The sequence below is a fragment of the Heptranchias perlo genome, chromosome 23 (assembly GCF_035084215.1).
Source record: "Heptranchias perlo isolate sHepPer1 chromosome 23, sHepPer1.hap1, whole genome shotgun sequence".
Classification (NCBI taxonomy): Eukaryota; Metazoa; Chordata; class Chondrichthyes; order Hexanchiformes; family Hexanchidae; genus Heptranchias; species Heptranchias perlo.
In genome coordinates, this window is record NC_090347.1 from 13,133,414 (window position 1) to 13,421,771 (window position 288,358).

General features: G+C 43.2%; 2 protein-coding genes and 2 long non-coding RNA genes across 5 annotated transcripts in view; 2 read left to right on the top strand and 2 right to left on the bottom strand.

Moving 5' to 3' along the window:
- LOC137341368 (uncharacterized) overlaps nucleotides 1-4,194 on the bottom strand; it is a 17,013-nt gene extending 12,819 nt beyond the window's left edge. Inside the window, exons 1-2 of the long non-coding RNA XR_010967013.1 lie at nucleotides 4,130-4,194; nucleotides 2,504-2,606 (exon numbers count right to left, since the gene is read on the bottom strand). This is a non-coding gene — a long non-coding RNA (uncharacterized lncRNA). The remainder of the gene's footprint in view (nucleotides 1-2,503; nucleotides 2,607-4,129) is intronic.
- A 22,932-nt stretch (nucleotides 4,195-27,126) lies between these two features.
- On the top strand, nucleotides 27,127-137,785 carry LOC137341107 (inward rectifier potassium channel 16-like). Of its 2 annotated transcripts, XM_068004032.1 has the most exons (3): nucleotides 27,127-27,285; nucleotides 61,915-62,005; nucleotides 133,932-137,785. In XM_068004032.1, exon 3 carries the CDS (start codon nucleotides 134,069-134,071, stop codon nucleotides 135,284-135,286), a length of 1,218 nt encoding a protein of 405 aa, XP_067860133.1. In that variant the 5' UTR covers nucleotides 27,127-27,285; nucleotides 61,915-62,005; nucleotides 133,932-134,068; the 3' UTR covers nucleotides 135,287-137,785. The 2 variants fall into 2 exon arrangements, with proteins under 2 accessions (XP_067860133.1, XP_067860134.1); XM_068004033.1 differs by lacking the exons at nucleotides 27,127-27,285; nucleotides 61,915-62,005 and adding an exon at nucleotides 125,586-125,643.
- On the bottom strand, nucleotides 79,116-82,565 carry LOC137341369 (uncharacterized). Its single transcript, XR_010967014.1, has 3 exons — nucleotides 82,522-82,565; nucleotides 81,827-82,026; nucleotides 79,116-79,210 (listed from the first exon to the last, which is right to left on the bottom strand). It is a non-coding gene; the product is annotated as an uncharacterized lncRNA (long non-coding RNA).
- Nucleotides 137,786-166,922: 29,137 nt separating the features above from the next.
- On the top strand, nucleotides 166,923-171,902 carry LOC137341108 (inward rectifier potassium channel 2). Its single transcript, XM_068004034.1, has one exon. The coding sequence runs from the start codon at nucleotides 167,095-167,097 to the stop codon at nucleotides 168,379-168,381; it is 1,287 nt and encodes a 428-aa protein (XP_067860135.1). The 5' UTR covers nucleotides 166,923-167,094; the 3' UTR covers nucleotides 168,382-171,902.
- The last annotated feature ends 116,456 nt before the right edge of the window (nucleotides 171,903-288,358 follow it).

The window sequence follows — 288,358 nt, forward strand, 5'->3', positions numbered from 1 at the left end:
AGAACTGGCAGTGACTACACTTGTAGTTCACCTTAGTGTATTTCTGTTCCAATTTAAAAATCAAATTAAAAAAATACACAGATATATAAAATAGTATACATTTAGTGACATACTAACACTTTCTAGGTGTGTGCTGGAATATACTCAACCACAGTGCTGTATAACCTTCTTACATCTCCTGAATAATATTAATTAGGAGCCTTGAGTGTTCACTTGAACAGTCTCCAGTCTCCTTGCCAGTGTGAAGCTCGGTCTCCCAACTCTTATTTTCTTTCTGTCTTGGCCCAATGCTGAGTACATTATGTGACTGCTTTACCTAACAGCAGGCCTGTATTACCACATGCATCAACCTCCAGCTTACCCCAGTGTTTGAAAATATTCAATCAAAATAACCCTTCTGTGTGATGTAAATCAGATACTCAGTCTAAATAGTTCACTGGAAAACTGAAACTGATGGAAACTAATGTGAGTCAGTGTGAACTCACAACTCCTGAGAGCCTTTGGGCTTGGAGGCAATGTCACTTGCTGTCACTTATTTTCTCTTAATTGTTTAGTTTGGGGCCTCTTCATGCTGCGTACTCATTCACTAGTAATTGGAATTAGGCGCCCAAAACATGTTTTGTTCTGATTTCACCCTCCCACCTCAGCAAGAAAACTTTCACTTTCTAATTTGAATTTATCTTCATGTTCTCCTTTTATTTTTCTCCCTTTAGTGACCGACTACCATGCAATATGCTGTAGCTGGAGGAGGGGAAGTATAATATGGTCCATGGCACTAATAGTACTGCTCTTTTACTAGCTGGACATTGTCCAGTTTTTCCTCTCTCAAGGCGGCGTAATCATTCTCACATTCTGCTCCATCTTGTGGCTGAGTAGGTGTTAGTCGTGAGTCAGTGATAGCACTCTGAGTCAGAAAGTTGTGGGTTCAATTCCCGCTCCAGAGACTTGAGCAGATAATCCAGGCTGACACTCCGGTGCAGTACTGAGGGAGTACTGCACTGTCGGCGGTGACATGTTGTGGATGAGACGTTAAACCGAGGCCTTGTCTTCTCTCACAGGCGGACGTAAAAGATCCAATGGCACTATTTTGAAGAAGAGCAGGGGAGTTCTCCCCGGTGTCCTGACTATATTTATCTCGCAACCAACATCACCAAAATAGATGACCTGGTCATTTATTTGATTGTTGTTTGTGGGACCTCACTATGCCGTGTTTCCTACACTACACCGGTGATTACACTTCTAAAGTACTTAATTGACTGTAAAGCCCTTTGGAATGTCCTGAGGTTGTGAGAGACACTATATAAATACAAGTCTTTCTTTTTTTAATAAGGAACTGATGAGATTTCCCAAACTGGGCCAAATGAGTTGGAGTGAGAGACAGCCCTCGGGTTGAAGTATGATTTAACGAGTCAAATGCTCAATTAGTTTACCACCCAAGTGATGGAAGGACAGTTTTCTAATTCACTGCTACAGAACCCTCTTACCATCAGAGAAAATGTTGTTCAGGACCCATGGTCCCAAACAGTTACTCCCCTGCTCGGCCAGCATTAAATGTCTACTCCCAACTGTATGTAGGGTTCAGGTCAACATTTAGCTCTTCAAAGATGTAAGAAATATACCAAGAATGTTTGATAATGTATTATTTTACAATGCAGCCATCTGCTGCAGAGCCCCTCATAGCTGAGGCCTTCATGCCAGTATTAGGTTCTCACATGAATGCTCAGACTGCTGCCGGCTGCACTCTGGGAGCCTCCACGGACAGACTCACAGAAGAGGAGCTCGGAGGAAGCAACCAATTGCCCACCATGCACCCTGCCAATCGTATCATGGGACTGACATCCATCAGACCTACCGGCAGAGTGACAGAAAGGTTAGGGGGAGGGGGAAAGATTACAATCGACCATGAACGTTGGTACTCATTCTCCAGAAAGGCTCCAGTTTCACAGCTGTAAGCCTGCCCTCCACGACCGACCGACAGGGGTCTGAAAGCAGGCGGGACCAGGCTGTCCCCAGAGTAGCGGCGACCCGAAGCTGACTGATCTGTGCGCGAGCTCACAGAAATTAAGAGCCACCTCAGGTCTCAGAGCCTCACAGTGAGACACAGCTGCCATTCTCCTGCCCTCGTCCTGCCTAGGGGAATGACTTAAGAGAGTGCACCAGACCATGCACATAATACTGTTAGAAAGGGGAAGCACTGTGGTGGAAAGAGTTAGATTGATAATGAGATATTGTAATTCTGTAAAATAAATTGTATTGGATATAGATGCGAATTAATTGAAAGATTTGGGAGGTCGAGCAAAATATCCAGAAAATCAGAATTTGGGCTTTTGCTTAACAATTCAGCTGACGCAGATCTGACAGCACCCGAACATGCTCTTTAACTTTTCACGGTATCTCCTTTTTACGGCGACAGCTTGCCCGTGACCTACGACTGGCATTTCACCCGCAAATCCTGTGATGTCATATACGTGACATAAGTTTGGATTGGCATCATTGGACTCACCTGAGGAGCAGCAATATGGCGACCCTCATCAATCAGGCCAGCATCGCAGGTCTCTGCCCATATTTCCAATTGACTGTGCTTATTCTGTGGGCGCTTCTGGGCGCTAGGAACAGGGAAATTGGCTGTTAGAATTTGGAACTCGCGACCACCTGGAGTAGTTGAGGCGAATAGCATGGATGCATTTAAGGGGAAGCTAGATAAGTGCATGAGGGAGAAAGGAATAGAAGGACATGCTGATAGGGTGAGATGAAGTAGGGAGGGAGGAGGCTCATGTGGAGCATAAACACCGGGCATGGACCAGTTGGGCTGAATGGCCTGTTTCTGTGCTCTAAATTCTATATAATTCTATGTTAACTGAGTTTTGAGAAAAGACTGAAATGGAACTCACAGACAGAAATCTGGAACCTTTAGGTTTAATAATTGTACTTATTCTCTTCAGGAAACGCTTTAGGCAAATGCAAGTGATTTTAATCTAGACAGGGGAGTACATTTTTCTGTGATTGATTTTCAGGTTATAAATGTTTTAGGTAGAAGTATACAAAATGTCAGTTACCATGTTTGTGTGTAGAAGGTGGCGAGTGAGAATGGGAGGGATGGTGTAGGCTGCAGTGGCCATAGAATGGCTGACAGTGGTCTTGAAAAGGAGTAGCAGTATTGAAAAGGGATTGATCGTGGCATCAGCTTTGAAGCAAGAAGTGGTGCCAACTTGGTGCCAAGGGGAGGGAAGCAGCAGATAGGAGACACGTCTAGATATGAGGGAGTCCAACAACACACTCTGGTCTGCTTAGGATCAGCTTTTTGTTTGCTAGTCTTATCTTAATGAATGTAGGGTGTGGACTCAAAAAGTAACCAATTAAAAAATAATTAGCTGAGCAAAGCTAATTTCCAGTCAGTGTACTGTGTGGAAAGACAGAATAATGAAAATAGATAAAAGTAAATCTATAATGCATAAACAGGAATAGCATTAATTGTTTGTTAATTTGTTTTGTTGTTTAATGAATTTGTATGTGAGGAGTGGACCTGTTTGTACTGTAACTTTAAGCACTGAAGGCTACAATATCTGAACATTGCATTACCAGCTTTGTACACAAGTGCCGGATTTCTGGTGACTCAGACAGTCTTGGGCTCCTTACAAAGAAAGATGTTAAGGCAAACCTGACACATTTTGCCGCCAATGATGTCTTCTGAGGGTATGGTAGTGTAGTGGTTATGGCACTAGACTAACAGCTACAGAGGTGATGGGCATGATTTTATCTGTAACTGGGAAGAGAGCGGGCTGGGTAGATTTTTGCACGGGAAACCTGGAAGTAAATTTGGCAGGTTGGAATCTTCAATCACGTTAATTGAATGATAACAATTTTACTTCCTGGTTTTGCGCCTGGCAGCCAGCCTGATTGACAGGGAGGGTGGATGGGGGTTGGCGCTCGCGGGGGTGGGGGTTAGGTGAGGAGTTGGTGATCGTGGCGGGTTCTTGGACATCCGGGGGGGGGGGGGGGAAGCTTGGGCATCGGGGAAGTGGGGGGTCGGCTGATTGGGGGGGGTCCAATTGCGGGAGGTAAGCTTGTTGGACTTGGAGAAAGCACTCCTGCTCCTCCTGGCCACAAGCAGAGCAACAAAGGCACTTACCTGGCGAACCGGCCCTTCTCGCCTCCTTTTAACCAGCAAGATTCACGAACCCGGGAAAGCCGTCCTGGAGGTGTTAAATTTAAACTCAGTTAAAATCAATTTAAAAAACGCTACTTAACGTCTCTTAACGACGTTATTTGCCCTGCTAATGACCCGCCCGCTGGCACTAATTGGGGACGTGACCTCGGCGATTCGGCTCCGCTCACGGATCCAAACGCACCCACATTAAACCGGGAAGTGGGCATGGTTGGAGCTGGGTTGCAGTCGCGACCCAACAAAATACTACTTTCACCTCCCGCCCATCTCCAACCCACTCATTCTTGGGAGTTTAAAGTTGAAATCCACCCTGACAAGTTGTAAAACTGAATTCAATAAATCCGGTCACTTGTGGGCTGGCACCAGCAAAAAATGACCATAAAATACACTGGATTGTCGTAAAACCCAAAAGTGATTCACTAATATCCTTCAGGGAAGGGGGTCTGCCACCCCTATCTGGTTTGGGCTATGTGTGACTCCCATCCCACACAATGGAATTGACTCTTAATACCTTCGGAAATAATCTAGCAAACCACTCAACTGTAAAAACAAATGTTCTTCAGGAAGGCTTCTCAAGGCAACTAGATACGGGTAGATGGACAATAAATGTGGCCTTGCCAGCACCACCTGTACCCTGAAAAACCCCAAGAGCAAATTAAACAAAACTTGAAGAGCTTCAGTAATAGTTAAGTATAGCAAAAAGTATAAGGGGGCAGTTTGCATTTATCTGTTCGATACTAAGCAGTTGTGTGTTGCTTTGTGTTTTCAGAATAGTGTTTAGACTGTCATTTACTGCCAGAAGATCAAAGCACAGATCCACAGTGGTCCATTATTAATATCTTCCAACATGCAGCGACAGTAATGCAATATCACTTGTTCAAGATAACACTAAATAAAATGGCAAACCAATTAACATGAAAAACCAAGCAAATGTGTCACCATGCACATGGCTGCTTCTTAAAATCTCTTCTGTTGTGAGTGCCAAACTTCACAGTCTTGCAGTCACTTTTGGTCCACTGCAGATTCACAGTATATTTAAGGGGTGAAAGTGAAGATTAATGATTAGCATTGACAGAGAAAGTTAACAACAATTGAAACTTGAAAGTAATTGAAATTTAATGGTGGAGATGTGTATGAGTGCGTGTCTGTGTGTGCGTGTCTATGTATCTGTGTGTGTATGTGTGCATACGTGTACGTGTGAAGGCTGGTGATCATCATCTTGAAGTGTCTCAAAGGATATCTGAAATTGCCAGGCTTGTACATAAGGCTTCTGGTGTATACAGTTTGGAACCAACACAAACTTAAATATTTAGGTTCAAGTCCTCGCAATGGGATTTTACAAAGTGTGGAAGAAAATGGCCTGAATATTAGAAGTTTGTTGTCTATTAAATAATTAGATTTTTTAAAATAGTGATATATATAAGTTGTTATATCAAAAACCATGAATAAAGAAAAGACGTTCAAAATTCAATAAATAACACGCTGTCCATGCAAAGAACTTGAAATATTCCAACACATTTTGTGACTCATTTCACTGGGAAATAAACAAGGATCTTTCGAAAGCAGTGTAACTGAATTGGTTTCTGTCCTGTGATCAAGTAGTAAAACTTTATTATACGCATACCTGCAGCAATAAACTAAACAGACTGGTTTTGCATATTGACCATTAATAACCTTTCAAATGCTAACGATTCAAGGTGAGAATTAATTCCACAATATCATGTTGCTCTTAGTCAGCAACTACTATTCTAAAACAGAACTGTAATTTTGCTTCCACATCATCATGCAATCCTGTGGCACTACGCTATGGTAAAGGCATGTTTTGTACAATACTTACAGAAGTTAATTGAAACTGTAGACATTCTGGAATAGTTTTTCTTCATACTTGCGTTTTGCAGACAACAGAATTGTCATAATTTCTGACCTATGATCCTGCAGTTAAAGTTTATTATATCCTTCTCGACCTGTCTGCAGCCTTTGACACGGTTGATCACATCATCCTCCCCCAACCCCTCTCCTCTGTCATCCAGCTGGGTGGGACTGCGCTCAGCAGGTTCCATTCTTATCTATCCAGGTGTAGCCAGAGAATGGCTTCTCTTCCCACTCCCGCACCAATACCTCTGGAGTCCCCCAAGGATCTATCCTTGGCGGCCTCCTATTTCTCATTTACATGCTGCCCCTCAGCAACATCATCCGAAAGCACAACGTCAGGTTCCACCTGTGTGCTGATGGCACCCACTCTACCTCTCAACCACCTCTCTCGACCATTCCACTGTCTCTCATTTGTCACACTGATTGTCTGACATCCAGTACTGGATCAGCAAAGATTTCCTCCAAATAAATATTGGGAAGACCGAAACCATTGTCTTCGGCCCCTGCCGCAAACTCCGTTCCATAGCCATCGACTCCATCCCTCTCCCTGACCACTGTCTGAGGCTGAACCAGACCGTTCGCAACCTTGGCATCCTATTTGACCCTGAGATGAGCTTTCGACCACATATCTGCTCCATCAGCAAGACTGCCTACTTCCACCTCCGTAACATGGTACATCTCCACCCCTGCCTCAGCTCATCTGCTGCTGAAACCCTCATCCATGTTTTTGTTACCTCTAGATTGGACTATTCCAATGCTCTCCTGGCTGGCCTCCCATCTTCCACCCTCAATAACCTTGAGCTTATCCAAAACTCTGCTGTATCGTAACTCGCACCAAGTCCCGTTCATCCATCACCCCTGTGCTCGCTGACCGACATTGGCTCCTGGTCCGGGAATGCCTCAATTTTAAAATTCTAATCCTTGTTTTCAAATCCCTTCCGGGCCTCATCCCTCCCTATCTCTGTAACCTCCTCCAGCCCTACAACCCTCTGAGATCTCTGCACTCCTCCAATTCTTGCCTCTTGCGCATCCCCAATTTTAATCGCTCCACCATTAGTGGCCATGCCTTCAGCTGCCTAGGCCCTAAGCTCTGGAATTCCCTCCCTAAGCCTCTCCGCCTCTCTACCTCTCTCTCCTCCTTTAAGACGCTCCTTAAAACCTACCTCTTTGACCAAGGTTTTGGTCACCTGTCCTAATACCTCCTTATATGGCTCGGTGTCAAATTTTGTTTGATAACGATCCTGTGAAGCGCCTTGGGACATTTTACTACGTAAAAAGGTGCCATATAAATGCAGGTTGTTGTTGTTAATCTGGCAAGGAAAACATACTTTTTAGTGTATGTGGTGCACAAGTTTTGGTCTGGCAATAATGATATGAACAGCAGGGCTAATTTATTCCCCAGATCAATTCATGTTGTGTATTGGGGCTTTCTGAGCTTTGCATAGCTTGATTCACTCAGCTGGATCCTAACACTTCTTTTTAGGTGTTAAAGGAAATAAAAGTCACATGGCTAGTTCTGGTTTCCATATTATAAAAAGGATATAGAGGCACTGGAGAAGGTGCAAAAAAGATTTACTAACACTGAGAGGTTATACCCATCAGGAAAGATTGAATAGACTGGGGCTTTTTTCTCTAGAAAAGAGAAGAGAAAGGGGGTTACCTGATAGAGGTCTTTAAGATAATGAAAGGGTTCGATAGTGTAGACGTAGAGAAGATGTTTCCACTTGTGGGGGAGACCAGAACTAGGGGCCATAAATATAACGTAGTCACTAATAAATCCAATAGGGAATTCAGGAGAAACATCTTTACCCAGAGAGTGGTTAGAATGTGGAACTCGCTACCACGAGGAGTGGTTGAGGCGACTAGCATAGATGCATTTAAGGGGAAGCTAGATAAACACGTGAGGGGGAAAGAAATAGAAGGATATGCTGATCGGGTTAGATGAAGTAGGGACAGAGGAGGCTCATGTGGAGCATTAACACCTGCATGGACCTGTTGGACCGAATGGCCTGTTTCTGTGCTGTGCATTCTATGTAATTCTATGTCGACCGGTCATCGGTTTTTCAAGCAAGAAACTGGCGAGGGGAAGTTGAACATCGCCCCCATTATTTCAAGTGTTCTCTTATTATCCTTTATTATCTTAAAATTATGTTAGGCATCACATGGTTTTATTTCATATCAACATCCATCTTTATTTGGTAATATAATTACACCCATTTCTTGAGCGAGAAATTAAGTTCTTATATGTCAAACCTAATTTCTCTGTGCAGAATACTTTGTTGAATGTAGATATGGGTTGTTTCTTCCACCACTAACAACAACAACAACTTGCATTTATATAGCGCCTTTAACGTAGTACAAATGACCCAAGGCGCTTCAAAGGAAGGTTATCAGACAAAATTTGACATTGAGCCACATAAAGAGATATTAGGACAGGTACGGGCTAAGAATAGTTTATAATTTTTCCAAACTAAAACTTGGAGAATGTTGCAAAGTATAAAGATTATCTGAACTGATGGGTGACGTATAACGGTATGATAAAATAGCAAATAGCTAGAGAAAATTCAAAAGATTAGAGATTGCGTATGCTTTGGAGTTTGGAGTTAAGGACATTACAACCTAGGTAAATCTGTTTTTTAATCTTAGTAGATCAGCATCAATCTGGATTATGGATTTCCATCTATCTGAACTGACATGACCTAGTCAAACTCTTGAAAGAGTCCCATTCAGAGATTTCAGTCATAACTTTCAAGCTCTTTCATACCTATTCAGGAGAAAGGAGCACTGCTTATATATTTTAATTGTATTTTAACTTTCCAGGATACCAAAGAAGATAGACATCTAATCAAGGATTCCCAAAGCAAATGTGATCATAGATAACAACATTCCACCTACTCTAAAAGGAGATAGGTGCATGCATCCAGTGCTATCTTCCTGGAATAAAACACAGCAGAGCACCCAACTTATGAAAAGAAGCTATTACTTGGGAAGAGGCATCCATAGCAACCAACATTCACAGAGCAAAAACCAACATTCACAGAGCAAAAAACAACATTCACAGCAGGAATTCAAAATCTTCCCAGGGACTGAGAGAAGCACTGCACAATTCCAACCCCTTAAACCTATGTTACCATCCATTGTTACTGAGCCATTCCAAATGTTATAAAATTGCCTTGCTGTATCCCACAGGTGTAATATTATTTTAAATGCTACCACTGGCAATATATTTTTTCCACTCAGTCACTTTGTGTTGCTCATTCTCCCAGCTGTATAAGGTTGTCCTGTATCTTACCAGTAGGCCAGTAAGCAGCAAATTAACTTTTTGAACCATCTTTCAAAATATTCAAAATGTGGGTTGCAAGATGTGAATTAATGCCTTCCAGAAACACTTAAAATGTTTCCAAAGGCCACAAGACCGTGAGCAGCCCCAGAGGAGATACAATACTTCATATCACTGCACCTTTAACAAAAACAGTCAACCTGGGCAACTAAACAGGCTTAGATTGAAGAGAAAAGCAATGTTCTGATGAAAGATCATTAACCTGAAACGTTAACTCTGTTTCCCTCTCCACAGATGCTGCCTGACTTGCTGAGTGTTTCCATCGTTTTCTGTTTCAATCTTAAATTGAAGAGGGTAGATGGGGTAGAGTTGTACAGTTACTGTTGCATGTCTGATCGACAGCATTTTAGAAATGATTGGTCCGGATAGATTACTTTTAAGATATATTGTTGCGTATTACTGGATTGCTCCCTGGATTACTAAAGATATAGAGATTAAAATAAACCAGAAAAAGGAGGTTTATGACGAATGTAAAGTTCGTAATACAGTAGAGAACCAGGCTAAATACAGAAAGTAGAGAGGAGATCTAAAAAAGGGAATCAGAGGGGCAAAGAGAGAGTATGAGAATAGATTAGCGGCTAACATAAAAGGGAACCCAAAAGTCTTTTATAAACATAAAAACAGTAAAGGGTAGTCAAAGGAGGCGTGGGACTAATTAGAGACAATTAAGATCTTCTTGTGGAGGCAGAGGTCATGGCTGAAGCACAAAATGAATACTTTGCAGCCGTCTTCACTAGAGAAGAGGATGCTGCCATTGTAGCAGTAAAGGAGGAGGTATTCGCGATATTGGACAGGATAAAAATAGATAAAGAGGAGGTACTTGAAAGATTGGCAGTACTCAAAGTAGAAAAGTCACCCGGTCCAGATGGGATGTATCCTAGGTTACGGAGGGAAGTAAGGGTCGAAATTGCGGAGGCTGTGGCCACAATCTTCCAATCCTCCTTAGATATGGGGATGGTGCCGGAGGACTGGAGGATTGCAAATGTTACACCCCTGTTCAAAAAAGGGGCGAGGGATAAACCCAGCAATTACAGGCCAGTCAGCCTAATGTCGATGGTGGGGAAACTTTTCGAGACAATAATCCAGGACAAAATAAATTGGTACTTGGAAAAATATGGGCTAATAAATGTAAGTCAACATGAATTTGTTAATGGAAAATCGTGTTTGACTAACTTGGTTGAGTTCTTTGATGAAGTAACGGAGAGGGCTGATGAGGGTAGTACAGTTGATGTGTATATGGACTTTCAAAAGGCATTTGATAAAGTACCACATAATAGACTTGTTAACAAAATTAAAGCCCATGGGATTAAAGGGACAGTGGTAGCGTGGATACAAAATTGCCAAGGGGACAGAAAGCAGAGAGTAGTGGTGAATGGTTGTTTTTCAGTCTGGAGGGACGTATACAGTGATGTTCCTCAGGGGTCAGTATTAGGACTGCTGCTCTTTTTGATATATATTAATGACCTGGACTTGGGTATAGAGGGTGTAATTTCAAAGTCTGCAGATGACGAAACTCGGAAATGTAGTAAACAATGTGAAGGATAGTAACAGACTTTAGAAGGACATAGACAGACTGGTGAAATGGGCAGGCACATGGCAGATGAAATTTAATGCAGAGAAGTGTGAAATGATGAATTTTGGTAGGAAGAATGAGGAGAGGCAACATAAACTAAATGGTACAATTTTAAAGGGGGTGCAGGAACAGAGAGACCTGGGGATGCACATACACAAATCTTTGAAGATGGCAGGACAAGTTGATAAGGCTGTTAAAAAAGCATATGGGATCCTAGGCTTTATTAATAGAGGCAGAGAGTACAAAAGCAAGGATGTTATGCTAAATCTTTATAAAACACTGGTTCGGCCTCAGCTGGAGTATTGTGTTCAATTCTGGGCACCACACTTTAGGAAGGATGTCAAGGCCTTAGAGAGTGTGTGGAAGAGATTTACCAGAATGGTACCAGGGATGAGGGACTTCAGTTATGTGGAGAGACTGGAGAGGCCAGGGGGTGTCCTCCTTAGAACAGAGAAGATTAAGGGGAGATTTGATAAAGGTGTTCAAAGTCATGAACAGTTTTGACAGAGTAAGCAAGGAGAAATTGTTTCCAGTGGCAGACAGGTTGGTAACCAGAGGACACAGATTAAAGGTGATCGACAAAAGAGCCAGAGGCGACATGAGAAAAAAAATGTTTACGCAGTGAGTTGTAATGGTCTGGAGTGCACTGCCTGAAAGGGTGGTGGAAGCAGATTTAATCATAACTTTCAAAAGAGAATTGGATAAATACTTGAAGGGAAAAAAATCTACAGGGCTATGAGGAAAGAGCAGGGGAATGGAACTAATTGGATAGCTCTTTCAAAGAGCTGGCACAGGCACGATGGGCTGAATGGCCTCCTCCTGTGCTGTACCTACTATGATACTATGATTACACATGAATGGATTTCTGTTCTCAGAGTTTCAGCCCTGTGCTTCAGCGATGCTGGGGAAAGGGGTTAGTTATTATTTTGGATTTTAAAATGAATAAACACAGATGTTACCTATTTAAAATATGGACTTACTGTGGGCAGTGGCAAATCAGTGTGGCAAATACCACAGCTACCTTCTACTGGCACAAAGTCCATGCTATCCATTTTCCGCTAATCTTTTTCAGTTTTGAATGCGTATTGCTAATACCAAATCGTAGGAAAATAACAATAATAGTTATTAGTTAAAGAGGAAAATGCCTATTGTTGTAACTTCAATAGCCTGCTCAGGTAATATGCTTAATTTTGTTCCTATTTTCAAATCCTAATAAACCCACTTGTGACAGAAAGTAATTTCCTGGGCCAGATGTTGTGTCCTGTTTTAAACTCAAGTTTCTTGATAAAAAGCAGCCACTTCCTTTTAAATGTACATCATATTTGCCATGACATGTTGTACATCTACCCGAATATACAGTTTAAAAGGTTCAGCCAGTTTGAAGTTGGGCCATTTGGGTCCAAGTTTGGTTCAGTCAGCCAAAGGAATGATTCTATCATCTGCTGTTGTTAACCTTACACTGTGGATGAATTGCAACCTTTAACTGTATGAGATTGTTAACTTTAATCTGTGAATGAGAGCGCACAGAAATTATAGTAGCTTAAAATATATTGATTATTTTCAGTCTTATTATCTTTTTAAGGACTTAATCACCACATTCTCACTGTACGCACTAATGCAACCATTAATAGCCCAATTATTAATAACTAGTAACAAATATTAATGATAAATTATTAATAATGTATAAGAACTATAGCACACTTACATTCTATATAGGTTTAATAATACCATAAATATGATAACTAAATGACTTTACTGTTCCTTAAGTGCCTACTTTGGATAAGCAGTTACAATGTTATTACAAAGAGCAAGGAGTTTTCCAGACGTCTTTCAATCATCACTACCAAAAACAGATTAACTGGTCATTCCCTCATTGCTGTTTGTGGGATTTCATGTGCAAAATGGCTGCCACGCTCACTGACAGAACACATCATCGCATTTCAAAGTTTACATAAAATGTATTTTGAGCTGTTTCTGAGAGATGTGATAACACATTATATATTAATGCAGGTCTTTCTTTACTCTAATAATTTATTTATTTGGGTCTATGTACCTGAGGTGATTGTGTAGTAACAGTTTTAATAAACACCTCCCTCGCAGCTTGTCCCTGGTTTAATAGCCTCTGCCCAACTCAACAAGATCTCAATAAGATCATCACCAGCCCCCTCTTGGAATCCATACTGTGATACTGTGAGCGGTAATATTAGATTGCTTATTAGTATCTATCCTTTCAGATGTCCCCACACCTTAGTTATTTTATTTTTAAAAAGAAAGAATGCAATGGGTTTACTGAACGTCTTTGTCTTGGACTTGCTACCTTCTCAACGGTCCAACAATGTGTAACACAACAGACATCTGCAACTCATATAGCCATTTCACTTAGATTACTTTCACAGCTCAGGCCTCGTAGTCATTTTTTGGGGGAAGTTAGTGCTGTATATCATCTCTTTTTCTGGCCACTCGCACTTCATTGGATAGTGATCAGACTGGAAATTCTGGCCACTTTATTCCTTCAGAACCCACATGTTCTGAGGCCAATTCAAATGCCCCTACAACCATCTGGATGATCAACTAACAACACAGACTATGGATCAATCCTTCCTGAACTGAATGGTTTAGTTACTCACTGGATAGACTTGTTGAAGCTGTGAGGGGAACTATTGCTGTACCGTTGAGCACTTTTTACCTTTCCTGTTATGGCCATTTTTTTTTCTATATCAAATATGGAATTAGGAACAATTTCTTCTCGTGTATTTTGCAATGAAGTTTGCTGAAGAGATATATTGGAGGAGCTGATTGCTCCAGTTACTTCTTGGATGCTGTTTTCAATGTTCTGGTCTGTTAAACGTGTACTTTTCCAGTATTTATTAGAACTACTGTACAGGCAGAAGATTCCAAATGCATAGTATGGGTTTCAATTACCAAAGCATTTCAATCTCTTCAGTCAAGCCTCAAATAATAAAAGTTTCTGTGTTCAATTTTTTGATGAGTCTTTAAGATAAAATGGGGTAGACAGTTGTCTTCGCCACGTAGGTGTTGATCTGGCGGAGGGGATGACCGCCAGATCAACACCTGGGGTATTTTATTTAGTTCAGAAGTGGTTAAGTGTTGCCTGAGTTAAATACTGCATTGTTGGTTACTTTTGCTTTGGTGTAATTCTAGGGGAAATTTGTGCCCTTGATGCAGAACTTCACGCGTCACAAGCGCATAGCAGGAATTTGGGCACAGAGATCAGCACAATTCACGTGCAGGCACAATAAATTTCTCAATATTGGAAAAATACATATTTAACCAGAACAGAACACTGACAACATCTATGAAGTGACTGAAACTCCAACAGTCTCTTCACCAAATTTCAATACATAATATTTAAAGAAAGATTTGCATTTATATAGCGACCTTTCATGACTTCATGACATCCCAAAGCGCTTTACATCCAATGAAGTATTTTTTTTGGAAGTGTAATCACTGTTGTAATGTAGGAAATGTGGCAGCCAATTTGCACACAGCAAGGTCCCAAAAACAGCAATGTGATAATGACCAGATAGTCTGTTTTTTTAGTGATGTTGATTGAGGGATAAATATTGGCCAGCACACCGGGGAGAACTACCCCTGCTCTTCTTCGATCCTTTACGTCTACCATGTGCTGAAATTGTTCCTAATTCCATATTTATTATAGAAGAACAGTGAGCATAACAGACAAGGTTAAACTGACCCCGTACTTGAAACCTGCATATCAGGAGTTTTGGTCCAGGGATCACCATGCCCAAGCCTGGAGATCTCCACTCCTGAATTCCTGTTAGTGCTCTTGAAATGCAAAGCTTTGTGCCAGAAGTATACCTGAAAATTCATTGTAAATAAATCTGACTAGTAGTTTTAACCTGAACCATGTGATCTGACAGTGTGGTGTTTTCTGCCTTTTGCATTGGAACGAGGATATAGTGGGCAGCCTACATTGCATCCAGTGCAAAATATCACCGAAAACAGTAACTGTTAGTCCTGTTACACATGGTCCCACTCACATCACACATAAAGTAGCAACTTTAGCAAAATACAGTGGATTAGAATAGAAGTGTACATCTTACACACATGGATAAAAGCTAGGAGAGCCACTAATGGAAAGAAACAACATGTAAAATTGATAGAGACTGACAATTAAGGCCACTGAAAAGGACTGCCCATACCAAAAGAAAGAAAAAACTCGCATTTATATAGTGCCTTTCATGACCTCAGCATATCCCAAAGCGTTTTACAGCCAATGAAGTACTTTTTGAAGTGTAGTCACTGTTGTAATGTAGGGAAACCTCCACTGGACCAATGCTATTTCTACATTATGTTTGACATGATAAAGACTAAGGAACATTTAAAATTATTTGAAGGTCTTCAATAAAAATGCAAAATTTTAGTTTTGCCATTGGCTCGGTCGATACAAGACAGAAAGTCCCAGTTTTGACTTTGTGCTGTGTTACCTGAAAGCTGTGGTGGCAGTGGGGCTGCTATAACTGGCCTCAGTGCCCCTGAATTGGGACGGTGAGAATTGGCCGGAATTTCTGCTCCTGATTGTTGATGTCTGGACAGAATGAGGCATGGCCATGATGCCCCACTATGGTGAACAGCCTGTTACCATTTACTGTTTAGGTTCACACAAAAAAAAATGGAGACTTCAAGATGTGGTAGTGGAGAGGAACAGCTCTTGGTCAACTATATCTTACCAGCACTTAGGAGAGGGGAGGGGAGAGAGAAAGGGGGGGGGGGAAGAATTTTCAAAAGAAACGTAATAAGTGAACTTGGTTCTGATCCTCTGAATCTTCCCCTTCCATTTCCTGTCATTTTTATTATTTTTTTCTACCTAATCTACATATTTTTTTTTATTTTAAAAAGTAACTGAAACACTTTACTTACCGTCTTTGTGTTTGCTTTTATATCTTGCCATATATTTGGAGGTGAGCACATTTGGGAAAAGCTTGGGTTTTGATTGGCTAAAAATGATTCTGATGGCTGTTCTTGTAGTCAATTGAAAGCCAGAAGACTAAGGAATGACATTGTTATATCATGGATACAACCAGGTCACTCTCTAATGCATTGAAATACATCCAAACAGAAAGGGATTCCAACAAGCAGCTCCTTGAACAAGTAAACTCATGTGCAATGTGTGAAAGGTTAATAAACCAGCAGTTAATAGCCCTGATAGAACCTCATTAATGCTAATCTACTTGAATTAATATTGTGACATGTTTGATGGTGCAAAATGGCACTTCATGACATCAAATAAAATTCTTATAATTCGGCAATTTTTTGTGCTAGCAAGGCAAGTTATGTCAGTGCTGGGGAATCGAGCTGGTGATAGAATTGTAATAGTAATGATTGTATCACTTTCAACACCAATTAGAGAATAGAGATCATTTAAATGTATCGTCAGAAGTGCTGATCAAGGCTACACTTATCATAATTTTCATCAGACCTATTTATACTTTGAATCCAATATATGAAATGGCATTTGTATGATTTGAAGTATCGATGAATAGAGCTATAAATTGCTCTCTATTAACGTCTTTCAAAGAACACTGGAACAGGAGTAGGTCATTCAATTAGGTTATGGCTGATCTGTTTCTTAACTCCATGTACCTGCCTTGGTTTCATAACCCTTAATCCTCTTAATCTAACACAAACCTATCAATCTCGGTTTTGACATTTTAAACTGGCCTATCCTCAACAGATTTTTGAGGGAGAGAGTGCCAGATTTCCACTACCCTTTATGTGAAGAAGTGCTTCCTGACATCACCCCTGAAAGGCATATCTCTAATTTTAAGGTTATGCCCCCTTGTTCTGGACTCCCCCACTAGAGGAAATAGTTTCTATCTAATCTATCAACTGTATCAAAAGATTTAATCATCTTAAACACCACAATCTTCATTGCATTAATGACTAGAATGATAAGCCTGTGCTATTAACATAGGCGTGAAAGTATAACAACAACATTGGTGACTGAAACTTGTTCTGATGAATGGTCAACACCTACCTAATCATTAACCTATCTTTACTCTGTAATGCTGACAGACCTGCTTTGTATTTCAAACATTTTCTGTTCCAAATATTCCAAGCCTCGCATGAAAGGCAATGGACTAGACCTAATTCTCAGCTAGCTGATGGATGGTCAAGCTAACAGTTAGAATTTATTAACATTTGAGTTTTAGGTACAACTAAATCCAAATGTATTCTTATGGAAATATATTGGTGCAAACTGTTGCTAAACAAACACTCCAATAGAATCATAGAATCTTACAGCACAGAGGGAGGACATTCGACCCATCATGCCTGTGCTGGCTCTTCGAAAGAGCTATCTAATTAGTCCCTCTCCCCTGCTCTTTCCCCATAGCCCTGCAATTTTCTCCCCTTCAAGTATTTATCCAATTCATTTTTGAAAGTTACTATTGAATTTGCTTCCACCACCCTTTCAGGCAGTGCATTTCAGATCATAACTCGGTGCGTAAAAAAACTTCTGCCTCTTTTGCCAATTGCCTTAAATCTGTGTCCTTAGTTACTAACCCTTCTGCCGGTGAAAACAGTTTCTCCTTATTTACTCTATCAAAACCCTTCATGATTTGAACACCTCTATTAACTCTCCCCTTAACCTACTCTGTTCTAATTCAAATTCTGTGATGGACTACTGGCTTTTCAGGAATTGATCAGCTTGCAAAGAGTTCTTATTCATTGTTCCTTAATTTCAAAGACTTTTAGACTTTGAGCTTTTCAAATTGTTGTAGTGCAACAACAAAGTCACTATGTTCACTGTGCGTGTTATATCTGTTAATCTTTTACTGTGCAGTTCTTCAATCGGCAGTCTGGATATGAATAACTTGAGTGCTCTTTGACAAGGTTATTGCATACGAGCTTTGCTGTTCAAAAAGATGCCTCTGTGTCTTCATGGTCAGTGCGATTTGCATCAGATCTTGTTGAATTCAATTCAGTACATGTGACATTCATGGCCTGGGCTTAGGCAATATGGAGGCAAAAGTGACAGGATGGTTCATGGGTTTGAGCTCTGGGGTTGCTTCTTCAATGGATCTCTCTATCACCAGATCTCAATGAAGTGAAATATCATACTGGCAGGTGTTCCTAGTGATGATCATTGTCACATGGAAACTTTGTAAATTTAAAACCTCCACTCAGGTCCATCCTCACCTGATAAAATTAACAGACAATTTCTTATTGACCATTAGCTACTTGTTTGGATACATTGGGAGTGAAACTGGTTTTCGGCAGTAGCACAGAATGGGCGAAAGTGTATGGCAAAAGAAGCTGTCACCTAGCTATGTCACCTGCTGCAGCTACAACCTGAGCCTCAAACCAGGGCAAGGACCGCGCTGCCTTGGGCTGTCAAGGTCACCGTGGCCCTTAGCTTTCATGCAACAGGCTCCTTCCAGGCTGAAGCAGCTGACATCTCCCAGTTTGCAGTCCACCATTGTATCAGAGAGAATACAGAGGATCTCTAGGAACACTTACATCTCTTTCCCTATGGACAGAGCAGAAGTAGGACAAGGGAGCACTTGGCTTCGCCCGCATTTCATACTCCCTATCACTATCTTGATATCTTTCTGAATAGAATGGGAGTCCACTCCCCCAATGTCCAGCTTGTTTGCGACCACTGGCAGTGCATCCTGCAGATCTGTGCCCGGTTTCCTGGCAGCAGTCATGATGCATTCATCCGCGCCAGTCCTCTGTGATTCCGTTATTCCAAGCAGGCCATCAGGGTACAGGCTGACTACTGGGCGACAAGGGCGATCCCATTTAGACTTGGCTCATGACTCCTGTCAGGGACCCAGGCACAGCTGCAGATGTAGTCTACAACGAGAGCCATGCTGCCACCACAAACATCAACGAGCATACAGTCAGCGTGCTTAAGCAACGTTTCCACTGCATGGGAAATCTGACAAAGAGAAAGCTCCTGAAGAGGGGTGAATTAGACATTCATTAGTCCAGTCGATAGGTTACTGCAGTGTTCATTGTAAATGACATTTGAGGAAGAAACAAAAATGAAGATTGAAAACTTCTGCGGAGAAATAGAAAAATTATACAACGTCTAAAAACCTTTTTATGCAGTGAGTAGTTATGATCTGGAATGTGCTGACTGAACGGGTGGTGGAAGTAAATTCAATCATGGCTTTCAAAAAGGAATTGGATAAACACTTGAAGGGAAAAAAATTGCAGGGCTACGGGGAAATAGCGGGGGAATGGGACTAACTGGATTGCTTCTTACAAAGAGTCAGCACGGGCTCAATGGGCCGAATGGCCTCCTTCTGTGCTGTAATCATTCTATGATTCTATGAAGTCAGACATAGGTGGTGTTGCTGTTGGGCTTACATTATTGACACACCTCACCACCCTCCAATAAATTATTATTGAGTTGCCCTAATATTTACCAAGGGTAACAGGGTATGTTCCGCAGTCCCTGTAAAAGTGATCCAAGTTTAAACCAATATTCCCTTTTTTGAAATCAACTCATTACCTAAGGGTCAATGGTTGTTCATTCAATGAAATTGACCTGGGTACTGAGAAATGTTTGACAAGTTGAATCTAGCAATTTGCAGTGAACATCCAGCATTATGAAACACATCTGACAAGAAACCAGGATTTGCATGTAAGATTTTCCAGACCATTTGGTAATGCTGGAGACTGAACTCAAGATTACTCATTCATATTCAAGTGCAGAAAGAGTCATAGCCTGGAGGCTGCAGAAAGGTAATGAAGCGACTAATTTAAGTGTGACTGAAGCAAACCATCAAACACAAGGACAGCATTTAATTTTGGATCAGGCAAGAACCAGCTTCTCTTGGGTTCATGGCCTTTCCCAGCCTAACTCCAACGGGAGACTGGCAGAACCCCTGCTTAATATCAGGGCCAATATCTTTTAATGAATAGAAATAATTTTATAGTGAGCCAACAAATGCAGAAATCTGTTAACAGGCGATCAGAAATCTGACGGCCTTGCAGGTCCACCACGGTCCTTGGACCCCAGTTTGTAAACCTGTGCTCTACTGCAGTCAGATCTGTGTGGAAAAAACTGTCCATGCTCAGCTTGCAGATGCACAGTTGCTTCATAGTACTTTTCCTTACTGGTCCCTAAGGCCTATTTTCTACCAACTCCAATAAAAAGAAAGACTTTCACTTATATAGCGCCTTTCATGACCTCAGGTCGTCCCAAACAGCTTTACAGCCAATGAAGAACTTTTGAAGTGTAGTCACTATTGTAATATAGGGAAACACAGCAGCCAATTTATGCACCGCAATGTCCCACAAACATCAATGTGACAATGGTTAGATAATCTGTTTTAGTGATGTTGCTCGAGGGATAAATATCGGCCAGGACATGGTGGAGAACGCCTCTGCTCTTCTTCGAAGTAGTGCCATAGGATCCTTTACATCCTCCAGAGAGGGCAGACGGGGCCTCGGTTTAATGTTTCATCCGAAAGACGGCACCTCCAACAGTGCAGCACTTCCTCAGTACTGCACTGGAGTATCAGCCATACAGGCACACGGGAGCGAAACTGCCTTGCTGGGTTATATGCAACAGGCATTAATATTTCAGCCACTCACCCTACCAGCAGCCAAAAACATCGCTGCCTATGCCAGTACAGTGCTTTGCGTTTATGTCAGAGGAGGTAATACTGCTGGGAGAGGTGCAGGACCTTGTGATAGTCCCAGTCGGCTCCTTTACTTACTGGTTTGTTACAGCAGTCAGAGCTGCAGTTAGTGGGTAAACTGCCAAGTAAATGCATTATGGGTTCATCGACTGCCTTTCTGTTATAAAGCTTCTTTTCATTGTTTGCGACCATTTTATATTCCTGCATGATTATAGTATTCCTTGAATCATTAACAGATTACAACAAACAGGGCCATTGCATCAGTCATTGAATAATATAATTCACAGAGAATAGTTTTACTTTGTTATTAACCCTCACTTTACAGAGCGTCAGCTGTGGCTCAATGTGTAGCACTCTCATCTCCCAGTCAGAAGGTTGTAGGATCGAGCTCCCACTCCAGAGACTTGAACACACAATCTAGGCTGACACTCCAGTGCAGAACTAAGGGAGCTCTGCATTGTCGGAGGTGCCGTCTTTCAGATGAGACATTAAATCAAGGCCCTGTCTGCCCTCTCAGGTGGACATAAAAGATCTCATGGCACTATTTGAGAGAAGAGCAGGGGAGTTCTCCACCATGTCCTGGCCAATATTTATCACCAAAGAACAGATTATCTGGTCATTATCTCATTGCTGCATGTGGGAGCTTGCTGTGAGCAAATTGGCTGCTGTGTTTCTTACATTACAGGGGTGATTCCATTTCAAAAATACTTCATTGGTTATAAAGCGCTTTGGGGCGTTCTGAGGTTGTGAAAGCCGTTATATAAATACAAGTCTTTCTTTTCTTTCACTTGGTCAAATGTTACTGCAAATGTTAAGAAATAATAATCTATACACGACTGAGTTTCCAGATTATTATCTGGACAGTTCTGTCTCATAATCTGTACAAGCACCTTCTAGGCATTCTCCACCCAGCAGCACTTTAAGGCACTCGCACAGCCTGAGGCCCCACCTGGCCCATGGGAACTCTTGTCGCAATAATCCATCTCTCCTTATATATTTGAAAACAGTAAAAAATAAAACTCACCCTTGACACTTCTCCTTCAGCCTGATGAACAGGGAAGGGTGATTGATGGGCTTCTTCGTAGCTGCAGCCCTGTGCTTGACAAACAATAATACTTCAAATGGTTTCCTTCAAATAAAAAGTAGAGATGCTTGGTTAGCCAGATAAACCCAAGACTTCTGAAAGAAAAGTAACTGAAATGCTTCCTGAATGTTGATGGCATGGCCCTTCCTGTTGGTCAAAGTCTGCTCAACTCACCCTAACCTGTAAACGGTGCCAGGATTCCATTGTACGTATTTCAGAGACTAATGAGTAAAGGACATGGGAAATTGGGCCTGTGCATTTAAAACAAATCAGCACTATCTTCCATGAATATATCGCCAGGTTGTCCTGATAGCTCCAAATTTGTTTTTGAATCCAAATTGGGCTGATTCAGAGCCCACCAAATACAACTGAATTTGCTTAGTTTGAAGTAATTAAGCATCACCAATGTCACGTTAGCCATTCCACATAAGTACACCTGAAACCAGCAATGGACATGATTGTACAGTTAAGAAATTCAAATTCAAATGAACTATGCTCATGAGGAGGAGAGGTATGCAGGGACTCTTTGGGGGACCAAGATGTTTGTGCCCAGAGATGGAAGTTCAGTTACGTGGATAGACTGGAGAAGCTGGGGTTGTTCTCCTTAGAGAAGAGAAGGTTAAGAGGGGATTTGATAGAGGTGTTCAAAATCGTGAAGGGTTTAGATAAAGTAAATAAAGAGAAACTGTTCCCATTGGCGGGAGGGTTGAGAACCAGAGGACACAAATTTCAAGTGATTGGCAAAAGAACCAAAGGCGACATGACGAAAAGCTTTTTTACGCAGCGAATAGTTATGATCTGAAATGTGCTGCCTGAAAGGGTGGTGGAAGCAGATTCAATCGTGGCTTTCAAAAAGGAATTGGATAAATACTTGAAGGGAAAAAAAATTCAGGGCTATGGGGAAAGAGCGGGTGAATAGGACTAACTGGATTGCTCTTACAAAGAGCCGGCATGGGCTAGATGGGCCAAATGGCCTCCTTCTGAGCTGTAACCATTCTATGATTCTATGATTCAGAACTAAGTTAATCCTTTGTAACAGGCCCGGGAACCAATACCCAAACCAGGCGGGTCTGCAGTATTTCAGGGCATTGTTGATGATTGACCAATCTGTCTGGCCATTAAGGAATCCTGGAGTGCTGGACCTGCGTCTGCAAGCTGGGAATCTTCCCACTCAGCTCCACATAACCCTGAAAGTCCAATGAGTTAGGTGGTCCTAGCTGGACAAGCAGCAGAGAGCATATCAGTGCTTTGTACTGGTAAACTGTGTGGTTTTAGCTGGCTGGAAAGCCAATCTGCATCTCTGGATATGGGCAAGTTGGACGTGTCCCTACGGAGAGAGGATGTGGACTCGATCAGGTAAACAGAAATCTACCGGTGTAGTTTCCTCAATAGTTTCCAGAGACTCGGAAATGGTGATGGGTTTCTGTGGGTGTCAGATACAGACACAAAAAGTGCCGATCTGAATTTCCAAAAGGTGGAGAAATCTAATCTCATTTGGATATGGATTCAGTTGGCTTTTCTCAGCTGTACTTGCTTAGCTTATAAACTCCCACTGCAGTCTCACATGCCAAGGAGTGACCCATATTTAATCTCTGTTAACACATAATTAAAACTAATCCTAATGAAAATAATGCATGTTATTTATAAAACTAAAAATATATTGGTTTCAATGGAAAGATACTATAACAGCAGATACAAAAAATGACATCTTGAAAGGATTAATATTATTCTGTAAGGAATTGCCCTCTCCTATCCAGAGATTTCACAATTTGCTTTCCATTCCTGGGTCATATACCATATACAATGGGATGAAGCTATCTTCATCACAACACTGCCAACTTAAAATATATATAATGATACTCCTAAATTACTTAGTTTTTGATAACCAGCAAGAACAATTTACATCACAATCATGTGATACATCTAAATAATTTCTTCTAAGTATTATAAATGATAGAGAATGAAGATCCAAGAAGTACGACTGTGTTGGTTTGGCCAGGTTTCAGAGTGGAAACAGTTAGAATACCTTTCTTGGTCCTGCGTACAGAGGTACATGGAACAAGAAGCTGAGGAAGACCAAGGAAGACAATGCCAAGAGTGACTTGTAGCAGAAAGGGATACAGGTGACTGAAATGGCCAGGCTAGTTCAGAACCAAAAGCAGAGGAGTGAATTCATTCTGCCTCGTTGTCACTGATGAGCTGACGGAGGGGAATTTCGTAATTGTAGTAATAGTTTGGGGAAAGAACCCTAACCCTAACCCTAAGGCTACAGTGCGATTTTTTTTTAAGCTAAGCGAATACAGTTGAGCAAAGCTAACTGAATCGACATCCAAATCGGTCATTGTGTGTAGTGATATTGCAAATGCATTTAAATAGAACACATTCACAATGACACTAATGTAGAGTGACCACAGGAGTTCTAGTGACCGCTGGACACCATCTCAGAATTGTTATCAAATACTCCAAGTTAAAGGAGACACAGATTTGCAGTATTTCACATCACAGGATGATGACATGCCAATTATTTCTCCATTTTTCCATGTTTATGTAAATTTCTCTTTTGGCGCAGAACCGTCAGCCGATCGACAGCCTCTTCCTAATTACAGGCAGCGTTTAATCTCTGCAGTGAAGTACATTCTATTTTCACTTGTTTTCTAGTGAGCGTAACATGAGAACTTCATGGAAAACAACTTCTTCAGCAAGTTATAAGGTCATGCAAAGGGCTTTAGATAATGGAATGACTTATTAGTCTTTCCTTTCCCAAAGGTACTACAAAGCAGTGGGTTTGAACCAGTTCTGACAAGCTTTCAGAGGTAGAGGATTACTCGTGGGCTTCCCGTGCCATTAACTGTTAAAAATCTCAGTCAGGGTGATCTCACGTGCAGCATCCATACTCATATCTGCCATTGTTCAGTCTTGTCGAATGTTAATGGCAGAACATAGGCAACTCAATGCATGTGTTGATTTTATTTTTTGTGGGAGATGGCATTAAGTATTCAGCTTGATACAAGCCTTGTGACTCACAGCTGACTTCAAGCTCAGTATCCAAAGGTGGAAATAAGATCAAATGCCTAACCTTTGTACTATTCATACTGTTTTTGTGAACCAGCAGTATGCTAACAGCAAATGCAAATTTGCAGTTGTAATATTGCAGTGGTGGGTTATGATTGATACCTCATTTCATGTAAAAAATGGATGTTGGATTTGTCAGAATTTGCATGTTTCCCTGTTAGTTTATAAAACCACCTGCTTATACTGAATGAATTTCACAAACCAGCAGGCAGGTAAAATGAAAAACACTTGCTAACTGCTTCTGCTGTCACATAACCATCTCATTCTTTTGCCCAGTAGTTACCAATAAAAATTAAGAGAGAAAGCAATTCAAAAGAGATTTCTGCACGAAAACAAGCACAGAAGTTATTTCAGGTGTTTTTCTTTTGTCCTTGTTTTAATTGGTCAAGCCTAACACCTAGGCCTGGAACAGGTTTGGATCGGTTCTGACTGTTCAATCACTGTACAAAGTAGGTCAGATTAGGCTTTATTTACATGTAAATTCTAACATCCTCTTTGTATGGCAGATGTAATGCAAAGGTTTCAAATGAGAAGTTTTTGCGAAGACAAAAGTTACAGGTTCTAAATGACACCCCCCCCCCCAAGTCGATACTCTTTTATCGATATTAATACCATGAGGGGCTTTGGGGAGTCAGGAGATGAGTCACTCACTGCAGAATACCCAGCCTCTGACCTGCTCTTGTAGCCACAGTATTTATATGGCTGGTCCAGTTAAGTTTCTGGTCAATGGTGACCCCCAGGATGTTGATGGTGGGGGTTTCGGTGATGGTAATGCCATTGAATGTCAAGGGGAGGTGGTTAGACTCTGTCTTGTTGGAGATGGTCATTGCCTGGCATTTGTCTGGCACGAATGTTACTTGCCACTTATCAGCCCAAGCCTGGATGTTGTCCAGGTCTTCCTGCATGCGGGCATGGACTGCTTCATTATCTGAGGGGTTGCGAATGGAACTGAACACTGAAATCATAGTCAGCCATGAAGGAATATGCAGCAGCCAGCAACACATCACAACTATCAAACAGCTGCAGTGAAATTTGTTGCTACAAGTGGTGTGGATTCTGCCCCGCGGTGTAAATGTGGTGATTCCACAGCACCAGGAACCTGGGCTATTGCAGAACTGCTAGAAGAGATTCTGTAATCTAAACACAACAGTAGCCTCTGATTGTCATGTCTGGCATGGTAGATCGAGAGAAACTATTTCTTCTGGTGGGAGAGTCCAGAACAAAGGCATAACATTAAAATTAGAGCTAGGCCGTTTAGGGGTGATGTCAGGAAGCACTTCTTCACACGAAGGGTAGTGGAAATATGGAAATCTCACCCCCAAAAGGTTGTTGAGGCTCGGGGTCAATTGAAAATTTCACAACTCAGATTGATAGTTTTGTTAGGCAAGGGTATTAAGGGTTACTGAACCAAAGCAGGTAGATGGAGTTAAGATATAGATCAGCCATAATCTAATTGAATGGCGGAACAGGCTTGAGGGGCTGAATGGTCTACTCCTATTCCTTTGTTCCTATGTATGACAAGAAGCCAAGAAACTGACAACGCTTTGACCTCGAAAAGCAAATCTGTCGCTGATGATTATTATTATCAAGGCAAGTTGTTGTTTATGATTATTACTCTGTAGTTCAACCATTTTCTTGCTGCCAGAAACCTAAGAATGTTCTTCTCACTAATGATCAGGACATCTACCACTTTAAGGGCAGTTTAGTAGCTGTTCTGTTCTATGTAATAGGATTACTTTCTCTTTAGAATCAACCTTTCATTGGAAAAAACAGTCTGAATTTTCCCAGGGTTTAACTACGGAAAACCTACAATCTGTTATCAGTGATAAATTCAACAGCTTTGTACAGTTCCAAAAGGAATGTACAATAGCTTTTGATGAGATTCAAGTTGCATGTCATTAACAGTATAATAATACCTATAATCATCCACCTCATCTAAGAATGAATTGGATTGCCATCGCCTCTGCCAACAGCCTTTTTTAGACAAGCTGGTAAATGTTTAAATATGTCAAGTCTTTGTTCTCAAAAACAGTGTTCTTGACTAGATGTTTATCTTCAATTGACGGCATCAGATTATTATCAGCAAATATTTATGCAACTTGTATGTCCTGATAAGTGGCAGTGGTACAAAGACTAAACATTACAAGTACCTGAAATTCTACACTGAAACAAGAGTTAAGCGCTTTCATCAAGTTACACACTTCCATCGGCTATTGCTTAAAAAAAACGCTGAAACAAACAGCTTAGCAGCACCTATTTATGTAATGCAAAATCGTAATAATTTATCAACCAGAAACCTCAAGCCAGGATTTGAAAGACAGCCCCCTTGGAGAGGTGTCAATGTTTAACCTAAATGCTGCTTCGCAGTCTTTACTCGTAATGAGCTAACAAAGGGTTCTAATCATTACAGCCTACTGATGAGCCTGCCAACAACTCGCTAGGTGTAATGTCGTACCAAGGCGCTTTTTTTTTCAAGCAACACTATTCCATGATTCCTCACAGTTAATCTGGAGTTTAGAAAGGAAGTGGCTTTGAAAGGTAGGAACACTCTTGCTTTATTATCCAGTACTGTTAAAAGTTAGGTGGTTATGAATGGTTAAGTGTTGTAAAGAAGGGCTAAATTGTAACTGAAATTCATGTGACAAGAAATAAAACTAAATATGTAAAACTTTTTATGAATCTTTCAACTAAATGTATAAATGGGATACAGGTGTCAGTTTTATTTTAACTACCAATGATGCAGTGATATGCACTGGCTTTAGTGACTAATAATTGGATATTTGAGGAGTTTTATAGGGCTGGAGTTATCTCAACGAGAGATATTTTTCCATTATGTTCATCAGTTCCATTTCACAATATTTAACGCAAAGTCTCAGCTTTCTCTCTAAAATCATAGATTATACAAACTCTTGTAAATCCGACTCCTTTTCACATTTTGTACTGTATAGTTACAGGCTCGCGGTAAATCTGATACTCAAAGGCAAATCCTGCCAGTAGGTATAAGGTAAAGGTTGAGTAATTCAGGGCCGTAGGTATGAGGATCTATGGAAAAATTGTGTCCTTCCGTACAGTGGAAAATATAAGTGTTAAAGTCTGAAATGTGCTTGAACTATATTGATTGAAAAGTCATGAACTTGTATGTAAAAATTACAATGAGTGAATTCATATTTATCACCAAATATAATTTAGGCTCAGCGGTCTCTGATACTGAAAGGGTAAATAGTATCTAAGTTGAACAATGTAAACATGTTGCAAATTGTCTGTTTATGTGGAGGTAATGCCTTTTGTCTGTCAGTGATATTTTTCGTCTCTTTTTTGGTGTGGGCATGTGTAACTCGGGCTATCATTACATGCTCACTTTTAATTAAGTGATACCGTAATGACTTCAGAATTAATTTCTGAAGAGGGGGATAATATTCTTTCAACTTTAAATGTAAAATGTGGCAGTTCCAAGGGCCAAGAGGAAAGCAACAATTTAAGAAATTATACAGAGAATGAAATCTTTGGATCATATGAAGATGAATGAAAAAGAAAACAGTGAATAAGGTGTAGGAGCATTATTATGGATCTGTCTCACTAGAAACTAGATAGGCAGTCACTGAAACTATTGTTGTTGGGCTAAACTAATGTCAGTATGGCTTTAACTGTATGATGTTATACAGAAAGTCACCAGAACTGTTCTAGACCACGATGTCACTTAGCTTCTGCAGGTCTGACTTTTAAAAAGAGTTTTTATTTGTTTACAGCAAGGTCACCTTCATGGGAGAAAACTTTACATCAGTTTTGTACCATAAATGACTGTTTTAGAAATGTTTTGAGATGGATTGCCTGGCCAGGGAGGCGGGGGTGGAATCAAGAAAGGGAACATAATCTTAAAATTAGAGCTAGGCCATTCAGGAGCAAAATCAGGAAGCACTTATTCACACAAAGGATGGTAGAAATTTGGAACTCTCTCCCCCAAAATGCTGTCGATGCTGGAACAATTGGAACTTTCAAGACTGAGATCGATGGATTTTTGCTGGGTGTAAGGTTATCAAGGGATATGGAGCAAAGGCAGGCAAATGGAGTTGAGGTGCAGAACCGTCACCACATGGACTGCAGCGGTTCAAGAAGGCGGCTCACCACCACCTTCTCGAGGGCAATTAGGGATGGGCAATAAATGCTGGCCTCGCCAGCGACGCCCACATCCCGTGAACGAATAAAAAAAAATTGAATGACCCGAAGGGCTGAATGGCCTCCTTCTGTTCCTTATGTTCCTGTGTCCCAAAACCTCTGATTTCTTCCGTGCCCTCCCATCTCTGTTAATGGGCCTGTTCCATGATTTTTACATTACAAAGAATTTTGGACAATATCGAGAGCATATTCTTAACAAAAGGCATGATCATGTGCAAAATCTACTGTTGAAGGCCCCCCCCCCCCCCCCAAATGATGTTAAAGGTAAAAATGACAACAGTGTTGCTCTGGTTGCCATCATCAACTCTGTTACGTCATACATTTTTATAGGAAAAGGCACTTGCATGACAGAGATATTTCACATGATATGTGACCTTCAGAAAGCACTAAGAGTAAATATCCCATATTGGTAGGAGTAAAATTGGACATCTTGTACTCCTCATCAACTCCATTTTCCATTGTTCCCGTTTGTAACCTGCTACTTTGGTGGCAAGTTTCCAATGGTTTTTGCCGATAAATTTGCGCTGCGTATAAACAAAGCAGTCAGATGTTTACCTAGCAACGGTTGTGCAGACTGTCTTCCAGAACTAAACAGTTTGGGATGTTCCCCACACCTTTCCCATATCCAGACTCCACATTCCAAGAGATCACAGTGATTTTCGCAAATCTGTTCAAAGTTTAATACGTCACAAATGCGCTGTGCACTGTCTCACAAAAACGCTGTTTAGTTAAACAACCTTAACTAAGAGATTGGGGAACCTTTTTAATGATTTTAGGGCTCCACTAGTAAAGCATAGATTGTATTGAAATGCGAGCGAAGTCCTTTCTCTTGTGGTGATTGCAGTCTGTGCAGAGCCATGAGTACTGCTTTACTGAACTCCTCTGTTCTTTACATATAATTAAATTAAATTAAAAAAAATATTAAATATAATGCTTGGCTCATTTGCAGTTCGCTGAATTGACCAAACACAGCTGATCGTGAAACTTGGGCCAAGTGAATCTGCAAAGTTTCACATTTATTACCGAATGGTTGATTATAAACCAGCTCTTTGTTTCTGTACAAGTGATCGGAAGGTCAAATGTGTACAGAAAGTAATGAATCTTCTCTCTATCTAGAAATGTCCAGTGTGGGACGTTTACTTATTAATTTAGAAAGAAAGAAGAAAGAAAGACTTGCATTTATATAGCGCCTTTCATGACCTCAGGACATCCCAAAGCGCTTTACAGCCAATGAAGTACTTTTGAAATGTAGTCACTGTTGTAATGCAGGAAATGTGGCAGCAATTTTGTGCACAGCAAGATCCCACAAACAGCAATGTGATAAATGATCAGATAATCTGTTTTTAGTGATGTTGGTTGAGGGATAAACATTGGTCAGGACACCGGGGAGAACTCCCCTGCTCTTCTTCGAAATAGTGCTATTGGATGTTTTATGTCTACCTGAGAGGGTGAGGCAGTGTGCTCTACATATAACACAAGATAGCGCCGTAATGAACCAGAGTCACTCTTGGGTCTGCCTCTAAAGTCTGCTACTGGAATATAGGTAATGGGAGATTTATAGCAAATGCAGTGGTCGTAGAATCAGACAGCACAGAGGTAGGCCATTCAGCCTATCGTGCCTGTGCCGGCTCTTTGAAAGAGTTACTCAATTAGTCTCTTTCCCCATAGCCCTGCACTGTGATCTGACAATGCCACGTCCTGATCAGTGCAGCAAGCTTTACGTCTGATGTTCAAAGCCGCTCTGAAGTGCAGTGCAGTTTTAATTTAAAAGAAATAGGTTGATGCCTCCACGGAACTAGCGAGCAGAGAATCATGGAATCATAGAAAGTTACGGCACAGAAGGAGGCCATTCAGCCCATCATGTCCATGCCAGCCAAAAAAGAGCTATCCAGCTTAATCCCACTTTCCAGCACTTGGTCCATAGCCCTGTAGGTTACGGCACTTCAAGTGCACATCCAAGTATTTTTAAATGAGTTGAGGGTTTCTGCCTCTACCATGAAATGTCAAATGAACAAGTGAAATGTTCCCACAGTAACATTGCAGCATTTCTAGCCTGTGACCTCTCCCAGACTGGCCTGTGAGCTCCATCAGATTCTTTGTTAGCACACATCAGGTTAGTAATGGGGTATTTTCCTCTATGTGTTAAGCTTAACTGAAAAGCAGATGTGAGTAAACAGTTGTGGTAGAAGTAACAGAATTTTGTCTATTTATACAGTTATTCTGAGCCTTGCTCCCAACCTAAAATATACTAATTATATAGAATTTACAGCACAGAAACAGGCCATTCAGCCCAACAGATTTATGCTGGTGTTTATGCTCCACACGAGCCTCCTCCCATCTTACTTCATCTTATCCTATCACCATATCGTTCTATTCCTTTCTCCCTCATGTACTTGTCTAGCTTTCCCTTAAGGAAAGCTTGAAGGCCTTCCCTTTAAGGCCTTGTTAAAGGTCAGTCAAGAGAAACTTATGCAGAATTGCGCCGGGGAGAAGGACTAATAACCATAAGTGAGTTCTAAACTCCAGGTTGGACCTGGAGCTAGCACGGTTGATGAAGGACAAAACTTCAAGTATCACTGCAACAATGGCAGAAATGAATTACGCAAGAGCCATTTTCAACTTCCCAGCACAGGCGGAGTGACAGTTGTCAGCTATTTGTAGCTCAGCAAAACCAGCAGGAAAAGGTGGCCCAGGAGTAAGTGGGCATCACTCACACATAACAAGGTGGATCACAGTCAATAGCTTGGACGTTGCGGACTAGGCATGAAGAGGCTCAGACTCCTCAGGGAGGGTGCGATTAAAGTATACCAGCTGATCCACACTGCCCTGAATTCTTATGCCATAGGATTCATTCATGCATCCAAAGGGAACATCACAGGAGTCAACCACTATGAAGTCTGCATAGAATTATATAGAATGTATAGCACAGAAACAGGCCATTTGGCCCAACAGGTCCAGGCCGGTGTTTATGCTCCACACGAGCCTCCTCCCTCCCTACTTCATCTAACCCTATCAGCACATCCTTCTATTCCTTTCTCCCTCATGTGTTTATCTAGCTTCCCCTTGAATGCATCTATGCTAGTTGCCTCAATTACTCCTTGTGGTAGCGAATTCCACATTCTAACCACTCTCTGGGTAAAAAGGTTTCTCCTGGATTCCCTATTGGATTTATTAGCGACTATCTTATATTTATGGCCCCAGTTCTGGTCTCCCTCGCACTGTTGTATTAAGAAGGTAACTGAAGCAATGTATCAACTGTGTTCTGCCTAGATTGTTAGGACCAGCTGCTTGTTATGCGGGTGAACAGGGAAGTTCAATTGGTTAACCATTAAAATGAGACTTTAGCAGGAAGGCAGTTATATCCCAAAGTTAACAGCTTTCCCCGCAAGGTGTGGGTTCTGTTGTATTTTCTGATTGCTTGTCGACCTCAGAGGCAAGGTTGTAACTTAAATGGTTTCTCGTGACATTAAAATACAGCCCTGATTATTCAGCTTTAGATCTCGAGATCTGAACTCTGTGGATTGGAAATTTGCATCATCCACATATGACTTTGCATTGTCAAAGTCAATGAAGGACTGTTTCATCCAAACATCCAATCACTTATTAAGTTGTGTAGGCAATATATTCACAAAGTATGTTTCAGGTGCGGGCCCTGGACGCCTCTTTTCCTTTCTTTACCAACATGGCAGGGGGTGCACTTCTGGAGCATAATGTGCACACGCACGCCAACCTCCATATTGGACACTTTGGCGCCCATTAGATGCCTGTAAAACGGGCGTGGCATCAACCAATTTCTAGGCCCATGTTTTTTTTCAATGGTAATCTTTGCTGACTCAGACTTAGCTTTAATTTCATACACAAGTCCTCCGTCTCTGTATTAAGAAGGTCTTGCTTTACCTTGGTGTTTTATTTTTCCAAGTCCCGAAACAGATTCCGGATCTCGGCTATGCAATCCGCAAGAAGCTCTATGACACGGTCAGCGAAATGAGCTTTTCTCAAATCTTCTTGTACCGTCACCGAAACGTTTTTGAGCACTCCACAGCCGTATTAACAAAGTGCTCATTGTTCATACCAATTAGGTGGCTTGCTAGCTTAGGAAGCGTGAAAGGAGGATTACTACTGGTGCGTTATTTTCTTTAATTTTTACTGACAAAATCAAGTTGGCCGCAACTAAATTGCCCTCACCCACCCTTTAGATGGGCAGCCATCACAATCTACAAAAAAAAGGTCATTAATCCTTTTTGTGAAAAAACGGGAAGACATAGCCCCTAATTCGGGTCAGTGAATTTCCTCGATTGCGAAGTGTTGTGAAGCACTGTGAGAATGAAGTAAGGCACTATATAATGGCACGTTCTCTCCTTCTTGCCAGCCGCAATAGGTTACATTGAGAAATCGGTAAAAATGGATGCAGGTCGATACACGCACAATACTGAGTGGCCCAAAGTGACTGTTGACGTGTTTGCTGCTTTTCCTGTTTTGTTTATTGTTCAGTGGGAGGAAACAGTGCCTTTGAAGCAGAGTAATCTAATTGGCTTCTTCGTTTGCACGAAAATAAGTGACTTAATCTGCAATAAAAAGCACGATATTTACAGATCTTTGGAATTCTGAACACAAATGAGATTTTGTAGTTGAAATAAGGGGAGGAGAATTTTTGTGCCGGGTGATGTAGTTTCTTAAATTTGTAGTCAAAAAATGAATAATGAATTCTTTTGAGTATGTTTACTGCTTATACTCTCTTTCTGAGCAGAGGAAATGTTGAAAACTATCACTGAACAGTGTCCTGAAAGAACATTCTTTATAATCAAGTGGGACCTTTCGGTCTGCCTTGACGCCTAAACCCTGTTTCTAGCCGTTTCTAGTGCGTGCGACGGAACGTTTCCCCTGACAACCACTTTCGTAACAGATAACCGACCAATCACAAATGGCAAGTAAGGAAATGTGCACAGCTCAGGCACGATAAAAATGTTTAGAGTTAATCACATATTTGGGTACGGCTCACATTTCATTGTGAAAGACTTGACAATAAGTAGCTGGGAAACTTTGGCCCATTCCCTGAAGTGAATATCAATTTCAAATAAAACATTCAAGGTAGTCACGAGTTTTGAAGCAAGTGGCCATGAATCCAAGGCACTGGTATTCAGGGTTAGGAGTCGCTGCAATATTAATATTTCAAACCCAAATGAGCGAATCCAATACTGTGATAAAGAGGCTGTTCACTTACATGGAATTGGTGACAAAGAACCATCCAGAAGGGTCAAAGGTTAAAATAGCAGCCACTGCAGGCTATGTAAAATATTAACCACTAAACAGCTAGTTTTACATAAGTGACAATAGCAGTATTTAGTTAAGCTTGTTTTAGAGGGAACAAATTTGTAATGAGGCAATCTTTCCTCTCCGCATGACCTATTAAAATAACTTTGTAAGATTGGCACTAAGTTTAAAAAAAGTGAGCATTCCTGAGAGGCCCTTTTATTAACATACTAAATGTAGTTATAAACTATAGGGAACAATGCTTACACACTTTACGATCATTTAATGAACAGTAGTTGGATCCACTGTGTTAGAACAGCAGGAAGCAAACTTGTGGCCTAGCTGGCTGCATGTAGAAAATGTCCCCCACATTCCAGACACTGCGGTGGTGTGGGGCAAGTCATTTAGAGCGATAGCTCCAGATAGTGTTTCTATTATATTTATATATTCTTTAATTTTTGTTTCTTTTTTATGCTGCTGCATTTTTTCTTTCTGTTTTAATTTGCATATATCCTATCCAACCATTCTCAACTCTGCTGCCAAGTGCAGGGTATTCAGAGTCTGCTGTCTGTGTTGTGTCTGTATCTGACAGTCTGCTGTCTGTGTTGTGTCTATATCTGACAGTCTGCTCTCTGTGTTGTGACTATATCTGACAGTCTGCTCTCTGCATTGTGTCTATATCTGACAGTCTGCTCTCTGTGTTGTGTCTGTATCTGACAGTCTGCTCTCTGTGCTGGGTCCCTGCTTGACAGTCTGCTCTCTGTGCTGTGTCTGTGTCTGACAGTCTGCTCTCTGCTGTGTCTGTGTCTGACAGTCTGCTCTCTGTGTTGTGTTTGTATCTGACAGTCTGCTCTCTGTGCTGGTCCCTGCTTGACAGTCTGCTCTCTGTGTTGTGTCTGTGTCTGACAGTCTGCTCTCTGTGCTGGGCCCCTGCCTGACAGTCTGCTCTCTGTGTTGTGTCTGTGTCTGACAGTCTACACTCTGTGTTGTGTCTGTACCTGACAGTCTGCTCTCTGTGTTGTGTCTGTATCTCACAGTCTGCTCTCGGTGTTGTGTCTGTATCTGACAGTCTGCTCTCTGTGTTGTGTCTGTATCTGACAGTCTGCTCTCTGTGTTGTGTCTGTATCTGACAGTCTGCTCTCTGTGTTGTGTCTGTATCTCACAGTCTGCTCTCTGTGTTGTGTCTGTATCTGACAGTCTGCTCTCTGTGCTGGTTCTGTGTCTGACAGTCTGCTCTTTGGGCTGGGTCCCTGCCTGACAGTCTGCTGTCTGTGCTGGTCCCTGCTTGACAGTCTGCTCTCTATGCTGCGTCCATGCCTGACAGTCTACTCTCTGTGTTGTGTCTGTACCTGACAGTCTACTCTCTGTGTTGTGTCTGTATCTGACAGTCTACTCTCTGTGTTGTGTCTGTACCTGACAGTCTGCTCTCTGTGTTGTGTCTGTATCTGACAGTCTGCTCTCTGTGTTGTGTCTGTATCTGACAGTCTGCTCTCTGTGTTGTGTCTGTATCTGACAGTCTGCTCTCTGTGCTGGTTCTGTGTCTGACAGTCTGCTCCCTGCCTGACAGTCTGCTCTCTGGGCTGGGTCCCTGCCTGACAGTCTGCTCTCTGTGCCGGGTCCCTGCCTGACAGTCTGCTCTCTGGGCCGGGTCCCTGCCTGACAGTCTGCTCTCTGGGCTGGGTCCCTGCCTGACAGTCTGCTCTCTGTGCCGGGTCCCTGCCTGACAGTCTGCTCTCTGGGCTGGGTCCCTGCCTGACAGTCTGCTTTCTGGGCTGGGTCCCTGCCTGACAGTCTGCTCTCTGGGCTGGGTCCCGACCTGACAGTCTGCTCTCTGGGCTGCGTCCCTGCCTGACAGTCTGCTCTCTGGGCTGGGTCCCTGCCTGACAGTCTGCTCTCTGTGCTGGGTCCCTGCCTGACAGTCTGCTCTCTGGGCTGGGTCCCTGCCTGACAGTCTGCTCTCTGGGCTGGGTCCCTGCCTGACAGTCTGCTCTCTGTGCCGGGTCCCTGCCTGACAGTCTGCTCTCTGGGCTGGGTCCCTGCCTGACAGTCTGCTCTCTGGGCTGGGTCCCTGCCTGACAGTCTGCTCTCTGGGCTGGGTCCCTGCCTGACAGTCTGCTCTCTGGGCTGGGTCCCTGCCTGACAGTCTGCTCTCTGGGCTGGGTCCCTGCCTGACAGTCTGCTCTCTGGGCTGGGTCCCTGCCTGACAGTCTGCTCTCTGGGCTGGGTCCCTGCCTGACAGTCTGCTCTCTGGGCTGGGTCCCTGCCTGACAGTCTGCTCTCTGGGCTGGGTCCCTGCCTGACAGTCTGCTCTCTGTGCCGGGTCCCTGCCTGACAGTCTGCTCTCTGGGCTGGGTCCCTGCCTGACAGTCTGCTTTCTGGGCTGGGTCCCTGCCTGACAGTCTGCTCTCTGGGCTGCGTCCCTGCCTGACAGTCTGCTCTCTGGGCTGGGTCCCTGCCTGACAGTCTGCTCTCTGTGCTGGGTCCCTGCCTGACAGTCTGCTCTCTGGGCTGGGTCCCTGCCTGACAGTCTGCTCTCTGGGCTGGGTCCCTGCCTGACAGTCTGCTCTCTGGGCTGGGTCCCTGCCTGACAGTCTGCTCTCTGGGCTGGGTCCCTACCTGACAGTCTGCTCTCTGGGCTGGGTCCCTGCCTGACAGTCTGCTCTCTGGGCTGGGTCCCTACCTGACAGTCTGCTCTCTGGGCTGGGTCCCTGCCTGACAGTCTGCTCTCTGGGCTGGGTCCCTGCCTGACAGTCTGCTCTCTGGGCTGGGTCCCTGCCTGACAGTCTGCTCTCTGGGCTGGGTCCCTACCTGACAGTCTGCTCTCTGGGCTGGGTCCCTGCCTGACAGTCTGCTCTCTGGGCTGGGTCCCTGCCTGACAGTCTGCTCTCTGGGCTGGGTCCCTACCTGACAGTCTGCTCTCTGTGCCGGGTCCCTGCCTGACAGTCTGCTCTCTGGGCTGGGTCCCTGCCTGACAGTCTGCTCTCTGGGCTGGGTCCCTGCCTGACAGTCTCCCTTTGCCAGCCTTATTTTCCATGATTTGACAGGAACAGTATCCTTGCTCCCTCACCTCCCCTGTGATGTCCCAAGTGGTCTCTTCTCTCCAAATCTATCGCAAACTCAATGAAACCAAGCCTTCCCTCCTCTTTACTCTCTCCATCACATACCATCAATCTCCATTCTCCATTCTTTCTAGTCACATTAACATCATTAATGTGAAGCACTTACAGCCACATCATTCATTCCCTTTTGTTAATGGAACCAGAGTTCTGGGGATGGATTTGCAGAAGCATAAATCACCATGGGTTAACCAACAACAAGTAAACAGCACATTGTCCTCTGATTTACATAATAACTAAAGTAAAATACAATATATAATTTGTTCCTTCAGGCAAGCTTTAATCAGCTGCAAACTTGCTAGTGCAAGCAATTTGCCATCAGCCAGCTGTCTGCTGTAAAAGCTGTCATTCTGACTGTTACATGGCAGATTTAGATAACATTGGGCATTTGAGAATAGGGGTTGCTGTAAATCAAATATGGTATTACTTGTTATAGAAATTACAGTAAAATATAAATGCATTGCGAATATGGCTTTACATAGTTAGCAGCACATTTTAAATTCTGATAATGAATGGGTCTCCTATTAAAAACCGTAATGTTCTGAAGTTCCAAATTTTGAATATGTATGTTTTATTGCCAAAAAAAATTGCTGCTTCCCTCCTGTTAAACTAACCGTTTCACTTGGCTACTGACCTAAGATATCATACATTGAACAGTTAAATTTGGCAGTGATGTTTAAGATATAAAATTCAAGATTTAGAACTTATAACCATTATAGTTTTAAATAAGGAGCCTACTATTTGACAGCATTTCAAAGTATGCTATTAGCTTGACACATGATCAGCTCTGAGCTCCGCTCAATTTATGTCACAACAGAGCTTGGAACTAAAGTGCTGACCGGTGCAGGGCAAAGACATCCCTGTTATCCCCGTCATTCCTGTTATTTCTGTTATCCTTATTATTCCTGTTATCCCTATTATCCCTGTTATTCCTGTTATCCCTATTATTCCTGTTATCCCTATTATCCCTCTTATTCCTGTTATCCCTTAAGCTTAAGTTTTTTTTTAACGGTGACTACCTGGAGCGCCAAGGAGGCTGGATGGGTGCACAATCACTGGACCATCTAAGAAATTGAGAAAGCATGAATGCATTGCCATTAGACTGCCCGAGGAATTCAAAAAAGAGCTGGAAAGCTCCTTGATTTGCACAGAAATAAGATGCACAGACAGGTGGCTGTCCATTTGAGACACTTTACCTCGTTGGTGGTATAACCTTGGTGTGGGGCCACTTTATTCCACAAATCTTTTTCTTTATGCTGTCCTGTGCTGTGTCCTACAGAGGGCATTAATGCACAAGTTTTGTTTCATTTTACGTTGTCAACCTTTAAAACTTGGTCACAGCAGTTTTTATGCCAAATGTTTCTCTTCCTAAAGCATCATTTCTGTAAAGCTTATTTTCCTAGCTGGTAAGTCAGAGGATTGCTAATATTGATCTGTGACTGTCTAATAGAAGCCTATAGTCAGGTTTTCTTCTATTTGTGATGCAGAATCCTAACACCAGTGGTATCAAATTAATACTCTTCTGTTTTGTTGCCTGGTGCTGATAACTTCAGGTGACCATGGATCCTTGTATTCATCAGCAAAATCCAATGATGTGAGGCAATTCTGCATTCAAACCATTACCAGCAGGATTCAGACTTCAATAGTCTTCACATAGAGCTTGTTACTAGAACATAATTGAATTCAGTGCCTCCTCATGGTAACATTCTCTGATCTATCATGTCTTCCAATATAGCATATATTATTCAATGGATAACTGAACAAATGTAACATCCAACAGCTCAGATTCAAGATTATGTCTGATGTGTTCCAAAAATGATTTCACGACCCGAAAACAATTACCATAAAAAGCCATGAACAAAGTGTTAAAAGGATAAACTCTACATTTCTAGCTGTCACTTACCAGTGAGGTGTTGATCATATTTGCAGCTGGTATCTTTAATTTATCCTACTGGTGCTCATCATTTTACAGATTGACAAATACAGCCTGCAGGCTGAATCTGGTCTTCCAGATGTTTGTGCCAGCTTGCCAATGCATTCACAAATTTTCAAAGTACAAGAATAACTTGTTCCACAGTAAATTCCATTAAGTTCAGTCAGGCTGGTTATTTCAGAGCAAGGCTCTGTTCTTTTCATGGTGCTGTGTGCTATGGCTAATCATTTCACGATAATTGCACGTCACGCATCCCTGGAGTGATCTCTCGGTAGTGGAAGTGCTCGGCTTCAATATGCAGAACGCATATAGCCGCGAACAACGTAAACCAAGCATGTCCACGTAGAGACAAGGGGGAGAGGAGAAATGGAGAGACAAGAGAGAGAGAGGAGACACGGAGAGACAAGGGAGAGAGAGGAGACATGGAGAGACAGGGAGAGAGAGGAGACATGGAGAGACAAGGGAGAGAGAGGAAACACAGAGAGACAAGGGAAAGAGAGGAGACATGGAGAGACAAGAGAGAGAGAGGAGACATGGAGAGACAAGGGAGAGAGAGGAGACATGGAGAGACAAGAGAGAGAGAGGAGACATGGAGAGACAAGGGAGAGAGAGGAGACATGGAGAGACAAGAGAGAGAGAGGAGACATGGAGAGACAAGGGAGAGAGAGGAGACATGGAGGGACAGGGGAGAGAGAGGAGCTACAGAGAGACAAGGGAGAGAGAGGAGCTACAGAGAGACAAGGGAGAGAGAGGAGACACAGAGAGACAAGGGAGAGAGAGGAGACACGGAGAGACAAAAGGAAAGAATGGAAAGGGGAGACATAGCTGAATAAAATTGGGCAGACTTATAAAATGATTGCAAGGGAGTCATCTTTGGAGCATGCCCTGGTGAACATATCGCCCGCGATCTTCCATCTATTGAAATCAGTGGACAGAAAATTACCGCCAGTTTGCCCATGACTTTCTGATGTATGCTGCCAGCACATGCTTGGAAAATTGCCACAAAAATCCAAGCTCAGGCCTCATTACTCGAAGGACTCACCTGTTGGCAGTGAAGTCCAGAAATATGATTTGTTTCGGATCTGCTAGGCATGCAATGAAAGGACATCTTTCAGTCCATGTGAGACGTCTAGCATCAAACCATCAGATCGATGTGTGGCATGGAGAGAAGGCAGGAGCCTACAGTGCCTGTTTCTCAGTGCCTGGGAGGGGAGGTCAGCCTTACAGTAGGCACGTCTCTTTGCCAAAGCCTTTCAGAAAATTAAGCAGCTGATGATGAGCAAACCTGGCACAATGCACTGAACTTGGATACCAAGAACATTGTTACAATTTTCGTGGGATTTGGATTAAATATTTTCTCAGACACCCCCGTAAGCAGACCTTGTATCCCTTGCACGTATTGGCAATTGTAATCTCGCACCCGTCACGACGTGCATTCTCCAGTCTTTACAAAAGGCAGGCTGAGAGCACTCTAGTGGGAGGAGGCACAATTTGTAAACCGACAAACTGGTTTATTTTAGATTAAGAGCAGAATACAGCTTTCACAGTGAAATCCATCAGTTTTTCTACTGCTACTTGTTCCATGTGAAATAATAAAAATGCAACTCTGCCACAGTGGAAAACTTAGCTTCAATCAGCCATGATCATATTGAATGGCGGAGCAGGCTCGAAGGGCCGAATGGCCTACTCCTGCTCCTATTTTCTATGTTTCTATGTTTCAATCTAGCTGCGCCTAAGCTAATTGGTGCTGTGCTTATGTTACAAGCGGTATACGTTTGCATGTCCAAGTCTGGTGTGTCTATCTCAGTGAAAGAGAGATCTCTCCTGCCTAAATCTGTGTGTGGGAAAAAAAACCTTTTCTGATTCAATTAACCCACAATGGGTATTCCATCCATGTTGACTACACAAAGACCATCCATTTGATCTCCCAAGATGTTTTCACAATGGTATGAACATTTTAAATAACCAATTCCTGAGGTTCTTCCCATTGTTTGAAAGCTATAGTAACATGCAAAAACTGTTTCATGACTGCCCTTCTTTCTTTGGGTAGCTCATTAACACATCAAATCACCCCAGTCCCTTGTCTGCTGGTTAATGTTAAGTCAAAAAATGCTGTATTGATATATATAAGAAATATTATAAATTGTCAAAATGCTGCTTGGGCAATGCCAATAAAACTCAAAATGCTACAAACATGAAGGTGTCTGGCATTCTGTTGACTGTCCTGAGTAGATCAGTGATCAGCACGCACACATTTTATGGTCAGTTATGATGTTCACCATGCCACCTGTGAGGAGTTCCTGGTAACTGTTATTTAGCTAGTGAGGGCTCAAACTTGTACTTATTAGCTGTCTGATAGTCGAATTGTCTCGTGGCCATCCTCCTTAAGGATGGAAAATCGGAACATCTGTGACAGACTCAGTAATCTGACACCCCCAAAGCCAGCCAGATCCACAGTACTCCAGGACAGTATTGATGGTTGTCCAACCAACCTGGCTTATAAATGGAATCTGGACAATTAGGCCTGTCTCAGAGGTTGGAATTCTTCCTACTCAGCTCCAGATATTGATGCAACCCAAACCCCTAATGAGCAGGGTGGTCCTATCTGAAGAAGTAGTGGAAAGTTTACTGTTGACCTGCGCTGGTAATGCCGTGTGAATTTAGCTGATTGAACTCCAGCAGTATCCCTACAGACTCTTAGAGGTTTCAAAGACTTGCCTCTTGCCAGCCTGTGCTGAGGCAACCTGGGTTCAGTTAAGTCGGATATTTCTCTTCAGGAAGAGAGTATTTACTTCATATTGGGCAAACAGAAACTCTGTGAATTTCTCAGTATCTTGGTTTGGAGACTCTTAAGCATGTTGATGAGTTTCCCACATGTCAGACATCTGCCTGACCAAAATTTGTTTTTACTTTGATTCAACCCTATGGGACAGTGCCTCCACAATCGATCAATGAGGCTTAAGGGAAAACTCCAGTTAGCTGACAGGCCCCTCTGGAAATCCATTTTTTTTTGTGTTTTCCTGGGAGCAACTGCTATTTTCCGCAGTGTGAGAGTACTTGTGCAGAAAAAAAAGCGGAAAATTTTAACTAAAGCTCTGTTTTCCCATGTGGTTTTCAATCAGCTAGTACCCGAGCTTCGATAAATGCCTGGGATAGAGCACCCTGGGAGGCCTTGGTTTTTTAAGTCATAAATACTTTAGCGATGGTGATGCACCATAGTTAAAAGATTTACTACCATCTCCATGATTCCAGCATTTCAATTACCAGGATCGTAAAATTCCTCAGTCTTTTTTAACACATTTTTAATTTCAAATGCTAGTATTTAGGAAGCCTCGCCCAAATAAAATGCAGCATCTTAAACAAAAATACACTTTAAACATCAGGACCCTACAACATCTTTCTGTAGAATTATTGCTGAGTAGAATCCAGGCGAGAGTGACATAAATGGTGAGTGTTGTGAACTTCACCGTAACGATACAATTCTCCTTCTGATTGGAAAATACACCTTCTGTCAGAGGCTTTTCCAGAGAAACTTCAGCAAGCTGTTTAATCAGGTAGAAAAGGAACATTAGCCTGTTTAAAATCTCCCACATACAGATATGGTATATCCATAGTAAGCAACAATGAACACCCGAATGTGAATATCTTGCGGGAATTTACCACATTAGGGACAGTTCTCGGCACAAGATGAAGTTGATTGGCAAAGTAATCCATGCCAACGGTTAAAAGTTCAGGCATATGCGCACCTTGGAGTTCATTATTGCGATTAGATCATGAGTTTCTGGTGCATTAAAGGATATTTGGGTAATTTACATGTTCACTCTCCCAGCGCACACTGGAAACACATTTTGGGAATTCAGATGTAGAGAGCAGCACACGGGCCTGGAGTTTCCGCTTTGGGCGCAATCGGCTTTGGGGCACAAATTGCGCCGGAAAATTGCACTGACGCATTTTAGGCCGAGTTTCCGCTAAAATGAATGAACATAATCACAAACGTAAAATCTGCCATGAATCAGTGCAACTCGGCAGCTTAACATTTATTTATTTTTTTTGCAATTAAAAATATTCATTGATAAAAGAAAGACTTACATTTATATAACACTTTTCACAACCTCAGGGCGTCCAAAGTGCTTAACAACCAATGAAGTATTTTTGAAGTGTAGTCACTGTTTGTAATGTAGGAAACGTGGCAGCCAATTTGTGCACAGCAAGCTCCCACAAACAGCAATGTGATAATGACCAGATAATCTGTGACGTTGGTTGAGGAATAAATATTGGCCAGGACACCGGGGATAGCTCCCTGTTCTTCTTCAAAATAATGCCATGGGATCTTTTACGTCCACCTGAGAGGGCAGACGAGGCCTCAGTTTAATGTCTCATCCAAAAGACAGCACCTCCGACAGTGCAGCACTCCCTCAGTACTGCACTGGGGTGTCAGCCTAGATTTTGTGCTCAACTCTCTGGAGTGGGACTATGAACCTATGACCTTCTGACTCAGAGGTGAGAGTGCTACCAACTGAGCCACAGCTGATGTATTTAAGAGATTTATTTAAGAACGGTACCCTCGTGCAGTTTTAGTAATACAGCTGAAAATGGGATTATCACCAAAAATAAGGATTTTTAACAAGTGACTGGTCCTCCACCTGTGAGTAACCTGATTTTAAAGCACTGAAAATGACTCAAAAAACTATACTGAACCATTTACTACTTTCACTGGTGTACACTAGTCAGTTTCTTAGTAAATTCAACATTCTATAATACTTAAAAACGTTTAAAATGTGCCTACTAGTGCCTGTGTGCCTAAGAAAACAAGCTTAATTTTAATACTCTCCTCAAGTGGCAGCAGGCGGGCACAATCGGCGGATACCCACAATCCTCGTTATTTCGATCGGGGGGCGTGGCCTGTTTTGTGGGCGGGGCCGGCTTCAGCGCAGTGATTTTTGAGCCAGTGCCAAAGATCGCGGAAACTCGAATTACGCTGGGTGCAAATTGCGCCAAGCGTAAATCGAAATTCCGCGATGTTTTGCGCTGATTCGGCTGGATTGCGCTCAAAAAGCCAGCGCCATATAGCGGAAACTCTAGGCCAGGATTTTCCACCTGAATTAATGGAGGGGACACCCTGCAGGGAACGTTGGTCTCCATGTGCTCCAACCCCTGACGCACGTGTGTGTAAGGTCACCCTATTATTTGTTGTCACATGAGAAATGTGGAACACAAACATCTGGAAGGAAAGGTAACAGGAAGCAACAGCTGGAAATGTTATGTTTTAACTGACAACAATAGCACCACCCTAGAGTTATATAGCATCTCTTGTGCAGAACGTCTCAGTTTTTTTTTACAAGAGGGAGGATTGGACACCAAACAAGGAACGGCAAAGAATTAAAGGGAGGCAAAGAGATAGGTTTTTATGATGCATTTTGAAGGAAGGAAGAAAGGTAGCAAGGCAAAATGTTTTGGGTGAAAGAAACAAAGTGGAGGCACATAGTGAATGAACGATCACCACGTCCCTGCACTCTGAAAATTTCACCGAAAACCACTTTCCCTTGCTTTCGCTCTGCCTTCCTTCACAAGCATCTTAAATGATGGAACTGAGAGAGCAGTGATCTAGAATCAGAGGTGTGCGTAGAGTGATGGAGCTGGAAAGAGCATTCAGAAAGATTGGAACAAGATCACGGGGGGAGTTGAAAATGAAGATGAGGACCATTTCAATACACTGTGGAGCAAGGAGCCGGTGGGACTTGGCGAGGACATGGGAGATGGGTGTGCAGAGCTTTGTGTGAGAGAGGACTTAGGCTGCACAGTTCTGGATTAATTGAAGTCCGTAAAGGGTGGAGGAGGGGGAGTCAGCAAGGAGCGCATTCACGAAATCAATCCTTGAGGTGATGAAGACATGGTTTAGAGTTTTAGCAGTGGAGGGAGAGAGGTTAACATGTGCTGGAGGTGGAAAAATGTAGTTTGGCAACTGATCTGTTGTGAAGTAAGAAAGTCAGCTCAGGATTGAGCAGAACATTCAGGTTCACCATCCGTACACCATCTGGCTCAGCCAGAGAGGACAGCGAGGAAAGATGGTGAAATAGGAGCCAAAGGCATCTAGAGGTTGGTGCAAACTGAAAAAGATGGCACTAGTTTTGCAAACCTTGAGCTGGAGGTAATTTTGGCTCATCTATGACTTGCCGACTTGGAGTCAATGGTGCCGATGGAGATCTAGATTTGGATTGACAGCACATTTATTGCTGAGCAGTAGAATGTAGAAGATAAATACGGAGGAACCAAGAATAAGGCCTTGGGGGCCACTTCAGCTGACAGTTTAGGAATGGGAAGAAAGGAGATGTAATGGGGTGCAATGAGACTAGAGTAGTCAAGAACTGGGCTGGAAGGGGATCTGGGGAATAAGCTTCCTGGAGGACATGAATTTTATGAGGTTGAGGGAGGAGATGGAGGAGAAATTGCAAAGTGAATGGTGATTGGGGGTTGAGATGGGATGGGGGGGGAACAGAGGGTTAGGGAAGAGAAGGATGTGGATGAATGGATGCCTCAGCTTTGGAGATAAAGACGTCCAAGAGCTTCTCACATTTATTGTCAGAGGTGAGGATGGAGACTGCAGAGGAAGGATGTCTGAGGTGGTAATGATGGAATAGCAAATGGATTTTTGGTTGTTCTTGCCTTTCAAGATGACCCTGGCATAATGGGAGTGCTTGGGAGCGGCATTACTGCTGGGGGATGGTGGGTGGGGGGGGGCGTCAAGCCATATCGGGCAGTGACTTGCCAGGCTGGGCAATTGCTAACCTCACCCTAGTTTGCAGATCACAGACCTGAGTCTTGCATTTACATAGCACCTTTCATGCCCTCAGAATGTCCCAAAGCGCTTCACGTCCAATGAATCACTGTCGTTATGTAGACAAATATGACAGTCAATTTGTGGTATGCAAGACCTGACAAACATCAATGAGATAAATGTCCAGCCAATCTGTTTTGGTGGCAAACGGAACAGTGTGGGTGGGTTGAATATCTGGAGTGTATGTAATGAGAATGTTACAGAATTGTGATAGCCAAGCATAATGTTGCTATTCTTTCACCAGTAATTTAAAGCCATTTTGTTTGTTTGGTCACCTTATCTGAATAAGTAGCATTTCATGATTGAGCTACAAGTGTTAGAGAGTCTGAGTTCCAATTATATTTATTAATGACAACAAAAAATGCTTCTTTTTAAAAAATAAAACGTGGGATCCCTTTTGTAGATCTTCATTTTTAGTTCTGTATTAAATTCTAACAATTAGAAACTGCAAGATCGTATTTCTAAAGTTCAGTCATTTTTCCTTGCTCTGTTTTATTTCAGTAACCTAGCTACTAATGAGCCAGGTCAAAAAATCAGCCTCAGTACACATGCAATTAGGGATGTTGCAGTATTATGATACAGGCTGGTATTAAACTCTGGCTATTTCCAGCACCATTATCTGGTACATTTCGTTATCCCGGGCAAACACGCTCTCCGTACATTGTGCTTCGTGAAAAGTGGCGCCAAACGGTCATCAAGCAATGCCTGAGAATGAACAAAAAAAAAACCAGCAAGGCCTAAGTGCTGAGTTAGACTCATGTTAGATTAAAACACATTAAATAAGAGTAAGCGAAAAAGGAGAAAATGCACTTGTTTCATGTGAATTTAAAGTATCAGATTACAGTGGTTTGAAGCACAGGTAATTGGTTACATTAAACGCATTTTAAAAAAAGCAGAAAAAGCACTGATACAATAAAATAAAAATCAAGGGATGATTCTTTTAAAAACTGAAATTGTAGAAAATAGAAATTAGAGCCAACTGTAAAATAAAAACATTAAAAGCAGAACTGTATCCACATACCTAATCCAATGTCTGTTTTTTCAGGTGCTAAGTGAGAACAGCAACATATTGTGGGAAAACAGTGATATAAGAGGATAGAGCAGAATGGGAATGAAATTGTGTGGACTCCTTTGGTTTGATTGAGGATCCTGAACAGTTTGGAGTACCAGCCAAATTCTCTGCTCCCTGTATTGCTGCACTGCTGTGTGTAAGAACCATAAAAATCAGGACAATCATTATTTCCCTAAGAGGATAACGTAAACTACGATAATTTGACTAATGTAACAAGAAAAGTGAGCATGAGAACTGCCACAGCAAGGCCTTTCAAACTGTACAGAAAGATTTAATTTCCTGCAAAGTGTCAGAGTTAATTGAAATCCATAATATTTTGATTTTGTGACATACTTATCCAAACAGTTTAAATTTATTTTAAAACATTAATTAGGTCAAGATGAACTAGAGAAAAAAAAGGTCATTATTACACTAAACAGCTTCTGAATCAAAAGATTTAGTTAATTTAGGTCTTCAGTCCTACAATTCCCTGTAATTTCAATACCTTCAATCAGTGCAATAATCCGCTGTGATAGCTTCAGAGTATTAAACTACATGTTCTCAGAAGTACAAACTGCTTTAATGTGATTTCCAGAATTAAAATTGAATTTCAACAGGCTGAGATAAAAACTGTCTTAAATTTTTTCTTACCTTTCCCATGGGAAAAACTCACAGACCTGTACTTGTTCTATCTGAATTTCCTTATTTAATAAGTGTGTATATATATATATATTTACTAGGAGCACATTGTTTGAACTGGTGCAGCATCAACAGAATTTGATATATATGAAGGGCTGTAACCTTAGAAATGCATTTTGGTGTACTGAGCACTATTTCTAATTGCAAATTCCCAGCTACAAGTGACAAGATACTCATCGAGTGACAAGCACTGGAATCTAACCGGTAGTGACCAGTTTGAACTGGGCATCATTGTACACCAGGTCAGGAAGGAAGCAGCATTTCTGATATGTGTTCAAATGAAACTTGCACTCAAATATAACTTTGAGTGATGATCACAGCATGTGAAAGTAGAAAATAAAAATGTTTGTTAACTGACTCAGCAGTATCATTTTTGCATTGATGCGATTATTAGATAGCTCATTAGACTAATCCAGTAGAAATATTACAGGCAAAACATTGGAGCAATTTACATGCTTTTGGCTGGTGGGATAAGAAGTTTCTTATTACATTGATGAATTTGCTGTGATTTCTCTAGCTGAATATATAATATTATAACTACTAAAAATCCAAAGTGCTGAATGTGCTAGTGGTAAACAAAATACAATATTATACAGACTACATGCACTTTCACTTAACACATTTTCAGCTGCATCTGCATTCCCTTAACATAGGTTTTAATTGTGAAGATGTTGTCCTGTTGCAGCCCAAACTTACACTGGCAGCCACTGGGAGAGTTTGAGTAGAGGTTGCCTAAGGAAGTCAGTTTATGCAAAGACCTCTGACATGGGGCAAAGTTGGGTTAAACCAACAAAACTTAATAAAATTACACCAAATACAAAATCTTGAAGTTGGTGTTTAAAACACAAATAAAATATAGAAAATGATGGGGAAAAGCTATTGACAAGCTAGCAAAATACTCTCATCAGAAACATCTTCCACTTGTCCATCAGTCTCATTCAGGAAAATCCAGCCTGCATGACTGGGCCCAGAAACTTGTGATCAAGGCGTCCCCTCCTGGCCGTATTTCCTTTTCCAGCTGAGTCGCACACCGCCTTTTTACCCGACTTTACACCAACTTTGACGTTTTAACAAACCCCCGCCCAAAAAAAGAAACACGGAGTCTGATGAAACTGCTGCAAATAACACGTGGAAAACCAGAAAGCACAGCAAGATCCAAAAACTAACATTTCAATAGTTGATACAGACATTGCAGATTCACGGCCTTTGACCTCTGATAGCTCTAGGGGACAGGTGCAGGTACTTTTGTTTTCCTGACGCTTGCTTTTTTGTTTCAATTTCTGTCTGCACCCCATTTAAACAAAAGCAAGAGTTTCAGTTCTGTGCCGAAACGCAGATGTAAAACCCTTTGCGATGAGTGCAGTTTATGTTTAATCATAAACTGGCTAAGTACAGCTTTCACCACCTCTTTCTTTTGCATAACTGCTTTCCACCATTATGAAGCAGTTATAATGGGCTCAGTATTCCAGATTACACTCAATTGTCCCTAGTATAAAACTGTTGAGTTGACGACACAGTTCCTGAACATTTAGAATACATGTTATTAATAATATGTAGACAGGATAAGAAATAACAGTGGTAGGAGTATGTTTATAATTCATATCTTAGGGTTAAGATAACATTCTTAATCCCTTAACCTCATTAGTACCTAATCCACTGGTGTTATTTATATTTAATACACACCTCGACCGCTCACTATAGCAGTTGAAGTCTTTCAATTATTTGCCTGAAATATATAAACACTATCCTTAGCTTTAAGGAATATTAAATTAATATTAATGCAGGAATGCACTCTTAAACCTCTGAAGAGCACAAGTGTTACACCATAACAGTGGAATCCTATTAATGGGCTCCATAATCATGGTTCTTCTAAGCAGGTTCCAGTGGATGGGGGCAGACAGAAAGCAGAAATGTCTTTAGGACGCGTTGCTGCAATGAAATTGTTTATATTGTACTGGGGAGGAGAAATCCAGGATCTGCACTGTTCTGTATAAGCAACAAAGAAAGTACAGAAGGATCATCTTGGCTATTCGAGAAGTAAATGTGGGGTAATCATGCACATTCACCATCAGCTGATGACATACTTGTAAATCGCCACTGATGATAACTTAAAGGAGGGACTTAAGAGGGAAACAGCTGGGCCCTGATCCTGCCAGGAGGATCCAGGCCCTGTTATGAAATTGTCCGAGCAAATTAGACCATCATGCACATTCACAAACAGCAACCTGAAACTTTCCATGCAACTTTTCAGCAGCAACAGTCCCTCTTTAGCTCGATCAATAGAAAGCGAGATGGAAATGATCCAATTCAACTGCTTAATGAAGGGAGATGAGCCACTTGATCTTTGTAAAGCTTCCTTCACTGTGCAGCGATGTCACTGCCAGCACACCTAACCTCATAGCAAAGTAATTGGAGTGGACCTGCTACGTTCACCCAGAGAGGTGCAGCTTACAATATACATGCTGCTGCTGGCCACTGGGGAGATTGAGTGGCTCAGCGTGACAAAGCAGGCCACTCTGACCAATGCGGATCTTCCACAGGCCCTAGGGTAGCTCTGGTGGCCAGCAATTAAAGTTATGAATTACAGCTTTTAAACAACTGCACTGCCGCAAGATTTGACATACACACAATGGCTTTTCTGTCGTTCAGGTGCTGTGGAATTCACCTCACAGTATAAATCAGGCAGATTCCACAAGTTCAGGGGCCTCAGGATATATTACATAACCACTTCAAGAAGCAGTTCTGTCTGGTCTGTGCTGACTCAGTTAATTTTACCCGTGGTGGAGGTACTGGTGTTATAATTGGCCATTGAGCCCTGGGCTAGGGAGGAGAAGATTGATCAGGATTCCAGCTTCTGATTGTTGGACAATGACCCTCACTCGAAGTGCGTATGACTGGATACTCCGTAAATTCGAGCTCAGCCAGAACTCTGCTTTCCATATTCTAACTCGCAACAAATCCCGTTCACCCATCACCCCTGTGCTCGCTGACTTACAATGGCTTCCGGTTTGGCAATGCCTCGATTTTAAAATTCTCATCCTTGTTTTCAAATCCCTCCATGGCCTCACCCCTCCCTGTCTCTGTAACCTCCTCCAGCCCCACAACCCTCCGAGATCTCTACGTTCCTCCAATTCTGGCCTCTTGCGCATCCCTGATTTTCTTCGCTGCCTTCTGCTGCCTAGGACCTAAACTCTGGAATTCCCTCCTTAAACTTCTCCGACTTTCTAGCTCTCCTCCTCCTTTAAGATGCCCCTTAAAACCTACCTCTTTGACCAAGCTTTTGGTCACCTGTCCTAATATCTCCTTACGTAGCTCTGTGACAAATTTGATATGATTCCGCTCTTGAGATGTGCCTTGGGACATTTTACGACATTAAAGGCGCTATATAAATATAAATTGTTGTTATTTGATACTGGGTGAGTACGGGATCAGGTTTGGCTGTAATGTACTCTGCAGTCAGATGGTCTACAGGCGCTCGCTGTCAAGGCTCACACGTGAATGTAGCGAAGGGTGAAATCCACCCATGAAACCATACCCAATTGTGAGAGTTAACAGAGTAAAAATTTGTCTGGGCCCGTTGGGGTAGATTTTATAAATTTGCACTCCCTGTGTGGGGACTTTGCTGCCAGCTTCGCACATCGGGAATTCAAATGCTGGATTTTACTGGATGCAAATCTCAGCCGGGCCTGCTGACCTCTGCACCCAGATTCCTGAATGGTGCTCCAGGCACACGAACTTCCATGCTGGGTGCAAAAATTCGTATGGGGGCGAATTTCCCTCGGGATTCTCCTGCTCCTCCATAACTGCGGTGGAAAAACCCTGCGGAATCCCCTGTGAGAACGAAAGAGCAGGAGAACCTACAAAGGAATTTGCCTCTGTAAAACCGACCCTATTATTCCAGCTCATGAGTGATGGCAGTGTGTCAACTCTGGATTCCAGCAAGGAACTTTTCTTTTATAAAGCACTATACATGACATCATGTAATTCATTATATTATAAGTATCAGCTGCTCATTGTGTGGACTAATGCAATACGGATGTAATAGCACATAACATACAAAACACATAGATGATGCTCTTTGTCCTAATTGTATCGCATACAGTTCTGTAAGTAAACATACAGTACAGTTTATTTTGGAACCTTTTGGAAATCCACCCTCCTCCCACCATATGATGCAAAGTTATGTGCTTATGAATCATACTTTTCAGCTGAGTCATCCATATCCCAGACCAAATTGACTGTTTGGGCAAAGGTACCATCATTATGTCGGGAAAGGAGGATGAAGGCAAGGAGGAAGAAGATGAGGAGGGGAAGACGAAAGGGTAAAGACTGTGGATACCAAGGAATGCCATCCAACGTCTGTCGGGCGAAACATCTGATAACAGAGACTGTGATCACTCACAGGACTTTCCATTGGGCCACCTCACAAAAGGAAGTGGTCATGCTTTCTTGCAAATGTTAAAAGACATCTCAGTTTCAGTGGTCATGAACTGTTCCTCAAACTTCCTTCCCTGGCACTGTACATTTTAATTTTTTTTTATTTGTTCATGGGATGTGGGCGTTGCTAACAAGGCCAGGATTTATACGAACATACGTACAAACGTATGAATTAAGAGCAGGAGTAGGCCATTTGGCCCCTCAAGCCTGCTCTGCCATTTGATAAGATCATGGCTGATCTGATTGCGACCTCAACCCTACTTTCCCATCTACCTACTATAACCTTTGAATCCCTTGTTAATCAGGAATCTATCTAACTCAGCCTTAAAAATATTCAATGACCCTTTGACCCTGCCTCCACCGCTCTCTGGGGAAGGGAGTTCCACAGACTCACAACCCTCTGAGAGAAAAAATTTCTCCTGATCTCAGTCTTAAATGGGAGACCCCTTATTTTGAAACTGTGTCCTCTAGTTCTAGTCTCTTCCACAAGGGGAAACATCCTCTCAGCATCTACCCCTTCAAGTCCCCGAAGGATCTGATATCTTTCAATAAGATCACCCCTCATTCTTCTAAACTCTAGTGTATACAGGCCTAACTTGTCCAACCTTTCCTCATAAGATAACCCTCTCATCCCAGGAATCAGTGGAGTGAACCTCCACTGAACCGCCTCCAAAGCAACCATCGCCAAATCCCCCACCATTAACATCCTGGGTGTTACCATTGACCAGAAACTTAACTGGACCAGCCACATAAATATTATGGCTACAAGAGAAGATCAGAGGCTGGGTATTCTGTGGCAAGTGACTCACCTCTTGACTCCCCAAAGCCTTTCCACCATCTACAAGGCACAAGTCAGGAGTGTGATGGAATACTCTCCACTTGGCTGGATGAGTGCACCTCCAACAACACTCAAGAAACTCGACACCATCCAGGACAAAGCAGCCCACTTGATTGGCACCCCATTCACCACCCTAAACATTCACTCCCTTCACCACCGGTGCACCGTGGCTGCAGTGTGTACCATCTACAGGATGCACTGCAGCAACTCGCCAAGGCTTCTTCGACAGCACCTCCCAAACCCGCGACCTCTACCATCTAGAAGGTCAAGGGCAGCAGGCACATGGGAACAACACCACCTGCACGTTCCCCTCCAAATCGCACACCATCCCGACTTGGAAATATATCACCATTCCTTCATCATCGCTGGATCAAAATCCTGGAACTCCCTTCCTAACAGCACTGTGGGAAAACCTTCACCACACGGACTGTAGCGGTTCAAGAAGGTGGCTCACCACCACCTTCTCAAGGGCAATTAGGGATGGGCAATAAATGCCGGCCTTGCCAGCGACGCCCACATCCCATGAACGAATAATAAAAAGTGCAAAAAGGGGCAACACTGCAAACTGGGAAAATAACGCAAACTGGGCAATCGCGCAAAAAGGGGCAATAGCGAATCAGCAGCCCGTTTTACATCCTACCTGATCTTCGAAAATCTTTTAACTCCCGAGTGTGAAAAAGTGATCAGCGTGCCCAACCAGGAGCTGTAGCAGGACGGGGTTACTGTAAAAATCGGGGGAAAAAAAGTGCTAAGCATATTCCCGTTTGAAAGCATCATCATGCTCATTAAGCTCATTCAAAATGGCGTTTGAAGCCAAACTTTGCAAATCCTGCGCCAAAACTGGGAAATTGCAAAATTCCAACATTTTTGCATGGATTCTGGAGTCTCAATAAAGCTATTGCACAGAATGCACACAAAAAGGGGAGTTTCCCAACATCGCACTCCTGATACCTCATCCAATTTAATTAATTGGAAAATCATGTGCCGCATGTGGCCAATTTCTGATATGTGCTCCCAGTTGGGGCGTCTCCCCACCGGGAGTGCACAGTTGGGTAATTACCCCTAAAATACTTACACCTTGCACACTCTACTTTCTGATCTTCTGTGTCTTCTCTACACCTGTATAACTGGCACTGCTGAATGCAAAGTCTCCCTTCATATTTCTCCGAAAGCTTGTGAATTTAAAATAAAATTGCTGGACTATAACTTGGTGTTGTAAAATTGTTTACAATTGTCAACCCCAGTCCATCACCGGCATCTCCACATCATGACTACCATCGACACCACAAACTGCCGGCTCACAGTGGAAAGGATATCCAAGAAGATCGCGCATTTAGACACAGACATCAAGTTTTTACAGAGCTGCAAGAAAGCAGACAAGATCCCGAAAGGACTCCAGATCACGAACCCACTCAAGTCCACATACAACTCGGATTACGCTGAGAGACTCTGCCGCCGTACCTCTCGCACACTCCGCAACCATCTCATACACCAACTCTACAGCAGACGCCACAACCTCGAAACCAAGATAGAGTCCATACTCTCAACCTGTACTCAGGACACAGCAGACCAGCTACGTTATACCGCCAAACAGACGAGGCAACGGAACTACGCTGCCTACATGAAAACCAAGAGCAGGAAGCTTGAGAAACTCGGCATCACCACCAGCAACGACCAAGCTTCCCCTGGTACCACGGTTGCAACCACAGGGAAGTCTATTGTCAATTTATCCGACCACACCCTTCAACCAGACGAAATCGAAGTTCTCAGCCGAGGGCTCAATTTCTGCCCCACTACCAAAATGGACCCCACTAGTCTCGCGGCGGACACAGAGGAATTCATCAGGAGAATGAGGCTCCGGGAATTCTACCACAAACCCCAAGATTTCAGCAGCGAACCCAATGAGACAATCGACGATCCGGAACAGCAGACAGAGGGATCCGCGGTACAGCTACCGAAGAGGAAAGAGTCAAACTGGACTCCTCCGGAGGGTCGCTGCCCTCAGCTGGACATGTATGCTCAAGCTGTCAGGAAATGCGTCAATGCCAGATTCATCAGCCGCACTCAGAAGACAGTCCAGAATGTCACCCGAGCACAACGCAACGCCATCAACGCTCTCAAGACCAACCGCAACATCGTCATCAAACCAGCGGACAAAGGAGGAGCCATAGTCATACAGAACAGAACATACTATTGCAAAGAAGCATACCGACAACTGGACAACCAGGAACACTACAGACGGTTACCCGCAGATCCGACCAAAGAACACACCCACCAGCTCAACAAACTGATCAAGACCTTCGATCCAGACCTTCAAAGCATCCTACGCACTCTCATCCCACGTAATCCCCGCGTGGGAGACTTCTACTGCCTCCCAAAGATACACAAAGCCAACACACCCGGACGTCCCATCGTATCAGGCAACGGAACCCTGTGTGAGAACCTCTCTGGATACATCGAGGGCATCCTGAAACCCATCGTACAGGGAACCCCCAGCTTCTGTCGCGACACTACAGACTTCCTACAAAAACTCAGTACCCACGGACCAGTTGAACCAGGAACACTTCTCACCACGATGGATGTCTCGGCACTATACACCAGTATCCCCCACGATGACGGCATCGCTGCGACAGCATCAATACTCAACACCAACAACAGCCAATCTCCGGAAGCCATCCTACAACTCATCCGCTTCATCCTGGATCACAATGTCTTCACCTTCGATAACCAGTTCTTTACCCAAACACACGGAACAGCCATGGGGACCAAATTCGCACCCCAATACGCCAACATTTTCATGCACAAGTTCGAGCACGACTTCTTCACTGCACAAGACCTCCAACCAACACTATACACCAGATACATCGACGACATTTTCTTTCTGTGGACCCACGGCAAGGAATCACTAAAGAGACTACACGATAACATCAACAAGTTCCATCCCACCATCAAACTCACCATGGACTACTCCTCAGAATCAGTTTCTTTCTTGGACACACGAATCTCCATCAAAGACGGGCACCTCAGCACCTCACTCTACCGCAAGCCCACGGACAACCTCACGGTGCTCCACTTTTCCAGCTTCCACCCTAACCACGTCAAAGAGGCCATCCCCTATGGACAGGCCCTGCGAATACACAGGGTCTGCTCAGACGAGGAGGAACGCGATGGACACCTACAGACGCTGAAAGACGCCCTAGTAAGAACGGGATATGACGCTCGACTCATCGATCGACAGTTCCGACGGGCCACAGCAAAAAATCGCATAGACCTCCTCAGGAGACTAACACGGGACGCAACCAACAGAGTACCCTTTGTCGTCCAGTACTTCCCCGGAGCGGAGAAACTATGCCATGTTCTCCGCAGCCTTCAACATGTCATCAATGAGGACAAACACCTCGCTATGGCCATCCCCACACCTCCACTACTCGCCTTTAAACAGCCACCCAACCTCAAACAGACCATCGTTCGCAGCAAATTACCTAGCTTTCAAGAGAACAGCGTCCACGACGCCACACAACCCTGCCACGGTAACCTCTGCAAGACATGCCAGATCATCGACACAGATACCACCATCACACGAGAGGACACCACCCACCAGGTGCATGGTTCATACTCCTGTGACTCGGCCAACGTTGTCTACCTCATACGTTGCAGGAAAGGATGCCCCAGAGCATGGTACATTGGCGAGACCATGCAGACGCTGCGACAACGGATGAACGGACACCGCGCAACAATCGCCAAACAGGAGGGTTCCCTCCCAGTCGGGGAACACTTCAGCAGTCATGGACATTCATCCACCGACCTTCGGGTAAGCGTACTCCAAGGCGGCCTTCGAGACACACGACAACGCAAAATCGTCGAGCAGAAATTGATAGCCAAGTTCCGCACCCATGAGGACGGCCTCAACCGGGATCTTGGGTTCATGTCACGCTACACGTTACCCCACCAGCGAACAAATGTTATCTGTTTTTAATATAATGGGTCATTTGCTGGCTCTCTCTGCCTTCCGGATGTTTCTGCCTCTCTCTGTTTTTTTTCTGTTTTTTTCCCTGTTTGTTTTTTTGTTGAATGTGTATTCGGGGGTTCTGCAGGTGACACCTCTCTGTCTGAACACGGTGATTGCCTTGGCAACGGGCAGTTGCAGGGGCAGTCTGTAAACACCATGTATTGTTCTATATGTATAAATGCGTAGGCTTCAAGGAGCTCCTGAAACATTTACCTGAGGAAGGAGGAAGTCTCCGAAAGCTTGTGAATTTAAAATAAAATTGCTGGACTATAACTTGGTGTTGTAAAATTGTTTACAATTGTCAACCCCAGTCCATCACCGGCATCTCCACATCATTCATATTTCAGATACACCTTACATCACACATGTTTTGCAAACAAAAACATTCAGCAAAGTTGTTGGTTGTCTTATTTTAGTCAATCTGTTCTTCATTGTTTTGATTAGGACTTATTCTTTGGGCATTAATGTATTGTGACTATGATTAAATAATTGCACAAATGTGGGTTTGTGTTAACTATCGTAAAAACAGGGCTAATGGCAAAGGTTTTGGGCGCTAAATCGGGTCGTGTCGCGTTGGTTGTTTCGTTGCTGCGCCGCCTCCTGAAGTGCCAAGATGGCGTATTGGCTGCGCACGCATGTTTCCAGCGTGACGTGCGCCGGACGCCATCTTGGTATAGGAGTTAGCGCAGGTGCAGATAACGAACGCCGGAAGCATGTAATGTAAGGAGAAAATGGATATAATCAGTGTGCAATGCTGATTTAAAGTAATAGACACCATTTTGGGACTTAAGGCTCAACTCAACGCACAGTCTTAAACCTGACCATCTGAACGTTTCTTCGAGTGCTGGGAGGACGTCCACCACCGCTATTTAAAGGGACCATGCAGGATTTACAGGTTAGTGGCTGGATTATTGCTTCTGGCTGCGGAGACATTTGTAACTGGTTTCGGAGGGCTCCTAGACTTGAATACTAGGACACAGGGACATAGCCTAACATTTAGAGCCAGGACGTGCAGGAGTGAAGTTAGGAAACGCTGCTACAAGCAAAGGGTGGTAGAAGTTTGGAACGCTCTTCTGCAGACGCCAGTTGATGCTAGTTCAATTGTGAATTCTAAATCTGAGATTGATAGATTTCTGTGAACCAAGGGTATTAAGAGATATGGGGTTGGGTCACAGGTCCACCATGATCTCATTGAATGGCGGAACAGGCTCGAGGGGCTAAATGCCACCACCACTTGCTGCCTCCTGATATGCGCCATCTTCTCCTGCAAGAAAGCGGGACGTGTGTTGGGGTGATGTGCCTGTCATGGTTGAATAGCTGCCAGTGTGTGTAGCTTGTGAGTTGTGGGTGGGCAGCTTGCAACAGTGGTAATGTGTAAGGGTGAGAGGAAGCATCTGATTGGCAGAGTTGAGTACTGATAAAAAGAGTTTGTTGGTATGTGGGTGATGGGGGATGTAGTGCATGGAGCAGTGGATGTGGCTAGTGGTGCAGTTGGTAGGAGATGCCACTAGACAGTTGACCTCACTCACCTTGACCACTCATGTCATCCATGTTCATGATGCTGTGCGCCTGGCATTGACTTCATCCTCTGCTGCCTCCCACTGCCTTTTGGGTATATGTCTGGAGGGCCTCTGGCACCCCCCCACCCCCAACCCCCTGCGGATACAGGATGTCCCTCCTTCTGTCCACCTCTTGCACCAAGGTCTCTAGGGCATCAGCAGAGAACCTTGGTGCATGCATTCACGCAGGCTTAGTACAGACTCAGATCGGCAGATTGGTGAGTTCTGGCATGCGGATTGGAGAATGTGGAATTTAGTGGTGCGCAACCTTTATTCAATGTTTTAACATAACTCATCAGTTTGTAAACATAGGGACGGGAGCTGCATCTGTGTTTTACGTGTGCGATGTTTGATCTCCGTTCAGACTCCGTGCAGACAGCAGATTGTTATTTTCAGCAAATAACAGGTACCAGCTACCTTTAAGAGATTTTTAACAGACAGGCTCCTTTAAGAGATTGGAGCACCCCTGCTGGTGGAAAGTGCAAATTGCATGGAATCCTTGTTCCGCGCTGGTTTCCAACGCAGATTGCAGGTAAGTCCTCAGGCCTGACGAAAGTCTTGTCCTGCCTGTGTAGGGGCCATTGGGTGCGGGTTAATAGCAGATCACGCTACCCGCGCCCAAAAATAGGCCATATCCAATTTTTCACCCATTGTTCCTTTGTCAACCTGTAAATAGGCAATAGCATTACCTCAGGTCGGATGACTCCACCTTAGAAATTTAGACAGCGAAGAAATTCTAATTTGTTCTCGTTCTGAAGCAGATTGTCAGGGATTGGGTGGAACAATGTGTTAGCACACTAGCATTTCACCTTTGGGATCTGAGTTTGAATCTTGCTCAGACCTATGGGGTGAAGGACTCCCCTGACTGTTATCTCCATATAAAACTACTTTTGAAAGTCTCAACCCAGTTCCTATTGGCCTACAATACGAAAAATGAGCTGCCCATTTTACACCTCGCCCGATTTCTTTTCCATTGACTTCAAAAGATAAAATTACCCACCCCACCTTGTGTGAAACACAAATCTGGTCACAATCCATCAGCAGTGCTATACATTAAAAAACTCTTTTGAAATTATCATCTCCATTAACCCGTTCTGCATCAACTGATACCTCCAGTATTATATTTTGATATTTCTTGAATCACTATTTGCATCCATTTCAAGTACAATAAGTATAACGGACAATCTGAAGATTCTTTAATGTGGGGCCCAATGGCAATTGATACAACTTTGGCGGACTTTGTTTTAAAATAATTAATTATGATGGTAAAATTGTTTCAAGAAATTTGGATGACCGAGACTAGAGTAATGGACCTTGAGATGATGCCGTGGGACATTAACGTATGAACACTTAATGCATTCAGCTGAAATTCCTCTCTCCTTCACCTTAGCAAGATGTTAATCCATTTATGTTTTAAGCTAAAATAGCGGATACAGAAGTTTCAGACAAATGTGTTAACCTTTTGTTTTCTGTTGCATAATGTCAAGCCCATAATTTCTGAACATTTCTACATTATGTTCATTTCAAGAGAACATTGTAATCAGCTTGTGCAGTTTTGAAATTTGATCCACTTCCTGGAGCAGATGCAATCTTTGCTATAGTGTAATTTTATGTCAATCATCTTAAAGGGAAGTAAATCTTTCAAAATCATCCCGGTATGTGTAAGTGCTGCAATGGTGTGATTGTGAATGTGATTGAGTCATCAGTCACAAACATTGCTTTGCAAAAAAAAAGCCAATTTCTAGGACAGAGTAGCAACTAAATAATGGGCATTTTGTCCTCGAAATTTGATTGTGCATTACCCATTTTTCGAGCGAGAACAGGCGATGAAGGGTCCAAACATGACTTGCAGGATGTGCTTGCGCAGTCCGTGCTGAAAATGTGTCGCCCGCCATATTGGTTAGAAGCGAGAATGTGGAACTCGCTACCACAAGGAGTAGTTGAAGCGTCTCGCATAGATGCGTTTAAGGGGGAAGCTAGATAAACACATGAGGGGGAAAGGAATAGAAGGGTATGCTGATAGGGTTAGATGAAGTAGGGAGGGAGGAGGCTCGTGTGGAGAATTGACATCGGCATGGACCTGTTGGGCCGAATGGCCTGTTTCTGTGCTGTACATTCTATGTAATTCTATGTAAGTCCTGGAGTCGTCCAGGGTGCCTGCCTGAAACAAGCGTTAGACCCACTGCCTATGCAAATTGGGGTCTGAATGGTGCTACAGATTATACAGCATTTCTGGACTCTCTCAATGGTGCGATACCAGTGATGTGGAGATGCCGGTGATGGACTGGGGTTGACAATTGTAAACAATTTTACAACACCAAGTTATAGTCCAACGATTTTATTTGAAATCGACTAGCTTTCGGAGGCTTCCTCCTTCCTCAGGTAAATGTCAGGAACTCCTCGAAGCCTACGCATTTATAAATCACAGAACAATTCATGGTGATTACAGACATTCTTTGCGACTGCCCGTTGCCAAGGCAATCACCGTGTTCAGACAGAGAGGTGTTACCTACAGAACCCCCGAATATACATTCAACACCAAAAAAAAAACAAACAGGAAAAAAAAACGGAGAGAGAGAGGCAGAAACATCCAGAAGGCAGAGAAAGCCAGCAAATGACCCGTTATATTAAAAAGATAGCTTTTGTTCGCTGGTGGGCTTACGTGTAGCGTGACATGAACCCAAGATCCCGGTTGAGGCCGTCCTCATGGGTGCGGAACTTGGCTATCAATTTCTGCTCGACGATTTTGCGTTGTCGTGTGTCTCGAAGGCTGCCTTGGAGTACGCTTACCCGAAGGTCGGTGGCTGAATGTCCCTGACTGCTGAAGTGTTCCCCGACTGGGAGGGAACCCTCCTGTCTGGCGATTGTTGCGCGGTGTCCGTTCATCCGTTGTCGCAGTGTCTGCATGGTCTCGCCAATGTACCATGCTCTGGGGCATCCTTTCCTGCAATACCAGTGTTATAGACTGAGTAAGGCATTTCTGGACTGTCTGAATTTCCAAATTTAAAATATCAATTGATTAATCGATCATCCTATCCAGTCGCGTTTGTGAAACGTGGCCCCCAAAAAAAGTATCAAGGGTCTTATTTAATAGCATCTGAAGGAGGGCACCTCCAAACTGCTGTTAGCATTACGTGTGAGCTGAACACCCCAGGAGACTGACCCTGAGAGAGGAGCATTGCCAACAGAGACAAGTGTCAAACATTTTATACCAGCATGGCGAATCTTACCTGAGAGGTTTCTTAAACACTATTATTCTTTTCACAGTCATATGCTGCCGTTCACTTATAAACTCAAATGTCATCATCACCACCACTTTGGACCATCAGTGCGGACTGACCTGCCTCTCTGAACTCAGGTATGTCGACACCTCAATTTTCTTTTGACAAAGTCTTTCAGCATTTAAGTAATATTGGTAATGGAATGCAGCATAGAAGTTCTCACAATTCGCTCATCAGTTGGAAAAACAACTCCAGTTATCTGTATTTGAAATTTGTTAGGTTCTAAAGTCATTCGTTCCCACCAGAGTAGTCTCTCTGACAACTACAATAGTCACAGGCACTTAAATCATTAGTGCTCGATAATGGTAACTAAAATCCTCACAATTTGTTGCTAAAAGCAAAGCTGTTAAGCTCTCGAATGACAGTACTTCCTCCCACTCTTCTACACTGTTCTAAGCTCGAGTATTGCACTTATTTTGCCTATTTAAGGGAGTTTTAACAATGTATTCCACATTCTAGCTTTTATTTTAAAATACAAAAGAACAGAAGAAATAGGAGCAGGAGTAGGCCATAGGGCCCCTCAAGCCTGCACCACCATTCAATAAGATCATGGCTGATCTTCTACCTCAATTCCACTTTCCTGCCCTATTCCCATATCCATTGATACCTATCCTGTGTGTTGAATTTAGCCTTTAAGTCAATTACATCTGTGACTTATTTTCCTTCCTTCTGTAAGTATCAACATGCTACATCTTAGTGTAGTAGAATATGGGTTCATGGTCATGTTTTTTCACATGGTGAGTTCCTAATCACAGGTTCCATCCACTGACCAAGAGGTTAAATAATCTTCTACACATTAGAAAGAAAGACTTACATTTATATAGCACCTTTCACGACTTCAGGACATCCCAAAGTGCTTTACAGCCAATTAAGTACAGTCACTGTTGTCATGCAGGAAATGTGGCAGCTAATTTGTGCACAAACAACGATGTGATAATAACCAGATAATCTGTTTTATTGATGTTGGTTGAGGGATAAATATTGGCCAGGACACTGGGGAGAACTCCCCTGCTCTTCCTCGAAATAGTGCCATGGTATCTTTTACATCCACCAGAGAGGGCAGATGGGGCCCCGCTTTAATGTCTTATCCGAAAGACAGCACCTCCGACAGTGCAGCACCCTCTCAGTACTGTACTGGAGTGTCAGCCTAGATTTTGTGCTCAAGTCTCCAGAGTGGGACTTGAACCCACAACCTTCTGGCTCGGTGAGAGTGCTACACATTAGGGTTCAAGTTAGGGTTAGAGCCAGGATCTTGTCAGGGCAACATTTGACCGAACCACCAAAAGGTGAAAGAGAGAAGTCCATGTTAAGTTGTCCTCTAGTTTTCCCTCCCTCTTGGAAAGTACAGTTTCCCCCAAGCCACTGATATTATGTTATGAAATATATATATTGAACAAAATGTCTTTTTGATTAACATAAATCTGATCTTTTCATTACGTGGCAGGTACACTAAACCAATATTATGAGATCCAAACACTATGATATTGGATCTAGGCTTTTGTGCCTTATTGTGACAGAGAACGTGAATGTACATAAGGAGTAATTCCACAATTCTGCACTACAGAGGGTGGTGGGGCGGGGGGTGGGGGGGAGCTGTGCTTCATGGAGATAGACTACAACATCATAGCACCAGTTCTCTAATCCATGTACAATTGCAAGCAGGGCTGTCTTCTGAGAGTGTGAGATTATAACAATACCCTGATAGTATTACAGGATCTCCGCGGTGTTTTGTGCTACATCGACTTACATCGAATCTACAGCACAGATACAGGCCATTCGGCCCAACCGGTCTGTGCTCCACACGAGCCTCCTCCCTCCCTACTGCATCTAACTCTACCTCCCTTGTGTGTTTGTCTGGCTTCCCCTTATGTGTATCTATTGTCTCAACTACTCCTTGTGGTTCCACATTCTTACCACTCTTTGGGTAAAGAAGTTTCTCCTGAATTCCCTATTGGATTTATTAGTGACTTTTTATATTTATGACCTCTAGTTTTGGACTCCCCCACAAATGGAACCATTTTCTCTATGTCTACCCTATCAAGCCCTATCATTATCTTAAAGACCTCTCAGCCTTCTCTATTCTAGAGAAAAGAGCCCCAGCCTGTTCAGCCTTTCCTCATAAGGATATCCTCTGAGTTCTGGTATCATCCTTGTGAATCTTTTTTGCATCTTCTCCAATGCGTCTATATCCTTTCCATAATATGGAGACCAGGACATGTTGTGAATACTGTGCTTATGTGTAATATTCTATATATTAATTTAAACACCTGCAAGATGGGCTGTGATATTGTAGCATCACAGCAATTAATTCCACTGTAATTCCCTTCACTTTAGTTGTTACTAAGTTGTTCCTCATTCAAGGAATAGCAGAGCTCAAAGCTATGAACAGAAACTGGACTGGCTTCTTGCTGAGCGATGGAACAATTTGATTGAAAGTGTAGTCTAACACTCATGTTCAAAAATACTGTTTCAAAAGCAGGGAGTCTGACATTCAAGAATAATCTGTAGATTACTAAAAATCTTCCTTGCAGATGAATTTTGTGCTGATTGTACTGAATGATGAGGAAATCAAATACTTTCCATTTCAGACACACGGGGGGGAGTTTAACCCCTCGAGGACGGGTGGGAAGGGGAGGTGGGGTTTAAATTCTTAAAAATGTGAAACTCGACCCCAACCCATTAGGTACGGGCTTACTTACAGTTTAACTGGGACGGGGGGGCAGGCGAGTAACCTGCTCTCGAGGGGCGGGTCAGTAATTATAATATGTTAATGAGGCTGCCTCCCTCAGATTTTAGCAGCCATTTGGATTTAACGGCTGGGGGCCATGTTTCCCAGGGCTCGGGAAATCTGGCAGCTAAAGGGAGGCGAGAACTGCCAGATCCAGCAGGCAAGTGCTTTTCCAACACTGCCAGTGGGCCAGGAGGAGCACTAGTGCTCACCCCCACCCCCGGCCACCCCAAGCTAACCTCCCTCCCCTCGATCTGCCGATCCCCTCCCCATGATCTCCAGACGCCCTCCCAGCGAGTGGCCGACCCCCTCCTCTGTGATCCTATCCCCCCACCGCGATCTCTACCTCCTTCCCTCCTCTCCGGTCCCCGGCTGCGACCTTATACCGCGGGCCTTCCCGCCCGACAGCCGGCCAGCCTCTCAATCTGGCCGGCTGCCGCGCGGGAAACGGAGAACAAAGAATTCAAATTCCCAGCTGCTAAAAGTGGATCCGCTCCCTCCCCGCCTCCCCGGAAATATTAGGGCCCCAGTTTCAGCAACAAGCACTTTCAAGTCGTGGTTAGACGCCAAGAAAAGCTCTTTCTGCTCTGCCCCAACAATCTGTCTCAGCCCCAATTTCCATAAAGCAGCCCTACTGCGACAGTACTGTATTTTTCCCAGCACCTACACTGTGGCCTCTCTGAGCAAGATTGCCAATTTCAATGCCAATTACTGTTCAATTTCAGATGGAAGGCCGGCCAGGAGATCATTGGAGTACTCACGTCTGGCCTGGAGTATTAGTACTCCCTAGTGCTGCAGTAGAAGGGATCTATCTGTATCTATGCTCCAGCCTGTGAAATCGGGATTAAATCTTTAGTTTCAAATTTCTAAATCTTTGAACTTTACCTGCTTTAAAGCAGAAACCAGAAAAGATGAATTCCGGATAAATAATTTTTTTAAACAATCCAGCAGGCAAACCTAGTAATTATCCAACACTCAGCACTCCCTCGTCCAGTAGTCATTAAGGATTCAGTTACTTTAAATAATTTAAAATTGTGAGAATAGCAGCTTCTTTATTAAAGAGCAAGTCGAACAAAAGCCCATTTGCTCCATGTACAGATTCCTTTCCAATCATTACTATGTCAGTACGTTCCTGTTAAGATTCCGCTAGTCCCCATTAGCTGCAATCAAATGATCTTAGACCAAGTTGCGACCTTTTCATCTTTAGTGTGAAGTGCATCAAAATGTCTAACAGAGGCTGCTTTTGTTTTGTTTCTAAGATGTTGTACTCTGCAATTTAAAAGTGGCACACTGTTTATGACAGGACTTGTCTGATGTCAGGGTCCAGCAGATTAACTAAGTGTTTTCCACCGCTAATCAGAATTATTCCATTATTATTTAACAATGTCTCACAGAGATTTTATTGTTCCTCTGACGTCCTTTACGTGTGTTCACTGATGGGTGTCACAGGGAAGTGATCAAAGATTACAAGAAAATGACAGGGACAAAGCAGAAAATTCTGATTGTGATCTGGGTACAGCACCTTATAGATCGGAAAATAAGTAACAGAATGATCCAGTTTTGGCAGATGTGACTATTCCAGACCTCTCTATGATGTGTCTGTCCTCAGTATGGGAATACACTGCTTGCATGGAGGATGGGCGTGCCCTTCTTTAGCATTCCCTGACTCTCACTGTGACAGCAGAAATGATCAGCCTTTCAACAGGGGGTGATTGAGCAGGGAGGTTAAGACACGGAAATCAGAGGGAAAGGCTGGATCCACTGGGACAGGGGGATTTAAAAACAATGCAAATGCTTAGATCTGAAATAAAACTAGAAAGTGCTAGAAATACACAGGAGATCCATCAGCATCTGTAAAAAGAAAAGATGTGTTAATATTTTGGGTGCAGCCCCTGCATTAGGGAGCAGTATAAAGATCAAGAGGGAGAAAAACTCAGAGTCGATCAGGATGGAGAGGGATCCAGATGCAGATCAGGATGGAAAGGAATTCAGATGCAGATCAGGATGGAAAGGAATTCAGATGCAGATCAGGAGAGAAAGGGATCCAGATGCAGATCAGGGTGGAAAGGAATCCAGATGCAGATCAGGAGGGAGAGGGATCCAGATGCAGATCAGGAGGGAGAGGAATCCAGATGCAGATCAGGAGGGAGAGGGATCCAGATGCAGATAAGGAGGGAGAGGGATCCAGATGCAGATAAGGAGGGAGAGGGATCCAGATGCAGTCAGGAGAGGGATCCAGATGCAGATCAGGAGGGAGAGGGATCCAGATGCAGATGCAGAGAGGGATCCAGATGCAGATCAGGAGAGAGAAAGATGCAGATGCAGATCAGGAGGGAGGGGGATCCAGATTCAGATCAGGAGAGGGATCCAGATGCAAATCAGGAGGCAGAGGGATCCAGATGCAGATCAGGAGAGAGAGGAAGATCCAGATGCAGATCAGGAGAGAGAGAGATCCAGATGCCGATCAGGATACAGGTGCAGCAGGTAATCCGGAAGGCAAATGGAATATTGGCCTTTATTTCTAGGGGGATGGAGTATATAAGCAGGGGAGTCATGCTACAACTGTACAGGGTGCTGGTGAGACCACACCTGTAGTACTGCATACAGTTCTGGTGCCATTATTTAAGGAAGGACATACTTGCATTGGAAGCAGTTCAGAGAAGGTTCACTAGATTCATTCCGGGTATGGAAGCGTTGTCTTATGAGGAAAGATTGAATAGGTTGGGTCTGTACTCATTGGAGATTAGAAGAATGAGAGGCGATCTTATTGAAACATACAAGATTCTGAGGGGACTCGATAGGGTAGATGCTGAGAGGATGTTACCCCTCATGGGGGAATCTAAAAGTAGGGGGCATAGTCTCAGAATAAGGGATCGCCCGTTTTAGACGGAAATGAGGAGGAATTTCTACTCCCAGAGGGTCGTGAATCTTTGGAATTCTTTACCCCAAAAAGCTGTGGAGGCTGAGTCATTGAATACGTTCAAGGCTGAGTTAGACAAATTTTTGATCAGCAAGGGAGTCAAAGGATATGGGGAAAAGGCGGGAAAGTGGAGTTGAGGTAAAAATCAGATCAGCCATGATCTCATTGAATGGTGGAGCAGGCTTGAGGAGCCAAATGGCCTACTCCTGCTCCTATCTCTTTTGGCCTTATGGTCTTATAGGAGAGAAAGGGATCCAGATGCAAAACAGGAGGGAGAAGGATCCAGTTGCAGATCAGGAGGGAGAGGGATCCAAATGCAGTAGGAGAGAGAACGATCCAGATGCAGATCAGGAGGGAGAGGGATCCAGATGCAGATCAGGAGGGAGAGGGATCCAGATGCAGTCAGGAGAGGGATCCAGATGCAGAGAAGGAGGGAGAGGGATCCAGATGCATTCAGAAGAGGGATCCAGATGCAGATCAAGAGGGAGAGGGATCCTGATGCAGATCAGGAGGGAGAGGGATCCAGCTGCAGATCTGGAGGGAGAGGGATCCAGATGCAGTCAGGAGAGGGATCCAGCTGCAGATCTGGAGGGAGAGGGATCCAGATGCAGTCAGGAGAGGGATCCAGGTGCAGTATAAAACACCGGTTTCTGAACAAAATGGAGCAGTATATATTGGGAACAACTGGAGCGGTTCCAGATCGTTGTGAGATACAAAATGAATATCATGCAAATAGCCCAATTCACCTGTCAGATGATACGGGGGGAGGAGGGGGTGAATTGGCCTTCACCAGTAGTGCGAAACAGGCTCATAGAGAATCGGCAGTCTATTTTCTATGTTACCCGGTGCCCAATTTTCTTTTGCAGTGAAGTGAATAGAAAATAAAACCAGGAGCGGTGTAAAGCCAGCTGCCGATTCACTAGGAGCTCATTTGGTGCTGCTGGCATTGAGCAATTTCACCCTCAGGATCTTTAAAGGGAAAGTGGTCTTATCAGAGAATGAAATACATTCGAAACAGCCAGACATGCACAATGTTGACCGTAGCAGTGAAAGCAGGTGATTTCCAGAGCGACAGTTGTCATGTGCAGAAGTATAATTTTTTCTCACTGGTTGGAGGGCAGGAGAGTGTGTCTGTGTATTATTTTCTGGACCCCATAGCTTAGGCTCCCTACACAACAAGAGATAAGATTGTGGAGTGGAATTATGATAATTGCTGTGTCAACAAATATTGATGCTTTACACCAGCTGATGCTGATTATACTCAATACCCATTTTGATTTTATTTTTGCAATGCAAACTTGGTGGGGCTGTAAAGTGTTTAAAGTAGAGATGGCAACTTCCTGTTGATATCTCTAGTTAGTAGTTACCTCGTGAGGGTAATGGTGGCGATTAGGCACAGACTTGTTCCATTAAGGCGACAGTATAGATAAGGCCAGTGGGTGGCAAGCAGTCTGTAACATATTATCTGAACATCCAGAAAGTGCCTTTACATTGCAAACCATGGGGAGGGTACTGCATTGTGCAATAAAAACATCCTTTAGTTAACACCCTACTTGTTGAATGATTGCTTGAGTTGGAAAAAAAATAATGTTGACCACATTTACCCAGCTATTCTGACTTATTTGATATGGAAAAGAGAATTGACCTCCCTATTTTACATTAACATTTTAAATCGTAACAGTGTGCTTTGCTGATGAGGGCAGTTCCACTGGAAATTGTTACAAATATGAACTGAACATGTGGAAAGGTTTCTGATTGAACTAGTGCCTGTAACAGGACAACACCAGCAGCAGCTTGTGCTTTGCAAGTTAACATTCTTGGCTAGAAACAGTAGACGATAGGGTAGTAATTTGGCCGCGCCCATTTTTTAGGCACGCGGGATACGTTCCCTGCGCCTGAATGGTGAAGCCCGAGGCGCCCCCTGATATTGGGCCTCATTTTAACGGAGCTGGCATGACGCAAACAGCCAGCCGACGAAGAGGAAACCAAGGCCGTGGCAGCAGCCCTCAGGTGAATGAAGCCAGAGGCTGGGAGACAGGAGACCAGGGAGGGGGAGGATCGGAGGCCGGGGGTCGGGAGTTAGGAGGCTGGAGGGGGAGTTTCAGGCGTGGTCCCTGGATGCCTATTTGTTTCCCTTCATCAATATGGCAGGCAGCTCACTTCCGGCCGGGAAATAGGTACCCGCTTCCTGCCTGTCATGTTGGGGGTTTAGTAAGCTGGTTAGCGCCCGAGAAATGGATCGCTGTGCGGCTGAATTTATAGGCCATTCCGTCCTGTCAAAGTAGATGTCTGTCCCGACGCAACAGTCAATACAGCAAGACAAAATGTGGCAGCAAATTTGGATGGCATGACTCTCATATGGAAGCGTTTGAACAAGCACTTGATCTGAACCAACGGCTGGAATTTCAGTGGCAGCTTGGCGGTAGATTGGTAGAAACTGTGTAAACGACTAAAGACTGCTTTTTATGCCGCCTCGGAGGTTTTTGCTGATCATCTGCCAAAGCTGCAGCAGGAAGTCAGGAGAACGCCCATGGAAATTCCATCCCCAGATCTGTAAGTTCTTTCAGCACATTTCAGTCAGAAGGCTATTACTGGTGTGACACTGTTAAATAATGTTTATGTCATGTTATGTACCACCATAGTATTTAACAGTTGGCAAACAAAATGCCATAGACCTCATTGCACAATGATCTGCCCACAATCTGGAGTCTCACAGGTGATGGGCACAGGTTAGGAAACTGGGCCCGTCCCCATGTGCCCGATTCACGGCACATCTAATCTTTCAAGGAGCGATATCGACAGGAACGAAAAGGCAGCGATACCAGCACGCGAGCCCTCTGCAAATCGGATCCCCGCACCGAACTTCATGAATTCAGGCATGGTCCCACTCCCCCAGCGCTGCCAAAATGGGCACATGACATCAAAACTGGCTTTCCCTTGCTTTGGAGTGTCTCTTAAAACAAGATTGCAGCTGTTGTTATTTGGACAGTTTTTGAAATCTAGTTTTTTTTGGCAGTGAGCGCTTCTCTGCTTGTGGGTTGAAAATTCTGCATCAATTTTCTTTCCTCCTCTTTATTGTTGCCTTTTTGCAGGAGGTAATTTTGACTTTGGGTGACAATGTAAATCGGGCAATATCAATTCATATACATCACTCCCTATTCTCATTTCCAATAGTTAACCTAATAGTTGAATCTCTGGGGCTATGTCACGCTGCACAAGATTAATAATGATCACATCAACATGTTTGCAGGAAATTTCTCTGTCTGTTATTTTAATGAAGGGATTAACCTATTTAAAAAAAGGGAGCTCATGCTTTCCTTCACATGGCAGACAAAAGACACAGACACATTAATGCTTTTGTTTAATATCACACAGAGTGAGCTCAACTTTTTGGAATTAAAGTTAACAGTTCTGTAGTCTTCTCCGTTCCTTGTCATTCTCTCCTCCCCTTTTTGTATTGAGCGGCCCTCCACATTGTTGTCCCACTTTACATTATCCAATTCTGACAAAGAACCTCAGCCCTTTTCATTTTTTTTGGATGCTGTGGACCTCCTGTCAATTTTCAGCGTTTTCTGTTTTCATTTCAGTTTTCCAGCTTTTTGCGGTTTCTCTTTTCATCACTTACTTCACGGACCTGTACTTCTGGGTTCCAGTGCCAGAAGTACCTGGCAGTCGGGACCCATAAAGTCACAACTGTGATCACTAGGGAGGAGTACAAATCCGAACCTGAAATCCGACATTATCCAAACTTGGGCAAGTTTTAGAAGAATCGAGCCAAAAGTAAGATTTGCAAGGTTTGGACCGAGCTCAGTTATTTTTTTTTCTCCCAGTGGTGAAATGGAAACTTGGAGCTGAGCCAAGAGTTCACTTTGTCGTGGAGCTGGAGGAGAGAGCTGCGGTTTTAGCAGTTTGAGTTTTCTTTAGCTTCTCTAGGAGTCTGTTCACTCATTGCTCGCGATCACAATTCACTCTGTTCTCACATGGATCCATAGTTGGAACTATCTGTTCTCAAACAGGTGTGTGTACCTGAAGTACTAATCACGGGGCAGTACTCACGTAAGCTTGTGGATAAATCTGCAGCTTGTTTACTGCGTTCCTTGTTAAACGAAGTCAGCAGCTGGTAAAAATGGAGAGAAGGAACAGGAAAATTGTCAAAGAAAAAAAACAATGATGATTCTGGGTGAATCAATATTTTGTGGGGATTAAACCTCACAGTGCATTGTAACAACGGGAAGTGGGAAAGCCGTCAGTGTTATACAGTCCAGAGGGCTTAAGTGCACTGTCTCAAACTAAATCTGACAGACTGCCAGTCCAGCTATTTTGGAGACCACATATCCTCCCAGACTGTCAGAATCCACCCGAGCGCAGACAACACATCTCTATTTGCATGACACATCAGAGATAGGAGGGAAGTTCTCAAGACAGCCAAGCTAAAGCAGTGTGCTGATTACGTTTACATCATTAGGCTGGATTACATGGTTGCATGAGATGCATAGTGTAAACCAACAGGCCAGGGCTCTGTGCACATGACCTACATTACTATGAGGCAGGATAAGATAATAAAAAACAAATTACTGCTCCATATTGTTCCCCTTTCTCACAGCTTCTTGAGTCTAAATAAAAATGGCTGATGAATATATTGATTTTATGTGACTTCAATTTTTATTATACGTTATTCTCTAATAATATTTTCACCTTTGATTTCTTCATAGTTGCTCCTCACTAGCAGGCAGGTCCCTTTAGTCAGAAACTTAGGGGGAATCTGTCCCATGCCATATACTGTGTACTAGAGTGCACATTACTGTTTAAAAGAAGTTGTAAGGAATCTTACAACACCAGGTTATAGTTCAACAGTTTTATTTGAAAATCACAAGCTTTCGGAGGCTTTCTCCTTCATCAAGTGAGTGTGGGATTCCATGGAAGGTACCGCATATATAGTCAGAGAACAATACCTGGTGATTACAGATAATCTTTCCAACTGCCCGTTGTCAAGGCAATCAAAGGAGTCGAATAGTGTTCAGACAGAGAGACATTACATACAGGACTACTGAATATACAAATGGTCAGAGCCCAAAGACAGAGAGAGAGAGAGAGAGAAACATCCGAAAGGAAGAGAAAGAGAGAGAATGATCGGTTGTATTAAAAACAGATAACTCTTTTTTCGCTGGTGGGGTTACGTGTAGCGTGACATGGTTGGTTATGGTGGCTTTGTGCACTGCAAGATTGAACAGGCTGGGGCTTTTTTGTCTAGAAAAGAGAAGGCTGAGGGGTGACCTAATAGAGGTCTTTAAAATTATGAAAGGGTTTGATAGGGTAGACGTAGATAAGACGTTTCCAAGGGAGACCAAAACTCGGGGTCATAAATATAAGATAGTCACTAATAATCCAATAGGGAATTCAGGAGAAACTTCTTTACCCAGAGATTGGTTAGAATGTGGCACTTGCTACCTCATGGGGTAGTTGAGGCAAATAGCATAGATACATTTAAGGGGAAGCTAGATAAACACATGAGCAAGAAAGGAATAGAAGGATATGCTGATAGGGTTAGATGAAGAGGGTGGGAGGAGGCTGGTATGGAGCATAAACACCGGCATTGACCTGTTGGGCCGAATGGCCTGTTTCTGTGCTGTAAATTCTATGTAATTCTTTGTAGATGAGTGTTCAGATCATTCAGACTTCGGGTTAGAAGGCTCAGAAACTGACGCATGAATCCAAAATTCAAATATTAAAGATTGTGGAAAAATCTTCTCAAACTCACCATTGGATAAGTATCTGCAACACCCACCAGGAAACACCTAGGTATACCTACCTCTTCTAGAAAGCAAAGGATCAGATATATCCTTAGAGCAAGACTGAATATTATATATGCTCACAGGCACAAACAAATACTCAGTTGTGCTCTTTTTGACTGAGAAAACCAGCAAAACACATTCAGGATTGTAGGTACACATGTGTGGACGTTTGCCAGTTATCTTTTAACTCATGTTCCTTAGGCTTCATTTTTCCGCTAATTACTCCTCTTAGCACTGTAGTTAACGTGTCTAGGTAAAATTCCTTTCTGTGCTATTATAACAAAATCATTAACCTATTAAAATAAAATAAACAGGTTAATGACTTTGTTAAAGCATTGTATGTCGGGTTGGGTTTTAAGTAGTGTGTTAACCAGTACACTAAGCCTGACATAGGGGAATTCAAACCCAGGCAAAAATATTTCTAAGTCAGAAATAAGCAGCTCAGCTTGAGTATGTGTTAAGTGAAGATGGGGAAATAGAATCAAATCAGCTGCTTTGTTGATTCCTAAATGTAAATGTTTAATTTTAAAAAAAGGTTTTGTGCCATGCTCTGAGCTCTCCGTTATTTTCTGTCTGTCGCTCAGTCGTTGAGTATATTCAAGGCTGAGATAGTTTTTTGAACTCTAAAGGAATCAAGGGATATGGGGATCGGGTGGGAGAGTGGAGTTGAGGTCACAGATCAGCCATGATCTGATTGAATGGCAGAGCAGGCTCGAGGGGCAGTATGGCCTACTCCTGCTCCTATTTCCTATGTTCTTAACCAGTGCGTGGTCGTTTTGCTTATGTTGGCAAGCATGTCAATTGGAATCTACTAATATTTGTGTCTCAAGAAAGCAAAAAAAGCTAATTTTCCTTTGTTATTTTTAGTTTAAAGAAACAAAATAAAAATGTTTTAATTAGCCACGCACAAACTTGTACCTTGCCTTGAACATAAGTCTGATTCCAGGGGAAATATATGTATATATTACACGGAGATATGTCCAGGCTTATGCTGCAGTTCTGGTTTTGCAAGCAGAACGTAATGACTTGCCGTGATAATGACCATTATCGACCTGCTCCCTCGAGCTTAAACCCAGCTTCCGACCAGTGGCGCTGAGTGAGGAGGATGATGGTATCACAAGACTGGCACTGAGTGAGGAGGATGATGTCATTATAAGGCTGGCACTGAGTGAGGAGGATGAGGTTATTGTAAGGCTGGCACTGAGTGAGGAGGATGATGTTATTGTAAGGCTGGCACTGAGTGAGGAGGATGAGGTTATTGTAAGGCTGGCACTGAGTGAGGAGGATGATGTTATTGTAAGGCTGGCACTGAGTGAGGAGGATGAGATTATTGTAAGGCTGGCACTGAGTGAGGAGGATGAGGTTATTGTAAGGCTGGCACTGAGTGAGGAGGATGAGGTTATTGTAAGGCTGGCACTGAGTGAGGAGGATGAGATTATTGTAAGGCTGGCACTGAGTGAGGAGGATGAGGTTATTGTAAGGCTGGCACTGAGTGAGGAGGATAATGTTATTGTAAGGCTGGCACTGAGTGAGGAGGATGATTTTATTGTAAGGCTGGCACTGAGTGAGGAGGATGATGTTATTGTAAGGCTGGCACTGAGTGAGGAGGATGATGTTATTGTAAGGCTGGCACTGAGTGAGGAGGATGAGGTTATTGTAAGGCTGGCACTGAGTGAGGAGGATGAGGTTATTGTAAGGCTGGCACTGAGTGAGGAGGATGAGGTTATTGTAAGGCTGGCACTGAGTGAGGAGGGTGATGTTATTATAAGGTTGGCACTGAGTGAGGAGGGTGATGTTATTGTAAGGCTGGCACTGAGTGAGGAGGATGAGGTTATTATAAGGCTGGCACTGAGTGAGGAGGGTGATGTTATTGTAAGGCTGGCACTGAGTGAGGAGGGTGATGTTATTGTAAGGCTGGCACTGAGTGAGGAGGGTGATGTTATTGTAAGGCTGGCACTGAGTGAGGAGGATGGTGTTATTGTAAGGTTGGCACTGAGTGAGGAGGATGAGGTTATTGTAAGGCTGGCACTGAGTGAGGAGGATGAGATTATTGTAAGGCTGGCACTGAGTGAGGAGGGTGATGTTATTGTAAGGCTGGCACTGAGTGAGGAGGGTGATGTTATTGTAAGGCTGGCACTGAGTGAGGAGGATGAGGTTATTTAAGGCTGGCACTGAGTGAGGAGGATGAGATTATTGTAAGGCTGGCACTGAGTGAGGAGGATGAGATTATTGTAAGGCTGGCACTGAGTGAGGAGGATGAGGTTATTGTAAGGCTGGCACTGAGTGAGGAGGATGAGATTATTGTAAGGCTGGCACTGAGTGAGGAGGATGAGATTATTGTAAGGCTGGCACTGAGTGAGGAGGATGAGATTATTGTAAGGCTGGCACTGAGTGAGGAGGATGAGGTTATTGTAAGGCTGGCACTGAGTGAGGAGGATGAGATTATTGTAAGGCTGGCACTGAGTGAGGAGGATGAGGTTATTGTAAGGCTGGCACTGAGTGAGGAGGATGAGGTTATTGTAAGGCTGGCACTGAGTGAGGAGGATGAGATTATTGTAAGGCTGGCACTGAGTGAGGAGGATGAGGTTATTGTAAGGCTGGCACTGAGTGAGGAGGATGAGGTTATTGTAAGGCTGGCACTGAGTGAGGAGGATGAGATTATTGTAAGGTTGGCACTGAGTGAGGAGGGTGATGTTATTGTAAGGCTGGCACTGAGTGAGGAGGATGAGGTTATTGTAAGGCTGGCACTGAGTGAGGAGGATGAGGTTATTGTAAGGCTGGCACTGAGTGAGGAGGATGAGATTATTGTAAGGCTGGCACTGAGTGAGGAGGATGAGGTTATTGTAAGGCTGGCACTGAGTGAGGAGGATGAGGTTATTATAAGGCTGGCACTGAGTGAGGAGGATGATGTTATTGTAAGGCTGGCACTGAGTGAGGAGGATGAGGTTATTGTAAGGCTGGCACTGAGTGAGGAGGATGAGGTTATTGTAAGGCTGGCACTGAGTGAGGAGGGTGATGTTATTGTAAGGCTGGCACTGAGTGAGGAGGGTGATGTTATTGTAAGGCTGGCACTGAGTGAGGAGGATGAGGTTATTATAAGGTTGGCACTGAGTGAGGAGGATGAGGTTATTGTAAGGCTGGCACTGAGTGAGGAGGGTGATGTTATTGTAAGGCTGGCACTGAGTGAGGAGGATGAGATTATTGTAAGGCTGGCACTGAGTGAGGAGGATGAGGTTATTGTAAGGCTGGCACTGAGTGAGGAGGATGAGGTTATTGTAAGGCTGGCACTGAGTGAGGAGGATGAGATTATTGTAAGGCTGGCACTGAGTGAGGAGGATGAGATTATTGTAAGGCTGGCACTGAGTGAGGAGGATGAGGTTATTGTAAGGTTGGCACTGAGTGAGGAGGATGATGTTATTGTAAGGCTGGCACTGAGTGAGGAGGATGATGTTATTGTAAGGGTGGCACTGAGTGAGGAGGATGAGATTATTGTAAGGCTGGCACGGAGTGAGGAGGATGATGTTATTGTAAGGCTGGCACTGAGTGAGGAGGATGAGGTTATTGTAAGGCTGGCACTGAGTGAGGAGGGTGATGTTATTGTAAGGCTGGCACTGAGTGAGGAGGATGATGTTATTGTAAGGGTGGCACTGAGTGAGGAGGATGAGGTTATTATAAGGTTGGCACTGAGTGAGGAGGGTGATGTTATTGTAAGGCTGGCACTGAGTGAGGAGGATGATGTTATTGTAAGGCTGGCACTGAGTGAGGAGGATGAGGTTATTGTAAGGCTGGCACTGAGTGAGGAGGATGATGTTATTGTAAGGCTGGCACTGAGTGAGGAGGATGATGTTATTGTAAGGCTGGCACTGAGTGAGGAGGATGAGGTTATTGTAAGGCTGGCACTGAGTGAGGAGGGTGATGTTATTGTAAGGCTGGCACTGAGTGAGGAGGGTGATGTTATTGTAAGGCTGGCACTGAGTGAGGAGGATGAGGTTATTGTAAGGCTGGCACTGAGTGAGGAGGATGATGTTATTGTAAGGCTGGCACTGAGTGAGGAGGATGATGTTATTGTAAGGCTGGCACTGAGTGAGGAGGGTGATGTTATTATAAGGTTGGCACTGAGTGAGGAGGATGATGTTATTATAAGGTTGGCACTGAATGAGGAGGATGATGTTATTGTAAGGCTGGCACTGAGTGAGGAGGATGAGGTTATTGTAAGGTTGGCACTGAGTGAGTAGGATGATGTTATTGTAAGGCTGGCACTGAGTGAGGAGGGTGAGGTTATTGTAAGGCTGGCACTGAGTGAGGAGGATGATGTTATTGTAAGGCTGGCACTGAGTGAGGAGGATGATGTTATTGTAAGGCTGGCACTGAGTGAGGAGGATGAGGTTATTATAAGGCTGGCACTGAGTGAGGAGGATGAGGTTATTGTAAGGCTGGCACTGAGTGAGGAGGGTGATGTTATTGTAAGGTTGGCACTGAGTGAGGAGGATGAGGTTATTATAAGGCTGGCACTGAGTGAGGAGGGTGATGTTATTGTAAGGCTGGCACTGAGTGAGGAGGGTGATGTTATTGTAAGGTTGGCACTGAGTGAGGAGGGTGATGTTATTGTAAGGTTGGCACTGAGTGAGGAGGGTGATGTTATTGTAAGGCTGGCACTGAGTGAGGAGGGTGATGTTATTGTAAGGCTGGCACTGAGTGAGGAGGATGAGGTTATTGTAAGGCTGGCACTGAGTGAGGAGGATGAGGTTATTGTAAGGCTGGCACTGAGTGAGGAGGGTGATGTTATTGTAAGGCTGGCACTGAGTGAGGAGGATGATGTTATTGTAAGGCTGGCACTGAGTGAGGAGGATGATGTTATTGTAAGGTTGGCACTGAGTGAGGAGGATGATGTTATTGTAAGGCTGGCACTGAGTGAGGAGGATGATGTTATTGTAAGGCTGGCACTGAGTGAGGAGGATGATGTTATTGTAAGGCTGGCACTGAGTGAGGAGGATGATGTTATTGTAAGGTTGGCACTGAGTGAGGAGGATGATGTTATTGTAAGGTTGGCACTGAATGAGGAGGATGATGTTATTGTAAGGCTGGCACTGAGTGAGGAGGATGAGGTTATTGTAAGGCTGGCACTGAATGAGGAGGATGATGTTATTGTAAGGCTGGCACTGAGTGAGGAGGATGAGGTTATTATAAGGCTGGCACTGAGTGAGGAGGATGAGGTTATTATAAGGTTGGCACTGAATGAGGAGGATGATGTTATTGTAAGGCTGGCACTGAGTGAGGAGGATGAGGTTATTATAAGGTTGGCACTGAATGAGGAGGATGATGTTATTGTAAGGCTGGCACTGAGTGAGGAGGATGATGTTATTGTAAGGCTGGCACTGAGTGAGGAGGATGATGTTATTGTAAGGCTGGCACTGAGTGAGGAGGATGAGGTTATTGTAAGGCTGGCACTGAGTGAGGAGGATGAGGTTATTGTAAGGTTTGCACTGAGTGAGGAGGGTGATGTTATTGTAAGGCTGGCACTGAGTGAGGAGAATGATGTCATTGTAAGGTTGGCACCGGTGCCACATTTGCATCAATACCCCAAAGAAACCACTGAAGTAAATGAAATGTCAGCTCCAATAGGTGAAATTCACTTAACTGTATCAAAAAAACAGAAACCTGGGGTTTTCCAGGTCTGTGGATGAAATTTGACGCGAAACCACAGCTTGGCACAGAGTTTCCATTTATTGAAGCTTTGACATATCCAGCAGTAGCTTATTAATCAGAAATGAGGCCTGCTTTACAATTTGCATCACACGTAGGTGAATTCCATTAAGAGAAGAAGTCCTTTAGAGAAGTTACTCTGTGAAAACAATGAAATGGGAAATTATAGCTTCAAGTTTGGTTGAGAAAAGATGAAACTGCTCAGCCAAACGTCAGTCAAAACCACAGACCCTAAGCTTCCTAGCGACAAACTGTTTGGCCATGAATTTATATCTCCACAATGCCCGTGAGTCAAGGCCAGCGCTTACAGTTGCGGGGGGGAGGGGAGTGGGGGCTGGTGGTGTTTGTTAGTCCTCAGTCCATGGAACTGTGACAAAATGCTCCATATTTGGGGTAGTAGTAGGAAGCGATAGCAGCAGAATTGGCTTGGCAGAATTGGCTGTCAATCAAATTGTTTGGCCAGCACAGTGAAGGCCAGGTATGTGGCTGTGAACAACCCATGGAAAAATGGAAGGCAAAACTGCGGATCGAAAGAAATGTGTCCAGTCGTGTTAAAAGAAACTGCAACAAATGCAGGTAGCAATTGGAGAGCAATATTATTTAACTCCGGTTTCTCCATAGTTATAAATTAGCCATTAAAACCATCATAGAAGGCTACAGGGCTTGGATTTCACAAAGACTCACAAGAAAGGTGAAGGAGGCTGTTTGGCCCATCTTATCTGTTTTATCCATTTACCTACCCCACCCACCCCCCCACCCCACCCACAAAGTCAATTAATTCTCTTCTGAATGAGCCTAGGGTTATTGCCTCCATTTCTCTGTTTGGAAGATTAATCCAAATTTTGATCATTCTTTGCATGAAGAAGTTGTTCCTGACATTTGTCTGAATCATTCCTTTCTCACCGGTTTTAACCTAAACCCCCTATCTCTAGTATCCTGGCGTACCTTGACACAGTGCTCCGGATTAGCCTTATCGATGCTGTTTACTGTCTTGGATGCTATAAAAACCTCCCTCGAGGCCTCCTTTCTAAGTTTAGGAACCCCAGTTTATTTCTAACTCAATCCTTTGACGCTATCGATCAGCCTGAGGCTTTTCTCTGCACCTCCTCCGTGGTTTGAATGCTTTCCTTGTGTCTCGGTGAGCAAAACTGAAGACAGTTCTGAAGGTGCAGTCTGACCTGGGCACTGGACAGTTTTAACATGAAACTTTGATCACTTATACTCAACCAACTCAGCAATATAAGTAAGCATTCTATTCACTGTTAGACAATGATTTAACTTGTTAAGTGCCGAATCTACTATTATGCCCGAGATCTCTACCATCCTCTCTCTTTCTCGGATGCGAAGGCAGTTTTCTAATGTTTAAGTTTTCCACACTCTCTCAAGGTTTAACTGGCCGGCTGTCTTCTTTAACTTCGACCCTTATCTCCACAAAAGTATATCGTCTCAGTTAGCCTTCTAAGCAGTTAACAGTTCTGTGTTCTATTCTTTGCTGGTAATAATTTTAACCAAATTCTGCTTTTTTTGAGCAATCCAGGGTTTCTCTTTAGTTTCCTTAAAACTGGTATTAAAAAGTCCATAATCCGTCAACAGTCAGTTAATGCTACACGTTCCAAAAAATATTAGTGACATCCTATTTTTTCTTTCCGATGTGTGGTATCTTCCACTGTTCTGAATTTCATCTGCCGCTGAACTGCCCATTTGCAGATTTTATCCAACCCTTTTTTGTAGATCCCTGGCTGTTTCTTCCAACTCAATGTCCTTCAATCAATTTTTATATCACAAGGCATTGATAAATAGTGACACTCACAAGTCGCCTGAACAACTTTGAAGAAGCCTCTCATTTCTGCAGTTGTTTACTTTTTGATAAACAGATACAGATTGAAGAAGATACGCCTGTCATTCCTTGCAGCTCTCAGACCTACATTTCATTGCTAACCCTTTAATTGGTTAGCATGTTTTAAGGTTGTAAGCGTCTAGTTTTCCAGCTACATGATTGGCAGATCCCCTTTGTTGCGATTGATATTTGGCCATACGCCAAAAAAAGTCACTTTTTTTTTGTAAAGTAAGAAATCTGCATATAAAAAGAAAATTTGACGTGAGCAGCACATAAACACAAGGCCAGTAAGGGTGGGCACTCAGATTAGCACTCCAGTGGAAGATGGTCGCACTGTGCTCCTGTGGGTGTTAGCAAGCAACTGCTTACTTTCCCACCTAGACTGAGGAGCCTTGTCAAGTGGAACTCAGAGCTGCTTTTACCATTGTCACTTCGTTATTCTTATTAAAAAGACCCCTACAAGTCCCAGTAATCGCAGCACAGGACTCCAACTGTGTCAGAAATTACAACCAGCGGAGCAATTGATAATAGCTTAGAACAGTCTGTTACCTGCGGCAGTACCTTTGAATCACCGCAGTTCAAAGGTCAGGTGGCAGCATGGTGGCATCAGAGCACCACATCGGTTGGCCATATTGTCTGGAGGCAAATGGCGCACATCAAACACCTAAATTCACTTAGGCCAGTTTTCAAGTGCCAAATGGGCGCAGGGAACGATCCCTGCCCCCGAAGGCAGAGGCCGAGGATCGCGAGAAATTGTTTCTCGGGTCTTATCTAAATAATCGCGGCAAGCTGCCGGTGCCTGTCGTGCCTCCACAGGAAGCTTACCCGACTGAAGAATCAAATATTCAGCCGCCTGCCCCAGGTAAGTCCTGCTCCTGCTGGCTCCACATCAATTTAAAACAAAGTAATTAAACTTACCTTTTCAGTGGCAGCCATGGCTAGGCTGCATCCACGTCCAGAAAAACCATGTTTTACATCCATAATCTCCAGTGTATCTCCAGTCATGTGTTACCACAGTGTTGACACCATTTTCAATCCAGTATGAAGCCAGAGGATTAGAGAGCTGTTGGCATGGCATCACTGTGTGGACTTCACTGTGCAGCTATACTTATAAATGTCTGTGTGTTTAATGATCCCTCAGGTAATAATGAATTGAGGTATTAAGCAAATGTAGCAAAACTGGTTTTATGCATTTAAGAGCAGAAGAGTTTTTAGGAATGTGAAAAAGCCATGGGCACCAAACAACTGGTCCTTTTTCTCAGATCAAGCTCACCTACTGCCTTCCTCTTCTCTCTTCAGTTCTCTCAAATCCATTTATACTGTCTGTCTCAATGACCCTTCCTGGTAACATATTCCATAACTCTTATTACCTTTTGGGTGAAGGAGTTCCACCCGACTTTCCTTCTTACTCCTAAAATCCTGCCTTCGGCCTCTGGTAGTTGAATCATTCACCATCGTGAATAATTTGCCCAAATCAGTTTTACCAATTTCCTTTGAAAACTTCACTTAGATCACCTCAAAATCTCTGCTGTTCCAATTAAAAGTAAAACAACTTCCTTAACCTTTCCTCATAACTTCAAATCCTGATTCTGAGAGTTATATTTGATGCTCACCTCTGTACCTTCCTAAGGCAATAATATCCTTCCTAGGTAACCAGAACTGCACACAGTATTCCTGATGAGGCATGACCAATGCCTTTTAGTCAACAGCACAACTTTCTTATTTCCTTATAAGAAATAAACAAAACAGCAGAACGGAAATGATTAAAAACCCATATCTGATTAAGCGAAGAGCTGGCGATGCTTCCTTCATGAGGTTGTTGTGGTGCTTTTGGGTGTGTGGCCATTTGTTTCTTCCTGAGCGTGACAAGGAGTTTGGTGTGCTTTAGGAATAGAGCAGAGCAATCCACGGGCTCCATCCCTGACAGCCATCCAACAACGTCACCTTGCCTTCAACAGGTCCTGTGACTGATCCCCTTTGTGCAGCACTCCCTTTCCTTCGCCTGTTGATAGCAATCATTGTACCAGAGGTAGCACTAGTCCCTTTCCACAATTAACCAGAGTCATGGATTTCTCAATATGCTTTAATTTAATGAGGCCATAAATTATCGTCCACCCACTCACCCAGAATGGAGACTGGTAAGCAGCAAAAAGAACAGTGTTGTGGCTACTTCCTGAGAACTATGTGACCTTGAGTCTAGAATGCAGAATATTCCCTGAATTTAAAGTATCACAGGCTGTCAAGGGTGGGATAATAAACAAGAACAATTTGCATTTATATAGCAACTTTAGTGTAGTAAAACATTCCATGGCACTTCACAGGAGTGTAATCAGACAAAAATAGACCCATCCTCCAACCTGCTGGAAATGTGCATTATACACAAACCGTCCCTTTTTTCTGTGCCTCTGCCCCATTTCTCTGTGACTTTGGGCCACAAATTACTCACCCGAGGACGCCGTATTGCAACAGTGTCCTCCCCGAACACTGACGAGTCAATGGAGTAAGTCCTCGAATGCGCACGTGCGCAGTAAAACCCCGAAATCGCATACTTGCTCCCATTTGTTCACTGGCGGTTTGACAGTTACGAATTAAAGGGCCATCTACGCTACAAGCAAACACAATCTGGAAACATTCATAAACTTACCCATCTGCCCAGCTAGAATGAAGATACTCACGCCACCAAAAAGTATGCCGGAAAATACCAGCCCTACACTACTTAATAAAGCACGGTGACTGTTAATGACTGCGAAGCAACAAAAAATTAAATTAAAAAAATGTGGAATGTCAAATTACTCTTATTTGAATATTTTTTGATCATTAAAAATTATTTTTTTTTACTTTTAACTTCTGTAAGTTTCATTAAATTAAATCATTTGCTTGGCTTTTTATAATAAATGTTAATTTTTTTATTTACACTAACATACTGTCACTTTAAATGAATGAGTTTTACTTGCCTGCTTTTGGGAGGGGCTTCCATTCTCACAGCCATTTGCTATGTGCATCAACCCACGCTGTCCAAGGCTGGGCTGATCACGCAATTTATTTCCAGCCTCTCAATTTAAGCAATTCCACGTCATGGATACGGAGTAAGTTAAATTCGTTCCTTTCATTCAGGGGTTGCTGCCGACTTTGCCGCGCCTGTCGGAGCAATCTCCGGCCCATAATGCCACATGAACCGGTGCACAAAATGACAATCGCACCCCCCTCTCCCCCCCCCGCCGCCCGATGACTGCACCATAGTACAGCACTCCATCTAGTGGCTCAGCCAAGAATGGTCAAAGCCTACTCCTGATCAATGGCAGGTGAATCTGAGTGATGGGCAGCCCGGTAGACTTGAAACTGTTGCTATCCAGTAGAGACCTTCACTGCTTGTGCTGTCCGACCACTAATGATAGATACTCTGAACTGCCTCTCATTTTCTCCAACAGAGTTACGTTAGGGTTTAAATTATACTCCACTAAAGGCAAAAAGTGGGTTTCAACTGTGGCATCTGAAAACTGTGTAACAGGTTGGCCACTATTAGATTAAATGGTGATTCCAATTAATGTTAACATAATTGCATAGATCCTGTAAAAAATGATTATTTTATAGAGATGAGCAAAGTCTTTCTGATTAGGATAAACTAATTAAAGCACGATGATAACTTGTGATTCACTTACAGCAACTCAATCATTTTCAGATACAAAGTTCTCTGATTTAAATCTGATTTGGAAGAATTTAGATTTATTTCAATTACTGGAGTTTGGATTTTAAATTAGTTTCAAACTCACGACCAACTATTTAACTGACTAATTTTATTACTGTGATTGGTTATTTGTTTAATACAGACAACCAGACAGTTAACATTACAATGAGCAGACCATACTTCCTACTATTCTACCCATCTTGGAGCTGTCTTATATGATGTACTGCTCATCGGAGCATAACATTTTCGAGACTCCATTGTGACCAAAAGTTCATACAGTGTACGTAAGCAGTAAGTTAAGCAATAGGTGTGAGACTTTGCAAAGCTTTGAAACCAATGACAATGCTTTTTCCATTTTCAAACTGAGTGTAATTGTCCTTCTTCAGAACACAAATTCCCTATCAGATTATATTATTTTATAGTTAACTGTTGTTAGAATTTTAAGAATAACAGCTTACTGTAGTCAGCCCTGTCTAACCAGCCTTTTTTTTCTATTTCAACATCAGATACTCTTTTTGCAAAGATTTATTTTAAAACTTACAAGCATTAGTCTTATGATACTTGTGCTAAAGTGTTGAGATAAAAAAAACTTTAACTGTTTTCTCAATTTAGCCATAATATCGGAAATGGTAGAGAAGAACGGTGCAAGACATAAATTTTAGCAAGAGAATAGAAGGCCTAATCAGTGCACCAGCAAATCTCTTACGACGCTGCTCACTGTAAGTCAGAGCATACGAAGTTTTATAAGGTCAGGAACATTGTAGTTCGTAAAATGTAAGTGTGTTCTTTTTTAAGTCTATAAAGTTTAACTGCTACTAAATGAACAATGAGGTCCCAGAGAGATCAGTTAAGAGGCTGCTGCCGTCAAATAAACACGGAGTGGGGGTCATTTTGACTTAGGGTGACAGTGTAAAACGGGCGTTATCGGATTGGCCGCCTGTTATACACCTCTCACAATTTTACACCATTGCCAAAAATTAAAACTAACCCTCACTGAGTTCAACACAAATCAATCAAGAGACTGTAGACCCACTGGGGGAGAAATTGGTCCGCATTATGCGCATTTTCTGGGCAGAAAACTGAGGGGGGCGGGGGGCAACATCCCACGCGCCAACCTGCACAAACATTAGCATGTTGGTAAAGGCGACTTTCCAGGAGTCCCTGGCGCGCGTCTGAAACAGGCATTAGGCCCTGTGCGGATGCAAGTCAGGGGCCTACCGCCTGTTTGAGGACCCCTGAAGGAAATTCGTCTGCCCTTGCTCTGCTCAGGATCACCGGTTCTACAAGCGGCCCTAAGAGGTAGTCCTTAAAGGGACAGCTGGAAGCCCCAACAAAAATATACGTTTTTTTTATATACTTAACTTCACGTGGAGCCTGGAGGAACAGGATCGTCCTCCCAGCTCCACAGCACAGCTGCCGGCTGCAGCCAGCCATTCACTCCCATTCACCTCCCCCCCCCACTTCCCAGGACTTACCTGAGGGCCACTGTCGGCGAGGCAGCAGACCCAAATTGGAGACTCCCAAACCGGCGAGCTGCCCCTGTAGGCGAGACAGAAGCCCGCAGCCCGAAATGAGGTCAGTGGCCTAATTTCAGGTGAGCCTCAAGATCTCTGGCTTCTGGCTGGGAGCACACTGGCTATTCTGCGGCCGGAAATGGCCCTCAACGAATTTTTCAGCCCACTGGCTCTGATGTTTTGTGTTTGTATAGAAATTCTTGATAGAATCATAGAATCTTACCGCACAGAAGGAGGCCATTCGGCCCGTCATGCCTGTGCCGGCTCTTTGAAAGAGCTGTCCTGTTTAGTCCCACACACCAGGTTTCTCCCCATAACCTTGCAAATTAGTTCTCTTCAAGAACAGGTCCAATTGCCTTTTGAAAGTTCCCATGGAATCTGCTTCCATCACCCTTTCAGCTAGTGCATTGCAGATCTTAACAACCCTCTGTGTGAAAAAAATTCTCCTCATTTCCCCTCTAGTTCTTTTGCCAATTATTTTAAATCCATGACCTCTTTGTTGTTTTATACTTTGTAGTGTGACACAGAAATTTACGTGTGACACTTGAAAGTGTGATGGACAGAAAATGCATGCTAGACGTACCATTTTATTAATATTACTAGCGAATCAGCCTTGGTGCTGATCACAGTGTGTCAGAGGATGTGCCGTTTTATAAGATCAGGGACGCTATACGGTCTACTCCTCTTAATTCAAAGATGGTTCATTCGAATTACCAGATAATTCAAATTCAAAAACCGACTGTGAATTACCAGGAGTAGACTGTACCATGTATAATAGAATGTAGGTGTATGACGTTTTAAGGGTCAGTTATAGGTCACGCTGCAGATGCAAACCCCAACTTTGATTGAGAGGTCAATTGAGAATTTGTAGACCTTGTGGAACTGGCATGTTCTTGGCAACAGGGAGCTGAAATATGCACAGTATTATTGTTTTGTGCCTGTGAGAAAAGGGCAATCATTCTCCTCAAGTAACCACCCAGACACTTGCTATCTGGGTGAATGACTGCTGACGCAGAGGACTGGCTTAAAATGTAAATACCGTGTCGGCTGCCAACATAATGAGAATTGACACGCAAAATAGAACCGTAGGAATTCACAGAAATATCAGCGGCTTGTTGGATGCAGTATTCCAGTGCTTGTTGCACAGCAGATTTCAGTCCTGGCTCAGTGGTAGCACTCTCGCCTCTGAGTCAGAAGGTTGTACGTTCACAGTCCCACTCCAGAGATTTGAACACATAATCTAGGCTGACTCTCCAGCGCAGTACTGAGGGAGTGCTGCACTGTCGGAGGTGCCGTCTTTCGGATGAGACATTAAACCGAGGCCCTGAATGCCCTCTCAGGTGGACGTCAAAGATCCCATGGCACTATGACGAAGAGGAGCAGGGGAGTTATCCTGGTGTCCTGGGCCAATATTTAATCCCTCAACCAACATCATCAAAAATAGATTATCTGATCACTATCACATTGCTGTTTGTGGGACCTTGCTGTGTGCAAATTGGTTGTTGCATTTTCCTATATTACAACAGTGACTACACTTCAAAAGTACTTCATTGGCTGTAAAGCGCTTTGGGATGTCCTGAGGTTGTGAAAGGTGCTATATAAAGGCCAGTTCTATCTTTCTTTCATAGGTTTACAAACCAGGGTCCAAGGATCCTCGTGGATCTGCAAGGTCATCAGATTTCTGATCGCCTGTCAACAGATTTCTGTATTTTTTTGGCTTACTATAAAATTATTTCTATTCATTAAAAGATATTGGCCTTAACATTAAGGAGAGGTTCTGCCGGTCTCCCGCCTGAATTAGGCTGGGAAACCAGCAGAAACCCTGTGGAATTTTAGGGCCTATTACTTTACGTAAGCTGGTTCGTTCTTTCATTGTATTTTTTCCTTACTCTGTGAGGAAAGCAGGTGGAATGTTGTGAGTACATAAGCAATGTAGTCTCAGTGGCCTCGACACTTAATAAAAGGTTGGTAACAACCACAAGCTCTTCTCATTACACCACAGATGTGGCCTGTCTATTTTTTCCTTAAATGCACCAAATAGACTGGAAACCCTATAAGCTGGGAACCAGCCAATTTTTGCATGTGTCACAATTTCTATCAGAAGTGGGAATGGGTGGAGGATGGGATTGTGTCAAATGTCCAATTTCCTGTCATCACCACCTTATTTTCTCTCAGTAGACCTCTATAAAACAGGCATGGTTACATAGAATTACAGCACAGAAACAGGCCATTTGGCCCAACTGGTCTATGCCGGAGTTTATGCTCCAGATGAGCCTCCTCCCACCCTACTTCATTTAACCCTATTAACATGTCATTTGCTTGCTGGTATCGGCTGAGAAAGACAAAGTTTAAAGGGACAACCTTCACTTAGATGTTATTGGAGGTGTCCAAGTAAATACAACGTTGCCCTTCTGGAGCGTAACTGTTACAAGTAATCACGAAATATCGTCTCTGTTTACTTTCCTAATTTTGCATTTAACTTTTTATGTGCCATTAAAACTCTGACAAAACCGAGTGACGCATAATATAAATCAACAACGTAAAATCCACTGAAGATGTGGAAACGATCAGCATGAGAACTTGTGTTGCATTTACACCATTGTGAGACCAGGAGCTGGCAATGTTGCTTCCAGCCAGGCAGCATCTCCTTTATACTTCCTGGCTCCAATTATAATTCGTCCACCCAGGAGGAAGCTCTTGTTCCTGGCGGCTCAAATCTAAATGCTTCGAGAATGTAGGTAGGAGCAACCACACTCTCTCAGCAGTTAAGTGGAACTCGGAGTAAATCTTGAAAGTACTCAGGAGGCCAAGAGAGTACTTTTTAAAACCTCACTGGTGTTATACTCCATGCAGCATCAAACAGATCTGGTGTGAATTGCCTCTCCCTAGGGGAGACCAACACTTAACTCCACAGTTGTGCTGCTGCGTTAGCATTACTGCAAAAATGGAAAAGTACCCCTAAAGTTGCCGATCTGAAGAACTCAGGTTGCATTGCAACCTCAGTAACTTTTTTCTAGGCTAAGGAAAAGGAATTTGACTGCTGCGTAGAGTTTAACTGTTCTTTTTAAAAAAAAATCTGTAATTATATTACATGTTGGCATAATGAAACGCAGAGGAATTTAAAGACAAAAGATAAGACCAAATGCAGTGGCCTAGACAGGAAATGGCTTTATTTGTTCCTCATAAGCTTTAATTAATTTTGCTCTTATCGAGTACGCACACAATGAATTTGTATACACATCAAAGCACAGCTTCATACATTTTCAAGGACATTTTCTTCAAGTATTTTCCAAAACTAAATGAGATTATCGGCAATTGCACACCACACAATGCCAGACAGATACTACCAGTTAAACATCTGAATTTAGTTTTAGCAGGTTCCCTCTTTGCTTAGATGTCTGCCACTAATAATATAAAGTTCTTTAATTACTATTTTTGTACCCAAAATACACATTCTTTCGTTTGGATTTCCCTCCATATTTGCTCCTAATCTCACAAAATTTCTTGTTTTGACACAAACCTCTTTTAGCTAAGAGGCTAACAGGACTTGCAGCAATTTAACTCTTGTCTGTGTGATGTTCCTGTTTTCTTATTCTATGTATTTTTTTCATTCATTTCGAACTGTTTCAGAATTAATGTAAAATGTCCACCCACCACAGGGAGCTAGTCATAAGCTCTTGGGATGAGGTAACTATCCGAGATCCGTATTTTTCCAGAATTGGACCCACTCAGCTGTCTTTGCATGGATCTGAATTGGTAATTATATAATGCGAGGGCACAGTGAAACATGTGGGAAAGATGCATCCAATCCCAGGGCCTAGAAATTAGTCTTTAAGTGCCAAATGGGCGCAGGGAACGATCCCAGCACCTGAGGACCAGACATATCGTTCCTCGGGCTGTATCTACATAATCGCGGCGAGCTGCCAGCACCTGTTGCGCCTCCACAGGCAGCCCGTCCGACTGAAGAGCTCAATTTCAGGCTGCCTGCCTCGCACACGGCGTCCCTCAGAGTCGTGACCAGCAGTGGCTGCCAGGGGTGTTGTGGGGCCAGGAGGGAGCACTCCTGCTCCTCCTGGCCCCACATCAATTCTAAAAAAAAATTTAACATATGTTTTTGGTAGCGGCCGCTGGCTAGGCCACATTCATATCTGAAAAAGCTGAGCAGAGCAGGCCCGATGCCTCAGGGCAGTCCAATTTGGCAGAGGGGTCCTAAAACAGGCATTAGACCCCCCGTTAGCATTTGCAAGGGCTCTAATACCTGTTTTAGATAGCTGCCTCCGACACCTGAAAAATTGTCCAACCAAAATTCGGTTCAGATGTTTTTCAGGCCACCTTGGGGTGCAGGATGTTGGATCCTGAAATTGGTCCTTGCCACATCTATTTTACATCCGTACAATGGGTGCAACGAGGTCAATTTCTACCCCAGGTCTTTTAATAGTGGTATGTATCAGAGCTTTTGGTGATCCATTAATCATGAGATAGTATACACCTGACCCCATTCAGGTATCTAGTGAGAACATGTATCCACAATCCCTGACGGGTGGGGTATATGGCTGACTCTAGTGGGGAGTCTTTGTCTAAATCATGATAATGTATTGGTAGGGGGACAGGTTTGATCTCTGGGAGCCTAGTGAGGCAGTAAGTAACTCCCGTGCTCATAGACTTGTGGGTGATCTAATAAGGAGAGGTGTCTGATTTTGTTGCTGAAGTATTAAGTATAGATCATAGCTCCTTCTAGTACATGTCTGATTCAAGGCTGGTAGTTCTATGGGGATGGAGCATACCTGAGCCCTTTCAGTTCAGTGAAAGATAATCATCTAAATCCTTGGCAATTTCCGAGGGAAAGGTATGCTTCTGACCCCAGGGGTCTAGTGAATGCTCTTCCCCACAAGGTAACCAGTGTTTTAACTTTAGATTATAATGTCCCAAATCTGAACTGGAATCCTGTATAATCTGAATGCTCACTATTTCTTGTAGTGACTGTTGCTACTTTACACTTTGTACCATGCGCCATAAGAGTGGAGTCAGTACTCTGCGTGAAGGTTGTCCCTTCATACTGGCCTCGGCTCATCTGGTTATGTTCAAAGAGGAATTTAACTCCACTCTTAAAGATATATCCTGTCAGCCCATCCGCAGCGAACAGTACTGGTGCCAGCCATGGGTCAATCCATAACCCAATCTATCCTACTGTCCCAACCAAATAATGGGAGCTATACGAATGGATACTTGAAATAGGGTGAGGGGGCAAATGTGAAAAAATAATCATTAGCGTTCCTTAAAACCTATCATGTAAAAGGTCCATTAAGAGAAGGTCAGCACATGGCATAGCTACTCTTATTCATTTTTTGAAAATACTTACGTTGGTGTTTACTTCAGGATTGGTGTTTTCTATTTTCTACACAAACATTGGACGAGTTCAACTTGTTCCTTGGGTGTTTGATCGGTTAAAATAATTTTCAAGAGGTAACAATAATTAAAATCGGTAGAAGCAATATCTTTTTTTGCAGTGTAGCAAAAATTTGAAAAAATGAGCTTTTTGGAGGTGTGATTTTTTTTTTCTTGTCGTGAGTCCACTTGTGATTGGTGATAAAGTGGCACCCAGGGTTTAAGGGGGCAATGACTAAAATTGCAAATTTGGTGCCAGTTAGTGCTAAGGGGTTAAAAAAAGAAACCCTATTGCACCAGGAGCACAGAAGAGGAATTTTAACTCCTAACTTACCAAAAACTGATTGAAACTATTCAATGCAATTTAATTTGTGACCTCAAAGCCATCAAACATCGGACACTTTCCTTAAATCGGGCTTAGATGAACTCAAACCTGGGCCCCAAAGATGTCAGCCAGTTTCCCATTTTATGTATCTATTCTAACATCTTGTTTAACAATGGAAAGGACCACTGTTCTGCTGCTAGTCCCAGATCTGCGACCTGGAGACGAGATTACATTCCCACACTATAAACATCCTTGGCTCAGCATCATGCAACTCTATTCCAATCTACGCCATTACTACTCCACTTTGTAAGGTCAATGCTGTCTTTTGTTTTTGTTTGTGTTAATGTCAAGTACACAAGTAAATTTTCTCACAGTGACACACACACACACACATACACATGACCTCATCATATATCAGTGTATTTGATTATTTCCTCCAGTCTACGCTTTATTTCACAATTTTCTCCCCATCTCTCCTGAAGACAGCAATTGATGCTTAAGTATGGCTCCATGGGCACCAGAACTCCTGGGTTGTCTCACCTGTATGGAAGGTCTGAGCAGCTCACCCTGCAGCAGCCAGAAAACATGGCTGCCTTAGATGGCAAGACCCTTTCGGTGTCAGCTATGGCTCTGTTGGTGGCACTCTCGCCTCTGAATCAGAAGGTTGTGGGTTTAAGTCCCACTCCAGAGACTTGAGCACAAAATCTAGGCTGACACCCCAATGCAGTACTGAAGGAGTGCTGCATTGCTGGAGGTGCCGTCTTTTGGGTGAGACCTTAAACCGAGGCCCAGTCTGCCCTCTCAGGTGGACGTAAAAGATCCGACGGAACTATTTCGGAGAAGAGAAGGAGAGCTCCCCCCGTTATCTTGGCCAATATTTATCCCTCAACCAACATTACTAAGAAAAACAGATTATCTGGTCATGACCTCATTCTGTTTGTGGAACCTTGCTGTGCGCAAATTGGCTGCCGCGTTTCCTACATTACATTAGTGACTGCACTTCAAAAAGTGCTTCATGGCTGTAAAGTGCTTTGGCGTATCCTGAGGTGGTGAAAGGCGCTATTAAATATTCTTTCCTTCTTTCTTGGGCTACAATTTCCTCTTTTCTCAAAAAAAATCCTCTTTAGCTCTGTTATTTACAACTCGCTAACAAACGGATGGAAATGCGTAGTTTGGAAATGTGCAATTTTAATGAAGAGCAAATCACAATGTACCTGTAATAATTCTCTCTAACACTTACACAGCAGCTAACAAGCTACTTGAGTGGTAATTCAACTGTGGGGCTTGCAAAATGGATTTGAAATGGTTGACTGTGGTTTTCACAAGACCTGTTCTCCCTCGAGGCTTGTGAACAGAATAATGGAGAAATGACAATCGAGGGGTAAGGTCCCAATTATCATGCAGGCAAAATGCATGGCAATTTGTCACAGAAAATATTAACCCTCTACACTGTGGAGCTGGTGGGATCTGCAGAAGAAGCTGCACAACTTAAAAAGGAAAATCCAAAACATTACTGAAAAGTAGCAGCGCAAGACACATACGGAGATGATGGAAAACAGAGCAAAACACCCTACTCGTGCAGAGATGTTAGTAAGATATAACAAATAAGGTTGTAAAAATGAAAATTTGAAGGAACTTCCATGGTTCAAATCGTCCAACCAAATTTGCTCTTGTTTTTAAAGGTTAAATTCATTCATAACCACAGATTTTAGAGTGGAACAGACGAAATGTCTCACTGAATATGAAAAGAGAATTGTTGACAAATTCAGGAGAGTGTGTCTGGAAAACTTAGGAATGCAGATATTGGAGGTTTGTGATGTCTAACTGGTATTTATCATACCCCTCTATAATTTGCATGATATATTATATCAACATATCCATAAAAAAGATTGTGCACAAACATACGAAATGTAATGACAATACAGTGCCCAAATATATAAGTTTGCTTCTGTGTTTATAACGTTCCATCTGCTTTCTTCACAGAGTAAGGAAAATACTACCTCAGGATGTCCCAAAGTGCTTTACAACCAATGAAGTAGTTTTGCAGTGTAGCGAGGCGAGAGTGCTATCCACTGAGACGCGGCCAACACTATTGTTAAAGGACATGTTTTACCAAACTGTCACAACACCAAGTGTTACAAATTTGTAGACTTATCAGTGCCTCGCTCACCCTCGTTAATGTGGTTTAAGTTTTTTAAACTGCTGCTCAAAGACACTTTGTGTAGAATGCCCTCATCCCTACACGCAATGTGACAGCGATGATGAGGCTCTATGCTGCCCATTCACAACTCTAAGCTCACATTAGGAACTTTGCGGAGAACCTTTGCACCCTGGCTGCCTGTAACCAGCTATTCTCAACATAAAACAAACACAAAAAGGCCATGAAGATACAAGTACGACGGGACTGTATGATAAATGAGTACAGAAAACACTTCCCTTTTTGCACTGGTACAACCAATGATCAGTCATTAATGACAGTGATGTCTCTTTGATCATTGAGCTCCTACACAGCCAACATCCAACACGGTGAGTGCTGCACCGTATAAATCACCCCAAAGGTCTGTGAGATGAATAGCAAGAGGATCACATACCACAGCGCCGGCACAGCTACAAATACTTCATGATCATTAGGTAGTGGTCTGGTTGAGGAATGACAGGATGAAACACTGATGGTCAAAGGGTATCAGTGTGGGGGTTGAAGAAGGGCCTGCAGGTACAGGGGAGAAGTTCTGCATACTGACTATATCTTCTGAGTTACATGGGGATACAGATCTTAATGGGCTTACTTTCTAACATAGAATGCTAGAATACATGATCTGTGTTGAACAGTCACTTAACTCCATGGTTGAAGGTGATATGAGTAAGCTGGAGCAAGGGTTCTCAGCAGTGCAGGCTATCATTGAAGACCTGGCAACTTCAGTAACATCTGCAGTGGTGACTTCAGTGACACAGGCTATGAACACAAAGAATTATATAGAATAAGATAGAATTTACAGCACAGAAACAGGCCATTCGGCCCAACTGGTCTGTGCTCCACACGAGCCTCCTCCCACCCTACTTCATCTCACCCTATCTTCATATTCCACAGTAGGAATGTCACTCACAACTGCTCCCAATGCTACTATGGAAGCTTTGTGATCCAAACACCAAGAGGCAAGTATGGCCAGCTTCAATTTACTTGGACAATGTAGTCAAATATGAAAATTCCAATACCTCCATGACCAGTGTTCTGTACTCACACAGGTCAGTGGACCATGTGAAGATATAACCTCTCGCTGTGGCATTAAGTGGAAGCAGCCAGTTGCTGCTGATGTCAGAGGCAGGTCTATGCCATATCAAAGCTCTGCACAAGTGACAGTGGATCCAGCTTTTGAAAGCAAAGGGCCCACAGCAGAGGAGATTTATGACAATGATGCAGGTCAATCACTGTTCGCCACAGATACAGGTAACAATCTGACCTTTTGGCTATTCACCCATCAATGGGTGATAGTGCATACACTAGGGGACCACATATCAGCAGAACATATCAGCCAGAAGTTCACAGCACACAAGGGGAAAAAACACCTAAAAAAACACATACACCGAACCACATAAACCACCTGCATGGAAACGTGAAATATAATTTACCGTAGTATACCTTTTACAGTTTGTCATTCTTCCATTGCGTAGGAAATGAAGCATCAGTTCGCCAAAAATAAACCTAATGGGACATTAGTTTATAGTGGCCAATTACTGAACACCTGGAAGAACCAAACAATGAGGCCCCCAAGCACTATAGTGACTGGTCCGCTGCTGTGCACCATCTTCCTTCTGTTCTCCATTGCTTGGGCCTTTTGTCCAAAGCAGTATTATTCAGTATACTGCTATCATTTTGCAGACTTTCTCTGGGGCATATTGTAATGTCCATGTGCCTCTTTCTAGCTCTTCTCTTCTGGTACAGGGGTTTTGCTGAGCTGTCGTCACCCAATGTTGAAGCCTATATATCACATATCTTTGAAGAGCTAGCAGTCTAGGAGCTTTAAACAGATGGCTTTCTACAATTTGTAGAGTGGAGGAGGGGGGGGGGGGGAAACATTGCTTTGTCCCAATCGTATGGAATTTCTTTTCACAAACGCCTCTACCTTACTGGTGATAAAATTCTTCTTAAACTGCTTTCTACCTCTTGGTACTTTTAGCCACCCATCACTTGTTGATAATCACTGCTCTATTCAGATAGGTCAATGTGTGTCATTTGCAGGTATTTTATATATGAAGGTAACTTTGATACTTGTATTAGTGCTACAACAATTATGGCAATAGCACAGCGGGAAAGTTGCATTATTTATCATTGACAAAAACTTGCCAATTTTACCATTACTGCCCACCGTGTGAAATGTCACTTCTAGTGTATTTGCCTGACGGATGGCAAATATGTTGGTGTTAAGCTTTTCACCAGGGTGCTTAAAAATGCCTATAGAAGTATATTGAAGAGTTCCACACACTACACACCAAACTAAAACACCGCCTCCTTCAGGATACTCCAGACACTGGCCTCAAATGAAGCTATTGAACATTTCCTTTCTATTTAAGTACAATTTGTTGCAGAGTGCTCAGAAGTATTGTCATAGTACATTAGCAAAATGCTCACGCCTTGGTCAGAAGTGTCGAACATGTTGTTAAAATGTCATTATATATTTTGACGGCAAAACTATTAGCTGCATAACACTATTGTGGAAATGGCTTAATTCTGAATGAATTTAAAGTTTATCACACGGTGTTTGTGGGGGAGAGGGAGGGGCTTGTAGTACTAATAGAAGTTTAAGGGTTTCAGTGCATTAAATGTAGCCCTATCAACAAGACAAGTGACTAAAGATGTAGGGGGTTATAATGGATAACCCCTGAAAACGGGCGCAGAGATCGCGATGCACGATTAACTGCGCTCGTTCATTGCGATGCACATGCTGCCTGATGATTTAAATGATTGCTGTGTGCAGCCAGTGCTACCTGCATTGGCTGCACGTATCAGCAGGGGGCTCCAATATCAGGAGTGCCTAGCACCACTTAAAGGCAGCCTGCACCTCTTAAAGGGGAGGTGCACTGTGGCTGCAGGACGTGGCGGAAGTCATTTTGAAGTGAATCTGTGTTGCAATATATTGAAGAATGACTGGGCCTGCGAGACAGCGTGCATCAAGGTTGTCTGATGATGCACTAGAGGCCTTGGTGGAACAGGTGGGCAGAAGGAGGGGCATCGTATATCTGCAGTGGGGGGGGGGGTGCAAGAGGCCCTCCAGACATACGCTCAAGAGGCAGTGGGAGGAAGTAGCGGATGAGGTCAATGCCAGGAGCATAGCGCCAAGAACATGGATGCAGTGCAGGAAGAAGTTCAATGATTTGATATGTGGTCAAGGTGAGTGAATTCAACTTTCAAGTGGCATATCCCACCAACTGCACCACTAGCCGCATCCACTGCTCCATGCACTGCACCTGCCCATCACACACCTACCAACAAACTCTTTCAATCAGCACGCAACTCTTCAAATCAGATGCTTCATCTCACCCTCACACATTACCACTGTTGCAAGCCGCAACTCACAACTCACAGGTCATACATACTGGCAGCTATTCAACCATGACAGCCACAACACCCAAACATCTTGCAGGACACTCACCGACACACTTCCCTCTTTCTTGCAGGAGATGGTGGCGCACAACAGTCGGCAGCAGGAAAGAACTGGAGGAGGACAGGCACGCCGACACATCCTCACCCCCATGGAGGAGACAGTGCTGTCCATCATTGGAATGGCCATTGCTGAGGCCGTGGCCACTGGCAACACTGCAGGTATCGATGATGAGGGTCTCTGCATAACTAATCCTCCTTCTCACTTCCCACTTCTCTCTCATCCCACAATTTTTTCTGACTCACGTACTGAAGATGGTGAAAGCAAGCACTTCTTACTTTCTCCTCTCCCCTCACCACAACTCAACCCGTGTCCCTTTGTCATTTCAGATACCCAGGAACTGGAACCGGCACAGTCAGAGGAGGCAGAGGACGATGACAGTGATGATGCAAACACACAGTCAGTCGATCTTACACTCGCAGCCACCAGCTCAGAGACTGACACTGCGCATAGTTCAGAGGCCAGGATAGAGGAGGGATCTGCAAGCAGTGAGACACCGGATACAAGAGCGCTGGAGCCGGGGCAGGGGGAACGGATACCGCAGATGCCAGCTTGCAGGAAGGCGAGGTCACACATTAGTTTTGCTGCCGAGGAGTCAGATGATGATTTCAATGGGCCAGACTACAAAAGAAGGCTGATGGGCGTACATAACCCAATGCTTGGGGCACTGGAAAGCCTGCCAGAAAGCCTTCACACAATAAGAAGGGGCATGGAGGAGTCCAGCTCCAACTTGGCACAGGACTTTGCGCAGAGCTTGGAGCCCATCCTTTCCCACGTGGAACGGGTGGTCACCTCCATCAGCACACCTGTGGAACTCACCATGATGCAACGTCTGATGGCCGATTTCACAACTTCCATTACAGCACAAACATTTGCCATCCAAGGTCTGACTGCTGCATTTGGAGCTCAGACTGCTGCCATAGATGCTCAGACTGCTGTTATCATGGCTCTGGGTACTACTGTTGAAGGGGGCTTCCAGGGCGTCACAGCAGTCCAGCAATCTGTTCTCCAGCAGATCACCAGGATTGCTGAGGCGCCGCCTCGGGAGAGTGGCAGCGGCGCCATGGAAGACGAACCTGCTGTCCTCTCTCAGGATGACAGCATTCCTGCTCCCACCCTCGCCACTCTGCCAGTGCCCTTGCTGTTGCCTGTCAGCCAGCCAGCCCAGATTGTTGCAGCCCAGGCCAAGATGGTGCAGTCTGAAACCGGGCCCTCTTAGTGCAGAGCTGCTCGAGGTCGTCCTCCAAGGCCATCTGCACGCTCCTCAATTGAAGGTCAGCAGCCTCCCACCACCCATGCTCCAGCCACTGGGGATGCACTTCACAGGAGCACTAGGAAAGGAAAAGGCACACGATTGACAGGCACTAAGGGAATGCACAAGGATGAATAGTATCAGCTTGTTTGAATAATTTCATGTGTTCATTTATAAATGTGGATTTCAATTTGCATTTGGTGGTGGTTTCTATTTCTGCGATGTGCTGAGGGAGTAAACAATGTGAGATCATAAGGAGGATGATTTGATGGTCATGTGGGAGAGGAAAGGTAAGGAGTGTGGGACTGTTGGTGAATGGGGAGGTATCGTTGAGGTTACTGGTATCGCTCATTAATAATCTGATCACACAGAGCCCTGGCATACAGGGCCCGTCTACCTTGTAGCCTCTCTACCTCTTCGTCCACTTCCTGCTACACTTCCTCCTCCTCTTCCTCCACTTCCTTCTCCATCTCCTCCTCCTTCTCCTCTTGAGGAGAGGACGTCAATGGTGTGCTCTGTGATGTTCCATGTGGCAGCACGGCTCTCGTTGTTGGCCCACTGTGCATGTGTGCATGCGTTCCGGACCGGAGTCATGAGCCATTTCTTGAGGGGATAACCCTTGCCGCCCAGTAGTCAGCCTTTGACTTGCTGTGCTGGTTGAAATATAAGTGGCACGGAGGACTGCCTCAGGATGAAGGAATCATGACTGCTGCCAGGATAGTGGGCACTGGCTTGCATGATGCACTGGGTGTGATCGCACACCAGCTGCCACATTGAGGGAGTGAAATCCCTTTCTGTTCATGACTATGGCTGAGTTGAGATGTGGAGCATGCATGGCAATATGTCTGCAGTCAATGGCACCCTGCACCATGGGGAAGCCTGCAATGCGAGCAAATCCTTGTGCTCGCTCCTGCTGCTTGTCTCTGGCAAGAGGGAATGCAATGAACCCGTTTCTGAGTGCGTTCAGAGCCTCAGTGACCTCCCTTACACAGCGGCGCACTGCAAACTGCGAGATGTTGCTTATATCTCCAGTAGCAGCCTGAAAGGAGCCAGTGTCGTAAAAATTAAATGCCACGGTTACCTTGACAGCCACAGGCATAGCTCTCCTTGCCCTGCTCTGAGACTGAGCTTGTGGCTGCAGCAGTTGACAAATCTCAGTCACGACCTCTTTAGTGAACCACAAACGTCTGATGCACTGCTCGTCACTGAAGTTGAGGTAAGAGAATTGGTCCCCGATGACCCTCCTTGGATATGACCTCCTGTTGAGTGCCCTGCTCCTCCTCCTCTCCCTCCCTCTTCTAGCAGCTTGTCCTGCTCTGTGTGGCCTCTCTTCATGCTCCCAGTCATGTTCAATTCCCAGGGGAAGTCCTAGCAGGCCACCCATGTCTGGAAGCAACTTTGTTCACCGCTATATTTTAAATGCCACTAACAGTACTGCAAGACCTGCCAGATCACCGTCTATAGAATATTGAAACTTTAACCAAGTATGGGAAACTTCCAAAAACATGCAGGAGTTACAGGCTCAGTTACAGCAGCCAGAAGAAATAATCCAGCAACGAGCCTGTAACTCCTGCATGCTCCCTTTAAATAGCGCTGGTGGCAGGGGTGGGGCTCGTCATGCCGTTTAATGTCGTGTTCAGCTGTGCGTTGGATGGAGCGTGGAGTTCCAAAATGTCGCCAGCTGCTTCAAATCAGCATTGCACACTGACTCGCGTCATAATCTCCCTACTCTACATACTTCCAGCGGTTGTTAGATGCACCCACCTTTACCAAGATGGCATCCTGCGCAATTCACGTCGGAAATGTGTGCGCGCATCTCGGACGCCATTTTCGGGGCTTAGATGCCCGCATAGCGCCTGTAAAATGGGCGCTACACGGCCCAATTTCATCCCCCCCGTAGTATTTGAACAATGCAATAATCAAGTTCAAAATACTTAACAAATGTTGTTTATTTTAGTTCTGCTTTTTTTCCCCAAGAACTTCTCATTGAAGTTATTTTCAGTAACAGTCAATATTGCAGACAACTTAAAATTAGTGCAGCTGCAGAGAGTGAGATATGCGGTGTCCTGATACCATCTCTTACACTCCATGTACTTCCCTCAGTAACACTCCTTTTTAAGAGGGACCACATCTTGCATCGTCGAAGGACTGCATTAAAAGTAAGGTTTCACTCCAGAAGAGGAAGTCGAGGCTGGCAGGAAATGTCTGGCTTTGGCTAAACGTGAAATTACAGAAACTTCCATCAACTTGCCGAGTGTTTGAAAAAGAAACTTCTGGAACTCTCAGCCTATTTTTAACATGAAAAGTGTTGACATTGAGAGGGCTATACGCTAACAGATGTTAATTAAAATTTTGCTGGATTACAGAGATGTTCAAAAAGCAGATGAGTCGAACCTATAGAATATTTTCCCGATAAAGCCAGATTTGACACAGTACGCAGAGCACTTGAGTACATTTAAAAGCTACAGTAGTGTGACCATGTATACTTGTGGACCTGTTTAAAACCGCACTGCAATATTTGAACGTCTTAACTTGACTGGGGTGTTGTGAGTGCGTTATACTGCTGACTACGTAAAAAATATCTGTAAAAAAACAAATTCAAAAAGTACTTCTTCGTTGGGAATTTGTTTTTTAAAAAGATGCATCTTTCCATTACCTCCTCCTGAGAGGCGCCATTTTGGAAAACATGGAAGTTTGGAGCTGCAGCTGGACTGACCCACAGTTGTGTCCCGTTCCCCGACAGTGTGTGCTTCAGATACACTGTGATAAACTTGTTCTTATGTTTCTCATGGTATGTGACCTGACATGGAGGTTGGCAGGGGATGCCCAAATTGAAGATCAATTACTCTTAAAAATAAAATTATACATTTCATTACAAATTTTAAAATGATTTGTTCTACCTTGCACAGGAATTGGGGAGAAGTGTAAATATCTTTCCTCTGACTGTGGTCCATTTCAATTGAATGTTGAGGTAAATAAGTTGCTATTTTTGTTTGTTCTTCTGGTCCTTGGAACGTTTAAGGGTAGGTTTTACAAATTTGAACTTCTGGTGTGGAGCTTAGCATCATATTGGGAATTTGGGCACAGAGGTCAGCAGTAAAGAGAGAGAAAATCTCGTTGGGCCAACTGACCTTTGTATCCCAGTTCCCAATTCACTGGGAATGCATATTTATAAAATGTACCCTAAAAAGGACTTTATTTCCTCACGGTATTTATACAGGATAAAACAGTGAAGTCCAAAAGCTTCCTTATACTGGTGTGACATCCTATGTGACCGTGATGATGGTAAACTATCCCTCCTCGTCCTTCTCGACCTGTCAGCCTTTGACACGGTTGACCACACCATCCTCCTCCAACACCTCTCCTCCGTAGTCCAAATGGGTGGGACTGCGCTCACCTGGTTCCATTCTTATCTATCCATTCATAGCCAGAGAATCACCTGCAATGGCTTCTCTTCCTGCTCCCGCACAGTTACCTCTGGAATCCCCCGAGGATCTATCCTTGGCCCCCTCCTATTTCTCATCTACATGCTGCCCCTTGGCAACATCATCCGAAAACATGTCACATTCCGCATCTACGCTGACGACACCCGCTCTACCTCACCACCACCTCCCTCGACCCCCTCCACTGTCTCTCATTTGTCACATTGCTTGTCTGACATCCAGTACTCGATGAGCAAAAATTTCCTCCAACTAAATATTGGGAAGAATGAAGCCATTGTCTTTGGTCCCCGCCACAAACTCCCTTCCCTAGCCACCGACTCCATCCCTTTCCCTGGCCACTGTCTGAGGCTGAACCAGACCGTTCGTAACCTTGGCATCCTATTCGACCCTGAGATGAGCTTCCGACCGCATATCTGCTGCATCACCAAGACCGCCTACTTCCACCTCCGTAACATCACTCATCTCATAAGAACATAAGAACATAAGAAATAGGAGCAGGAGTAGGCCATACAGCCCTTCGAGCCTGCTTTGCCATTCAATAAGATCATGGCTGATCTTCAACCTCAACTCCACTTTCCCGCCCTATCCCCATATCCCTTGATTCCCCTAGAGTCCAAAAATCTATCGATCTCAGCCTTGAATATACTCAACGACGGAGCATCCACAGCTCTTTGGGGTAGAGAATTCCAAAGATTCCCAACCCACCGAGTGAAGAAATTCCTCCTCATCTCAGTCTTAAATGGCCAACCCCTTATCCTGAGACTATGCTCTCTAGTTCTAGACTCTCCAGCCAGGGGAAATAACCTCTCAGCATCTACACTATCAAGCCCCCTCAGAATCTTATATGTTTCAATGAAATCACCTCTCATTCTTATAAACTCCAGAGTACATAGGCCCAATTTACTCAATCTGTCATCATAAGACAACCCTCTAATCCCAGGAATCAATCCAGTGAACCTTCGTTGCACCGCCTCTAAGGCAAGTATATCCTTCCTTAGATAAGGAGACCAAGATTGCACACAGTACTCCAGGTGAGGTCTCATCAAAGCCCCGCACAATTGTAGTAAGACTTCCTTACTCTTGTACTCCAACCCCCTTGCAATAAAGGCCAACATGCCATTTGCCTTCCTAATTGCTTGCTGTACCTGCATGCTAACTTTCTGTGTTTCTTGTACGAGGACACCCAGATCTCTCTGAACACCAATTTTTAATAGTTTCTCACCATTTAAAAAATATTCTGCTTTTCTATCCTTCCTACCAAAGTGAATAACCTCACATTTCCCCACATTATACTCCATCTGCCACCTTCTTGCCCACTCACTTAACCTATCTACATCCCTTTGCAGACTCCTTGTGTCCTCCTCACAGGTTGCTTTCCCACCTAGCTTTGTATCATCAGCAAACTTGGATACATTATACTCAGTCCCTTCATCTAAGTCATTAATATAGATTGTAAATAGCTGAGGTCCAAGCACCAATCCTTGGGGCACCCCATTAGTTACAGCCTGCCAACCTGAGAATGACCCGTTTATTCCTACTCTGTGTTTTCTGTCTGTTAACCAATCTTGTATCCATGCTAATATATTACCCCCAACCCCATGAGCCCTTATCTTGTGTAACAACCTTTTATGTGTCACCTTAGCGAATCATAGATGCCTTTTGAAAATCCAAATATACTACATCCACTGGTTCCCTTTATTTACCTTGTTAGTTACATCCTCAAAGAACTCCAATAAATTTGTTGAACACGATTTTCCTTTCACAAAACCATGTTGATTCTGCCTAATCATATTATGATTTTCAAAGTGCCCTGTTACCACTTCCTTAAGAATGGATTCCAGCATTTTCCTTACTACTGATGTCAGGCTAACTGGCCTGTGATTCCCTGTTTTCTCTCTGCCTCCTTTCTTGAATAGCTGGGTTACATTTGCTACCTTCCAATCCACTGAGACCGTTCTAGAATCTAGAGAATTTTGGAAGATCACAACCAATGCATCCACTATTCTGCAGCCACCTCTTTTAGAAATCTAGCATGTTGGCCATCAGGTTCAGGGGATTTGTCGGCTTTTAGTCCCGTTAGTTTCTCCAGTACTTTTTCTCTATTGATGTTAATTACTTTAAGTTCCTCACTCTCATTAGCCCCTTGGTTCCCCACTATTTTTGGTATGCTTTGTGTCTTCTACTGTGAAGACAGATACAAAATATTTGTTTAACGTCTCTGCCATTTCCTTATTCCCTATTATAACTTCTCCTGTCTCAGTCTCTAAGGGACAAATGGTTACTTTTGCTACCATCTTCCTTTTTACATACTTGTCTCTGCCCAGCCTCAGCTCATCTGCTGCTGAAACCCTCATCCATGCCTTTGTTACCTTCAGACTGGACTATTCCAAAGCTCTCCTGGCTGGCCTCCCATCTTCCATTCTCCATAAACTTAAGCTCATCCAAAGCTCTGCTGCCCACATCCTAACTCGCACCATCACCCCTGTGCTTGCTGACCTACATTGGCTTCCGGTCCAGGAACGCCTCGATTTTAATATTCTCATCGTTGTTTTCAAATCCGTCCATGGCCTCACCCCTCCCTATCTCTGTAACCTTCTCCAGCCCTACAACCCTCCGAGATCTCTGCACTCCTCCAATTCTTGCTTCTTGCGCAGCCCCGATTTTAATCGGTCCACCATTGGCGGTGTGCCTTCAGCTGCCTAGGCGTTAAGCTGTGGAATTCCCTCCCTAAATGCTTCTTCGACAGCACCTCCCAAACCCACGACCTCTACCACCTAGAAGGACAAGGGCAGCAGAAGCATGAGAACAACACCACCTGCACGTTCTCCTTCAAGTCACACACCGTCCTGACTTGGAAATATATCGCCGTTCCTTCATCTTTGCTGGGTCAAAATCCTGGAACTCCCTACCTAACAGCACTGTGGGAGAACCTTCACCACTCGGACTGCAGCGGTTCAAGAAGGTGGCTCACCACCACCTTCTCAAGGGCAATTAGGGATGGGCAATAAATGCTGGCCTTGTCAGCGACGCCCACATCCCATGAATGAATTAAAAAAAAAACCTCTCTCCCTCTCTCTCCTCCTTTAAGACGCTCCTTAAAACCTACCTCTTTGACCAAACTTTTGGCCACCTGTCCTAATCTCTCCTTATGTGGCTCAGTGTCAAAGCTCCCTGGGACGTTTTACAATGTTAAAGGCGCTACATAAATGCAAGTTGTTGTTGTTGCGTTTCTGAAGAGAACAGACAGACGCAACGCAGCACTGATAATATAAAACTTAAACCCGCAGTCATAGCGACACACTGTATTTCACACTAAGGCCCACAGCCTTTCTTAAAGTTAAATGTGAAGCCAAGTACTGATTTTTAAGTCCTTAAATTTCAATTTTTACAGATGTCTTTCCGGAGCTCCTGCTTTATCTATTTGAGGCAGTACTGAGTGCAACTATGTATTGGGATGATGGTTTGCTAGAGGGTCTGTTTGGAGCATGCTCACTGCTCACTCTAGTGCAGGGAAGGAGCAGAGATCACGGTCTCTTTAGAGCTGTTGCTATTATAATACAATCTGAGAGTGATTTATGGCTCATCTCTCCATGATCTGTTGCTCTGGGCTGACTTGTTGCTCCATGCTGCCTTGTGTCTCCATTGATGGCCTGCCTGAATATTGGATGCCCACCGAGCTGGGATTCAGTGCTGTTCACTTTTCTTGTCTCGCTGCACACCAAAAGAAAGTAAGGAAACGCTATTAGGGAGGTTGGATTCTTTCAGCTTCCATACAACAAATGAAAGGGGCCCTGTTTAACAGGAACTATCTAATAGAATTATCAGTCTGGTACGTTTTTGGTTCTCTTCTTGTGGGAAGTTACCGCTTGGCAACTGTCCACAGTGGCATAATTGAAATCAAGAACTCACTGCGCAGAAAAATCACGGCCACGGGCCTGCGTCCAATGATTCCATGGGGCAGCATGTTTAACAATTCAGGAGAGCACACCTCGAGGAAGACCATGGATGAAATCGTGGCCCCTGACAAAAAGTTACTTGACAACATTGTTTTACAGATTGATGGTAGACCAGATGTTGCTTGATTTTCAGCCACTTCTGAAGAGCCTTGAAGACACTGAACTCAATGGCATTGAAGCAGGCACAAGATCAGGGGATTCTTTGTCCTCACTCACACCATCGTCTCTGCTCTGCTTTGCATCCCCGTGGAAAGCTTTCAGTTATTTTGACGCTGACCAAGCAAACTTACTAAGAACCAGATGTGTACCTACCGCTAACCCCTCTGCACAACACATCACACATAACACCAGATGTTGGCCTGGATGGAAGAATCTTGGCTGGACACAGAGAAGAACATTTACCCCTCTGCCGGTACATTCATGGCAAGAAATAAGAAAAATCTGACTGCCTCTCCACGCTGTTTTTTTTTCCTCTTTATCCAGAGCTGAATTTATTTTCCAGTTTACCACACAAATTAAAATAGGCCAAATTCACACCAATTCGTATTCTGACTTGAGGCTCAGGTTGCGTACCGTTTGGAGCACTAATTAACTGACAGACTCAGTCAACATGCAGGTCCAGGACATGTGAGTGGTGTTACCTAAGGTGAGAACAAAACTTGAATCCATGAAGGAAAAATAAATTGCCTGCTGCGTTGCACACACCTTCCTGCTCAATGATGCAATAGTGTTGACAGAGATTGAGGAGGTACAGGATCTACAAACAGATGCAAGGGCTCCCAGAGGAACCAGACGATGGGAAAAAACACGTACAATTTCATAATGACTGGAAGACTAGGAAACAGGTGGCATTGACGAATGAGTACAGCAAACTCCTTCAATTTATATGTCAGTTCAATCATTTTTATATGGATTCAATTTAAAGTACCAATTTAGATTTTAGTTTTCAAAATAATGTTCCATTGTGCCACCTGATTAAGCCAACTGGTAAATACAGCTCAACCGGACGACGTTTAAAATGTTCCGATAGGAAGCATCGTCTTTAGATATTCACAGGGTGATTCAGCTCAGTATTCTGGGAAGATCTGATGTTGAGTCATGAAGTGTTCTGGGAGCTTTGGCCTTTGACATTTTGCATTGTGCTTTAATTAAGAATCTGTTAGTTTTTGCAAGCACATCATTAGTGGTGCAAAAAGAAAATCTAGGAACAGATGACTATCACTGAGCACGTATCTTTTGATTCTGGGATACAGGAAAGCAGTTTGCCGTCGTCTTATAACTCAAGAGGGCAAAGGAAATTAGAAGATAATCAAGAGTCTGCAAATTACATTGCTGATCGTTGTTCTGAACTTAGAAAGTTCTGCTGCTTTCTACCCATCTTATTCCTCTCCAGTAGTGCTCACCCATCTTAGCCTTCTCCAGTAGTGCTCATCCTTCTTATCCTTCTCCAGTAGTGCTCATCCTTCTTATCCTTCTCCAGTAGTGCTCACCCATCTTATTCCTCTCCAGTAGTGCTCACCCATCTTATTCCTCTCCATTAGTGCTCACCCATCTTATTCCTCTCCAGTAGTGCTCACCCATCTGAGCCTTCTCCAGTAGTGCTCACCCATCTTATTCCTCTCCAGTAGTGCTCACCCATCTGAGCCTTCTCCAGTAGTGCTCATCCTTCTTATTCCTCTCCAGTAGTGCTCACCCATCTTATTCCTCTCCAGTAGTGCTCACCCATCTGAGCCTTCTCCAGTAGTGCTCATCCTTCTTATTCCTCTCCAATAGTGCTCACCCACCTCATTCCTCTCCAGTCGTGCTCACCCACCTCATTCCTCTCCAGTAGTGCTCACCCATCTTATCCTTCTCCAGTAGTGCTCACCCATCTTATCCTTCTCCAGTAGTGCTCACCCATCTTATCCTTCTCCAGTAGTGCTCACCCATCTTATCCTTCTCCAGTAGTGCTCACCCATCTTAGCTTTCTCCAGTAGTGCTCACGCTAATTGGTCTTGACGGCAAGATTAGCTCACACGTCAATCAGCTGATCTGTCACCCACCTGCCACTCCAACTGTCAGACCTGCCGCAAACTCAAGAGGGCCACTAGAGAAAAACACTCCTCCAGCCTTTGTGGAACACTGAGTGGGCCTCACCTGGAGTATTGTGTCCAATTCTGGGCACCACACTTTGGGAAGGATGTCAAGGCCTTGTTGCGGGGTGGGGGGCGGGGGTACATAAGAGATTTACTGGAATGGTACCAGGGATGAGGGACTTCAGTTATGTGGAGAGACTGGAGAGGGTGGGGTTGTTCTCCTTAGGGCAGAGAAGGTTAAGGGGAGATTTGTTGGAGCTATTCAAGATTATGAATGTTTTTTATAGAGTAAATAAGGAGAAACTGTTTCCAGTGGCAGAAGGGTCAGTAATCAGAAGACACAGATTTTAGGTGATAGGCAAAAGAACCAGATGCAACATGAGGGGTACGGTAGCATAGTGGTTATGTTACTGGACTAGTAATCCAGAGGCCCGGACTAATAATTCCCACCACGGCAGCTGGGGAATTTAAATTCAATTAATTAAATAAAATCAGGAATTAATAAAACCTGGTATCAGTAATGGTGGCCATTGAAACTACCGGATTGTCGTAAAAAACCCATCGGGTTCACTAATGTCCTTTAGGGAAGGAAACCTGCCATCCTGACCCGGTTTGGCCTATATGTGACTCCAGACACACAGCAATGTGGTTGATTCTTAATTGTCCTCTGAAATGGCCTAGCAAGCCACTCAGTTGTAAAATCTCACTCAAAAAAAAATCATAATAAGAATCAAACTCGATGGACTACTAGGCACCGGACACGACAAAGGCAAACCAAGACCAGTCGACCCTGCAAAGTCATCCTCACGAACATCTGGGGACTTGTGCCAAAATTGGGAGAGTGTCCCACAGACTAGTCAAGCAACAGCCTGACATAGTCATGCTCACAGAATCATACCTTTCAGCTAATGTCCCAGACTCTTCCATCACCATCCCTGGGTATGTCCTGTCCCACCGGCAGGACAGACCGACCAGAGGTGGCGGTACAGTGATATACAGTCAGGAGGGAGTGGCCCTGGGAGTCCTCAACATTGACTCCGGGACCCCATGAAATCTCATGGCATCAGGTCAAACATGGGCAAGGAAACCTCCTGCTGATTACCACCTACCGTCCTCCCTCGGCTGATGAATCAGTACTCCTCCATGTTGAGCATTACTTGGAGGAAGCACTGAGGGTAGCAAGGGCACAGAATACACTCTGGGTTGGAGACTTCAATGTCCATCACCTAGAGTGGCTTGGTAGCACCACTACTCACCGAGTCCTGAATGACATAGCTGCCAGACTGGGCCTGCGCCAGGTGGTGAGGGAAAAACCTACTTGAACTCGTCCTCACCAATCTACCTGTCGCAGATGCATCTGTCCATACCAGTATTGGTAGGAGTGACCACCGCACAGTCCTCATGGAGATGAAGTCCCGTCTTTGCACTGAGGACACCATCCAACGTATTGTGTGGCACTATCACCGTGCTAAATGGGATAGATTCAGAATGGATCTAGCAGCTCAAAACTGGGCATCCATGAGGCGCTGTGGGCCATCAGCAGCAGCAGAATTGTATTCCAGCACAATCTGTAACCTCATGGCCTGGCATTTTCCTCACTCTACCATTAACAACAAGCCAGGAGATCAACCCTGGTTCAATGAGGAGTGTAAGAAGAGCATGCCAGGAGCAGCACCAGGCGTACCTAAAAATGAGGTGCCAACCTGGTGAAGCTACGACTCAGGACTACATGCATGCTAAACAGCAGAAGCAACATGCTATAGACAGTGCTAAGCCATTCCACAACCAACGGATCAGATCAAAGCTCTGCAGTCCTGCCACATCCAGTCCTGAATGTTAGTGGACAATTAAACAACTAACGGGAGGAGGAGGTTCTGTAAACATCCCCATCCTCAATGATGGTGGAGTCCAGCACGTGAGTGCAAAAGACAAGGCTGAAGCATTTGCAACCATCTTCAGCCAGAAGTGCCGAGTGGATGATCCATCTCGGCCTCCTCCCGATATCCCCACCATCACAGAAGCCAGCCTTCAGCCAATTCGATTCACTCCATGTGATATCAAGAAACAGCTGAGTGCACTGGATACAACAAAGGCTATGGGCCCTGACAACATCTCGGCTGTAGTGCTGAAGACTTGTGCTCCAGAACTAGCTGCGCCTCTAGCCAAGCTGTTCCAGTACAGCTACAACACTGGCATCTACCCGACAATGTGGAAAATTGCCCAGGTATGTCCTGTCCACAAAAATCCAGCCAAATATGCCTTTATTAGCCGAGGCATAGAATATAAGAGCAAGGAGGTTATGATGGAGCTGTATAAAACACTGGTTAGGCCACAGCTGGAGTACTGTGTGCAGTTCTGGTCGCCACACTACAGGAAGGATGTGATCGCTTTGGAGAGGGTGCAGAGGAGATTCACCAGGATGTTACCAGGGCTGGAGCGCTTCAGCTATGAAGAGAGACTGGGAAGATTGGGTTTGTTTTCCTTGGAGCAGAGGAGGCTGAGGGGGGACATGATTGAGGTGTACAAAATTATGAGGGGCACAGATAGGATGGATACTAAGGAGCTTTTTCCCTTCGTTGAGGGTTCTATAACAAGGGGACATAGATTCAAGGTAAAAGGCGGGAGGTTTAGAGGGGATTTGAGAAAGAACTTTTTCACCCAGAGGGTGGTTGGAGTCTGGAACTCACTGCCTGAAAGGATTGTGGAGGCAGGAACCCTCACAACATTCAAGAAGCATTTGGATGAGCACTTGAAATGCCATAGCATACAAGGCTACGGACCAAGTGCTGGAATATGGGATTAGAGTAGACAGGGCTGATGGCCGGCGCGGACACGGTGGGCCGAAGGGCCTCTATCCGTGCTGTATAACTCTATGACTCTATGACTCTAATTACCACCTCATCAGCCTACTCTCAATCATCAGCAAAGTGATGGAAGGTATCGTTGACTGTGCTATCAAGCGGCGCTTACTCACCAATAACCTGCTCAACGATGCTCAGTTTGAGTTCTGCCAGGACCACTCAGCTCCAGACCTCATTACAGCCTTGGTCCAAACATGGACAAAAGAACTGAATCCCAGAGGTGAGGTGAGAGTGATTGCCCTCGACATCAAAGCAGCAATTGACCGAGTGTGGCACCAAGGAGCCCTAGTTAAATTGAAGTCAATGCGAATCAGGGGGAAAACTCTCCAGTGGCTCGTGTCAAATCTAGCACAAAGAAAGATGGTGGTGTTTGTTGGAGGCCATTCATCTCAGCCCCAGGGCATTGCTGCAGGAGTTCCTCAGGGCAGTGTCCTAGGCCCAACCATCTTCAGCTGTTTCATCAATGACCTTCCCTCCATCATAAGGTCAGAAATGGGGATATTTGCTGATGATTATACAGTGTTCAATTCCATTCGCAACCCCTCAGATAATGAAGCAGTCCGTGCCCGCATGCAGCAAGACCTGGACAACATCCAGGCTTGGGAACATAAGTGGCAAGTAACATTCGTGCCAGGCAATGATCATCTCCAACAAGAGAGAGTCTAACCACCTCCCCTTGACATTCAATGGCATTACCATCGCCGAATCCCCCACCATCAACATCCTGGGGATCACCACTGATCGGAAACTTAACTGGACCAACCACATAAATATTGTGGCCACAAAAGCAGGTTAGAGGCTGGATATTCTGCGGTGAGTGACTCACCTCCTGACTCCCCAAAGCCTTTCCACCATCTATAAGGCACAAGTCAGGAATGTGATGGAATACTCTCCACTTGCCTGGATGAGTGCAGCTCCAACAACACTCAAGAAGCTCGACACCACCCAGGACAAAGCAGCCCGCTTGATTGGCACCCCATCCCTAAATATTCACTCCCTTCACCACTGGCGCACCGTGGCTGCAGTGTGTAGCATCTACAGGATGCACTGCAGCAACTCATCAAGGCTTCTTCGACAGCACCTCCCAAACCCACGACCACTACCACCTGGAAGGACAAGGGCAGCAGGCACATGGGAACAACACCACCTGCACGTTGCCCTCCAAGTCACACACCATCCCGACTTGGAAATATATCGCCGTTCCTTCATCGTCGCTGGGTCAAAATCCTGGAACTCCCTTCCTAACAGCACTGTGGGAGAACCTTCACCACACGGACTGCAGCGGTTCATGAAGGCGGCTCACCACCAATTAGGGATGGGCAATAAATGCTGGCCTCGCCAGCGACGCCCACATCCCATGAACGAATAAAAAAAATACATTTTTTTTACAGAGATTTGTTATGATCTGGAGTGCACTGTTTGAAAGGGCGATGGAAGCAGATTCAATCGTAACTTTCAGAAGGGAATTGGATAAATACTTGAAGGGAAGAAATTTACAGGGCTATGGGGAAAGAGCAGGGGAGTGGGACTAATTGGATAGCTCTTTCAAAGAGCCGGCATAGGCGCGATGGGCCGAATGGCCTCCTACAGTGCCGTAGCATACTATGATACTAAAGCAGCTGCTAGAGAGGTGAGTGCTAATGGCAGTACACATTCACCGTCAGCTATGCTGCCAGCAGCCTCTGAAATGCTGGTCTCGGCCTAGCAAGCCAATTTTAAAACCGATACAGATGCTGCCTGCCTAAATGCACTCCTGTGACTTCACACCCAAAACCACTTTGCTCTGATTCACACTCTACAATATAACTGGCTTACTAGCTGCACAGAAGCAAATCTGAAAACAGTGTGGCATTCCTGTCCCTGTCCATCGTTATCTTCACCTTTTGTGATGACGGGAGGAGGGCTCGACTTATGTTCGTCAGTTGGTAAAATGGGCTGCAGAAAAGGCACCATGTGTTTTTTTTAAATAAACTTTAATGTTATATAAATACTGACTTCACTTGAGATCTGTAGCAGTAAACCATTGACCTGAGATTGTTCCTCTTAATGGCTGAATGGGAAAGCTGACAGATTTCTGTAACCCAAGAGAAATCAGATCACATTTTAATCTCCAAACTACATTTGATATTCATTCTATTATATGCTCAAGTTGAAGTAAACACTTCGTCCTCCATTTTGCACTGGCTATAACCTTTGCTTTGTAACATCATCAGTTAAGTCAGCCATTCCATTGACTGCCATAAAGAGTATTCCACACTTCCACACGAGGGGGGCATTTTTGACTTTGGGCGATAATGTAAAATGGCCGATATCGGATAAGATACCTGTCAGACATCTCTCCCCATTTTCACTTCCAGTGACTTCACTGGCACAGTCTCAATAGTTATCGTTGTATGCAATACATTTTTATTTACAGTTGACTGTAACTCTGTAATCAAAATTAAAGGGCAGATTTACCTCTTTTGCGCTTGGGCATCAACGATCCTTTGGGCAGAGGAAAATTGGGCATGACTGCAGTGAAGCCTGCCCAATTTTCCACCTAATTATCCATATACACTTTGCCAAGCTGATTATTTACACCCAAGCACTAGAAGAGGAAAATCTGCCATCAAAATGAGGGGAATGAGGAGGGTCTCGATTTTAAAATTCTCATCCTTGTTTTCAAATCCCTCCATGGCCCCGCCCCTCCCTATCTCTGTAACCTCCTCCAGCCCTACAACCATCCGAGATCTCTGCGTTCCTCCAGTTCTGGCCACTCGTGCATCTCCGATTTCCTTCGCCCTACAGTTGGCGGCTGTGCCTTCAGCTGTTTAGGTCCTACGCTCTGCAATTCCCTCCCTAAACGTCTCCGCCTCTCTATCTCTCTCTCCTCCTTTAAGACGCTCCTTAAAATCTACCTCTTTGACCAAGGTTTTGGCCACGTGTCCTAATATCTCCTTATGTGGCTCGGTGTCAAATTTTGTTTCAAAATCGCTCCTGTGAAGCTCCTTGGGAGGTTTTACCACGTTATTGTTGTTGTTGTTAAAGGCGCTATATAAATGCAAGTTGTTGTTAGCAGCTCTGGTTACCATGCCATTAAAGGGAGGTACATGACTAAGAAAGGGTAGAGCAACAAGACTGATTTCATGTGTAAAGAGGATGCATTGTGAGAAAGGATAAAAGAAACTCAACCTTTACATGTAGAATAAAGGTAGTTAAAGTACTTTATCCAGACATATGAAATGTCAAATGGTGCAGAAAGGCTAAACCTAGAATATTATAGGAAACCGAGAAAGTAGGACTGGAGGACGTCAATTAAAATTGGTAAAAAATAGATTTAAAATAGATTTCTGGAAGAATTTGATTTTAGTTCTGTTCGTTGCTTTTTAAGCAACTTATTATCCATGACTCACTCTGTCCCATCAGCGTTAGTCTCACTCCCACCCGCTGGTGTTAAACTCACGCCTATTCGCCTGTGTTGGACTCCATTTCACCGGCCACTGTTAGGCAAACTCCCGCCAGTGTTACGCTGACTACCACCCATCAGTGTAAGACCAATCTCCCCTCCCCTACATTCACGTCATTCTCCTTAAAGGAACTTCTGGAGGTGGAATTAATGAGCACAGTCTGGATACCAGCATTGGAGCCTTTGCACCAGAGGTGTGTCTTATGAATCAGTGGCAGCTCAATTAATAGTCAAAATCCCCTAGGTCCCGGCACTGCTATATCCCAAAATCCAGACCTATCGCACAATCCTCCTGTAATCGAGGAAGCCCATTTTACAATAATAAGTGTAAATAAACAACAAACAATAACATAATAACACCTCTATTTAATTAGCACCTTATTATATTGACTCATCTCTAAGCATTTCAACAAGGAGGTGCAGAAGAGATTTACTAGAATGGCACCCGGGATGAGGGACTTAAGTTACCTGGAGAGACTGGAGAAGCTGGGCTTGTTCTCCTTAGAATGGAGAAGGTTAAGGGGAGATTTGATAGAGGTGTTCAAAATTATCAGGGGTTTTGATAGAGCAAATATGGAGAAACTGTTTCCACTGGCAGAAGGGTCGGTAACCAGAGGACACAGATTTAAGGAAATTGGCAAAAGAACCAGAGGGAAGAGGAAGAGAATTTTTTTTACGCAGCGAGTTATGATCTGGAACGCACTGCCTGAAAGGGTGGTGGAAGCAGATTCAATTGTAACTTTCAAAAGGGAATTGGATAAATACTTGAAGGGGAAAGAATTGGAGGGCTATGGGGAAAGAGCAGGGGAGAGAGATTAAATGGATCGCTCTACCAAAGATAAAAACAGAAAATACTGGAAAAGCTCAGCAAGTCAGGCAGCATCCGTGGAGGAAGAAACAGGGTTAATGTTTCAGGTCGAAGATCATTCGTCAGAACTGGAAGATTAAAAACGGTTAAAGAGTTAACGATTTTTAAGCAAGTACAGAGCCAGGGGAGGGGGGGGGGGAGGGGAGGAAAGAACAAAAGGGAAGGTCTGTAATAGGGTAGAGGGCAAGAATGATTAAATGACAAAAGAGATGATGGTGCAAGGCACGGAGGGTGGTAATGGGATAAGTAAAGAAACAAAAGATGGGTCTAGAGGAGCTGTAAATGTCAACAGCAGAAGCATTACCAGCAACAGCAGTCCCACAAAAAAATGGAAAATGGGAGCAGTGGTTATGATCTGAAGTTATTGAAATCACCGTTGAGTCTGGAAGGTTGTAAAATGCCTAATCGAAGGATGAGGTGCTGTTCCTCGAGCTTCTGTTGAACTTCGTTGGAATAGTGTAAGTGGCCGGGGACAGAGAGGTCAGAGTGGGAGTGGGACGGGGAATTAAAATGACAAGTGACCGGCAGGTCAAGGTCACGTTTGCGGACTGAGTGGAGGTGTTCAGCAAAGCGATCACCCAGTCTGCGTTTGGTCTCCCCAGTGTAGAGGAGATCGCATCGTGAGCAGCGAATACAGTATACTAAATTGAAAGAAGTACAAGTAAATCGCTGTTTCACCTGAAAGGAGCGTTTGGGGCCCTGGATGGTGGGAAGGGAGCGGGGGGGGGGGGGGGGAAGGGCAGAGCTCTACCAAAGAACCGCAGAGGCACGATGGGCAGAATGGTCTCCTGCTGTGCTGTATGGTTCTATGATTCTATGAAGTGCAGTAACTGTTATGTAAGTATAAAGAAATACAATTAATAGTGCAAATCCACTGAAAACATTATCGATAGTTACAGACATTAAAAACCCACACACTGGCAGATAGTAAATGTCGCAGGCCGGAAACTAAACTACTCCTATGGGCAAATAAGGATGTTTTGACAACCTCGGCTGTCTGGAATGTCATTGGTTGTTTATTGAGTGAGCAAATTACAACACAGTGTATTATGAAATCAGTTTCCGATCCTTTTGAGTGGCTATTTAAAATGAAGTCACTGTAAACTGTTTAATTTTCTTGAGTTGCTGCAGGTGTAACCTTTCCAAGTCTGTTTGTTTGCTGCAAAAGTTGAGACCTCAAACCAGTCAAAATATACTTTTCAGCCTTTCCTCTAGTCTACGTATGGGGTTTGTGCGACAACATAAACCTTCGGGCGGTCTTGCACTGATATTGCCTCTTTTTATGCAATCAAAGGCCCTGAAGGAAACCTGCTCCATACTTGTTTTCTGTTGCGTTAGTACTCAGTGGGCAGCTCATTCTGAGAAATGCTAAGATAAGCGGCTGTACTGATATTACAACAGACACAAAACTCTCACAGAATAAAAGACAGGCAGCAGAGCGATAGTGTGACATCAGTCACATGTGCAAGCTTTTCTTGATGGGTGAGAGAGGCTGTTGTTGTTAAATCTTTTTTTTCTTAAGGGGAGATGGTTTAAAACATTGGGGTCTATTGTGACTTTCGACTGGCGGAGCACACTGGTTGGCTGGCTGCCCGTTCCAGCGGCGAAGAGGCCACCATGATTTTGAGGCCCTGGCCTCATTTAAATCTGGCAGGCCAGCTGCAGGACGTCAAACCAGCGTCCCAGTGCGGCTCACCGGATTGAGGCCTCAAGATCAGGCCGGCCGAGACGGCCACCAGCAAGGTAAGCACAGCGCCAGCTCCAACTCCAACCAGTTCTGTCCTAAAATGGCAATCGGGGCCCTATTTACGCCAGAGAACCTCGGTTTCCATATTAAAAGGGGCCCATCACCTGAAACAGGCGGGAGCTTTGGACACCCCTTTTAATATGGTGCTGGCCGCATTGCCGGTGTTAATGGGGGCGGTAAGGTTACCGACCCCATTTAGAGGGCAATACCGCCCCTTTAATGCCAGGCGAAGGCGGTGAAAATCGATCCCATTGACTCTTCGAGTTGGTGAATTGTGACCTGCACAGCTCCAAACAATGTTTACATGCATGATCTCACCCTCCAGATTGTAATCAAGTCCTCCTCTTTAACTTCCCAAATACTACGATTTTACAGAATAGAAACCTTAAAAAGAACGGTCACTGTTAATGGCCGTACTGCTATTCATTAAGGCAATTTTAAGTTTTCGCAAAAAGGAAACCTTTCTCGTTAACCCATTAACTCCAAAGAGTAACCCAAACGGAATCTAGTTAGTTGCAATATACAGTAGTCTAGTTCCCACCAGCAAATAACAGCCACAGCCACATTCTGGGAGCATTGGCTTTATGCAGAAGTTCAAATGTTATCAAGTAATATTATTGATCCTGAATGACTCAGTCTTCAACAGAAAAAAGATAATAATAGTTAATCCTACACTGTGGAAAGTCAAACATGGAAAAAGCAAACAAGGTATTACTGCTGAACCACTCCAACTTCTCTGATTCTTAATTACACTTGACCTTTGTGGAAAGGAAGCCAATCATTTCTGTAAGCCAAATCAAGCAGAAAGTAATCGGAGCAAAAGGGAAGATTTTGCATTATTGTCCAAAACTGTATGGTTCGAACTGGTTTGAAACAAAACCAGAATTAACCAAATCCACCGCGTTTCATATAAGCACAATTTACGACACGCTGGATCCAGTTTTACTGAGGATAATAGCACATGCTACTCTGCATTCTGAATGAAACCAAAGCCTCGATTTTAACCTGAGGCGGGTTCAGGGGCAGAGTGCAGCGTGGGTGGGCGTCCCACAAGGGCTCCTTGGCGTGAGGCCTGGGCCATTTTAACTCCGAGGCCTTGTTTAAATTTGATGGTCGGACTGTCCTCCCAATAGCGTGCGGAATCGGACAGCCCGCCCACAGGTCCCGTGGAATTTCCGGCATGACTCCCGATGCCGACTTAAAGTGGGAATGCACCTCGTAAAGCAAGGTTGCACCCACTGCTTGTATTTTTAATTGAACATCTCTGGAAGACTTTTTGGCAAGACTGATGAGTTGCATGGCTGCCCTCCTGTTTTTCTGATGCCTTCTGGGAGGTTCTAGTTGAAGAAGTGAGGGCCAGGAGGGAGCAAAGCTTTCCCAACACCCGCAAGGGTGTCCCCAAGGCCAGGTCTGGACATAAGTAGCCGACAGGGTCAATGCCACCAGCATCATCCCCTGAACCTGGCTTCAATGCAGGAAGAGGTTCACTGACCTCACAAGAACAGGAACAGTGAGTACAGTACTTCAGCTCTCCATATCTCTCTCAACAACACCTTACAACACTCACCTCCTGCCTTCTTCCACCACTCTCAACTATTCCTTACCTTCCACCACATCATTCACCATACAATCACAAGGCCACACTAGAATACCTGGCTTTCTCATTCCAAACACACTCACCTCTTCCTTTATTTTCTTCACCCCGCACATTTACACCAACCTTTTCTCGCTTACGATCACTTACACATCCATCAGCTACTCCCACCCCACCTTCCTCATTCCCCCTTGCTTCTTCTCTACCTCATCCACTATAGGCACAAACCCTACACAGCTCCCCTTACCTTCTCAACAGCCACTCACTAATTCTCATCCTCACCTTCTACTGGAGAAGACCAGGTATAATGCCAAGGAGAGGACCAAGAAGAGTGGAGGAGTCCCCAACATCGTAGCCCTCACATAGACAGAGCCAGAACATTACCGGTCCAGACAGAATCATGGGGAAGGAGAGGCTGACAGTTTACCTCAACAAGATATCCTTTCATTCAACTCAGTAAATATGCAGCAAGCTTCGAAACTTCAACTTGCATTCTCAAGGCTGTCACCCGATCGTGTCTAGCTTCTGTCTCCCATCCTAACTCTTGTCCCTTTTCCCTTTCTTATAGGTCCTTCTCAATAGCAAGAGGCTCTTGCACAAGAAGACACCTCGGGAGAGGACAATCCTCCTGAGGATGCAGCATTGCACACCCCATCCCTCCCATGCACCAGCTCAGACACTGGCACTCTGCGTGGGCTAGGTAGTGAGCCAGAGGTGTCTACACATCGTGGAGCCCCCAGCACCAGCAGGAAGCAGCAGTTACTGGTGGCAGAGGCAGCCCAAGAAAGAACTCGTTGGAGGGAGAGATCCTCTCCCAGGTCTGCCGAAGACGACAGGAATGAGGACATCATGGACTCAGCCGTGAGGAAAAACTGCTGGCCTCACACGAGCAGTTGTATGAGGTATGAGAAGGTATGACAAGGAGTTTGCCTCTCCTTGGCCGAGAATGTGGAGGAGTCTGCTTTCAACCTCTGTGGTGTCATCTCACATGACATCACCGCGCTGCAGTCTGCCCTGGAGAATGTGGAAAGCTCCAGGGATGCTGTAGCTGAGCGATCACAACAGGAGTCCACGTTCACATGCTTTACAGCTTTGGTTTAAGACACTGCTTAAAACCTACCTCCTTGACCAAGCTTTTGGTCACCTGTCCTAATATTTCCTTATTTGGCTCGGTGTCAAATTTTGTCTGATAACGCTCCTGTGAAGCGCCTTGGGACGCTATATAAACGCAAGTTGTTGTTGGTGGAAGCTGAAACAGCTGCCGTGCAGACTCTGGGCTCCACAATGGACAGGTTGGTGGATCAAATTGGAGTAGAGGCTTTGAAGTGGTCACTCATGTTCTGCAGTCTGCTCTCGCTTAGATCAGCCCCACGGGAGTGGCAGCGGCCCGATGGGAGCAGTACGTGTTGGCCTCTCTCAGGACGTCAGGACGTCTGCTCCTTCGTTAACCCTTCAACCAATAGCCGCCACGGTGCCAGCAAGTCAGCTGGGCCAGACTGCCCCGGCAACAGCCGAGGTGCGGTGGCCCGCGACTGGGCCCTCACAAGCTCGAGCACCCAGAAGTCACCAGCCAGGAGCATCTCAAGGGTTCCCAAATGAGGAACAGCAGCCTTCCACCAGCTCTGCTGAGGCCACTGGGGGAACACCTCGAGGAGTAGTAGAGTAAGTAAACCATCTTTAAAGAAAAGCACAATGGGTTGATCACTTGGGTGAGAAATGAATGGGGAAAAAGCTGGGGTGTGGGACTAAATTGGACAGCTCTTTCAAAGAGCCGACACAGGCATGACGGGCCGAATGTCCTCCTTCTGTGCTGTAGGATTCTATGATTTTATGATTCTAAGGCATTTATTATCTTTGGCTTAAATTACACATGGCACGGTCTGGAACGGATCAGGAAAGCCTCAGGTTTGGCTCCTAATCTGGGATAACTTTGCTGATCTCAGCTGGGGCAGTAGTTAGTATGAGGCAGTGGACCTTAGTGTCTTAGTGCCCAACGTACAAGACAAATCAGCCAGAATTTCCACGGCTGATCGCCAATGAACGATCAGTAATGGAAAGTGCATGGGGGTAGATTTTGATTTTGTACAATGGTGTAAAACAGGTGATAGCGAATCGGCAGCCCGTTTTAGGGCTCTCCCGACTGCATTGGAAATAAAGATTCGGGAGAGAGGTAAAACGGGCTGTCGTTTCGCTATCACCCGTTTTACACTATTGCACAAAGTCAACATCTACTCCCATGTGTGTGTGTGTGTGTGTGTGTGTGTTGGGTGTATGTGTGGTGTGTGCAGCAACGAGCTAGCTGTGATGCCCTCCATAATCTAACAGGGGTAGAAATTGGTCTCAGGCGGTAGCACAAATCGGACGGTCAGAGAATCGGCCGCCCGCTGTACTCCTCACCCGATAAGCAGCTCCATTGACTTCAATAGAACTGACTATCAAACGGGACGTGTAACAGGCGGCCGATGCCCAGGAGCAGGTGCTAGCCCCATACTCTGCCTAGGCTCACACGTGAAGAATGGGAGAGGTATGGGGAGGCTGCCGGTGTCTACCAAACTATACCCACCCAGTGGGGCTGGCTATGGGTGGATCTTCCTCCCGCCCTCCTATTTCAGGGGGGGAGTTCCCCGAGCTACCCTGAGAATTCTGCCCTTATCCCCTTGAAGGGCCAATGCAGAACACAACTGAGAGCTGGTGTGAGTTACTTTGAATGTGTGACGCTTTTGATTGGCCTCAAACCTTATCTGGACTAAGGCCATTTATCCTGGAGAGGATTACATACATTGTCTAGAGGCAAAATGGCTCCTTTTGGAGCCAAAGAATCCAAAGAATTTCCTTATTTTTCTTCAGCCCCACAGCGAGGCCTCGGTGGGGGTGAGGAGGCTGCGGGCCTCTCCGTCTCATAAGGGTGGACTGGGGTAGGCACTGCTGATGTCCCCTTGCAAGTGCTGGTGGCCCACTCTGGCCATGCAAATGGCCCGCATTCCTAGGATTTCGGATGGGCTCTCTGGCCTAGGGCCTAAGGTGGGGGGGGCCCGGGCCCCAGGCTTTTGCGCCATTGCACTTGCGCCAGCAGCGTAGACTCCCAGGAATTTTGGGGCCAATGCCTTTACAAGGGGACGAGAGAAAATTAGAGAACACAACACCAGTAGCACCAATTGCAGCTGTAGGTAGCTTAATACTTGAGATTTGTGATGTTCAATTGCAGTTGACTTTTAAGCTCCCCTGCCCTCACTTGCTAACTTTTAGTGGCTCTGAATAGATCCACTGCTTGGAACTGTGTGCAGCAGCAGAGTGCAGCATCTCTCGGGATAGAGGGAAAGCTGGCAGTATCAGAGTCCACATTTAGTACACCTCATGGTGTGCCATTAGCTGCTGTGTACGCAGAAGTCCAAAGATCAGCCTGTCCCATCCTTCTCGCTACTAGAAACTTAAAGGAAGCAAAATCGGAAAAGATAACTGAATTTTAAAAAGTGTGCAGCCTAATTAAGTGGAAAAAAATTTGGCGCAGGTTGTGAACAGCTGGTCCTTTGATTAATATTACCAAATCCAAACCACGTTTAGTCATTATCAGCATGGCATCACAAATATTTACCAGAGCAGAGTTAGTGCACAGTACATGCATTACAGATGGAGCCCATGTAGCACCATTCGGTAATGTACTCAGTAATATTCAATTTACTGTGCATTTCTTTTTCTGCCCTGTTTAATATTCCAATGTCTCTAAGGAATACCAGAGATTTCCACAGAAGCATTACTCATTAACAGGCTCCTCTTTATGCTGTGATTAGCAGAGTGTGAACAACCTGTTCAGGGCTGCGTTATTATAAATATTATAATTGATGTCACTGAATTACAAGTTGATTTATAATGAGGAACCACGCTGGTTATGTAGCAGTATAGTGGACAGAAAATATCCTATTCTTTGTATTTAACATGTTAACCTTCAGGAGAATATCTGGTGATAGCATGAACCTGTCAAATCATTTAGCGGTGACTATAATGAAAGGTATTATTAGTTGATAGATTTTTACTTGATTTGTCTAATCCCTCTTTGCAACTTCTGACGTGTATCCAAATAGGTGATTGCATTCCTTTGTCCAATTAGGTGCCGCTTCAGAGAAAGCAAAGCCTTTGCCTTTGCCTTCAGGCAATACCTCCTGGGAGCCACACGGGCATTTTGAGTTACACAGAATTACATAGAATGCACAGCACAGAAACAGGCTATTCAACTCAACTGGTTTATGCCGGTGTTTATGCTCCACTCGAGCCCCCTCCCTCCCTATTGCATCTAACCCTATCAGCATATCCTTCCATTCCTTTCTCCTTCGTGTGTTCATCTAGCTCCCCCTTAAATGCATCTATGCTAGTCGCCTCAACAACTCCTTGTGCTAGCAGGTTAGGTAACCTGAGTTTAGTTGGGAGTCTAAATGGAAATGCATTGTTGCCAGGATTTCAGCAAAATCTCAGGCTGTTGGCTTGCAAATTTGCAAGTCCAGAACTTAAAATATACTTTTAAAAGCCATTGCCACAAGAATTGGCTACAAGATTGTTGTATAGTCCTGCAAACAAAGTGATCCCAGTTGCTGTGTCTGCTGCACCATTCAAATCTACAGAAGTGGTATGTTGAACACAAACATTTAAGCTCACCTGTTAGAAAGATACAATCCCCCATCAGCTTTATATGACTGCATTGGTCAGATCTGTTAAAGGCGCTGATATACAAAAACTAGAGAATGACATAAATTCTAAACAGGAGGAGCCTTTAGAGAAGTCCATTCCATTCTAAACCCAACTCGATGCCCAGATGTTTCCGATCCCTACTCTCAGATGGTTGGGAGATTTCCTGATGGATTCTACATCAATCTTAAACAGTTAAAAGTGATAAACGGAGGGAATGATGATGAGAAAGTGAAAACATGAAGTCAAAATCAGATGATTGCACAAGGCTGTGTCCTGATACTCGCGAGAGGCATCACACAAGGATTTTGTTTTGATTCATTTGCTCTCATTAGGTCCATTTGCAACCTACAACTCCAAGGGTGTGCGGCAACTGACAGGTGTGACTCTCAAGTCTATGGCTGCCCTTTGCAGCGACACCACGGAAGCTTTGACTTCCTTGCAGGCACCAATGGAACGAATAGCAGCTTCATTGGAATCTGCAGCAGATCCCGAGTTAAGGAACGGCCAGGGACCAGTGGGGGCCTCCACCTCCACGGAAGCACAGACTGCAGCTCTGGAGACAATCGGGGACAGAATGGAGTGCAGCACGAATTGCAGTTTTCAGACCATGCCTCAGATCTTTTAGGACCTGATAGCTGCCATCAGACCAGCCATCCCTCTGATCAGTGGGGCCACTGAACCAGGGCAATGGCTGGAGTCCATCTGGCTACAGCAGAACATACCAAGCCTCCTCCCCACCAACCCCCCCCCCCCAACCTCAGAGCACTATGCCAGTGGAATATGAAAGGTGAGACCAGGCTGCCCAGGAGTGAGCTCCAGAGATTCAGCCAGCAGCACTTCCCTGCCTGCATCAAGTTGCCATTACACCAGGGCCACCTCAGTCCCATGAGCCTTTTGTAGAGCCTGAGCAGCCGACCACCGCCTGCAATACTGCCCTCAGGTGACATCTAGAAGAAGTACAAATATAGGTAAAGCAAAAAGGCATGTGTAGACACCCAGCAGACGCAGAGTGTTAAGAAAGAGTAGGTTGATTGCGTGAACTTTCGAACTCACTGTAATAAAGTAGAATGTGCACTGACATGGGTCTTTTTTATTGATGGAGGTTAGAGTCATATGGGAAGGGTGCATTTATGTGGTGCTGATGTCTTCACTCAGGTAATGATGATTGGCATCGTCATGTTGGGGCATAGAGGACTGAAGTGTGGTTATCTAATAGGATGGGTACTGATCTGAGGGAATGTCCCTTATTTGAAAGTGGGGAGAAAGAGGTAAGACTCCAATGTCAAAGATAGACTTTATTTCACAGAAGAAAAGACTTCAGTGAAGACGTGCCTCCTGCAGTAAATGCTACCTGAGTCTCCTTTGCTCCATCCTGTGGAGCTGCTCCTCCTCCATGATAATGGCATACAGGAGTATGGGCCCATAGGGAGTACCATACCTGCTCCTCAGAAGCCCCGACTGTGGGTAGGGGATGGGAAGGTGGGTGGGGGGGGGTCCAAAAATCTGCCAGTGCTCTGACTCTGTGAGAAGCAAGTCTAGGTGTCTGTAGTTTTAGGGGCAATACTAGGGAGGAACTATTGTTATCCTGCAACAGTACCAGAAGCTGTAGCCTCTTAGGAACAGAAGTCATTGGTTCTGGGTTTAGATTAATAAGCATCAAGCTGCATGTTAAATAACAGATGTCCTGACAGGAGTTTTGGCTCCAGTATATTACTGATAAAAAGCAGCAGGTGGTTTATGGAAAAATAACCACCAAGTGACATCAGAAAGTAATTCCTGTTATCATGAGCCAGTTTATTTAATTGTAAACCATATTCACAATTTATTGTACCAGACATTACTATGGCTTGGAACTAAACATAATAAAAATTTATAAGCTTAAAATTCTGGACTTGTGATTTTTTCCTTGTGATATGAAAAACGTTGCGTATGGTTGAAAAATGAACCAATCTCCAAAAGTATGGTCAGTCAGTTAAAGGGAAAGAAGGCCAAAGGATTTACATGTTGAGAATCAAAGATTGACAGCCTTCTCCCTGGTTCTAAGGAGGAAAGCAGGTCCAGAAGGTTAAACATGAATTTTACGTGTTGTAATTGGGACAAAGAAATCCTATGTATAGTGTGTTCTTGGCTGTTCTATTTTATGATATTAACTTTATCATTTTTTTTAAAGAAAAAGTAGTTGAGTCACAATGAAGCTCACTAAACATACGGCCGAAGATTCAGTCTACCAGCCATTTAACAAAAACAAGTAAGATATCTTCAGTGATATATTAACGATTAGAAAAAAGACCCTTTCCCCACAGGATAGTTGATATGTAGGACAGATCCCCAACATTGATTCAGGGTCAGTTGTCACCTTTAAAAAGGAGTTGGATCGATATTTGTTGAGAAGTAGGATTGAGAGTGATAGAGATATTTAACAACACAGCCTGCGTTTTTTAAAGGAAGGTCAGGGAAATAAATGAATGTTCCCTCGAATATGGAATCAACAGGGAATGTGGGAGTGAGCCCATTATAGACTAATGATACATATAGACTCTGGATGGAATGGACTCGATGGGCAGTGTATCCTTTTTATCCTTCTAGCTTTCTTATGTTCTAACTATATAAAAGGCTTCAATCGGCTGTAAATTGTTTTTAAAATAATGGTGAGCCCAACAGCACTCACTGTTGTTAGTGGCAAAATCGGAGAGTGAGTTCCGGTGACCGCAGCCAAACGCGGAAATCCGGAACTTGCTGTTCCTGGTCTGCCGACAATCTGACAGCTTTGCCTTAAAGGGACATCACCGGCTGCAATCAATGGAATCAATGGACCAGCGCCAACTTGCTCTTCAGTCCAACTGGAAACTAACTAATGTTGTCACAAAACAGGTATGCTCAGTTTTTTAAGTCTAAACTAAGTTTTAACAGTGTGGTAAATCTTAATGACTGCCAAACAACTTCTCTGGCATTAACAATTAACTTTTAAAAATGTGGAGTCTCATTACTCTTGATTTTAATAGTTTTTGGACATATATAAAAAAAAAGTTTTAAAACATTTTTTAAAAGTTTCTTTTTACTTTCTCCTTCTGTCTCTTTTATCTCAGTCTTTTAATCTTATCCTCTCTTTATTTTGCTTTCTCTATGTCATTTTATAATACATTTACTAACCTTATTGGATTTTTAGTCTGCGCTGTGTGTCTATGAACTGCACTTCCTTGTTCTCACAGCATAGCTTGCTTCAAACTGGTTGGTTGAGGGGCCTTAGAGATCCTTTCACCAGTCACACAGCCCGGGAAAGAACGCTGGTGTTATTCGAGCTCACAGTTGAAGGAAGTTGCCGCCAACAAGAACGTGGTAATCAAATGGGTGAATTTAAATCTAACGAGTGGTGAGCATTGCTGGTTCGCTACTCGGAGCAATTACATGTTACAGAGGTTCCCTGTTTTAAGTTTGCAATGGGTATATTTCTAGATACAGTTAAGTAGCAAAATAAAATATGTGATTAGAATCGCTCTGTTTTGTCAAGTGTAAAACTACCTGTAGAGCATGATTGGTTGGATCAAGTTGGCGCTGGTCCATGGATTGAGTGCTAATGTTTTTCATTTTGCTTCTGATGAAAATTCATTGTAAACTTTGATAACATTAAGTGGTTCTGTACCATCAAATAAGTGAAAAAATGGACTTGCCTTTTTTTTAATGAAAAGTGCCCAATTTACATTTTAGAATTTTCCGAACAGCAAACATCTTTACCCAGAGAGTGGTTAGAATGTGGAACTTGCTACCACATGGGGTAATTGAGACGAATAGCGTAGATGCATTTAAGGGGAAGCTGGATAAACACATAAGGGAGAAAGGAATAAAAGTCATGCCGATAGGGTTAGATGAAGAGGGGTGGGAAGAGGCTCATGTGGAGCAAAAACACCAGCATGGACCAGTTGGGCCGAACGGCTTGTTTCTGGGCCGTGTATTCAATGTAACTCAAAAACTAGATAGTCTGGTGCGAAGTGGGCGGTTGGCACCCCTGCATGTGATGAACAAGATAAGATCAAAATGAAATGCCCATTTAAAGAGATAAATATAACGTGTTCCTCATTTGGCTCCACTCCACTTACAATCAGCAAGATAAGACATTCAATCAGAAACAGAGACAGTGTGGTCTTCCCTTGCTGTCACCACCCTTTTGCTAAGTCACACTTAATTCTATCTTTGTATCCATGGGTGACAACTGGATTGCGAGCGGCTTCTGCGTGAGAAATAAGCATTGAATGAAATGTGTTCTTTTATAAAAATACAAGTAATGAAAATTGCACAAATACTGAACACTGGGAGGGCAGTTTATCCTAATAACTGTACATTATTTGTAATCAGCACTTGGTTCAGTTTCGAAAGTGAGGAAATGCTGCATATGGCCTCATCACTATCACATTGCCTCATTGTGTCCGGCACAGTGACAAGTTACTGTAAATAAGACGTGGTGTACCATTTAAACGAATGTGCCAGAGTCTCAGGAGTCAGACTAGGAACAGTAAAGGTGAGGGCCCCCTCCTTTTGGCTGTAACAAGGCTCTTTTTGCCAGAGTTCACATTCCACTGCTGCCCTTAAATTTTGAACAGTTGCTGTGGACCACATAAATCATGCGGCCCTTTACAGATCAATAAAGCTTTTCTCTGCATTCCTTGGCATACTCACTTCAGTCCAGGCATTAAATATTATTAAGATGATGTCGACATATCTTTAGGAGAAGAGACATGTCATCATTTTATTTGATGAACTCTTGAACCAGATTAAATAACTCTTTTTCTCTGAAGCTTCGAGTCTTTGTGAACCCTGATACATGTGCCACTGTGCAGGGCCTAACTTCTAGCGGAATAGTCACACTTGCAAACAAAGATCAAGCATTTGTTGTTTTGTTTGATGGGGTGACAAACTGGCATGATTTAATCTAAGTCACTGTCAACCCAAAGAGATGCAAATGTGAATTAGATATCCACTGGAAGAGTAGTTACAGCATAACAAGTTTACAGAGGCACTTTCCGTTGTAGGTGTGGACATTGGAACTTATAATGGAAGAAGTTGACAGGAAGTCCACATAAACATAAGAGGAGCAAAATTCAACTTCAGCAGGGGGCTCAAAACAGGAGGCAGTGGATTGGCCGCCTATTATACACTCACTATTTCATTGGAAAGGAAAACTGGGCAAGGTGTATAACAGGCGGCTGATTCGCTACGGCCCGATTCGTGCCTCCGCCAAGTCAAATCTTACCCTGGTCATTTTTTATGTATTATATAGATATATACTTGGATTTTATGTTATTATTCATAGTTCAATAGCAAATCGAATGGTGATTTGAGAAGTAGAGTTGGTTGGAGCCCAGACTCTTCCCTCCAGTATGGGCTGAGGAGCCGAGGTTTGCAAAACTGACAGGAAGGTGTAATTATAGTGTGGCAAGCTTACATCAGCAGCTTCCATTACAAGTGTGGCAAAGGAATTTATACTGGGAAAAGTTAACAAAAGAAAGTAAAGCTTTGTAGGCAGGAAATGTGTGCAGACATAAGGTTTTTAATATATTATAGATCAATGATTATAAGTCTTAAAGCCCTTGGTTAAAGTATAGTGTGGGAGGATGTACCTACGTTCCCTGCCAGTTTACTTAACTCCAACATTGCTCCAATCTTTTGGTTTTATAAATAACCTAATTTTAGGACTTTAAAGGGAGAAAAGAATTTAGATCTTTCCATAGATCGTTCGGCTAATTGGCTCCCTGAAAGACTATTAAAGGAAAAGGCATCGCTCTGATGGAGTCTAGTCTTCATTTGAGGAATGAGGACCACAGCACCTATAGGCTGTGTGATTCACCTTTTTCCAATAGCCATCCAGGACTTCAATGAAGATTGTAAACAATTTTACAACACCAAGTTATAGTCCAACAATTTTATTTTTAATCCCACAAGCTTTCGGGGGCTTCCCCCTTCCTCAGGCGGTGTGGAAATGACATTTTCGAATCCTTCGCATTTTAAGATCACAGAACAATGCCTGGTGATTACTGCCCGTTGCCAAGGCAATCACAGTGAGCAGACAGAAAGGTGTCACCTAAAAAGGCCACCGAATATACAAACCCGAATATACCTTCAATGAAGATGGCATTATTCGAAAGTCTACAGCGGGCCTACAAGTGGCTTAACCATTTTTCATCTGCATTTTGCTTCTAGTTCTAGTGTCTAAAATTAGTTTTAGTTCCGTGCTCACACAGTTTCCTGTTACTTAAATACTGTAGAGAGAGATGCAAATCATGAGGCATAACCACCCAGGGAGCTAAAGTTTTTCCAGTCTAAAAATATTCAGAATTATTAATCAAATTTAAACAATTCTGACGCCTGCAAAAATTTGGAGTGTCATAGTATTTCTGTAACTAGGCCTGGAAGTCGGGGGCAAGAGGAAAAATATTCTGGATGTATTTTTCACCTGGCCTGCGCATTGGTGCTCAGCCCTCCATTCACCAGCAGCATTTTGTAACATGTATCAGGTGTTAAAACACATGGGGAGTGCTGGGAATAACTCAAAAATTACTTAAGTAATGTCCTGACTGTTCGGCACCATTGATGAACTGTTTGCAGAGTTGAAAATCCCAGTCTTGAAGATGGAAAACCCTTTGCCACTTTCACAAAATGCACGTGTTGTTTGATCATGATGGTACCCGCAGGAATGAAGTTCTGTGCAATTTTGACACCTAACACGGCAATATAGAATGAGAGAGATGTGCAGAGCTGCAGTAAATGTCCTCGTCTCCAGTTGTCTCAGGTGGCACAATGCCACTTTGTCTTTTTATTTTGCTGCCACCGCAGAAAGGACCATGCAACCATCAAAGGGTTAATAGACCACCTGCGTTCAACAGGAGGGCTCTTTCTGAGAAAGTAGTGCTCAAAAGGCAGTTTTATGACTTCAAAAAGAACAACTTTTGAACCCGCCACTTACGCTAAAGAATGCCGAGGAACCTGACCTTCCTCCAAAACATTTGTGCATCTGTCATTTGCAAATGTCTGATGATTGAGTGAGTGCTGAAGGCTTTGAAAGGCTAAAGTGCACTTATAAGAGTACATCTCTGCAGATAAAGATTTGTATCCAAAATGTTATGCCATGTACCTAACTCGCAGAAAGCATCATACCATCGAAGCGACAAGACCGTTTCAGACTTTTAACAGACCTGCGATTAAAAAAGGACATTTTCCCCTCTCCCTTAAAATGCTCATTGCACAAATAAATTTGCAATATTCAGCTTCTTTTACGAGGCTAAGATGGTCAAGGTTTTCAATAACTGCATGCCCATGTTTCATCCCTTCTACTTTAAGTTTACATTCACACTCTATCTTCTTGGAAATGATCTGTTCAAATGTATTGCCACTATTTTGATTGGGAGTTTGAAGTATGTTGAGTTTTTGTTTTGAGACTGTTTATTTGGTGGATACAACAGAATGGAGGAATCTCACTTTACTATTGTAACTGGAGACGCTGCAGGGTGATGACGGGATCAGATGGAGCCTGAATCGTGGCTTGGCTCCGCATAGAATTTCTCATTAAGATAAATGATGTTGCACCAGGCAGGAATCTGCCTCGAGGAAATTAGAATATGCATTAATTTCACAAAACATTCCAATGGATGTCCATTGTCATAAAGAAGTTCTTTAAGAATGAGCTAAAATTCCTGCATGTAAATGCAGACTGAATTCCTAGGCTCCCTAAATGGCAGCAGCAATGGAGAATCCACCACCACTTTCACAGTAACAGTGGCCTGAAATCTATCTTTAAAAATGTTCAAAACAGCTTCATTTTCCCTGTCAGCTGAACCTTTCTTGGCCCAACTTCCTGAGGTCCATATTGGGCCTAGTTCTGATTTGGGTTGGCTTGTCCCTTTAAAAAAAATAAATGGCAGCACTCGTGTGCAGCGGGAATAAAAATGCTCTTCTGCCAACATTGTCCGCGTCCTGTGACTTGTTTTCTGTCATCATAGCAAGTAAACAGCTGCTGTATGTATCTACAGCCACTGCAGTTAAGGTGTGGGGCTGCGATCTCAAAATTATAAAAGTAATATTTAACATTACTTTGTACCATAGCACCATGTATATTCACCACAGCGGCAGTCTAGTGGTGAATATACATCCATTGACCCGGGTGACCCCCCTGGCTGTATTCTTTTCCACTGACAGGCTGGCCAGTTTTTTTTTAAGTGAGCGTTCTGCGTCCTTCCAATCGCTGTTCTTAGGGGTCTTTCTGTGTGGATCTGCCTTAGCAGAATGGTGGAGTGGGGGTGGAAGAATAAATGTACACTCCCCAACACGAAAGGGAATTTCATGCATTTTCCAGTAAGATCGTACTTCGTCTTCAGATTAATGATAACTCCAATTTTAGGATCTGTCGAGCTGAAAGCAAAGCTGCATGGTAAAGGCACCAAGCTGATGTTCTCATGAGTTCGGGCAGCTTATCTGCAGCCCAACCAAGCTGAGTTGCTCAGCTAGGCTCACGCACATAGTGATGGGGCAACTATCAACATGATGTTATCTATAAAACTGGACATTACTGGACATGCTACACACCTTTTAAACTAGGCAACTGTGGCAACTTAATTACAGTGGTACATACTTAGTGTATTAAATATACTTCCCCGCAGCTTGTTTTAATGATTAGAGGTGGGGGGGGGGGAAATACATTCAAGAACAATAAGATGCTTCACTTCTTCTGGGGCTGAACTTAACTCGCCTCACAGGAAGGAAATCACATCATAAGTGAAATTCCAACTTGTGAAGCAATTCATTTTTGAAGAGTTGCAAGACTTTCAACATACTTGTGACGCAAATGTAAAGATTGATGCTACAAGATGTTTTAAATGTGGATCAGACTTTAATGGTGTAAACATTGAAAGACAGAGATCTTTTTATCTCTATGAAGTACCTACTTATATATTACCTTTCATATCCCCAGGATGTCCCAAAATACTTCACAGCCAATAAACTACATTTTGAAATGTAGACACTGTTTCACACAACTTGCATGGAGCAAGATCCCACAAACAATAAATGAGATGAATGATCACATAATCTGTTTTGGTGGTGTTGCCTAAGGGAGCATTGTCAGCCAGAGGATCTCCCTGCTTTTCTTTTCATAATGCCATGAGAGCCTTTGCATCTACATTCCACTGGTTAATGCAATCGGTTAAATTCCGGTCTGTGCTCTTTATCAGAGTGGTTAACCCATTTAGAATAAACTCGTATAGATGCATTTAAGGGGAAGCTAGATACGTACTTGAGGGAGAAAATATTAGAAGGATATGTTGAAAAGGGTTAGATGAAGTAGGGTGGGAGGAGCCTCGGGTGGAGCATAAACACCGGCATAGACCTGTTGGGCTGAGTGACCTGTAAAATTTTATCTAATTCTATGAACAGGCAGACAGGGCTCAGTTTAACACTTTGTCTAAAAGGCAGCACTGTTGACAGTATAGTGCTGCCCAATGCGGCACTGAAGAGTTGGATTATGTGCTGAAGTCATGGAGTGGGATTTGAACCCACAAGCTCTGACTCAGAGTGAGAATGCTACAACTGAGCTAAGTTGACACCACTTTTATTATAGTTGGGAAAACAAATTGCAGAAACTTCCTTTCTGTTGTCTGCCAATCAATAAGGAAGGAGAAGTGTCCATATAATAGATATCACTTGGTTTGATGCCTGGTGCTCTCCTGGAAAGTGTTGTATGCCCCATCCAAGCACTATGCTGGAATGTGGGAGGAAGAGACAGATTTATGTTAGTCATACCTCCATCTGGTCTAAGTGGCTCTCACCCATGGTTCCTTTGCATAGATGATACCATTCTACACCTTGAACAGACAACAACAACTATTTGCATTTATATAGTGCCTTTAATGTAGTAAAACATCCCAAGGCGCTTCACAGGAGCATTATGAAACAAAATTTGAACTGAGCCACATAAGGAGACATTAGGACAGGTTAACAAAAGCTTGGTTAAAGAGATAGATTTTAAGGGGCATCTTAAAGGAAGAGAGAGCAGTAGTGAGGTCAAAAGGTTTAGGTGGGGGATTCCAGAGCTTAGGGCCTGGCAGCTGAAGGCACGGTTGCCAATGGTGGAGCGATGAAAACTGGGGATGCACAAGAGGCCAGAATTAGAGGAGCGCAGAGACCTTAGAGGGTTGTAGGGTTGGAGGAAATTACAGTTAGGGATGGATGTGGCCATGGAGGGATTTGCAAACAAGGATGAGAATTTTAAAATCGAGACCCTACTGCTATCCTCATTCCCCAAAACTGCCGAGATCCTCTCAGAAGTAACTCCTACCCCCTCAAAAATAATCACAGGATAACCATCTCAATTAATAGAATAATATTTGTAAACAGGATTTCCCCGTCCTTCATTATGATATGCCATTTGCGAATAATGCTAGTCTCTTATAGCCCATAAAGGGAGTATTGTAACATGGGTCACTGTGTAATCCTTGTCAAAGTCAATATCTGCAGGCTGATGGACTAACTGACATTTTTCATCTTGTTCCTTAGGTCAATGTGATTGCTGAAAGAGACATTTATCTTTTTACAACAAACTAAGTAAAAGGCTCAAATTTCCAGAAAATAACCTGCAACCAACCGTGAGCGAATCAGAAGGCTAATATTAATAGAAGGGGGGCAGATTTAAAATGAATTTCATCAATTTGAATTACCAAACCGTGAGTTCTGAAGAAGACCGTAGGAAGTTATTTAAAAATGGTTGTTACGTGCAAGTCAACAAGAGGCGATACAGGAAACGGTTTCTCCGAAAAGATGGGAACTGTAACATCCATTTTAAACGTGCATTTGGTGAATGGGAAAGTTACTTTTCCGATATCTTCACTACACTGATAGATCTCAAATGGAGGCAAATGTTTCTGATCTTCTCCCTGTCCTACATCCTGTCCTGGTTGTTCTTTGGTTTTGTTTACTGGATCACGGCAGTTGTCCATGGAGACCTGCAGATTGAGGATACCGATCATATGCCCTGTGTTGTTGAAGTTCACAGCTTCACTGCTGCTTTCTTGTTCTCGATTGAAACACAAACAACTATTGGCTATGGATCTCGTTGTGTGACGGAAGAGTGCCCCTTCGCTGTTTCTATGGTCACTTTCCAATCAGTGATGAGCTGTTTAATTAACACTTTTATCATTGGTGCTGTTGTGGCCAAAATGTCAAAGGCCAGAAAGAGGGCTCAAACAATTGGGTTTAGCAACAATGCAGTGATAGCTGTAAGGAATGGGAAACTATGCCTCATGTGGCGTATTGGAGATTTCCGTGAGAGCCACATCATTGAAGGTACCGTTAGAGCTCAATTCCTCCGATTTAAGGAGTACGATGACAATAAAATGTCCATGGAACACCAGGACTTGCACATAGACACAGGCAATGTCATCCTTATTACCCCTGTCACCATTGTACATGAGATAGATGAAGACAGTCCGTTCTATGACCTTGGTCAGAAAGACTTAGCTGAAGACGATTTTGAAGTCATAGTCACATTTGTCTATTCTGAGGACTCAACAGGAAATACCCATCAGTCTCGGAGTTCGTATACACCTTTGGAGATCCTATGGGGTCACCGTTTTAACGAAATTCTGAAAGACAAGCCACGTTACTACAAAGTTAAATACTCCCAGTTTCACAAAACTCAAGAAGTGACTACACCAGATTGCAGTGCCAAAGAGCTCTACTCCACTCCAGAACACAGTATCAATGTGCTCACTGTGGCTGGATTAGACAGTGAAGATGGGAAGTGTGAGAACACAGTCATTCCAAGTAACAATGGAGGACACAGAGAAGAACAACACTTGTACCAAAAGCCTGCATTTGTATTCAGAAGCATCTCCATGGAGTCTGAACTTTGACTCTTGCCGTGCTATTGCCACTGCCTCTTTTGCAGCATTAAAAAAAAAGGGATTGGTCATTCAAGAAATACGATGAATAAAAACACCTTACGGCTCCTTACACATCTTTATCACTGATTTATAATTAGCACAGGAAGCATCCAGAAATGTGGATCAGTGGATAGACTGAAGCAATAGGTGGAACAACTTCCTCACACTGTATAATCATCGATGTTAGTTCTAATGAAAAGTCCTTCCAAAGTAAACTTTAATGCTCCCTCATTCCCAAAATTCGACCTTCATCTTTTGTTGCACAATAGGCAGTATGCAAATTTTTGAAAGCTTCAGAAGATATTTACTGTTTAATGGGATAATGAATATCTAATCTTCACACAAAGATATGGAGTGAATTTAGGTGACAAAACACTGTTAAACAAGCTGTGGGTTGGCTGTATCTGTCCTTTATATCCAGTCTGGATGTAATCAAAAATTAAACTTTTCAGACACATCTTCCAAAGTGAGCAGTACCTGGATCTTCTACTTTTGTACGCTGCCTCCCAATAATTCCATCATCTCCTTTCAAAGACCTCTCACAGTGACACATCTTCCTTCAGTCTGGAAAGTGAGACTCTCTGGGCTGCAGACTGCCCCACAACCAACATTGGCCACTTTATGAATTTCTAGCAGAAAATGAGATTCCCAGCCAACTGAAAGTGTCACTTCCCCTCTTTTCCCCTTTTGTCAGAATGGTTCTCTACATTTCTACAAGGTTCTGTATGTAGGCCCAGAACTGACAAATCTCAAACCTCAAAGACCGAAACAGTTTAAAGTGACAGGTAGCCTTACAACTGCAATCCATGATTTTCTGGTTATGAACCAATGCTAATTTTACTGGACTGTAATGGCAGGCTTGTCAGCGAAACGTCAGTTTCTAAATTCGTATATATTTGCAATTAAATGCATTAACAACATGTATCTTTTGATAAATTCACATGGCGATGAAATGTCTAACATGGTCTAATAATATCATGGTCAAAATTACTTTTCCCTCTATGGCTACTTTCATAATACTACTGTATACAGATGTGTTTTTGCCCCAACCCCAGCATTCAGCGTATTACTTGCTGTGGTATTGCTCGAGGCATTCAAGAACTGTGACGGGGAATTTATATTCAATATGGTATAGACGGCAGGGGCATCTTCAACCATCGTCGCTGCTTGCAAAAACAATAGTAATTCAGAGAACTGTTTGCAACTTGCTCTTTGTTGATGATTGTCTGTTACTCCCCCAACACATTCCGACTGCTTTGGTTGGGTGTCACAGCATTTTGGCCTTACGATCAACTTAAAAAAGACTGAAGTCCATGGTCCAGCCCATACCTCGCCATCCAGTCACATCCCTACCCCCTGGTTACGGTCAATCATGTAGCACTTGAGGTAACGGACAAATTCTGTTACCATGGTACTATGTGCATTCAGCTCTTCTCCCATCAGCACACCCACAACAACTGAGACTCATCGGTCGATTCGAAGGGGGATTCCATCGTATGTAGAGGTCTAAGGACAGTAGTAAAGTATGTAAAACCAACCTGGAATGCAAGCAGTAAGAAGAATTTTTCTTTACCAACAGCACCCCCAACACTAAGTTTGATGAGACATTTCTTTATATTTGTAGAGAGTTCTACAACTCAATCTTCAAGTAAACTCTGTGGCTCAGTGATGACAACACCAACATTTGAAGCCTGGGATTGTCTCATGAATTTTTTTAATTCAGTCCCTTTTCTGGCATTTTCAAGCTGGATGCCAGTTTCCTCCAGAGAGAGATTGGAGACAACTAAAGTGACACAATAAAGAGTATTAAAATATCCTCACTATGTACAATATTCATTACTGGAGACTGAATGGTGCATTGGTCTAGACATTGGACTTTGACCTCTGGATTTCAATATATCCCAGAGTGATGGGATGAAAGTCTCTTCTGTTGGCTATAAGGGTCTTACATGAAATGTATTTAGACTGCCTAAATCCTGATCCTATTGGGCATGGACTCACAGCACAAAACTGTGACTAATTTGCCAATAATTAGCACTAAATTGGCAATCAGCGACGCGATGGGACGTGAAATGGAAAATGCCACATTGGTGCCTTGAGGAGTCCTTTTCTCAGATTGGGGCCGAATTTGTTGCAGAATAGACGAAGTTTTATCCAAATCTAATGATGCTATACCTGACTTGGGAGTGCTTGCTGCTGGTGCAGAGTAACTAAAAAATTGGAAAGTGTTCCATTTCCTGGTAGCAACGTCCCTCACTTAAACAGTGCAAAATTATTTTAAATTTTATTTTAAATCAAATAAAGAGAACTATTAGCTCCATGCTTGTATACGTAGAATGTACAATGAGAACAGTGCATTATGTAGATTTTTACACTCATGAAGAAAATGTGATAGCTCATGAGTGATGAAGCCACTGATGAAATTTTGTGTGATTTTCATTGATAAATTAAACTGAGTATTGCACTATATCCTCATAGTCACCTATATATAAAAAAAGGGATTCAAAGTGTGGATAACATGACTGGTGAACTGGCTGGATCTGAAAGGGTTAACCAAAGGCTTCGGTTTTCAAACCACTTTATGATGTAAATCGGACATTTCAAATCCAACCGAATCTTCATTGAGCCCTAATTTTCGTTCCTAATATCAGCCCTTTTGTTTTGCCAATTTGCTAAAATGCTGTTTTTTCCACGATTGTTCTGCAGTTTCCCACAAAAAAAATTCTGCAAGTGATTGCTCTCAAAAAAATGTTGGAAAACCAGATTTGATCAGATCAGCAATAGCTTTGCTAATGGGGCCTGAGTCGACCAGGGCACTCATTCCTGCTATAGGCAATTCAGGTTAGAACCAACATTTTAAAAAAAATCGTCCTGACCTGTTACATGGAAGAGGAATGTAATATATATCTCTGTACTACAAAGATGCCAAAACTATGTGTAAAACATCTGTTCAACATTTTCTGTGAACTTGCTATGCAACTAATATTCAAGCGTAGATTTTTTTTTGATCTTGGAAATAAGAATGATGCTAAAAAATTCCACAAATGTTAGTCACTGCATTTCCCCCCCCCCCCCAAATTGTAAATTATTACTTATTCAAGGTGTTTTGAAAAATACAGATTCCTGTCACTAAATCGGAAAATGAGTACGGTTGCTGAAATCCGTCGTGTTCAAGGTGAAGAATAGATTTTGAAACTGCACAGATTCAGGCAGACTGCAACAGAACTTCTCCCGAGTATTTGCTTCACCAGAGTCACAAGGTTGTGGGTAGTGTTTACGGTCAGCTAACACGTGACCTCCAAAGGAGAGCTGCTGTCTCTGTGTCACCATCTGCAAAAAGTAGGGAAATAAAAAGTTGCATGAGGTATTCAAACAGGAGTGAATTCTGTGAGGGCAGGTGACAAACAGAGGTAGCAAGAAGAAAACTGAAGTAAGAACAGAAATTGGTGAAAAGTCTGTCAGTATCTGTAAAGAGGAAAGACGGGTTAACTAAACTCAGGAACTTGCTCATCAAAATCAAATTGGGAAATGTAATAATTCCATATAATGGCATTTTCTTATCTTCCATAGCTGCTGAGCTATGATTTTCACCAATACTCTTCGTGATTCTGCTATGACTGAGATAAAGTCCATGAGCCTGTGATGTTTCATTGCAGCAAATCTTGGAATTTAAAAGCCCAGCAGATGTGTGGGATTAATGGCAATGCGGTAATGGTGCAGCGACGCACAAGTCACCAGAAGGAAAAACGACACAAATCGCAGAATGCGGTGTCAGTCTGAGCCTGCTTTGGACTTGCAGCAAGACTGATGATACACCAGCATCAAACGCATTGCCAGAGGAAGAAGTCTTCTACCCAATACACTTCAGAGTTTAACCCGCTCCCATTCAGTACTGAAGAAAGACACATATATTTTAAAAAGGGGCTAACAAAGAAATCAGGTAATTCTGTCTCCAGTAAGTGTCTCTTGATGCATTTGGGTAAAAGAAAATAACAACGGTAAGTGCACTCTGAATGAACATAGGAACAGGAGTAGGCCATTCAGCCCCTCGAGCCTGTTTCGCCATTCGATTAGATCATGGAAGTGGGCGCGGTGCTGTGGAAGAGCAGAGGGATTTGGGGGTATAGGTTCACAGGTCATTAAAGGCAGCACTGTAGAAAAAGTTAATAGAATTCTCAGTTTTATCTCAAGAGATATAGAATATAAAAGCCAAGAGGAAATTATGAGCCTGTATAAAACCTTAATTAGACTTCAGTTAGAGTACTGTTTGCAGTATTGGGCTCGACACAACAGGAAGGATTATAAGGCTTCAGAGAGGGTACAACAGAGTTTCACGAGGATGCTGTCTCGTATGAGGAAATACAAATATGAAGAAAGACTGGAAAAACTGGATTGTTTTTTGTTAGAACACAGATTACAGAGCGATATGATAAAGTGATTAAAATGATGAAAGGATGGGACAGGGTATTTGGAAGCAAACTGTTTCCAGTAATTGAGGGATCAAGAACGAGGGGCCATAGATACAAAATGGAATGTAAGAGGTTTAGAACTGAGGGCAGGAGAAAAATCTTTAAACTGAGAGTTGTGAGGCTGTGGAATTCACTTCCAGGGTTAGTGGTTGAACAACACCAACTTGCATTTATATAGTGTCTTTAATGTAGTAAAACATTCCAAGGCACTTAACTACGTTGAGGCAGTAACTATGGAAACATTCAAGATTGGATTGGATAAGTGGATGATGGAAAAGGGGTTGAAGGGATGTGGAACATGGTGGGTAAATGCGATTAGAACTACTCGGAGGGTAAACGTTGAATGGCCTGTTCCAGTGGTTTTGTGTATTTCTATGTATCACTCAAGGTGTGTATTATAATTTTAGATTATGTGGTTTTAGGAATAATTATTTGAGCTTCCTCCCCCAAATCTGATTCATTACCAAAACCCCTTTCTTCCACTTCCACCTCCATTACCTCCCCCTCCCCCCGCCCCAACTGCTGCCGTTATCACTTTAAGGCTTAGTTTCTACAATACTCCTTCACCTTCCACAAACCACAACTCATTGTCATATCCTGCGGCCCTCGTCCTCACCTGAACCAAGGCCTGAACTCCTGCACTCGCTTGATGCCTGTCTTGGCAAAGCTCCCTGTGTTTGAATGACTTGTTTTCAAGATCCTTATCCCCACCTTTAAATTTCCCCATGACCTGGTCTCATTGTGCATCAGAGATCGCCTGTAGCTGTGTGGCCCTGCCCTCGTCCTCCAGCCCTCACATACTGCTTTACTCCCTGCGGTCTAGTACACCACTGACAGCCACTCATTCAGACTCTTCCCTCTGGAGTCCGTTCCTAAATAAATTCACCTGATCACCCTCCTCCTTTTTCAAAAGCCACCTAAAAACCCTTTTCTTAAACTGTGCTTTCACCTCCTCTTAACCTTTTTGTTCTCCTTTTTATCTCATTTTCGGTATCTTTCCTTGTCCTCCGCCCTGTATGATGTTCTGAGATATCTTTCTCCACATCAGGATCACTGCAGAAATATACCATACAGACCAGGTTCAATCCTGGCTCTGTGCTGGGTTAGTTGATTGCTGTCAGGCAGCAGTGAGATAGAACAACTAGCCTCAGAGCCCTGCACTAGGGAAGAGAGTAAACTAGCCAGGGGTTCCCATCCCTGATCCACTGTCCAGTGAGCCCTGCAGGAAAGTGTGCATGTGAGCGAGGAGTGGATCAGGTTTGGGTAAGATGTACCGCTGGTCCAATAAGGCCAAGGACACTCACTGCTCAGGTACACCGATGAAAAATGGCCAACAGTGAACGTAACAGGGGGGCCCACAAAGAGTATCCACAGTTAGTTAAGACTTTATTTTTGAAGGGAGGCAATACAGGTTAAATTGGCCTGATATTATAATCGAAACTTTAACAATCCAAATAAAAACGGCACTGCCACTTTGCCCAGGTCTGTAGGAAGGTATCTGACTTTGGAGAGAAAGTGGGATTGAATTCTGGATTGAATGCCCCTCTGCATAAAGGTTTAACGTAAAGAGAAAATATTTGTTGCAGCTTTTGTTTTGCTTTTTGCTCATAGAATGTGAAAAATAAATAAATATCAGCAAATATTTCAAGAATCACTACATTGGTTCTCAAGTCTAATATGAGTCCCCTGGATGTATACCAAAAACATTTGGCTTAAACTCTAAATATTCAAGTTGTTTGCCTAAGATATTATGTTGAGATTTTCAAATCAAGCTCCAGGTGATCAGTGCAGACACAATATTTTTTAAGTGTTGGAATTTGCTTTGACAGCATATCAGCACCTTCAGTGATAGACCTTGTTTTAAGTTGACCCCTTGAAACAATCCTTACCTTCACTGGGGCCAGTTTGGCTACATTCAGATTGCTACAATACCAAGTTATAGTCCAGCAATTTTATTTTAAATTCACAAGCTCTCGGAGGCTTCCTCCATCGTCAGGTGAACGATGTGAAAATGAAATCCTCGAAATGAAATCGCATTTATAATTCACAGAACAATGCTTGGTGATTACAGACAGTTTTTTCAACTGCCCGTTGCCAAGGCAATCAGTGTGCAGACAGACAGGTGTTACCTGCCAGGTCTCAGAATATACAAATCACTAAAAAAAACAACAACAAACAAAAAAAAACAGAGATAGAGAGGTAGAAACATAGAAAAGACAGCAACTGACCCGTTATATTAAAAACAGATAACATTTGTTCGCTGGTGGGGTAACGTGTAGCGTGACATGAACCCAAGATCCCGGTTGAGGCCGTCCTCATGGGTGCGGAACTTGGCTATCAATTTCTGCTCGACGATTTTGCGTTGTCGTGTGTCTCGAAGGCCGCCTTGGAGTACGCTTACCCGAAGGTCGGTGGATGAATGTCCATGACTGCTGAAGTGTTCCCCGACTGGGAGGGAACCCTCCTGTTTGGCGATTGTTGCGCGGTGTCCGTTCATCCGTTGTCGCAGCGTCTGCATGGTCTCGCCAATGTACCATGCTCTGGGGCATCCTTTCCTGCAACGTATGAGGTAGACAACGTTGGCCGAGTCACAGGAGTATGAACCATGCACCTGGTGGGTGGTGTCCTCTCGTGTGATGGTGGTATCTGTGTCGATGATCTGGCATGTCTTGCAGAGGTTACCGTGGCAGGGTTGTGTGGTGTCGTGGACGCTGTTCTCTTGAAAGCTAGGTAATTTGCTGCGAACGATGGTCTGTTTGAGGTTGGGTGGCTGTTTAAAGGCGAGTAGTAGAGGTGTGGGGATGGCCATAGCGAGGTGTTTGTCCTCATTGATGACATGTTGAAGGCTGCGGAGAACATGGCGTAGTTTCTCCGCTCCGGGGAAGTACTGGACGACAAAGGGTACTCTGTTGGTTGCGTCCCGTGTTAGTCTCCTGAGGAGGTCTATGCGATTTTTTGCTGTGGCCCGTCGGAACTGTCGATGGACACCTACAGACGCTGAAAGACGCCCTAGTAAGAACGGGATATGACGCTCAACTCATCGATCGACAGTTCCGACGGGCCACAGCAAAAAATCGCATAGACCTCCTCAGGAGACTAACATGGAACGCAACCAACAGAGTACCCTTTGTCGTCCAGTACTTCCCCGGAGCGGAGAAACTACGCCATGTTCTCCGCAGCCTTCAACATGTCATCAATGAGGACAAACACCTCGCTATGGCCATCCCCACACCTCTACTACTCGCCTTTAAACAGCCACCCAACCTCAAACAGACCATCGTTCGCAGCAAATTACCTAGCTTTCAAGAGAACAGCGTCCACGACACCACACAACCCTGCCACGGTAACCTCTGCAAGACATGCCAGATCATCGACACAGATACCACCATCACACGAGAGGACACCACCCACCAGGTGCATGGTTCATACTCCTGTGACTCGGCCAACGTTGTCTACCTCATACGTTGCAGGAAAGGATGCCCCAGAGCATGGTACATTGGCGAGACCATGCAGACGCTGCGACAACGGATGAACGGACACCGCGCAACAATCGCCAAACAGGAGGGTTCCCTCCCAGTCGGGGAACACTTCAGCAGTCATGGACATTCATCCACCGACCTTCGGGTAAGCGTACTCCAAGGCGGCCTTCGAGACACACGACAACGCAAAATCGTCGAGCAGAAATTGATAGCCAAGTTCCGCACCCATGAGGACGGCCTCAACCAGGATCTTGGGTTCATGTCACGCTACACGTTACCCCACCAGCGAACAAATGTTATCTGTTTTTAATATAACGGGTCAGTTGCTGTCTTTTCTATGTTTCTACCTCTCTATCTCTGTTTTTTTTTGTTTGTTGTTGTTTTTTTTGGTGATTTGTATATTCTGAGACCTGGCAGGTAACACCTGTCTGTCTGCACACTGATTGCCTTGGCAACGGGCAGTTGAAAAAACTGTCTGTAATCACCAAGCATTGTTCTGTGAATTATAAATGCGATTTCATTTCGAGGATTTCATTTTCACATCGTTCACCTGACGAAGGAGGAAGCCTCCGAGAGCTTGTGAATTTAAAATAAAATTGCTGGACTATAACTTGGTGTTGTAAAATTGTTTACAATTGTCAACCCCAGTCCATCACCGGCATCTCCACATCATGGCTACAATAGGCATGGGACAGGAAATGGTTGGGACGTACCAGCCACTAAAGAAACAACATCGCTGCCTGCTTAAGAAATGTTATCAGCAGATAAGATCATGTCAAAGGAGCATTGATATAAGAGACACTCCTCTCCGGCCCTCATTGTACCAAAGCTCTGATTTAACACGCTCCCAATGGGACAGCCTTTCCTGCTGGGAGTACATGTTGGGGAATTGCAGGCACTCCAGGCAGAAAATTGTGGGAAGTGCATTCGTGATTTTACAAGAGTGCAGTTGTAAAATCGGCTCTCAAATGTCAGTGCACACCTGAACTTGTTTTCATTAAAAGAAATAATATTGAGAAGAGACATGTGATCTGGGTCTTTAAATGCTGAGGAGTGGGTGGGAGGGGGTTGGGGGGGTTAGTGGGTGGACGTATGGAACGTCTCCCAGCTACAGAGGTTCAGGCTGAATCCATTTAACTCCAGAGAAAGGAGCTGAATACCTACAGCAAAAAACCACAGGCATGAAATAAAATTAGAAAACACTGGAAACACTCAACAGGTCGGGCAGCATCTGTGGAGAGAACAGACCAGTCGCTGTTTCAACAACAACAACAACTTGCATTTAAATAGCGCCTTTCGTGTAGTAAAACCTCCCAAGGCACTTCACAGGAGTGATTTTCAAACAAAATTTGATACTGAGCCACACAAGGAGATATTAGGACTGGTGACCAAAAGCTTGGTCAAAGAGGTAGGTTTTAAGGAGCGTCTTAAAGGAGGGGAGAGAGGTAGAGAGGTGGAGAAGCTTAGGGAGGGAATTCCAGAGCTTAGGGCCGAGGCAGCTGAAGGCACGGCCACCAATGGTGGAGCGATTAAAATCGAGGATACGCAAGAGGCAAGAATAGGAGGAGCGCAGAGATCTCGCAAGGTTGTAGGGCTGGAGGAGGTTACAGAGATAAGGAGGGGCAAGATCATGAAGGGATTTGAACACAAGGATCAGAATTTTAAAATCGAGGCATTGCCGGACCTGGAACCAATGTAGATCAGAGAGCACCGGGGTGATTCAGGATAAGTTTCTGGTGTAGACCCTTCATCAGAACTGAATTCAGGCTTTAGAGCTGTAAGTTGAAATGATCAATTACTACGTGTGGCTCAGGGGGTCTTGTGCTGCTAGAACTGGGTGGGGTCATTGGGGGTGGGGGGGTGGGGAAGCAGGAACATGCTGACAAGGGGAGGGCAGTAAGCCAGGTCTCGGTAGTGAAGATGTGAGAATGGATAAACACTCTGGAGTTTTGCTTCAGTACTTTTGAAGGTCAGAGAGCATTTATGCAAAACTTTCCCTCAGGACAGTAAATGAGTTCTGTAATAGAACTGAATATAGACTGCGACAGGAAACTCACTCTCTGGTGGTAAGATATGCAGCGGATTAACCTTTGTAACAAATCAATTGATTTCTCATTACTCTTTTCTACAACTTTACATAGCAACTTGACATGTTTCAGGATGCTTGCCATACAATGAATTACTTCAAAGTGCAGTGACTAGTTATTCAGGAAAACACTGCAATCATTTGCACCACAACAAGATGAATGGTCATTTCACCTAATTTTTTTTTTTGGTGGTGTTGGAATGTTGGCCAGCACAGCTGGAAAACTCACCGCTCTCCTACAAACAGCGCCATGGGATTTGAAAATGAGACAGCAGGACAGACAGACAGACGGAGAGTAACTTGGTGTAATATCTCATCTCGTCTGATCCACAGCTCCTCTGTCAATGCAGCATTTCCTCGATCCTCCACTGGAGTGTCAGCAGAGGTAATGCAGTCAAGTCCTGCAATGGAGCTATGAAACCAGAATCCTCTTAAGACAAGAGACACGAGTGCTACCAACTGAACCAAGCAGTAGGCTCTCATCTTTCTGGTTATTTTAAAAACAGGAGGAATAGAAATAGTTTATTTCTTGAAATGGAAAACACCCCTTAAAGAATGATGTGCAAGTGATCTCATCAGAGACTTTGATGGTCGCAGCTTTGAGACCCAGTACCTTTTCAAATTCATGTTTATTATGTTGGGGAACAGATTTGTCCAGTTATCAATGGAATGTCATCAGAACTTTTATCAGGAAACAAGTTGGTCTGGCAGCAGTTTATAGTGCAGGTTATAATTATAAGCCATTCTCCATTGAAAGGTTACTGGCATTATAATAGGCCACTCCCTTTTGCTAACTGAGAGATGATTTGCTATGTTTACTACTTACAGCGAAATCATAGAACAGGTTCACAATTTCACTAGAAAGAGTAATCAGGAGGATTCTCCCAATTGTGTTTACGGCGTCACTGACGTATCGATCAGAGAAAGTCTCTGTATTTATGGTGCCACTGACATGTATCAATCAGAGGAATTCTCTGCACTGTATTTACAGTGTCACGTAACTGGTCCTGAAATCACACCTTTCTCCAATTTTTCTCCTATCTCCTTTCATACCCTCTTGAGATCATCTTGTCCCAGAGATCCAATTCTTGTTCTCTTGACTCCATTCCCACTAAAATGCTGACCACCCAACTTCCCTTCAGGGCAACCCATGCCAGCTGACATTGTAAATGGTTCCCTCTCCTCTGGTACGGTGCCTCACCCTTTCAAAACTGCTGTCATCACCCCCCTTGTCAAAATACCACCCTCTATCCCTCTGTCCTAGCAAACTAAAATCATGTCTCCAACATCTCTTGCCTCTCCAAAGTCCTTGAACATGTTGTTACCTCTCAAAATCGTGCCTGTCTTTCCAGCAACTCTATGTTTGAATCTCTCCAAGCAGATTGTGTTTCCTGCCACAGCACTACAGTGACTCTAATCAAAGTCACTAATGACTCTGACCGTGGGGTGCATTTTCCCTCCTCGACTTCTCTGCGGCCTTTGGCACTGTTGACCACATCATCCTCCGCCAACACCTCTCCTTCGCTGTTCAGTTCAGTGGGACTGCCTTCTCTTGGTTCCACTGATACCTATCCAATCGTAACTACAGCATTTCCAGCAATTACTTCCGTATTCCTCCAAGCATCTATCCTTGGCCCCCTCCTCTTCCACATCTACATGCTGCCCCTTAGCGACATCATCCAAAGATGTGGGGTTAGCTTACACATGTACACTGACAAAACCCAGCTCTGCCCCTCCAATGCCTCTCTCAACCTCTCCATTGCCAGACGTGACTATTTCAAATCATCAACTCATCCAAACTCTGCTGCTCGTATCTTATCCTGCATCAAATCCTGCTCACCCATCTCCTGTCCTTGCTGACTGAATTGGGTCCCTGTCCCTCAACGCCTCTAATTTAAAATTCTCATCCTTGTGTTTAAATCACTTCTTGTCAGCGTCCCTCCCAATCTCTTTAACCTCCTCCAGCCCTACGACTGCCCCACCACCAACCTCTCTCCCCGCACCCCAGAACTCTCCATTCCTCCAACTCTGAGCTCTTGTGCATCCAACTCTGCCCTTGCCCACCATTGGTGGCCATGCTTTGAGCTGTCTAAGCCCCGTGCACTCTCTAAACCTCCCTTCCTTAAACCTCCCCGCCTTTCAACTTCCCTCTCCTCCTTTAAGACCCTCCTTAAAACCCACCTCTTCCCCACCTAATATCTCCTTCTTTATCTTGGTGTCTATTTTTATCTGCTTATGCCCCTTGTGAAGCACCTTGGGATGTTTTATTACGTTAAAGGTGCAATATAAAGGCAAGTTCTCATTATTGCTGTTGTTGTTGTCGTAACGATCAGAGGAAATTTCTCCACTGTGTTCATGTGCCTTAATTTTAACGAGCGGGAGAGGAGGGTTGGGGGGGGGGAGGGTTTAAAATATCAGGATCGGGCAACCCGACCCCGAGCCCCCATTCCCACCCCTTTAAATTTTAAAGTGCAGAAATCAAGCCATGGACGAGACGCCTGCAAAAGGCAAGTGGGAGCCTAATTAACATAGCAAAGTCGCGGCCCGATGACATCATAAATTTAACAGAGAGTGAGGGGGAGGCCTGAGCTGTGGGATTCCCGGCAGCTGATCCAAAGCGGGTGCTGCCCACTCCCCAAGGTAAGTGGCTCTTTTCGCACTCCTCGTGGGCCAGGAGGAGCAGGAGTGCTCCCCCGCAGGGCCCTCAAGGGAGCCTTCAGCCTCTCCCCACCCAGATCTCCAGCTTCCATCTCCCCTTCCTCCCCCCACCCCCCGCCTCCCCGCAATGCTCCCGCCCATTAGCCGGGCAGCCTGACGAGATGCAAATGAGGCCCTGCCGTTAAGATCGGCAGGGCCTCCACGTGCTCTGGCCTTGCCGGGTCCTTTGGTCAATTTCGGCCACACCCGTGCCCTCCCCGTGAATATCGGGGTCATGGCGACACTGGCATATATCGATCGAAGGAAATCTTGCCTCACAGTGACAGCTGCTGAGTAATGCTTCACTGAATTTGATTTGGACCTACACGTGACATTTTACAGCAAGGAAGCCATCCTAAATGTATAAGACAGAGAATAATGGATATGTGGGAGAGAATACAATGCTGCAATTCCACTGCCTCCATCACATAACCTCGTGAACCACAACAGTAAGCCATGAACAGCTTTTGAACAATATCTGATCTCTGAAGCAAAATCACTGCCAGGCATCTGTCCCCCTTAGTAACATAAACTCCCAGGATAATTTGATTCCTTTTGTGGCATTTTCCCTGCAGCGCTCTGCATGGACGCAGATGAAGATGGCACAACTGGTGGATTGTTTATTGGAATGTAGCCAGTGTCCCTACAGAGAGAGATAATCAATAGTTGATTACCGGGCTATAATATAATCAATGTACATTTATTTAACTCCTGGCAAATTTGGAATGGTAATGATGTGTGAGAATCCATTGTATAAGCCTACTGCTTGGCTCAGTTGGTAGCACTCTTGCCTCTGAGTTAGAAGGTTATGGCAAGCCCGATTGCAGGACTTGAGCAGATAACCTATGCTGACAATTCCAGTGCAGTACTGAGGGACGCCTGTATTGTCAAAGGTGATGTACTGACTGTCTGTTCTGTCAGCTCACTTAAAATTCCACAAGACTCATTCAAATAACATTCCAACATCATTTTCTGAGGCAAACGTTCTTCTATATACGAAAAGAATCTAATGTGTCCAGCAATGGCTCTCAATTGATAGCAAAAATGGACCACATCATTCATTATGTATTTGCCTTCAGGTGGTGCATATTTGTTCAGTACTAAATATCTTCAGTCCTTTAACTCTTTCAGGTATCAAGTTATTATAAATAACAATTAACTAGTAATATTCTAATAGTTAAGTTACCATAGGAACATTACCAGAGATCAGATTAAGGATAGCCATTGTACTCTGCCTTTCATCATAGAATTATACAGCACAGAGGGAGGCCATTCAGCCCATCATGCCTGTGCCGGCTCGTTGAAAGAGCTATCCAATTAGTCCCATTCCCCTGGCCTTTCCCCACAATGTTTTCCCCTTCAAGTATTTATCCAATTGTATGACTGCAAATTCTTTCTTTTCTTTCTTTTGGTCCTCAAAAAGCCTTGAATGGTGGAAATGGATCCATTGTGGTGAAGCCTACGCCCTACTTGACATCGCAATAGCAGAGCACTCAACCGCCCTATTGTAATTGGGATGTCCTGACACTAAGCTGTGTCACTGAGAAAAGCAGCAGTATTCCACAAGACGCCTCGCGCTGGCAAAATCCGATAATTTTCCAATTCTACGGAAAACCACGTTCACCCCTCCCCCGACGCACCAACTCAAATTCCACCCTTTCGACGTGTTGTAGGTTTTCAGGTACTGTATGCTACTGGGAGCTGAGAAAAAATGTTGGTTGGGGCCTGCTTTTGCTTTCCTGGGATCAATTGCAGCTGTAACTTGGGTCAGAGTTACGGTGGTGTTATTTAGAAAGTAAAGAGAAAGTTTCTCACTACATGAAGCACTGTTTACCTCTGTATTTATAGCACAGCCTCCTTGACTTTCTCCTCACACAATGAAACTGCTTGACTAACATCTCACAGTTCTTCAAAGTGGGAGGACATCTCCAGGCAACGTTGTAAAGGTCAAGGTAAGAACTTCCAGATTATCAGTTTGCATGGTAAAATCGTTTGTGTATTTTAATCTTTCTCTGACATTCAAAGTTGACACTTTGTTTCCATTAGTTCAATCACCGTGGCAAATTCAACCCTCTTCCCATCCAGGCTGTGATCATTGGTGAGATTGTTCCTTTTAGCCACCCGCATAATTATCACCAAATTCCTAGAAAGTGCATCTAATTTTGAATCTTAACTCTTTAAAACCTCAGTTATTACCAATCTGTCATTGTCCTGCAGAAAGATTAGAGAGGACATGAGGAAAAACTTTTTTACCCAGAGGGTGGTGGGTGTATGGAATTCGCTGCCCGAATTGGTGGTAGAGGCAGAGACCCTCAACTCTTTTTAAAAAGTACCTGGACCTGAACCTAAAGTGCTGTAAACTGCAGGGCTACAGACCGGGTGCTGGAAGGTGAGATTAGAATGGTTGTTCTTCGAGCCGGCGCGGACACGATGGGCCGAATGGCCCCCTTCTGTGCTGTATCTTTTCTATGGTTCTATGGTTCTATCTATCTATTTAATTAAAAGCCGTGATTTTACCATGTGTCTGACACATCTGTAGCGTGCAAGTCATGTGGCTTGGTTGAAATTTCACGTTCACTAAAAAGCTGTCTCAATAAATATCCATTTACATAAAAGTACCGGAACACATGCCTCAAGAAAATGAAATTGAGGAAATCTGTTGAAGCCATGACAGTTTTCCATTCCCTTCTCTTTTAATTTTCTCCCCCTCTGCCATTTTAGGGACAACTCCCGTAAAATTGTTGCTCAACCTGCCCCTATCCCTTTCTTCAGGACCCCTCACCGGTCATGGGCCTACCCTCTCTTACCAGTCTTCATCTTACATTTTCCCAATCCCCAGACCTTCCATGGTTGACTTAGCCCTACTTTTGCATCCATGTGCAATTTTCCCAGACTGTAGCAAATTATTCTGTGCCCGTTCAGTGCTGACATTTGCCTCTCTGGAACAAATGATTCTTCCAGCGATGTGCTCCAAAGGGGGCAGGAGATAAGGTGGCAAAAAGTTGACAGAGCATCAAAAAAACCCACACAGAGCCAACAGGACTAAAGAGACAAAACAGTTCATAGGAGTGAGAAAGACAGAACTCAGGAGAACAAAGTCAAGCATTAATGAAAATTAAGAGAAAGCAATGAGAGGGGAAAAAAATTGGAAATTGGAGTACGGAGAATCCAGAGCAAAAATCCACAAAGTCAGAAACAAAAGCATCAACGAACAGGAGTGAGTGGAAGAATGGAAATATCAATATAATGTAGCATTTATAATCTCACTTTTGCAACGATCGAAAGTGGTTTTAGGTGCACATCAATGCAAAAGTGCCAGTATAATCCGAGATCAGGACCCGATCTGACTCTGGAATTCACTAAAGCTAAGTAGCGGGAAACCCCCTCCAAGGCCTGCCATGGGCTTGCAACTGAATGCAGTATAACTCCAGTCCACGATGGGTAGTTGGTGTCTGTCGTGAATATCGTTCGATTTTCGTCTTTTTTCAGGATTTTCAGGATCGGCGGACTCCAGGCTGGGCGATCGGGAATTCCAGAACTTAGGACCCAGTCAGCTGAAGGCACGGCCGCCAATGGTAGGGTGATGAAAATCGGGGATGCGCAAGAGGCCAGAATTGGAGGAACGCAGAGATCTCAGACAGCGAGAGTGAGAATGATGTCTGGCTATCTCTATTTCTCAGTGTTAGATCCTTTTACAGCACTTCCCCCGCGCGCCCCCCTCAGCACTACAAACACTTCCAGCCTCTTCTCCAATCATGAGGCGACACTGCACCAATTCGCCATCTCATTCTAATCACACACTCACCTGTTGCTGACCTCGCAACAGGCGCTGACAACAGGCGCTGACAACAGGCGCTGACAACAGGCGCTGACAGCAGGCGCTGACAACAGGCGCTGACAACAGGCGCTGACAACAGGCGCTGACAACAGGCGCTGACAACAGGCGCTGACAACAGGCGCTGACAACAGGCGCTGACAACAGGCGCTGACAGCATTCTGCTTTTACTGGTAGCTGCTGGGAGGCATTTCACTCCTCTGCTGACTGCTTCACATTTCACACTGGAGCCACTTTCTTGCACAGGCCCATGACTCACTGCTGCTCCCTCTCAGCATGAAGCTGCCTCGCACATCTGCATAGCCCTTCTCAGGCACCGCACACCAACTCGCTCCCACTCTTTCAGCAGAATCAAGCTGGCACACAACAGCTGGGAAGGGACCAGAACCAGTTGAAGTGCCATCCTCCATCTGGGCCCTCACCCGGATGGAGGGGATAGTTTTTCAGATCCTCGGCGCAGGCAGCTCGAGGAGCTTTGGGGTTGGCGAGGGCTGGAGGCCACGTACAGTAGAGTGCCTGCCTATTATTCTCGTCTTTCTTCTTTCCTCACACATACAGGTAACATGGCAACCTGGTGCTGCATAGTGCTGCCATTCACCTGCTGCTACCTAACCTTCCTGTGTCGTTCTGAAACCTTGTCCCTCTTCCCTTTCTCTAGACTTCTTCGGCAGCACCTCCCAAGGCCGCAACCTCCACCACCTAGAAGAACAAAGGCCACAGGTAAACGGTAAACACCATCACCTCCAAGCACCCTTCCAAGTCACACACCATCCCGACTTGGAAATATATCGCCGTTCCTTCATCGTCGCTGGATCAAAATCCTGGAACTCCCTGCCTAACGGCACTGTGGGAGAACCTTCACCACACGGACTGCAGCGGTTCAAGAAGAAGGCCCACCACCTTCTCAGGGCAATTAGGGATGGGCAATAAATGCCGGCCTTACCAACGATGCTCAAATCCAGAGAATTAATTTTTAAAAACCTGATGACTCAGATCCTGCAGCAGAAGCCTAGGGGTTGGACAGGGGACAACCCTCGAGAACAAGCGCCAGCATTCACTCCACCCCTCCCAAACATCAGTACAGAAATTGACCGTTAATGCAGGGGTGGGAGGTGGGGTGGGGTGGACAAGGGGGGAGGGGGGGAGGAAGGAGTAGCTCAGATGAAGCTATTAATTGCTGCCGGAGAGCTTTTGCTGCAGGCTGGAGATGTGGAAGGTCTTCGTGCTGTGCTGACTCCAGCTGCTGCTCCTGGCAGGCACCTGTGCTGTCCTCGTGAAAGCCCCCAACAAAACATCGGCGGGCGCATTGGCAGCGGGAACGCGGTGGTCAGTCCAGTCCCTCAGTTTTCAGGGGTACCATCCCATCCGGCAGAGGCAGTTAGATTCGGCCTCTGTGTCTCTCAGTTTTCTACTTCCTCATTGCTTAAGAGCCCAGGAGCAACTCAGAGGAACAGCAGGGTGTCCCAGGATCTCAGAGCAGAGACAGTTTGGGGTGTCCCAGGATCTCAGAGCAGAGACAGTTTGGGGTGTCCCAGGATCTCAGAGCAGAGACAGTTTGGGGTGTCCCAGGACCTCAGATCAGAGACAGTTTGGAATGTCCCAGGATCTCAGAGCAGAGACAATTTGGGGTGTCCCAGGACCTCAGAGCAGAGACAGTTTGGGGTGTCCCAGGATCTCAGATCAGAGACAGTTTGGGGTGTCCCAGGATCTCAGAGCAGAGACAGTTTGGGGTGTCCCAGGACCTCAGAGCAGAGACAGTTTGGGGTGTCCCAGGATCTCAGAGCAGAGACAGTTTGGGGTGTCCCAGGATCTCAGATCAGAGACAGTTTGGGGTGTCCCAGGATCTCAGATCAGAGACAGTTTGGGGTGTCCCAGGATCTCAGAGCAGAGACAGTTTGGGGTGTCCCAGGACCTCAGAGCAGAGACAGTTTGGGGTGTCCCAGGATCTCAGAGCAGAGACAGTTTGGGGTGTCCCAGGATCTCAGATCAGAGACAGTTTGGGGTGTCCCAGGATCTCAGAGCAGAGACAGTTTGGGGTGTCCCAGGACCTCAGAGCAGAGACAGTTTGGGGTGTCCCAGGATCTCAGAGCAGAGACAGTTTGGGGTGTCCCAGGATCTCAGATCAGAGACAGTTTGGGGTGTCCCAGGACCTCAGAGCAGAGACAGTTTGGGGTGTCCCAGGATCTCAGATCAGAGACAGTTTGGGGTGTCCCAGGACCTCAGAGCAGAGACAGTTTGGGGTGTCCCAGGATCTCAGATCAGAGACAGTTTGGGGTGTCCCAGGACCTCAGAGCAGAGACAGTTTGGGGTGTCCCAGGATCTCAGATCAGAGACAGTTTGGGGTGTCCCAGGACCTCAGAGCAGAGACAGTTTGGGGTGTCCCAGGATCTCAGATCAGAGACAGTTTGGGGTGTCCCAGGACCTCAGAGCAGAGACAGTTTGGGGTGTCCCAGGATCTCAGAGCAGAGACAGTTTGGGGTGTCCCAGGATCTCAGAGCAGAGACAGTTTGGGGTGTCCCAGGACCTCAGAGCAGAGACAGTTTGGGGTGTCCCAGGATCTCAGAGCAGAGACAGTTTGGGGTGTCCCAGGACCTCAGATCAGAGACAGTTTGGGGTGTCCCAGGACCTCAGAGCAGAGACAGTTTGTGGTGTCCCAGGACCTCAGATCAGAGACAGTTTGGGGTGTCTCAGGATCTCAGAGCAGAGACAGTTTGGGGTGTCCCAGGACCTCAGATCAGAGACAGTTTGGGGTGTCCCAGGACCTCAGATCAGAGACAGTTTGGGGTGTCCCAGGACCTCAGATCAGAGACAGTTTGGGGTGTCCCAGGATCTCAGAGCAGAGACAGTTTGGGGTGTCCCAGGACCTCAGAGCAGAGACAGTTTGGGGTGTCCCAGGACCTCAGATCAGAGACAGTTTGGGGTGTCCCAGGACCTCAGAGCAGAGACAGTTTGGGGTGTCCCAGGACCTCAGATCAGAGACAGTTTGGGGTGTCCCAGGACCTCAGAGCAGAGACAGTTTGGGGTGTCCCAGGATCTCAGAGCAGGGCCACAGTAAAAATCAGAAACCAAGCTCCAAGCCGAGGGCTGGCCTTCCTGCCAGCGATGATGAGTAAAATATCATGTTCGGGTGGGATGCTGCTTTGAAGGAAACTTTATTTTAATGAAAGTGGCGCTCCTTTAAAAACAGAGTGAGTAAAATCTCATTTTTTAAAAACTGCAACCTTATTCAGAGCATTCAAACCGACCACATGCAGATCAAGCGTTCTTATTGCATTTATTTGTGTATAAATATTACTTTTGGAAACTTGGAAAAATAGTTTCTTTCTCGGAAACTAAAACGTCCCTAAAAAGACTGATGTGAAACTGACCCAGCAGAGGCGGCAGCGCATCAAACACTCAGGGACCTCGCACTTGCGCCACCTTGTGGGATAACAAGAGGATTACAAGCAACTTGTTCACCGCAAAAAAATAAAAGACATCAAAGGCGGTTTTTTTTTTGCAACATCAAAGTATTAAAAAAAATTGGGCAGCAATTACGTAAAAGGCCAGAATAAATATCAAGATTTATTAAATGAAGGCTTGCTGTAAACATACTTGAGAAATTAGTTCATCTAAATGTCATTCAGATTGACAAATTGTTAGTTTAACTGGATCTGTTCATTTCTTAGCCTCTAATTACAATATGATGAGTATGTGCAAAATACACGGTGGAATTAACATTTAATAGCTTTCCATTTTAATCTTGTTAGTATCAGATAACTGGAACCCGAACCTCGCACGAGTTGTAGTCTCCACTGTGAAATAATCATAAATTCAGGATTATTTGTTACACTGCGAGATTATTCTGAATATTTAAAGGGCGCTGATAGCCTTTTTTTTGTATGAAGAATTTGTTTAATCTAAACTGATGTTTTATGTTCACGATTGAAAACCCCAATAACTTTCTGTTATTTACTTTATTGTATCCCATCTATTTCTATTACTTTCCAATGCGAATGTATTAGTGCTAAATGTAAAAGGGTTTTTTTTTGTAAGGCGCCGGAATGCAGTTCCCAGTACTGCGTTTATTGCATGCGAATTGCGAAATGCCAAAAGCAGGTGTGACCACTCGATGAAGCGTTTTGACATAATTTAAGCTTCTTCATAGCGGATTTGGCGCTACTTGCTGCAGCATTGCTAGCTCAATAGTATAGAAACAGTGATGTACATCCCAGGTTTGTGCACCATAAACATTCTGCCTGCTCTCCACTACAAGCACAGCGCCCACCGCTTTACAATGACTGAGAGTGACTGTACCATAGCAACAGGCGCACCGCTTCTCACAGATAAAACACTGCAGGTGATTTTATTTTCTTATTTGTTATACAAACCGGTTATAGAATCATACAGCACAGAAAGATGTCATTCGGCTCTTTAAAAGCGCTATCCAATTCGTCCCACTCTCCTGTTCTTTCCCCATAGCCCTTCCTTTTCAAGGATTTATCCAAATTCCCTTTTGGAAGTTACTATTGAATCTGCCCCCACCAGCCTTTCAGGCAGCGCGTTCCCAGATCATAACAACTCTCTGCATTGAAGAAATTCTCCTCAGCTCCCCTCAGGTTATTTAGCCAGTTCCCGAGCCTCCTGTCAGTGGAAACAATTTCTCCTATTACTCTATCAAACCCCCTCATAATTATTATCTTTAACCAGGTAGAAATTTGATGCCAGTGAACACTCAGCCGGTCATTCCCTATGGATCGGAGACTGTCTACCCTTTGAGTGTGGCGTGTTCTAAAATATTGCCACAAGTCTGGGATTGATTCTCTTTAAATAGATCGATTCTGAGATATCTGCTCCATTGTAAATCTATTGATTGTCAATCGCAATGCTGTTACTGTGATTTTAAAATAGATATATTGGTATTTGTGCAGAAATTTCACTCATGCTCTCCGAATGGGTCCGAAACACCTCTGCTCGCTTCAGCGTCGATTTCATTAACTTGAATGTAAAGATGACCATTTTTCATATACATTTTCCCCCCAAACTCCAAGTATCGGAGGCAGCTGGTTGTCAATCATTCTTCTGATTTGGACCTCGCAAATAGTTCATATTTAAAAATGTTCAAGCCGCCAATTTGCATTATGGTGAAGGCACAGCTCTAAAGGATGTGCTGAATTTACTTGCTGCATTGCTGTTCGATTGCTTTCTGCTTGTTGGAGAGCGCATTTTATTAAACAATTACTGTACCGATCACTTCAACATTGTCATTTCTGTCATCGGGCGCCTTTGCTATTTAATAAACCCAGAAAAAAAAGATTGATGGCTTGAACTAGGTTCAACTAAACAGGACGTTAAGGCTATGAGAAAGTCACCTTGGGAATATCTTCAAACAGCAGTCTGGGAGATTTAAGGAACAGGAAAAAAAAGGTGGTGGTGGTGGTGGAGCGGGGGTCTTGCCAGCGGGCATATTATCAACAGTCTGCTGCAGCAGCTCCCAATCTCTTTCATGCTTTGGATCTTGGCTCTGATGCCCTGTCACGGTATTCCTGGAAATAAAATAAAAAAATACACAGTCCAAAAATTAAACAGTGTGCACCAAATATTTGATTAGAATTCGTAGCCGGTACTGGCAACGTTTAAGGAAAAGGAGGACGAATGAATGGCACAGACTTGGGTGATAGACTATGATAATTACACGGTACTTGTAGTAAGTGAAGGATTGCAGTGAGATGTGCAACTAAGAGACTCCACTACTTCAACCTGATCAATATACAGCTGGGGTTGATCAATACACAGATCGATCAGCAAGGGACACTTTCTCAGTTAACTGAAGCATGAGAAATGTGTGATTTAATCTATTTTATTTTCATTGCTCGCCATGTGGTCTGTAATTTTTATATCTATATATGTGTTTGTATATATAAATATATATATATATATAATCACAAAGGGTTTTACTCCGGCACCAGTCCTATTGGCAAGTGCAATAGTCAGTTTCAAACAGTTGAAATCGACGCGAGAGAGACGGTGAGGGAGGGACGAAACGAGCGATTTATCGGTGATTGGGGAAGGAGGCAGTCAGTCAGCGCGGCGGCCCATTGATAGGTGTGAAGGTGTCTCGGAGGCGGGACTGCTGTCGCAGCCGGCGCGCTTTATATCTTTGTGAGAGAACTGAGTGGTGTCAGAATCAGATGAGACACAGACCGCAACAGGGCAGGATATACACGCGTGCAAAAAAAAAAGTTACTGCTCACTCCGAACTAGTACAGGTTACAGCCGCTGGATCTCAAATTACACACTCTCTCTGCAAACATTTTAACAGGTAACCAAGGATTAAGATCAGTCTTTTCTTCTACCCAGTCACTGATTTTTCAGATTTGCTGTCACTGATGACACACCAGATGCTTAAAATGTCTTTTAACAGCTATCCAGACACGCGAGTAAAGCAGATTTTTTTTTGGATTAATGCAAAGCGTTTGAATGCCGTAACGTGGGGTGTGGGGTGAACCGGGCTGTCTTTATCGATATTTCATATGTTTAAGAATTTCACATTTCTGCTGGGAGGGGGGAATGAGCGGAAAATGCAAACAAAAAAAAAGAGACGTCTCTTGTTGGGGAGAGAAACGACCTGAGGAGCGGCGTTGTTGCATCAGTTCGGTGCTGCATTTTCGACCACCGGTTTTGCTGTACTGAGCGCTAAAGCAGATCATTGACCAAAATGAGTAAAATGAAACGAGGTGCTTTGATGGCTGGGTTTAAAAAAAAATAAACAAACCGGGCGCAAAAAAAAACATGAATATCCTAGGATTCATGTTTTTTTTTGCGCCCGGTTTGTTTATTATTATTTTTAAAAGTTTTGACAAGGAGAGTCCCATCTCAACCTTGTTTTAAATTAGGTTTTATTTAAAAGAGCGGAATAGCACTCCCTCCCTCCCCTCTCCCAGTCAAGTGTGTGTTGAAACGGACGGAGCAGTGCTGATTTGGGCCGTCTGATCTGCTCTGCTAGCAGTTTATTTTTTATTTGGCAGCTGAAGTAGGAAGTTCGGAATTTTCATGGGCGTTAATAGCAAAATAATATTTTGAAAGTGGCATCACAGAATGGGGAGGGGAAAGTCTGTCCCGCGGCTGAAATAGTTTTGTACAACCGGTCCCGTCAATCTCAAGAGGAGTTTTTTCTCTCTCGCGTGGAATGAGTCATTCGGGCACCTTCCTGGAGACTGGGACAACTCATCTCGTCCACGGCCACTAAAGTACGAGGGAGCTGGAGATCGGGCACACGCGAATCAATAAAGTATCCCGAACAGTCAAAGCAAAACATAAAGAGGACTCAAGCTCTGCTTCATATGCTCGCCGCTCCTTCCTCCCAAAACCCAATCCTTTTTGGTTTTAATATTTATATTGATATCTCGTTATTGTTTTAAAAAACGTTCAAAATTCCAGTTCCAGCCTAGATATGTGAGTCTGACTGCCAAATAACACGTGTGCGTGAGAGTTAAGGTACAGATTGAATTCGGACAAGAATTGGACGTTGGGAGGTTAGATACGAGGCAAACTCTTTCAGCCCAACCTCAGACTGAGCCGTTCACCTTCCAATACCCTCCTGCTTCACGCCCATACCTTTACCCTCTACCTTTCTCCTTTCCACCCTAGAACCTCCCGTTTCACACCCTTCATCCTTTCCCCCTCACGATTCCGACTCTCCACCCTCGTTCCTCCCCCTCTCCCCTCCTTCCGGCAATCTCCCTGGGACGATGGTCACCAGTACCCGGTGTTCGTGCTCCAGCTTGTTCTCATCGCTCACGGACTGGAACTAATGACCGAGCTGTTGTTGTAATTGGTTAAATAGCAACAAGTGCACGACAGCAAATCGATGGCGTCAGCTGGGGAAATGCTGCCCTGAGCACCATCCGCGCTGATCGCAGAGCTGGTTCCTGCTGCAGTCAGAACCTAATTCCAACCAAGGGAAGAGATGATCCCGGGGGGGTGATGAGGTAACCGTCGGTGAGCTGGCATGAGTATTGGTCTTGCACAATGTGGAAGAGCAAATAGGTTTTGTATGAAGGCACTGACCTGCCGTTATAGCGGGGAAAGATTGGCACTGACCTGCCGTTATAGCGGGGAAAGATTGGCACTGACCTGTCGTTATAGCGGGGAAAGATTGGCACTGACCTGCCGTTATAGCGGGGAAAGATTGGCACTGATCTGCCGTTATATGGGGGAAAGATTGGCACTGATCTGTCGTTATAGCGGGGAAAGATTGGCATTGATCTGAGGTTATAGCGGGGAAAGATTGGCACTGACCTGTCGTTATATAGGGGAAAGATTGGCATTGATCTGCCGTTTTATGGGGGAAAGATTGGCACTGATCTCTCGTTATATCGGGGAAAGATTGGCACTGATCTGTCGTTATATAGGGGAAAGATTGGCACTGATCTCTCGTTATATCGGGGAAAGATTGGCATTGATCTGTCGTTATATAGGGGAAAGATTGGCATTGATCTGCGGTTTTATGGGGGAAAGATTGGCACTGATCTGCCGTTTTATGGGGGAAAGATTGGCATTGATCTGAGGTTATATCGGGGAAAGATTGGCACTGATCTGCCGTTATATGGGGGAAAGATTGGCATTGACCTGAGGTTATATCGGGGAAAGATTGGCACTGATCTGAGGTTATATCGGGGAAAGATTGGCACTGATCTGCCGTTATATGGGGGAAAGATTGGCATTGACCTGAGGTTATATCGGGGAAAGATTGGCACTGATCTGAGGTTATATCGGGGAAAGATTGGCACTGATCTGCCGTTATATGGGGGAAAGATTGGCATTGATCTGAGGTTATATCGGGGAAAGATTGGCACTGATCTGCCGTTATATAGGGGAAAGATTGGCACTGACCTGCCGTTATAGCGGGGAAAGGTTGGCACTGATCTCTCGTTATAGCGGGGAAAGATTGGCATTGATCTGAGGTTATATCGGGGAAAGATTGGCACTGATCTGCCGTTATATAGGGGAAAGATTGGCACTGACCTGTCGTTATATAGGGGAAAGATTGGCACTGACCTGCCGTTATAGCGGGGAAAGGTTGGCACTGACCTGTCGTTATAGCGGGGAAAGATTGGCACTGATCTGTCGTTATATAGGGGAAAGATTGGCACTGATCTGCCGTTATATAGGGGAAAGATTGGCACTGACCTGTCGTTATATAGGGGAAAGATTGGCACTGACCTGTCGTTATAGCGGGGAAAGGTTGGCACTGACCTGTCGTTATAGCGGGGAAAGATTGGCACTGATCTGTCGTTATATAGGGGAAAGATTGGTATTGATCTGCCGTTATATAGGGGAAAGATTGGCACTGACCTGTCGTTATATAGGGGAAAGATTGGCACTGACCTGCCGTTATAGCGGGGAAAGGTTGGCACTGATCTCTCGTTATAGCGGGGAAAGATTGGCACTGATCTGTCGTTATATAGGGGAAAGATTGGCATTGATCTGAGGTTATATCGGGGAAAGATTGGCACTGATCTGCCGTTATATCGGGGAAAGATTGGCACTGACCTGTCGTTATATCGGGGAAAGATTGGCACTGATCTGAGGTTATAGCGGGGAAAGATTGGCACTGACCTGCCGTTATATAGGGGAAAGATTGGCATTGATCTGAGGTTATATCGGGGAAAGATTGGCACTGACCTGTCGTTATATAGGGGAAAGATTGGCACTGATCTCTCGTTATATGGGGGAAAGATTGGCACTGACCTGTCGTTATATCGGGGAAAGATTGGCACTGATCTGAGGTTATATCGGGGAAAGATTGGCACTGACCTGTCGTTATATAGGGGAAAGATTGGCACTGATCTGAGGTTATAGCGGGGAAAGATTGACACTGATCTGAGGTTATAGCGGGGAAACGCCAAGAGCCTGTTACAGCTTTGGACGCCGACAGGAACCAGGAACACACTCGGGAACAGATGGGAATATTAAAAACAGCTTCCAAGCACATTCAATGACATTCTACAATTTGGGTGCAGTACAATAAAGTACTCGATGACAGCTCATGTGCAGCATTGTTAGAGATGACTTTAATATTTAACTGGAACACTTAAGGGTGTTTGAGCTAAGTGCAACGTGACAACTGGAACAGAGAGACTGACGATTATTAAAACCCCCCACAATAAATGAGTGGATATGCTTTACCGAGTTCCACATTGTGCAGACAGAAATGCCTACGTTTGCTATTTTTAGTTCCTTCTTTCAAAAGTCCATTTCCTTCTAGTTTTGCTGGCATACAGTAAGAGGGTGGTCACACAGCCGTGTGGAAAGTGCCTCATGGGATGGCGTTTTAACTGTTTCTTTCCATCATTATATTTCCAGCAAGGTAGCTGTCCTCCCATTGGATTGTGGAAACGCTAATGGGAAAGAAGGGTTCGGACGAGGTGACGCTGGGGATGGAGGGGTAAACAGGAAGACAAGTGTGTGGGAGAAGTCAGAGCGTAAGAAGAAAGTGGGAGGGCTTGAGAGAGGATTGAGACCGCGTTAGAAAGCCAGGGGAAGGGCTTGAAACAGACTAAGGGAAGAAGGATAGAGCGAGAGAGAGAGTTTGAGAAAGAATAGGCATAGAGAGAGCACCAGAAACGTTTGAAAAAAAGAATGTAGTGTGATAGAGCGGCTTTAGAAACAGTATCAGGAAGTGGGCTCGAGAGAGAGAGATTAAGAAGTGGGTTTAGGCAGAAGGGAGAGAGTAAGAAGAAGGCTGGATGGCACAGTGAGTTGGCATAGTGCCACTTTACATCTAGGGCCTGGGTTTGAGTCCAGCCCAGACAGACGAGTCTCCTCCCCCCGCTGATCCCATGGCGTGAATTTGTAGGCAGAGACCCTCACCCCTAATTATCACAAAATTGGGAAGCTCACCAGAGAGACAATTAGGACGACTGATGCAGAAAGTGGAAAATTGATGTTGGTGTAGTGGAAGGCGCTATTCTGAGGTTGAGACCGTGTGAAGGGCCTCTGAAAGTATCCCGTTCTGCCAGTTCTTATTGCTGATGGTGGTCGACGGAAGTAAGGTTAGACTGCTTTGCTTGAAAGACCTGCTGTCTGAGGGCCTGCTCTCCTGCCTACCTGTGACAAACTAATGCCTGGAGGTCCGCACGGTAGACTCTAGCTTCTCCTAGAGCAGAACAGCACAAAAACATGTCTTAACTACAACATATTCAACACTGCACGAGTAAGATCCTTTCTGCGCATGTCCTGGCATGATCTTAAATGCATATGCATCGCAGTTCTCAAATGTTGAGGGCTGCGAGGAATTCCTGACTACTCTGTCCAGCTTACCAGCTGGTTTGAGTTGCATTGCTAATTCAACTGGAAGGCTCGCCACTGAGTATAAAGCTAGGTATTAAGAGAATCAATATTGTTAATGCGTGTGCTTGACTTGGGTTAAGTAAAGTTCTACAACGATCTGAACAGTGTATGTTAGCACAATGGAATTGGCCGTGAGGATCTTTCGTCCCAGTTACAGCCGGTATCTTTGCTTTGTTCTCGCACTTGCTCCCTAGGCCTCTTGCTTTATAGTTTCCAACAATCTGAGATCACAAAGCAATAATTCGGGAAGGACACACACATCTCTCAGTTCACAAAAAATATTAAACGAACAGATAAAAGATATCAAAGACCCGGTTTAATGGCTTATTACTTCAACACTGACTGGCTTTAACTTCAAAGGAACTCTAGGTCTCTTGAGGTGGGTCAGAATAGTTTCACCTTCTGTCGAGAAAAGCAGCGACAGGTTTCTTACTGTATTTCATGTGTAATTGTAGGTAGAAGGGGTTTGCTCTTTGTAAATGGTATCGTCTCTCTTTGCTCTCTCATCATTTCGCTATAATTATCTTTTTCTTGATCTCTTTCCATGTTTGACTGACTTTCCGCCAGTCTCATTCATATGCTTTTGCTCTCTCTCCCTCCGATTGTGTCGCCTTTTCTCAGCTGTTTCTATATATGTTGTATAAGGCAGTGGGTGTCGCAGGCAAAACTCGGAAGTGGATAAGGAATCAGCTGAAAGAAAGGAGCAGGGGTATTGGTTAAAAGAGTGATGTCGAGCTAGGTGGGTGTATTGAGTGGAATGCCACAATAAATGGTATGGGGGAATACACATATAGTTGATGACCTAAACTGGGGTGGGGGAGGGGGGGTTAGAAAGGCTGACGAAGCCAGGCAAGGAATTACAGAAGGATCAAGAAAAACTTTGTAAGTAAGCAAAACTGTGGCAGATGAAGTTCAATGCAGATAAATGCAGGGTCTTTCTCACACTGGAAGGAGAATGGAGGGCTCATCAAATCACTGGCGTCACACTAACCAGGGAGAGAGGTTGAAGGAGATCTGGGAGCAATAGTGATCCAGTCATTGTGGAGCAACAAAAGCGAATGGAATCTGAACTCACAAGTGAGTTCTGAATGCATTCTGGTCACTAAATACAGGAGAAATATCAAAGTCAGCTGATCCTTAGTGTCAGAGGATTGAGTTATGGGAGAAAAGGTTAGATGAATCTTCACCCTTGAAAGGAGAATGAGAGGCCACATTATAAAAGTTTACAAGATACTAAGTGGAAAAGGAAAGGTCAATCTTGAGTACTGTTTCAAGTTAAACCTTGACTGTAGGAGAAGGTGACATAATGTAAAAACTGTTAATGGAAAGTTCTGAACTGATGCCAGGATGCAAAGATGTGGAGATGCCGGTGATGGACTGGGGTTGACAATTGTAAACAATTTTACAACACCAAGTTATAGTCCAGCAATTTTATTTTAAATTCACAAGCTTTCGGAGATTTCCTCCTTCCTCAGGCAAATGTTTTGCCTGAGGAAGGAGGAAATCTCCGAAAGCTTGTGAATTTAAAATAAAATTGCTGGACTATAACTTGGTGTTGTAAAATTGTTTACAGGATGCAAAGAGTGATTAATACCTGGACTGGTCTCTGGGTAAGGTAATGGTGGCAAAAGCCCTGGAATCAATCAAAAGGCAGTTAGATGCTGTGATTGAGGGGAGACCATGGGTTGCTATGGAAAGATGTGCTAATGACTGGTCTCCCTCCTCTCTAATCTTTTTGATATACACACATTATATATACTATATATGAAAGAACTTGCAGTAATAGTGCATCTTTCATGACCTCGGAACATCCCAAAGCACTTCGCAGCCAATTAAGCGCTTTTGAAATGTAATCCCTGCTTTAATGTAGGAAACGCGGCAGCCAATTTACACATGGCAAAGTCCCATAAACAACGACGAGTTAAATGATCATATAATCTGTTTTAATGTTGTTCGAGGGGTAAATGTTGGCCAGGATACCAAGAGAACTCCCTGGTCTTCTTCGAGTAGTGCCACGAGATCCTTCCCATCCGCCTGAAAGGGCAGATAGGAACTTGGTTTAACGTCTCAGCTGAAATATTGCATCTCCAACACTGCAGCACTCCCTCAGTACTGCACTGCAGTGTCAGCCGGGATTATGTGTTCAACTACCTAGAGTGGGACTTGAACCATCAACCTTCTGACTCAGAGGTGAGAGTGCTACCCACTGAGTCAAGTCTGACCATATAAATATTCTCAGCTAATAATATCTCACATAGTTCAAATAATATTAACAACTTGAGGTTCACATTGGTAGTTTAAAATATAATTTGGACCCCTTGATGTGTTACTTCCTTGTAGTCTGTGTCATCCTTTCTAACACATTCCCAGCTCTCAATCCTAGATGCATCTAGATTTGTCAAGTTTCATTACAAGTTACTCACTCATTTTGGTTTAAAAATAAACTCTTTTGATAGACATAATTTACACAGCTCTGTTTATGTGAATAGGTTTGTAAGCTATATCACTCTTTAATTGTAAAACTTGCAGCTACCATTTCCTCAATACTGAGAGAGAAAAAAGTTTGGAAAAAGAATGAAAGCAGCAAGAGGGTCTGAGTTGAAATTCCAAAGTGATCATCAGTTCCAGACACAACATTTTAAAGCACTGCGGGTCTAATGTGCTGAGATCTAAAATTAGTTGCATTACTGTATTTCATTGGTATTCTTTTATTGTGGTTAGGAGTTGTTTGGCAAACACACAGTAAAATCGTACACTCGTATAAACTAAGTGGCGTATTTAACAATCTGCTGTGTAAAACAGCATTGTTTTTACTAAAATACTCTATCCAGTTGTGAACTGTTTATATAAAAAATAATAATACGAGGAGCTGCTGAATATACAGCACCTTCATGCTGCAAAAATATACAATAGAGTAGAACTAGATTTGAAACGGTCTCTTCGTAGCTCATTTCAAACTGAAAGAAACAAGAAGGCATATTACTACGTCACTTGTATTGTTGGCTGCATATAATTAGACTGAGGTGATTATTTGTATTTAATCTCACTTTAATCTCATGTAAGATAAGATTGATGTGTTTGGTTTAGACACTTTGAGAAACTGTAACGTTGCTATTTCAGCATGCCTGTACCACAACCCAATTTATACTATGTAACGGAGCAAATCTGATGTAAGGTGGTTCAATCTTTTCAAGCCCAAAAGTTTAGACAGTTGTGTGCGTCCGTCGCTACACCAATGCTGGATTGTGCTCAAGTTAATTGGATAACATTGATCCATTACAACCGATGTCCTAATTTAACATGTGCTGCAAATGTTTTGGCCGTCCTTGCGTTGCTGCAATGGTACATCATGTAATTTCCATTCTTAATCATCAATATTCAAGATTGGGACAAGAATTCTAATTTGTATTAGTATGTAACAAATTAATTAAGTACTTTGATACGAAGGTATGGGCTTGGTGTCCTCTATTCGCTGGAGATTAGTGTGCAAAGCTAGTGTACCTTAATTAGCCCTTTGGTTTTCTTTGCCATTTCATTGCAGTAACATTCGCAAGTATTTCCTATAAATTACTTGAATTGTTTAAACTTTTTGACAGTGATTGGAGTGCTATGATTTTATTTGATAGTAAATTTTATTTTATTTTGTTTCTTTAACAGATCATACTCAAATGAGTTCTGAATTACAGTAGATTCTTGGATATCGAAGTGCTCATCTACATTGGAGACTCCTTGGTGGAACCAAGGATACCTGTGGAGATCTACTTTCACAGACGTGGTGTGTTCTTCTAGAACGTTCAAAACTGTTTCTTCAAAGGTTGCTCCAGAAATTTTCAAGACTGTATCCCAAGGTAGAAACGCAGCAGTCCCAGGCGTTGGCAATGGGCAGCGTGCGTGCCAACCGCTACAGCATTGTGTCTTCAGAGGAAGACGGAATGAAGCTGGCTACGATGGCAGTTGCCAATGGCTACGGCAATGGCAAAAGCAAAATACACACCAGGCAGCAGTGTCGGAGCAGATTTGTGAAGAAAGATGGCCATTGCAATGTTCAGTTTGTAAATATGAGTGAGAAGGGGCAACGCTACTTGTCGGACATCTTCACAACATGTGTGGACATCCGCTGGCGGTGGATGCTGGTCATCTTTTGTATGTCCTTCATCTTGTCCTGGCTGTTGTTTGGATGCATGTTTTGGCTTATTGCACTGATGCATGGTGACTTGGACAAGAATAATTACAAAGGAGAGCATAAACCATGCGTTTCTGAGGTCAAAAGCTTTACAGCTGCATTTCTATTCTCCATCGAGACCCAGACTACTATTGGCTATGGCTTCCGCTGTGTGACAGAAGAGTGCCCCATAGCAGTGTTCATAGTGGTCTTTCAATCCATCGTGGGCTGCATCATTGATGCTTTCATCATTGGTGCTGTCATGGCGAAGATGGCCAAACCAAAAAAGAGAAATGAAACCCTCATCTTCAGTGACAACGCTGTGATAGCTATGAGAGACGGAAAACTCTGCTTAATGTGGCGGGTTGGAAATCTACGCAAAAGCCATCTGGTGGAGGCCCACGTACGAGCCCAGCTGCTTAAATCTAGAATAACACCAGAGGGTGAATACATACCCCTGGATCAAGTAGACATCAATGTAGGCTTTGATAGCGGAATAGATAGAATATTTCTGGTGTCTCCTATAACTATAGTACATGAAATTGATGAAGACAGTCCTTTCTATGATTTGAGCAAACAGGATCTGGACAATTCAGACTTTGAAATAGTAGTGATTCTTGAAGGGATGGTGGAAGCTACAGCAATGACAACTCAGTGTCGCAGCTCATATCTCGCCAGTGAAATTCTCTGGGGTCACCGATTTGAGCCAGTGCTCTTTGAGGAGAAAAACTACTACAAAGTTGACTATTCCCGCTTTCACAAAACCTACGAGGTGCCCAATACACCTCTTTGTAGTGCGAGGGACTTGGCAGAAAAGAAATACATACTCTCCACACCAAACACTTTCTGCTATGAAAACGAGGTGGCGCTCATGAACAAAGACGATGAGAGTGAGAGCGGGGCACCCGAGAGTCCGAGCACAGAGTCGCAAACTAACACGGACCATAATCAGGCCACTGTTCCATTAGAGCCTCGCCCACTGAGGCGAGAATCCGAAATCTAACACCTAAAGTATCTTTTATTTTGAAAGAGAGTATCTGTCAAAGCATATTGTGCCCGGAACCGCAAACCAAGAAGGGTACTGTTAAAGTTAGGCTTTGCTCAAAGAAACTGCTACACAAGCCCATCCCTCCTTCTTGTAGAGACAGCAGGAAATCAGTTCTTTCAAACAAAGCACTAATAATAATTTCTAATGTGATGAGGAGGCACATAATACCGTATGTAGTAGCATACATAAAACGTAAGGCAAAACTTGAACTTGCAGGAAAGACTGGATGGATGTAAGTTAACCTGGTAACATTATCTACACCGAACAAGATGGCTTTCAATAGAAACTTGTAGACCTAAGAGAGGTTTTCATCTGCTCTGAATGGTTTAACTAAATACCTGAAAGAACAGTGACCACTGCAGAATGATTTCATAGACAAAGGTCTTGCTGTTAATAAGTGAAGCTGCAGCTTAAATAATATTTATTTTATAGGTTTTCTATTGATTTATTGTGAACAAAAAAAATCAGTATTTATGATTCCTATGTTTTTTTTTAAATACCATCAATTAGAACTTGGTTTGATATTTTTTTCTGCTAGTTCTTCAAAATTGACCTATTTTAGTTTCCAAAGAATGGGCTGACTTAGTTCTAGATAGTCGTGGCTCATGTACAGATTAATATAAATATTTTGACTGATCACCACACTGACTCTGAAGTTCATAGTTTCACTATTAATCAGAAAGACTTTAAGTACATTAAGATAATCATTGGCCAAAACGTATGCTTTGGCCATTGTTCTCATGATATGGTTGACTATAGAAGAAAGTCAATTTTAAAGTCACGTTTAACTGATAACAAAAGGCAAGCATGGCTGGCTAGCCCACTGCCATAGATGTTGAGATGCTTTTCTCACAATCTTAACGCAGGAAGGTTCAGCTCCCAAAGCTGATACTTGAATTTGCCAAGCACATTCTTTCACTTTAAACAATTAAAAAAAAGTCTTTCATCTTGCTCATTCATCATCCTCTTGCTGCCCCACATCGTCTCTCAGCTGAGGGATGGAATGACTTGGCATGCAGACCTCCCAGCTGTTGTCAGTGCAGTTTTGTAATCACCCGGCAAGTGTTGTGACTAGAGTGTGGTGAGATGATGGAAAGTTATTCCTCCACCTTGTCCTTCTCCCCCCCCCCCCCCCTCCCCCTCCCCCTCCCCCACCCAACAAGATGGAACTGCTCTTTTGAAACATTCTGGTTGATAGCAAATGAAACATGGTTGACGGTGGTAATGGACAATACTGTCCTGAGACCTGGATCTTGAACCACCTTGGCTGAGAGTCCAGCAATTAACCAAATGAGTACCATTGCCACTTCTACTAGAAACAAATGTGAGCTTCACTGCTGGCTTTCTGGAATGTTACGTGGGATGATTTGCTACAGCAAACTAGCTCACATCAGAGTCAAGTGGAAGCAACCCTCCCAGTGAGCAAGCTCTATGGTACTGGCCCTCAGAACCTTTTGGAGGATCTGCGGCTTATCTGACCTTCTCACCTGAATTAAGCTGCACAGAGGCGGCAACTGTGGAGAGGTCAAGTTAAGATTTATGGAAAGTTCCAAAGGATTTTAAATCTTTTGTTTTCCATTGTCTGCTCTTTGAGAAAGAGCGCTCCCTGTTTCTTGATTACTTTTTTTATTTCCCCACACCTGTTCAGCTGAATTGGCCGCCATTGATGTCACAGCACTAGTTCAAGTCTGTCTCCCTACATTCCAGAACTGGTTTTTCATAGAAAGAAGACTGTTACAGCTGTGTCAACATACTTGGACCAATCTCCCCAAGTGTTCACAGGCCCTTTACTTATTCTATAATAGATAGTCCATGCAACAGATATGAAAGAACAGCTTTAGGTCCTCAATAAAATTTCAGCAGAATTAACTTCAGGCCAGCTCGTAATAGTGAAAAGGGTCACTGAACTTTCCGGTATTAAATCTTTAAATATCATTAGCTTGGTAATATGCACAGTTTTTTTTTAAAAGCGCTTTTAATATTCATTTCTAAGCTGAATATTAAGGGCATTGGAAGTAATACAGAACATCTTTTTCCATTACCAGTATTCTTTTGGGGGAAAAAAGTTAGAAAAACTCCAACTTGTTTTGAGTTTGTGGTTAAAGGTTACTGACATTCTGAAAGCAGATAGTAAAGCGGGGTCAGCACATTATACCAACTGCAAGTGGTCTTCTTGCCACATCTAAGTATAGCTTTGTTGGCAAACAGACTCCCGGAGGACTTCAATCACCTGTTTAAGAAAGTGGCAGCTTTCACTGTACAAGTGGTTATCGGTCCTAAAGAAATGAAGAACGGCGGACAGTAATGAGCTTGGGGAGGGGGGAGAAAAAGATATATAAACAATACACATGAATGACTGATTTAGTTGAGTACAGAGAGAAAATACGCACAAGGCAACTTGAAGATGGATGCCATCGGTCAGTATAAAAATTGCAAAAATACTGCACATGCTGCTAAAACTGCATCCCTCGGTTCCTCGGAATGGAATTTCAACCAAAGAGTATTTAAACCAGCAAATAAAGCAACGGAAAAGAGCAGGACACCAAGGAGCTGGCTTATACCACTTTGGACTCGGCCTGCAAAATGCTGCCATTTCACTGAAGAGAATTTAGCACATTTAATTAAAAAAAAACTTTCTTGAACACTTCAGGTCTCTGTTGCCTGATGCATATATTTATCAGGAAAAAGAAACAGCATTTTTACAAAAAAAAACTCTTGCAATATATATAGTTTTTAAAAAATGTACAGTTTATAAAAGTTTAACAAATATTTTCATATTTAAAGCCAAATGTAAATAGATTCAAAGTAAGATGCCACAGGAGGATTAAAACTGGCAATTTTTTTTTCAGTACCTTGTATCAACCAGTAGAACCTAGATGCTGCAGGTTAGCGCAGGTCACTTGATTTTAACATTGTTCAAGCTTAATAGGGTTTGTTACAACTATGAACTTTCATTATTTATTATTTAAGCATGACGTAAAATTAAAATTCATAGAATATCTTAATGGCATTTTAAAAAAAACTGGTTAGAATTTGGAATGTTGCAATCTTGTCAAGACTTGACAAGCTAGTTTAACACTCATGCACTCTTTGTACAAAATATTTCTACTAAAAGAAAGAGATATTTTTTTGGCCTTCCTACAAGGCATGTTGGGATAACAAAATTGTGAAGTACTGTAATGTCTATAAAATATAGCTGCTCTCGACCATTTAAATTATTTAGTGCTGCATGGTGGTCACCTCTCAGCCAATAAGATTTGTTGTCTTATGAGCTCCTTAGCTTTCCCTAGAAACACTTGCAGCTTGAACAATCTATGTTTTTGACGATGTCCTTGATTATTGTACTTGTACCATTTATGCAGCCTTTTCGTATCGACGTCTTCCTACTGTACTGCACAGATCACCAATTGTACAGATTTTTTTAATAATGTATGTCTTATTTTATGGTTGAAATAAATTTTTTGTGAAATATTAAACGAGTGATGTTCTGATGCATTTTGTACGTTTTAACACATTAGATCACACCACGTGCTTGGCAGTTCACATAAAGAAGAACAGCAGAATTCCCAGACTTTTCCTGTAGACCACACTTCCCTCCTGTATTTATTCTGTAGACATTCCCTGTAAACACTAAAATGAAAAAAAAAACACAATAGAAATGACTGGAGGGGGTTGGGGAAATCTAAATGATATTGCAACAACAATAACTCGTATTTATAGAATTTTTTTTAAAAGTAGAAAAATGTCCCAAAGAACTTCACATAGATGTAATCACAAAATATGTCAGAGTATACTGAAAAAAGTAAGCTTTATCCCAGTTCCCTAGTTCAACATATATGATTCATTGGTTATTTGAACAGGACAACTGACTGAAAGGCTAGCTTTTGGGGACTATGGTTACTTATTGAAATGATAGCTTAAGATATTTCTGACCAACACCCCACCGCCCCCCACCCCCACCTCAAATGCCAGGACTGGTAAAACCCCTTTAGAATAAATTAAGGGAGACTGTTTTGAACATGCATCAAATACACTCATACTGGAGGTTGATTCATTTGAATATGGGGTTACTTCATAGATAATAAATTTACTCCTGTAAGACCGAGTCAGCCTCTTTGCATTTGGACATTGCACAGTTTTGTACAATTGTTCTGACTGAACTGAAGAGACGAATCCTATAAAATTGATGAACGGCTGTGTATAGTTAAGGCATGCACAGTGATAATATTACATTAATTGTTGAGGTGAACCATTTTACGTGAGTCAGTGCCTTCGTCCAATATTTGTGGAAGCAGGTCATTTATTTGCTCCACTGGTTGATTTACAGTGAGGGCTCCACACACTAGTTTGTCACATATATGTTTCACTATGCAGAGGCTGATGTTTAGAGGGCAATGAAATTACAATCGAGCATCTTGTACTTCATGTGCACTAGCAGTTACAAAGGGCTGAGTGGAGCCTGATTGAGGAGGTTGAATCTAACATCATAGCAGTTACGACTCCGAGCAGGGGCCAGAAAACATCTGCCATCAAACTGGATGTGTGAAGATTTCAGCCGTTGTTTGACAAAATTCAGTGGCTGTCACTTAACCAGCTGCATTTACTCCATTTTCATTTTTTACACTCGTTAAAGAACTCATTAGCTACTTGAGGGATTTTAAAACTGACCATTACTGCAGGTACATGCTGATTAGTTGGTTTCTGACAACTAAGATTAGGAAATTCATGTTGCTTAAAACATGCTAGCCAGAAAGCCAGAGGCATCTGCCAGTTTGATTGACAGATGCTAAACATAAGCAGCAAAGGGAGCACTATATAACTTTCTAGCAAAGAAGAAAAACATTGCCGGGCGGTGTGGACATAATAGATATCTGACTCGTCTGTCATTTTGCAGACCTTGCATAATTTCAATTGGCAGATGATAAATACTCTCACTGACCTTGCAGAGACCAGACTGAGTGACATCCCTCACCTCTGCCAAACTTTCTCTTAGCGATGATTGCAATTCCTTTCCAATAGTAGCTAGAGCTCGTTCACCTTTAATGCAGCAGTCAGAGCTGTGTACAATGTAGCTACATCTGTGAATTAGAGGATTTTACTGAAGCCACTGTTTTGGATGACAAACTATGTTCGATTCCAATGCAGCCATTCTCTTTTCCAGCACTGTCTATATCTCCGAGACCAAGCTTTGGAAACTGCCCAACCTCTGATCTATTACATTCTGGAAAGAACATATCTTGCTGCTGCTCCAATACACCCACTGATCTTTTAACTCAACTATTTACTACATGCCTGAAGTCTATAATGCTTGCATCATGCAAATCTTTCTTAACCCAGTTTTGAGCTTCTTCATCAGTGTTTGGTAAATGCTCATGGGGTGGTCGTACTTTGCACAGTGTGTGTGCAAGTGTTTGAATCCGTGTGCTAGTATTTGCTGATATGGTGCTTGTACTTTGTAGAGTGTGCTTTCAGTCCAGGTGCTCCAGGTTTAGATAGAGAGAGGAAGATACATATTAAGAGTTAATCTTGCTCATCAGCAGAGATTTTTTTTGTTGACTGGAAGTAATATATCACATATGGCACGACAGTGGCATAAGTAGGATTTTTAATTTCATGCCAATATTGTTTGATGTTTCTTATTACATACATATTGCATTTGGAAACAGCAAACTTAACAGAGTAACTTAAGTGGTAGTCCTTCCAAAATTATCCTCTTCAATATCCTCTAGATCTCCCAACAGCGACCCTCTGCACAGAATGTGGTAACCTTTCAGCTTTGTGGATTTATACCCAGTTGTTCCTTTAACTTGGTGTTTGACTGTAACCTTTTCCTTTATAGTTTGTTTTTCACAACATTAATCTCTGTCAGGTCTTCTTATTTTTGGATATTACATTCAACCATCCAGTAACCTCCTTTTAGGGTCCCTTCTAGCCCTGAGTTATAGTCGATTCACAAGATTCCCAACTATCGCCTCTACCTCCTGTTCAATGAAGTGGCACTTATAGTATTCCATGCTTCTTCAGTATTATTTACAATTTCAAATCTGATCTTTTGGTATTTTAATATGTCCTGTTAGAACAGGAGTCAAGAACTTCATTTGAAGTGCTTATCAATGATTTTTGTTAATCTGTGCTGATGGGATGCCTTAATTGGAGCTTAAAATGGTTGCAACTGACTTGGCAGTAAACATAGAGTTAGCACAGCACCCAATGGTCCAAAAATAGGGCTCGTGGTGTTATCTCAGATCAGTTTCAGATGGCAGTCATTCTCTGGTAAAGGTTACTATCACCTGATAGAACGTCTTGTGATTTTGTTGTCCAATCATGACAACTTAAAATATATAAACAGATCATTACTGTTTCTGCCAAGTGGAACTAAAGCAACTAAACCTCCAAAAATGTTTTGAAACAGTAGAACTAGATGTTAATAAATATTATTTAGCTGAACGTGCATTTTCTGTGTAAGATGCATCATTTAAAGATTTCCAATAATTAAAACATTTGGTCTAATTTTCAATTAATGTTCAGCCATTCAGGTAACGCCCACGTGGCATCTCGCAAGAAACGGAACCACTTTAGAGCAAAATAAACAACAGCACACGATTTTACAGAGAGCTGCCATCTCCAGAGTTACACCTGAATGTGAGATAAGTTGTTGCTGAAGCCTCTCGTACGCCTGGTAAATGAACATTGCCCGACAAGAATCAATTGCACTGGCTCCAGGTGGCTTTAATTTAAACTGGACCTAGCTCTGGACATGAAAAGAACACAAACTACCCAACTCACCAGGGGACGGGTTGAAAAAAACACTCATATATTTAACAACCTTTGCAGTCTAAGCCAGCCATCCAAATGAATTTGTCTGAAATTAGCCTGAGAGCGTCAAGTATGCAGTCAGATTTCATCATTTATTTAATTTCAGATCTTAAAAGGTGAAAAATTGCACTGTTATTTGTTTCACAAAAAGCCTTAAGCTTCTCATATTATAAGGTCATATGATGATCACTGACCAAGGGCATGAATTATTGTGAAAATAACGCTGACAATTTGGACAGAAGAGCTGATTCCCACTCTTTTAACATTTTCCTAAGTATATTTTGTTAAATATGTATTTCCTTTTTATGCTAATTTGTTTCTTTTCGAGCCAAAGCTCGTAAACAAACTCCTGCAGTTGTTTCTAAGTTAAATCCATTTTTCTTTGATTACGCTTCTGTGAAGCATCTAGAGATGTTTTTCTATGTTAAAGGTGCTATATAAAATGCAAGTTATCAAACTTTGTTTATATTTCAGTTCCAAAATTGAATTTGTTCAGAATTTAAAACTTATATTTAAAAAGTATACTCCGTGAAGCTCATCAGAACAAATTTCAATTAGAGCCAGTGTAAAAATCACTTCCAAAATAGCGTGAGTTCTTGCCAGGCAAAAATGAGTTATCTAATATAAGCGAACGTGCTAAACTGACATGAAGCAAACTCCAAATGAGTTGCCTTTTATTATCTGGTGAGTTATTTTGTCTTGTTCAATGCGATTATGACTCATGAGTGATACAATATTTTTTTTTTGAGAACCACTGTGGAAAATTACTGCTTTTCTAGTTTGAGCCTAGATTTTCTGATTGGCATTATCTTAGCGCTAGTGTTAACCTAATCAGAAAATTTAGGTCTAGGCAGTGTCTGTGAGATTACGTTCAAAGTGTTAGAAATTTAGAGAAAAAAAATATTGTCATAGATATTGTGGTAACAAGCAAATCTGCTATGACAGTATAAAAGGACAGCTGGCATTAAAAGGGTTAAGGCAGGATTAATCCACAGGGAATTACCATTTCCAAGCATGCCTTGTTATTCAGTAGCTAAAGACAACTTTTTATCCTCTCCTTTACATAATGGAACCTTCATTATCCAAATTCCAATTATCTGTCCTTTCAATTATCCACCGGAGTTTTTCTGAGACAAAATCTTATGCAGGACATCACCTGATCATCAACCTCCTCCTGTATAATGTAAGTTAATCACACAGCCAACAAAAGGTTGTTATTTGTATTGCACTGGTCTTTATTCCTGTACCTATGGTATAACTGTACCACCTGCAGAAGAGCAAAACTCGGGGACTCTTGACTTACTGATGGTGGGACGTGAGGATGATTGTTTGCTCTACTGTAGTCACATCACACATTTTGTTAATATTTCCATGGCTCTGGTCTTTATCAACAACAGCACATTTATTTGTTATCACGGATAATGTCACCACTTTATTGCTCACATTTGCCTGGTGTGAACAGCTATTCAGACACATAAATATTGGCTGCCCCTGCAGTTTGGTGTCACTCCAGACTAGCTGCCCATCATGTGGCAAAAGTGCTTGTATGGAAATGTTAAGATTAAATCATGGTTATTGTTTAGGGATTAACGCGCACTACTGGTGGATTTGAATGCTGTGAGGCTTGTGAAAGAATTAAAATGGACCAAATGTTAAAAATGCCTGCTCACTCCAGTGCTCGGGCTCAAGATTTAATCTCATACGCCATTGTGACATTTGAATTTGGCTTCTCACACTGGGTAAGCTATGAACTTTTGATTTCCGAGAATGAAACACTTTACATACTCAGTCTGAGAGGAAGAGAGAAAAAATTCACGAGTCTGAAAGATCAGCTCCTACCGGTTTGTTTTATATAAATCAGTCGTGGCTGATCCCACAATACGTCATCCTCTTAGCTAAAGGATGATTCAAGGAGGCTATTCTATTTTTGCATTTTATGCTAGATATATTTCTTGGGTTCATCGTCACTTGCTATTCTCACAAGCAGATCTTGGGTGCCCTAAGAATCAGGGTGTGCCTTTATTTGCCCTTCAAGGTAAATGTAGCAAAACCCAGGGGTCACACAGAGAACCCATGTCATTGTCCTCTGGTTTACTGGAATATATTGCATGTGATCGCCTCGAATTCAGTAGGTGGGAGAAGAAACATTTTATCAAACTGTGCCTCAGGCTACAAAGCATTAAACTTCTTTATCGAACAGTAAATGGGTAAAAGAGCAGTACTCAGTACAAACAGTATATGTACAATTATTACAAACTTTATTAGTCTTCTTGAAATGTCAACAAACCAGAAACTAGGGGAAACTAGATAAGTACTTGAGGGAGAAAGGAACAGAAGATTATGGTGAAAGGGTTAGATGAAATAGGGAGGGACGAGGCTCTTGTGGAACATAAACACCGGCATAGACCAGTTGGGCCGAATGGCCTGTTTCTGTGCAGTAAATTCTACATAATTCTATGTAAAAAACAACAAACGTTCTCCAGTGTTAATTGGTAACATAGGACTGATCCTTGAAATGATAATGCTCACTTCTTACATCGCTATCGCTGCGGCAGAGTCTCTGATTAACCTCGCTCCTCCTGGTCCGCAAGGAACTTTTAAAAATGAAATCAAAATCTCACTGACCTGGGCCTCCTGTGGCCAAGACCTCTGCTGCTGCTAGTTGTCGCTGGCAGGTTGGAGACTGTGTGAACCTTAGTCAGGCCCACCGTAAAAATGGCGCGTGTGTCCCAGTGATGTAATCGGGATGCAGCACTGCCATTTAAATTAAGCCCCCACTCCCTTGGGGTGGGTGGCCTTCCTATGCCTAACTCCAGGCAAATAAAAATGGTGGGGAGGGAGTGGGGGGGGGGGGGGAATGCTGCATGACCCCCCTCCCTGCCATCTTAACCCCACCCCACCCCCCCCCCAGCCATATTGTTCCTGCCAAGAGGCGAGGGGGGGTGGTTAAAATCAGACCTTTCGTCTCAAGAAGCCAGATAACATTTTCAACCTTATGCAAGTGACATGCTGAACGTTAGCAACTCAACGATATTTTTACAGCATGAATCATCTCAGTGATGAGACCATTGAGTGGTGAGTTTGCAGACAGACAAATCTTTACAAGGGCAACAATATTTCTTCAAATGCAGGGCAGAGAAGACAGCACAACAATGTCACATTATTCAGTGGCTCCTAATTAAAAAAAATCCGATTTCAAACAATAAGCTGGAAAGAAACAGCTGAAAGTCCATGGATCCTAATACCAGATCTCAGGCTCACAACAACCCTAATACCTCTGGTTTAAAATTAGCACCACGGGATTTTAGAAACGGATATAAATAATGAATAGTGACTTTGTCTAAAATACTAACACAATACAAGATTGCCACTGCTGCCATTAAAGGATTCTTATGCTCCTAATATATTGCCATGTTCAAAGAGATCAGAGCGACGGCACTGACACTTTTATCAATCATTATTCACTTTTGGTCTATCAGATGCCTCAGGCTTTTTCCACATAAAAAGACTCAGAAGTATTTTCGCTCTGTGCTGCTTTGTTAAGTACATAAATGCACAAACAACGCAGTTATGCGTTATGTCTCATTGTTCCTTCTCCAAGTTGATGACATTCATTTATAGTAAAAAGTCCTGTCTCTGGAAGTGACTGGGTCGTGCAGTGTCAAGGAGTTTTTCTCTCACTGCTGAATGGGGCATGGAGTGCACTTTATTCCTATGGCATTGCTGCAACACAGCAATAGCATCACAGTGTTGTTTAACAAGCTGGAAAACAGTGACAAATTTTAATCCCACATCAGATGGATGACGGGAATTTTGCATCAGGGTTAGGCAAGTCCCATCTGGTGGACTATATTGATCATCACAGGTGCATTATAGGGTGGAAATGACCGTGTTCCTAGTGTTAAGATGCTGATGTTCCAGTGGACACTTTGATGGGAGATCTAACTCTCTGATCCTTGGACACCCCTCCAATTGCACACTCCTTCTCAATTGGTACAATGCACTCAGTGATATATTGGGCAGCTCACTGGCTTGATGGCTATTTGGGATACAAACCAAGGCATGCCTCCCTACAGCAAGCTGACCGAAGCCGGAGATAGTAGATAATGTACAAGAGAAGCCAATCCAGCCCAGCTGTATGATAACATCAATAAACTTGATAAGCTTTAATGAAGGAGAAGTTGTCACAATTCAGCCAACAGGGTAGAGGAATGGAATGCCAGCCCATTTGCAACAGTAAGTGCACGTCAGATCCTACTAGAAAGAACCAGAGAGACCTGCTGAAAACTGAACCATTATTTTCAGAGACGACCCGAGAATCCAGCTGCAAATACAAGTGGAGCTCCTGGCCAGCCCATTGTGAAGAAGGTCCACAGCCATAACAACACAGCGCAGCAGAAGAAAAGGTTGTGGTCGGTAATCAGCAAAAACATGTGCTAGAACTCCAAACCAGCAGAGCAATGGAAAGGGCTCCTAGTCACAATACAAAGAAGCCCCCCTCTGCTCTAGCAACATGCAGTGATTGATTAGCACAAAAGACCACTTTATATATGAAGGACTTTCTTTGAACTGAAACCTGGAGATTTCATATTTTATTGTTGATGAGTCTTCTTATGTAAATGTTTATTTTCTTTTGAGGAGGGAATTTATCAATATTGCTGTAACTTTATATCCATAGTCAAGCATTCTGAGGAAGCCATTGAAAAGAAATAACAAGGCAGGAAATTGGAAATAAAATCGGAAAATTCTGGAAAGACATACAACAGGTCTGTAAGGAGAAAAGACAAGTTATGACAGTTGAAGTGTGTATCTTTCATCAGAAATCCTTGGCAATAATCTTGGTTCATTTCTTGTAACCTTCCATGTTCAGGATACCAGGGGGTAGATTTTCAAAACTGAAAACAACGGAATGAAAATTGGGCAGTTTCTATGATGGGAGGCCAATCTGCAACGCCAGGTTTATGCCCAGGCAGTGTGTTAAAAATCTACCCCCATATTTACTGATTTATCTATTTCTTGCCATGCTTGTTAAAGCTGGTATTTCAGTCGTTAACCCCTCCCTTCCTTATATAATTCCCTCAATCCGCACAATTTGTGGACCATTGTCTCTAGAGCCTGATTATCAAATCTTTTTATTTTCCTTCCTCTGTGCTCCATTTGAGCTACCAGATTGCTGTGCACAAACAAATGTTGCTTTTGCATGCACTTTTCAACTGGCTTAATTACTTGTTAAGGCCCTTAAAATGCTGCTTAGAGCTCGATTGCAGCCACAGTCAGATTGACTGTCCTTTGTGAGAGCACTTTAGCGCACGGACTAATACACATGGAAAAAAACAGCAAGCTCATGCCTTCAGCTATGTGCTTAGTTATTACAGACCAAAACCTCGGCACAATTAATGTCTATTTTGGGCATAAAATGTAATTTCTACATATTTTTGTCAGTGACATACCATGTTGACTTGGTGGCACCAAAACTGCTATCCCCAAAGCAATGCGGTAAGCTCCATCAGCTCTGTTTTTTTGGGCAAAAAGTCCTACGTATCTCCAACTTTGAAATTTCTGGAGAATAGTCTCTGTGCCAGTTTTAATTAACCAAAGGAAATGATCCTTTAATAATTGGCAGCATGTGTGGCATTCCTTCCTGGCACTGCAGCAAAGTGACAGTCACAGCAACTCAAAAAACGTGTCAGAAAGATATACGTATTATAATTGCTTACTCATTGAACAGTACAGAAAATCACATTACACTGCCACATGAATACCATTATTATGTACGCGATGTTAACTGCAAGGTTAAAATCTGATTCATTCCTCAGAGAAAAAACAGAAGAGATTTCAAGTTTTCATGTTGATTCCCTCTGTCCAGCAGTCACTGATTATAATTCCCCTTTCAAATTCAAAATGAGTCACACATCCCAAAGCTCATGACTTAAATTGATTTGGGTAGTCTAGTGGAAGTATCAAATTCCTAATGGTCTACTGGGGGTATCCAATTTCTGATGGTCTACTGGGGGTATCCAATTCCTGATGGTCTACTGGGGGCATCCAATTCCTGATGGTCTACTGGGGGCATCCAATTCCTGATGGTCTACTGGGGGCATCCAATTTCTGATGGTCCTAGAAGCATCCAATTTCCAATGGTTTAGTGGAAACATCAGGGATGAAATTGAGCCATGTAACGCCCATTTTGTAGGTGCTACGCGGACTCCTAAGCCCCAAAAATGGCGTCTGAAATGCGCGCGCACACTTCCGACGTGAAGTGCGCAGGACGCCAACTTGGTAAAGGTGTTTGCGCACGCGCACCTAATGAACGCCGGCAGCATGTAGAGAAGTGAGATTATGTCGTAAATCAGTGTGCAATGCTGATTTGAAGCAGCCGGCGGCATTGTGAAATTCCCCGCTCCATCCAACGCACTGTCTGAAACTCACACTGCTGAACAGAAATTAAACATCATAAAGGACTCCCCCCCCCCCACCGCCCCTCACCAGCACTATTTAAAGGGATTATTTAGGAGTTACAGGTTAGTTGCTGAATTAGTTATTCTGGCTGCTGGTTCAATTGTGCGTGTTTGTGGAAGTTTCCTATGCTTGGAGAAAGTTGCAATATTCTATAGAGAGAAGTCTGGCTGGTCTTGCAGTGCTATCAGTGCCATTTAAAATAGTGCGCTGACCAAAGTTGCTTCCAGACATGGGTGGCCTGCTAGGGCTTCCTCTGGGAATTGAGCATGCAGAGAGGCACGCAGAGCAGGACAAGCTGCCAGAAGAGGGAGGAGGAGGAGGAGGAGGAAGAAACAGAGGAGAGAGTGGAGGAGGAAGAGGAGGAAGAGGCAGGGAGGCAACAAGGTAGACAGGCCCTGTCTGCCAGGGCTCTGTGTGATCAGATTATTAATGAGTGACACCAGTAACCTCAATGACACCTCCCCATTCACCAACAGTCCCACCCTTTCCTCTCCAACATGACCATCAAATTGTCCTCCTTATGATTATACATTGCTTTCTCCTTCAGCTCATCGCAGAAATGAAAACCAACACCAAATACAAATTCACAACCACATTTATAGATTTAGACGTGAAATGATTCAAACAAGCTGATACTATTCACCCTTGTGCATTCTTCTTAGTGCCTGTCGTTCATGTGCCTTTTTCCTCTCCTATTGCTCCTACGAAGTGCATCCCCAGTGGCTGGAGCATGGGTGGTGAGAGGCTGCTGACCTTCAATTGAAGAGCGTGCAGATGGCCTTGGAGGACAACCTCGAGCAGCTCTGGGCCAAGAGGGCCCGGCTTCAGACTGCACCATCTCAGCTTGGGCTGTAACAATCTGGGCCGGCTGGTTGACAGGCAACGGCCAGTGCACCGACGGAGTGGCAAGGGTGGGAGCAGGAATGCTGTCATCCTGAGAGAGGACAGCAGGTTCGTCTTCCATGGCGCCGCTGCCACTCGCACGGGGGCGACGCCTCAGCAATCCTGGTGATCTGCTGGACAACAGATTGCTGGACTGCTGTGATGCTCTGGAAGCACCTTTCAACAGTGGTACCCAGAGCCATGATAACAGCAGTCTGAGCTCCCAATGCAGCAGTCAGACCTTTGATAGAAGATGTTTGTGCTGCAAGGAAGCTGTGACATTGACCATCAGATGCTGCATCATGGTGGGTTCTACAGGTGTGCTGATGGAGGTGACCACCCGTTCCATGTGGGTAAGGATGGGCTCCAAGCTCTGCGCAAAGCCCTGTGCCAAGTTGGAGCTGGACCTCTCCGTGCCCCTTGACATTGTGCACAGACTTTCTGGCAGGCTTTCCAGTGCACCAAGCACTTGGTGGTGTACGCCCATCAGCCTTCTTCTGTAGCCGTGCCCATTGAAGTCATCATCTGACTCCTCTGCAGCAGAACTAGTGTGCGGCCTCACCCTCCGGCGAGCTGGTGTTGGAATTCCATAGGCCGGTACGGTGATTCCTTTCAATTAATCCGATCTGACACCATATTGGTTAGAGAATTGAGGTTTTTATTGTTCACAGACAGCGTTTGATCATTTTATATGACAATCATTGAGCAGTAACTAACAATCTTAAACAAGCATGATATTACCCGTTTAGCAACTGGACAGCCAGCGGGATGGCCCATTCCTATTTGTTCCTCGGAGAGTTACACGGGGTTAGGCCGAAGCCAGCATTTATGTCCCCTGGATATGTCTAACTCTCTTTCTCCTCCGACTGTGGGGCTTCTGGCTAAAAGCCAGTCTTTACATACCCTATTCCTGCCTGAGGAATGTGCAGTTTTGCATGAACTGTTTGCAGGTGGTGGGCGAGATAATAAGTATCAGTTCCTCTTTTTCTTATCTGGGAAAGGGTGGTCAAAATATTCCTGGAATAGGTGCAAAGGTCATCCTGCAACCGGTACCATTTTTGTAGAAGCAGAACGGTACCATTTTCACAGAAGTAGAATGAAGATTCTCCAAAATAGCTGACTCAGGCAATTTCCTGAGGGTCTGCAGCTTTCCTGTTCTCTGACCACATTGTTCTGTTAGAAGGGTCAGTAGTTTTCCATGCTGCTGCTTCATTATACTTTGCCCACTGCCTGGTTCTGCTACTTAGGGCTCTATTTTAGCACCCGTGGGGGGGCTCCGAAAATCGGGGATTCTGGGGCGGGTCCGGAGCCCGGCTCCAACCCGCCCACTTCCTGGTTTCCCACAGACGCGCTGACATGTGCACGCAGCCCCCGCATGTGGGACTTCCGCCAGCAATTAAAGCCGGCGGGGTGCCACTTAAGCTATTTACCTTGGTATTTCAGGTCGTTTACAGACCTGATTAATGAGATATTTTAGGAGGGTTGGGATTTTACAAACAACTGGGACTGTTTCCCGTACTGGGGGAAACACTCCCAGTTCAAATGGACATGTTGCAGCGATCAGCCTGTGGCAGCTGCAAAGGTCCATTTGACAGGTTGGGGGTTGGGGGGATGGGGGAGACCCTCACTCATTGCAGGAGGCCACTCTGTCACTTTGGAAAAAGTTTGGCCTCCACCACCCTCCTGCTAACAATCAAATGCATAAACTTGCACACTTACCCCGGTGTCCAGACACATGTACCTACCTTGCGGACCCCCTCAGATGTACATCTTCCAGATGGGGGCCGCCGTAGCTGCAGTCATGACCTCCTCGGAGGGCGAACAGCATCACCAGCCTCACCGGCCACGCCGTCCACCTCTGACACGTGGAGCTCCACAACACAGTGCTGTGACACATCCACCTGCACAGCAGGAGGGAGGGCAACGGCAGAGAGAGATGCGTCGCAGAGGGCACTACCCTCGCCACAGGGTCCAGAGACCGAGGCTCAGCTTCCTGGACCTCTGAGCAGCAGTGGACATGGAGGCTCAGAGTCACTCGACATGTAGTCGTGGACATCTGCAGCCTCCTTCATGCCGAGCTGCTCCCGGCTGGCCCGAGCACCATCTTCTTACCTGTCGCTGTCAAAGTCACCACTGCCCTCAACAACTTCTCCTCCGCATCCTTCCAGGATGCCACCGGGGACATCGCCGACGTCTTTCAGTCGCCTGCACAAAACAGCCCTGCAAATACAGCTACACCCACTCTGCAGTGACACAATGGGTGGCATCAGGTGTGGGTCTTCATAGTGATCCTCAGGAGAGGGCATTATTGCACAAACCAGACAAGATTCGCAAAGACGTGGCAGTAGTGGTGCCAATATAATATGTAATGTGAGTTGATCAGAAATTAAATATAAGTAAAAACCATGACAAACCCTCAAACACCCTTGTGCATCCCCTGCATGCTCACGACACGTTTGCCTTATGCTTCCTACTGCACATATGTGATGCATGTCCTGTGGCTGCAGCACAGGTAGTGGCAGGTTGAGTGAGGCTGACCGTGAAAGAGATGCATGAGAGGGTGAGTATGAGATAGAGCCATGAGATTGTATGAGGATTGGGTTGAGTGGTAGTGGCGGGATGAGTACTGGCGAGGTGAGTAAGTGCAGGTAAGATGAGGATGAGCTTTGAGTGGGTGTGAGGGGTGATGTGACAGAGTAGTGTTGGCAGTGCAGAAGGAGATGTGGGGTGGAGGCGGTGATGTGGCAGACGGAGTGTAGGGGAATGAGTAAGTGTACTCACTTTGGCTGACCTACTTAGGTCATTGGAGCGCCTCCTGCACTGTATGCAGGTGCGTGATATTTTGGAGGTGCAGGTGACCTCCTCTGCCACCTCAAGCCAGGCCTTCCTGGTGGCAGAGGCAGGCCGCTTCCTCCAGCCCACCGGGGGGAAGATCTCTGTCCTCACCCTCCTCCTGTCATACACCGTTAATTTAAACGCGTTTACCCTTTGTTTGTACACTTCTCCCTCTAAATATCCCACAGAATGTCGTTCTGCCAATTCGGTAAATACATTGGGTCATAACATCCACAGTAGGTAAGGATAGGGTAAAAATCGAGATTTATTCTTATCCTTAACTTGGCCCATTGGGTGAACAGGAGCCTACCCCAGATTCTGGATTGTTGATACAGGTGGAACTCCAACCTTCACATTTGTTTCACCATTTCTCTTAGAAAACCAACGGACAAGGTCATAGTCCCTTAACATATCTGGGACTTCAACTTGCATCAAAAATCCCAGTGTTTGATCAATAAACAAAAGCACATATGGTCCGTGTGCCATCCAAAGGTTGCCTGTCCTATTCTCTTTGTTCGCTCGTTTCCTTTGTATATCATCTCATTTATTTTATCCTGCGTCTGAGTGGCAATATTGTGCATATTATAGATGGTGTATTGTTCTTCCTGTGCTAGCTGATTGGTTGCATTTTGGATTGGTGCATCGACCACTTTGGCCTGTGCATGTTCATAATGACGCGTATGCTTCTTTATAGTCTCAACATCTACCTGATTCCAAACTGACATTCCTGTTCCAAATATCCCATTGTCACACCTACCCATCCCAAAGCGTTGGACTGTAATTGTCCTGTCCTGAAGATACTCTCCTCTGGTCTAGTTTCTACCCCCGTTATGTTATCTATCACTCTTTACCTCTCGTTCCCATTTTATCTGGACATCTCTTGTGGGCATTTATGACAGTACCGTAAATTGGACGTTATTCACTTACGGCACATTTTACAGTTTCTAAGCCCCTGTCATATTATGCTCCCCAATAATAAATGTAATTAATATCACGTTGTCCATTTTGCTTCATCTGTGGAGAAAGCACAAAGAATTATTTCTTCTGCCTCTAGTTTCTTTGGAGACTTGGAGTAGAACACCCTCCACAAATCGTGACCTGATATCTCAACTGTCTGTGGTCTTGGACCCTCTGTACTCTGCTACTGACTAACTTCCCCCATTGGACGGCAGTAGACCCACAGGGTCAAAGTCGTCCCAAATGTGGAATTAACTTTGTGTAAGACAACATGATTTTAAAACTTCTTTGCAGTACTGACTGAAAAGAAGGTGGAGCCAGCTTCATCACAGCAGCTCCGCACTCGGGCAGATTCCAACCAAATTTAAAGAAACTTTGCCGAATTGAAAAGAAAACAATCGATTTAAATCTCAAATCTCACAGACATAAAATAGGACATAGTCCCGTAACTGTATAATGATTCTCCAAACTCTTCTGATTTCTTCTTGTACATTTAACAGTGGCATTTTGCTTAGAAAACACAACGATTTGAAATGCTTATATTGAACGACTGGGACTACAATGGGCGAACGCTGCTTCAGTTCTTTGAAAAAGGAGGAAATGGAGGCAGCTGCAGCCTGCATGCTGCAGAGTGCAACACACTTAAAGGGACAGTACACTAAAAACTAAAGAAAAATCCAGTAGCTTGTAACAGTGGGAGAGACGAAAACTTCCCTTTGCACCTTTGTCCCCCTGTTTTAAATCATCTATCCTTTATCTCTCATCATCACTTTCAATCTCTGATGTTTCCTACTTAACTCAGTTTTGTTATGATTTAAAATCTTATGTGGGAAAGACCACTAATCAGGCTTGTATTGCCTCTCTTGTTTAAAAGTTTTCTCCTTCTCCTTTGTTGCTGGAAGGATGGGATATAGTGAATGGAAAGGGGCTATTGGGGAACCAGCCAGGAGTTCTAGTCTTTTTCTTGAACCTCGACGACTGCCTTTCTCCCATCTGGTCTTTTACTCTGTAACACGCTTTGGGTTTGCTTAGATGACTCTTTGACTTCTGCGGCTTCCATTTCGCAGTCCTCATCTAAGCCGTCACAATCTACTTTATTCTCATCATTGGCTCCTTGTGCCATTGTGTTGTCTGGGGAGTGATAGTTCGCAGCCTCCTCTGTCATATGATTCCAATCTACTCCTCCAATATCCTCATCCCCTTTTTCCTGCCAGGGAGCATTGTTTCCTGATATGGCAGCTACTACTGCCCCATGTCTTCCCAATTTACCCTGTAGTTCATATATCTTGAGTCTACACTGGGTATGGACGGCTTCTCTTTGTGCCCGACTGGTCATTTCCCTGAGGGCTGCCCCGAGCGTCCTCCAACTGTCTATTTAACTTCTGTTTCTTTTTCTGTCATTTGATCAATTTGTTTTTTGTTTGTTGTGTTCCGACAGCCAGTGTGGTCGCAGTACAACTTCTATTATTCTGTTGCCGCAGCGTTATCAACATGTCACTATTCCTGTCGTTTGCTGCCTCCCTGTTACCTTCTGATTCCAGGAGGTCCGACTTTTGTTTCTTTATTTCTGGCTTATTACGTTCATCTGCCTGTTCAGTACATGCGGCACAGAAGTGGGCAGCATATATTCTTTTATCCTCTAGCTCTTTCTGAATCCTTTCTCGGGTGGCACTGTAGGTCAGTCCCTCCAAGATCAGACATGCTATCAGCCATGGCACATACATATACACATATATATATATACATATACATATACACACATATACATATATATATACATATACACATATACATATATATATACATATACACACATATACATAGATATATATATACATATACACATATACATATATATATATATACATACATATACACATATACATATACATACATATACACATATACATATACACATATACACATATACACATATATACATATACATACATATATACATACACACACACACATATACATACATATATACATATACACACACACATATATATATACATACATATATACATATACACACACATATATATATATACACACACACACATATATATATATATATATACATATACACATATACATATATATATATACATATATATATACATATATGTATATATATATACATATACACATATACATATATATACATAAACATACAAATACACATATATATACATATACACATATACATATATGTATATACATATATGTATATACATATATACATATATATATACATATACACATATACATATATATATACACATATACATATACATATACACATATATACACATATTTTTTTTATTCGTTGACGGGATGTGGGCGTCGCTGGCGAGGCCAGCATTTATTGCCCATCCCTAATTGCCCTCGAGAAGGTGGTGGTGAGCCGCCTTCTTGAACCGCTGCAGTCTGTGTGGTGACGGTTCTTCCACAGTGCTGTTAGGAAGGGAGTTCCAGGATTTTGACCCAGCGACGATAAAGGAACGGCGATATATTTCCAAGTCGGGATGGTGTGTGACTTGGAGGGGAACGTGCAGGTGGTGTTGTTCCCATGTGCCTGCTGCTCTTGTCCTTCTAGGTGGTAGAGGTCGCGGGTTTGGGAGGTGCTGTCGAAGAAGCCTTGGCGAGTTGCTGCAGTGCAACCTGTAGATGGTACACACTGCAGCCACAGTGCGCCGGTGGTGAAGGTAGTGAATGTTTAGTGTGGTGGATGGGGTGCCAATCAAGCGGGCTGCTTTATCTTGGCTATCTTACACATATATATATATATATACACATATATATATATGTGTATGGATATATATATATATATATATATCAGACTCAAGTCCTTGGACAGGTCCATATCCTTACATAGACCTTTGGCCATACTCTGCCTTTGTTACTGGTATGTATTAAAACCTACACTCCCCTCAGGGCAACCTCAAGGGATTTCTACACAACCGATATGGTGTCACAAGGATTCCCTACTCAACTGACATGGTGATCAATCAGGTCAGCCGAGCCTATCTGTGAAGGACAAAAAATCAACTCTCTTTGTCAGTCTCCTGGCTGGCTCGCCATTTGATGGAATTCCGTACACCAGTACGGTGATTCCTTTCCTTAATCTGAGCTGACACCATATTGGTTAGAAATTGAGGTTTTTATTGTTCACAGACAGTGTTTCATCATTTTATAACAATCACTGAGCAGTAACTAACAGTCTTAAACAAGCATGACATTACCCATTTAGCGACAGGACAGCCAACACGGATGGTCCATTCCTAATTGTTCCTCGGAGAGTTACACAAGGTTAGTCCAAAGCGAGTGCTTACATCCCCTGGAAGTATCTAACTCTTGGAGAATTATACAGGGTTAGGCCTGAAGCCAGCATTTACGTCCCCTGGATATTGTCTAACTCTCCTTCTCCTCTGACTGTGGGGCTTCGGGCTAAAAGCCAGTCTTTACATACCCTATTTCTGCCTGAGGAACATGCAGTTTTGCACGTACTGTTTGAAAGTGGTGGGCTAGATAATAGTATCCGTTCCTCTTTACCTTGTCTGGGCAAGAGTGGTCAAAATATTCCTGGAATCAGTGCAAAAGTCATCCTGCAAGCGGTACCATTTTCGTAGAAGCAGAACGAATGTTCTCCAAAATAGCTGACTCAGGCAGTTTCCTGATGGTCTGCAGCTTTCCTGATCTCTGACCACATTGTTCTGTTAGAAGGGTCAATAGTTTTCCATGCTGCTGCTCTTCATTATACTTTGCCCACTGCCTGGTTCTGCTACTTAATCTCAGTCTTTAATCTGTTTACAGCTTATTTCATATTTAATGGATTCTTAGCTTATTTGATGGATTCTTACAGTGGCACCTGTGGTATCCATTCCCCCCGCCCCGGCTCCTGCACACTTGTGCCCGGTGTCTCACCACATGGAGATCCCTCCTCTATCCCGGCCTCTAAAGTACGCGCAGTGTCAGTCTCTGAGCTGGTGGCTGCGAGTGTCAGATCGAGTGACGGTGTGTCTGCATCATCACTGTCATCGTCCTCTGCCTCCTCTGACTGTGCCGGTTCCAGTTCCTGGGTATCTGAAATGACAAAGGGACACGGGTTGAGTTGTGGTGAGGGGAGAGGAGAAAGTAAGAAGTGTGTGCCTTACATCATCTTCAGTATGTGAGTCAGAAAAAATTGTGGGATGAGAGAGAAGTGGGAAATGAGGAGGAGGATTAGTTATGCAGAGACCTTCATCATCGATACCTCCAGCACCACCAGTGGCCACGGCCTTAGCGATGGCCCGTCCAATGATGGACAGCACTGTCTCCTCCATGGGGGTGAGGATGTATAGGCGTGCCTGTCCTCCTCCAGTTCTTTTCTGCCGCTGACTGTTGTGAGCCATCTTCTCCTGCAAGAAAGAAGGAAGTGTGTCAGTGAGTGTCCTGCAAGATGTTTGGTTGATGTGGCTGTCACGGTTGAATAGCTGCCAGTGTATGTGACCTGTGAGTTGTGGGTGTTCGGCTTGCAAGAGCGGTAATGTGTGAGGGTGAGATGCAGCATCTGATTCGCAGGGTTGCGTACTGATTGAAAGAGTTTGTTGGTAGGTGGGTGACGGGGGGTGTGGTGCATGGAGCAGTGGATGAGGCTAGTGGTGCAGTTGGTAGGATATGCCACGTGACAGTTGAACTCACTCACCTTGACCACTTGTGTCAGGTCATTGAACTTCTTCCTGCACTGCATCCACGTGCATGGCGCGATGCTCCTGGCATTTACCTCGTCCGCCACACCTTCCAACTGCCTCTTCGGCATACGTCTGTAGGGCCTCCTGCCCACCTGCGGATATAGGATGTTCCTCCGTCTGTCCACCTTTTCCACCAAGGCCTCGAGTGCACCGTCCGAGAACCTTGGTGCCGCTCTCTCCCAGGCCCAGCCATTCTTCAATATCTTCCAGCACTTCCCAAAGGACTTCCTGCAGGCACAGTGCACCTCCCCTTTAAGAGGTGCAGGCTGCCTTTAAGTAGTGCTAGCTACTCCCGATATCGGGGCCCCCTGCTGATGTTTGTAGCCAATCAACAGCACAGGTAGCGCTGGCTGCACGCAACAATCACTGAAATCTTAGGCAGCATGAATGTTACCTGCTGCCTACATCGCTACGACCAGGCGTGGGTTAAATGCGCAACGTGACCCCAGTTCCCGTTTTCAGGGATTATCCAAAATAACCCATATCCAATTTCTGATGGTCTAGGGGAAGCATCCAATTTCCAATGGTCTAGTAGAAACATCCAATTTCCGATGGTCTACTGGGGGCTTCCAATTCCTGATGGTCTAGTGGGGGCTTCCAATTTCCGATGGTCTACTGGGGGCTTCCAATTCCTGATGGTCTAGTGGGGGCTTCCAATTCCTGGTGATCTAATGGGACATCCAATTCTTGATGGTATTGTGGAATATCTAATTCCTGGCAGTCTAGGTGCATCCAATTCCAGTCTTGTAGTTTGAGCATCCGATTTTCATCAGTCTATTTGCAACATCCAATTTACTTTAGTAGGGTAGCAGCAATTTCTGTTAGTAGAGTGAGAGCATCTAGTTTCTTGTAGTTTAGTGGGTGGAGTCAATTTCTTTTGGTCTGGTGGTAGAATTTAATTCCCGACAATTTTGTTTGATGGCATTCAGGTGGTTAACAAAGAATTTACACTAATAAAATGCCCTTTGTGACCCCAGGGCATCCCAAAATGCTTCACAGCCAATGAAATATTTTTGAAGTGTAGTCACTGTTGCAATGTAAATAAACACAGCAGCTAATGTGCACACAGCAAAGTGCCATAAACTGTAATGAGATAAATTACCAAATAATCTATTTTAAGTGATGTTATTTGAGAGATAAAAGTCGACCAGGACAACTCCCCTGCTCTTTTCAAATAGTGGCATGGGATCTTTTATGTCCACCTGAGAAGGCACACAGGGCCTCAGTTTAACATCTCATTTGAAAGATGGTAACTCAGGCAATGCAGCACTCCCTCAGTATTGTACTGAATTGTCAGTCTGGATTATGCGCTGAAGTCTCCGGAGTAGGGCTTGAACCCATGACCTTCTGATTCAAAAGCAAGAGGCTGATACGTGTCTGTGCTTCCTGGTGTTCTAGTAGGGGTCCAATTCTTAGTTGTCTAGAAGGGGCATCCAGTTCTGGCTGGTCTAATTTAGTGATGAAATGGTGGACGGGTGCCTGTACTTCCTGGTAACTTTACAGTTAAGAGATCTCTGGGGTTTTGGTAGTGGATTGTGCATCAGTTCTCTCTGGTAGTGTTGGGAGACTGGTTGGCAGGGAAATGCAGTGTTGCGGTACCCAATTTCCCAAGCTATATAATGAAAGAGATATACATGTTTCACAGATGTCTATGGGAACTGCCATGCTGGATAGCAAAAAGTGGACATGATTTTCAAATTTCAGGTTAGGACAGACACAAAATTAGAAAAGGTGAAACTAGAACCTCGTCCCTGCCCTGAGGAAACATAATAAATATAAAAGTATACCACTGCTTTAGACATCAACACTTTCAGGAAGCACTACACCAATCCATTATCAGGTGACTCACATGATTTTACTGCACATAATGGTTTTAATTTTCATGAGTACAGCTAATTTACAGAAAAGTCCAAGATAGCAGGCCAGCATCAATGGCGGCTACAGTACTGATTGCTGGAGCAGAGAGGAGTGACTGGCAAATACATCTGAACAATTACTTTCACTGCTGATTGTTCAGATAGGCCAAACAAACATCCATCTTGAATGACTCAGTAACAACCCTTGTTGACTTTTTGCTGGAGGGCAAAGTTGGGCTGGCAGCCATATTAAGCGTGATAACAACTATTTTTAAAAGTGCAATTGACAACATAATTCCATCAGCAACACTGCTTTTTCAGTTTTTCACTTTTTTGTAAAGCCTGGGATGAGATTGTTGCAATGACAGCAAAATTCCCAACCACATTTTTCGATTAAACGGACTCATTAGAAGTGTGCAGAAGTAATGCACCAAAACAATAATGGGCACATCTGAGAGTTGAAAGGGTCTTTCAATTCTCAGAGGGCTAATGTTCCCGTTCTCTGTATGGATAGACAGAGCTGTTAGGATTGATGGTTTCAACACTGTTAGTTTCGAAAAGATTGGAACCTGATTGAGCATTTTGAGCCAAACATTTACCTTTTTCTTCTAGAAACTGTTGGAACCATTAATAGGTCATATCAGCATTTTATAATTGGAATGAGGAACATTTCTTTAACACTTCAGTGTAAAAACACCAAACACATGCGAGGTTACTTATTTACAGTCAAGTTCTGATGTTAGGTTCAGTGAGAATATTATGGTTCAGTTACGACTCCAGTTTTAGTCACTCCAGTTTGGGTGGGAGATCGAGTGCTTCTCTTCACAGCTTCGATACGGAGTGGTTTAAGCCTTGGGTCATGCCTGATAACCTGCAATTATAAGAAGTTTTGTTCTTTCAGAACTGAGGTTCTGTGCGACAGAAAAATTCCATCTGAGGGAAAGTGAAAATCTGAACTATAGGAGCCTCCTGTAAGTTTAACTCCTTTGGGGCAATCGCAAAGCATGGTTGTTAATAGTCTGGAGGGTCACGACCCTAAACACCCCGTTTATATTCAGTATTGAATTTCAATCCAAAAACATGGTGTGAGATTGAAATAAAACTGGTTCACGTGAGGTAACAGAAGGGAAAATAAGCGTTTTGACATTACAGAGGCATTTGTGAAATGAGATCCTGAGGTGCAGCCTTTCTGTACGTGCAGTGCTGCGTTATTAATATTAATGGTTTTATCCAAGGTTAGCTTGGTCAATCACACCACCTGCGGTGCACACTTTACTAAAAATATTTCACGCTGCCAAAATCTTTGGAACGCTACAGGATACAAGAATTAAACAAAATGAGCCCTCAGAGTTCTGAATGTTCCTGGCAATGGTGCCAAAACTGAAAGCACTTTTTCTTCACTCAATATCTACTGGAATGAGATTTCACAAAAGATAGTCAACTTGCTTCATAGTATCAGTGTGATATGAAGCTAAAAACTATCTGTAATATAGCTGTCTGCATTGCAAAATAGGCAGGTAAAAAAAATCTCAGTGGGGTTTTAAGCATATTTCTAACATGGCACTAGTTGTAAGATTTACCTCTGACTTAAAGCATAACCTCCCCCCCCCCCCCCCCCCCCCCACAGCTACACATTTACTCAACCCTCTCATCCCAGGAATCAGTCTAGTGAACCTTTGTTGCATCGCCTCTAAGGCAAGTATGTCCTTCATTAGATAGGGAGACCAAAACTGTACGCAGTACTCCAGGTGAGGTCTCACCAAAGCCCTGTATAATTGTAGCAAGACTTCCTTATTCTTGTACTCCAACCCCCTTGCAACAAAGGCCAACATGCCATTTGTCTTCCTAATTGCTTGCTGTATCTGCATGCTAACTTTCTGTGCTTCTTGTACGAGGATACCCAAATCTCTCTGAACACCAACATTTAATAGTTTCTCATCATCTGAAAAATATTCTGTTTTTCTATTCTTCCTACCAAAGTGAATAACCTCACATTTCCCCACATTATACTCCATCTGCCACCTTCTTGCCCACTCACTTAACCTGTCTATATCCCTTTGCAGACTCTGTGTCCTCCTCACAGCTTACTTTCCCATCTAGTTTTGTATTGTCAGCAATGGATACATTACATTCGGTCCCTTCATCTAAATCATTAATATGGATTATAAATAGCTGAGGCCCAAGCACCGATCCTTGCGGCACCCCACTAGTTACAGCCTGCCAACCTGAAAATAACCTGTTTATCCCTACTCTCTGTTTTCTGTCCATTAACCAATCCTCTATCCATGCTAATATATTACCCCCAGCCCCATGAGCCCTTATCTTGCATAACAACCTTTTATGTGGCACCTTATCGAATGCCTTTTGAAAATCCAAATATATTACATCCACTGCTTCCCCTTTATCTGCTAGTTACTTCCTCAAAAAACTCTAATACATTTGTCAAACATGATTTCCCTTTCATAAAACCATGTTGATTCTGCTTAATCATCTTATGATGTTTTAAGTGCCCTGTTACTTCTTCCTTAATAATGGATTCTAGCATTTTCCTGACGACTGATGTCAGGCTAACTGGCCTGTAGTTCCCTATTTTCTCTCTCCCTCCTTTCTTGAATAGCGGTGTTACATTTGCTATCTTCCAATCCGCTGGAACCTAGGGAATCTAGGGAATTTTGGAAGATCACAACCAATGCATTCACTATCTCTGCAGCCACCTCTTTTAGCATCCTTTAAATTTAACTTTTTACCATTTTTCCCTGCTTTGACCTTACTTGCTGATGCACCATTACCATTAAATTCTCTGTCCCTTCCTGACACACTCTGCTTATCTTTACCCAAATCACTACACTGTTCTATTGCCTTGACTTTTCTCTTCAGATTTCTAAATTTTCCCTCACCTGCCCCCCACTTTTTAGTTTAAATCCCTATCTACAGTCATAGTTATTCGATTTGCCAGGACACTGGTCCCAGCCCGGTATAAGTGGAGCCCGTCCCAATGGACCAGCTCCCCCTTTCCCCAGTACTGGTGCCAGTGCCCCATGAATCAAAACCCCTGTCTCCCACATCACTCATTGAGCCACACATTTAACTCTCTGATCTGTTTGACCCTATGCCAATTTGCGCATGGCTCAGGTAGTAATCCAAAGGTTATTACCTTTGAGGTTCTGCTTATTAATTTAGACCCTAGCTCCTCAAACTCCCTCAGCAGAACCTCATTCTCAGTTCTACCTATATCGTTGGTTCCTACGTGGACCAAGACAACTGGATCCTCCCCCTCATGCTCCAAGTTTTTTTTCCAGCTGCGAGGAGATATCCTTAACTCTGGCACCGGGCAGGCAACACAGCCTTCGGGACTCCCGATCACGGCTGCAGAGAACAGTGTCTATCCCCCTGACTATACTGTCCCCTACCACTACCACATTCCTTTTTAATCCCCTCACTTGAATGGCCCCCTGTATCACGGAGCCATGATCAGTTTGCCCATCCTCCCTGCAGTCCTTAGTCTCATCCATACAAGCACCAAGTACCTTGTCCCTGTTGGACAAGGTCAAGTGCTGAGGCTCCTTCATACTACATCCCGGGTCCCCTTACCTTCCTGCCTCTGACCAGTGACCAACTCTAAACTATTACTTATCCTAAGGGGTATGACTGCCTCCTGGATCAAAGTGTCCAGATAACTCTTTCCCTCCCTGATGCATCACAATGTCTGCAGCTCGGACTCCAGCTCAATAACTCTGAGCCAAAGTTCCTCCAGTTGCAGACACTTACTGCAGATGTGGTTGCTCGGGATCTCGCTGGTCTCCACCAACTCCCACATGCTGCAGTTACGACACAACACCTACCCTGCCATCCCTATCTAACTTTGTTTTATATATTTAATTAGTTAAAATTTTTATTTAACCATTAATTTTTTAGTTTTATTAACTAATTAGTTTATCTAGTTTAAGTTATTAATTTAATAAAGTTATAGTTTCCCAGCTTTTTGTTTAACCCACTGCCCTAACTTAGAGAACAAAAAAAAACTTTAATACTCACCAAACAATCACTTACTTGCTGTCATGTCCTGTCACTGCATCATTTTTTTTGTTGTTTTTGATATCACAGAATAATCCTGCCGCCGCTCTGCTGCCCCTTAGGCCTGTGTTCTGACATGGCCTCACATTCCTTTTATTACCCCTTTGTTGCTGCTGCCACTCTGCCACCGCTCAGTTTTAATATACAAGGGAATTTAATTTACAAAGGAATACACTTATTGCACCACAAATCTTGAATTGATTTGTGGTGCAATAAGTGTAAACATCATCTCTTTGATGCTCTCTACTTTCATTGTTAATATTTAAGTGACAGTATAAATGCAGCTTTGTGCATGTGTTACACATTGTTTCTGTGAATGAAGCAGTGCTGAGAACAGGTCATGGTGAACTTTAGTGCTGGCTTTAAAGATAAGTATCTGAGTGGTTCTGTATCCAAACTGACCTAAACTGAACTCAGTTCAGATCTATCTGTGGAGTCCTCAAATTGTAAGGCTTCACTGGTGGCTCGCAGCCTTGCAGTGGGTGAGCAACGGAATTGGGCCTGCAGGGCTATTGTGTGATGCATTTTATGCAAAGAAACTCTCCAGCTTTCAGCAGGCAGTGTTGCTGGCCACTGTCAGCCTCATTACTGCCTCAAAAATTCTGCTAATTGCTCCCGTACCAAATCTCACGTTCTTATGGCAAGCTCTAGCCTGCCAGTGACCCCACATCTAATCCCTGGACCTGGCCTGCTGAAGTTGGATTCTTAAAGCTAAACTTCTATTGCAAAAGTTGCCGCTAGCATTTTGTTTTAAACTTCTGAGTTGTACTTTGCTCCCAGCATTATTTTCTATTGCTGTCGAGGGCACCATTTTTGCAGCTCCAGATTATTATTTTTTTTTAAACAGGACTTTCCTCCAGAATTTTTGCTCACTGTTACCATTGAAAGTGCAGCAAAGTGCTGAGGATGGGAATTTCTTGGGGGGTTTCTATAGCGCTGCACAATTTAGGTGAGGTCGAGAGAGGACAACAAATGAAGGTGTGATGACACTTGAGGCATTATGTCCACATCTGTCAGGAGTAGGCTATACAGCCCCTTGAGCCTGTTCCTACTCCCACTCTGACCTCTCTGTCACTGCCTCCTACACTGTTCCAATGAAGCTCAATGGAAGCTCGAGGAACAGCACCTCATCTTTTGTTCAGGCATTTTGCAACCTTCCGGACTCAACATTGATTTCAATAACTTCAGATCATAACCACTGCTCCCATTTTTTTTGTGGGACAGCAGGTGCTGGTAATGGTTCTGCTGTTGCCATTTACAGCTCCTCTCGACCCATCTTTTGTTTCTTAACTTGTCCCATTACCACCCTCCTTGCCTTGCATCATCATCCCTTTTGACATTTAATTACTCTTGCGCTGTACCCTATCACAGACCTTCCCTTTTGTTCTTTCCTCCCCTCCCATCCCTCCCCACCTTTCCCTGGCTCTGTACTTGCTTAAAAACTGTTAACTCTTTAACATCTTCCAGTTCTGACGAAAGGTCTTCAACCTGAAACGTTAACTCTGTTTCTTTCTCCACAGATGCTGCCTGACTTGCTGAGTATTACCAGCATTTTCTGTTTTCATTTTTGGTCCTTCCTATCATTATGCTGCCCATTCCTTCCAAGCCACTGCTGGAGCATCAACTAGATCAGTCAGTCTACTGTCCACAAATGTAACAACAACAACAACAACAACAACAGCAACAGCAGCAGCAGCAGCAACAACAACCACACCTGTCTAAAGCCAGGGAGATCCTTTTCTTACAGATTCATGTTGGACCTCAATGACATCACTGGGATCCAACTGCAATTTTAACTCTGCAGCCGGAGCGATAAGCCATAATGGCTTTCTGGTAAAGACAGTGGGGAGGAGGATCCGAGCCAGAAGAAGCCCAAATAGGTAAGTTTATTTTTAACTATCCTTGTGGGGACAGGGGTTGCAGGAGTGCCCTGGATGGGAAGTCAGTCAACGGGATTTAAATAAGGCCTGCGAGTTAAAATAGCCCGGGCCTCATTTCTGGTGCAACGGATGAGTTTCTAACCCACACCGCTACCCACCAGCCCAAAACCCACCTGGAGTTAAAATTGGGACCCTAATGAATTTGTAAATAATTAAATCAAGCCAAAATACATAAATTGTGCCCATAATTTTAGCTGAAGTTCCATTCATCGTTTGACCCAAGATGTCTCAAATATCAGGTTCACAATTGACCGTGGATACATTTACATATAATTTTATAAACTACATGTGTATATGCCATAATATTTTGCATATAGCATGGACCACTGAGATATGGGTCAAAAACCCAGATGTGTTTAGTGCATAGTATATGTGGAAAAAGTAGGTCTGTACAAACCTTCACCCATAAACATGCACAGACATGTAAATAGCTTTTCATAGAGGCAAGCCGTGGTCACCAAACATTGTGGGACTCTCTTAATATCCCCCGCACAGTTAATTATAGAATCACTAAGAACATAAGAAGACATAGAGCATCCTTATTTTTCTTAAAGATATACAAAGTATCAAACTATATTAATGATCACTATGGAGTCAGTTCCTGACCTGATTTCAGAAAGACGCAGAGTGAGATTCCCCAGGCCAGGCAGCCTCACATCGCTTGGGTTTGACACTGCATCCAGTGGGGTGTCAAACCTAGTTTAAAAAGTGCCCAAGAGGAGCAGTGGACCTCTTAAGCATTTTTAAAATGTACCCGCAGCTGAGTTAAATATTTTGAGAATGTGGACATTCCCATCCATGCTCTGGAAACATTTCAAATTGAACAGCCTTGCACATGTCCGTAAGCATACACGTAAGGAGCTCTCTCCTAGGCAGGACAATAAATGATGTACTGGCTGGCTGGAACCAACACTGCGGCAATCAATCTGAGACTGGTACTTGCATCCATAAATGCACCCTTTAAAAATTCTTTAATGTTCCTTGATAAGCTTCTCCTGTGCCATGTCAAAAGAAAGAACAATCTTACATTTATGTAGCACCATTCACATCTTCAGGATGTGCCAAAGCACTTAACAGCCAATTAATTATTTTGGAAGTGCAGTTACTGTTGTAGAGCACACAAACAACAATGAGATAAATAACTAGTTTGTCTTTTTTTGGTGGTGTTGGTTGAGGTGTGAACATTTGCTAGGACACTAGAAAAACTCCTCCACTCTTCTTCATCCACTTGAACAGGGCCTCCATTTAACACCTCATCTGAAAGACGCCACCTCCAGTAATACAGCACTCCTTCAATACTGCACTGAAGTGAACCTTAGATTATGAGCTCAAGTCCTGAAGTGGGGCTTGAATCCACACCTTCTGACTGAGAGGTCAGAGTGCTACCACTAAGCCAAGGCTGACACTACACGAAGCCTGACAGTTCACTTTGGTGTCACACTGCATGTTTAGGGTAATGCAGGACCTCAGAGGAGTAATAAGTTTGTATATCGTAATAATTCTACCTTTACATCCCTGAAATAGTCCTTGATGTCTCCAGAGAAATCTATGGGAGGTGATTTGCTCCAATGCATGGAAGTGCTCATTCCTTGCTTGGGACATTCTGCTGGTTCAGAGTGACTGGTTGTTGGTTCTACAGAATTTGCTTTTGCTTTTGCTCCCACAAGTATTGATTCTGCTGAAACATAGTTTGTTGCTACATCACCAAATACTGATTCTACTGAACCATAGATTGATTCTGCAGACCCATCACTCCCTTGGGCCATCCCCCAAATGGCCTCCATTTTTTTGACTCAGGATCAGAGAGATAATATAAAGAAAATAAAAAGATGGTAATCTTTGAAAGGACAACAGTTCTCTGGCAGATTCTGTGATGGTGCAAGTCAAGGACTAAGGGTATAGATCCCTCTAGAGGATGTCTTTTTCTATCCTTTCATTTGCCACGACTAAGGAGGATGAAGTACGGCAGTTGCATATATATACACTGTGAGTAAAGCAATCAGTGCAGGAGCAATGACCTGGGTAATTCTGATGGCCCATGTAGTTGACATTTCCTTGGTCCCCTGTTCTGAGGAGGATAAACTTTCTTTGGTAATTTGGCTGGGATTTTGTGTTCAGTGCTCACTCATTCTACCCTCCCCCCCACCCCCCCCCACAACCCCCCTCCAATTCTGTAATTGCCTTAAACTAACAAAAGTTAATTATGGGGCTGATAATGCAATCGGATTACTGAATGCACCTGCTCTCCATTGACTAGACCCCATGCCATAATGGAAGACCAACTCATTTTCAGCACTCATGCCCGGACCTACCTTCCTGCCAGCTGGGTTGGCCTCCAAGTCGCCCAATATTGTGCCAGCCCAGAGTTGGCGAGCTGTACCGGGGCCGTCTATTTGACAGCGGGAGCTCGCCAATGATATGGTAGTGAGACCTGGCTCTCAACGTGGACCGGGACTCCTGCTGACAGGATCAGCCTTGTTAACATTGGATAGCCATGTGGTGAAGGATGGAATACTAGTGCCTGGTCTTTAAGACTTTCTTCACATAGCCTCCTTAGCCTCCTTAGCCTCCTCCTCCTCCTCCTCCTCCTCTTCCTCCTCCTCCTCCTCCTCCTCCTCCTCCTCTTCCTCTTCCTCCTCCTCCTCCTCCTCCTCCTCGTCGTACACACACACACACACACACACACCACACCCTAGCTAAGCTCTCCTATAAAAAGGGAGTCCCCAATTGACATCCAACACCTGAACACAATCCACACCAATGGATACACAGCATACAATTAACAAGGCTGGTTGGTCAGTGCGTTCCGCTGGCCAACTGCCCAATACTGAAAACTCCACCCCACGGTATTGCACGCAGCATAAGGTGAGTGCTGATCTGGGCAGAGGGATCGCACACGTCTTCTCTCACCTTCCTTATTCTAACATCTGTCCCTGCTCTAATTGCTTTCAGGAAAAGGCTACACAAAACTAGCATCAACAAATGCAGACAAGAGGCTGCTCGCCTAAACTGAGACAACAACAATCACTTGCATTTATATAGCGCCTCTAACTTAGTAAAAACATTCCGAGGCACTTCACAGAAGCGATCATCAAACAAAATTTGACACCGAGCCACATAAGGAGATATTAGGACAGGTGACCAAAAGCTTGGTCAAAGAGGTAGACTTTAAGGAGCGTCTTAAAGGAGGAGAGAGAGGTAGAGAGCCGGAGAGGTAGGGAGAGAATTTCAGAGCTAGGGCCTATGTAATTGGTCTAATAAGACCATTGACTCCTTATGAGAAGAGGGCCCTGGAGATTTTGGGCATGAAAGCAACAATGGGAGTGGGGAGGATGAGGTTAGATGCCTCCCAAACTCATGGATAGTCTCTTTTTTCATTCTTTTGTACAACCATGACTCGGTCTATTTAAGACTAAAGCCTAGAAATTACTGATATTAGCAGGCAAATGCTTAATGTGCTGGTAAAATATTCCTTTGTTATTTGAGTGGTGACATTAATTGTCCTAGTTCATGTTTTAGTCAACATACAGTATGTTATTACACAACGAAAGCAGACTTGTCGTAATAACTATAAATGTTACGTTGTCCCATGTGGTATATGCTGCAACCTACAGTAAATGTGCAGTAAAATTACTATATCCGAGATAATTTAGGCCAAAGAAAGATCTAGCTGCAATAATAGTAATTTTAAATTCCAATTCAATTGTTTGCAATAGTTAGTCGGAGGCTGTATTTTAATTCTGTGAAACAAAGCATGGCTTTGTATCAATGTCACTTCAATGTCCTGTATCTTCTCACGGTAAGATGGTGATATTTCAGCCTTCCAGTTCATTTTTTCTAACGCTTAAAGCACATGAGAATGACACTGGTGTCTGGCGTATAACTAGTAATTTTCCACCGTAATTCATTTTTGATCTGATGCAAATTGCATAATCTGGGAAAGGCTCTCAGACTGCAAGTGCCAGCAGGCTGTCTTACTCACAGTGTATATATGTACAACTGATGTACTTTTCATAAACAGGGAGGAAGTCGACTGTTACTAAACCTACACTTAGATGTGTAACTGAGGTCCTCTACATTTTACGGGAAGGGGAGTATATAGGGAAGGGAGTGTGCATATATGTGTAACTGAGGTGCTCTACATTATATGGGGAGGGGAGTATATAGGGAAGGGAGTGTGCATATAAGTTTAACCGATGTTCTCTACATTATATGGGGAGGGAAGTACCTTGTTCTTGACAACATGTATAGACATGTAATTGACATACTCTCTGTTAACAGGGAGGGGAGTAGATTGTTGCTCACACTGTTCATATCCATGTATTCAACATACACTTTATGAACCAGGAGGGGAGTATATATGTATAATTGGCATACTCATCATGCGGACAAAGGGCAGTATATAGGAATGGGATTGATTTGTAATTGGCATACTCTTCCTAAACAAGGAGGGGAGCATATATGATTTAGATTTTGTATTCAGAGATTTATTACTCATATATTGGGCTGAAATTTGCAGTAAAAATAACAGTGAGGCTAAAGGCGCTCACCGTTATTCATGTGCAAATCGGACAGTAACTTCTGGCGACCGCACCTGCGCAGTTAAACGCGGAAATCAGGAAGTTGCTGTCTGAGATGTGATGCTCCTCCAAAAGCTAAAAATGACATCTCGCCATCTGACTTACCAGTCAAATGTATTGAATGATGTGAAGTTCCTGTATTTACCTGATAGATAGGGACTAAACTCGCCACAAAATGTTTGGGCTTGTATATTCCAGTGTAAACAATTTTACAACACCAAGTTATAGTCCAACGATTTTATTTGAAATCTACAAGCTTTCGGAGGCTTCCTCCGAAAGCTTGTAGATTTCAAATAAAATTGTTGGACTATAACTTGGTGTTGTAAAATTGTTTACAATTGTCAATCCCAGTCCATCACCGGCATCTCCACATCTTGTATATTCCAGTGTAAGTACCCTTTTAATGGCATGGTAAGTCTTAATTACTGCCAAATAACTTCTATGGCACTGAAAATTAACTTTCACAAGTATGGAGTCTCATTCCTTCAGCTTTTAATTATTGTTGACATGTGAAAAAATATATAAATATAACATGTTTTTTTATTATTTTTTCCATCTGTCCCTTTTAATCCAATCTTTCTTTCCCTCTCATTATTTTGCTTACTGTACCTGATTTAACATTGAATTCAATATTCCAACTTACACTTCCAGGTTCAGACGCTGAGCTGCTCATTCGCGATTCTTTAATCTGGTTGGTTTAGGAGACACACAGCTGCTGCCCTGTTCGCACAGGTTCCAGATGCCCTGTAGAGGGCGCCGTGTGGTTTGGACCTCGAACTTACAGTAAGTTGCAGTGCAAAACCCCATGGAAAGTCGATGGGCAAGTCCAAGCCTAATGAACAGCGTTCTCCGCTCACAGCAAAATCAAGCCCATTATGTGTACATATATGCAGTCACTCTTTTGTTGGGAATAACTAAAAACTGCTGCTGCAGTTTATAATCCCTCATCTTTCAGGTTGAGTCTACAAACCTGAAAGATGAGGGATTATAAACTGCAGCAGCAGGTGAAGTGAAAAGATACAGATCTATACATTGGAATCAAAATGCCCTCATTTTGTGTGTGTGTAGAGTCAAGTAAATCAATCTCAGCTCAGGTGAGATCTGTAACATTCCAGTTGCTCCAACCGGAAAAAAATATCACTTCAGAATATCCCCCCTCCTTCACACGGAGGATGCTTGCCATTAAAACATCCCAAATTCAAAGCAAAACGAACATCACATAAAGCAAGCTGGAAATGGTTTGGGTTTGACTCGGTTCATTTGAGTTGTGTAACAAATTCATACAATGAAAGCGGCCTTGTGACCAGTATGATATGAAAACTCACAAGAGTACTGGAAACGTAGCAACATATTGCAGTAAATGGGGTGTATCAGATTGCATCACTGCACTGTGCTGAGTATCACTTTACCCTCACAGGTGGGAGTATCCATGATAAACATGTTTGTCAAAGTTAAAAAAAATAGTATACCCATCTCCTATCCATTACATATTTCAATAAGCCAATTTGTTGTTCATCCTAAACTAATGCAGAAACAGTGTTCTCTGCCTAATATATGAGATAGAGAACACTGTTTACTGGGACAGCCCAATAGCTGTTGTCGGAGAATGAGCCAAGTCACCAGTTTTATACCAGCGTCAACTGACTGAGCCTCAGAGTTTCCTCATTTGGGCGGCTAATGAGCACTAAGTGGCAGGGAGCATCTTATCTTTTTTGAGGGTATTGATAAGACTATTGCTGCCTTGCAGAATGCACAGTCAGTTGATCACAGAGAAGTAGCCCCAATGGACAAAATAAAATCACCTCTTAGTCTTCTTTTGCTCTCCTCACCGAATTAAGTTAGACTGCAAAAAGGAGAAAATGGGGGACGGGAATTATGAACATGCCTTTTTTTTCTGATTTTCTGCTGTCTGATCTTATGGAATACCTTACAAGTCATCCTTCAGATTGACACTTGATTGCAAGTAAACTAACTAAGGAACAGAAGGTTTACTCTTTGTAATGAAATATCATGACAAAATGTCATTGTATCGTAAACAGCTTCAAACTATTTCACTGAAATGGGACTTTGAAACTTTTCGTTATAAAAGGAATAAAATGTCTTCACGATTATTATAGAAAGGGTTGTATTTAGTTTTTAACCGAACCTCTTAAAACAAAAATGGGAACTGTTGGTCATGGAAGCAAGGTCGAATTTTGTTTTTTAACAGAGTTGTAAAACTTCTAATATTTAATGATTAATTAAATTCTAATGATTTTTAAAATTGTGTCTTTGTGAGGCACTTGGAATGTTTTTCTATGTTAAAGTTGCTATAGAAATGCAAGTTGTTCTTTAAACAAAGCAGTTATTGTTTCTACAATCCCAGTTACTTAAATACATAACACAATGAAATCTAGGTTCATATCATATAATGGTAGAAATATTTATTGAAAACTAAATATGATTAAGTCCAATAGGAATACATTACAGTTAAATATTGTTGAATAACTGATCATTTTTGTTAAATAATCAACAAAGGCCAAATTCTCTCACAGTTTATATTATCAAATTATTACTGGGTTTAGTACATTATTCTATAACTATTTTATTTTTTGTCGCGTTCACAAACTTCAACTCAATCCACCTAAATCTTTCTAGAGCACTGCACTGTACTAAGAGATGAACTTAATTATTGTAACATCCCCATTCCTATAGCCAACGAAAAAAACAATGAAAGTAGAATTCCCATAACAGAACTGTTCAGTTACATCAAGCAAGCAGTTTTGGAGACAGTTTAAGGAAATCCGTGAAGTATAACATATTTACATTAGTTAAACTTGAACCATGAGGTATTTAACTGATGCAACTAGATGAACAGTGGAAGGATTAACATTTACAAAGGTGTGAATAACCATTGTTAAATCTGTCTGGATTAAAAACAAACTGTTCACTTGAGTTAATTATGGCTCACCTGACGAAGGAGATAATCTCCGAAAGCTTGTGATTTTCAAATAAAATTGTTGGACTATAACCTGGTGTTGTAAGATTCTTTACATTAATTATTGCTATACATGTAGTAAACCAGACATCCCTAGAAATTCACCGAACAAAATTAGGCTTTAACATAATATGTACACTTAAATAGAGCATTCAACAAGAGGTAAATTTAAAGACACAATAGGCTTGAAATTGATCTTCGATGATAGCGCAAGATGGATGACAATGAATTGGCAGCCCCAATGGAAAATGGAGTGAGGTGTAACATGGGATGCCATTTTGCAATGGCTCGTTTTGCTCTATTGTCGAGGACCAATTTCAACCCCAATCTATTTTAATTCTACCCAGGACAAAAAAAGCTTAAAAATATTCAGTTGTCGTTTTCCCATTTCTCTGTTTCTCCTAATACATGTCATTATCCTTCTTTGTCCCATCAAAAAGATATTCCAGAGGATTCAGAAAAAAAGTAAAAAAGGCTGATTCTGAGTCAGGCTATATGTTACGAGGAGAGGCTTACAGAGCTGGAATTTTATTGGTGGAAGAATAAATGACGGTGCATTTATAGCACAACACAAAACAAACTGTATAAAACTGGAGCTAGGTCCCCAACCGTTTCAAGAGGGGAGCAGAGTGTTATACTTGCTGATCTACATTGGCTCCCAATCCGGCAATGCCTCGATTTTAAAATTCTCGTCTTTGTTTTCAAATCCTTCCATGGCCTCCCCCTTTCCCTTTCTCTGTATCCTCCTCCAGCCCTCTGAGATCTCTGTGCTCCTCCAATTCTGGCCTCTTGCGCATCCCTGATTTTCATCGCTCCACTAGGCCCTAAGCTTTGGAATTTCCTCCCTAACCCTCTTCACTTCTCTACCTCTTTCTCCTCCTTTAAGTTGCTCCTTGAAACCTACCTCTTTGACCAAGCTTTTGGTCACCTGTCCTAATATTTCTTGATGTGGCTCGGTGTTAAATTTTGTTTGAGTTCGCTCCTGTGAAGTGCCTTGGGATGTTTTACCATGTTAAAGGTGCTATATAAATGCAAGTTGTTGTTTGTTGTTAGGAGGGAGGCAACCTCACATCAGTTGAGTTGGACATTGATCGGAGTATAACTTCAGTACAGGTTAAATCAAATTTCCAAATTGCTCACTGGGTCCCTTCAAGCTCTAGGACATTTTTAAACTTACTCATTTACATGTACTGATTGTGGATGCTCCTGTCTGCACTCTCAATACATGTAACATTTAATGGCCAGGAACAGAGAGAGAGATGTCATGCACCAGGTCCCTCATGCCTCCTTAATGCTACCTGATCGCTTTTACCTGTCCATACTTTCTTCTGGTCAGAATAAGAAAATCACAAGAGTGGTTTGACAGTAACTCCATGCACACAAACTTCTTACGTGCACAGCAGCATTAAAACTGTATTTGCAACTTTAGAGCACGAGTGAATCTTGTGCATGTGCTGTTTTACAATTGTAATCTGAAATTCTCCCTGCAATACAAACAAAGTGGTATGGCACAAATGAAAATTAGCACAAAATGGCTGTGAAAGAGACATAAAATGCTGAGAGACATAGAAGGTGCAGATGTAAGCAAGCTACTTGACTTAAGGTACTTTTGCACTAGTATTCAGTTTCCTGAAGAGTGGCATTCAAAGTGGAGAGCTGTGAACTTTGTGTGTCATTCACTCTGATTTGCATTAGTGATTCTGCTGTAGGTGTGTTCCCAAAATAAATGCCCACTGACTGCACCTGTGGGAACAGGGAGTGTGATGCACTAATGTCGTGGCACACATTGCATTGCTATCTCTGGGAAAAATTAATTGTAAAAATGATAAAATAAGTCAACAACATAGTCAATATACAGAGTTTAGTGATGAAGAGCCAAAGGATATTGAAATCACAAGGATAGGCCTAGGAATCAATGAAAAGTTGGTCATGAGGTTTCTGAGCTTACATCATGATGTAAATAATGTCACGTTGCAAGTTCATGGCTTTGCACATTTAGTAGGCCAGTGTATCAGGTGACTAATCCAACAGCAGCTTTCAAGATTCATAAGTCTGTGATGTTGCATTTATGGAGATCAACTCTTTTACATTTATAAGTGCTGTCAATGATGAGAGACCTTTCCGTACGCTGTTATGGCACTCTTTCAAGGTGAAAGTGCCCACTCAGCACAGAACAGGGTGTAATGCACCAAGGCAGGGGGAAATAAATTAAAATAGGGAAAAATAAATTAAAAATAAAGTTAAATATAGAAATAAGCAGATCCTGTTCGAATTTTGTTTTTAGACTTTTCTAAGATTATATAAATTTGAAGACACAGTGCTCCAGTGAAAATGATAGGTCAGGTGAGATAGTGTGCTCCTTTCTCTCACTGCAAGACTGCTTTAGCAGGGGAAGTATACATTACAATCGTGTGGAAGTCAAATTTTAAAAATAGCGTGATGGCCAAGAGCAGGATTTCATGAACCGTATTATGGAGCTTTGGGAGTCACATATAAGGTTTCAATCCATGATTCCATTAAATTGCGCATATCTGAAGTTGCAGAAAAGAATGAACCGTTATATTGTGATGTGTTGCCTATGAGTTCAGAGACCTGGGCGCTCTCTGTGAATAATGTGCAGGAACATTGATCATGTCCCTTCCTTTAGTGCCACCACTGGTATGAGGGTGTAATTACAGTGTGATAAGTTTACAGAGGCAGTTTCACTATAAATGTGGACATAGGAAGTTAGAATAGGAATATAAAGATCAGGAGAGTATATATGAGTTTAAAATGGGGACTGAATTACATCAGTACATCCTGGTCCAAATACCCTCTATCTTCTAACCCTGTTTCACCTGAAGATTACACTTGGCTTTGACTCTCCGTGTGCAATGACATGGGAGATTGACCAGTAACATATTAACTTCCTGTCAGAGGTTGAACATTTTTATTGCTCTGTTTGATGTGCCCCTGTAAAATGCCAATATGCACTACTTTAACAAACTTATTAGCCTATTTATTTTTTAAAAATAAAATGGTTAATGACTTTATTAAAAATTCACAGATATGGACTTTACACAAGTGCATGAACCAGTGCATTAAAAATACTGCTCATTGAAATTTCATCCCTATGGAAAATAAGTAAAGTGGAGAACAGAGATAACAAGTATGAAAGTGTAAGGACATCAAAACTGAGCAGAGGAACACGGAAGAAAAATGAAGTCAGTTTGAATGTGATGCTACAGTAATTTGGGTTGGAGTGCAATTATGATTTTAAACAGTCTTGCATGTACAGTATGCAACCAAGGTCCTCACTCTGTATGTAAAATGTAAACAACTTACAGAGCAGCTACAATTCTTTAAAAGGCAATAGTACTCTGAATGACGTCACACTTCAAATTTAATTTGAAGCTGTTTACTTAATTTTCCATGTAGCCCAGAGCTAAGTTGCCTTGAAACATAACTTTTTACACGGTGCCTTAAATTTTAAAATAGATGATGCATTTTTAATACTTCATTAAATCCCTTGACCTAACGTTTTAAAACACCAGCAGGATACCTTGCTCTGATTACGCTTTAAGAATTTTTTTTTAATAGGACAGTAAGGAAATTAAAAAAGGCTAATAGGATGGCCATGATATATAGCTAGTTATTAGTTATGCTAATGATGTACAATTTAGTAGTCAGACATGGAAACTGGAGACAGAGCTTAATATGCAATGAGATTAGTCCAACTTCTTATCTCACTCGTATACCCACAATAATAGTTTATTGTTTATAGAGTGTTGTAAAAATAAAGAATGGCAGTGCTTTGAAGTGTTAAACTACTGTGCTACAGAATAATAAGTTCGTGCCCTCAGTTCTTCACATTGTGAGATCCTAGTACTGGTCTTGTTATCAAGAAGGTGTTGGCCAGGGGTTAGGACTTTCCCCACATTGGTAGAAAGTTGGATTCATGTCAGGCTGCTCTTGTACACCTCCTAGTTGGCAGTTAAGGAGCAGCATTACCAGAAGTCTCTGCACCAGGGAAAGGTGAAAGGAGAGGCAATACAAAATAACTGGCGTGAAACAAGGGCCCGAGAAACCGTGGCCCTTCTGACGCACACCTGCTGTAACTTCAGCAGGAATCTGCTGGAAGGGCCGATATTTAATAAGAACATAAGAAATAGGAGCAGGAGTAGACCATCCGGCCCCTCGAGCCTGCTCCGCCATTCAACAAGATCATGGCTGATCTTCTACCTCAACGCCATTTTCCTGCACTATCCCCACATCCCTTGATGCCTTTAATATCTAGAAATCTATCGATCTCTGTTTTGAATGTAGTCAATGACTGAGCCTCCACAGCCCTCTGGGATAGAGAATTCCAAAGATTCACCACCCTCTCAGTGAAGAAATTTCTCCTCATCTCAGTTCTAAATGGCCTACCCCTTATTCTGAGACTATGTCCCATAGTTCTAGACTCTCCAGCCAGGGGAGACATCCTCCCTGCATCTGCTCTCGAGCCCGGATTTAGTCCAGGTTTGGCCTTAAGTGAGAATTCCCATTCAGACTTGCAAGGAGAAAAGCCACCATTACAAGAGGGGATTTGGCCAGGTGTGGAGACTCCAAACATTGGAGTTCCTGCACCTCCAGCCCCTCAGTTGGAGTGGGCAGGTTTGGTGGCTGGTACGCCTGGCAAGACCAGGCAAAACCTGGTGTACCAGCCCACCTAAGGGTCCAGGCCGGGCTCATGGTCTGAACCTTCGAAAAGAACCTCAAACTTGTTTCTAAAAATTTATTTTACACGTAACCTCCTTTACAGGGACCTGCTGGGAGTAGGTGATGCATTAATGTTTCCGGGGACGGAGAGGGGACTCCAGCAGCCTTCAAGCAGGCAACTCTTTGGTTAGACTTTCTGGCCTCTTCGACAAGTGGGAGGTGTCCAAGATGTGCTCCCAAAAACAGGCTCCCTTGATTGCCAGGCAAAATAAGGACATTTCCCAGGACCCAGCGAATTTGGCCAGAGTCAGCTGCATAGGTCCTGGGTGAGCGCATCTCAGGTCTTACACTGGGATGCACCTCCCCCTGTCCCACCCTGTTTAGATCTCTGGGGCAAATGTCTTTGATCTATATCTTTAAAAATAAGTTCTGCAGTTCATTACAAAATCATGGACACTGTCATTATCATTGGTGGAACCAATGCTAAGATTTACATCACATTACCAAATAAAGTGAGGAGATAATTAGATACAGTGGCACTGTTTAATTTTTCCATAATGCAATGTTGTAAATACTGGCATTGATTTCAATACTGACAATTTCAGCATGCACACTAATGGATGATGTGACATTAATTATACCTAATGTGCTTTTATTTAATTATTTTTTCTCATTAATCAGCAATGCAGAGGTCGTAAATGCTGGCAATGATTTGGGACTTGAACATTGTCTGATATTTTGCATGGTTCATTTTTAATTCATACTTTTACAATCTGAGAGCTACTGTTCAGGTTATTTTATACTTAGTGTTATAACAGGCTGAACATTAAATCTTAAATTTATTCCTTAAAGGGATACACGAGGGACTAGCACAATGATTTGAAAATCAACCAGAGAGGTGTCACTGGTATTCTCAATATGACCTTCTTCTAATGTAAATCTGAACATTTATTGTGCCCCTTGCTGTGCACAGTTGGCTAGCCATGACCATTATTGCTGGCTTGCCACCAACATTTTGAGTTTTTCGTTGCTGCCAGTGCGAAAAGCGAATGGTTGAAATCACTTAAGTACTTAGCAACTATCAATTAAAGGACTCCCGTAGATGCAGTGTAATAAAAATCTGCTGCTGGTGTGGGATGACCAAAAGGAGGAGTCAGCAGAGTCCCATCGGGTCCCAGCTGTGGCATGTAAACCACGTCATAATGAAGCCCCAAAATACTGTATCGACAAACTGGATATGGAGGCTGCGGTCAGATTCTGGCATTTACATCAGAAAAAGGTCAACAAGTGAAGATTTTAATATAAAACTCATCAGGGATCACTGCCGGGGTCTGATTTTCAGATTCCTTAGTAGTTCCCTAGAGTATTCCTGCAACATAAATTCCTCCTTGGCAGATTTCCAGCATGGCAGCCAATCTCCTGAAGACGTGAAGGCGACTTTGTGTTATTTTATTGTGAGTGCTACAATCTCCTCACGACTCATAATAGTCCCCATTAAAAGTAATCCAATAACACCTTTGTAAACTAATAAATTTGTTATATAGGAAAGCACTCACATATTATATGGTGTAAATGGATTACTTGATGAGGTGACATTATCAATTTTATTTCCATTTATGAAGGGGACCTAAATAACTCAGTCATAAGAAAAAGCTCATTAAGCAGTCCATAGATTTACCTGCATTTATTTGTTTTACCTTGTCATAATCTAATCATTAATAAGAAATCAGTGTTATCATTTGTGCAGCCCTTGTTGAATGACAGGCCTATGACTATCAATCAATAACTTATATAAATTTATAAATAAACTGTAACTAACCCAAAATCCAATAAGAAATTCAGGAGAAAATTCTTTACCCAGAGAGTGGTTAGAATGTGGAACTTGCTACCACATGGAGTAGTTAAGACAAATAGCATAGATGCATTTAAAGGGGTGCTCCATGAGGAAGAAAGGAATACAAGGATATGCTAATAAGGTTAGATGAAACAGGGTGGGAGGAGGCTCGTGTGGAGCATAAATGCTGGCATAGACCAGGTGGTCCAAATGACCTGTTTCTATACTGTAAATTCTACATAATCAGTTGTTAGTTCTCAAAGCATAGAATCAGCCCTCATTCTAAGTTTGATAGTAATTTTGCACTGCATTTCATGCAAATAACATGCTTTTGAAGGCCTCCATATATCAGACAGACTTAAAATGGCTACATGCTTCAATTGTTAACGGAACCAGAGTACAATGATTGAAATGTGATTCTGACAGGAATAATCATGACATTAAAAGTTCCCTGTAATTCCAGGTGGAGCAGCACTCCTGCTACCCTGCCAGGGCCTGGGTGGGCCGAGCAGATCGCAGCTGCACGCTCCCACCCACCGGCTGTCCGATCTCATTCCCCAAGCAGGATGTGACAGATGGAATAGGTTCACAACTGCATCTGTAAGTCCGTAATGAGGCTTTTCAGTCTGTGCAAGTGGTGAGCTGCAGCTCAGTTAGATCACTTAGGGCGTGGGACCTTTCTATAGACAGCATGGAGGAGGAGTGGGAGGACATCCGATTTGCAAAGCATTGGGTCAGTGATTGCTTGAGAGAATGCATGAATAGTATGCTAGCATTCTGGGCGAATAAAGAAGTCATTGCATAGAAAGCAACATTCCAGCCAACATCTTTTGGACCTGACCTAAGTCATCCTGGGGGTGAAACTAATCTTCGACGGTAGTGCAAAATGGGCGATAACGAGTTGGCAGCCCATTCTACATCCTGCCCGATTTTCTTTTTCCATTGTCAGAGGGCCATTAAGGAATCTATGGGGTCACTGAGGAATTCTAAATGGCAGATTTGGGCAGGTCCCAGGATATTACAGAGGTCTGCTGTAACCATTTACACCTCCGCTGGACCTATCTTTTGTTCCTTTACTTGTCCCATTACCATCACCTTTTACCTTGCACCATCATCCATTCTTGTCATTTAATCACTCCTGCCCTCCACCCTTTGTTCTTTCCTCCTCCCTACCCTTTTCCCTGGCTCTGTACTTGCATATAAACTGTTAAATCTCGAATTTCATCCAGTTCTGATGAAAGGCCATCGACCTGAAACGTTAACTTTGTTTCTCTCTCCACAGATGCTGCCTGACCTGCCGAGTGTTTCCAGCATTTTCTGTTTTTGTCTCAGATATCCAGCATTCACAGTATTTTGCCTTTGTTTGCATAACTAAGGTCTTAACTTGCTACTGTGCATCTGCCTTGACTACTGAAAATGAGCTGGTAATTTTGCAGCATTGGGTTGATGCTAAATTTGCACATGTAAAAGTGGATGGGGAAATAATCCTGGTCACTACAAGAGCTCTTAAAGCAGATTGGGCTGCTGGCCCTGAGGCTATTTACTCTAGGTTGCTTAAATAAATGGGGGCTATATTATGCGAGCCACAGGCTCATATATTTAGTTGCAAATTGAGGTCTAGGATTGTTCGCAGGGACTGGAGAGAGGTCCACGTGGTGCCTATATTTAAAAAGGGAAATATAGGCTCATCACTTTAACGTCGGTTTTAGGTAAGTTGCTAGAAGGGATTGTTAGAGATTTGTTATGTGACCATCTTGATAGAACAGGGCTATTAGGGAATCTCAACCAGGGCTCTGGAAAAGGAAGTCCTGCTTTACCAACTTTATTGAATTTTTTGAGGAGGTTACAAAGTTGGTGGATGAGTGAAGCCCCATTGATACTGTGTATCTGGGATTTCAAAAAGCCTTTAATAAAGTACCCACAAAAGGTTGCTAAACAGGGTTATATTTTGTGGGATTGGTAGGCAGATATTAAGGTGAAAATGAAATTGGTTGTATTTACATAGACAGAAGGCAGTTATTAATGGTGGCACTTCTGCCTGGGGATTCGCAGGGATAGCTGTTAGGGTCATTGCTTTTCACCATCTTTATTAATGATCTGGATGAAGGCGTCAGAGGAACAATCCACAAGTTTGTAGGTGATGTAGGGGTATGTGCGGGTATTAGAAAAATAGGTTGAAGGTAGATTTGGATGCAATGAGGGAATGGGCCCGGGTCTAGCAGATGTCTTTTAATATAGAAAAATACTGCATGTTGCATTTGTACAGGGGCAATTCTAACCATGTGCACACCATGCAGGAGTAAACGCTCAAGGCATTGAGCCCCAGGAAAAGGACCTTTTTAAAAATCCATTCTCAGAATGTGGGCATTGCTAACAATGCCAGCATTTATTGCTCATCCCTAGTTGTCCTTCAAAAGGTGGTGGTGGGCCTGCTTCTTGAACCGCTGCAGTCCATGTGGTGAAGGTGCTCCCACAATGCTGTTAGGTAGGGAGTTGCATTACTGTCTCAGCTTCTCCTGCCTTGCTGCTAAAAAAAGTTACAAGGTGCCAGTAAAAATGTGGCCCAATCCACAGTGAGAGAAACCAGACCTTTCACCAACACTGTGTGGATATGTCCATGTGGCAAGGTTACTGCTACATAGGTATAGTTTCCACCACCAAATTCACGCTCACACTGACAGAACTTGCAGCCACAAAGCAAAGTCTGACAATGTTACAATTTTTATCTGGCCAGATGTTTAAAAAAACCTTCTTCACTCCTTCAACCCCAACCCCATCATGCTCCCACCACTCTCTGACCAGGAGCAGGGTGGGCTTTTGCTGGTAACTGGAAAGTGCATGAGTAGTCAATCTACAGGGAGTTATATGTGCAAGACCGAAGCCTACCATTGCATGGTAGAGTGCATTCTGGCACCAGCATACGGCATCAATGCAGAAACATTGTGGAAGTAAGCATGTTTTAAATGCTGACTTCCATAACTGCACCAGAAACATAGGATGAAAACGTCATGACGGGCACCAGTGCACATAATATTTACACCAGTCCAATGACCTGATATTACATTTGGATTATATAGGTTGATTTTCTCATCACTTCGATAAACAATGGGACCCCTTAATTCATTTGAAAAATGCAAATACCATCTCTACAAATTGAGAAAGGGCCCTTATTTACTTGGGGACATGCTCTTTCTGCATATGGGAGAAATTATTTGCTCTGTGCACAATACAAAACAAAGCCATAAACTCACTTATAAGGAACAGGTTTGCAATTTTGTCATGCTTAACACAAAAAGGAAATTTGCTACCATAGTGTTCTTGTGCTACCTGATCAGCCAAGCCAGTTAACCATTGCCATGAGAAGCACAGTGTAAAAACTGATACACTTTTCTCCTCTGAATACAGGTGAATACCCTTTTCTGGAGTTATTGTTTATGCTTTACAAAATGATGTGCAAATATTGCCAGCCATACTTAGTTTTATTCTGTGAAAGGTGGGCTAAGTGGAGCTTTAGACTGAGAGGAAAAGCTTTCAGTGTTAAACTTCTTGGGGTTAATTCATAGCATTATCAAGGTTATGCAAATCAGGACCATCTAGGGTAAAAGCTGTTTTGGAATCTTACAAGGTCTCCCCCACAGGACATGTACTTTACAATGTAACTGCAAACATTTCAGAATGTTAATGTCAGCCAAAGGCCAGTAGGCACTCTCCAGAAGAGCCAGCCTGAGCTGTGGGATGAGATAAGCTATATCTTACATTCTGCATTCATAATCTCTGTTTATTAGCATCTTGGAGAGACCACTTATATTTAATCCGTCATCAGTATGAATCTCCTTATAGAATAGTGGGCATCTGAAACATACAGCAACTCCTTTTTGTAGACACTTTTCATGATAATATAAGTTGTGAAAGCTTCAATGTGGGATCTCAGTTTTGAAAGGGTTTTGCATCCCCACTGTGCAGACCAAGATAACATTTCTAGCCCTGTGAGTGGGTGAATTTGCATTGTGCACATTCGCCTGTTTTAATGTGCAAATTGCAAGTGCACCTGTAGACTCAAGGTACCTAATAGTCTCCTTTCAGTTTCTCCACATTTACTCACGCAGAACCTGTCTGACTCAGTAGGAAACTGTGGAATAGAGAATTTATTCCATTCATGGCTCATTATTCACGAGATATCTGTCTCATTAAATGTGCAACGTTTGCTTTATGGATGGCTTAGTGCACTGCCTGGTGTGGTACTGAACAATACAGTCCAGGAAGGGCCCAGGTCCAATACCTGTTTTGTGCTGCGTGAACTCGGATGGGAGTAGAGGTGCCACAATACCCTCATGGTCCCTGGGCTAGAGACGAGAAAATTCCAGCTGAATTTATGCTTCCGATTGCTATCCAGTCACCGTCAGAAAGATGTGTATTAAAATATCGGATGAGAACAGGATAGAGTTCAGGTGTGGTGCCTCCAATTCTCAATGTGTAGGCTCACACATTTGGGCATTTGGCTGAAGTACTGGAGATATGTTGGTGCCTGTGGAACCATACCTAACAAGAGGGAAGAGGAGAATATTGGAAGAAAATGGTACGCACCATTTGTGCTCTACTGATTAGTAGTATTTCATCAGTTGGACAGAAAAGTGTCTTCCAGCTGTTTTCCATTTGTTTCAGTGGGAAAAAGTCCTGAACCATTCAAAACTGGTTGAACTTTAACTTTGCCATCTCTGTTTCCAATGAAAACAAATAGCCGCGTAATGTTGACATCAGCATGTACAGGGCGTATTCTTGAAAATACAGTGCCTGCATTTCATATCAGAATAGCTTTATAAACATTATAATGTCAAGTTTTTGATTAATTTGAGCCATCACATATGTTAAACCAAGCATGGTACAAGCAAGTGCCTATGGTTGACCATGTATGTGCAAGATTAGTTGAATATGTAGAATTGAACATCTGAGAAATCAGTAGTCCCCATTCAGAATGATGGAGTTATCTTATAGTAGCTCAACTATACTATCATTCCTACCATAGTTCGTAAGTAAATCCATAGTAAAAGAGAAAATCGTTAGGGATAAGATCTTGAGCAGAATGAAAGTTACATTTCATTTTATAAGATTCAAGGAATGTACAGTTATTTATAGACCATCATTAGTGGGAAATGATCTGCAACAATCTAGTAGCGTACCAGTAAATTTTACTTACATCACATTCCAGAGATCAATGGGGCAAGTCTCAGGGGGATCTCATACTTAGACCTGGTGACTTTCCTTTCACTGCGTTTCAACCTCGTTAGGTTTTAAGTTTTCATGGAAACAAATAATCGTTTGAGACAAGATTTGATACTTAGTCCATTAAAAGAAATCATCAATTTAATAGAGGGATGGGTATCTTCCATTACAGGGCAGCAATCCAACGGAAGGGTTCATATAATATCATAAACTGCAAGATCAAAGCTCCAGGGCTTTAAGCTCAGCATCTGAAATTGGAAACTGAATTACTGCCTTAAACTCACCTCCAGGTATCTATTATCATTTCAAATGCATCTGATATAGCGATACTGTAAAAACCTTCCCACTGTAGCAATCCATTTTCATAGCATTTCTGGTGTTAGCGACGGAAACACAATGGCCTAGAACATAGCGCCCATTTTTCAGGTACAGCATACACATCTAAGGCCCCAAGCTAGCTGGCTGGAAGCATGCACACACTACTGCCTGCCATATTGGGTAAGGACAAACAAGAGGCATCCTTTACCCACACTTGAAGCAGGTGTTAATCCCTTTACCTATAAGGGGCCTAACTCCTGATTGAGGTCCCGCTGCATTAGTTTGCCCAGAGGCAGCCAGTGCCACCACCTATGGTTCTAGCAGCGGCTCAATCTTCGTTCCGTCTTCTCCGGAGGGCTCCTCCTGCAGCATCGGCCTCATGGTGTTGAGGTCTGAGGTCCAATATCCGGGAGTCCTCAAAACTCTCCATTCTGGCGCAATTTCTAGCCCGGGTTTCGAGGCCAATGTTCCTTTTCTTGGTTTTGGCCACCCATAGACCCCCTGTTACTTCCCTGAAAGCATTGAGGATTGGAGGGGGTTGTTGGGACCTGAGGTTAAGTGCAGATATGTTATTTGAGCAGAAACATTATTTACTTTTTAACTTCAAAACCTTTTTTTAAATTAGCATAAGGAAGTATTTTTACATAATTAAAAATAAGAATTTTTAGGAACAGGAAAAGGCCATTAGGCCCAAGGTGTCCATCCCTTTTTAATAGGCCTTGGCCTTACCCACCATCTTCTCACCATATCCCTCAATCCCTTAGCTCTCTAGAAGCACATACCATTTTCTCTTGAACCTATCATTACTGTTTACTTCAAAAGTTTTCCCAAGTAACTTATTCCATAAGTGTTTAACCTTTGTGTAAAAAGCTAAGGCTGGTTTTCCTTCTTACTCCGATCTTCCTGATTTTAATCTTGTGCCCCCTCAGGTATTTGACCACACTACCATTGTGAACAGTTTTTCTGAATCAACTTTGTTCATCGCCTTCAATTAAGTCGTCTCAAAGTCTGTTTTTCTAAAGTTTCCTCAGATAGACCTGGCCTTATGTCTGGAGCCTGAGCTTGAGTTAGAAATTTCACCTGGGGCCTGGCACCATGGACCAATCCTCTGTGTTTGTATGTCTGTTCATATATGTATGTATGTATGAGGAAAAAGCATCATATATCACTTTGCTCCTGTGGAACCTTGAGTCAGTCATGTGATATCTCGCTTTAGCTGCATGAGGACATTGGGCAAACCAATGTCGTGTTTTTTTTTATCATTCGTTCATGGGATGTGGGCGTCGCTGGCAAGGCCAGAATGTATTACCCATCCCTAATTGCCCTTCAGAAGGTAGCAGTGAGCCACCTTCTTGAACCGCTGCAGTCCGTGTGGTGAAGGTTCACCCACAGTGCTGTTAGGTAGGGAGTTCCAGGATTTTGACCCAGCGACAATGAAGGAACGTTGATATATTTCCAAGTCGGGATGGTGTGTGACTTGGAGGGGAACGTGCAGGTGATGGTGTTCCCATGTGCCTGCTGCCCTTGTCCTTCTAGGTGGTAGAGGTCACGGGTTTGGGAGGTGCTGTCGAAGAAGCCTTGGCGAGTTGCTGCAGTGCATCTTGTAGATGGTGCACACTGCAGCCACTGTGCGCCAGTGGTGGAGGGAGTGAATGTTTAGGGCGGTGGATGGGGTGCCAATCAAGGGGCTGCTTTGTCCTGGATGGTGTCGAGTTTCTTGAGTGTTGTTGGAGCTGCACTCATCAGGCAAGTGGAGAGTGTTCCATCACACTCCTGACTTGTGCCTTGTAGATGGTGGAAAAGCTTTGGCGAGTCAGGAGGAGAGTCACTCACCGCAGAATAACAAGGTCTGACCTGCTCTTGTAGCCACAGTATTTATGTGGCTGGTCCAGTTAAGTTTCTGGTTAATGGTGACCCCCAGGATATTGAAGGTGGGGTATTCAGTGATGGTAATGCCATTGAATGTCAAGGGGAGGTGGTTAGATTCTCACTTGTTGGAGATGGTCATTGCCTGGCACGAATGTTATTGGCCACTTATCAGCCGAAGCCTGGATGTTGTCCAGGTCTTGCTGCATGTGGGCACGGACTGCTTCATTATCTGAGGGGTTGCGAATGGATCTGAACACTGTGCAATCATCAGCGAACATCCCCATTTCCGTCCTTATGATGGAGGGAAGGTCATTGATGAAGCAGGCTGAAGATGGTTGGGCCTAGGACACTGCCCTGAGGAACTCCTGCAGCAATGTCCTGGGGCTGAGATGATTGACCTCCAACAACCACTACCATCTTCCTTTGTGCTAGGTATGATTCCAGCCACTGGAGAGTTTTCCCCCTGATTCCCATTGACTTCAATTTTACTAGGGCTCCTTGGTGCCACACTCGGTCAAATGCTGCCTTGATGTCAAGGGCAGTCATTCTCACCTCACCTCTGGAATTCAGCTCTTTTGTCCATGTTTGGACCAAGGCTGGAATGAGGTCCAGAGCCGAGTGGTCCTGGCGGAACCCAAACTGAGCATCGGTGAGCAGGTTATTGGTGAGTAAGTGTCGCTTGATAGCACTGTCGACAACACCTTCCATCACTTTGCTGATGATTGAGAGTAGACTGATTGGGCGGTGATTGACTGGATTGGATTTGTCCTGCATTTTGTGGACAGGACATACCTGGGTAATTTTCCACATTGTCAGGTAGATGCCAGTGTTGTAGCTGTACTGGAACAGTTTGGCTAGAGGCGCGGCTAGTTCTGGAGCACAAGTCTTCAGCACTACAGCCGGGATGTTGTCGGGGCCCATAGCCTTTGTTGTATTCAGTGCACTCAGCACTTTCTTGATATCACGTGGAGTGAATCGAATTGGCTGAAGACTGGCTTCTGTGATGGTGGGGATATTGGGAGGAGGCCGAGATGGATCATCCACTCGGCACTTCTGGCTGAAGATGGTTGCAAACGCTTCAGCCTTGTCTTTTGCACTCACGTGCTGGACTCTGCCATCATAGAAACATAGAAAATAGGAGCAGAAGTAGGTCATTCGACCTTTCGAGCTGCTCCGCCATTCAATATGATCATGGCTGATCATCTATCTCAAGACCATATTCCCGCTTTCTCCCCATACCCCTTGATGCCTTTTATGTCTAAAAATCTATCTAGCTCCTTCTTAAATATATTCAGTGATTTGGCCTCCACAGCCTTCTGTAGTAGAGAATTCCACATGTTCACTACCCTCTGAATGAAGAAATTTCTCCTCATCTCAGTCCTCAATGTCCTATCCCGTATCCTGAGACTGTGACCCCTCGTTCTCGACCCCCCCCCTGCCAGGGGAAACATCCTCCCTGTATCCAGTCTGTCTAGCCCTGTCAGAATTTTATATGTTTCAATGAGATCCCCTCTCATTCTTCTAAACTTGAGTGAATACAGGCTGAGTCGACCCAATCTCTCCTCATATGAGAGTCCTGCCATCCCAGGTATCAGTCTGGTGAACCTTTGCTGCACTCCCTCTATGGCAAGTATATCCTATCTTTGGTAAGGAGACCAAAACTGCACACAATATTCCAGGTGTGGTCTCACCAAGGCCCTGTATAAGTGCAGTAAGAGATCCTTGCTCCTATACTCAAATCCTCTTGCAATGAAGGCCAACATATCATTTGCCTTCCTAACTGCTTGCTGCACCTGCATGTTTGCTTTCAGTGACTGGTGTACAAGGACACCCAGGTCCCTTTGTACATCAACATTCCCCAATCTATCACCATTTTAAAAATACTCTGCCTTTCTGTTTTTCCTTCCGAAGTGGATAACTTCACATTTATCCACATTATACTGCATCTGCCATGTATTTGCCCACTCACTGAACTTGTCTAAATCGCCTTGAAGCCTCTTTGCATCCTCCTCACAACTCACGATCCCGTCTAGTGTTGTGTCTTAAGCAAATTTGGAAATATTACATTTGGTTCCCTCATCCAAATCATTGATAAATATTGTGAATAGCTGGGGCCCAAGCACTGATCCCTGCGGTACCCCACTAGACACTGCCTGCCACCCCGAAAAAGACCCATTTATTCCTACTCTCTGTTTCCTGTCTGTTAACCAATTTTCAATCTATGCCACTATATTACCACCAATCCCATGTTCTTTAATTTTGCACACTAACCTCTTTTGTGGGACTTTATCAAAGGCCTTCTGAAAATCCAAATACACCACATCCACTGGTTCTCCCTTATCTATTCTTCCAGTTACATCCTCAAAAAACTCCAGTTGGTTTGTCAAACATGATTTCCCTTTCATAAATCCATGTTGACTTTGTGTAATCCAGTTGATATTTCCTAAGTATCCTGTTATCACATCCTTTATAATAGACTCTAGCATTTTCCCTACTACTGATGTTAGGCTAATCAGTCTGTAGTTCCCTGTTTTCTCTCTCCCTCCTTTTTAAAATAGTGGGGTTACATTTGCCACCCTCCAACCTGCAGGAACTGTTCCATAATCTATAGAATTTTGGAAGATGACAACTAATGCATCCACTATTTTCATGGCTACCTCTTTTAGTACTCTGGGATGCAGATTATCAGGCCCTGGGGATTTATTGGCTTTCAGTCCCATTAATTTCTCCAGCACTATTTTTTTACTAATACTAATTTTCTTTAATTCCTCCTTCTCACTAGTCCCTTGGTTCCCTAGCATTTCTGGAAAGTTATTTGTGCCCTCTTCTGTGAAGACAGAACCAAAGTATTTGTTTAATTGCTCTGCCATTTCCCTGTTCCCCATTATAAATTCTCCCGTTTCTGACTGTAAGGGACCTACATTTGTCTTCACTAATCTTTTTCTTTTTACATACTTGTAGAAGCTTTTATTAGTCCACTTGTATGTTCCTTGCAAGTTTACTCTCATACTCTATTTTTCTCCTCTTAATCAATCTCTTGGTCCTTTTTTGCTGAATTCTAAACTGCTCCCAATCCTCAGGCTTGCTACTTTTTCTGGCAACTTTATATGACTCCTCTTTGGATCTAATCCTATCCTTAATTTCTTTTGTTGGGCTGCATTTCCTTTTGTGTTTTTGCACCAGAAAGGAATGTATAATTGTTGCAATTCATGCACTCGTTCCTTAAATGTTAGCCATTGCCTATCCACCGTCATGCCTTTTAATGAAGCTTCCCAATCTATCATAGCCAACTCACTCCTCATACCTTCATAGTTTCTTTTGTTTAGATTTAGGACCCTAGTTTCGGATTGGACTACTTCACTTTCCATCTTAATGGTCACTCTTCCCTAAAGGACCCTGCACAACAAGATTATTAATTAACCCCTTCTCATTGCACAATACCCAATCTAGGATAGCCTGTTCCCTGGTTGGCTCCTCAATATACTGGTCTGAAAAACCATCTCGTACACACTCCAGGAATTCATCCTCCACAGTATTATTGCTAATTTGGTTTGGCCAGTCTATATGCAGATTAAAGTCACCCATGATTACTGTGGTACCCTTAGTACATGCATCTCTAATTTCCTGTTTGATCCCATCCCCTACATTACCAGTACTGTTTGGAAGCCTATAGACCACTCCCACCAGTGTTTTCTGCCCCTTGGTGCTTCCTCCAACCAGACAGATTCTACAACTGATCATTGAGGATGGGGATGTTTACAAAGCCTCCTCCTCCCGTTAGTTGTTTAATTGTCCACCACCATTCACAACTGGATGTGGCAGAACTGCAGAGTTTTGATCTGATTCATTGGCTGTGGAAACGCTTAGCTCTGTCTATAGCATTTTGCTTCCGCTGTTTAGCATGCATGTAGTCCTGTGTTGTGGCTTCACCGGGTTGGCACCTCATTTTTAGGTGCCTGGTGCTGCTCCTACACTCCTCATTGAACCAGGGTTGATCCCCTGGCTTGTTGGTATTGGTAGAGTGAGGAATACGCCGGGCCATGAGGTTATAGATTGTGCTGGAATTTAGTCCGCAGCAAGGTCATGGTAAACGTCAAACGCCATATGCCACGTTTCTGACTACTCATGAGCAACGATACGGGACATTACTCCAGGGGATAGAATCATAGAATCATAGAAAATTTACGGCACAGAAGGAGGCTATTCGGCCCATTGTGTCTGCGCCGGCTGAGAAACAAGCCACCAAGCCTGATCCCACTCTCCCACATTTGGTCTGTAGCCCTGCAGGTCACGGCTCTTCAGCTGCACATCCAGGTGTTTTTTAAATGAGTTGAGGGTTTTTGCCTCTACTACCCTCTCAGGCAATGAGTTCCAGACCCCCACCATCCTCTGGGTGAAAAATGTTTTCCTCATTTCCGCTCTAATCCTTCTACCAATCACTTTAAATCTATGCCCCCTGGTTATTGACCCCTCCGCTAAGGGAAATAGGTCCTTCCTAGCCACTCTATCTAGGCCCCCCATAATTGTGTACACCTCAATCAAATCACCCCTCAGCCTCCTCTGTTCCAAGGAGAACAACCCCAGCCTATCTAATCTGTCATCGTAACTAAAATTCTCCAGTCCTGGCAACATCCTCGTAAATCTCCTCTTGTGAATGAATGTTAATGTGCTCGTGTGAAATTCCTCTTTCCATTATTTTAACCCAATTATTTGAAGAGCTTAACGCCTCTGATAAATTAACGGAGAGAGGAATTTTAGACAAACGTGTTAGCATTTGTCCGCCAGTTTTCCATGGTGTGATTTCAGGAACAATTGTCTTTAAATACTTTAACAAGTATTGATGACGCCTGGTCCTTGTTAGGTCACATATCAGCTTGGCTCAGTTCCATAGCACTTTCATCTCTGAATTAGAAGGTTGTGGGTTCAAGGCACTCTAATGCAGTACTGAAGGAATGCTGCATTGTCAGCGATGTGGCCTTTCTGATGAGAGCTTAAGCCGAGACCCAATTTACCTATTCTAGTGGTTCAGGTAGCCATTAAAGATACCATGGCACCATTAGAAGAAGAGCAGGCAGTTCTCCTAGTGTCATGATCATCATTTCTCCTGAACCACCATCACAGGTTAACATGGATCTCAGTGCTGCAGGCACAATGGCTGCAGTGTTTGCCTATGTAATTAAAAAAATCATTCTATGTAAAGGGGCTCTGAGACACTTCTGAGAGACATGATACAATGCTTTGTAAATGCAAATCTTTCTTCATGTGTGTCTTCATTAAAGTAATACCACTTGACTTGGGACGATGAGGATGAGATCGAGGCATAGAGACCCCAGGATATAATGCCATTTAAAGAAAAATCACTGACATCGATATACTGTAATTTATTAATATTTTCCTGAGGTAACTACCCTGGGTTTGGGAGGATCTTTTTAACTAAGTTAACATTCTCACCAACATCTAAATACAATTTTTAGTTTAACAGATCTTTGGTATAGTGTTTGTCTAGTTGATTATCGGTAGACAAAATCTTGTGAGTTAAGTGTTGTTAGTTATAATACAATATAATTTATAATTCCAGCCTGAAACAATAGTTAATTCTAAAATAAACGGACTATAATATCTCACTATGTTTTACCCTCAGTTCCACGGTATCAGTTGTTCTACACAGCTTCTGTTTTCTACTCTCATCTGGCAGATTTTCCCATTCCAGTAACAGTTGTCTTTTTCTATTTATAATTATCGTCTATTTATTATACAGCAGGATCAACAATAAAAAGTCTGCGTATAGCTGTTCTTGAACCACAGTCAGACCAACCTGTTCACACTCTATGTTTGTAAAATAGAAGGTAACGGTGATGGAAAATAGAATACTTTCCCACCAGTACCGGTGTGAAGCAATGGGTCCACTTTTGTCTCTCACATTTTCCTCTACAAAAAAACCCACATGGTAAAATCTTGGGCAAAGTACTTTTTATAAATCAACCTATCACCTAGTTCGTACAAACATCAGGCAGGAAGATTCCCTCTGCTTGTTATGTGTTGGTGACATCGTAAGCACAGTCGTAAGATTTCCACTGCTTGCTGTGTATTAGTGACATTGTAAGCACAGTGGGAAAATTTCCTCTGTTTGTATGTTAACGACATTGTAAGCACTGTGGGAAGATTTCCTCTGCTTGTTGTGTGTTAGCAACATCGTAAGCACAGTCGTAAGCTTTCCTCTGCTTGTTGTGTGTTAGCAACATCGTAAGCACAGTCGTAAGCTTTCCTCTGCTTGTGTGTTAGCAATTGTAAACAATTTTACAACACCAAGTTATAGTCCAGCAATTTTATTTTAAATTCACAAGCTTTCGGAGACTTCCTCCTTCCTCAGGTAAATGTTTCAGGAGCTCCTTGAAGCCTACGCATTTATACATATAGAACAATACATGGTGTTTACAGACTGCCCCTGCAACTGCCCGTTGCCAAGGCAATCACCGTGTTCAGACAGAGAGGTGTCACCTGCAGAACCCCCGAATACACATTCAACAAAAAAACAAACAGGGAAAAAAAACAGAGAAAAAAAACAGAGAGAGGCAGAAACATCCGGAAGGCAGAGAGAGCCAGCAAATGATCCATTATATTAAAAACAGATAACATTTGTTCGCTGGTGGGGTAACGTGTAGCGTGACATGAACCCAAGATCCCGGTTGAGGCCGTCCTCATGGGTGCGGAACTTGGCTATCAATTTCTGCTCGACGATTTTGCGGTGTCGTGTGTCTCGAAGGCCGCCTTGGAGTACGCTTACCCGAAGGTCGGTGGATGAATGTCCATGACTGCTGAAGTGTTCCCCGACTGGGAGGGAACCCTCCTGTTTGGCGATTGTTGCGCGGTGTCCGTTCATCCGTTGTCGCAGCGTCTGCATGGTCTCGCCAATGTACCATGCTCTGGGGCATCCTTTCCTGCAACGTATGAGGTAGACAACGTTGGCCGAGTCACAGGAGTATGAACCATGCACCTGGTGGGTGGTGTCCTCTCGTGTGATGGTGGTATCTGTGTCGATGATCTGGCATGTCTTGCAGAGGTTACCGTGGCAGGGTTGTGTGGCGTCGTGGACGCTGTTCTCTTGAAAGCTAGGTAATTTGCTGCGAACGATGTTAGCAACATCGTAAGCACAGTCGTAAGCTTTCCTCTGCTTTTTGTGTGTTAGCAACATCGTAAGCACAGTCGTAAGCTTTCCTCTGCTTTTTGTGTGTTAGCAACATCGTAAGCACAGTCGTAAGCTTTCCTCTGCTTTTTGTGTGTTAGCAACATCGTAAGCACAGTCGTAAGCTTTCCTCTGCTTTTTGTGTGTTAGCAACATCGTAAGCACAGTCGTAAGCTTTCCTCTGCTTTTTGTGTGTTAGCAACATCGTAAGCACAGTCGTAAGCTTTCCTCTGCTTTTTGTGTGTTAGCAACATCGTAAGCACAGTCGTAAGCTTTCCTCTGCTTGTTGTGTGTTAGCGATCGGGGCCAGGAGCGGGGGAGATTGGTAAAAGTGGGGAAATGTGTAGCCCCAACAAAACACATTTCTAGGTTATCACAAGCTGTACAAAAATTTATAAAATTAATTTTCAGTTCAAATGATTTTGTTATCACTATAACAATGAATATTGCAATCTTCGTACTATTCTTGCTATAACAATGAATATTGCAATCTTCGTACTATTCTTGAGGCAGTTGTTCCAATTTCCATTTTAATTTTGCAAATTCTTTAATGTTTTATCCAATTAGCAAACCTATTTTATCAAGGTTACCCTTGCTTCGTGACCCCTAATCATTTTCTAATGTAACAAAGAAGGCCATTACTGCAGCTTAAAGCAGCATTCAGGCCTGCGATTCCAAAGCTCATATTACCCAGCAGGAAAACAAGCTTTCACTGTTTCCGGGCAGGTGGCAAGTCTTATAGGAAAAGGACTATTTGACACCATGATAATTTGCAGAGTGACTTCTCACTTGATTTGCTTTATTCAGTGACCGGGATCAAGATTTCTGACCAGTTGTTACCGCTGACTAATTGAAAAGAATGCAATCACACCCCAGTGAACAGCTGAGAGTCGAGCGGTTCAAGGGCATCCTCGATTTTCCATTGAGAACAGTTGAGCTTGGTTGAGGTTACCTTGGCAACACCATAATGATATTGCGATGTCCCGATGGAATCGGCTGTGGGTAAGTGTAGGAAGAATGTATAAGTTGGTTAATGTGTCTAAAACAACTTAAAATGAATACAAAATAAAGAATTTTGGCTAAATATACTATCGCTTGTTTTGTTCATGTGTGTAATTGCAATATTATTCCTTCTATATAATGACTGCCTTTCTCTCCTGCAAACCTTGCAGTCTCATAGCATCCATTTTTATTGCTTCTGTGACTCGGTTAACCATTTTAGGGTGTCAGCCATGGCTCAGTTGGTAGCACTCTCGCCTCTGGCTCAGCAGGTTGTGTGTTCAAGTCCACACTCCAGGGACTTAAGCACAAAATTTAGGCTAACTCACTAGTGTAGTACTGAGGGAGTGCTGCACTAAGATGAAGGTGCTGTCTTTTGAATAAGACGTTAAACTGAGGCCTTCTCAGGTGGATGTAAAAGATCCTATGGCACTATTTATAAAAAGAGCTGGGGAGTTATGCCTGGTGTCTTAGCCAACATTTATCCTTCAACCAACACCACTAAATAACAGATTATCTGGTAATTATCACATTGCTGTTTGTGGGAACTTGTGTGCAAATTGGCTGCTGCGTTTCCCACATTACAACAGTGACTACACTTCAAAAAGTACTTCATTAGCTGTAAAGCACTTTAAGATGTCCTGAGGTTGTCAAAGGCGCAATATTAATGCAAGTCTTTCTTTATTATCTGGACAGTGAGAAATTTTAACAACACTGAACCAATCTTTCAACTTCAGGGTGGGCATAAAACAAGTGCTGGCAAATTAGTGGCCCGTTACCTTCCCCGCCTGACTTTCCCTGTTGGCAGAGTGAGTAACGGGCAACCAATCTTGTTACCGCCTGTTTTACGTCCACGCCAAAGTTGAAAGGTTTGCCCACTATCTACTGCTAAGGACTTCTCCATTTGTGTATAAGACTGCATCAATAATCTCACCTACAAACAGAGTTTCCATTAGCTTCAAAAGTCAATAGGACCTCATATCACGAACTATTTTAAAGAAAGAGTTTCAACATCAGTGCCCTGTTGGAAATCAAACAATCAGAGTTCTGACTGAGAGTGAGTCAAAGAGTGAGTTGGTGCACTGTGGAATCAGGGTTAACACAAGCCCAAACTAACTGGAGGATGCTGGGTGGATTTGAACCCTGGTCCCAGAGAAACCTTGGCATCCTATTTGACCCTGAGATGAGCTTCTGACCACATGTCCTTTCCATCACCAAGACCGTCTACTTCCAACTCTGTGACATTGCCTGTCTTTGGCCCTGCCTCAGCTCATCTACTGCTGGGGCCCTCCTCCATGCCTTTGTTACCTCTAGACTTGACTATTCCAAAATTTTCCTGGCCAGTCTCCCATCTTTCACCCTCCATAAATTTGAGCTCATCCAAAACTCTGCTGCCCGTGTCCTAACTCACACCAAGTCCCGTTCACCCATCACCCCTGTGCTTGCTGACCTACATTAGCTCCGGGTCTGGCAGTGCCTCGATTTCAAATGCTCATCCTTGTTTTCAAATCCCTCCATGGCCTCACTCCTCCACATCTCTGTAACCTCCTCCAGCTGTAGAACCCTCCCAGATCTCTACCCTCCTCCAATTCTTGCCTCTTGCGCATCCCCGATTTTAATCATTCCACCATTGGCGGCTGTGCCTTCAGCTGCCTAGACCCTAAGCTCTGGAATTCCCTTTCTACACCTCACCACCTCTGGACCTCTCTCTTCTCTTTATGACGCTCCTTAAAACTTACCTCTTTGACCAAGCTTTTGGTCACCTGTCGTAATATCTCCTGATGTAGCTCGGTGTCAAATTTTGTTTGATAACGCTCCTGCGAAGCGCCTTGGTACGTTTTACTATGTTAAAGGCGCTATACAAATGCGAGTTTTTGTTGTTGTTGAAGGCATATTATTGAGACAAGTGAAAGAAAGCTTTAACCAGTGTCTAATCCATGTTATACAGTAGCTGGAAGTACTTAATGTTTGCACTAAAAAGGAGCTTTAGTGAAAAGGTGCTCCTGGCTAGGAGCCTTGCCCATCAGGAGCACGTATCACGAATTCAGGCACGTGATTTTCCATCCATTCCCAATGTTGCACTCCCATCGGAGAGCCTCACCAGCTGGGAGCACAATTTTGTAACATTATGCCTTAAATGCAAAGAGTGAAAATAATAGTTCCATTACTTCGCCCAAAACTATCATTCCTTTTAAATGGAGTCTTTGTGCGCTTCAGGCGAGTGATGCTGGATGTGGAATACTCCAGCACTCTGGTTACCAAGTGTCAGCATCAAGTGCCAGCTGAAGCACAGGCACAAGATGATTCTCTGCCATGTTCCACCAATGTGCCTTAACCCTGGTCTCAGAAGAACACATCTACAATGCCATTGCGGATTATTTTTATTTTCAGCATTAGCCTTCCTGAATAAGATTGCCATTTAGTGGCAATTTCTGCTGAACAATGGGCAGCTTTGTGCTTTGCACTTGTGTTTACTAGAAACTGGGTTCAAATTGGCCGGACTCATTTCCCTTAAGGGCCTTTACACCTGGCAGGGAGAAGAAGACTTTCATCCCATCAGTTTAGTCTGGATTTACATCCAAGTTCCAAAGATGTATCATTCCAGTGCAAAAACCTCGTTTCTCATTCAAAATATTAAAACGAAGAAAGGATTATTGATCTTGAGAGTTCCTCTGTAAGCAATCATTACCTTTCAGAGGGTTTTGTGTTTCAAAAATGTAAATGATAGAGCCGGAATAAGGGAAAGGAAGAAACGCCCCCGAGTATGGTCTCAGAACATCTCACTTCTGACGTTTCAAAGCAAGAATCACTGATATTGTGTTAACTGAGAGTGTGCAGCCCAAAGCTTTCCTTCACTCATTTTTAGAAAAGTAACAACACAGATCAGAAAATAAACATTGTGAATTGAAATAGGGCCCTTTAGAATGTTGGTAAATGCATTTTTATTCTTAAAAATTGGACATATGCTAAGGTTGCCAAACTGAGTCGAATATTTTAATTTACATTATATCTTTTTGGCAGGCCATCTCCAGAAAATATGCTTAATTATTTAAAAAAAAGGCAATATATCTTCTTTGATCAAAAGCAAAATACTGCAGATGCCGGAAATCTGAAGTAAAAACCGGAAATGCTGGAAAGACGCAGGAGGACAGGCAGTTCCGATGAAAAGTTAACGACCTGAAATGTTAACTCTTGTATCTCTCTCCACAGATGCTGCTTGACCTGCTGACTGTTTCCAGCATTTTCTGTTGTTATCTTCTTTGATGATTATGTGAGTCCATTGATCCATTTTGCGGGTTCTCACAATGGTGATTATGACTGGGAACACCATTAGAGACGTCAGGTAGTGGCCCACACGGCAGTGGGGCAGGCCCTTTCCTGATAATTGAAGTGGATGAAGTCTCCCCAGATCGATTCTCTGTGATTCTTTATTGGAAAAGTACAGAAAAGAAACTTCAATGTCTAAGGCCCTGCTCCCTAATCATAAACGAATAACTTTAAAATCATGACAAATTCCCATAAGTTGTACTTGGCGAGTATTGGTTAGATTAATGGGCTCTACTCCGCATCCCTCTGAGGAATCTGTTGCTATCTAGTACCTCTATTTGATGTGGAGTTTGCAATGTTCTTTCTCTGCTTGACTGGAGATGTTCATGTCGCATGGTTCTTCCTCCTTATTATTACTGATGGACATATTGTTATTGTGCAGGACCATTGATAATGGGATGGGTGGCCCTAAAGGCCAACGTGTACCATTTAATACAGACAATATTTTCTTGGCTCTTTTTGTATCATCGCACTTTGAACAATCGAGGCGAGATGAGGAGACTTTTTTTTTTAACGCAGCGAGTTGTTATGATCTGGAATGCACTGCCTGAAAGGGTGATGGAAGCAGATTCAATGTAACTTTCAAAAGGGAATTGGATAAATACTTGAAGGGGAAATATTTGCAGAGCTATTTGGAAAGGGCAGGGGAATGAGACTAATTGGCTAGCTCTTTCAAAGAGCCAGCACAGGCACATTGGGCCAAATGGCCTCCTTCTGTGCTGTATTATTCTATGATTCTATAAAGTTGTCACAAATAAAATGTAGCCATTATACTGTATTTTCAGCTAATATATAGGAACAATGTCAATGCTAATAATTAATGATTCGAGGAGGGTTCAAATCCAAACTTTGTTAATCTAATTATGTGCTAAATGCTTTCTTTGTTTTTTTTCCCCCTCTTGTATTATCCGATATAACTTCTAGCAACAGAATACAAAGAGACTATTCAAAATGCTTGTACTGTGGGTTAGAACCATTATTTGAATGTTTTTCTGTCTTCGGGTATCACATAGTTTGAATTGCTGGTTGCATTTACTTAAAAGATGAAAGTAGTTCATTTCCTTAATTTAATTCGCAGCATTGTTCATCTGATGCAAATGAATTGGTTTACTCCACTGAATAAAGTTATGCATGTGATGTGACGTTATTAGTGAAGATCCCATGGCATCACTGATGGAAAGTCAGCACACAGTGAATTTCTCTCAGACGGTATTAGTGAGGCCTGTGTTTGTGTGTGTGTGTGTGCGCGCATGTATATTTGTGTGTACGTCTGGGTGTATGTGTTTGTTGCATATGTGTGTGTGTGTATTTGTGTGCACGTGTCTATGTGTGTATATATTTGTGTGTGTATGTTTGTGTGTACATGTATGTGTGCGTGTGTGCGCATGTATGTGTGTTTGCGTGTATTTGTGTGTGTTTGTGTGCACACATATGTGTGTTTATTTGTGTAAATGTGTGTGTTTGTGTGCACATATATGTGTGTTTATTTGTGTACATGTGTGTGTTTGTGTGCACATGTGTGTATGTGTGTGTGCGCATGTCTGTGTATGTGTGTGTGTGTGTGTGTGTGTGTGAGTGTGTGCACTCCTGGTCCTCCTGGCCCTACAAATCTACAGTAAAACTTACCTTTGGGCTCCTCTTTACACGCTCCGCCCAGTACCATCCTAAAATGACAACTGTGGTTCTATGTATGTCATAGGACCCTGATTTGTACATTTAAAGGGCCTGCTGGGGGATGATTGCAGCGGCCACAGCGACGGTAGGAACGGAGCATTAAGTCACTCCCCACCACTATCGGGGTGAGAACACACTGTTTATGCCAGGTGGGAGGCTTCAGAATTTGCCCCAGCGATAGTCACAGAGATATGGCCCAGGAAATTCCTCGGAGCTGATCCCGGTGTTACTTCTCCGAGAGCACGGTGGGAAGCCCGTTTACAAGCGAGAATAGGGTTTCCACAGCACGTCCAGCAAAGTATTGCCAGCCAAGCGGGAGCGGCTCTGAGGAATTTCCTGGCATAGATATTCTGCATTGATTTTGTTATTGAATAATTAAGCTTTAATCCTGGCATACACTACAGAACATGGCTGTTATGTTTTGGGATCTTTTGACCATTTTTGCAAAGAAAGGCTTTGAAAAAAGAGTTACTTTGACTGCTTTTTTCATAAAGCAAAGTGTGTTCTCACTAGTGTTGAAAAGGATACCTAGGTGAACAGTGGTTAATACGTTAAATGGAAATTGTTTAATCCAGAGGCTAAACGATGAGCAGTTTGTTAGCCTGTCCAGGTAATCAAAATACACCTTGCACCCACTGCGTTGTAAAGTCCTTTGATCCTGTCTGTGAATAGAGGGAGATAAAAAGATAAAAGCTGGGTCATAGGCCTGGCAGAGAAGGATTGTTTTGAAACAAGATTCTGCACGGGCAGTTAGTTTTTTAAAGAGAAAGCTGCGAAAGTTTTCACCACGCTATAGAAAGTCAGAAATGCTGGAAGAACAGTTAGATGACATCTTGTTTAAGTCAAGTAAGCGAGCCCACTGACAATTCCACAGTGTTCAACTCCATTCACAACTCCTCCGATAATGAAGCAGCCCATGCCTGTTTACAGCAGATCCTGGATAACATCTAGCTTTTCCTGACTAGCGGCAGGTAACATCCATGCATGATCAGTGCCAGTTAATAACCAGCTCAAGGAAGAGAAAGCTCAGCCATCTCCCGTGACATCTGACGCAACAGCACCGTCATCGAGTTCTCCATCATCAACATCCGGGGGGTCACCAATGACTGGAATATCCACCCTCTTCACTACTGGCACACTGTGGCTATAGTGCATCCTATCTACAGGACGCACTGCAGCAACTCAGCAAGCCTATCTTGACTGCACACCACCCCACCCACCCCCACCAACTACGACCTCCACTACCTAGAGGGACAAGAGCAGCAGGGGCATGGGTCCAAGTCACACACCAGCCTGACTTGGACCTATATTACTGCTTCCTCATTGTTACGGGATTAATATCCTGGAATTCCCTACCTAACACCATCATGGGAACACTGTTAACCACAAAGATCTCAGCGGCTCAAGGAACAGGCAGATCATCACCTTCTCTGGTCAACTAGGGATGAGCAATAAATGCCGGCCTTGCCAGCATCGCCAACATCCTGAGATCAAATTTTTAAAAAAATTGAGCAGGGTTTAGTAGAGTAGCATGAGATTGTATTAAACCCAGTAAGTAAATTACTGCAAGTGAGGTAATTATTAGCCTCTTAGGTGTGTACCTCAATGCAGAGAGGGTTAGAGTTAGGGTTAGATACAGTTTCCAGATTATAGGGGATAAGAACCACTTACGAGCTACAAAAAATGGACATGGATTGATTAAAAACCCTCCAAGCTGTAGCGGGGAGTATGAAATATTCAGTGTCTGCCTCATTAGTTGTTTACAGCTATTTCTCTCCCTTTCTTTTTCTCTCTTTTGTTCTCTTTCTCTCTCTCTCTCTTTTTCTTATACACACGTATGGAACTCGCTACCACATGCAGTAGTTGAGGCGAATAGCACTGATACATTTAAGGGGAAGCTGGAGAAGTATATGAGGGAGAAAGGAATAGAAAGGTATGTTGATAAGATGAGATGAAGTAAGGTGGGAGGAGGCTCATGTGGTGCATAAATACCAGCATAGACCAGTTGGGCCGAATGGCCTGTTTCCGTTTTGTAAATTCTATGTAATTCTATGTAATTCACCACACACCCCTCTCCCTCTCTCTCTCACACTCTCAGGGAATATTTTTGTTTACAATTGATAAAAAAAGATTTCTAGTCAGAAGAGACCAAACACTTCAGAAAATTAACGATCTGGGAATATTACGATTGAACTTGTAAGATCACAAGGCTTTGTTTTGATAAAGTGAGTGCAGGTTCAAGAAATATTTTCCACTCTTAGTTTCTCTCCGCTGCATTAAATGTGTGAATGATTCTGAACCTGGCTTTCCGGAAAAGGCCACAGAATCCAACCTTTTATGCACCAATGCACCAGCACCATTCATTTCTGTAAAATAAAAGAAAATTAGATGTAGTTTGGTCCCGTAACGCAGCATCTTCTGAGACAAGGTGAGACCTGTTTTTCAATGCTCGCGCTCCCCCCACAGACCCACAGAGGCACAGTATCAGCTGCCAACTTACAGAGACGGCATAAATCGCTCGAAAGCACCTGACCCGCTCCCAGGATCTCCAGGGATGATTTTACCACTGCCGGCCTCCTGTTTCTCACCTGATAAAATGGGCGGCCAGCAATTTGAAAATTGGAAAGGCACTTCAGATGCCCCATTGACATCCACGGCCCCGCCTGACGCAACTATCAGGCAGACCTGCAAATGGGTGAGCAGCGCTACTACCTGTGACAGGCAGGGGGGCTGCTTAAATGTGCAAATCGGGGTCCTACTCTGGTTGCAGGATCACGGTCTCAATTTTCAGGTACAAATGTGGGGAGCGTGCGCCATGCCATGTTCCGCCCAGTTGTGCCAGGTGATAAGTGGCCTACCCAACGGCCATTAAAAGAACTGCTGGAGGCTGCTCAAAAGAGGATCCTGGAAGCATTACATTTTTTTTTGGTGGGGGGGGGGGTGTTTTTTTTGGAGTTAAGATACAGACCAGCGGTGATCTGATTGAATGGCGGAACAAGTTCGAGGGGCAGAGTGGCCTACTCCTGTTCCTATGGTTGGGCCCAGAAGGAGCAAGAGTGCTGCTCCCGAGCCCCTAAACAAACTCCGGCCCACTGCCGGCCCCTTCGAGGTCCCTCACAGGATTGGCTAGGCCCCCCCGCCCCGCAACCCCCTCTCACAACCCCCGGACCTGACCTGTCGGCCAGGTCAGCATGGGAGCCGGCTGTTTTCCTGTCCTCCCTGGGCCGGCGAGGGATAGCAGGGTACCCGTCTGATAGCCACAGCTCACCAACGGCATGTTAATGTGACCTGTTCCCCAAAATGGTTCGGGCCTCGCCATGGCACAAAGTGGTGGGTACAGCGGCTGTTTGGCTAACTTTGTGCCCACTTTGGGCAGTATTTGAAAACCACCCTCCCCTCCCCCAGTCGAATTCTTAACAGTAGCAACAAAACATGAACCAATACTGGCCAACCCCATCAATGTGTAATTCATTCATTTGTTAAGTGTCTCATTCGTTCACTCCAAAGTGTCGTTCATTGATCAGGAATATGTACTGAAAATTCACAGGGTAATATTAATAAGATGTTTCTATTAGATAACCTTGAGGATAATTGGAATTGAAGTTATCCCAAAATGAAAATGGTCACAGGCTCTACGATTAGCGAGTCTTGTCCTTCAGGTGAGATGCTGGTTTGAGGCCTCTGTTCCGGTAATTCAGGTAAACCATAAAGATTGCACGGCAGTATCCAAAGAAAAGCAGAGCATTCTCCTGGTGTCCTGGCCAATATTCCTCCCTTGACCAACATCCAAAAACAGATTAACTGCTTATTCACCTCATTTCTATTTGTGGGATCTTACTGTGTGAAAAATGGCTGCCACTGTTACCTAATTAACAACAGTAACAGCATATCAAAGTAATTAATTGTATATGGAGCACATTGAGACATTTGTGAGAGACATGATAAGGCCATATATAAATGGAGCTCCTTTTCTTTAAATCTGTTTAATTTGATAGATTGTGGAAATAATAGCAGTCATACCAAGTTGCAGACAGAATCAATTGTTTATTTTGTGCAATGAACTCAGGGCAGGGGCGAGGGGGGGCGGGGGTGGGATATTCGACTTCTGCCCGAAACAGGGGTGAAGTTGGCGGAGTGGCCGTGCCGTCCACTCTCAGTTGGCGTCGGGAGGACCGAACCATTTTCGGGTGCGGGTCTCATCTGAATGCCGCCGGCAAACTGCGGGCGCCAAACAGGCCCCCCCGGCTGAGGGAGGGCAGGTAATCAGGCCAGTCCTGTGCTGAGCCGGCCAGCAGAAGTGGGTGAGCAGCTGAACCCTAAGGGGGGTCGAACATGGGCTGGCAGCAACCCGCAATATGGAGCATAATTTCTGCACCTTTTCCTGAGTGGCCTCCAGTGGTCCCTTTAAGGACGGCTGGTTAGGTCACTCACCTAATAGGCACAAATAGGCCGTTCATGCTTCATGCAAGCTTCACTTTGCACAACATTTGCCTCAAAGCTAAGTCACACCCATTAGGATTTCAAGTATTTCCATAGGCCAATTTCAGCAAATTATTCATTGGGTTACTTAACTATCCATTGGTGGTAAGTTACCATGCAAGAAACATAGAAAATCAGTTTCTTGCCTTCTGGTGCTAACTATACGAGGTTATCACATGGTTAGCACCAAACAGTCTTCATGGCCACAGATAGGACCATTGAACTCAATTTAGAAAAAAAACATTATATTGGACAATGGTGTAACTGAACAATGAAAGGAAAACCCAAAACATTAAGAGCTGATACCAGCTGATAAAGAGCTGAGCCTTGGAATGATCTGTTCATTAAAATTATGATAATGCTGAGGTAAATTTACTTTTGTTTGAGAAACTTTTATATCTCCAATGACAATTTTACCATCATAATACATTATTTTGCTTATAGAAGGATTTATACACAAAGCTTTGATACTTGATACTTGAACTCGGTGTCAGCTATGGCTCAGTGGGCAGCACTCTCACCTTCTGAGTTGAAAAATTGTGCGTTCTGGTCCCACTCTAGGGACTTAAGCACAAAATCTAGGCTGACACTCCAGTGCAAACTTTTCAAGCCCTAGGGGGAAAAAAAGCGAAAATCAGAAGCTGATGCATTTCAGACTACCATCGCATACTTTCTAGTTTAGGACCAGACCACTTGGCTTGTCTTCTTGGCCATGATGTGGAGATGCCGGTGATGGACTGGGGTTGACAATTGTAAACAATTTTACAACACCAAGTTATAGTCCAGCAATTTTATTTTAAATTCACAAGCTTTCGGAGATTTTCTCCTTCCTGGCCAGGGAGTGAGAAGATTGAAGTCATCATTAATCGTCACCACTGGGCACTCCTTAGTCACATCATTCAACTCTGAGACAAAGCTCCTGTAAACCGGGCACTGAAGATCAGAATCAAGTTCAGGAAGATGCACTGGCCTCTTCCAGATTGCAGGCTGCCATGGGGTTGTCCTCGGTTAACCTGGCTATATCAGATTAGTAACGATCCAGTGGGACTCTCTGACGCTTGGAATGAAGCCATACAGCGCGGTCACGGACGGTTGATGCTATGGACCTCTGCTGCCGAAGCGAAATTTGTTTTTTGCTCAGGGAATGGTTCCTTCATTTGGGAAGATTTGTAAAAAAAACCAGAAAAGTTGTAAATAACTCACCAAGAATTAAACAAATATTAATATATTTGATTATTTTGTTTTCTTTGAATTTATGTCCCTCCATCCCTCCCTCACTCTCACCAAGGGATGAGAGAACTGAACAATAAACATTTCCAATCGCTACAACCTATGCTCAGGATCCAGCAGAGATAAGACTATAAAAATTGCCGCAAATCTCAGACCATAAATGGGGTGTAAGTTTGTGATGGCGAGGAGTGTGATAATGAAAAATATCTTCAAATGTGAGGCTGACCTGGATAACTTAGGAGTGACAAAGTCATAAATGAGTGAAAGACAGTTGTTGAGTAGAAGGATGTTTGTCATACTGCTCTACGGGATGTTATATTGTCTATTCACAATTCTTGGAGAATATATTGATCTGGAACAGTGAATATGCTGGAGGCTTTTGTCGCAGTGGAAAATCAGTTGAAATGTTATGTTCAATGCTTTTGCTCCACAAACATACTGAAAAAGAATTAAATCATAAAACTATTATCTGACCATGAGAAAAACATTTTGTTTGACATCACACTAAGTACTCGATTGCAACACGTTCTCATGGCATCATGGATGAATTTTCATCCTTAGTGCTGCTGACATCTCAGGAATTCAGGCTGGTTCATGGCCCCTGCGATTTTCTGTTCATTACTTTTACCTTAAATCCCTGTCATCCGTTTACACACTTGGAGCAGTTTATATGTTTGAATCTTTATAACTATGGTAGAACACAGTGAGCAATAGTGAGATATCCAGGCACAGGCTCCTGACCTGTAAATATCCCACTGTCTGCTCTCTTGATAAGTTGAGCAGTCAATTCGCCTGAGGTGCTTTTATGATCCCGACCTTGCAAAATTATGGGAATATAATAAAATCTTCTTGCAGCTCGTCATGGATGTTTTACAGCTCTGGGAAGGCATGGCTCTTTTGTCCATATGAAAGAATGGGCAATGACACGGAGTTTATTGATGATGAAAAGCAAGAAACCACATAGGCAAATATAATTCATTTGTTTTCTGTATGCTAGCTTGCAAGCTCAATCCACCAACACTGGACAGATCATCATAATCAATTAATTTTTCCATTTTATAAGCCAATATAGTAGCATGAGGAGTACGTGCCCTCAGTCATTGTACAGTGGATACAGAATCTGCAGGATTAGGTTGCTTGCTTGATACATTGCAATAATAGCAGTTGTGAAATGAGATACTAGCAGTTTATATTACATGCTGCGAAAGTATCAACTACTACACACATACTCCAAGGGAAATAATGGCTGATTAGATGCAGAATCCTATTTTCCTAATGTGGAAACTTCAGTCAAGGATAGGATAGGCCAAAGCTCCGACTAGTGGCTAATTAAGTGGCTTAGATTGTTTAGAGGGACAAAAGATGATTTCCATACAATTATAAAGTTATCAGAAACCTTCAGATAATAGAAATTCACACAGTTTTGTTACTACATATAATTAAGTCAAAAAGTCTAAACTTGTTTTATTTTATGCTATTCTATTGCCTGAATTATATATTTTTTTCTGGGTAGCCCAGCAGTTGAGCATTTCCTTAACTTCAGGTTCTGATCTGTAGACACAGGACTGCTTGTCAGTCTTACAAAATTATCTTGGTTTGTCAGCTTTGAGCTGGAACCCTAGAGGGAACTCCACGGGTAAAAAGGCATATTTTAAAAAGCACGAAAAATACAAGAGTGTGATTGAAAGCTGCTTGCTTCTTGATGGTGGATTAAAGGCTTTGGATATTAAATATAGACTGAAGCCAGAGGCAATATCATGAGGGCAGATGCTCGTGAAGTGTTTGCTGAGTGTAATAAAAAACTGAGAAAAATATTTCTGGAGTACCGAGGGATTTTTCTAGGGCTTTCCTACTGCCTAATGCATGCAACAGCAGCCTTGCTTCATAAGGTGATCTGAGCTTCTCATTTCAAGGATCAGAGTTGAGTTGATGATATTGGTGGCAATTTTAACTCTACCCACTTGGCAGAAATTGAGCGGGTGGGCAGTTAAAATGCCCCGTCTTACTTACCCTCCCTGGAGCCGCCCGGATCTTGCCGTCCATGATTTTTGACTCAGGCGTCTGGACAGACGGGCGGCTAAGAATTAAAATCGGGGCCGTTGTCTGGGGAGAGTGATCCACAGGCAGGAGCAGCGGTGAGTGAGATTTTCTGTTGCTATTTGGTATTCACTTCTAAACTAAGGGAGAAGGGAAGATGCAGCTGCAGAAGCTATTTGTGTTCCTGGAATAAAACATGGTTGGGGGTGGGGGGAGGGATGTAATTTTGATTTTGGGCAATTGACTTCATTGGAAATGAAAATGGGGAGAGATGTATAATGGGTGGCTGAATCAATACTGCCCATTTTACACTGCCATCAGTGGCTCAGTGCAAGAAGCTGAATTTGGAATTAGACTGTTGATGCGCACATTTCACAGGCTGTGGTAGGTGGTCTTCACAACCTTGAGAACCTTGATCACTGGGAGCTACTGTACCTTTATTATTTTAATGTCTTTTTGCACAGTTTAAAAAAGTGGTGTGAGCTTTTGAATGTTTAATGATCTTGTATATCTATATTACTGTTTTTCTGCTGCATTTTAAGGGGTGCTGTTATAGTGCTGGAAACTCCAGCTAAGGCTTTCCACTTTAATGGCTAGATGATTCAAAGGTGATTTATGTAACGTGCACACTTCAGCAGTAATTGAAAGGTATAGCCAGGGTAGTAAAGTGATCTTCACAGAGAAATAAGCTATCAGAAGTAAACTACAGATGTTGTTTCCACTCAATAATACCAACATTGTAACCTTATCGCACTCAGAATTTAAAACTGCTTTTATATTATTCTTTTAATTTAGATCCTGTGAGCCTGATTACGATGAGCTGGCTCCCACTATGCTGCTAAGTGCATGTTCCATAGCCCAGCAGCAGACTCATCGACTCCTGGGCTCCTGGAGACAGGGGTCTCAGTATCTACTTAAAGAAGATTTTTTAAATTTCAAAATACACTTTATTTCATAGAATTTAAAGATACACACAGTTGAATGTAAATATCACAATTTCAAACCAGTACAATTCAAACCAATACATTACAGATCATACATAGTGCGATCTCAATATTACAATTCAAATACAGTATATTCCTTATGATTCATGGTGTACAATACAATACAAGGTGGGGCAGCCTTACATGGTAGCCTTTCCTCATTGAGCCTTTGTGTAGGTCTCACCTCGCCTCAATGCGTCCCGCAGCACGTACTCCTGGACCTTGGAGTGTGCCAGTCGGCAACATTCGGTCATGGACATCTCCTTCAGCTGAAAGACCAGCAGGTTTCAGGCAGACCATAGGGCTTCCTTCACCAAGTTGATGGTCTTCCAGCCGCAAGTGATGTCTGTCTCGGAGTGTGTCCCGGGGAACATCCTGACGGCCTTGTGGTCGAAGGGGTTCCTTCTCAGGAGCTTCTCCACCTGGAACAGGTGGGGTGGGGACGGTCCAGTTGGACGGGACATCCTCGCCTGCTCGGCCAGCATGGCCAGACCCAGCCTTCTCAGTGTGTTGGCCAGGTAAAAATTCAGCACATAGTGACACTTGGTGTTTGCGTACTGGGGCTTTTCCAGTCCTTCCTGTCCTTCATCACGGAAGTCTTAGAGGACAGCAAATGCAAGAGCATGGATCGGCCACTGACCTTGGATGAGCTGACAAAGGCCGTCTGGTCCTTTGAGAAGAGTAGAACTCCTGGAAGTGACAGCTTACCAGTTGAGTTGTACTTGGCTCTGTGGGACTGGATAGGCCAAGACCTACTGGAAGTGTACGGGGGTATGCTCCTGGCAGGCAGCATGTCAGAGTCCATGAGGAATGGCATCATCACCCTCATCTACAAGCGGACGGGGGAGAGGGAAGAAATCAAAAATTGGCGACCCATTTCCTTGCTGAATGTCGACTACAAGATTCTGTCTGAGGTCATCGCCAACAAGCTCAAGTCTGCTCTGGAACGGACGATCCACCCGGATAAGACCTGTACTGTACCTGGCAGGAAGATCTCTGATAGCCTTGCGCTGCTCAGGGATACGATCGCCTACGTGCAGGACAGGGGGGTGAACACCTGCCTCATCAGCCTGGACCAGGAGATGGTCTTCAACAGAATATCCCACACATACATGTTGTCCGTGCTCTCCAAAGTGGGTTTTGGGGAGGGAATCCACGATCGGATCCAACTGATCTACACAGACATCTGTAGCGCAGTCTTAATCAACGTGTGGGAGTCAGAGAGCTTTCCGATCAGATCTGGAGTCAGGCAGGGCTGTCCTCTCTCCGCAATCTTGTTCATATGTTGTATTGAGCTGTGTGCTGCGTCCATCGGGAAGGACGCAGGTATCAGGGGGTGACGATCCCAGGCAGCGGAGGCTCTCAGGTTAAGGCCTCCCTGTACATGGATGACGTCACCATCTTCGGCTCTAATCAGCAGTCGGTCCACACACTGATGGGCATCTGCGACCATTTCGAGCTGACCTCGGGGGCCAAAGTAAGAGCGAGGCCATGTTCTTTGGCAGGTGGGAGACCCGATCCTTTGTCCCCTTCACTGTCAGATCTGACTACCTGAAGGTGCTGGGGATCTGGTTCGAGGGGCCCCTGGCCTGCACGAAGAACTGGGAGAAGCGGATCACCAAGGCCAAAAAGAAGCTTGGTATGTGGGTGGGGCGATCCCTCTCCATAACCGGCAGGAACCTGGTGATAAGGTGTGAGGTACTCGCGGTGTTGTGAGTTACAAGGTGATCTATGTTACTCCAAAGTTTTTATAACTGGTTTTATATTGATCTTCTTTAAATAGATACTGATGTTTGCGTACTGGAGCTCTACACACATCCTGAGGCAGCCACACGCAAAGGTAGCCATCAGGATCAGAGCGGTATTGGGGACACTCTTCCCCCCTTTATCTACGTGGCTGGGGTCTGGCCCATTCCCCACAACTCCGCCGTCACAGTCACCCGAGCTATCTTCCACTTTGCTTGGAAGTCCAAGGTAGAACGTGTCCGCAGGGTCACTGTGTACAAGCCCCCAGACAAAGGGGGGGAAGAGTGTCCCCAATACCGCTCTGATCCTGATGGCTACCTTTGCGTGTGGCTGCCTCAGGATGTGTGTAGAGCCCCAGTACGCAAACATCAGTATCTATTTAAAGAAGATCAATATAAAACCAGTTATAAAAACTTTGGAGTAACATAGATCACCTTGTAACTCACAAGACTGGCCTTTCCCTCCCCTATAGATTTAATTTGTTCTGGTAGTGCGCTGGTTAACATATTAGGATAAAATTCCTTTGTGCATTATCTATTTCTTTTAAATGAATTGACTGCATTAAAAGAGCGCTCAAAGGAGTTTTACATTACCACATTAATCAGTGCATTGCCCAAGGAAGTTAAATGCTCCCCTCCCCCCACTTCCCCACCCCCCCGTGGGATCAGAAACCCCAGCGTTACCCTGGTGAAAAAACTGCCAAGTTATTGCTTTTCCATTAAGGCACGATGTTCTCTGATGTTATGCTTGTAATGCTGCCAACAGAAGATCATTCTATCCAATCATGCCCAAGCTTCAAAGAAGCGTTTCAAATAGGTTAACAAGCCAGTTAAGCATTTAAAATGTTGCTAGTAGACTTGAGTGGGAAAAAAATGGAATTAAAGTAAAACAAGTACAATCTTTGTTTCAGGAATGCAAAGATAAAACTTTTGGTTGCACAAATGTTCAACAAAAGGAACAGTCTTTTCAAGAAATCATCCAATGCTTTTACCATCAACGTGAAGATTGCCGTAGAATCACATCGAGTCCTAGAATGAGTCAGTAAACTGTTCAATTCCTTGTACTTTGATCTGAGCATCCGAACAATTTAAGACAGTTCAGTTGTCAAGTACAGTGAGTTGATTGCTGCGTCTGACACGGAACCTGCCAGCTGTTATGTATGTTCGTTACTCAATTGTGACCATGTAACAAAAGACTATTAACTGACATAGGAACATGGGAACTGCTGGACGAAGAAAGATCATGGTCCATGTACCATCCTGGTAGTCACATGATAAAACAATCGTGGAGTTGTTGACTGATCATAGCAATCAATCTCTATCAATTAGTCTACAACAGACCCAGACAAGGGCTGAGGAAAACCCCAGTGGTGGAAAACCTTAGGAACTATAGGTCCAGTCGCCTATTCTTCTGAAGTATGCGACACTCACTCTCAAAATGACACTGCTGAGGTTTGAGTGCCTTCATTTCCTCTTATTTAATTGATTTAAATTGAAGCACAATGTTGATTCGACCCAATGGGGGTGAATTTTCGTTCATCCATCATAACCAGAGAAAGTCCAGAAAAACAACATTTAACCCATTTTTCTGGGGTTTCCACAGCTGAACAGAACTCCCAGGGGAACTCACCCCAGTGTTCCTTAGCGAACTAACTCCATTACATTCAAATTCTCCAGCAGTAGTGTCTGAACTGTGACCAATGGGAAACTTGCAGTCTCTGAACCTTGACAACAGGCCCTCAAAGCCTAGGCAATTCAGTCCTATTTGTACTTACATTTCTTCACTGATACATCCCTTTTGAATTTTGTGGGCCAGGCCGTTTGGAAACTCCATTCTTAGACTTATTTTCTCATTGGTGGATAAATCCTAACTTAGAACACCAAGATCTGTTTGTATCAGCTACTTGAGTTGTATGCAAATTAACAGGAACATAAATTAAAATTTTCCATATGTCCCCCCTCCCCACCAAGCTCCACCGTACACATCTATACAGCCCATGAAAACAAAAAGCTTGGATATCCCTCCCTTACAGTATTTAAACATTGGTTGAGACCAATATCACTAAAAAGGGGGAACATGCAGTAAGGAACTGTTATTAAAATCGTATTTATTTTCTATTATGTAAATAAAATCTGAAAAGTAAATTTTGTTTTTTTGAATCCTTCACAATAATGATTTATACAATTTCACACTCTGAATGAAAATAACTATTTTCTTGTCCCTGTAATAAAAGGCTACACTGGATCATATTGCCATTGATAGGATCGAAAGTTGATAATGAAGAGTTATCTTTACATAATGTCGTTTTTTTTTAGATAAATAAGTGGATTGTAAACAATATGGTACATGACTGATCACTCCTGTATGAATGGTGTTATATCAATGTCTTGCACATTACAATTTATGCAACAATAAATGCATAACAATGAAAAGCTGCATCCTTGCACAGGATAGCATTGAGTGCCAGGAGAATCTGCTTTGTTCTAAAGAGTTCCAGTCAAGCTTTTAGCCTTTAAGGGCCAACAGACTGTCTGAGCATTTTAAAATGTGGCTGTTCTGAACTTGAAGAGGTGTGAGATGCCATTTTATCTTCAGTGCCATTGGGCATCAGCTTGGAATCTGAATAATACCGATATGTTTCGCATTGATACGCTGTACAAACTGATTCAGGTCAATGTCAAAGTGCCAGTATGACTGCACCTTTAGATACACACATCCGGACTCCAAGTACTTCAGGAAAGACAAGTGTGATGAGGAACATTATACTGCAGAATATTGATTTTGGAGTGTGGACACACAGGCTCCTCAATGTCATATTATGTAGATATTTTTAAAAGGGGTAAACATGCATTAGCTAAAAAAGATTAGGGCCGATGTTATTAGGGAACAAAATCAGAAAATGCTGGAAACACATAGCAGGTCAGTGAGTACAAGGAAAGAGCAGAGAGGATATGTTAATAGATCTCATTATCCTCTAAGTATTGACACTTATCACACTCACTTTCTGAATAGCTCTGATTCCTTGTGCCAGCTTGGCTCAGTTGGTAGCACTCTCGCCTCTGAGTCAAAAGATTGTGGGATTGAGCCCAACTTCAAGACTTGAGTACATAATCTCGGCTGATATTTTAGTGCATTGCTGAGGGAAGTCTGCATTATCGGCGGATGTTGTATTTTGTATGTCATTATGACTAGACTCTGCCTGTCAGTTCCAGTCATTCTGGTAGGTGTTAAAGATCCCATGACACTGCTTGAAGAACAGAAGGTTCTTCTGGTAATCCAAGCCAGTATTGCTTCCTAAACCAAAACTGGTTTAACTCATTTATCTGTGTTGTTTGTGGGATCTAGCTGTGTGCAAAGTGACTGTACATTTGCTGGTGCCTAAAACAGGATAATAGGGGAGATTTCCTAGAATATTGGAAATCAGGTGGGTCAGAGCACACACCTATAAAGGACTCTGCCCAATTTTCCTTCTGTTTAAATTAATGGAATAAAATGAGGCGGGTTCCTTTCCAGATGAGCACTGATTTTCTGTTATTCGCTGCACCCAGGCAATCCCATGCACCTGGGTGGAGACCCAGGAAAATCTCCCCTAGGGACTGCACTTCAGAAAAGTAATTAATTGTATGTGAAGGACTTTGAGATGCTTGTGAGCGATATGATAAGGTAAATGCAAATCTTTCTTCTTTTTAAATATCAATAAATATATTTTGTTAACTTTTCATAGATTAAAAAAAAAGAAACAAGAAGAATGAAAACTTAAAATGCATCTCAACATTTTGTCTCATTTATAAGTGATAATCCATATGAAATAACGTGGGGCATAATAATGGTCTGGACAGAAACAAACAGATTAAATAGAATTATATAGAATTACATAGAATGTACAGCACAGAAACAGGCCATTTAGGCCAACAGGGGTAAATGTCCATGCCGGTGTTTATGCTCCACACGAGCCTCCTCCCACTCCTCTTCATCTAACCCTATCAGCATATCCTTCTATTCCTTTCTCCCTCATATGTTTATCTAGCTTCCCCTTAAAGCATCTATGCTAGTCGCCTCAACCACTCCTTGTGGTAGCGAGTTCCACATTCTAACCACTCTCTGGGTAAAGAAGTTTCTCCTAAATTCCCTATTGGATTTATTAGCGGTTATATTATATTTATGGCCCTTAGTTCTGGTCTCCCTCGCAAGTGGAGATATCTTCCCTATATCTACCCTATCAAACCCTTTCATAATCACGTCACCCCTCAGTCTTCTCTTTTCTAGAGAAAAGAGCCCCAGCCTGCTCAATCTTTCCTGATAGGTATAACCTCTCAGTTCTGGTATTATCCTCAAAAATCTTTTTTGCGTCTTCTCCAGTGCCTCAATATCCTTTTTATTATATGGAGACCAGTACTGTTCACAGTATTCCAAGTGTAGCCTAACCTAGGTTCTATACAAGTTTAACATAACTTCTCTGCTTTTCAATTCTATCCCTCTAAAAATGAACCCCCATGCTTGGTTTGCTTTTTTTATGGCCTTATTAACCTACGTCACTACTTTTAGGGATTTGTGCATCTGTACTCCCAGATCCTTCTGCTCCTCTACCCCATTTAGACTCTTATTAACCAAGCAGTATGTGGCCCCCTTATTCTTCCTACCAAAATGTAATGCCTCACACTTTTCTATGTTGAAATATATTTGCCAATTACATGCCCATTCTGCAAGTTTATTAATGTCTTCCTGTATTTTGTCGCAGTCCTCCCTGGTCTTAACTATACCCCCCAATTTGGTGTTGTCCTCAAATTTTGAAACTGTGCTTCCAATTCCCGAGTCCAAATCGTTTATGTAAATGGTGAACAACAGTGGTCTCAGCACCGATCCTTGAGGAACACCACGTCCCACCTTTTGCCAGTCTGAGTAACTATCTTTAACCCCCACTCTCTGTTTTCTGTTTTGTAGCCAGCTTGCTATCCATTCCGCTACTTGTCCCCTGACTCCACATGCTCTGACCTTAGTCATGAGTCTACTATGCAGTACCTTATCAAAGGCCTTTTGAAAATCGAAAGTCTGTACAGAGGAATGTTTGGTTCTGCAGTGCTCTTGGAAGGCATTACAACTCTATCCAATTGCTTCATACTTGCAATTTCCAGAAATAGATTATTCCTTTATTATTTTGCACTTTTATAGCATATTATATTCTCAAAGCAATTTTTGAAGAGAATCACCTTAACCAAGAAAAAGAATTGTGTAAACATTATCATTTATTTTAGACATTACCACCATCTCAGGCTTATTTCACCCTGAAGGGGTAAAAGAAAGGCTTTATTATCCTTGGAAAACTGCTTCCATGTCCTGCAGCAAAGGGCATTGGTTCTGCTTTACCACTGCCTCAAGAGAGCTTTGTGAACAATGTCATGTCCATGGATCTTAAACTCTCTTCTGTCAATAAAACTGAAGGGAAAATTTTGAGATGAATAGCACTAAATATAGGACTTCTTACTTATTGCATAATCAGAGTTCATTCTGAACTGATATACGATCTGTAAAAGACGCTGAACAGAGCTGTTGATATTGGAACCAGCGTGAATTGACTGAATGCTGAAGTTTTATTTGGACTTCTACAATTTCCAGTGCAAGAACAAACAGGAACAACATCGGTGAGACACCCTGTCCTGAGGTAAAAAGAAAACCACAAATTTTAGAAGTTTAAAATAACAAAAAAAATGCTGGAAATGCACAGCAGACCCGATCAGTCGATAAGAAAGATTACAATGGATCAACACAGAGAAGTGTGAAGTGATACATTTTGATAGGAAGAATGAGGAGGGGCAATATAAACTAAATGGTACAATTTTAAAGGGGGTACAGGAACAGAGAGACCTAGGGGTGAACAGGTGGCAGGACAAGTTGAGAAGGCTGTTAAAAAGCATATGGGATCCTGGGCTTTATCAATAGAGGCATAGACTACAAAAGCAAGGAAGTTATGCTAAACCTTTATAAAACACTGTTTAGGCCTCAGCTGTAATATTGTGTTCAATTCTGGGCACCACACTTTAGGAAAGATGTCAAGGCCTTAGAGAGTGTGCAGAAGAGATTTACTAGAATGGTATCAGGGATGATGGACTTCAGTTATGTGAAGAGACTGGAGAAGCTGGGGTTGTTCTCCGTAGAGCAGAGAAGGTTAAGGGGAGATTTGATAGAGGTGTTCAAAATCATGAACGGTTTTGATAGAGTAAATAAGGAGAAACTGTTTCCAGTGGCAGATGGGTCAGTAACCAAAGGACACAGATTTAAGGTGATCGGCAAAAGAGTCAGAGGCGACATGAGGAAACATTTTTTTACGCTGCGAGTTGTAGTGATCCGGAATGCACTGCCTCAAAGGGTGGTGGAAGCAGCTTCAATAGTAACTTTCAAAAGGAATTGGATAAATACTTGAAGGGGAAGAATTTACAGGACTATGGGGAAAGAACAGGGGAATAGGACTAATTGGATAGCTCTTTCAAAGAGCCAGCACAGGCATGATGGGCCGAATGGTCTCCTCCTATGCTGTACATACTATGATACTATGAATGTCCTCTGCCTTGGTTCAGGTCAGATGGAGCAGAATGTGACTGTAGCTGAAGAATGAAGAACTTAGATACAACAGACAAACATCCCCCATCCACAGGAACGGGATAAATAACTGAATTATTTTAAACATTTTCTTTGCATCGAGGGAACTACTTTGGTTGGTAACACCGGTTTATTTGAATATAATATAAAATTTGTCCTAGAAATAATAGCTTGAAATAAAATCTACTTGATTAAGATGCCTGGATCAGATAGGAGAAAAAACCCTTTTTAGTTGACAAGCTAATGTCTTGATTGGGATCTGTGGCAATGATAGATGTCTTTAGCTACTTCAAAAGATGTAGCTTTGTCTTTCATATTATGAGCATTAATTAAAGCTATTTGAAAGGTTACAGATAACTTGGCATCAAGGAACGATTAATTAAAAAATCTGGAGTGGAATTGAAAATATAGGGTGAGCCAGTTTGTGAATTAAAAATAGGGGATGAAAGAAACATTGATACCCAATGCTTTCAGAATGGGGAGTCTGTGTATTGCTCCAGACAATGTCTGGCTGAAGACCCGCAGTCAATTTCCACCATTTACCAGTCCAGGTCACCACTGCCTTAAAGTTCTTTGCATTTGGATTCCTTCTGGGCAACATCAGGAGACCTTTGCCCCATTAGCCAGTCAGCAGCTTACCACTGCATCATAAAGGCCACTGATGGTCTCTTCGGGGTGGTCTCATGTTGCGGTGAAAAAGGATGCTGGACCATGCCTACAACCCCACTATATGAAAGCTTTGGAGGGGGCCTTGAAGCAGGCTCAATGCCACTCTCCAGAAAGACAGCAACATCTACACCCATTCCTTGCTGGGCACAGGTGCAGAGGTGCTACTGGTCGGTGTCACCACAGACCCAATCAACTCTTGCAAGCCCTGGGACATTGTCCTGCTGAAAGCATCTACGAAAGCAATGGTAGCTGCCATTCTGGAAGCCACAGTTGTTCTTCGGAGTTTTGCCTGGCATCTTGACGCTGCAGAAATTTCCTGGGCTGTTGCCGTCTCTAGAACGTTTAACAGATCGTAAGATACTTCCTTTAATGTGTTGCAAAATATGGGTAGTTGTCTCCTCCCACTTACCTCAGCCGTATGCATGGAAACCATCTCCACTGCTTCCACATGAGATCTGTGCTTCCTAGTCATTGTTGTTTTGAGGTCTGGGCCCCTGAGATCTGGGTCCCCTGGCTCCTCAGCCAAGGTTGGTCATCTCTCCTCTCCATGCAGTAATGGCCTTCTCTCTTCCTTTCAGATCCAGATCCTCATTCTCACTAAAGCTCAGCACTTCACTCAGTGACAACCTTACTGACTCACCACGTAATTCCCCGTAAGTGGATGTCTCTGTGCAAGTGTTTGTGCAGGTAGGATGTCTTGATGGAGTTGGTGAGGAAGTGACAGGAATGGCAGATTGGGAGTGGTAGTGGCTGTCTGGAAATGCCTGGGTGGCCAACCTCTTCCTTGAAGGTATCCCCTACGTTGAAAGACAAAGAAGCTTATTTAGCTGTGCAGACAGGGACATTGTTCCTTGAAGAACTAGCTGCTGAGTGTAAGGGCATAGCACATGAAGCTGAGAGGAGTTCTGATTAGCTTTGCCCTGCCATCACCAACTTTAGTTGTCAGCTTGCCTCCAATATCACCCTGCCCTAAAGACATCTGCACTCATTTCTTTTTCTTCATTAAAGAGTGTTCTTTTTTCTTTATGTTTATGGATCAAAGGTGGGTAAATGAAGCTGAGGTAACGATCAGCCATGATCTAATTGACTCGAGGGGCTGAATGGCCCACTCCTGTTCCTATGTTTGCCAATACTCACTGCTGGTTTTAATGTTTAGCCCGCAGGTAGCCCTGTTGTAGGTTTACTAAGTTGGAACCTCATTCTAAGGTGTGCCTAGTGCTGCTCCTGGCATGTCCTTGTACACTACACATTGAACTAGGCTTGATCTCCTGGCTTAATGGTAATCAAAGAGTGAGGGATATGCCAGAGCATGAGGTTACAGATTGTGGTGGTATACAATTCTTCTGCACCTGATGGATGCCCAGTTTTGGGCTGCTAGATCCGTTCTTAGTCTGTCCTACTTAGCATGGCGGTAGTGCCACACAACACGATGGAGGATGTTCTCACTTTGGAGATGATACTTTGTCTTCACAAGGACTGTGTGGTGGTTATTCCTACCAATGCTATTGTAGACAGGCGTGTACATGACAGGTAGGTTGGCGAGGACGATCTCACCTATCAACTTTCTCAGTTCTAGTAAAAGAAAATCCTTAACTTCCCAAGTCACCTTTCAGAACTGAACCCCTCATCCCTGGGGACATCCCAGTGAATCTACACGACACCTTTTCCTTTGCTTTTATATCCAAAATGGTATACCGTACTCCAACGGGCTGGTTTTACATTGTTCCCACTAAAGAAACTGGATTTCACAAAACTATCAGCAGGAAAATTCGCACACAGCTGCCATTTTGATTGACGGTTGGTAAATTCTACGAAAATCAGGGCCGTCGACCCTTTTTCTGAAAAAGAGAACGATATAGGGCCATAATTTGCTGTCAAAATAACGGTGAGGATAATGGCGCTCGCCGTTACCTCCGCACAAATGGTACAGCAACCTCAGGCGAGGGGCAGACGCGCGGTTAAACTCAAAAATCCAAAAAATGCTGTCCGAATTGCGCTGCTCCACTGTTAGCTTTGTGAAAACAGCATCTCGCTGCCTGCCTCACCATTGAAATGCATTGAATGGCGTGAAGTTGCTGTGTTTGCACGGTAGATATGAACTAAACTCACCACAGAAAGTTATGTCTTGTCCATTTCCAGGTAAGTAACCTTTTAAACAACCTCCCTGACACTGAAAATTAACTAAAACTAGTGTAGAGTCTCATCCCTTCAGGTTTTAATTGATGTTGGAGATTTTAAAAATGTAAAATGTAAAATTTAATTTTTTTTAACTTTTCTTTTCTATCTCTTTATTTTCTCTCTCTCTCTTAATCCAATCTTTCTTTCCCTCTCTTTATTTCTCTTTCTGTACCTGATTTGACGTTGAATTGACCCACTCTAATTTACACTTCCTCCTCGGTTCTTGTGCTGTTAATTTCACAATCTTCAATCTGATTGGTTGAGGAGATACACAGTTGCTTGCCCTGTTCACTCAGGTCCCAGATGCTCTGTCTCCCTCACTGTGACGTTACCAGCTCGCACTCTCAGCAACTCGCCAAAAAATTTAAAAAACTAAACGTGCAAGGGCAATTCTAACTAATGGCAGACGCTGTTAGATGCCCTGCTACAGCAAATTATGGCCCATTGTAAATAGCCCAAACCTGTAACAATTCAGTGATAATACCTCCGTATATTAACTCCAGCTCAGTCACTGCTTAGTACTGGACTGAGAGCATTTCAGTAAATACAAAGTGCCATTATAAGAGTTCAGAGAAATCTTCACTCATCAGGTATCATGCATCGCTCCAGCAATGAACTTCAAACGGTTTGCCAAACAATTCTCATAACATCATGGCTCATGTTACTGATCATCTGGACAATCAGTCAAGCAATGCAACATCAACATTAAAGATTTATATAACAGCAAAAGTAATAAAGCGTTCATCATGTGGTGTTGTATTACATAACACACTCTCATTTTCCTTAATGCTAGTCTCCTGTTTTCTTCAGAATTTTTGAAACGTAATTAGTCGGTCTCTGCAATAAATTAAATTATTTTAAGGTCTAAGCTCAGAAAGATCTGGCTCTCCACTTAAAATAGATTAAGCTTGCCACTTGTTTGACTTTAGCCACTGTTGTACGATGTTAGTAGGAATTATTTCTTCATTAGAGCTGAGAAAATTAGTATAGAGCATTGGACAGGCGATGCAGGATCTGCAGTCAGGGTCCTTGTGGTAGGGCAAACTGGTCAGCTGCAGTTCCCACACCTGATCTCAAACCAATGACTCCGACTGGAAAGTGTTCACTTGCTTATTTATGGACATTGGGTGAAGGTTGGGTTCAGCTATCACACTGTCTGGCCTCACACATGAAGAATTACTACTTAGGTTTGGTACTAGAGGACTGTCAGCACTAGTGGAATTTTATTCCAGCATAAGTCAGTGCCTTAACAAGGGGTGGGTGGGGAGGGAACCAGAGAAAAAAGGAAACATGATGCGAGTTTAAATTTGAATACAAATAGTTCCGATTTGGGCCAATTTATTCCGGGTAGTACATGTGGTTTAGTGGCAGCACGCAAGCTGTTGGCTCAGATTATTGCACTCAAAACAATGGACCTTTCCATTTATACAGAGCTGGGAAAAGAATCAGAAAATGGCAGATTCATAACTTATGCGCAGTTATAAACTGTTCTAACCTAAAGGGCTATAATAAGGTAGATAGCAAAAGTCCGTGAATGTTATTTTCAGATCATAACAATGAAGTTTTACAGAAGTGGCCAATCATCACTGAGCCGAGACCTGTTCTAGAGTTTTATTATGACTAGTGATGCTGAGGCTCTCTTGAGTCTGGCTAAACTAAACATTCCCTACCTTTTTGGAGCTGTTGTTGGCACACTCATCAGTGGGAAGGCTTGAGGTGACTGCGACAATGATAAGAACTAAAATGGAAATGACAAGACCTCGGATGGGTGTTTTTTGTACAGAGTGATGAATGTTCAATGTTCTTGGGCTGAATGCTCCTCCTTATGGTGGGTTAGTGGCAGAGCAGGAATACCACCCACCCGTATGTATCTTCTGCTAACCCGCTGAAATTTCCTCCCGGGGTCCTCATTTGCTCGGCAGGGTGGGATTGGAGCAGTAAAAGCACTTCTGTTGGGTAATAACCACTGGGAAGGAGGAAAATTCAGTTTTTAAAAGGCTGAAGCAGCTAGTGGAAGGAGGGAATCACTTTTCTGCAAGAATGGTTGAAGCAACAACAGCCTCGGGGCGTCAGCAGCTGGAAAGGCTCCCAGATTCCTGGAGCCACATGGAGGGCCTTCTGGCAGAAATGAAGGTGAGAAGAGCAGGATAGTTGGGCGCTGAGGGATGAAAGTTCTATAGCAGGCTGGTACAGGCTGCCTGGAGGGAGATGGCAGAGGCAGTCAGTGCTATCTCCACCAAGAACAGTCATACAGTGCCAGAAGACTGTCAATGACCCCACAAGGGTGACTAAATTAAGGCTAAGCACTGGTGCAAATACACATCCTCATCACCTTACCTATCGCACACTTTCTCTCTCAGCACCTGGGCATCAAGGAAATTCGATAATGCAAGGGGAATCCTCTTGAAAGCACTCTAGCGTCATCTAAACTAACGACCACTCAGTCAACTCACAATATCCTTCCATAAGGGCTTCTGCTAGTCTTCCAGGACACTCGGACACAAGGACAGTTGACTGGCATAAAGAGTAGCTACAGTGTTAAGAATTAGTTATAAATAGGGTGACTGGAATTTTTGGCACTTTTTGGTCAATGTTGTTATGTAAAGTAAACATTGTTTTTTGAGTTCATCGTGTGCATGGTTTCAGATTTTAGGGGGTTGTATGGTGGCAGGGGAAATGGAAACTTCTGTCTTATGAAAGAAGTTGGCGGAAGTCTGGGGGAGTGAAGATCATTGTGAGTTTGTCGGCGGGTGGTGGGGGAGGGGTGCCGGAGAATAGGCAGCTGTAAAGTTACTTTTCTGGTGAATCAGTCTTTTTTTAATTAATAGCACTGGCCAACGGTTGTCCCCTTCTTCCTCTGGCTGCTGGCAGTCCTGTCCCACAACCTTCCTGTACACCTTCCTCATGCATGCGGCCAATTAAGCTTTCTGTGGTCTTAAAGGGGACTGGTGAAATTTGTTTGGTGAGGGAGAAATTTAGGTGCGGTTTTTTTTAGCAGCAGATTTGAGTTGGTAGGCTTTAAGAATCGATTTTACTCCACTTAAAGCTCCAAATCTGCTCCAAAATGGGTAGCAATACAGAAAAGAATCCAATCCTTTGTGTCTGGCCACCATAGGATCAGTCCATTGATCAGACAGCCTGCTCTAATCCTCATGGAGCCCTCTTCTATCAGTATCTGCATGAAGCGCGTGCTTATCATAGAATCATAGAATCATAGAAATTTACGGCACAGAAGGAGGCCATTCAGCCCATCGTGTCTGAGCCAGCCGAAAAAGAGCTATCCAGCCTAATCCCACTTTCCAGCTCCTGGTCCGCAGCCCTGTAGGTTACGGCACTTCAAGTGCTTATCCAAGTATTTTTTAAATGAGTTGAGGGTTTCTGCCTCTTCCACCCTTTCAGGCAGTGAGTTTCAGACCCCCACCATCCTCTGGGTGAAAAAATTTCTCCTCAGCTCCCCTCTAATCCAATTAGTTTAAATCTATGCCCCCTGGTTATTGACCGCTCAGTCAGGGAAATAGGTCCTTCCTCTCCATTCTATCTAGGCCCCTCATAATTTTATGCACCTCAATTAAATCTCCCTTCAGCCTCCTCTGTTCTAAAGAAAGCAACTCCAGCCTATCCAATCTTTCCTCATAGCTAAATTTCTCCAGTCCTGGCAACATCCTCGTAAATCTCCTCTGTACCCTCTCTAGTGCAATCGCATCTTTCCTGTAATGTGGTGACCAGAACTGTGTGCAGTACTCAAGCTGTGGCCTAACTAGTGTTTTATACAGTTCTAGCATAACCTCCCTGCTCTTATATTCTTTTGTCTCATTTATTCACCAAAGCTTCATACTCCCTGCTACTGCTCTTTAATGAGAGAAAACTTATGGAACAAATACTTCCTGGCTGCCAACCTAACTCAGGTATATTGAAGAGGAACAGATCTATGCGAGAAAAATAATCCAAGGTTCTGTCAGGGGTTTCTTTCATTGAATCCACAAATTTAAAATGTAAAAGATCATTTGGTTTAAAGAGATGCATTTCTTCAATTCTACCCGATGCATGCCTTTCCTCCGTGAACTCATGGTTTGCTCTGAAATTTGCCCTTAAATTCAGAGTCCATGATTTGCCAGTAAATATGCAGCTAATAAACAAAATAGCATCAATGCTAAATGTTAGCAAGGCTGCACTGCGGGATGACAGCATACTCTCATGACATGATTCATCTTTGCTATTGGGATCTTTTACCATTCAGTCACACTCTTAACTGAATCTCTTTCTTCTTTAATAGGCTGCTGATGGAGAGTATGTGAGGGCCATTTGTTCAGTGACCTGCCAGAGGCTTAGAGGAACATGGTCGCATTGATCTCTTCCATCCACACAGATAATGTAATCTTGGAATCAGTCAGATTAGCAACCTTCTTCGTCGTTGTTGTGCTTGTTTATTTGTGTGCCACCTGAGTGCGTGGAGGATAATTCAAATAATGGCCTAATAACAAACAACTCAGAATCCAGTAAGCTAAGCATACGTTTCCGGCCCATGAAATAGACACTTTACCCATGGTCATTGTTCTAATTTCACTTGACATTTCTTTCCTGTTGAATTTAACCGCATCATCTAGGCTGACGCCAAAGTGTCTCAAGTCTTCAAATAACTGCGGGCAGAAATAAAATATTATTCACAAAGAGACCATAGCCCCGATGAAGCAGTTGTTCCATTTGCTTGAGTCTCACATTGAGTGCAAGAGCAGACTGGGATATTTCTTTTCCTTCGCCCCATACACAGCTTCCAATTCCAACTAGATCCAGATGACGCATCACATTGCACACATGCTTTCAAACTCCACTTGGCATTCTTTTTTTTTGGGAGCTCTTGGATCATGAAAGCGTGTCTCTTGAATGCAAGAAGACTTTCATCTACTATTATGTCCTTGCCAAGTTGGAAGTTTGCTTGCCCTGATTGAATCAAAACTTTGGGAAAAGATCAAATTTTGAAGCACGCATCTAGGCCTGGTGATCCTTGCAGCACTGCTTTGTCATCGATGGTAACACTTAACTGTTGCAGAATATTGTCCCTTGAAAATACTTTTAACTACTTTTGGCTCTGAAGCATCACAGAGCTGACCAGTAATTTTTGATATTTGACATTATCGTGATAGGAAAAAAATCAAGAGAGCAATAAATCATCTAATTTTCTTCTTCCCCGCTGGCTCCTGAACAGATGACTAATGTTCTTTGCACAAGCTGTGAGCCATGTTTTGTCCTGTCATCATGAATTCAACATTACTTTTGGGCCGAGCTTTTATGTTCAGTTTAATCATGTATATCCTGAATAGATACAGAAGAAATTAGAATAATGGACTCTGGTAATAGTAGAACATGTATCTTCATTGATAACTTGCAATTTGTCAGATTGCTGTAAGGGTTCATTTGTTTCCTTTTAAGTCAACAGGTTTGGCCTTTTCAATTTGACTTCCACTTGGATAGTATTACCTGTGATGGAGATACCATAGACAAGAATAAACTTGTTCAAAATATATTGGCATGGTGGTTTGATTTACTGTTTTATATATATATATATATATAGAGACAAAATTAAATTTCAAGGTGAAGGTGTATTAAACTGATTATATATGTATGTATAATAAATAGACGACCATTCTCTGCTTTCATAAATAAAAGGATTAACAGCACTGGGAGTGCAGTCCTGGGCTTTAGTAGTCATGGGGTGATGGCTCTTGGGTTTGGCTGCACTGGGGTGGGGTCCTGGATTTTGGCAGCATTGTGCTGAAGGTGATGGGGTTTGGCATCATAAGCAGAGGAGTCCTGTGGCTTGACATCACTGTGGAGAGTGAACCTAAAGTTTGGCAGAAATGAGGGATGGAATTTGGGGTTTGGCTGACTGGTGGTCTCTTGGGGTCTGTCAGCAACTGGGGGGAGGGGGGTTGCAGGGCACAGATCTGACACCATTGGGTAAGGCACAGTGTAGTAGTTCTGGTAGTGCTAGTAGGGGTGAGGAGAGGGTCCTGGGATTGGCAAACCTTTGCGAACATTAAATGGATTGTTTTGTGGTTGGTTTCTGGAATATAAGCAAATGCTGTTTTCCTTCAATAAATAAATTCCATAGCTGAAGAAATAAATATTCAGATTTCACTTTCTGTGTCTCTGCCTCTCTGGAACATGTAAATAAACACATGGCAGCGTTTAATAAAATTTATTCTTTGTTTTAATCCACAAAATTTAGCCAACAATTTGCTGCTCTTGGAAAGTGGGTGAGAGGAACCAAAGTTTACAATCAATATTCCTCCATGAATTTTAGCCTTGCTAAAACACTTACAGAAAACACCTCAGGAAACATTATTGACCTGAAGTTAGAATCCTATTTTATTTTTGAAAAGAAAACTAAGTACAGTCAAATGGTTAACTTTATTACCAGGTTAATATGTAAAAAAAATTATCACACACAGCTTCTGGGATTTTCCACTCAACAGGAAATAATTAATGCTTCACTCACCCACTGCAGCTGGATAAACAACTTATATGTAAATAGGGATTTGTTTTTGAATTGCAAATGTAAGCAATAGGACGATGGGAGGGATTTTCAACTTACGTTTGCCCATTTTGCGCTGGAAAAATGGGCGCTCAGCCTCCGAATTTTGGGTCTCGATCACTTGACGTCCTGTGAAAGTGTGCCTGACGTCATTTTGAGTCGGGCGCATTTAAGTTGTCCAGGGAGCCCACCCCAAACTGATGGACGCTTAGTACATATACAAGTAATTGAGGGTCCTGCGTCTGTTTCAGGACCATACTGCCATTTTCAAATTCCTTCATGCTGGATCCTCTCATTCTAAAATCTGCCCATAAATCCTGGTCGGGAACAGTCAGGGGAGACACTGTACAAGCATTATTTAAAGGGATCCTCAGCTGCAGTTAGGTGAGTACCTGGTGAGTCTTTTGTGGCTATTGCTCGCTGTGTTGGCTGCATAGTTAATGGTTTGTGCCTCTCACCCACATCACCGGGCGTGCACCCGCAGATATCGCAGTCACTTTGCCTCCATTTTGGGCATAAGTTGAAAATTCCCTCACTGTCTCTATTTCTGACTGTGTCTGTCTCTGGTTCTCTCCCTGTCTATCACTCTCAGCTTGACATGCTTTTTTAAAAAAAAGTTAACAACTTTCATTTAAAAAAAAGTTGAAAATCTACTCAAATTCATCATCCATTTTGTATTCAAATCTTTTTCACAACTCACACAAACTCAAATACCGTCAAATACAAAGGTACAATTTTGCTTTTCCACTGAGAGAAAAAAAATTAATGGATTGTTTTGAAATTGGAGATAAACAAAAGCTGCCACAGGTGTGTCATCACTACTATCTGTTCTGTTTGAAGTGGATCCTGCCTGGTAATGTTTTCCCTTTTACACACACACGCACACAAACTTTTAAAAAATACTCAATATGAACGTTACTTGAATGAAATGTTTGACATTTATCCTCTAGATTTTCTTCAAATGATTTCAAAAATAGATACTGCTGGAGTCTAAAGAGAAATCTTTTCCAGTTGCGTTGGCAAAATGTGCCCAGGAAAATTGTGCACAGCACATGCTCAGATTGCAGGATTTGCCTACAACTAACAGAGTCACAGCTGTCGGCAAAAATATCAAGTGCAAATCCAGGCTTTTGGGAGAGGCGGAGGCCTCCAAATAAAAACATTAATCAAAGTGCTCAAAGACTCAAAAGACAACTTTATATTTAAGTTTAATTGTGTAAATTTAAATATTTTTATGTCACAAACCTTATTTTGGATATTAAAAATTTAAGATACTTAGAAAAAATGAAAAGGTGTCCTAATTTTTATTTAATACAGCAAAACTAATGTCAATTTGGGGAGCAGAGAATGAGAGTTGGTTGGAGCGTACAAATTTCTTTTTAGCACAGGCTGAGGAGCTGGGAGATGCAAAACTGAGGTGTTATAGCACCACCACTGGTGGGAGGATGCAATGGCAGTGTGACAAGTTTACATAGCCAGTTCCCATTATAAATGTGGACATAGGAATTCAAAAATAAGCAAAATATGACACAGAAGTATAACAAGAGGAAGTAAGGTTTTGCCTCAAGAAAGGTTTGGAGGCATGCAATTTGGATATTTATAGACTTCTAATTCAAAAGTCTGCAACAGGGATGCAATCAGTATATTCATTTTTTCTTTTTCTCATTCAAGTATAATCTTTATCTGAATAAAGCTTTGAATTTGACTTCTATATTTTATCCAAGTAGTTTTGAAAAACAACCAAATAGATTTTGGTCGAGACTGTGTGAGAGAAGCATGTGGGCGTCGCTGGCGAGGCCGGCATTTATTGCCCATCCCTAATTGCCCTTGAGAAGGTGGTGGTGAGCCGCCTTCTTGAACTACTGCAGTCCGTGTGGTGAAGGTTCTCCCACAGTCCTGTTAGGTAAGGAGTTGCAGGATTTTGACCCAGCAAGAATGAAGGAACGGCGATATATTTCCAAGTCAGGATGATGTGTGACTTGGAGGGGAACGTGCAGCTGGTGTTTTCCCTATGCACCTGCTGCCCTTGTCCTTCTAAGTAGTAGAGGTCGCGGATTTGGGAGGTGCTGTCGAAGAAGCCTTGGCAAGTTGCTGCAATGCATCTTGTAGATGGTACACACTGCAGCCACGGTGCGCTGGTGGTGGAGGGAGTGAATGCTTAAGGTGGTGGATGGGGTGCCAATCAAGTGGGCTGCATTGTCCTGGATGATGTTGAGCTTCTTGAGTGTTGTTGGAGCTGCACTCATCCAGGCAAGTGGAGAGTATTCCATCACACTCCTGACTTGTGCCTTGTAGATGGTGGAAAGGCTTTGGGGAGTCAGGAGGTGAGTCACTCGCCGCAGAATCCCCAGCCTCTGACCTGCTCTTATAGCCACAGTATTTATGTGGCTTCAAGTACAGTATCTATTCTATGATTTGGCGAGCTTAAATGCTACTGATGCATCCTGGAACATTTTGCACACTGCACTTGCTCAGGCAACAGTCACCATAAGAACATAAGAACATAAGAAATAGGAGCAGGAGTAGGCCAATCGGCCCCTCGAGCCTGCTCCGCCATTCAATAAGATCATGGCTGATCTGATCCTAACCTCAAATCTAAATTCATGTCCAATTTCCTGCCCGCTCCCCGTAACCCCTAATTCCCTTTACTTCTAGGAAACTGTCTATTTCTGTTTTAAATTTATTTAATGATGTAGCTTCCACAGCTTCCTGGGGCAGCAAATTCCACAGACCTACTACCCTCTGAGTGAAGAAGTTTCTCCTCATCTCAGTTTTGAAAGAGCAGCCCTTATTCTAAGATTATGCCCCCTAGTTCTAGTTTCACCCATCCTTGGGAACATCCTTACTGCATCCACCCGATCAAGACCCTTTACAATTTTGTATGTTTCAATAAGATCGCCTCTCATTCTTCTGAACTCCAATGTGTAGAGTCCCAATCTACTCAATCTCTCCTCATATGTCCACCCCCTCATCCCCGGGATTAACCGAGTGAACCTTCTTTGTACTGCCTCGAGAGCAAGTATGTCTTTTCTTAAGTATGGATACCAAAACTGTATGCAGTATTCTAGGTGCGGTCTCACCAATACCTTATATAACTGCAGCAATACCTCCCTGTTTTTATATTCTATCCCCCTAGCAATAAAAGCCAACATTCCGTTGGCCTTCTTTATCACCTGCTACACCTGCATACTAACTTTTTGATTTTCTTGCACTAGGACCCCCAGATCCCTTTGTACTGCAGTGCTTTCCAGTTTCTTGCCATTAAGATAATAACTTGCTTTCTGATTTTTCCTGCCAAAGTGCATAACCTCACATTTTCCAATATTGTATTGCATCTGCCAAATCTCCGCCCACTCACCCAACCTGTCTATATCCCCTTGTAGGTTTTTTATGTCCTCCTCACTCTCTACTTTCCCTCCCATCTTTGTATCATCTGCAAACTTTGATATGTTACACTCGGTCCCCTCCTCCAAATCGTTAATAAGAATTGTAAAGAGTTGGGGACCCAGCACCGACCCCTGCGGAACACCACTGACTACTGGTTGCATTCAGGGCAAAAATCTCAAATCCAACCCAAGGTTTTGGAAAAGGTTGAAGCCTTGAAATAAAAACTTTAATAGAGGCTTTAAAAGACACAAAGCAATTCAATGGATAAATCACGTTATTGTGAAATATGTAGTTTTTTCCACTTTTTATTTTGGACATTAGAAATTGCGGTTACTGAGAAAAAGTAACAGAAAGAAACTTTCTTTAATAAAGAGAAGCGTTCTTTAGATCAATGACAATCATTGTTCTATTTTTGTATTGGGCATCAAATCCTCCAATTAAGTTTGTACTTTGTCACTGCCATAAGTGACATGTCTGAAGAAATGGTTTAATGAGATGCCATTTCTGTCTGCCTTTAATTGGCCATTTCAGTGATATTTTATTAATTTAACTTCGGTAAAATCTTAAAGAATGCAATTCCACATTTGCTGTTTATAATTACAGGTGCAATGCAAAATGGCCAATCTCCCTATTTGGTGCAGTTCAAAACAGTTATGGGATTAATACATCACAGAAAAATAGAGACAAGCAATGAAGATCATTCCAGATATCATGAAGTTAAATTATGAGGAAAGGCTAACGATGTTGTTTTCTTTGGAAAAGAGATTTTCACGATTATGAAGGGGATTGAGTAAACTAATCCAGGTAAAATGTTAGGAATCTTACAACACCAGGTTGTAGTCCAACTGTTTTATTTGAAAATCACAAGCTTTCGGAGGCTTTCTCCTTCGTCAGGTGAGCTCACCTGACGAAGGAGAAAGCCTCCGAAAGCTCTGTCTCATACTCACCCTCAGATGCATCTCTTTCATGGTCAGCCTCACCCAAACCAATGCATTCAGTGGTTGGCCATGTCACCATCCCTCACTCACGCCTCTCTACTTTCTTCCCTTATAGGAGAAGAGAGCCCAGAATGCACGGGAGAGGGGCCGCAACATCAGGTCGTCCTCACGGACGCGGAACAGGAGGCTCTTGAACTGAGTCGTACCCTCGAGTGCCTGTCCATCGGGGATGCCGAGACTGCCACCCAACAAACGGCTGGTGACAGAACTTTAACATTCAGCACTCACAATAGCAAATGATTTTAACATGCCTTGCCATCTTCAGCACCTCAACATCTGTCATTATGCTTAATATTGCCTTCCGTTCTCTTACAGGGCTTTCAACGACCGCCGTGACGGCGGAGGGCGATTCCTCAGAGGACCTGCTGGCCTCTGAGTGGCACCGTCACATATGAGCGAGCCATCCACCAGTGCAGATTCACACACCTCGGTGGGTCCCCATCCTCAGTTAGTTGGGGTCGCGCATGGTGAGTCACCACACACATGTGAGCACGAGCAGACATTGCTGGCAGGGGCAGCCGTGGCGAGTCCGCCTCGGTGTGAACACTCTTCTCCAGGCTCTGCTCAGCTGGACACAGATACTGAACCCTGGGGGCCATTCTTGAAAAGGAGAATGATCGAGGGGCAGAAGCACATTTGCGAGGTGCTGGAACAGGTGCCACGTGCACTCTCCACAATCGCGCAGCGGATGGAGGAGTCCAACTCCTGCATGAGTGGAATGGTGGCACAGGTACAAGAGGGAATTTCTGAGATACTGTCACAGGGACATGAGGGCATCTCTGAGATAGTGTCACAGGGACATGAGGGCATCTCTGAGATAGTGTCGCGGGTAAGTGCGGGAATGTCCGCGATGGAGGGAAGGCTAGCTTCCATCGAGCTTCAAGCACGGCTCACTAATGAGTCCACCGAAGCCCTGACAACGGCCCTTCGGACTCAGGGTGTGCAACTTTCTGCCACCTTAAACAGGCAGGCAGATACACTAGCACTGGCTTTACAAGACTTCACACATGTCCTCCAAACTGTCGTCCAGCAGGGTGGTAGGAATGATGTGGGCCTGGCCCAGGAGAGGAATGATGGCAAAAGGGGAAATGGAAGTGGGGATGCCACTCAAAGGGCTCCCACATCTCACCCGTTGCCCCCCTCTCAACCAGTACCTGCAATGCTGCCTCCTCTCCAGGTGGTTGAGTCTGCCCCTGCACAGGTGCAGGTGGAGCAGTCTTTGGAGGGGCCCTCGCAGGCACCGGAACCCAGAGGGCGTCAGCCCAAAGCATCTAATCGGTCAGGGCATGAACAAGAGCAACCTGCCACTACCTCTGCTGCAGCCACAGGGGATGCACCATGTAGGAGTAGTCGTAAGCGTACGGCGAAGGTTTTGTGAGCACAAAGGGGATGCACAACGGTGTTTGACGGTTTGTCATGTTTTTTATTTATATTTGATTTTTGTTAATGACATAATAAATATTATTATTGTCACCACTACTGCCACGTCTTGGCCATTCTTGACTGGCTTGTGTAATAAGCCCCTTTCATGAGGTTCACCATGAACACCCACACTTGATGCCACCCATTGGGTCACCCTACAGTGGGTGTATGTGTAGTTGCACGACTATTTTGTGCAGGTGTCTGTGGCCCAGCACTGTGTTGTGGAGCTTCACGTGGCGGAGGCGGACAGTGTGCCTGGTGATGTTGCTCATCCTCGGATGAGGTGATGAATGCAGCTATGGTGCCCCCCCATCCTGACGGTGTGAGTTTGAGGGGGTCCACAAAATAGATAAATGTGTTTGCACAGCAGGGTTTAGGGTATAAATTAATAATTTTGAGTGGAAAGACAAATGTGTTGCAGCCAAAACTTTGTCTGAAGTGACAGAGTGCCCTGCTGCAATAAATGAGGTTTTCCCCCCACCTGTCAAACAATCCTTTGCATCTCCCACTGGCTGCTGGCTGAAACACGTCTGCTCCAACAGGGAGTGTTTCCCACAGCACGGGAAACACGCTGAGGATCCTTCAAAATTGCACCCCTGCCAAAATCCCCAGTGAATGAGGTCTGTCAAGTACCTCAAGTCTCTAAATAACTATCTAAAGCAGCATTCCACCGGCTTTAATTGCCAGTGGGAGTCCCGCATGCAGGAGCTGCGCACACACCCGAACGTGTCATTGGGGAACCTGGAAGTCAGCGGGTTGGAGCTGGGCTCTGAACCCCCGCCAGGATTCCACCATTTTAGGAGCTCCCCCTCGCCCCCAACGCACCCGCTCGGCCATCCGAAAATCGACCCCCTGATGTGTGAAAACAAGTAGTTGCATCGGCTTTGGATTTTCAACAGGCCTACAAGACCATCACTCCCCAAAAGTGACCTCCATAGTTACAGTCCAACATCTAACCCTTCCCCCCATAGAGGTACTCTGCCTCCCTCAGACCCAGATCACAGAGACACTGTACCCCATCCAAGTCCTAATCTTTCATAGAGACGCTCTCCAATCTTCCCACTTCATACTGGCAATCTTCTCTCTCTCTCATCTCAATTCAACCAGGCATTCTTCTACCCACCCACAGTTCAAGTTGAAAAAGTTTTTCTGTTCCAACCCCCCTCACTTCAAGCTGGCACTCTTACCCATCTAAATAGAAACTGGCACTCTGCCTCCTCATGTTTATGCTGGCACTCCATTCCACACAATTAATGTCAGCATTCTCCTTCTTCCCATGTGGCACTCCTAATTTCTGCCCCTTCCCTCTCTTCTTCATTGCCCCCTTCCCACTCCCCTCCCCCTTCATTGACATCTATTTCTCAATTTCACTGCCATCCATTGCCATCTATTGCCTCTCTTCATTGCCATCCGTTGTCCCATTTATTGACATCAATGTCCTCCCTCAAGTGCTATCCATTACCTCATCTTTATTGCTATCCATTCCCCCCACTCCTACTTGAACCTGACTGTTAACGGACCAGATCAGGACCCTCTCCCTTCATCACCATTCCTGGTGTTAATGGCAGTGATCCAGGCGGTCGCATACTGTCCGTCGGAACTCCTGCCCTTTCGAGGCTTCCTGCCAGATCACTGGCATTAGCAGTGCTGAGGAGAGAGAGGCCTCGTCTGGTCCATTAGCAGCTGGACTTGTGTAGGAACAAGGGAGCCAGTGGAGACTCGGGATTGGGGCGGCAGGAGTGAGAAAGCAAAGAGTGGTAGCGGGAAAGGGAGAAGGCGGCCAGACTTGCAATGACTTGTGTCAGCAAAGGCAGGCACGCTGACTGCGTCCCTCAAAATGAGAACCGTCAATGTGAAGCACTGACCGTTCGCCAGTCTGGGAATACAATGTGTTCCTGGAGACAGGAGGGATTATAGGATATGTGAGAAGGCAGTTCTACGAAAAGATAAAAGTTTGAGTGAGTTGTGCCTGATGACTTTTTCCTGTTCCTAAAAATTCTTATGTGTTATGACAGTCACACCCAGATATCCCCGGATAGATCCATTCCATGTTTTGTGATAGATCAATTCTTTATACCCCCTTCAGGCTGTCTAGGAACACAGAATGACGCACATACGTAGAAAACCACATAATAGCTTACCTGACTCATTCTCTTCCAGTTGCCTTTATCAGCAGCAACCTACCAACATCACCAGAACAGGAGAGAAACTTTTACCATGACATAGAAAATGGTACAAGTTCATACCTGGCAAAAATGGACACATTTGTTCAGGCATGCTGCCATCTTTTTTTGGAAAGGAATAGGCCAATTTCAAGTCTCATTTTATCCTCAATAAAAATTTGAACAAGTTCAAAGCTATTTGTATCAGGTACTGGTCGCTTGTGACCTCTTCAGCCTGTAATTTTGTCCTAGGGTATGGCAGTGTGGTGGTTATGTCACTGGCCTAGTCATCCAGTTAGAGCTACGAGTTCAAATCCACTATAGGGAATTTGAGCATTTAAAGATATAGAAAATACAGTGCCGGTCTCAGTGAGGAGAAATAAAGAAAACAAACACCAGAAATAGTGAGTTTGGGCCCTGCGGCGCCCAAAATTTTGGGCGTAAGTTTGCACCCATTTGGAATTGGCACAAATGAAGGAAACTTGTATTCTCTGGTCTTTTACGTGGGGGTGGAGCTATGTTAATGAGCTATGTAGGGTTTCGGCGGATGTAACTATTGGATGGTGCAAATGATCGAGAATATTGCTCGCAGCGATGTTTTGGCATAAAACCTATATAAATCAGTTACCTGCAAATTTCATAGGAAACAAACAGTGCAACTCCACTCTTGCACAGTAGTTACGCCAAAACTTTCCCAGAAATTTGGAGCCATAATGACATCCTCTGTGACTGCAACCGCGGCCATGACCGTGGTGCATTTTCCCTTCTTGTCCTTCTCAACTTCTCTGCAGCCTTTCACATGGTTAATCACACCATCCTTCTACAACGCCCATCCTCTGTTGTCCAGCTCAGTGGGACTGCCCTAACTTGGTTCCACTCTAACTTAAGCAATCGTAGCGAAGGCACCTCCAGTGATAGCTTCTCTTCCCATCCCCGCACCATTACCCCTGGAATCCCCCAAGGATCTATTTTTTGCCCCCTCCTCTTCCTCATCTACATGCTACCCCTTAGCAACATCATCCGTAGACATGCGGTCAGCTTCCCCATGTATATTAATGATCTTCAGTTCCACCACCTCTCTCGATCACTCCACAACTCTGTTGTCAGACTGCTGGTCCAACATCCAGTCTTGTGTGAACCGGAATTTCTTCCATCGTCTTTAGCCCCCACCACAAACCCTTACCCTTCTCACTGATTCCATCCTTTACCCACCCACTGCGTCAGGTTGAACCAGACTGTTCACAACCTCAGCATCCTATTGACTCTGAGCTGAGCTTCTGACCCCATATCCTCTCCATCACAAAGATCATCTACTTCGGCCTCCATAATTTCATCTGCCTCTGCCCCAGTCTCAGCCCACCTGCTGCTGAAAACTTCGTCCATGCCTTTGTCACATCCAGGCACAATGGGGTATGAGAACAGTGTACATGGACAAAAAAAAGGGAGATCTGGGCCTGGATTATACTCTGGATTATTGCCTGTTGTAAATCTGCTACAGAAACAAAAAACTTCCAGTTATTTAGGACTTTTCATGTCCTCAGGATGTCACAAGTGCTTCACAGCTAATGAATTACTCCTGAGGTGTACTCACTGTTGTTACGTAGACAACAATTTGCACACACCAAAGGTCCCACAAAGAGCAAGGAGAAAAATCCGTTCTGGTGGTGTTGGTTGAGGGGTTAATTTTGGCCAGGACACTGGGAGAAGTCTCCTGTTCTTCGTCAAATGATTCCATGGGATCTTTTATGTCCACCTGAACAGATGGTTTAACATCTCATGCAAGAAACAGCACCTCTAATAATACTCAGTACTGAAGTGTCAGCCGAGATCATGTGCTCAAATTTTGGGTTGGACCTTGAACCCTTGACCTCCTGACCCAGGAGGTGAAAGTGCTACAACCGGGCCAAGCTGAAACTACCCACTCATTTTTCAATAAGTGATACAAAATAAAAGATGGGCATATGACGATTTAAATACCAGCAGTGTTGGTAGTGTACTGATCAATTTTTCTTCTTGGGAAGAATTGACATGGTGAGAAAGTTTACCAGAGTAGTAAATGGGGTATTATTGCAATAGCAATAGCATATATGTCATAACCGCTTTCCCCACATACTTCTCATTGTCCTGGGAGTTTACAACTGCTGGGAAGCAGGGGGACGATCACATTGCACACCGTTAGCTGTTACTGACGGGTTAAAAGTGATGACAAATCTCCATGTTGTCACCAATGAGGAATTCTTAATTCAAGTGGCTCGTGATTGAATCAGATGCTGCACTTATTGAATGGCATCCATAAGTACTCAAGATCTGATATTACTCAAGAGATTATTTTGTTAGCTTGCCTGGACTACATTTCAAAGTAATTCATTGTGCATAACATAGTTGTCATCATACTTACATCTGCACAACTTGTGACTTTAAATGCTGTTGAGTAATGTTTTAATATAGAACCTTCTGGAATTCTTGTTTGATTTGTCTGATAATGCAATTAATTATTTGTTTTTATCTACTCAGATGGTGTAAGGCTTTCTTAGAATAGTTGAGTGCTTTTTCTCTATCACAAATCACTTTTGATTTATATATAATAATGATCTTTTTGTTTTTGAATTGCATTTTAAAAGTAGGTCATTCATTATCAATGAAGCAACAATTTTTCCACTGTGACCCTCTGGTAGCAAATGTAATATATTTAGTGATCATCTCTCACCTTTGTAGAAAGAAAGAAAGAACTTGCGTTTAATAAAGCCTTTTACGGCCTCATGAGTTCCCAAAGCACTTCACAGCACTCCCTCTACACTGCACTAGATTTTGTGCTCAACTCTCTGGAGTGGGACTTGAATCCACAATTTTCTGACTCAGAGATGCTACCACTGAGTCACGGCTGACACCTGATTTAATGCTGTTACTATCATCTTGTTTATGACTAGATACAGTTGTCTTCCATTTATTGTTTCTTTTTGAATAGGACTGTGTCGGACAGTCTGATTTATCATAGCCTTTGCTATATCAGATGCATTTCATTGGTAGAAGGGAGCTCATGCAAAACATTCCTTTTAAAATATATACACAACACCTTAAAAGATACTTTTTGCATGTCTCTCAAAGGTAATGTTCAAAAGGTGAACCAGGTTTAACATTCATTGGCCTATTTAAGAAGGTTGACCAAACAAACTTGCTGTATACCAGTCACTGTCTGGACTCCTATCTTTTGCAATTAAAAATGTAAAAAAGTGAGACATTTAAATTGTTTTCTTTTTTGTTATTGTTAATCTTGTTTACATAGCCATCTGTAATACATCATCTCAAATCCCAGAAGCAATTTTATGAATGGAATTTTTCCCAATACACAACTCATTTTTGGCTGTATCGACATTTTGACACTCTTGACTTATCCAACAACATACTGATACACTATTTCCTTTTTTTTGTATTTTATACATTTTCTTTGCTGTTACATTACAGTGGTTATGACTAGCTACAAAAGGAGCAGCAATTATACTACTAATCATTTCCCAGAGGCAAGGCAACTTATTCCATCACATCCCAAACCGGAGACTAATCTTAATGAATCTCTCTAGATTCAACTTTCGGGACTACATGGTGATGGTGGTGGGGTCCTTCCAGATGTTGGTTAAACCTCTGCCCATCTTCAGGATGGCAGGAAATTAGAAGTTGGGCAGAAAATCTGGCTGAATTTCCTCTGGTCTCAATCATCCCTCAATGTTTATCCATGTGGAAATAGATTTCTATGCATTAGGGACAAGTGTTCATTCTACATTGCAGCTTTTAGTGAAGTTAGCAGCATAACTATCCTCTATCATCTCACCGACCTCAAATATTCTTACATTGTGCATGCTCTGGTTCTTGATTCATCAAGCGTTGTGGCCAATATCAATCGCTAATGAGGTGGTATCCCATCTCTATACTCTAAGAGCAAACAGTTCTCATCATGCTCCCAGACATATTCTTCAATCGTGTCCAACAGCCTTATTTTTGTTCAATGGTTGATTGAGGCATACTGCAGTAATATTTCAGACCGAGTGAGAAAAGCATGAGTTGGAAAGATACCTGCACTGCTCAATCTTTTTTAATCTTTGATGAGACTAGAAGTTTTAGCACACCATTAAAATAAGCCTATTGCTCTGATTCTGACTTTTCACTGCATAGATTATATAATATAACACATCAGGCACTGGGAAGATTATGGGGCTCTACATAAAACATTGCTGAAGCATAGCTTTCAATTGTTATGTACCTTACTCCGTTTGTGTTGAAGTTGTGTATAAATATCAGATTGGTACTGACAATTTCAGTGTTAATTATTTAAATAACTATAGCCTGGCGCTTACTGTGGTGATATCAGTAGACAAATGAGTAATACCTCCATATGACATTCCTCTGTCCATTACTTTAGCAAAAGTGTCAACCCATTTAAAATAAACAGGTTTACCCCTACGTTAAAATAATGCACAGAAAACGTGAATCAATCATCCACTGATATTGTTGATAGCAATTTCTGAGCTCATACGGTGAATGTTATTATCTTTTATATAACTGTAATAGGATATTTGTGGACAATTCTGATGCTTTTAAAATCCTAACGGCTAAATTAAACTAATATACACAATATTTAGTCTTCCAGGTTTGTGGAATCACAGCAAACATCAAACAATATAAGTAGCATTGCACAGTCACTTCTACAATCAGTCTTAGCAGGTTAATTTTTAGAGATGACTTGTTTAACCCAGACCTGTTTTTCTATACCATTTAGTTATCATATACTGTATTAAGCATTTGTCTAGAATTTCCATGGGATGTGCAAATCGGGGTCCCACACCTGTTACAAGACACCGGTTGCAACTTTGACGGAGAAATAGGTGAAGCATGCATGGCCCATGTCGGTCCCAATTCTCCAGGCGTTGAAAGGCTGGACCAGCGATCTATAAAGGAACTAGTTAACTTAATTTTTGTTGAGTCACAGAGCTAAAGGTTTAGATAAGTGCTCAAATAAAATATATCTGGTTAGGTTGAGATGACCTTGTGAATTTAATTCCGAATTCTCATGGAGGAGTTTTTCAAGGAATCAGGCTGTTACAACTGGAAAAAGAAGGACGTCAAATTGAAATGTATTAAAATGTTATCTGCCTTAGTAAAATTAACAAAAACATTTGTTCTACAATTGCACTGCTCTTGTAATGGAATAAGTTAACCATAATATTTTTGATTGATAATTTTAGAATGTTAAATTTACATTTTCTAAGTGTTTGATATAAACGGAATGACAAACAACTGGTGCTAGTTTTGGCATCATAGCTGTTTTTGAGGTCCTGTGTCTTGCCTGACAGCAAAGTTACTACAGATGTTCATTCCTTCTTAGTTGAGATAAGCAAATTCATTTATTTGGTGTCTTAATTCCAAACATATTTTCTGAACCTAACACGTGAATTGAAATTACACTGAGAGTTGGAGGCATTAATTTGCAGGACCTCAATTAGGGCCCTTTTATGGAGGTGTATTAACACCCTGAGTTGTTTCTAAAAGAGAAATGGTGCTAATAATGATGTTACTCAGAGCCAGTAAGTGACTACTGCATCCTCCGTGGTAAATGAACAGCTGGATGGATTGTAGCCTAAACAAAAGTAAATCCTCACTGTTGATTTGAAATCAGCCAACCCGTCCCTTTTTGACTGAGAGTTGTTGGCGCTGCTTCATGTCCATTAATGATCTATTGCACCGTGTCTGGAACAAGCAGAAGAAGAAGACTGTACATTCTTTGGCTATGGTACAGACCCATCAATATTAAGAATGAACAATAGGAAGAGAGGTGAAGAGATCTGTCTGTGCTCAGTCCATTATATTAAGTCTTTGCTTATCATGTCTTGGGTGATTGCGACTGGCAGTGAAATGTGATGTGGAGAATGAGAGGAGCAGTCAGCCAGACAGACGGCCTTAGCGTAGCATTAGACCTGCGAGGCAAATAAGATAGCAGCAAGGTCGACGGAAAACAGGCCAAGGAGGTAAAACATTTAGAATGTTTCAGTTAGGAAGGAAAGTCACGAGAAAGTTGAAGAACAGAGAGGTACTGCCAGGGATCCTACTAGACAAGACTAGTGGGATAGAACCAAAGAAATGTGGGAAGGCAATGACAGAATGTTTGAGTTAGAAAGGAATAAATGTTATTGTAATAAGTGGGAAATCTCAGAATCAATGCAGGGAATGAAATCCAATTTGTAATCTAAACATATCAAGTGCAATGTGTAATACCTATGAGTTTGCTTTGCTTCACTTCTTGGTTTCTGTTGGGTTTCAAATTAGGCAAAAATAAAAAACAATATTTATTTATTATTTCAGGTCCGATCACATAAAGCCCAGCATTACAGTAGAAATATATTGACAACATGTGATAAACTCGCCCAATAAATACATGGGGATGGTGGAGGGAGGGTATAACATGAGAAGATGTGTCAACATGAAGCAGGAGTGGGACTTTCAATATGGAAGAATAATTTATGGATTATTTTTCAAGATATGAAAGTTAGCCTTTTAACGATAAGATGTATTGAATAAAATTTTCATCCATATACCTCAGAGCGGAATTATCCACAAAATAATCTGCAGCACGACTATATCCCATTGATTGTACAAACTGCACAACAGCTTCAAATTATAAGGGGGTGAAATTGGTGATGGGCAGCAGCGCAAAAGGCTCGATCGTGAATCGATCGTTTTAAACCCCGTCTGATTTTCTTTTCCATTGACTTTGGAGTCGAGTGTGAGAAAACAGGCTGCCGATTCACTATCGCTCGTTTTATGCTACTGACGAAGACTAATTTCAACCGCATACAATGCCCCTCATGTAAACTAATGTCTCAGGGCACTTTAACCACTTTCAACAAAACTGGATCTAAACCAGACTTAAAGGTGCTCTGATGGAAGGATTACGTTCTGCTGAGTGACACACTCATAGTGTCGTTATAATTCTCAGACTGATGGTTGAGGAAATTGGGATGTGCATCTAAAAGTGATTGGGGCTGATTGTACCGTCTGGTGCAAAATAGGCCGGCAGCAGGTGGAGTGCACGGGTCACCCGCCCATTGTTGTTGCCATGAGGCCGGAGCCATTTTTGAGGATTGGGCCTCTTTTTGCATGAATCCAGTGAGCTGTGAATCCAGTGCTCCGATTGAGCTCACTGGAGTGAGAGGGTGGGAAATCAGCCGGTCGGGAAGGTGGGGGTGTGGGGGGGTGTGAGCGATCCATGGGCCGGCAGTGGGCCGGAGTATTTTTGTGGGAACAAAAGGAGCAGGAATGCCGCTCCTGGCCCAACAAATAGATGCAAATGGTTTTGAATGGTCTCCAATCACTCAAAATGAGCTTCAAAATTGCAATTGGGGTCCGACAGACATCGTGGGACCCCAATTTGCATATTAAAAGTGGCTTCTCACTTGGTACAGGGGGGCACTCTAGTCATCCATCTAAAGGCCCCGACCAAGACAATGGCAGCAGAGCGCCAGTGTAAATGGATTGGCAAGTGACCTGATGCCATTTTCAGGCTGTTACTCCCCCGTTTATGTCAGACAGCCACGGGGAAAATCGACCCCATTGATAGCAACACACGTCGGCAACTGGTGCTTTGCAAAATTCTACTTAATGCTTAAGTTTTACCTGAAGTTCTGGATAGTGATGGGAAGGCTGACATATGTGTGTTTCTTAAAATAAAACCACATTTTAAAATATTCGGAGGATGTTAAGGCTTTTTTTGCAATAAAAAAATCGCACATATAGCTTCATCACATGAGGTAGTTGGGAGAGGTCATCGCATCTTTTAAGGGAAAAGGGAATAAATATTTGAAACAGAGGAAGATACAGGGCTATGGGGAGAGAACAGACAGCGGGATTAATTTTGGATTGCTGCAGCAAAGAGCTAGCACTGACACAGTGGGCTGAATAGCCTCCTTTTGTGCTGTAAACATCTATGGTTCTATATCAATGTGAATTGGCATTTGAATTTTGATACAATAGGATGGTGCAGGATTGAATGGCTTACTATCTCACATGCCTTAGTCATCTCCATTGACAAAGTTGTTCAAATCAGATATCAAATAAACGTACCTAAAATTGAAATTTTGAAAGATAATTTCCTTGTTTCCACATAGCACCATTTGAAGACAGCCAAAGGCCTTTGTATTGCTCATCAGTCGATTTGTTTTTCAATATAAAATAGAGCCTATTGCTTGTATCATTATCTTTAAACTGCAACACGGAAGCTAAAATGCCTCAGTGTTTACCAGAGGTCATGAGTTTAAGTTAGAGGCCTGCCTATCTTTTTGGAGATCTGTAATCAGCCAATAAGCATACGGTTCTAAACTGAAGACGAGAATTAGTATCACCTTTTGTCTGTTTATCTCAGTCAAGCAAATTCTCCAATGGGTGACAAGGTGGAGACTACGAGGAAGTGAATGGTCCCGTCCTTTGGGGCAAAATTGATGCCAGTTATCTCGCTTGAATTGAAGTGCGTGTTTACTGGCTGATTACATAATTACAGAGTTATGTCAACTGTGAATTCAGCTGCACAGACTGTCCCACTGGAGAAGCTTGAATGGTGCTCGTCACTTCCAGAGCATTAAAGTTAAAGAGAAAAGGATGATGGGTTGATAAAAATAATTCTCACTCTTTTGGCCAAAGCAGGAAGCACTATTCCTAGGTTTAATACATTGATTGCTGTCTCAAAAGGAACACATAGAAAATGCAGACAGTGCCATTCTATTGAAGGAGTGAAGCTACCTTCCAATTCAATGAGACAAAATTACTTTATGCGCTCAGAATGCTCCAGGTTTCAGGGACATGCATGTTTCCTTATGCCTCTATGAAACACTTAGAGGTGTTTCTTCTCCATTGAAGGTGTTATATAAATGCAAGTTGTTGCTTTGCCATTGTTCTTTGTGTATTGTGACATGAAGCTTGGGTTGTTCTCCTTAGAGCAGAGAAGGCTGAGAGGAGATTTGATAGAGGTGTACAAAATCATGAGGGGTCTAGACAAAGTAAACGGAGAGAAACTCTTCCCATTGGCGGAAGGGTCGAGAACCAGGGGACACAGATTTAAGATGATTGGCAAAAGAACCAAAGGCGACATGAGGAAAAACTTTTTTACGCAGTGAGTGGTTATGATCTGGAATGCACTGCCTGAAAGGGTGGTGGAGGCAGGTTCAATTGTGGCCTTCAAAAGGTAATTGGATAAGTACCTGAAGGGAAAAAATCTGCTCCGGGGAAAGGGCGGGGGAGTGGGACTAACTGGGTTGCTCTTGCAGAGAGGCGGCACTGGCTCGACCGGCTGAAAGGCCTCCTTCTGTGCTGTAACTATTCTATGATTCTATGAGAGCAAAAGCACTGCATTAACAACTTGGACTGTTTGGCTTAGTTACCTTATTTCTTTTCCTCCTGAGACACCTCTTCGTATACATCACAATTTATTTTCCAAAAGTTAGTTTCCAGAAGGAAAAAAAAATGGAAGATAACAAGACGACCAGATAATTACAGAAGGCCATTCGGTGCATCTTAATTCATCCATCCGGAGAGATCACAATGTGCCCCTGTAGTAGCATCCAATTGTTCCTTGTGTGATTCCAAGGTTTTTGCCTCCATTACTCTATCTGGAAGTTTATTCCGCATGTTGATCACTCTTGGTGTGAAGAAGGATTTCCTGACATCCGTCCTAAAAGTACCCTTGCCTCGTTTGAAACTTGTTCTACTTCCACAGTTTAATTTAAAGTAATATTTTAGGTTAACTTTTTCTACACCCTTAACATTCTTGTAATACCCCCTTTCCCAGCTGAAAAGCCCAAGTTTCTCCAGTCTTTCCTCATAAGTCAGACCCCTGACACTGGAGGTCAATCTCATAGCTCTTCTCTACAAGGCCTCCAGTACTTGAATATCTGTATTGTTCCTTAGGTGACCAGACAGGAAGCAGTATTCAAGATGTGCTCTGACCAGAGCACTATGAAATTTGATCACTACTTCCTCTAACTTGTATATCTACTTCTTTGGCTATATTGTTCAACATTGCATTGACTTTGTTGATTTCTGTTTTGCATTCATTCGAGAAGTTCATTTTCAGTCATCTGCAAGTTCTGCTTTTGAAAACAAAATATTTTAAATATGTTAATGTTATCAGACTTTTTTTAAACTGCAGGCTTGTCTTCAGCTAATATGCCAGAGGATGTTTTTTTCTCTAGTAAGCTGTCAGTTATTTGCTCCAAGTATTTTAAATCAAGAAAAAAATTTAGCAAAGGAGGTGGCAAAGACATTGCTTACTATGAGTGGGAAGGGAGATGCAGTTCTAAACTGGCTGGAACTGGATTGAAGAGCACAATGGGGTGTCTTAGATGTAACATTAGTCAACATTTTGCATTTGGACATATTTCATATATGTAATAGTACAGAATTAAAAATCCATTGCACATGTACATTTTTCAGTCTTTCTTTTGATGGTTTTCCTTTCACAAAACAAAATCCTTCAGTTGTGAACTGAAACTATTGCTTAAGAGCAGACCCAGCATTGAACACAGCATCAAGAAAGGGCAGAAATGTATCCACAAGCAGAGAGTGGCACAGTTCCATACACATAAATCATCTTGCGTGCCATGATGACATGGTGTGAAAGGCTATTCCTGTGAAAGCTGATCTTGTCTTTCACCAGACACTGCTCTGAAAATTGTATCAAGTCAGACCTCATTCCAATAATTTAAAAAAAAACTGAAAAATACTCATTCACTTGAAGAGAACTTTATAATCATTACACTTTGTATTTATTTTGAAAAATGTAATATTGTTATGAGGAATATGGAATTTAGTTGTGTGCAATCTGCAATGCTCCTTTGAGTAAGGTGTACAGTCTTCAGATTGTTTTCTCCCAGCTTGTTTATGTTTTTCCCTTTTACAAAGGTTAGATGCTGGGTTTATAAAAAGCATCTTACCTAGCCAGCTGGATGAGAACTAAGAACAGTCATCATAAATATGACTTCTGGACTTGAGTGTCTGCCAACTGTGGGACTAGAAATTGTGACCTTGGGACTCTGAAACAAACTACCACAATAACCATTCAATATAATTTAGTCAAGGAAGAGACTCATTTCAAATGCATACCCTACTCATAGCAGCCATTAAACGTCCATGAAATATTTAACTGACCAGGACTACTTTCAGTCATTCCCCCAATTGCTCTTTGGCCATCATCTTGAAAGTGACCTTTGTGGGGTGAAATATGTAATTCTTGGACCGTTGTAAATGTGTTGCTAAAGAGATTCACTGAGCTAGCCTAGTTTTAGATCCACGAATCAATACAAGTAATTCTAAGTGATATTATCAGTTGTTAAAACACTTAAAAGAAGCTACATTTTTTTTGAGATGAGCAGGTTAAATATTTGTATTAACTTTTAAAATGTATAAACTGTCAGTTCCTTAAAGAACCCTCTGCTGAGTGAATTGTTTTGCACACATACAGTGCTAGTGTGACTGAACAAGAGGGGGTGCTCTATGTATGGTATACTTCTATATAGCACATACATACACTGACAGAGACAATCATCTTTCCTCACTGATGGGGAGGGTCATTCTGATATATGAACATACAAAATTGACGGGCAGGAAAAGACCAGCTGGTCCATCAAGCTTGCCCCACAAACCATGACGGCTGGAGCATCATGACTAGATACTTCCTACTCCCCCCCTCCCCCGCAGCCATGTTACCTCCATGTAATATATAACTAATTCTATACTGTGAATGTGATATCACATCCATTGTGAAAGTAAATCTACAAACTAAATCAGAAAGGTAAAATGATTTAAGTTCTAATAAATAACACGTCCCACATTAATACGATGATATTCAATGTGGTGAAGTGTGAGGTCACCCACACTTTGAGAAAGACAAATCGGAATATTTTCTTAATAGCGAGAGACTGGGAGCTGTGGAGGAGCAAAGAGATTTAGGTGTCCACATACACAAATTACTAAACGCTAGTACATGGGTACAAAAAGTAATCAAAAAGGCTAATGGAATGTTGGCCTTTATCTCAGGGGGGTTGGAATTCAAAAATAAGGAAGTGATGCTCAGTTGCATAGATCCTTGTTCAGACTTATTCTGGAGTACTGCATTCAGTTTTGGGTACTCAACCTCAGGAAAGACATATTAGCCTTGGAGGGGTACAGCAAAGATTCACCAGGGCTTAAAGGGTTAAATAATGAGGGCCAAATGCATAAACTTGGCTTGTATTCCCTTGAGTTTAGAAGATTGACGGGTGATCTAATCAAGGTGTTTAAAATGAAGGGATTCGATACGGTAGATGCAGAGAAACTATTTCTTTTGGTGGGTGAATCCAGAGCATAACCTTAAAATTAGAGCTAGGCCATTTAGGAGTGAAATCAGGAAGCGTTTTTTTCTGCAAAGCTTAGTGAAAATCTGGAACTTTCTTCCCCCCACCGACCCCCAACAAAAGGCTTTGGATGCTTGGTCGATTGAAATTTTCAAGACTGAGATCGATAGATTTTTGTTAGATAAGAGTATCAAGGGATATGGATCAAAGGTGGGTAAATGGAGTTGAGATACAGAGCAGCAATGATCTAATTGAATGGCGGAACAGGCTTGAGGGGCTGAATGGCTTACTCCTGTTCCTATGTTCCTAATTCAATTCCTAAATATAGCGGGCTCTCCCTATAACATTTTATTACAACTTCTTGTATAAATGCAGCTTATTGCTCCTTGTTTGCATCTCAATCTCTAATTAATAAACCGTTTAAACATGCTGTTGCTGAAAGATCCATTTTTATGTAGCTTCTAAATGCATCTTTCCAGAGGATGACTGCATATGCCTTCTATCTAATTGTCAAATTTCTGTTACTCCCACTCATTGGCCCATCTAGTGGCTTGGCTGACAGATGACAAAGGAAGTGATTTTTCTTTCCCCATTCTGTGTAGCGGTGAACAGTAGGGTGCAGCTAGAAACACTTGCACTGAGGACAGACATTTGACTGTGATTCAAGCCATTTATTGAGTGTAAATTTTAATATTGTAAGAAACGTAACATTTCAAAATATGAAAGTTTGCAAACTGTTCAAATCAACCATTATCCTGTTGATGCAGGGTACAGGGCATGTACAGGGCACAATTTCAAAATTTGCAGATGACACAAAACTTGGAAGTGTAGTAAACAGAGGAGGATAGTGATAGACATAAACATTCAGGACATAGACAGGTTGGTGGAATGGGCGGACACATGGCAGATGAAATTTAACTCAGAGAAGGGTGAAGTGATACATTTTGGCAGGAAGAAAGAGGAGAGGCAATATAAACTAAATGGTACAATTCTAAAGGGGGTGCAGAAACAGAGAGACCTGGTAGTATATGTGCACAAATCTTTGAAAGTGGCAGGACAGGTTGAGAAAGCGGTTAAAAAAGCATACGGGATCCTGGGCTTTATAAATAGAGGCGTAGAGTACAAAAGCAAGGAAGTTATGTTGAACCTTTATAAAACTCTGGTTCGGCCACAGCTGGAGTATTGTGTCCAATTCTGGGCACCGCAATTTAGGAAGGATGTGAAGGCCTTAGAGAGGGTGCGGAAAAGATTTACTAGAATGATTCCAGGGATGAGGGACTTCAGTTACGTGGATAGATTGGAGAAGCTGGGGTTGTTTTCCTTAGAGAAGAGAAGGTTAAGAGGAAATTTGATAGAAGTGTTCAAAATCATAAAGAGTTTAGATAAAGTAAATAAAGAGAAATTGTTCCCATTGGCGGAAGGGTCGAGAACCAAAGGACACAGATTTAAGGTGATTGGCAAAAGAACCAAAGGCGACATGAGGATAAACCTTTTTACGCAGCGAGTCGTTATGATCTGGAATACACTGCCTGAAAGGGTGGTGGAAGCAGATTCAATCGTGGCTTTCAAAAAGGAATTGGATAAATACTTAAAGGGAAAACATTTTCAGGGCTATCGGGAAAGAGTGGGGGAATGGGACTAACTGGGTTGCTCTTACAAAGAGCCAGCAAGGGCTCAATAGGCTGAATGGCCTCCTTCTGTGCTGTAACCATTCTATGATTCTCTGATAATTATGTACTGCTCAAACGGAGGCATTTGAGAAGCGATCCCATAGAGGTTTGTAAGGTAGTGAATGCTATGGAAAAGGTAAATCCAGATAATTAAACTACATTGTGAGACTAGAACAAAAGGGCCACAGGTTCAGAATAATAAAAAGCAAATTTAGGATTAATATCAGGAAGCTGTTCTTCACAAAAAGTGATCAACACTTGGAACAGACACCCAGGTAGAGTAATGGAAGCATGGTATCTGGAATCATTTAAGAACCAATTGGATGCTGCAACTGGGAGTCGTCAGTGTGAATCTGGATGGTTGAACTAAGATGCGCTAAATGGCTCCCAACCTCCATAATTATTTTGTGAATACTACATATTTGGATGGATTAAATCTTTGTGATGAAGTGTAAAATATTATATCTTATATAATGATCAAGATGTCCATAGTTACAGAGGCTGTTGTGTCCAAGAGCATCATTACTGGATGATGTGAGAAGGAACAGAAGACACTTTATATCCAACAATGGTTAATTGCTAACGTTGATCAGTCCTCATTGCTCTTGGCACAAAACCATCTTGACCATTTCTACAAATGGCTCCCGCCATGATGGTAACCCTGGTGATGGATTTTATTTTGGAAAAAGCTCCTCTGGAAATTCTATTGAAAGCTAGCATAGTGTCCTCACTTTTCATGAAGAGCCTTCTAAAATAATGAAGAATGTTGGAATTTTGCATGTGAGTCTAAAAATGTTCTTACTGCATCCATCGACTCTGAGTAAATTTTTCCGCAACTCTCTAAGGCCTGAGGCCTATGGTCTGTCACCTGGGTCTGAGAATGTGGGTGAATATATTGCTAGTCTTTCTGCAAATGCATACAAGTAAGATATTTAAGTCATGTATTGCCTGTTGTTTTAAAAGAGATTCCTGATTATGATGCAATGTTGTGTCAGACATAGCCATGTGTAAAGAATCACAAAAAAAATGTAAAAATTCATATGAGCAAATAATGTTCCCAGCCTGGGACTTCTGTATTGCCTCCTGGCACTCCGGTCAGTAATTGCCTTTGCAATATTTCCCACAAGGCAGGAGTTAAAAATTGAGTCTTCCAGACGTTGACAGAATTACAGCAGGTTCCTGTTTTTACCCATTTCATTCCTTTTGAAGACAGGCTTCCAGCCAAACTTTATGACATTTACATTCATGTAAACAACGTGACAATGCAATGAACACAAGTAGTGAAAGGAATTGCATTGTTGCACTTTATGTAAAACCCCTTGTTTACACAGAAGAAAGAATTTCTGTCTGCAGAGCTCCTGCTCCTGGCACACAGCGATATGAGATTATTCGCTGTGTTAGAAGAGATTTCCGATGGATAATGAAAGCTCTATCTGAGTGCAGGAGCCTCCACTATTTACATTGAATGCAGTCATCTTCAATTTAGATCAGCAAAATGATCTTGATGTGTGACCAAAGGATGCCCTCTCACCACTTGGTTCTCAGCCAACATTGATCCTACAAATAAAAGTTAATGGAGCAACATTAACAGTTTGTAATTGATGCATGTTCTACTGTAATCATTATTGGTAATAGGACGAAGGAATATGGGAAAAATGGAGGTTGGTTGTGCAACCCAGGTGTGTCTGGAGCTAAGACGGGCAGATGGAATTGGGATACAGATCAACCACGATCTCAATGAATGGAGGAACAGGCTCGAGGGGCAGAATGGCCTACTCTTGTTCCTATGTCGGGACTGTGGAGAAGCTCCATTACAAAGGGGAAGGGAAAGTCTGAGACTCCTACTTGTAACTGATCATCTGGTATTATAGCATTTTTATGACAACTTTCATTGACTTTCTCTAAGTCAAGAGAGTAGAAAGAAATACTGAGTTTTTTTTTGTTCATTCATGGGTTGTAGGCATTGCTGGCAAGGCCAGTATTTATTGCCCATCCCTAATTGCACTTGAGAAGGTGGTGGTGAGCCACCTTCTTGAACTGCTGCAGTCAGTGTGGTGAAGGTACTCCCACAGTGCTGTTAGGAAGGGAGTGCCAGGATTTTGACCCAGCGATGATGAAGGAACGGTGATATATTTCCAAGTCAGGATGGTGTGTGACTTGGAGGGGAACATGCAGGTGGTGTTGTTCCCATGCACCTGCTGCCCTTGTCCTTCTAGGTGGTAGAAGTCATGGATTTGGGATGTGCTGTCGAAGAAGCCTTGGTGAGTTGCTGCAGTGCATCTTGTAGATGGTACATACTGTAGCCACGGTGCGTCGGTGGTGGAGGGAGTGAATGTCTAAGTTGGCGGATGGGGTGCCAATCAAGTGGGCTGCTTTGTCTCGGATGGTATTGAGTTTCTTGAGTGTAGTTGGAGCTGCACTCATCCAGGCAAGTGGAGAGTATTCCATCACATTCCTGACTTGTGCCTTGTAGGTGGCGGAAAGGCTTTGGGAAGTCAGGAGGTGAGTCACTCGCCGCAGAATACTCAGCCTCTGACCTGCTCTTATAGCCACAGTATTTATGTGGCTGGTCCAGTTAAGTTTCTGGTCAATGGTGACCCCCAGGATGTTGATGGTGGGAGATTTGGTGATGGTAATGCCGGTGGGAGGTGGTTAGACTCTCTCTTGTTGGAGATGGTCATTTCCTGGCACTTGTCTGGCACGAATGTTACTTGCCATTTATCAGCCCAAGCCTGGATGTTGTCCAAGTCTTGCTGCATTCGGGCAGGATTGCTTCATTATTTGAGGGATTGCGAATGGAACTGAACACTGTGCAATCATCAACGAGCATCCCCACTTCTGACCTTATGATGGAGGGAAGGCCATTGATGAAGCAGCTGAAGATGGTTGGGCCGAGGACACTGCCCTGAGGAACTCCTGCTGTGATGTCCTGGGGCTGAGATGATTGGCCTCCAACATCCTCTACCATCTTCCTTCGTGCTAGGTATGACTCCAGCCACTGGAGAGTTTTCCCCCTGATTCCCATTGACTTCAATTTTACTAGGGCTCCTTGGTGCCACACTCGGTCAAATGCTGCCTTGATGTCAAGGGCAGTCACTCTCACCTCACCTCTGGAATTCAGCTCTTTTGTCTATATTTGACCAAGACTGTAATGAGGTCTGGAGCCGAGGGGTCCTGGCAGAACCCAAACTGAGCATCGGTGAGTAGGTTATTGGTGAGTAACTGCTGCTTGATAGCACTGTCGACGACACCTTCCATCACTTTGCTGATGATTGATAATGGATTGATGGGGTGTTAATTAGCCAGATTGGATTCATCCTGCTTTTTATGGACAAGACATATCTGGGCAATTTTCCACTTTGTCGGATAGATGCTAGTGTTGTAGATGTTTAACCATTTAACTGTTACTATTGATAACGCATATTATGATTGGATGTGATTTTCCACTAGAAAGATATACTATAAGGCCTCATGGCTGCCTTTCACTCCAGAGTGCTTGCCTCATGTGAATTTTAGCATTTGTTAGCCAGCTTGCTAGATACCGAACTGTTCAAAAGTGAAGCGCTCCAGGAAGTCTGATCTCAAACAATTGTGCCTTCGGTGACTAGTTAAAGAGCAGTACAAAAAAAAATGGCCGTGGTCTAAACACTCCTGGCCGAAGGAAAAAATGGGGGGAAAAATTAATTTTAAAATATATATTATAAATCCTCAATGCTCAGCGCCACCTAAAAATTGCTTAAGGTGATGTGGGATAGTTAAATTGTGACAGTAGGACCAGAAGTACAAATTTAAATTAGCAAAAGGCAAATTGAGGACTGACATCAGAAAGTTCAATGTGTGGCCAACAGATGGAATGGTAGTGACGGTACATCAGGCCCTTCAGGCATTCCATCACTATGGTTGATCTCAAATTTTCTGTAGTTTCCCTGTTTTTCTTTTCTCTTTTCATGATTCTAACTTTCTGTCATCTCCACTTTTTCCTTGGCTTTTACTTTCTCCTTCTTGCCTCTTTTTCTAATCCCTATTTCCTGTATCTTCTATGGGGTTTTCGTCATATAAGTATACAGTTTTGTTTTACACTTTCCATCATCATCACTCGCACTTGCATTGTTCTAACTGCCTGAAGTTTGCTGGAGCACCATCTCACTTGGTCTGTGTTACCAACTTAATGGTCCGTATATTGCTCTGAGCAGCGAACCAGCAGTGGTCATTAGATTTAAATTCAGCCACTAAGTCACCACGTTCTTTTTGGCGGCAACTTCCTTGAACTGCGAGTTCGAATAACATCAACGTTCTGTTCCGGGTTGTGTAAGTGGTGAAAGTATCTCTAAGGTCCCTCAACTAATCAGCTTGAAGCAAACTACGCTGTGAGAATCAGGAATTGCAGTTCATTCACAAACAGCACAGACGAAAAACCCGGATGTGTCCGATAAGGTATCATAAAATGACAGAGAAAGCGAAATAAAGAGAGGATGAGATTAAAAGATTGATATAAAAGTGACAGAAGGAAAAAGTTAAAAAAAAGTTTTTATTAAAAACATTAATTTTTTAAATGTCCAGAAACTATTAAAATCAGAAGTAATGAGACTCCACATTCTAAAAAGTTAATTTTTAGTGCCAGAGAGGTTGTTTGGCAGTCATAAGACGTACCACGCTGTTAAAATTAAGTTTAGACTTAAAAAACGAAGTGTACCTGTTTTATGGCAATATTAATTTGTTTCCAGCTGGGCAGGAGAGCAAATTGGCGCTGGTCTGTTGATTCTATTGATTGCAGCCGGCGATGTCTCTTTAAGGCGAAGCTGTCAGATTGCCGACGAACCAGGAAGAGCAAGTTCCGTAATTCCGTGTTTGACTGCGCGTGTGTGGTCGCCGGAACTCGCTCTCCGATTTTGCCACTAATAATGTAGCACTGTTCGGCTCACCGTTATTTTAAAAGCAATTTCTGGGCCAATACGTTTTTGCAACATCTTTTATAGCTATCTGACCTTCACCAGTACAAAGAAGCCATATAAACATAGACTGTGACAGAACTAAACTAAAAAAAAACTGCATTCTGTTACTTCAAATAAATATTTCCTCAGGTCAAATATTTTATAAATGATGGGCATATTATTATTTTCCAGAGTAAGTGGACTTCATGGCCATATTCTAGACAGTCCCATATTTTGATTCTACGCAGGATTATTGTGGATTGGTAAGGAAAGCTGCTCCCGAGACAAATGGAATGTGTGACTATCTCAAGGATAGCTTTTACCAGCAGCTCTGATCTTATAATTGAATACATTGTGTAGAAATCAACTGAAAAACACTCCTTCAGTTTGATGGAAGGTAACTTGTCAGGATAACTCTGGTGTTTTGGGGGTGTTCAAAGAACTATGAACAAAATAGTGGAGAATTTATCTTTTGTGCCGTCCTCATATTTAATATTGAATATCCACCCCCTCCACCACCAGCGTACCGTGGTTGCAGTGTGAACTATCTACAGGACGCACAGCAGCAACCTGCCACGGCTTCTTCCGCAGCACCTCCCAAACCCACGACCTCTACCACCTAGAAGGGCAAAGGCAGCGGGTTCATGGAAACACCATCTCCTCCAAGTTCCCCTCTAAGTCACGCACCATCCGAACTTGAACATATATCGCCGTTCCTTCATTGTCACTGGGTCAAAATCTTGACATTCCTTACCTAACAGCATTGTGGGAGCACCTTCACCGCATAGACTGCAGCGGTTCAAGAAGACGGCTCACCACCACCATCTCAGGGCAATTAGGGATGGGCAATAAATGCCAGCCTTGCCAACGATGCCCACATCCCGAGAATTAATGAAAAATAGAAAAGTAATTCAGTGGATGGTAGATGATGAAGCCTCTAAGGGAGAGAAACCTATTCTGCAATGTTAATGTTACTTAGCAGGAAACTTACCAAACAGAAGAATCATGGACTGGATGATATTGATTTGACTGTCCTGTTACTTTCTGCCTGTGTCATCCAGAACAAAGTTGCTGATGCTGTTGGCATGTTGCTGCAGTTTAACTCAAAGCCTGATTTTGGCATGCTCGCACTTGGATGGGTGTAACTTATCCCATGGTGTTTGGCCACTGTAACCGGAAGGACCCTACTCATGAGGCCATACTCTCCGCAGCTGCAATACAAGAGTCAGGATACAGCTGTGCAGTATGAAACTGCAGCTGTGTGCAGAGGAGAACTTGTTATAAAGCATAGATTCACCCTAGCAGTCAGTATATTCGTGTAACCTCTCCC

Excerpts from the sequence above, each read along its gene's own strand:
- LOC137341107 (XM_068004032.1), top strand. The coding sequence starts at position 134,069 with ATGAATTTCATCAATTTGAATTACCAAACCGTGAGTTCTGAAGAAGAC.
- LOC137341108 (XM_068004034.1), top strand. The coding sequence starts at position 167,095 with ATGGGCAGCGTGCGTGCCAACCGCTACAGCATTGTGTCTTCAGAGGAA.